The following is a 226,266-nucleotide window of genomic DNA, read 5'->3' on the forward strand; positions in this document are numbered from 1 at the left end:
CTTCTGGCAGTGAGGGAATCGCCAGAAGGCCCTCGGTGCTGGACCTCAGCGTTCAGGCAAAATGATGGCGGGTGGAGACGCTCCTTCAGGCATACTGGGCCGAGGCCATTGAGGGCTTTAAAGGTCAGCACCAACACTTTGAATTGTGCTCGGAAATGTACTGGGAGCCAATGTAGGTCTTTCAAGATGTTGTCTCACCGGCCACCCCCAGTCACCAGTCTAGCTGCTGCATTCTGGATTAATTCCCCCCCCCCCATTCTGGATTAATTGTAGTTTCCGGGTCACCTTCAAAGGTAGCCCCACATAGAGCGCATTGCAGTAGTCCAAGTGGGAGATAAGTAAAGCATGCACCACTCTGGCGAGACATTCTACAGGCAGGTTGGGTCTCAGCCTGTGTACCAGATGGAGCTGATAAACAGCTGCCCTGGACACAGAATTGACCTGCGCCTCCATGGACAGCTTTGAGTTCAGAATGACTCCCAGGCCGCGCACCTGGTCCTTCAGGGGCACAGTTATCTCAATCAGGACCAGGGAGTCCTCCACACCCGCTTGCTCCCTGTCCCCCAAGAACCGTACTTCTGTCTTGTCAGGATTCAACCTCAATCCATTACTGCATCACTGTCCAGTACAACTGCTGCCTTCAGAGGCCAATGGCTCAGGGCTCTGGCTTTTGTGTGACCAGCAGGGACAGATAACATGTTGCCCTCCAGGTGTGATTCAACTGCAGTTCCCATCCGTGGTTGGCTACAGTAGGGGGATGACTCACACTCATTGCTCCTCCCACGTCTACCTCTGGCCACACCCACTCTTGCCTCTGGCCCTGCTCACCATGGATGACAGTTGCCCACAGAGAAATGCAGCGCTCAGGCTAAACAAATAACAAAGACAAAACAAAACAAAACACAACTCATTTTATTTAACCCATCAAAATGTCACAAATAGCATGAAATTAACACCAATTGGTTCCTTTAGATGGAGAATGAATGACACCCTGTTTAGAGATCCAGAGGTCACCAAGAAGGCCCAAAAAACTTTGAAAGACTATTTCGAGATAAATTTGAATACTACGGTTGAAAAAAGAGTAATCTGGGACGCAAGCAAAGCGGTTATGAGAGGGTTTCTGATTCAACAGAACATAATAAAGAAGAGAACTCAAAATGAGAAAAAAGACAAAATTTTGGAGAAAATAAAAGAAGGAGAGAAGAAACTAAGAGTGAAACCAAAGTCGCAAGAGATTCTGAGAGAAATAAAGCTGTATCAAGTACAATATATGAAAATGATAAATCAGGAAATAGAATGGAAAATTAAGCAGATGAGACAAAAGACATTTGAATCGGCTAATAAATGTGGGAAACTGCTGGCTTGGCAGATGAAAAAAAGGCAAAAACTGAATACCATTACAAATTTGGAAGTGGAAGGAAAGAATATACAGAATCCAGTGGAGATTAGAAAGTGCTTCCAGAGATATTTCAAACAACTATATACACAAGGGCCACAGAAAGAGACCGATATAGACCAATTTTTAAGAACAAATGGATTACAAAAAATTTCTCAAGAAAATAAATTAATGCTGAATTGTAAAATAACAGATCAGGAGGTGGAAGGTGCCATCCAAAATATGCAGCTGAGCAAATCTCCAGGGTCGGACGGTTTAACCTCAAAATACTATAGATCTTTGAAAGATTGGTTAATTCAACCACTAAAGGAGGTTTGTAATGAAATTTTGAAGGAGGAAAAAGCGCCTGAGTCGTGGAAGGAAGCTTATATTACACTTATACCGAAAACTGAGGCCGAAAAAACACAACTTAAGAACTACCGCCCCATACCCCTACTTAACGTGGATTACAAAATTTTCGCAGATATTTTGGCTAAAAGACTGAAAAAGGTACTAGTTGAGGAGATACATAAAGACCAAGCTGGCTTTCTCCCGGGTAGACACTTGTCTGACAACACGAGAAATATAATTAACATTTTAGAGAAGTTGCAAGTGAATATTAATACTAAAGCAGTTTTGATATTTGTTGACGCGGAGAAAGCCTTCGACAATATTTCTTGGAGTTTCATGAAGAAAAATCTACAGGGGATGGGGGTTGGTCAAGGTTTTGAAAATAGTATAGGTGCAATTTACTCAGAACAAAAGGCTAAATTGATAGTTAACAATGTGGTGACAGAAGAATTTAAGATGGAGAAAGGGACACGACAAGGCTGCCCAATTTCCCCATTGCTTTTTATATCGGTCCTGGAGGTTCTGCTAAACATGACTAGAAGAGACCATTTGATCAAAGGTATTCAGGTCGGAGCTAAACAGTACAAACTTAAAGCGTTTGCAGATGACCTAGTACTGACATTACAGGAGCCAGAATCTAGTACTAAAAGAGTATTAGAATTGATTCAGGAATTTGGTCAAGTTGCAGGATTCAAGTTGAACAAGTTAAAGACTAAGGTTCTTGAGAAAAATCTAACACCGATCGAGAAAGAGAGAAAACAATTTTCCCCCCCTTCCAGTAGCACCTTAAAGACCAACTAAGTTAGTTCTTGGTATGAGCTTTCGTGTGCATGCACACTTCTTCAGATACACTTGAAACAGAAGTTGCCAGATCCCTCTATATAGTGAGAAGGTGGGGAGGGGTATTACTCAGAAGGGTGGTGGGAATGGGTGATTGGCAGATAGCTGTGATGAGCCTGTTGACGACTCTTAATGACTGCAATAGGTCTTACAGGAAAAAGCAAGGGGTGAGAAGGTGAAAAATGGCTTTGTCATGTATAATGAGATAAGAATCCAATGTCTTTGTTCAGACCAGGTAGCATACATTATACATGACAAAGCCATTTTTCACCTTCTCACCCCTTGCTTTTTCCTGTAAGACCTATTGCAAAATGAAAATGAAGGAAAATGAAGGTACATTCTTTCACCTTTGGTGGATGTGCCCAAAGATTAAGGCTTTCTGGGAAATGATATATAATGAAATGAAAAAGGTATTTAAATATACCTTTCTGAAGAAACCAGAGGCCTTTCTCCTGGGCATGGTCGGCCAATGGGTGCCAAAGAAGGACAGAACTTTTTTTTATGTATGCTACAACAGCAGCAAGAATGCTCATCGCGAAGTATTGGAAGGCACAAGATCTACCCACCTTGGAAGAATGGCAGATGAAAGTGATAGACTATATGGAATTGGCGGAAATGACTGGCAGAATCCGCGACCAGGGAGAAGAGTTGGTGGAAGAAAATTGGAAGAAATTTAAAGACTATCTGCAGAAACACTGTAAAATTAATGAATGTTAAAATGATGCAGGATTGAAATGAGATGGTTTTAGTAACAAAATTAAAAGAATATGCAAAAAAGGGTTGATAATTAGATGAAAATATGTTTAACATGTCAAGATTTATAATTAGGATAAAAACAAAGAGGGAAAGGATTTGCTGAATTAACTATGTGAACTGGAATACAAAAAAGGGAGGTGTGAGGAGGTCAGGAAACAAGTAATTGAAATATAAGACATGAAAAATTGATTTGTTTTGTTACGGCTAAAATCTGGGTGCGGGGCTACTCTGCCACCCAGCTCATCGGACTAAGTCCGTGGGTCCCTGCGGAAGAAAATGAGCTCAGCCGGACAGGAGCAAACTGCAGAAGATCCAAGTTTATTGCGCAACAGGTTCAAGGCAAGATTGAACAGCGAGAAAGGGGTGACATGAACTTTTGAAACTCCCCCCATGTCCCAGAATACAGTGCAAAATACATCCCAGTTACATCATGAATACATTAAGGAGAGGTTGGGTTACACCGGATTAACATATGGAGGAGGGAGGGGGGAATATGCAGAGCTGGAGATATGTGCAGATAAGCGCTTCCTGAGTGCCGGTGATGGGAAGACAATGGTGCATGTATGCATAGTCTGCCACCTGGCATTGCCCGGAGGAAAGGCTTGGCAGAGCACCTTACTTGAGGGATTATGGAGGACAGGGGAGGTGTCATAGAGTCCTAGAGAAATTGAGCAAATTGGCACGTTGATTTTCTATGGATTTTCTAGATTTTAGTCCCTTTTGACATTGACAATTGGGAATAAATGGATATATTGTAGTGAAGAAGAAGGTGAAGAAGACATGCCCCCCCCCTTTCCGTAACAGTTTTTAATTGTTTTTTTATTTTTTACATATTTTGTATTTTTTCTGTATTTTTGTATTTTTTTGTCTTCTTTATTTTTCTTTTCTTATATTGTAATTTTCTTTGTTTGTAAAATCTCAATAAATATCTATAAAAAAAACACAAAATGTCACAAATAGCTTTCGCCGTTCTCAGAAACTCTGGATCAAGGCTGGGTGGTAAACAGGTTGGGAGATGGAAATAAGAGTTGCCTCTTATTGATGAACCTGCCTTTTGAGGGTACAGCGCCTGTAAATTATGCAAAGGGGGGGGGAACCCGAGTTAAAATAAAAGCAGAAATTTACCAGGGTCAGCTCCCCCTATTCCGCCCCATCTCATCTGTTGAACCCCCACCTTTCCTGATAAAAGGCGGCTGTTTGGCTCCCTCTTGAGGCCTGCGCGCTGCACTGCAGGTTCCCCGGCGGGGCGGGGCTTTCCCTAGGACCTGCCCCGCCCCGCCCGCTCGCCCGCCTACAAAGCCCGGCGTGCCTCACGACAGCGGGTCCCCGTATCCCGGAAGTGGCGTTGGTGGCGGCGGGACGAGTGGAACTGCAGAGAAATGGAGCGGCCGGGCGGAAGCGTTCCCGGAAACGTGCCGCTGCGCCCCTCGGACGGCGGCCGGCGGCAGCCAGAAGAGATCAGGGGCGCCGGCTCCGCCATGGCCAAGCAGTACGACGCGGTGGAGTGTCCCTACTGCGACGAGGTCTCCAAGTACGAGAAGCTGGCCAAGATCGGGCAAGGCACCTTCGGGTGAGGCTCTGCCGGGCGCCCGTCGCCCCCCTGCGGGGAGCCCCCCGCGCCCCCACCTCCCCATGGACCCCCCACCCCCAGCAGGGTCCCCCACGTCTGAAAAAGCTCCCCGATCCCTGCGCTACGGGCCCCACAGGCTCCCCCACTGCTCCAGCCCCATGGGCTCCTAGCACAGGCTCCCAACAGACGTCCTTCATGCAGGCTTCCCTGGGGGGCCGCCCCCTTTCCTCTCCCCTCGGCTCTCCCATTGCCTGGCGTTCATTCTGGCCTCCTGTATGGTTGGCTTCCTCTGTTCTTCCTGTTCTAGCCCCACCCCTCCTGATGAGTTGCCTCCCCAAGATGCCCTCCAGCCAAGCTCCCACCGCGGCGGCGCGAGGTGCCCCTTCCTTTCCCCCTTAAGCTCCTTGCTGCCTTCCCCAAAAGTCGTCTTCTTCGCTCGTGTCTCTTAAATAACTCCCCTGCTTCACACACTGAATTGCTTCCACTACATCAGCTCCCTTCGCTGATTGCACACAGCCTTGATTAATTACTGTTATGATATTATTTGTCCCTTGGAAAAGACCAAGGCATCATAGGTGGTTCAGATCCACCCCCGTTTTATCACCTTAATAACCCCAGGAAGTAAATTAGCTGGAGAGAAAGTCTTGCCTCTGGAAGCATTTTGCTACGCCTCCACTCTGATTAAGATCATAAAAAGAGGCAGAATGTGGCCTGAGGGGACCCAGGTTCAAATTGCATGAGAGAGGGACAACAACCATCTAATCCAGAGGTTTTCAACCTTTTTGAGTCCACAGCTCCCTTGACCAACTGCATTCTTTCTGTGGCACCCCTGTGGGGCTCAGGAGCCCAGTTATGTCCCCCCTTGCCTGCAGAGCTAGCAGCCCCTGAACCCTTTTTGAACACCCTCCCTTGTGGAGTGTTCCCTCAGCCTCCTCTCCTCTCCCCTCTCCTTGGGTGTCCTCTAGACAGCTGCTGCTGCTGCCCCTGGTCTCTGAGCTGCCCACCCTGCCCCAAAGAAAGGTGCCTCCTCACACTGCCCCATAGGGGTCTGGGAAGAGGATGCCCCCAGCCTTAGTGGCCCAGCGGAGACTGGCCAAAGGTGAATGTGAGGCCAGCACCTTACCCTGGGAGGTAGCACTGGGCACTCAGCTCCCAGGCAGGCCTTGCATAAAGCAAGCACAAGAAAGCCCAGCCCAGCACCTACCTGCCTGCCTGGCCTCCCACTTGTCTGTCCATTTCCCAAAGCAAGGGCTGGTGGACTGGCAGGCTGGGCTCCTTCACCCACTTACTTGCTTGCTTGCTTGCTTACTCCAAGGCCACCTCAGCTCCTGGCAACCAGCACCATTCCCCTGAGGCACCATTCCCCTGGGGAGCTTGTAGCCAGGGCTGCTACAACAGCTGCACAAGCCTTTGGGATGCAGTTGCACAAGCCTTTGGGAGGCAGAGATGTGAGAGGGCATAAAAGAAAGGAAGGAAGGAAAAAGGGATAGAGGACAGTGTTGCCCATGGCACCCTGACCATCATTAAAAGCACCCCAGGGTGCCATGGCACACTGGTTGAAAACCCCTGATCTAATCCATCTTTGAATCCATCTAAATTAGGTGCCACAGCATTTTCCTAGTGACAAGGAGTTCCAAAGCTGAGCTTTCCTCAGGCCAAATACATACATTTGTTCTGGGTGTGTTGCAGTTCACTCTCCCCATTTCAGGCAGAATTTGCTGAGCTTTTAAGTGCAGAAGGCCTTTTCTTTCATTATTCTCTCTTCTCAGTTACCTATCTCTTGTAATTTTGTCTACCAGACTCCTTTCACGCTCTGCATGCACCTTATTCCCACCCATACTCAGACTGCCAGTTTTTTAAATCTCCTTTCTCTTATACTTTTCCATTTCACTTGCTCCTAAAGCAGCTTGCCTCTGATATCCCCTTCCTTTCTGTTCCCCATTTGTTTATTAAATTAGATATTATTATTAAACTTTCATCTTGCTTTCTAAATTCTTTCAACACTAAATTCTTTACTTTGCATACAAGAAGTTGCTGATTTTCAGGCCTTTTTCCAAACCAAAAAGCTTCACCACAGCTAGTGGGTGGGACTGGTAAGTGAGGAGATAGGGGAGTGGCTGTACCACTGAGCCCCCCTAAAAGTTCAGCTGTGTGTCCTGGCCTGGCGTCTGAGAAACCCTGTGGAAAACTAGTTATATTTTAGACTAGAAGTGCCAGTCGAGGCAATGTTGGGACAGTACCTGCTTGATGGTGGTCTCCTGTACTTTTCTCCAGCTGCTCTCAAATAATATGTGCCAGCTTGCTTGGATTATTCATGTTGTTTTGTGTCCTTCTGCAAAACCTTCCATGTGCCTGACACAGGATACCATCTTAACACATCTGCCAGATTCAAGTCTTTCCTTCCTTCCTTTTCTTATCAGCAGGATACTGTAGGATTCAACTTCCCTCCCACATGCACTTTTCTTACATCTGGCGCACATACTTTACAAAAAACAGAACAAAACTCGAGCACTTTTTGAATAGTGCCTGTTTGTTCCAAGGGTACCTCATCAAGTGGCAGCTCCACTCTGTGTACATGTGCCAAAAAAGCCATTCATCGTGTGTATACCTTGGGTGGACAAGACCCAAGACTCTGCCACTTGTGTGGGCTTTTTTATTCTTAGGAGGGTAGCTGCACTTTCCCTGTTCGATTAGATGAGGACTGCACAGGAAGATAAAGAAGGTGCTGCTGGATTAGGCCTGAAGCTGAGCACGTGAAGATAGCACTGTTGTTCGTCTCCCAGCAACTGGTGTTCTGAGAGATGTTGCTCTGGAACCCAGGAGTTCCAGTCAGCATTTATCCAGCAAGAGTTAGTCAGGCGTCTCTGGGGAGTTTGCAGGTGGAAACACCTCTAGGTCCTTGGTGAATCTTAACACTTTCCATTTTCTCTACAGGGAGGTGTTCAAAGCAAAACATCGTCAAACAGGCAAAAAAGTTGCATTGAAGAAGGTGTTGATGGAGAATGAAAAAGAGGGGGTAAGTTTGTGCTGTGTCGGGGGATGAGGGGGGCAGTGTGTGTGTGTGTGTGTATGGGTGACTATGAGCATGGGAGGTAAAGTAGCTTTGAGGTGCATCTTTGGAACAGAATGTGGGTGCAAAATTGGGTGCAGCAACCTGGATCAGGGGGAGGTGGGTCCATCTGTTGTAGTGTTGTGTTTCAAAGAGTGGTCAGGCAGATGCTGCCAGGAAGCCCTAATGCAACAAGTCAGTAGTCTTCCTTTATTATCCTTGCGTTTACCATTCAGCAGTATGTTGCCTCTACAAAGACCTTTGGCGACATACAAGAAAGGTGACTGCCTGCCTGGCCTCTGAAAAGGAAAGCTTTGTTGTGGCTCTCAGGACTGATCCCACTTGAGAAACGCACTCTGTATGAATTTGTGGCATCAATTTTTTTAAGGCCATCTAAGCCAATTGCTGTCTCACCATCTTGCCGCAGTGGATTTATTCTGCTGTACAGTGGTACCTCTGGATGCGAACGGGATCCATTCTGGAGCCCCGTTCGCATCCTGAGTAGAACATAACACGCGTGTGCGTGGGTTGCATTTTGCCACTTCCGCGCATGCACGTGACGACATTTTGAGCGTATCGGTGAGCGGTGAAACCCGGAAGTAACGTGTTCCATTACTTCCGGGTCGCCGCGGAGCATAACTTGAAAACGCTCAACCTGAAGCATATTCAACCTGATGTATGACTGTATCATAATTCCTTCCGTTTCTGGTGTTCATGCTGAGAGGAGTTGATGCTTGTGTTGCCCAAATGGCATGTGGAAGAGAGGGCTGAGTCTTGGCAGGAACCCTAAGGCTTGCAGAAGTAGAAACAAATTTTTTGACCAAAACCCCGAAGAGGAGGCTCCTCAACGGCTGCCAATTAGTTACTGGATAAAATTCAGAGTACTGGCATTGGGGTACAAAGTCCTATACAGCTTTGGACCAGGGTACCTAGAGGATCGCCTTATTCCTTGCATACCCAACTTAACATTGCAGATGCCATTCTGCAAGGAGGTCCATTCCACACAGTGTCAGAATGGGGTCTTTAGGTTGGTGGCACCTACCCGTTGAGACTTCCTCTTGTTTCATATCAGACAGGAACCTCCTCCGTAATCTTTTTGGAGCCTGCTAAAGACATTCATCTTTCAACAGGCCTTTTAAAATCTTTGTCCCAGTTGGCATCTGTCTTGAATACGAATTGATTTTATTTACATGGTGTTTTTTAAAACTTTTTAATATCATTAATTGTTTTAATATATGCAGTTGTTTTTCTATGTATGTGATTGTTTTAGTACATTGTTGTACTATAAACTCCCTTGGAAGTCCTCAAGGGAGGAGATTCATAGATAAAAGTAAATAAAACGAGAAGAAACTTTGTCAACCATTGGGTTTTTTTCTGAAAAGAAACAAGCCAGGTTTTCTAGTTTGCATGTCATGGTAAGTCAAAGCTTGTGGTCTGTTGCTCCTGGAAGGGCAGAGCAACATGTTACAAACTATAGGAATGTGAACCAGTGCACCTCTGGTATATAATAAGCTATGGTTTAGCATAGATCTCTAGCATTTATTAAAGTTTTCTAACTGACTGTCCGGGTTATTTTTTAGTTCCCCATCACAGCCCTACGGGAGATCAAAATCCTCCAACTACTCAAGCATGAAAATGTTGTGAATCTCATTGAGATCTGCAGGACCAAAGGTAAGAATTGTGGCTGCAAAAAAGGCAGTTTTTATGATTTGCAAGTTCTTATGAAAGCTGGAGATAATAATCGCAATCCAAGGCATTGAGAAATCACTATCCCACAACTCATAAGATACGATTGATTGATTGATTGATTAGATTTAGGCATATGCCATCCTTCCACACTAAAAAAAAAAAGTGTTCCAAGACTGCTTATATATATATGAATGTAAAAACAGCAGCACTATAAAGATATGAATCAGGAGCAGGTCCTGGTGGTTTCTGCATGTGCTGTAGAGGGAAGTGAGGTGCAGATAGGGCTCATCAACCTGGCAATCCAGGAGAAGGAAAACTCTGATCTTAAGCCTGTGCTGCGTTGCAGGATATATTTGGGAGAAGAAAAGGCTCAGGAGCAAAGCCTACACAAATTCAGAGTGGAATCCCTAAGGTGGTTGGATGGGGCCTATAGGCCTCTTTCTGGCAGCTCCTGCAGCCAAGCTGGTGCCAAACGCATTGCTCTGCTTTCCTTTGGATCACATCAGAGGGGGCGGGGGTGATGGTGATGGTGGTATCTTGTCATCTGGGCAGCCCAGGACCTCCAAACACACTGCCCAGCATCTGGGCAGCAAAAAGATAAATTAAAAGCATTTGCGGATGACTTAGTATTCACTTTAGAACAACTGAGCAAGAGCATACCAAAAGAGCGAATATGGTACCAAGGAAGGAAGAGTGGAAGTTTAAAATGTTTGAATATGCTGAATTGGCAGGCATAACGAACAGGGTAAGAGAAAAAGACGATAAAGAATATAAGGAGGACTGGAAAATGTTTTTTGAATATTTTAAGAACCAGTATAAACTGGTAAATAACCTAGCAGGTCTTGAGTAAATCCAGCAGAATTGAAGCTAATAGAATTTAACAGAAGAAGAAATTCGAAGATTAAAAATACGTGATTTAATAGAAAAATAAAGAAACCAGGAAAAGGGTGGAAGGGAAGTCACCAAGTATTTAGTTGTATATCAGATTGATATAAAAGTTGCTCAACGAGGGGGTGGAGGGTAGGGGATGTGGGATGTGTGTTTCTCCCCCCGCAAATAAATAATAACAAACAAACTGCCCAGGCTTGCACCCTGGGGAGGTCACTTTGGTGTTGCTAATGCAGCGGTTTGGCTTCACCCCTGGAGACACACTCCATTGTCTCTCAAGATGGATGCCAACACCAACGTCAGTATGGTGCCTTCCAGAGGTTGCCGTGCTCATTGTCCAAGGTAGCTCTGTGTGTAAATAAATCTGTATAAATTGCATGTGTTTTGGTCTTGAGTACTGGCATGCCCTAAGGGACATGGGTGGCACTGTGGGTTAAACCACAGAGCCTAGGACTTGCTGATCAGAAGGTCAGCGGTTCGAATCCCCACGATGGGGTGAGCTCCCGTTGCTCAGTCCCAGCTCCTGCCAACCTAGCAGTTCGAAAGCACAAAGTGCAAGTAGATAAATAGGTACCGCTCTGGCGGGAAGGTAAACGGCGTTTCCGTGCGCTGCTCTGGTTCGCCAGAAGCGGCTTAGTCATGCTGGCCACATGACCCGGAAGCTGTACGCCGGCTCCCTCGGCCAATAAAGCGAGATGAGCGCCGCAACCCCAGAGTCGGCCACGACTGGACCTAATGGTCAGGGGTCCCTTTACCTTTTTTACTGGCATGCCCATCCCTCCCGATTGTTGGTGAGACTGGCAAGAGCTGATGTGCATTGTATTCCCAACAGCTTCTGGGGGCACCACATTGGCTACACCTGCCACCTGTGGGAGGTGGTTCTGTGAGAGAGGGCTGTGCAGAGTGGCAGCATGTGAGGGACAGAAGCACTTCTCATTTGGGGAGGTGGGGAGGACAGACATTTTGCTTTGCATTTTTGGGTGGATCTGTGAGTACTAAATCTTTTCCTTCTCTGCCAGATGGTTTTTGATGCTGTATCCTTGCTCCTTAACGAGCCTTGAGCCTTTGAAGGCAAGACTGTGATTGCAGCTGCTTCCTTTTAATTCCTACAGCCTCCCCGTACAACCGCTGCAAGGGCAGCATCTACCTGGTATTTGACTTCTGCGAGCATGACCTGGCTGGACTCCTCAGCAATGCCCACGTCAAGTTTACACTTTCGGAGATCAAGAAAGTCATGCAAATGCTCCTGAACGGCTTGTACTACATCCACCGTAATAAGGTGAGGGGGGGTTCTTCTCTGGTTGAGACTTTCCCCTACTCCTAAGCTTCTTGACCTGAAGGAAGTTGGGAACTGTAGCTTTGGAATTTTCTGCCTGCTGGCCCTGTGACTTCTTAAGATGCACCTTTTTATAAATCTTTTTTCTACATCTACCCAATTGTTTTCCTTCTCCAGATCTTGCATCGGGACATGAAAGCAGCCAACGTGCTTATCACCCGCGATGGTGTTCTGAAGCTGGCCGACTTTGGCCTGGCTCGGGCCTTCAGCCTAGCAAAGAACAGCCAGCCCAATCGCTACACTAACAGGGTGGTGACTTTGTGGTATCGTCCTCCGGAGCTGCTTCTGGGTAGGCAATAATTTGGGACGGGGGGAGAATTGCCTGTTTGTGCTTTCCCCTTCAACCTCTTAAAGGAGCTTTTTTTTTTTTTTGTCCAAAAACCGCATTCCCTTGTGGGCCGCCTTCCAGGGGCTGCATTCTAGTGATGGGCAGGGACAGAGGTGGTTGCAGGTAGAGCAACAGATATGATTTTCAGTAGGATACATTCCAGTCACACAGCCATTGGAGGCATTTATATATATATGTATGCATTCCCCATACATACTGGCAAGCAAGAGGCAATATCACATTGTAGTTGGGCAAAAGCACTTCAGGGGAGTCCATCACAGCAAGGCCTGTATGGGAATTGACCTGAAGAGAGGGAGCCTGCCCTGGGCAGAGTTCAAAGGGATGGAAAGAGAAAGGGCTGGAGGGTTTGATACCCCTGAGATCTTACGCATATAATAAAAAGGTACGGCTGTGGTCATGCAGCAGTTTGTTTGGCTGCCAGCGGGTAGCATTGCAGACTACAGCATGACTACGGACCTGCTGGGAGGGAGGAGGGAGCCAGGTTTAATAATAATAATAATAATAATAATAATAATAATAATAATAATAATAATTTTATTTATACCCCGCCCTCCCCGGCCAGAGCCAGGCTCAGGGCAGCTAACACCAGTAAAATCATAATGGGGGGGGGGGGAATACAGGTTAAAGTGCAATTTCAAATGCAGCCTCATTTTAAAAGTAGCCCATAGATCAAAACCATAAGGGGGAGGAAAAACATAAGGCTCAGACTGAGTCCAAACCAAAGGCCAGGAGGATGGGGTTTACAAGTTCCTTTTTGCGTATTCATAGGACACTACGTTTTTAAAAAGATAATCAACTTTACTCCTGCATTTAGCATTGTGTGCGTAAGGCCTGAAAAAAAATATAAAGATGAAACACGCCTGTTTGCCGCCTTTCTCCTCAGCATGGAGGTCTTCACAACCACATGAAGCAGTGTAGTGCAGACAAGCACTTACTGTTTCTGGCAGAAGGGATCTAAATTGTGCTCGTTACTACTAGCCTCTTAATTGACTAGTGAAAGATTTGCCTTCTGCATAGGAAGCTGCCTTCTACTGAGAGACCAATGGCCCCACCTAGCCCAGAACTGGCAACCCTGACTGGCAGGCATCTCTCTAGGGCTTCAGGCAGGGCTCTGCTACTTGGAGATGCTGCCGGGGATAGAGCCTGGGACCTTCTACATGCAAAGCAGGTGTCCTACCGCTGAGCTATAGCCTTTGTGCAAAGCAAGTCTGGGAAAGAGGGTGCATCACTCCATTCCTTCTCTGCTGGCCTTTTGCATTTCCATGCTTCTTCCCCCTCCTCTTGATCTTCTGCATGGAATTCCTCATCACAAAGGATGATTAGACAATCTGTAAAAAGAGAAGACTGTTATCTTGATTCTTTTAAAATTTGCATTGTAAATTGCTGAGATATAGTAAAGAGATAGCCTACTTGTGCTTTTTGTTTACCTGAGGAATCTATGCCCCGCCTACTAACCAAAGTTCTTGGCACAGTTTAACAACCGTATTTAAAATGCAGTACAATAGACAGTTTTCTAGGGCTTTAAAGATCCACACAATGGGTTGTTAATCCTACTTAGAGTAGACCCACTGGCTAACTTGGGCACCTTAGTTGGATGCAACCCAGGATTTCCAGTTAAGACTGGAAGCAAATTGCTAATGTGTTTTTGAAGCCATGTTGTCCAGCCCTGGTTTCTTTGAGATTAATTAATGAGTTTCCTTGTGTTTAGGGGAACGAGATTATGGACCACCCATTGATCTCTGGGGCGCAGGATGCATAATGGCAGAGATGTGGACCCGAAGCCCCATCATGCAGGGAAACACAGAACAGCACCAGCTCACTCTCATCAGCCAGCTTTGCGGATGCATCACCCCGGAGGTAGGTTCCCTAATCTTTCAGGTTAGAAAATGAGCCCACCCCCCCAACCTGTGATGAAATCCTGCCCATCCATGATGGGATATTGCTTCCCACATGCTTGAGCAAGAGCTGGATTTAGTAGGTATGGCATTTGAATCTCTGGATCATATTTAAACTGCTGGCATGATCTTTGCTGTTTTTAGAAACATGGGAAGCGGCCTTATTTAGGGTCAGAGAATTGGTTCATCTACTTCACTGCACTGAGTCTCTCCAGCTGGTTATGCCCCTGTTGAGAAATGCTGGGGGGGTGGGGGGGAGTGAGCATGGTGCCTTTTCCATGCACAGCACAGCAGAGGCCCTCACACACTTCCCACGCTTTGATTATTTTAATTCTGAGATTAATACACTCCGTTTTTTAAAAAAGCTTTTCCTAGCCTAGGATAATTCATAGCATTTAAGGCTGCCTTCCTGGTCTCGCTTTCCTGCAAGAAGCTCCACCGAGGAAAGTGGAACTTACCTCTGAGAAAACCATGTTCACATTCTGCTACGGGATAAAACACTATGCTGTACAGCACAGCAAAACAACATCCAAGCTAATTATGCTTTGTGTACAGTTTTTAAAATTAAATCCGAAGGAGGGCAAAATATAGAGGCCTAGGGAAGCGATACAGCATATCATGTGAACTTCTCTGGAGTGATCATGGTTAAGGTTTCATGACTGAGGGCCTCTTCTTGTGCTTTGCCATCTGCCTCCCCTTTGCTGCTGGGGCATTTGGAAGAGGGTCTGCAAAGAAGGTTTTAACTTCACAGGCAAGCTAATTATGGGGACGGGTCATCCTTGGGGACCAGGCATGTGACGTTGGCATCACTCCCTTGAATTGTGCTCAGAAGCTTGCCTTGTGACCAGTGTAGCTGTTCAAGCTAGGAGTGGGCAATGAGGTACCCTCCAGATGTGATGGACTTCCAGCTGTTATCAACCACAGCTGGTGATAAGGAACGGTGGTGATTATAGTCCTGGAGGGGGGCAGCATCCTCAACACCCTGGGTTTTGGCACTAGCAAGGTGTGATTCCCATTTCCCTTTAGCAGTCCAGCAGCTTCTCTTGAAGACTGCAGTTTCTGAACAGTCTTCAAGGGAAGCCCCATGAATTGCTAGGACAGTAATCTTAAGTGATCACTTTCGGTGTTTCTGTCAGTTTCTTTACAACTAATAGGTTACACCCAATGTAGCACTAAGCTGAAGTCACTTTGTGGTACAAACTCACAGCTTGTGTTGGGGCCACATTGGGGGGGATTGTGTATAAAGCTGAAATCATGTATAGTCTGAACAACTGCTGTGTAACTATCCCTACTTTTTTGAAGACGATGCACTTAGCAGGCCTTGTACCCCATGCAAGGTGGCTGTTTCTGCATCAGAAAAACCTGGCACAGAGAAAGCTCTCTGTCTGGCATCCAATTTGGTGGCCGTTGCTGCATCATGTGGGAAGAAACCATAGTTTGGTTGTTCGAAGCAGTGCTTCCTTTTGCCTGACCTGATGGGGCTTTCTGACACTTGGAAACTGAAATAGGTTATCAGTCTCCTTCCTCTGGATTTAATGCTTGTCCGGTTACTCCTTAGGTGTGGCCAAACATGGATAAGTACGAACTGTATGAGAAGCTGGACCTGCCGAAAGGGCAGAAGCGCAAGGTGAAGGAGCGGCTCAAGGCGTACGTCAAAGACCCATATGCACTGGATCTCATAGACAAGCTGCTGGTCCTGGATCCTGCCCAAAGGATAGATAGCGATGACGCCCTGAATCACGACTTCTTCTGGTCCGACCCTATGCCCTCTGATCTCAAGAACATGCTCTCCACCCATAACCAATCCATGTTTGAGTACCTGGCTCCTCCCAGGAGGAGGGGTGGACATATGCCACAGCAGCCTGCCAATCAGGGCAGGAATCCAGTGGCGACCAATCAGACAGAGTTCGACAGAGTGTTCTGATGGCTGTGGACCAAGAACAAGAATGGAGTACTGGTTTCCAATGGAATAACGAAAATGATTTGTTTCAGCTGTTTTTTTTTTTTTTTTTACTGTTGCAAAGCAAAGCAAAATGAACAAAACAAAAACTGGTAGGAAGAGAACAAGACAGCTGCAGGTCTGTGTTTTAAGAGCTACAGGACTAGATTAAACACTGGAAAGGTGTGTAGAGTTCTGCCTAGCTGGGCTATCACAGACTGAATTGCAGCTTTTCTGTGCTTGTTGATTTCTAAAGTACTGAAACAATCTCGATGAACTTTTTTTTTTTTTTTAATTCATTGGTTCTATGAATTTGCACTGCTAGGAAAGTGTGTATCTGGTGTGCAGGAGGATGGAGCAGACTGGGTAGGGTCTTGTGTCCAAGAATGGCTGCTGACTTTGAATCATAACGTGGGGCCTGTCCACTTCTGCCACACATGTGTTGTGGCAGTGGGTTGGTTAGGGTGGCCAGGAAGGGAGCTGCAGATCTCCCAGGCTTTGGTAACAGAGGTAGCCTTCCCATGGTGGCAGAGAAGAACGTGGACCCATCCTTGAGCCACTGTAGGATGGCCATCTAACCATTGTTGCTTAAATAGGGGTCCCCAGCTGTTGGACTACAAGTCCCATCATACCTAGCCACTGGTCCTGCTGTGGATGATGGGAGTCGTAGTCTAACAGGTGGTGAACCAAGTTTGAGAAACACTGAATTCTGATCTTTTTGCTGCACCACTATGTAGCTCTGCCATGAATTTTGTAGGCTTCAAGCTTTTTTATTATTATTATTTAAAAATCCCAACAGCAGGCAGTAAATGCTCACTTACTTGGACCTAACAAGGCAAGAGGTCTGATGACTTTCCACCCGGCGTATGGGTGGGATACTTATCTGTATTATACTTATATCATGTTCTGGTCTTTTTCTAAATAGCTCAACTGTAATAAAAGGTATTTGCATATATATCTGGTACTGTGTAAGAGCTGCTTTATTTTTTAGATTGCAGAGTTAGCCAGCGGTGTAGTAGTTAAAAGTCTCAGATTAAGTGTAGAGAGAGTAGAGTACAAATTCTCCCTTTTGGACCTGTCTGTCTGTCTGTCTCTTTCATATGTCTGCACACACACACACACACACACACACACACACATTATCCCTTGGCTTACTTCACTTGCAGGGTGGATGGATGTGAAGATAAAATGGAACAACTATGTATGTCATCTTGAACTCCTCTGAGGGAATGTGGGATAAAAGAAATCAGTAATAAATAAATACCATCTGATCAGGAGATTTGGAACAAAGAGGGCTGATTGTCTTATCTTCTCCTCTTGGACGTTACAACTGCGATCGTTCTGTCCAGCGGAACACCCAAGGAGAGGGCATATTGGGGCAGGGAGGGGGCCTGTTGGGAAGGGAGACACAGCTTCGCCTCTGTATCACATCCAACCACCTGCCAGCCCTCAGATGATGGCTTTCAGACAGTCAGATCCTACACACAGCTCTAAGGGAATTAACAACTAGAATACTTTAAAAGGAGGACTTAACCCACATTAACAGTATGGTTATATTGCTAGACTTTATTTGGTATTTATTTTATTTCTACCTTTGGTTTTTGGGTGGAGATGATACTGCCAGGTTACACTGCTGCACTAAAATATACTGGGAATCTGGTTTTATTCTGTGTGGCAACAAACGCTTCCTCACTAGTGAACCCAGCCAGATGGGAGGGGTATAAATAATAAAGTTGTTGTTGTTAATCTATATAAAAATGAACCACCATCGGCAGACAAATGCTTCTCATTTGCTTATTTTCTTTGTGGCTTGTACTTCTCCCTGAAACGTCAAATCATAAATTGGATGAGAACATGAAACTAGTTACCAGGGTATTTTCTTACACAGCTCTGACAGAATAGTGCCTCAACATTTTACTCAAATCCCTGCTGCTGTCATCTCCAGAGATGGGAAAAAATGTGGCCACTAGATGGTCTAAATGGACTTTGGGTAGTAGGGTTAAAATGTGCAGAAACCATCCAAAGCCAATGGGAAATTTAAGGATTTCAAATAGGTTTGCTTTGCAAGGTTGAGCCAGGGTGGAGAGAAATGTGGGACAGTGCTCACCTTGTGCAGGGAAGGAAGACTGTCTTGGTATGTCAGAGGGTATCAGAACACAGCAGTAGAGAAGTGCAATGTAGTGTAGTGGTTAGAGCAGGCTTCCTCAACCTCGGCCCTCCAGATGTTTTTGGCCTACAACTCCTAGGATCCCTAGCTAGCAGGACCAGTGGTCAGGGATGATGGGAACTGTAGTCTCAAAACATCTGGAGGGCTGAGTTTGAGGAAGCCTGGGTTAGAGTGTTGGACAGGGACCAGGGTTCAAATCCCTGTTGACCAATCACTCACTCTCAGCCTGCTCCCCCTCAAAGGAACAAAAGCCTCGGAGAAAGGCAGCCTGGCCAATCACTCACTCTCAGCCTAAGCTTTCTCATAGGGTTGTTGTGAGGATAAAATGGGGAGCAGGAAAACTATGCTGCTTGAAAGAAAAGTGGTACACAAATGTAATTAATCAGTGTTTTTTTCTGGGGGGATGCAGGGGTATACATACCCCTAAATATTTTGTGAATCTAACGGCACAGTGAATTGTCAGTTCCGTTGCTATACTCCCAATGGCAGCTTCATTTCCTGTCACGGTGTTTCCTGAGTCTCAGATGGAAGCGAGCATTTAATGTGTAAAGTAGGAGTTAGAATCCAGCACGGTGATTGGTTAGTTTCGTTGTTACCACATCCGATGGCAACTTCATTTCCTTTCTGGGTGATTTTTCTTGAGTCAAAGTTAGAGTACCCCTAAACATTTTTAAAGAAAAAAAAAGCACTGTAATTAATAAAATAAATAGATCAGGAACATGCCTGTTTACTGATGAGTAGGGACTCAGTCATGCTCACCTCTTGGCCATTCAATGTGAGGGATTCAGATATGCCTTAAAAATGTCAATAGCCCTATATGATCTTAGATTAAATGCTTGCTTGAAGCTTTCTATTTTTATTAGGTATTCTGTGGTTTTATATCTTGATTTTATTTTGTGAACCACCCTGAGACCCCTGGGTATAGGGTGGTATATAAATTCAATAAATAAATAAATATAACAACAACAAAAATTTTTGAAATATATCTCAACCATTGAGTTCCAAAGGTTTTATGTCTGGGTCATATTGGTTAACAGTTTCCTGTAAGATGAAAAAGGGAAGTTGAACTAGATACTGAAACAGCTTGCGGTTTTTAACTACAGCGTTTTGAAGTCAGAAATAAAGGGTCCTCTCTCTCTCTCTCTCTCTCTCTCTCTCTCTCTCTCTCTCTCACACACACACACACACACACACACACTCAATCTTAGTGGGTAATGTGAATTTCGCTGTAGATTCCTGCAGTTGTGATAGGAATTTTATGGTCTTAGATATATGATAATGTTCATAAGCGTACCAACCAAGCACGTACATAGATCAGCACAGGAAGACCAACCTGGAACCATTTTGATTCCTAAACTGAGCAAATGTTTTCTCTGCAAGGTCAAAGTGGGAAATCTCCCCATTGTCTCTTTCCTCACAAATCCTGTCTTAAGGGCACATTTAAGATATGAATAGGGTGTGAGCCTGTGACCTGGCCCAGGAACTAAGTATTTATCATTACAAAAGAATGGCCGGGCTCCCCAGGCAATCCAATCAAGTAACCTGCCAGACAAGAGATAAACAACAATATTCTCTGTTTGGCCTCTGTTATTTTCTCCTACCAATAGGGAACCTATTGTAAGGACTCTATATGGATACCCCATAAGGGAAAAGGGCAATTTTTGTTTACAACACAGTGTTTGTGCTAGGGGGAAAACTTGGTTCCTGTGACCATGACTATCCAATCTGAGCATCACATTCATTCATCATTTATAAACTGCTTCATTTTTTAAAATCTATTTAAGTGGTGTACAGCTAAAAACAACAACATCTATGGTTCTATGACTATGACAAAAAACAAAATCAAAACCAGTAAGGTAGCAATACACACACACACACATATATGAGAGAGATAAACTAAAAAATGAAAGCATATGAAAGTGATTAAAATAAAAGTTGAAGGGAGTCAAACCTGTAAAACAGGGTCCAAGCCTGAACAAAAAGGTTAAGTTTTCTCAAGAAATCTGAAGGGCATGATGGTTGCTGCTTCACATACAGCAGAAGGTGATCGCTTTCCGTAGCTCAGGGGAAACAGCAGAAAAATGCCTGTTTCCCCGGTCAATGCTCTATGATATTTTGCAGCACCACAAGTAAAATTTCCCAGGAGGATCAAAGTGAACTTACAGGTCTATACAGAGAGAGATGGTCTTTCTGGTAACCTGGACCCCAGTTGTTCAGGGTTATGTGCATAAACAACAGGACCTTGAAACATGTTCCTGTGTGCAGTTCCCTCAGCACTGGTGTAATATGTACCTGTCCAGGTGATCCACTCAACAACCTGGCTGCAGTTTTTGGCTTTTGTGACCTTGTTAACAGAGAAGTCTGAGGGCTCCCTTGGACAAAAAACAAGGACACCAGCCAGGAATACCAGAGCAAAACAGCAGCCAGTAGGCTTGGTCTTTATTGAAGACTGTCGCGACAGGACTCCCACCTGCCACAAGGTGGAACAAGATGGAAGCCCCGAACAAAAGAGCCCCCAAACTTTTATCAGCTGCTAATCCCCATGTTAAAGGTAAAGGTAAAGGTACCCCTGCCCGTACGGGCCAGTCTTGACAGACTCTAGGGTTGTGCGCTCATCTCACTCTATAGGCCGGGAGCCAGCGCTGTCCGCAGACACTTCCGGGTCACGTGGCCAGCGTGACAAGCTGCATCTGGCGAGCCAGCACAGCACACGGAAACGCCGTTTACCTTCCCACTAGTAAGCGGTCCCTATTTATCTACTTGTACCCGGGGGTGCTTTCGAACTGCTAGGTTGGCAGGCGCTGGGACCGAGCAACGGGAGCGCACCCCGCCGTGGGGATTCGAACTGCCGACCATGCGATCGGCAAGTCCTAGGGGCTGAGGTTTTACCCACAGCGCCACCCGCGTCCCCATGTTACACACCCCCAAACTACATCACTAATATATCATGGTTACCGGTACATCATGAAAGGGGAGGTCTGGTGGCAGTAATCTGAGCATCCTGGACCCTGCCCCATGGTTCCCCTTGCCCTCCACCAAACACCCATCAAGTGTAGCAAAAGAGATATTTACATTTCCCTGTTTCCCAGCCAAGTTAATCACACCCTTTTGTCTTCATCTGGGTTTGTTATTTCTGGAATGGCTACTTGTCTGGCACTCAGGTATCAGGATGCCAGGAATTTCAGTGGTGCCTCGCAAGACGAAATTAATTCGTTCCGCTAATTTTTTCGTCTAGCGAATTTTTCGTCTTGCGAAGCACGAAATCCCATAGGAATGCATTGAAAATCAATTAATGCGTTCCTATGGTCAAAAAAAGTCCAAACAAAGCCAAATTTAGTACAACAAGAGTTTATTAAGTGCTCTTTAAAGTCACACATACTGTAAAGAGCATTTCAAAATTCAAACCCATAATTTTTTTTAAAAAAACAGCAGAGTGGCCCAATGGTCAAAGAAAATCATAAAAATGCAGAAAAAACCCACAAGCTTCCAGATTCTTGTAAACCCCTCCCCAACTGTTCCCCCAACCACCCAGCACATAATAATAATAATAATAATAATAATAATAATAATAATAAATTTTATTTATATCTCGCCCTCCCCAGCCGAAGCCGGGCTCAGGGCGGCTAACAACAATAAAACAATACAAAAGTACAACACAAACAACACTCTAAAATCATTCATTATAAAATTAATTAAATTCAAGCCACTGGCCACCATTGGGCCAGAGCTCCGCGAAGATTGCCGAGGGAGGGAGTCAGGCTGTGCCCTGGCCAAAGGCCTGGCGGAACAGCTCTGTCTTGCAGGCCCTGCGGAAAGATGTCAAGTCCCGCAGGGCCCTAGTCTCTTGTGACAGAGTGTTCCACCAGGTCGGAGCCACAGCCGAAAAAGCCCTGGCTCTAGTTGAGGCCAGCCTAACTTCTCTGTGGCCTGGGACCTTCAAGATGTTTTTATTTGAAGACCGTAAGTTTCTCTGTGGGGCATACCAGGAGAGGCGGTCCCGTAGGTACGAAATTCAAATCCAGAATTTTTTTAAAAAAACAGCACAGTGGCCCAATGGTCACAGAAAATCATAAAAATGCAGGGGGGAAAACACAAGCTTCCAGATTCTTGCAAACCCCTCCCCAACTGTTCCCCCAGCCACCCAGCACACAGAAATTCAAATCCAGAATTTTTTTAAAAAAACAGCAGAGTGCCCCAATGGTCACAGAAAATCATAAAAATGCAGGGGGAAAAACACAAGCTTCCAGATTCTTGCAAACCCCTCCCCAACTGTTCCCCCAACCACCCAGCACACAGAAATTCAAATCCAGAAATTTTGTTAAAAAACAGCAGAGTGCCCCAATGGTCACAAAAAATAATAAAAATGCAGGGGGAAAAACAAGCTTCCAGATTCTTGCAAACCCCTCCCCAACACCAAGTCCTTGAATTCCAAACACCCCAACCCAAAATCCAAACCCCCCCAAAAAGTTTTAAAAGCTTAACTTACCAAATGGCTGCAAAAGAAGTTTTGGAAAAGCTTCAAAAATCACCAAACCCTTTAAAAACCTCAAAAAAGGCTACTATGTACACTGCGTTCTATGAGTTGCTCCTCGAAGTCAAGTCGCAACTGTATTAACGGTGTTAAGAAAAAGGAAACAAACTTGCAAGACGTTTTTGTCTTGCGAAGCAAGCCCATAGGGAAATTCGTCTTGCGAAGCAGCTCAAAAAACGGAAAACCCTTTCGTCTAGCGAGTTTTCCATCTTGCGAGGCATTCGTCTTGCGGGGCACCAGTGTATCACTCAGGCAGAGGGGCTGCTGAGTAGCTGAGCTCACATGTCTATATGAATTTCTGAAGTTTTCCCTGTGAGCCAGTACATAGATACATTTATCAGTGAATTCTTACATTTGGTATCGTGCAGCAAAGTCCCTTTGAATAGACAGGAAGAAACCGTGATGAAGTGTTTTGTGGGGACAAATCACAAAAGTCACAAAAGTGATTGTGCTGATTTTGGTAGTGAGCTGCATGTGCATGATATCTGCTGGAGGGGCACCCTCCCCCAACCTACACATAAATTCCTGCAACAACCTGGACAGTCACAACAGTCCTGTAAGGTAGGTCAATGTTATTACTTAGTAGATGGGGGTGGGGCAGCTGAGAGAAGAGTGGCTTGCCTAGTGTGATAGGAATTTTGAGGTCTTAGATATATGGTAATGTTCATAAGCGTACCAACCAAGCACGTACATAGATCAGCACAGGAAGACCAACCTGGAACAATTTTGATTCCTAAACTGAGCAAATGTTTTCTCTGCAAGGTCAAAGTGGGAAACCTCCCCATTGTCTCTTTCCTCACAAATCCTGTCTTAAGGACACATTTAAGATATGAATAGGGTGTGAGCCTATGACCTGGCCCAGGAACTAAGTATTTATCATTACAAAAGACTGGCCAGGCTCCCCAGGCAATCCAATCAAGTAAGCAGAGTATCCAATCAAGTAACCTGCCAGACAGGAGATAAACAACAATAGGAGAAAAACAACATTCAAATTTCTGTTTTAAGACTGCCTTTTCTGTGATGTAGGTATGATATATCTGAGGGGTGGTCTTAGGTTACACGCCTTCTGTGATGTATGTATGATGTTTCTGGGGGTGGTCCTGATCTACAGGGTGGCAATTTCAAAAGTCTTTATAAGGCCTTGCAAGCCATTTTTCTGGGTTCCTCCTCTCTCCTGCGGGTGAGGGGAGCACCCTGTTGCAACGGATCAATAAAGGTCAAGCTTACATTGCCCGGAGGAAAGGCTTGGCAGAGTGATTTGACAGGATTAGGGTTTTGACACCTTGCTTGAGGGATTATGGAGGACAGGGAAGGTGTCATGGAGTCCTAGAGAAATTGAGCAAATTGGCACGTTGATTTTCTATGAATTTTGTAGATTCTAGTCCCTTTTGACATTGACAATTGGAAATAAATGGATATATTGTAGCGAAGAAGAAGGTGAAGAAGACATGCCCCCCCCTTCCGTATCATATGTAAGGACTCTATATGGGCTCTTGGATACCCCATAAGGGAAAAGGGCAATTTTTGTTTACAGCACTAGGTCTTCTCACAAGACTGTGGCTGAGGTGAGATGATCTGAATGGTGATTCTATGGCTTCTCCCAAAAGAGTCCTGGGAACTGCCGCTCACTAAGGGTGCTGGAAGTTGGAACTCTGGGAGGGGTATACAGCAGCTCTCAGAGTTCTTTAAATGCATGGTGCGGATGTGACTGACTGTCTTTAAAAAGCACAACTGAGTAGCATTGTAATAGGACATGGCTCAAGCATATCTGAGTCATAGGCTAACCAAACAAACAAACTCAGGGTGAGACTCTGTACCGAATGCAGCCTCCAGTGACCTCTGTTTAGTTGTAGTTTAACTAGTTTTGGGAACTGTTAGGCTGCCCGGCACGCGTTCTGCCACAGGGCAGAAGGAATGATCAGACCTTCCTTCTGGAGAGTCATAATGGAAAGAAGAAAGTTCAAAGAAACATACAAGGTAAATTTGCCTTCATCCTACCTAGGTGGAGGTCTGAACAATGTGAAATCTATTTTTAAGAAGCTTCACCAATGTGAAATCTGCCCCTAGAGATTGTGGTCATAATAAATAGTTACTGGTGGGCTTTCTGACAAATGGCTCTTGCTCAGAAAGGTCTTCCTAATGCTTAGTCAGAATCTCCTTTCTTGCAATTTGAATCAGTTGGTTTGGGTCCTGCACTCTTGAGCAGCAAGAACAAGCTTGCCGTCTTCCATGTGACAGCTCTTCAGATATCTGGAGATGTTAGATATACAGTACTGTATCAGTGTAAACTGCAGAACCGGCTACCTCAGAATGTGGAGTGGACAGTTCTCCACCGGAGAGTGAGATTTTTGGGGGGTACAGTATTATTATTATTATTTCATTTTATAATGTATATAAAACAGAGAGAACAATTATAACAACAGGCAAAAATTAAAAGATGAAAAACAACCAAACAGGCATGTAGAGTGAGTTATTGCACATGAGTTTAAAAAACAAAGCCCAAGAGAAGACTATCAACTTCTATCAGGTCATGAAGTCAAGTTTCAGATTTGCCAGGCTTTTGTGATGAATGTTGTATTGAAAGTGGTGGTTCTGGTGTATATGTCATAAAAAAATGCCAAATCATCTAAAATGTGTCTGGAACTTCTAGTCCTTGTAAACATTTCAAATTATGTCTGATTTTCTCCATTATAGCTATTTTCCAGAGTGAACAGTACTAAACATCCGGTGTAAGATTTTGGGCTGTTTTCCACTGAGTTGCAACCACTCATCATGCTGCCAAGGTCATATATAAGACCAATTCTTTTGACAATATATCATCAAAAATATCTGGCAACATTAATTTTGGGCAGCGAACAATGCTTTAATTTCTGTCAAAATTAAATCCCAAAAATCTCACACCAACCGACATTCCTGTAAATGATAACATGCACCAATATTATCACCCTCGTAGAATTAGGTGATATAAAACATTTCTGACATTTGCAAAGGGGTATAATACCATCTGTGTAATAATTTCAATGAGTTTTCCCTAAGGATTTTAAGGGTTGCGATTCCCAAATTTTATTTCAGTCCCTGGGAATAATTTGTGTGCCAATATCCAGCTCCCATATCTTTTTAAGGAGTTCCATAATTATACTGAGAAATGTGATGTACAATTTCAAAACCAATCTCTTCTTCCCCAACCCCCATCATGCTTAAATAAATTTTCAAATTGTGTTACGGGTCTCAGTGGACCTTGTGTTTCTATATGTTCTTTTAGAACGAAACCGTGAATTTGATTGAAACAAATCCAGTTTGTGTTAAATGCTTAGCTGTCAACGTTTCCCTTTTTTTAAGGGAAATTCCCTTATTCCGAATAGGATTCCTCGCAAGAAAAGGGAACAGTTGACAGTCCCTTTCACGGAGAAACAGCCCTGCGCCCGTGCGCGCACCTCTCTGAAACTTCTTACCTCTACCTGTGGTTTGATCTAAAGTGAGGGACGAGGGAGGGGGCGGGGCAAGAAAGGGAATCGCCCTTCCCAAAGATGGCCGCGTTGGTTCTACTGGTTGCTTCTGCGCAAAACGGCCTGGGGCCCCTCTACTACCACCCGCAAAGATGGCCGCTCCGGCTTCAGGCCCGCTTCCGCGCCTGCGCGCAGCCGGGACTGTTTCGCGGCGTGGTGCGGCCGCGGCTTACGATCGGCTTGGGGAAGTTGTGCTTGGGGGGGAGGCGCCTGCGATGGGCTCGCGCCGGGTCCGCGCTCTGCACCTGGCCTTCCTCCAGCAGCGGGTGCAGGCTCCCCGTCTGGGCGCCCGGAGGTGGCTCAGCGCCCGCCCGGCCCACGCGCCCAGGATGGAGTACCAGGTGAGGCAGCGCCGGGACGCCGGAGACCCCCTCGCAAGCCCGGCGGGGGTTGCGTCAGCCGGAGGGCAGGCAGGGATCCTCTTCCCACTCTCGCACCTGCTGCAACTATTGGTCGGTGGGCTGGTTCCGTGAAGGGGGAGTGTAAGCGACCCCCCAAAGGAACGGAAGCCTCGGAGAAAGGCAGTAAAACACACACATGCAATTCCCCCCGACCCCGCTTTTGAAACGTGCGGAAGTTGAAGATATTAAACAAGCAAACAAAAAGAGCAGTTTTAAAATTCGCACCAGCATTTCTAAGCGTTCGGGCAGCCACGAGTAAGCAGGAATGCTTTTTGCACGCGCCAAAAAGATTGCGGCGTGGACGCCTGCTTGATCTGCTTCCCTGTTTTGCATTGTTTTATATTTCGTTTCATTTCATTGGTGTGCGCGTAGTTAGTGATTTCTAACGTTGGCACCGAATTTTAATTCGATTTTTTCCCGTTTCATTAGCTTTCTAGACTGCAGTCCTGTTTTGTTTTGTTTTATTGGTGTGTTCATGTGGGGGGGGGCGGGATTCTAGTGCTGGATATTAATTCGATTTCTTTACGTTAAGTTTTATAGGCTGTCGCCCTACCTTTTATTTTTCAAGTTAAGCCCTGGCGACTTGCAGACGCAAGGAATGAATTGCATTCCAAGCCGAATGTATTGCACATTGCGGGGGGGACGGGGACCCGACTTTATACTGTACTTTCTTGTGTAGTAGATTCCGAGCCAGAAAGGGAAGGAACAAAACTATAGTGGCGAATCTACTACTATTACTACTACTACTACTATTATTTTGAAATAGGTAGTTGTATTAGTTTTTCCACAGATAAACAGTAACCGCAAACAAAAGAAAGCAAAATTGGAGTACACGTTTGTCAGTTAGAGGCAAATCACTTTTAAAACAAGGGAGGGAGATATTGCCAGGTGATCGGAAGACCTGGCTCTCTTGAGGCATGTGCTTCCACATGTTTTTGGACTCCAAATCCCATCATCCTTTGCTGCTGGCTTTTCTGGCAAGGCATGAAGGGAGTCCAGCAGCGCCTGGAGGGTTGCACGTTCCCTGCTCTTAAGACCTCAGCAACAGATGTCTGTGGTCCGTTTTTTTTAGGTGGCAATTCTAGGGGCTGAACTTGGGGAGGGGGCTTTTGTATGCAAAGTGGTGTGCTCTTTTGTTGATCTGGCTGTCCCCACAACACAGCCTTCACTGACTGGTGCCCTCCAGATGTTTTGAACTGTTTCCATCAGCCCCTAGCAAGCACATTTTGGACTCAGGTGGCAGTAGTAGTGCTCTAAGGAAGCATTCCCTGTTCTCAGTGGTCGATTTTGTTGTGATTTTATGCTTCCCACACCACAATTGGCCCCACAGGGGCTTTTTTGTAGCCACTTAACTTGTTTCAGGTTAACATTCAATGCCTTTTTGTGTGTGTGTCCGTCCATCCATTTTAAACCCTGTATCCCAAAAGGCAGCCAGTCTGGTGTCCTCAATATGTTGTTAAACCACATCTTCCATCATTCCTGACCTTTTCCCAAGCTGACTGGGGCAGATGGGAGCCGGAGTCCATCAATATCTTGAGAGCCACTGATTAGCCACCCGTGTGTCAGTTGAATTTTTCAGGCATTGTCCATAGGGCTGGTCAATATTTGGCTTTCAACATCGCAATAAATCACTACCTAAACATTGCGATATTCCAATGTATCACAATGTCTGAAACAAGGATGGAAAGCAAACATGGTAATGTCTTGACAACTGCTACTACTGCTACTAAAGCAGATACATTTTTACTAACCTTTAATCATAGTGAATACAAATAATCTGGGAAAATATTCCGGGGGGGGGGATTTAAGTTTGATGCATAAATGAAAATAAACTCAATGATTTCATGCTTCAGCTAAACCATTAAATATTTCTGGAGAATATATTAATGTTCTATTCACTTTTAAGGGCATTAAATTTAATAAACTAATGTTAATTACACACATACAATTAAAAAATTATTTTCAACTAATTTAAGAGTTATTTAAGTACAGTGGTACCTCAGGTTACATACACTTCAGGTTACAGACTCCGCTAAGCCAGAAATAGTACCTCGGGTTAAGAACTTTGCTTCAGGATGAGAACAGAAATCGCATGGCGGCAGCGGGAGGCCCCATTAGCTAAAGTGGTGCTTCAGGTTAAGAACAGTTTCAGGTTAAAAACGGACCTCCAGAACGAATTAAGTACTTAACCTGAGGTACCACTGTAATTTACACAGACCACAGCCCCACACCCCACATCTCACATACCCCCTCCCCACCCCACCCCCACTTTTTCTTCCAAAACCACCACCTCACGAGCGGCTGCCTAAGCTTGGGTGGGTAGTTCTGGTGGGAGCGACTCTGCATCTTAGGCAAACATTCGCCATGCAACCTGGTTTGTGAAGCAGGAGCTGGCAGCAGATCTGTGGTTTTTTATTTGTTTTTAAGCCTAACTGGCTTCTCCACTCCCTTCACAAAGTTGTTGGAGGCAGGGTGGGAAGGTGGAATGAGGGTGAAAGGGATTTCCTAGTCGATTTCATCAGAGCAGCTCAATGCGGACGATTCTTTACTGACGCTTGCCAAGGGGAGAGGCGGGTTAATAGGGAGAGGAAGCCAGCTCTGGCAAGGGGGCCACAGACGGGTGCATGCATTCTCACACACAGAGAGAGGAGGGAAGGGAAGAGGCTTAAACAACAACCTACCAGCCTGGTGCCCCTAGCCTTGCTCTAAAACAAAAAATCACAGTGTCTGCTCTGAGGATACCATAGTTCCCAGTCATTCTGCCTTCATTGGTGAGCACCTGCTCTTGTGGTTTGCTGCCCCCTGCAGGAGAGAGCTAAGCCAGCAAAGCTATACAATTTGTGGGCAAAGTGACAATCAGCTTCACTGTTCCCCCCACATGATTAGCAAAATATCTCCAGGTCAAATGTTATGAAACAGCTATCATGATGTGGCCTTTTTTTTTTAATTGGGTTTTATAAACAAGAATAATGTTATGCAAACAAGTATACCAAGTTTTCTCATGCCATTTGTATACGGTCATGCCTCATGTTACGTTTGCTTCATGATACGTTTTTTCAGGTTGCGTTCCGCGGCGACCCGGAAGTACCGGAAAGTGTTACTTCCGGGTTTCGCCACTCGTGCATGCACAGACGCGCAAAATGATGTCATGCGCAGAAGCAGCAAATCGTAACCTGCACGTGCACAGACGCACACTGCAGGTTGCATTCTATTCATGTTGCGAACAGGCCTCTGGAATGGATCCCGTTCGCAACCAAAGGTACCACTGTATCACAAAAATAGCATGATAAATGTGGAAAATTATCTACAACATATGTTTCATTATTAGTGGTCCGTGTGCAGGTTCTTGGTTCATGAATTGGCTTAAACCAGTGGTGGCCAACCTTGGCCCTCCAGCTGTTTTGGGACTACAATTCCCATCATCCCTGACCACTGGTCCTGTTAGCTAGAGACGATGGGAGTTGTAGTCCCAAAACAGCTGGAGGGGCAAGTTTGGCCATCACTGGTTTAAACAATAAAGAAAGAAAGAAAGAAAGAAAGAAAGAAAGAAAGAAAGAGGGGAGGGGGGAATGGTGAGTGGGGTGGGGTCGGGTGGTTATGCTTCTATTCTTCTACTTAGTGGCGGGGTCAGCGTTACTTATATGGGCTCTCTTACTATTCACTTGTTGTATTTCCTTGGTGGTGAGAGAGGGTGGACTTTAAATAATATATAGAAAAATTGTCCAGGCCTAATTGTCTTATCTCCCCGCATATAGAAACTACACACATCAGTAAGAGAGCATCGAGTAAAAATCTATACAGTGGTACCTCGGGTTACATATGCTTCAGGTTACATATGCTTCAGGTTACAGACTCTTCTAATCCAGAAATAGTGCTTCAGGTTAACAACTTTGCTTCAGGATGAGAACAGAATTCGTGCTCCGGCGGCGTGGCGGCAGCAGGAGGCCCCATTAGCTAAAGTGGTGCTTCAGGTTAAGAACAGTTTCAGGTTAAGAACGGACCTCCGGAACGAATTAAGTACTTAACCCGAGGTACCACTGTACTGATTTTTATTTTAATTTACTACATTTATATCCTACCTTTCCTGTCTGCTTCCGAGGAACTATTTTCTGCTTCTTTTTAACATTGAGTATTTTTCCAAATGTGCAGCCTTAAACAGTATAGTCAGCGCATCGTCTCATGGTCCTGCATGTGAGTTGGGTGAGGTGGAGGAGAAGCGAGAAAGTGATGAATGTGGCCAGAACTAGAAGCAAAAGTGCTTTTAGCACATTGCCTGCTCCTGGCCTATTGCCACCCGAGGAATCTTTATCAACTTGCCTTTACAAGCATGTCACTCCCTGCTGGGATATTCATGGTAACTACTCAATAGAAGTTATATTGGCCCTACTCAATAGATATGTCGAACTAGGATACAGTGGTACCTCGGGTTAAGTATTTAATTCGTTCCGGAGATCCGTTCTTAACCTGAAACTGTTCTTAACCTGAAGCACCACTTTAGCTAATGGGGCCTCCTGCTGCCTCCGTGCCACCGCTGCACGATTTCTGTTCTCATCCTGAAGCGGAGTCTGTAACCTGAAGCACTATTTCTGGGTTAGCAGAGTCTGTAACCTGAAGTGTATGTGACCTGAAGCGTATGTAACCCGAGGTACCAATATATAGGGACGCGGGTGGCGCTATGGTCTAAACCACTGAGCCTCTTGGGCTTGCTGATCAGAAGGTTGGCGGTTCAGATCCCTGCGACGGGGTGAGCTCCTGTTGCTCTGTCCCAGCTCCTGCCAACCTAGCAGTTTGAAAGCACACTAAAAAGTGCAAGTAGGTACTGCTCCAACGGGAAGGTAAACAGTGTTTCCGTGCGCTCCTCTGGTTTTGGTGTTCCGTTGCGCCAGAAGCGGCTTAGTCATGCTGGCCACATGACCTGGAAAAACTGTCTGCAGACAAACGCCGGCTCCCTTGACCTGTAAAGCGAGATGAGTGTCGTTCGCGACTGGACTTAACCATCAGGGGTCCGTTACCTATACCTTTTTAACTAGGGTATATCAATTTCAGTGTGTCTGCTGTCAAGAAAACTTAGTTGAGTGAAATCTAATGTTTTTAATTGTTTTTAGAAGTCTTAAAAAAGTCTTTAAAATTATTAATGATCTGGTTGCCACCTGGGGCTCCTTCAGAAGGAGCAGGATATAAATTGAATAAATAATAATAAATACATAATGTGCGCCTGGGGCCTGAGATCTTTGTGCCCATTTTACATAGCTGGCTGCGGTGCCTGATAAATTTCAAGTTTTTGTTTTTGTTTTGTAAAGGGCATGGGCGGTGGAGGACTCTAAAAGGGCCATTATCAGTCTAATACGATCTTGTGTACAATAAACATCGTCATATAAGCTAAGTAAGAAAGAATAAGGTAGACAGGTTGTTTAGTTTGATGGTTCATTTTTTGTTGCATCCTCACCTCTGCATCAGTGCAAATGTAAATCAGTGTGTGTTATTCCGTGGGGCCTCTTAAACTTGACGCAGCAGCACCCTGGCCCTCAGCATGCCCTCATCTGGCCAAAGGACTGCCTGCCTGAGGTGAAACTCAAAACCCAACGTCCGCTGTACTAAATCTAGCTGTTTCTTTATTAGGCCACGCCAGCTGATCATAACCTATAATTTGGAGGTGGGAGGAAAGATAAGAAGGAAAACAGGAGAACACTACACTAGTGACATGTTGTGAAGGAGCAGTTGGCTGCTGCTTGGTTGTGTAGGGCATGCGGGGGGAGTAACAGCTTCCCCCAGAATTCAGGAAGTTTCCTTATCCTGAGTCGGACCACTGACAGTCTAGCCTAGTGACTGGCAATGGCTCTCTGGAGTTTCAGGCAGGGACCCGCCGGGGCCTTCCGCCTGGAAGCAGATGCTCCACCACTGAGCTATGGCCCTTCACTTAAAGAGAAAATAAAATTCCAGCCCTCTTGCTTCTGTATGGGTTGAAGCTGCCATATTCTGAGCCAGGGCATTTGTTCCAACTAGCTCAGCATAGTCTACACCAGCCTTTCTCAAGCTGTGGGTCCCCAGATGTTGTTGAACTACAACTCCCATCACTCCTAGCTAGCAAGGCCAGAGCTCAGGGATGATGGGAGTTGTAGTCCAACAACATCTGGGGACCCACAGCTTGAGAAACGCTGGTCTACACCATGGGTAGGGAAACTAGGGTCCAGGGGCAGGATCCGGCCCAATCGCCTTCTAAATCCGGCCCGCGGACAGTCCGGTAACCAGCGTGTTTTTACATGACTAGAATGTGTCCTTTTATTTAAAATGCATCTCTGGGTTATTTGTGGGGCATAGGAATTTGTTAATTTCCTCCCCAAAAATATTGTCTGCCCCCCCCACAAGGTCTGACGGACAGTGGACTGGCCCCCTGCTGAAAACGTTTGCTGACCAGCAGCTCTCCAGAGCTTAAGGCAAGGGATTTCCACAGCCCTACCTTGAGAGTCCAGTAATTGGACATGGGTCCTTCTGCCTGCAATGCCTTTCTACTGAGACACACTCCGACCACTTTCAAGTGTAGCGCGGGAATAGCCTGATCTCCACCTCGCCTCATGAGCTCAGCGTGCGTATAGTAATCCCACAGCCCTATGCCAGCAAGTACAGTATCTCACATACAAGGCAAATGAGGAAGTCGCTTATTATAGCAGTGGACAGCCTCGTTACCCACCAGCTTGTAGCAGAGATATGCAGCCTATTTTTGAACATGCTTCTATCCCTGTCCACTTAAATTGCTTTTCTGCAGAAAGTAGGTAAGGAACTTGCTTCCCTCCAAGGTAAAAGGTAAAGGTAAAGGACGGTTAAGTCCAGTCAAAGGCGACTATGGGGTTGTGGTGCTCATCTCGCTTTCAGGACAAGGGAGCCGGCGTTTGTCCACAGACAGCTTTCCGGGTCATGTGGCCAGCATGACTAAACCACTTCTGGCGCAATGGGACACCGAAACCAGAGCAGGGGCACGGTTACCCCATTCAGGACCAGGGAGTCCTCCACACCAGCCCGCCCTCTGTCTCCCCAAAACAGTACTTCTGTCTTGTCAGGATTCAACCTCAATCTGTTAGCTGCCATCAATCTGCCAACTGCCTCCAGACACTCACACCGGACCTTAACCACCTTCACTGGTTCTGATTTAAAGGAGAGGTAGAGCTGGGTATCATCCACATACTGATGAACACCCAGCCCAAATCCCCTGATGATCTCTCCCAGCGGCTTCATGTAGATGTTAAAAAGCATGGGGAAGAAGACAAAACCTGAGGCACCCCACACAAGTGAGAGCCCACGGGACTGAACACTTATTCCCCAACACCATGTTCTGGACACAGCCCAGGAGGAAGGAGCAGAATCACTGCAAAACACTGCTCCCAGCCCCTGTAGATGGTCCAGAAGGATGTTATGGTCGATGGTATCAAAAGCCACTGAGAGATCCAGCGGAACGAGGAAACAGCTTTCACCCTTGTTCCTAGCCCGCCGGAGATCATCGACCAGCGTGACCAGTCTTATCTGGATCAAGCTTCAGTTTGTTGGCTCTCTTCCAGTCCATTACCATTTAACTTTTAAGATGGCAAATTTAGGATGATCTTGGCATTCATGTGGGAGGAGGCAGTTCTCTGGGGAAACTGACCTCCCAGCTGTTGTCAGACTACAACTCCCAGCATCTTAGGAATGCTGGCAGGGGCTGATGGGAGTTGGAGTTGGGGCTGATTTTCTACCCCTGGTGTACATCATTTTGACAGAAAAGGAAGCTGTACTATGAACATTTTAAGTCATTTTCAGGCTTATTAAAAGGACAGAATGAATAGCTAGCTGAGCTTTCCTTCTGGTCCACCTGGGGCCAATTATTCAACACCACCTTCTTCATGGAGTTTGTTCACCATAATTTCTCAGTCCCACTACAAATCTCAGTATCAAGCAAGATAAGAACAGACCTCCAGAACGAATTAAGTACTTAACCCGAGGTGCCACTGTATTACAATAAAAAGCATATAAAAATCTGCAAATCGTGCCCCGTAAAACAGAAGAAAAACTTGGGTAGCAAAACAGCTTGGATCTGTTTACTCATGAGATTTCCTTACCCCACCGGTGCCCACTCGCTTTGTACAGTGGAATTGGTGCTGCTACAGGTGCCACACCACACCCGTCTTTCAATCGCTTAGTGTGGCAATGACAACACTATGGAACTCCTGGCCTATTGAATTCAAGCAGGAGCCTTCACTGTACTCTTTTTTGTGCTTGCCAAGCCTATCTGAATGCTTACAAAGTAGAAGTAATTTTAATCTGTTTTAGTATTTTAACTTCTGTATACTTTTTAAGGTTTGGTTGTGGTTTTTTCTTGATTTTACTTTTTTTTGTAAATGGCTTTGAGGGTTTGTTTGTTTTTTTACAAACAAGTGGTGTACAGTGGTACCTCTGGTTACATACTTACCGTATTTTTCGCTCTATAAGACGCACCAGACCACAAGACGCACCTAGTTTTTGGAGGAGGAAAACAAGAAAAAAAATATTCTGAATCTCAGAAGCCAGAACAGCAAGAGGGATTGTTGCGCAGTGAAAGCAGCAATCCGTCTTGCTGTTCTGGCTTCTGGGATAGCTGCGCAGCCTGCATTCGCTCCATAAGACGCACACACATTTCCCCTTACTTTTTAGGAGGGAAAAAGTGAGTCTTATAAAGCAAAAAATACGGTAATTCGTTCCGGAGGTCCGTTCTTAACCTGAAACTGTTCTTAACCTGAAGACCACTTTAGCTAATGGGGCCTCCCGCTGCCCCCGCGCCGCCGCCACGCGATTTCTGTTCTCATCCTGAAGCAAAGTTCTTAACCTGAAGCACTATTTCTGGGTTAGCGGAGTCTGTAACCTGAAGCGTATGTAACCTGAAACGTATGTAACCCGAGGTACCACTGTATAAATCTTATGAAATATATACGTAATAAGTTAAACACATCCTGCAAAAATCTTCATAACTCTTCCAAAGTACCTTGGAGGGAAGATAAAAGTTTTGTCTTTGGTCAGGATCTCCTCTCTAATGCTTCTCTTGATTTCCTCTTCCTCCCCGCAGTCATAAGATTACTTATCTGCCTTTTAAAATGTGCCCTCATTTTGAGCACACCAGCAGCTTTGCTAATAGCCACTGGGTTCGTATCTTTTTGCTGAGTCCCCAGCTCCTTGCTCTTCGACTGCTCTGTGGCCTGAGTTCATTGATGGCCGTGTTGACAATGTGCCAGCTTTCCTCAGTGCCCTTACAGTTTGCTTGGTGGAGGCAGGAAGAGCCTGTGCTTTTTCTGTTTCTGGGTTTTTAAAAAAATGTTCTTTCAGTTAACTGGTACTTTACGCCCCTAGACATGTGATTGAGCTGTTGAGGGAGAGGCACATGTGTCATAAGCTACAGGAAGGTCATTATCTTGTTTGTTGGGGGGGGGGAGTAAACACTAACCACGTGCATGTAACTACTGGTGCGTTCAGAGGAGCAAGGAAGGCAGATTCCTCTCTCAAGAGGGATAGGGTGCGGATTCTCCAGCGGACCTGCCGCCTGTGGCAGAATTCAGACATGAAAAGGCAGAGGACCAGCTGGAAAGCAGGCGTTAAGAAAAGAGGTTCCTGTGCTCCTGTCCCCTGCCTTCTTGCAGCCACTGGAGTGCGCAGTGAGAATCTGGAACCATGGACAGGGGCATCACAATTCGAGGTTTATTTTTGGAATGGGGCAGAGAGGAGATTGTTAGCATTGACCTGGAGTGGTTGATTTCTTGTTTTCCATAACAGAAGGCTGAAAAACAGGTCTTGCGTTCAGGCACCAGCCTGGTTGCAATAGCCAACAAGGAATTGTGTGCAGGCGAGTGAGTGGGTTGGTGGAGGAAATATGGGGTGCTCTGATTCCCTTCTACGCCCAGCATAGAAAGCTGGTGGGCTATAGCTTTGTGGGTAGAGCATGTGCTTTGCTTGTAGTAGGTTCAGTCCTTGGGATCATTAGGTAGGGCTGGGAACACCCTAGAGAGCATCTGCCAGGCAGTGTAGACAACTCTGAGGTAAATGAACCCTGTGGTCTCTGTACAAGTCAGTTCCCTCTGTTCATGTGGAAGAAGGAGTAGTGCTTTTCCTTCCTCCTCAGCCAGCCAGTCAACTGTCTTTGCAGGCTAGTAACTGCTGTGTGGTTATTTACAAGGCTGACCAAAAGGGGGGAAACAATTAACCACTGCCTCATATGCCTTCTAGGATGCCATTCGGACTCTGAATACGCTCCAGACGAATGCCAGCTACCTGGAACAAGTGAAACGGGAGCGAGGAGACCCCCAGGCGCAGCTGGAAGCCATGAAAGGTTTTTTGGAACGAAGTGGATTGAAGGTGAGGAGGTTGGGAAGCTTGTGGGAGGCCCCTGGCCGTGATGCGATGCAGTCTTGATTTTTCTGGGGTTAGTGATGGGATGGGGGAGAGGGAGGGCTGTCTATTAGCAGCCATTGCTGCCTGCACTGATGAGGTGGGGCGGCGGGCGAGTACCAAAACAGCTAAACTGAAAGGTTCATTCACTTTTTCTCCGGCAGGTCGAAGACCTGGATCAACTGAACATCATTCACGTCACTGGGACGAAGGGCAAGGTGAAAGGGGTTGCAGGGGGGAAGCAATACCTGGAATAGCTCCAAAGGCCTTGACACATGGAAATGTGGGGCAGTTTGCTGTGGGGAATTGAGAGTGCTCAGTTCCAGAGTGTTTGAATGATGTATGGCTTGGCGATGTATCAGTATTGTCCAAAACCAGTCTGAAGTCCACCTCGTGGTAATGGTTTCGTAGTATTTGATGTGGTAATATATCATGACACAATGCGTGCATGTGCTATGCAAAAATCACGATGTGGGGAAAACCGTGAGTTTGGTCATTGCTCCTCTCCTGATTCCTGCTGCCCCTCAACTCTCCTCTGCCTCCTGCAGCGAATCACAAGAGCAGGTGCTGAAGAAAGCAGCCTACCTGGGAACTTTCCTCATGAGCTTCTTGTTTTAAGCGCAGGCGCCAGGCTGGTAGGCGGTTGAGGGAGACGCAGTCCGAGCCAGCTCCAGGCTTCTTGCTGGGAGTCCCTTTTCCCTTCCTTCCTCTTTCTTTGGGCTATCTCTGCTTGCCCACAAGACCCTGACACCCGAGCCATACCGGGGTCCTCACAAGAGCAGGAAGCCCTTTCGGTCTCGCCTCCCCAGACCCCCCCCCAAGTTGTTGCCCAGCCCTACTGCTAGTCCCGTGGAAAAATAAACTGGGTTATTTACTTCTGAGTTAAAGAAAATAAAAATAAACCTTGCCCTCTTTTTAAGTTTCTTTAACAACAACAACGTTGTTGTTATTATTATTATAATATTTGTACCCCACTCATCTGAATGAGTTGCCCCAGCCCCTCTGGGTGGCTTCCAAGAAATATAAAAGCATAATCAAACATTAAAAAGCTTCCCTATACAGGACTGCCTTCAAATGTCTTGACATATGACAGGAGGGCGTTCCTAGGGAGGTCGCCATTACCGAGAAGGCCCTCTGCCTAGTTCCCTGTAACCTCACTTCTCACAGAGAAGGTTCTCAGAGCTATATCCAGTGTCCAGGCTAAGCAACAGGGATGGAAATGGTCCTTCAAGTATACTGGGTTGAGGCCATTTAGGGCTTTACAGGTCAACACCAACACTTGTTGTGCTGAGATACGTACTGGGAGCCAGTGCAGATCCTCTGGAACCCGTGTTATATGGTCCCAGCGACCGCTCCCAGTCACCAGTGTAGCTGCCACATTCTGGATTAGTTATAGTTTCCAAGTCATCTTCAAAGTTAGCTCCACATAGAGCATGTTGTAGTAGTCCAAGTGGGAGATAACCAGAACATGTACCACTCTGGCAAGACAGTGCACAGGAAGATAGGGTTGCAGCTGGTGTACCAAATGGAACTTGTAGACAACTGCCCTGGATACAAAATTGACCTGCATCTTCATGGACAGTTGTGCATCTAAAAAGACCCTCAGATTGTGTACCTGGTCCTTCAGAGGCACAGTTACCCCATTCAAGACCAGGGCATTTCCCACACTGGCCCTCCTCCGTCCCCCAATACTTCTGTCTTGTCGGGATTCCACCTCATTATATTGACTGCCATCCATCGCCCAATTGTCTCCAGATACCCACACAGGATGTTCACTGCCTTCACTGGTTCTGATTTATATGAGAAGTAATAATAATAATTTTTATTTATACCCCGCCCTCCCCAGCCAAGGCCGGGCTCAGGGCGGCTAACAAGCAATAATAAAAACAAGTTGAATGAATACAACTTAAAAGCAAGATTAAAATACAACAATTAAAATATTGAAACATTAAAATATTAAAATGCAGCCTCATCACAGGAGGAGAAAGGAAAAAGAAAAAAGAAAGAGGGGGAGGGAATCAAGTTGATTCCAAGCCAAAGGCCAGGCGGAACAACTCTGTCTTACAGGCCCTGCGGAAAGAAATCAGATCCTGCAGGGCCCTGGTCTCATGAGGCAGAGCGTTCCACCAGGCCGGAGCCAGTGTTGAAAAGGCCCTGGCTCTGGTTGAAGCTAATCTAACTTCCTTAGGGCCCTGGACCACTAGGGTGTTGCTATTTATGGACCTTGAGGCTCTCCATGGGGCATACCGGGAGAGGTGGTCCCGTAGGTACGAGGGTCCTAGGCCATGAAGGGCTTTAAAGGTCAAAACCAGCACCTTAAATCTGACCCTGTACTCCACCGGGAGCCAGTGCAGCTGGAAAAGCACTAGGTGAATATGCTCCCATGGCAGAGACCCCGTGAGGAGCCTCGCTGCTGCATTCTGCACCCGCTGGAGTTTCTGGGACAGCTTCAAGGGCAGCCCCACGTAGAGCGAATTACAGTAGTCAAGCCTGGAGGTGACCGTTGCATGGATCACTGTGGCCGAGTCGGGGCGGGAAAGGTAAGGGACCAACTGCTTGATGCGGCAAAGGTGGAAAAATGTCATCTTGGCTGTTGCTGTAACCTGCGCCTCCATGGAAAGGGAGGCATCAAGGATTACACCCAAACTCTTAACGGAAGGCAATGGCACTAATTGGGCCCCTGCAAGAGAAGGGAGTTGGTCCCTCATCCCCATGCCATCCCGACCCAGCCATAGGACCTCTGTCTTCGAAGGATTTAGTTTCAATCGGCTGCCATGAAACCATCCAGCCACAGCTTCCAAGCATCTGGTCAGTGTGTCCGGGGCCGAGTCAGTGTGGCCATCCATCAGCAGATAGAGCTGAGTGTCATCAGCATATTGGTGACAGCCCAGCCCCAACCCCCAGATTATCTCTGTCCACGGCTTCATATAAATACTAAGAAGCATGCAGGAGAGGACAGAGCCCTGTGGCACCCCACAAGTGAATGCCCAGGAGTCCAAACATTGACCCCCAACACCACTTTATGGACACAACCCAAGAGGAAGGAGTGGAACTACTGCATAACAGTGCCCTCAGCTCCCAACCTGCCTAGATGGTCCAGAAGGATGCCATGGTCATTGGTATCAAAGCCGCTGAGAGATCCAGCGGAACGAGGAAACAGCTTTCACCCTTGTCCGTAGCCCGCCGGAGATCATCGACCAGCAGGACCAAGACGGTTTCCATTCTGTGATGGGGCCTGAATCCCGAATGGAAGGGATCCAAATGGTCCACATCCTCCAGACATACCTGGAGTTGTTCAGGGACCACACAATCATCTTGCCCAGGAATGAAAGATGGGATTGGGCAATAATTGGCTACAAATCACCTGAAAGAGTCTCCTAGTACTGTTTTCTGCAGATGCAGTAGAGGTGGTGAAGAAGGTCCTCTTCACCATCACTATCTCCACTTGGTAGGCTAGATATTGAGCTCTAACCTATGTTTGGTCCGATTTGGAATGTGTTTTTCTTCACTGGCCCTCTAGCCATCTCAATGATTGTTTCATTGCCTTCAGCTCCGGGGGAAGCCACAGGGCCTTCCAGGCTCCATGCAATCAGAGGACACTTCAGGGCCAGACAGTTTGCATTCCAGTGTGCCACCAGGGAATCAACTAAAAGGCAATCAGCATGGGATAATACATCCCCTACCACTCTCTGGGAGCCATTTGGGTCCATTAAGTAGCAGGGATGGACCATTTGAATTGGTCTCACCTCTCTGTGTAGGGAAAGGGTCGCGGAGAAGTCCAGTTGCACCAGGAAGTTCTCTGACCATGGCACTTCTTTTGTTCCACTGGAACAGATCACCCATGTCCACAGAGGTAAAAACACCTGATCTAAGGCATGTCCATGGCTATGAGTCAGGCCAAACTTATTCAGGGACATCCCCATGGAGGCCATGCTTTACACGAAGTCCCGAGAGTCCCCTTGTAAGGTTATGTTGGCATGGATGTTAAAATCCCCCAGGACAACCAAACTAGGCGCCTCCAGGAGAACGTGTGTCATGACCCGAAGCAGCTCTGGCAGGGAATCCTTGGTGCAGCAAGGAGGTCGGTCCACCATAGGAATGCTGTACTGCTCCTATTGCCTAAGTTCTAGAACATGCACTCAGAAAACTGGGTCTCTCTCCCTAATAGGACACCTGATGATAACTAATAACTTCCTAAAAATCACTGCCACCCCCCTTCCCACTCACATGCCCTGGGTTGCTGTGCATAAGAGAAACCTGGTAGACAAGCAGGAGCAAGAACATTTGCTATGTCTAACCAAGTTTCTGTTATACATGCCAGGTCAACTCCTCCATCCATGATCAAATTATGGATGGCAGTGGTCTTATGAATCTTTGACCTGGCATTGCACAGCAGCACCTTAAGGTCATGTGGGACATCCTTGTTGATACCTGTATCCTTCTAGTCAGGACCAGACCTGGAGGCAATGACTAAACCTGCCTCCTTGGTAATGACATGGAGCAACTCCTCTTCCTGCCCCAGATCACTGAGACTGGGTATCCCAATGCATCCCCCTGCCCCGTGGAACCTGCCCCAGACATGTTGGCTAGGACCCACTCCTGGGACAGCCCTGTCCCTCTCCCCTTAAATAACTTTTATAATTTAACTAACATAAATAACTAAGCTAAAAATACAAATGCAAACTAACATATGAGCATTTCACAATTACCCCCACCCCAAGAAATACACCCCCCATTAAAACTCTACATTAAAACAATTGAAACAATTAAAAACAGTTTAAAATATTTCACAGCCAATGGCTCCTTCCTCCCTTCTCCCCTTCTGTGTTTGTGCCTCCCTCGTGTCTATTAGGGAACATTTTCTCATCTTGCCTTTGATATCTATGCTACGAATTACTCCTACAGCTTTAATTTTTTTGAAAATGTGCTAATTTAAAAATTACCTGTACTATAAAATAACAGCCATAGCAATATGTTAAAGGGAAGTTAAATTTTGTAAGTTTTAAACCCCTAAGTAGTAGCAGTTGCCAGGGGATTACCCAGTTTGCCTCTACAGAGTTCCATCCTTATTTCAGACATCGTTCTGTATCGGTATATCGCAATGTTTAGCTGTTGATATATCACGATCCTGAAACCAGACATCGCCCAGCCCTCATGCAGCCCTTTTCATTTCTGGCCTCTGTGTACGTCAGATGCTCATTTCAGTCTGTCGATCTCCACGCTGTTTCAAGTAGCAGAACCTTCTCTGTTATCTAGGAGAGTGCATACAAGCCCTGCTTTTCCTGTAGATACTTAATGCTGTTTCCAGTCCACCATTCTCTTCTCATTTTTACATAGCGCTATGCTGTTTCAGCCACCCAAAAATCCTAACTGCACCTCTAGTGGTAGAGCCCCAGAATTGTACAAAAAGGTACAATGGAACTACTGCGCTTTATTGTGGTTCTTCTAAAGATGGTTTCTGAGAAACGAAGTTGTCCTTCAGCTGTGGGATTTTAGGGGCTTCTGTTTTGTTACCTCAGGAGAGCCATCCCTTATCTCACTTTAACCGACACCTGTCTCTCATGTGGAAGGGGTTTGTGAAGACGGAACAATCCTTACTCCCTGGACAGAAGCAGCGGGAGGGGAGGGGTGTGCATGCATTTCACTCTGCTATTTTGCTGCAAGTGTATTGTGTCTCCTAAGGACGGACGGAGGGCTCTGGGACCCTCCAGCTTCCTTCCCAAAGCCAGGCGGTTTGCTTAGCCGCAGTGCGGGATTTGGAGTACTGGATGTTTCTCTGCACATGGTGCTGACGTAAGGTGGTGTGAAATTGAGACGCTCCAGTTGGGGGCGCCAAATACTGGCCTCCACAGGCGCCATTTTATGAAGATTACAAAGGCCCTTCCATTTTGTTTGGCCTTGGGAGGACCGCGCAAGGGCTCTGGGATGCTGTCAGAGCCCTGACACCACCTTCCCAAAGCCGGAAGTGGTGTTGAGGTGCTGCAAAATTGAGAAGATCCACTTGGGGGCGCCAAATATTGGCCTCCACAGGCGCCATTTTATGGAAGATTACAAAGGCCCTTCCATTTTGTTTGGCCTTGGGAGGACAGCGCAAGGGCTCTGGGATGCTGTCAGAGCCCTGGCACCACCTTCCCAAAGCCAGGGCGCCAAATATTGGCCTCCACAGGACGCCATTTTGTGGAAGATTACAAAGGCCCTACCATTTTGTTTGGCCTTGGGAGGACAGCGCAAGGGCTCTGGGATGCTGTCAGAGCCCTGGCACCACCTTCCCAAAGCCGGGGCGCCAAATATTGGCCTCCACAGGATGCCATTTTATGGAAGATTGCAAAGGCCCTACCATTTTGTTTGGCCTTGGGAGGATGGCACAAGGGCTCTGGGATGCTGTCAGAGCCCTGGCACCACCTTCCCAAAGCCGGGGTGCCAAATATTGGCCTCCATAGGACGCCATTTTATGGAGTATTATAAAGGCCCTTCCATTTTGTTTGGCCTTGGGAGGACGACTCTAGGGCTCTGGGATGCTACCAGAGCCCTGGCACTGCCTCCCTCAAGCCAGAAGTGGTGCTGAGATGCCGCAAAATTGAGAAGATGCACAACTGTGAGGATCCACTTGGAGGCGCCAAATATTGGCCTCACAGGGTTAATTTTATGGAAAATTACAAAATCCCTTTTGTCTGGTTTTGGGAAGGCGTCACAAGGCCTCTTCACAGAGCCAGGCGGATTCGGCACTTTGGAACTTTTCCTCTACAGGGGCTGTACAGGAAAGCTTTTATGAAAGATTATTTTGTCTGTGTCTCCCTCGTGTCTATGCCCCCCCTTGGTATGTTTCCCATTTTGTTCCCCTTACGCTTGAACTCTCCTCAGTTCTCCCCTAGCCCTTTTGCTTTCTCACACATTTGTTCCTGAACCCTATGCTGCTTTATGTGCTTCCCCCACTTCCCTTCTCTTCCCTCCCAACCACCCCCACTAGTGATTACACAGGGTTGGGGGGAGTGTTTTTTGTTTTTATTTTTCTTGTGTTTATGTTGTTGGTTTCCCCTGAATAGCTTCCCTTCATATTACAAAGCAAGCCTTTATTAAAAAGCAGGTTACCTCCTTGTTACAGAGTTCCATTCTTATTTCAGACATCGTGATATGTTGGTATATAACGATGTTTAGCTGGTTATATATCGCAATGTTGAAAACCAAACATCGCCCAGCCTTAGTCTGAAGAGCTGACTCAGTCTGGTTTTTCTGTGTGATTGGATGCAGACCTGGATTTATTCATTAGTGTGTATATACAAGGGGTAGCTAATGTGACACCACCGGATACTGCTAAAATACAACTCACCTCAGTCCCAACCAGCATGTCTAACCATCAACATCTGGAGGACACCATGTTGACTATCTCTCATATACATGGACACAAAACATGCTCTATTAATCGAGACACTGTTTTTTAAGAAATGCCGTTCTTAAGCAAAACGTTCTAAACATTTTTAGTGCTTCTTGTTTTTCCAGTTGTGTTTATGGTTTATGGTTAGGGTGCCAAAAGGGCAGGATATAATATTGTTGCTATGTATTGTATTTCTTGCCAGCCCTTCACCAGAATCACATTATTATTATTATTATTATTATTATTATTATTATTATTATTATTATTATTATTATTTCCTGGGCTACCCATTGTTTGGTCCTGGGCAAAATCTTTATCTCTCTCAGTTCTCCAACTGTAAAATGGGAATAATATCCTTTTTCTTGTGAAGGAAGAACAAAAGGAAGAGATCATGAATGGAAAAACACCAGATATGTCCTAGAAAGGTTGGGTGGTTAGAAAACATCTAGATGGTGCTTGATTTGCAGGCTTTAACCTGGCCAGATGGTTCACAGTATTCTCACTCCCCCACCCTCCCACCCACAGTGTAAGTTAATGAGCAATTCTAAATGAACCCCCATTTGAATGAGCAGCTATGTACATGTATTACTTGGGCTCCTGTGTCAAATCACCTGAGTTGTCTTGGGCAGCAATTTTGTCCAGATCCCCCCTTGCCAGACAGATGTGTCCCTGTGCTGATTTCTTTTTTAACCAGTAGCGTGTGGGTAGAACTTGAGCCTGCCTTCCTGCTAGAAGAAGGGACACCCTCCCTTCTTGCCTTTGTCCACTTGGTAATTTCTTTCCCACTTCCCCCCCACCTCAGGGTTCAGCTTGTGCCTTCACAGAACGCATTCTTCGCAACTATGGCTTAAAGACTGGTTTCTACAGGTAGGTGCTGCTGAGTTGAGGGCTGGGCTGGCTAGGCCTCTCTTGGTTCACATTCCCACCATACATTAAAAGCACTATGATACCAGTTTTAAACAGCCATTGCTTCCACCCCGCAAAAAAGAAATGCAGGGGACTGTAATTCGTCAAGGGTGATGAGAGTCGTTAGGAGGTCTCTATTCCCCCTCAAAGCTGCAATTCCAAGGATTCCCTGGGAAGAGGGGTTGATCATTAAACCACTCTGGGAATCATAGTTTTGTTAATTTTGTCAATTCTGTGACACAGGTCAATTCTGTGTCCAGGGCAGCTGTTTATCATCTCCATCTGGTACGCAGGCTGAGACCCTACCTGCCCACTGTCTGTCTCGCCAGAGTGGTGCATGCTCTGGTTATCTTTCGCTTGGACTACTGCAATGCGCTCTATGTGGGGCTACCTTTGAAGGTGACCCGGAAACTACAATTAGTCCAGAATGGGGCAGCTAGACTGGTGACTGGGAGCGGCTGCCAAGACCATATAACACCGGTCTTGAAAGACCTACACTGGCTCCCAGTATGTTTCTGAGGACAATTCAAAGTGTTGGTGCTGACCTTTAAAGCCCTAAACGGCCTCGGTCCAGTATACCTGAAGGAGCGTCTCCACCTCCATCGTTCTGCCCGGACACTGAGGTCCATCTCCAAGGGCCTTCTGGCGGTTCCCTCCCTGCGAGAAGCAAAGCTACAGGGAACCAGGCAGAGGGCCTTCTCGGTAGTGGCACCCGCCCTGTGGAACGCCCTCCCACCAGATGTCAAAGAGAAAAAAACTACCAAACTTTTAGAAGACATCTAAAGGCAGCCCTGTTTAGGGAAGCTTTTAATGTTTAATAGGTTACTGTATTTTAGTGTTTTGTTGGAAGCCGCCCAGAGTGGCTGGGGGGACCCAGCCAGATGAGCGGGGTATAAATAATAAATTATTATTATTATTATTATAGTCATAGTTTTTTTAAGGGAGCAGGTGGGACAACATGTGTAGTGGCCGTGCTGAGACTGGGATGGGATAGGACAGCGGCAAGCGGAGTGGAGGGGAGCTTTGGGGGTGGCAGCAGCTACAGATGTGCATGCTTTCACACCCGTTACCAACTTGTTGCTGCTTTGCACCCTGGCATGCGACAGCACTGCTGCAGCCACAAGGGTGCCCAACCTCGTGCCTCAGCTGCCCTTCACCAATGTTTGTAGGAGAGACAATGCAGCAGGGCATGCAGTGATATCTGGGCTCTACTTGGTGGGTTCACACAGAGTGTAGGGCTTAATCCTCTCTGTCTGTTTATCTCCAAAGTTCTCCACATCTGGTTCAAGTACGCGAGAGGATCCGGATTAATGGGCAGCCCATCAGCAAGGAGCTGTTCAGCAAGTACTTCTGGCAGGTGTATAATCGGTTGGAGGAGAGCAAGGTGAGTGCAGAAGAACCTGTTCGCCGCCAGTGTTGCAGTGTGCGGGGCTCCTGTTCACTGTCCCTGATGGCCAGCAATGGCCTTTTCCAAGAATCTCCCATTCCATTACCAGACTGCCAAGTCAGTTCTCTGGCTGGTGATCATGCATGGTCTTTGTGGGCCTGTTTTGGGGTGGTTCCAAGAGAGTGTTGGGGGTTTCCTGTGGTACTGCTGCAAACCTTGGGGGTTCCCCAGGTCTGCTGATCCGCTTTGTCTTGTGCATGGATGGTGGTGTTTAGGCTACATCATCAACGGCACTCACAGCATGAACGTTAGAAATAGAAGGAATGATAAGGCAAAATGATGGTTTTCCATTAGTAGATTTCTGCCTAGAGTTGTGATTTTGTGGGTTCAGAGCTGTCACTTTTGCCATTTTGTATATATTTTAAAAATTATCTTGGTTTATTTGTTTAAAACATTTCTCAGCCATTCCTTTTTAAAAAAAATCAAATAAAAGTATTCAAAAGTTAGCAAAATGTTGCTATAACGTATTTCTGGAACTGTGTTGCATAAAGTTTGATGGAGAAAATAGTTCACATAATTCTGATGTGTTATTGTTTTTGCTGTAAAAGCATTTAAATAAAATAGAAACTTTTGTTGTACGCTTTGATAGATTTGTGGTTGGTGGTTTTATATTGACATAGCTGTATGAAAATAAAAGACTAATGTCTGGGGGGGGGAATTAATTCTAGCTTTGCTGTTGGACTAAGCACAACATTTTGAAAGTCTCCTGCACTATGGAGCCCAGAGTGCACATCTCAAGGAAACCCAGTTTGGCTGATTAATGGTGAACAAAGAGAAGCTTTGTTTTGGGGTATAGATTGCTCATTGGTGAATTGCAGTCCTCCTAACCCTCATCTTGCTTTCTCCGAAGGTTTCTGAACATCCAGCCATGCCTGCCTACTTCCGTTTCCTCACCATCATGGCTTTCCATGTCTTCTTGCAGGAAAAGGTACTCCTTGCAGACTCATTCATTAACGTTGACTAAAGTGAGGCTAGGCTTAGACTTTAGGTCTAAGCCACATTGACACCATACATTTAAAGTACTATGGCTCTGCTTTGAACAGCCGTGGCTTCCCCCAAGGAATTATGGGAGCTGTAGTCCGTTCAAGGTGAGAATTGTTAGGAGGCCTCTATTGCTCTCACAGAGCTGCAGTTGCCTGAGTCGTTTAAAAAATCAGTCCTTCTTCACAGGGAACTCTAGGAACTGTAGCTCCCATAATTCTTTGGTAGAAGCCATGTTTAAAGTAGCATCATAGTGCTTTAAATGCATGGTGTTTGGATACATTCCAGTTATGGCATCTCGGCCTTTAAGGTGCTGGGCCGGACATGGAGGAAGTGGTCGTGCTTTTGGTAGGCATGCAGAAGACCCCAGGTTAGTCTTCAGGTTGGGCTGAGAGAGAACTCTGCCAGAAATCATGGAGAAGATTGCTGCCACTCAGTGTAGACAATACTGAAATAGGTGGGACCAATAGTCTGACTTGGTATAAGGCAGCTCCCTATGTTCCTAAGGAGCTTGGTGGCATTGCTCGCATGTCCCTTTAAAGAAAAGGAGATGATCAGACAGATTAGTGCAGGCTTCCTCAACCTTGGCCCCTCCAGATGTTTTTGGCCTACAACTCCCATGATCCCTAGCTAGTAGGACCAGTGGTCAGGGATGATGGGAGTTGTAGGCCAAAAACATCTGGAGGGCCAAGGTTGAGGAAGCCTGGATTAGTGGAAGATAGAAGCCTGTCAATGGCTCCTAGTCGTGGTAAATGGGATTTACAGCAAAATATTGCCATTCTTCCCTGTTTTTATGTTTTGTCACCACAAAAGAGGGCACAGGTGCATACATATTAGCACATGCAAATATATGAGTCAGTTCAATTTTAGAGATAATGGTTGTAATTTAAATGGAAAACTCACCTTAGTGTGGAAGACTGTGAATGTGTGATTGGTTGCTTACTCTGCTGTCCAGGTGCTAACTATAGATGAACAACTTCAAGGCCCCATCCTGTTCCACCTTTGTTATCAGATTTGACTGGACAACCTTCCAACAGATGACACTTTCAAACAGAGGACTGTCCTCTGTAGAGAAGGACATGTGGCCACCCTCCTTATAGTGTTGTTCAGGTCTATCCAGTTTTCAGAGTGAGAGAGGGCTAAAGGATGCCCCAACCCTTGAGATTCCATGCTGCACTTTATGGTGCAGGGGTAACCAATATGTCACCCTCCAGAAGTTGCTGGAGACCGACTCTCACTAGTCCCGGAAGGTGTCTTTAAGGCCAACCTTCCCCCAGCTTGGAGGATTTCCATAACTCTTGAACCCCCATCAGCTCCAGCCAGCATGACCCAGTGGTTAGAGACAATGGAAGCTGTAGCCCAACTTCCCCTGGAGTGTGCCTGCTCTGTGTACGTGCTTTGCTGATACGCACCTTTCTTCTTCCCAGGTAGACCTAGCAGTCATGGAAGTTGGCATTGGTGGTGCATATGACTGCACCAATATTATCAGGTAGGGCATGTGTGCGCGGTTTGAAATGGCTGTCATCTTCTTGTTGGGAAATGCTTTGAATGCCATCTCATTAAAAAAAGAACATTAAGCAGTTTCTTGCTTCCCTAATGAGTGGGCACAGTTCACCAAACAATTTCCCACTGGTGTGCGCGCTCCATTTCTTAATTTATATTATTGCTATTATTTATTTCCTTTCCCACCTTTTCTCCACGGGGCTAATGATGAATGCACATGGCCCTCCCTCTCCACATTATATCCTTATGAGGTAGGCTAAGCAGAGAGGACCATTCCTGGCTCAGGTCCACCCAACTGAGGTTCATGACTGAGTGGAGATACGGCCCCAGGTCTCTCAGTTTTTTCCCCACTGCATCACACTGGCTTTCAGCATATCCGCTAGTAGTTGTCGTTATATATAATTGCTGACAGTCTTAAGGGACGTGGTACAAAAGGCAAAACAAATGTGAAGGAAGAGAAAGACAGGCAAGTTCAGGCACCAGAGTGTGACAAGATTACGTAACTTAAGATGGAGAATGACTGCTGATACTAGCAGTTTTGGGAAGGGAGGAACGAAATTGGACAGTTGGTCCCATGCTAGCTGGTACACCTTTCCTCTGGTGCAACTGGGAGAAAGGCAGGCAGTTCTAGAGCCAGGTCACCTGCCCCATATAGCACAATAGTACCAACTTGCAGGAATTGCAGGCTAGCTTGCAGCAGCCCTATTCTCATCCTATGGGCCTGTCATCACGCAAGCAACCTCAGCAAGGCATGGTGAGTAAAGGGGAGGTGGAGCACTGACCTCTGCATTTGCTCAAAAGAGGTGTGTGTGTGCGCGCACTTGGACCCCACTGCCATTCACTGAGACTTGTGGTCTGGATACAGTAGAGTCCCCAAGCCCAAGGAGAGGGGATGCCTTTCTCACACCTTCTCTTCCTTGTAGGAAACCGGTTGTGTGTGGGGTTTCCTCTCTGGGTATCGACCACACCAGCATCTTGGGTGACACCATTGAGAAGATTGCCTGGCAGAAGGGAGGCATCTTCAAGGTAAGGCCTTAATGTCCTTAGGTGAGACGTCTTTATTACGCCAGGTGAAACATGGGCAGGAAATGGATGGGGGGCTGTCTGCTGCTGTGGGGTTGCTTTTATTTAGTGGGCCAATTTTTGCGTACAAGATTATTGGTTAGCTATTCCTTGTTTCAATGTTGGAGTGTTCTATCAGAATGAAAATTGAGTGGATGGAGGGATGTAGTGATTGTAAGGAGAGTGGTTGTATATGTGGGATTGCGTGTTTATATTCATTTTGTGTAGTGTGAAAGGTTTTTTGTAATTTGGATTCATGCATATTTTGTAATTCAATTTTTTAAAAAATTATAAATTGTACTTATGCTGCATTGTTTGCACATATGTCCATTTCCCTTTTTCTTATCCTTTGAATCCTATGGAAATATTGTGTTTTTAATATTCGGTTGGGAGCCACCCAGAGTAGCTGGGGAAACTCAGCCAGATGGGCGGGGTATAAATAGTAGTAGTAGTAGTAGTAATAATAATAATAATAATAATAATAATAATAATAATAATAATAATTGTGATGTATCTATCTATGTCTATCACCATGTCATCTCTCTCTCTCTCTCTTCCCATCTATCTATCTATCTATCCACACATAAACTGATGTTTCACATTTGAACTGTGCAATTGTTTCAGGCCACATTTACACCATTCACACCTCTTGAGTCTGAACCTTTGAATGCTTCCCCGGCCACTCACCTCCATTGGACCTGCTTTGCCCGCGGAGTGTTTTCCCCTGGCTGGAATATATCCCTAAACTCTCATAATTCCTTTTGCTTCAGTAGATAGATGGAGAGTAGAGAGGGCTCTGCAAGTGTGTGCATAAGCTAGCCTGTTGTGCATCCCTGGCATGTGGCCCTCGGGAGGGTTGTCCAGAAGGAAAGGTGGCCCTTGAGCTGAAAAATGTTTCCTATGCCTGATGTAACAAAACCTGGCTTCCCACACACCCCAGCAGCCCACACAGAATGTATGTTGGCACCTCCTGCTCAGCTTTGGCGCACTGTGCAACTTGGTGGAATATGGTCAGGCTGCATTTGGGAGCAGAAACTGTGTGTGTGTCCCTTTTTCTAGTGCTCTGAGGCTGCTGATTTATTCTTTCTCGGCTTGCTTTTCAGCCTGGAGTGCCGGCCTTCACTGTTCCTCAGCCAGAGCGGCCCTTAGATGTCCTGAGAGAGAGAGCTGAGAAGAGTTCGGTAAGAAGTCCCACAAAACACACCCTTATGTCCTTAGCCTCCTTCTCAGAACAAGTCTCTCTCCTGGGGTGTGAAAGGTGGGGAGGGGGCGGATATGGAAACCTAGTTCCATGAAGAAATGCCCAAGGGAGTGGACACCTTTAGCTTGGAGAAGAGAAAACAGAGGTAAACATGGAGGTGAGCCCTCTTCCTACACAGCTGCCTTCACCAGCCCTGGTGTCCTCCAGATGTTTTGGACCACATCCTGCACCAGCCCCAGCCAGCTTTAGCGCAAAACATCTGAAGGGCATCAGGTTAGTGAAGGCAGCTGTACATGAAGGTCTGCCGTGTTTGGAATAGGGAAAGATCTTGACCCCTGGTACCCGGGGAGGATAGGTAGATTTCAGGTGAGCATCTAGAAGCTTAATGACAACACCACCAGTTCAGCAATGGGACAGTGCATGTTTGCAGCAGGGGCAAGGCGATGTTAGGGTTAAAAACCACTGGTTCATGTAGGGTGTTATCCACGTGGGCAGTCCAGTTTCCTACGTGACTGGTTGGGACGGCTGGCGTGGAGTGGATAACCGGAGGGTAGAAGCCTTTGTCTGCAGCCCTGTTTAGGGAAGCTTTTAATGTTGAATAGACTATTGTATTTTAATATTCTGTTGGAAGCCGCCCAGAGTGGCTGGGGAAACCCAGCCAGATGGGTGGGGTGTAAATAATAAATCATTATTATTATGCAGTGCCAGCTGTACCTGTGCCCTGACCTGGATGCCTTCGAAGAGGATGGGAAACCTCTTCCACTGGGATTGGCAGGTGACCACCAGCGCTCCAACGCTGCCTTGGCCCTCCAGCTCTCTCACATGTGGCTTGGACAGCAGGGGTATCTGGGTGAGTGGAAGGAGTCATTTTTCACTTTTCGGGGCGGGGTGGGGCTGTGCCCCTCAGAACAACTTCCAATACATAACTGGAACGCTCAGGTATAAGATGGAGTAGCCGTGAGAATATGTCATCCTACAATGTTGGAAAAGTATACAACTCCACTGTCGTGTCTGAATTGACTCTGTACATAGCAGCAAAGCAAGGGTGGGGATCCACAGGCCTGGGAGCAGAATGTGGCCCTCCAGGCCTTCTGTCTGGCCCTCAGCACTCTTTCTGGGACACATCCCATCCCCAGCTACATGTCTTGCAAGCCCTACCTTGCAGCCTCTTTGAAAGATTACTCTTGCCATGCTGGAATGTGTTCTTGGACTCTGATAATGTCTCTCGCTTGCCTGCATGGAAGATAGAGAATTGTTGTTGTTGTTGTTGTTGTTGTTGTTATTATTATTATTATTATTAATACCCCGCCCATCTGGCTGGGTTTCCCCAGCCACTCTGGGCAGCTTCCAACAAAATATTAAAATACAATAACCCAATAAACATTAAAAGCTTCCCTAAAGAGGGCTGCCTTCAGATGTCTTCTAAAGGTCTGATAGTTGTTTTTCTCTTTGACATCTGGTGGGAGGGCGCTCCACAGGGCGGGTGCCACCACCGAGAAGGCCCTCTGCCTGGTTCCCTGTAACTTCACTTCTCGCAGTGAGGGAACTGCCAGAAGGCCCTCAGCGCTGGACCTCAGTGTCCGGGCAGAACGATGGAGGTGGAGACTCTCCTTCAGGTATACTGGACTGAGGCCTGTGCTAAGTCTTTGTAGAAACCATCATGTTGTGTTGTTCTTGCTTGTAAAAGCAGTTGGTGGCTCTTGTTGCATTAGTCAATGGGCCAGAGAGTCCTTTACTTTGACTTGCTCCTACAGTGGTGAGGGTAGCTGATGGGTCTCAAGCCCTCAGTGAGTTAGGGACTTTTCTATCACCTGCATGCGAAGACAGGCTCTAGCAGATTGAGTGGATGGGTAGGTCAAGGCGGTTTCTGTACATGCTGTAGAGAGAAGTGAGAAGGGGCTCATCAGCCTGGGAAGGTAGCCCATATAGGAAGAGGAAATCTCTGACCCTAAACTTCCACAGCCTTGCGGGACATCTTCAGGAGAAGAAAAGGCTAAGGAGTAAACCCTACACAAATTCAGAGTAGAGTCCATAAGATGGTTGGATGGCACCTTGTACACCTCCTTTGGGCCACACTCTACAGCCAAGTGGGGGCCATATGCTTCCCTTTCCTTTGGACCATATCAGCGAGGCCAAGGGGGGTTATTGTTGTCTGGGCACCCCAGGACTTCCATACACACTGCCCAGGCTTGCTCCTACCATCCCTGGGGCAATTGGAGCTGAGTGTTTTTTTCAGACAGGGAGAGGGCAAGTGAGCTCCTTGCAGCTTCTCCTTTTGGAATGGTGGCCATTGGTTGGCCTTATTCTTCCTGAGATTGCAAGTGGAGAAAGCGTTCTTGTATTCTGGCTCCGCTCATAGACTTCGCATTGAAGCATCTGGTTGGCCACTGGGAGAACTGGGTGCTGGAGTAGATGGGTCTGTGGCCTGATCCAGCAACCAGGCTCCTCAGCTGTCCTTAGACACCAGAGTGTATGCTTCTCTTCTGGCCACTGGAGGCTGGGCAAGCAGGGCCACGCCCCACAATCTTAGTCTGCTCTCGGCCAGCACCTATCTGCTTGCCTTCCTACTTTCATTGAGGCCAGGGGTTGGTGCTGACGGCAAGCCTCCTCCCCTTTAGTCTCAGTGTTGCACCTTGTAGAACAGAGCAGGAAGAGAATGGGGACAAACTAAGACTAGTTGGCTGTGGCGCCACCTGCTGTTTGTCTCCCTGCCTTCCACCCTAGCAGCTCTAACAGACACCACCCATCACTGCTTCTGTTCTTCAGTGTCTGGGCATGCGGAAGATCACAGGCTCGATCCCTGTCATCTCCAGGTAAGGCTGGGAAATAATTCTCTGCTTGAAACCACTGTCAGTAAATGCTGACTACATACAGGGCAGGATGGGCAAGCGGTCTCACCCGAATAAGGCAGCTCCTTACACATAGCTTACATAACTCAGTTACATAAGTCAGTTATGTGTAAGTTTGACTTATTATCTTGACATTGTTGTGTTTTAATTTTGAAATAAGAATAATTTTTAAAAATGCAATTCACTTACAGCACAAAAAAATAGGCTGTATGAAATAATACTTTAGGATTCCGTCTTTTAAAAGCCATGTGGAGGGGGCTGGGTCAGGGTCTTAAGCCCAGTTTGGTCCAGCAAGTAGAGACATCTGGCAATACATTAGCCTGCCTCCCCAGAGCATGTGGTCTCACATTGGTTGGTTATTGGGACTGGCACCATCCACATGTGAGGATAGCTGGATGTGTAGGAAACTAACTTTCCTTGGGGCTATAGTTGGGAAGAGAGCGAACTGATACCAGTCCGCTTTGCAAGGTTGTTATAAAGGTAATGCCCTTAATTTTAAAGATTAAGGTCCTACCTTTTCTGTTTTAATCACAAACGCTTTAAAGTGGCTAAGTTTGATATGATGATGATAATAATAGTAATAATAGTAATAATAGTAATCATAACAATAATAATTTATTTATACCCCACCCATCTGGCTGGGTTTCCCCAGTCACTCTGGGTGGCTCCCAACAGAATATTAAAAGCATAATAAAATGTCAGACATTAAAAACTAGAGCATGCCCCACTCTAGTGAGACAGTCCGCGGGCAGGTAGGGTCTCAGCCTGCATACCAGATGGAGCTGGTAGACAGCTGCCCTGGACACAGAATTGACCTGCGCCTCCATGGACAGCTGTGAGTCCAAGATGACTCCCAGGCTGCGCACCTGGTCCTTCAGGGGCACAGATACCCCATTCAGGACCAGGGAGTCCTCCACACCAGCCCGCCCTCTGTCCCCCAAAACAGTACTTCTGTCTTGTCAGGATTCAACCTCAATCAGCTGCCATCCATCTGCCTCCGGACACTCACACAGGGCCTTCACCGCCTTCCCTGGTTCTGATTTAAAAGAGAGGTAGAGTGCAAAAGTCTGGAGTTTTTGTAGAGTTTTGTGCCTCTCAAAGACCTCCTCCTCCTCCTTGCTGATTTTTAAAAATATCTTTTTAACAGTGGCTTAAATGGGGCTCAGGATATAAACTCTCCTTTATTAATTTAGTGGTAGCCTCATCTGCTGCCTTTGATTGCTGTTTTTGTTTTTCTCATTAGCGTGTTTGTGCTGAAGGCTTTGGGATATAAATAAACGAATTTTAAAAAATTAGGATTGCAGCAAACACTTAAGTGTTCACTAACAGAGAAGGGGGTGGCTTCTTCTGTGTCCGGACAGATATTGGCGAGCTGAAGGCCCCCTGGTTGAGCTCAGAGTTGCCGGCAAAGAGATCTCCACCATTGGCCCCTGTCTTCAAGCCAGGAGAAGCCATGCTGCAAGGTGAGTTTCTCCTTCTCTCTTAGCTCCTCCAATGCTCTAAAAAAAGGGGGTCACCGGCCTTTCTCTTGGCTGTTTTCCCGCACACTGCTGTTGCCTTTGACTTTTGGCAAGCAGTAGTTTGACCCAGTGTGAACATTTTGCTTTCGCATAAAGGAAACAACAGCGTAGACACATTTAGCCTCCTTGGCTTTCCTGTCAATTACCTCAAAGGAGGCAGCTCCCACGCAAATGGATGCGGAAGGCAAGGCGTGATACGAAAAGAATGAATTCAAAAATATTTAATTGCTCAAGGCAAGGTCTCAGCAAGAATTATGGCTTACCTTCCCTCAGAACTTGAGGAAACCAACAAGCATGCCTTTGAGGTGGCGATTCCTATCTTGGTGTGTTCTGCTGCTGTTCCATCAGTTCCCCCATTAGACAAAGGAGAAGGAGTGCAGAGTACGTGCTTTTCCCAGTCTCCAGCATCCGCAGTTAGCGCCACGGTGGCGAACTTGCAGCCCCTCCGGATGTTGTTGGATTCCCAACTCTCACCCGACCCAACCAGCATGGCCAATGCTCAGGGATGATGGCTGTTGTAGTTCAACAACATCTGGAAGACCACAGGTTATCCACACACAGACACAGATGTTTGAAAGGATTTTGTATTTTGTGTGTGACTGGCTGGTTGACTTTTAAAGCTCATTTTCTGGTCCTAATGTTATGAAGGAAAACCTGTAAGAAACAACCTCTACACTGCTTGATCCAGATTTTGCGCTCAAGGAATGGTGGCGGTAATATGCTAAAACAGGTCTGGCTTCAGGCATGAGGGTGTACAGGACAAAATTCCCTCTAGTGAACCCTTTGCTACTTTAGTGGGTTTTGTCCAGCTGACCAAGGAGGCAGTGCCCAAACGACTGGGTCCAGGAACCACTCTTTTAACTTTCCACAACATTCCTCATGGAGCCTGGCTCCAAAGCTTTGTGGGAAATTAAGGCAATAGCTACTGGACCCATACACTGCCCCTTCCAAAGAAGATTGTCACTGGGCAGGGATCCGCATCAGCATCGGGCTCACTTTCAGCACCTGCGGCCCTGTCAGCTGCCGCAGAGCGCTGTGTGCTGATGCCAGACCCGTGCTGAAATCAAAATCTGTGGCAGGGATTAAATCCACCATTCCACTTGCTGTGTTCTGGGAACATCAAAAGCCAGTGAAACATTGTGCCTGCTTCCAGAAGTTGCCCTGGTTGGGGCCTTGCTGTGTCTCCCAAGAAAAGGGCAGTTCCACCACTATGGACCAGCTTCTAAGAATACTTTCTGCATGCGTTGGGTTGTCCTACTCAGAGAAGACCCATTGAAACAGGTGAGCATGACTAACTTGGTAACGTTACAGTGTTACCTCGGGTCACAAACCCTTCAGGTTACATACCCTTCAGGTTACAGACTCCGCTAAGCCAGAAATAGTACCTCGGGTTAAGAACTTTGCTTCAGGATGAGAACAGAAATTGTGCTCTGGCGGTGCGGTGGCAGCAGGAAGCCCTGTTAGCTAAAGTGGTGCTTCAGGTTAAGAACAGTTTAAGGTTAAGAACGGACCTCCGGAACAAATTAAGTACTTAACCTGAGGTACCACTGTAATTTCAGTGGGTCTACTCTGAGAAGAACTTAGCTGGGTTACAGCCCAGTAGACTTGACTTCTCTCTCCATGCCAAGAAGGTGGGCTTGGAAGGGGGTCATTTGAAGCACAGATCTGCTTTTGAAGACTCACTAGCTCAGGCATAGGCAAACTCCATCCCTCCCAATGTTTGGGACTACTATTCCCATCATCCCTGACCACTGGCCCTGTTAGCAGGGTATGATGGGAATTGTAGTCCCAAACATCTGCAGGGCCGGAGTTTGCCCATGCCTGCACTAGCTACTAACTGCGCCTTCTCTTGATTTGTCAAAAGGCTGGATTGTCCTGAAATTAGTAGGGTGCAAGAAGAAAGACTTGTTAATAGAAAAGGCCCTGTTAGCTGCGTAGTCTGCAGAAGTTCACCTTATGATGCTATGGAAAAGAGCCTACATTGTGGTGGGCCTTAGCCCAGGGAACTGGTAGCTGGGTTGTTATCTCCACCAGCCCTCGTGGACCAAGTCTGGCAAGTGAGCAGAGCCCAAATCATCTGACCGCACAGTGACATCAGATGATTTCTCCCTCTGCCTCCGAAGGTCTTGCTGTTCCATTTTCAAAGCACTGTTCTTTAAGTAATCTTGTTTTATTTATAATATTGAAATATGTGGGGTATTTTTGTATTTTGTATGTTGCTTTGTTGTTATGAAATAGTTTTTTTGTAGTGTTTGTTTCTTTGTTGTAGGCCGCTGAGCATGATTTTTGTGTGTGGAAAAGTGGTATAATAAAAGGAAATAAAAGGAATGAACAAATGACTGTCTTGCGGAGCACTTTGATTGGGACTTTGTGGACACTGCAGATCATCTGCTTGGGGGTTCCTGCAAAACTCCTTTCATTTGAACCAGGTTTTTTACGTGCCCCTTGACACAAATATGCTGTTGGGTGTAGAGGAACTGGGCATGGCTCAGCTGACATGGACCAAACTGCTATTACCCTTGACTTTTGGCAAGCAGTTGTTTGACCCAGTGTGAACATTTTGCTTTCACATAAAGGAAACAACAGCGTAGACAAGTTTAGCCTCCTTGGCTTTCCTGTCAATTACCTCAAAGGAGGCAGCTCCCACGCAAATGGATGCGGAAGGCAAGGCGTGATATGAAAAGAATGAATTCAAAAATATTTAATTGCTCAAGGCAAGGTCTCAGCAAGAATTATGGCTTACCTTCCCTCAGAACTTGAGGAAACCAACAAGCATGCCTTTGAGGTGGCGATTCCTATCTTGGTGTGTTCTGCTGCTGTTCCATCAGTTCCCCCATTAGACAAAGGAGAAGGAGTGCAGAGTACGTGCTTTTCCCAGTCTCCAGCATCCGCAGTTAGCGCCACGGTGGCGAACTTGCAGCCCCTCCGGATGTTGTTGGATTCCCAACTCTCACCCGACCCAACCAGCATGGCCAATGCTCAGGGATGATGGCTGTTGTAGTTCAACAACATCTGGAGGACCACAGGTTATCCACACACAGACACAGATGTTTGAAAGGATTTTGTATTTTGTGTGTGACTGGCTGGTTGACTTTTAAAGCTCATTTTCTGGTCCTAATGTTATGAAGGAAAACCTGTAAGAAACAACCTCTACACTGCTTGATCCAGACTTTTGCGCTCAAGGAATGGTGGCAGTAACATGCTAAAACAGGTCTGGCTTCAGGCATGAGGGTGTACAGGACAAAATTCCCTCTAGTGAACCCTTTGCTACTTTAGTGGGTTTTGTCCAGCTGACCAAGGAGGCAGTGCCCAAACGACTGGGTCCAGGAACCACTCTTTTAACTTTCCACAACATTCCTCATGGAGCCTGGCTCCAAAGCTTTGTGGGAAATTAAGGCAACAGCTACTGGACCCATACACTGCCCCCTCGAAAGAAGATTGTCACTGGGCAGGGATCCGCATCAGCATCGGGCTGACTTTCAGCACCTGGGGCCCTGTCAGCTGCCGCAGAGCGCTGTGTGCTGATGCCAGACCCGTGCTGAAATCAAAATCTGTGGCAGGGATTAAATCCACCATTCCACTTGCTGTGTTCTGGGAACATCAAAAGCCAGTGAAACATTGTGCCTGCTTCCAGAAGTTCTCCTGGTTGGGGCCTTGCTGTGTCTCCCAAGAAAAGTGCAGTTCCACCACTATGGACCAGCTTCTCAGAATACTTTCTGCATGCGTTGGGCTGTCCTCCTCAGAGTGGACCCATTGAAACAGATGAGCATGGCTAACTTGTAACGTTAATTTCAGTGGGTCTACTCTGAGAAGAACGTAGCTGGGTTACAGCCCAGTTGACTTTTCTTCTCTCTCCATGCCAAGAAGGTGGGTTTGGAAGGGGGTCATTTGAAGCACAGATCTGCTTTTGAAGACTTGCTAGCTCAGGCATAGGCAAACTCGGTCCCTCCAGATGTTTGGGACTACTATTCCCATCATCCCTTGTTAACAGGACCAGTGGTCAGGGATGATGGGAATTGTAGTCCCAAACATCTGCAGGGCCGGAGTTTGCCCATGCCTGCACTAGCTGCTAACTGCACCTTCTCTTGGCTTGTCAAAAGGCTGGATTGTCCTGAAATTAGTAGGGTGCAAGAAGAATGACTTGCTAATAGAAAAGGCCCTGTTAGCTGCGTAGTCTGCAGAAGTTCACCTTATGATGCTATGGAAAAGAGCCTACATTGTGGTGGGCCTTAGCCCAGGGAACTGGTAGCTGGGTTGTTATCTCCACCAGCCCTCATGGACCAAGTCTGGCAAGTGAGCAGAGCCCAAATCATCTGACCGCACGGTGACATCAGATGATTTCTCCCTCTGCCTCCGAAGGTCTTGCTGTTCCATTTTCAAAGCACTGTTCTTTAAGTAATCTTGTTTTATTTATAGTATTGAAATATGTGGGGTTTTTTGTATTTTGTATGTTGCTTTGTTGTTATGAAATTGGTTTTTGTAGTGTTTGTTTCTTTGTTGTAGGCCGCTGAGCATGATTTTTGTGTGTGGAAAAGTGGTATAATAAAAGGAAATAAAAGGAATGAACAAATGACTGTCTTGCGGAGCACTTTGATTGGGACTTTGTGGACACTGCAGATCATCTGCTTGGGGGTTCCTGCAAAACTCCTTTCAGCTGAACCAGGTTTTTTACGTGCCCCTTGACACAAATATGCTGTTGGGTGTAGAGGAACTGAGCGTGGCTCAGCTGACATGGACCAAACTGCTAGTGCCCTTGACTTTGGCAAGCGGTAGTTTGACCCAGTGTGAACATTTTGCTTTCCTATAAAGTAAACAACAGTGTAGACACGTTTAGCCTCCTTGGCTTTCCTGTCAATGACCTCAAAGGAGGCAGCTCCCACGCAAATGGATGCGGAAGGCAAAGCGTGATACGAAAATAATGAATTCAAAAATATTTAATTGCTCAAAGCAAGGTCCCAGCAAGAATTATGGCTTACCTTCCCTCAGAACTTGAGGAAACCAACAAGCATGCCTTTGAGGTGGCGATTCCTATCTTGGTGTGTTCTGCTGCTGTTCCGTCAGTTCCCACATTAGACAAAGGAGAAGGAGTGCAGAGTACGTGCTTTTCCCAGTCTCCAGCATCTGCAGTTAGCAGGCTAACTTGCAGCCCCTCCGGATGTTGTTGGATTCCCAACTCTCTCTTTTTTTAAAAAGATATTTATTAAAATTTTCAATTTTTATACAAACAAGAAACAAACAAAAAAATTTAAAAACACATGTAGTTCACAATACTTAATTTTCAATGACATATTTCCCTGACCTCCTCATACCTCCCCTTCTTGTAGTCCAATTCAAATTATTTGTTCAGCAAATCCTTATCTCAAAGCATTACAGCTTATAAAAACACCTTATTTTCTATCCAACATCTTAAATTATTATAACCTTAAATTTTTACTTATAAAAACCCATCTTTTCGTATTCCTTTATACCATTACAGCTAGAAACCACTTAATTTCAATCCAACATCATTCAACATTCCTTAATTTTACAATATTTCTGTAAATAGTCCTTAAATTTTTTCCAATCTTCTTCTGCCGACTCTTCTCCCTGGTCACGGATTCTGCCAGTCATTTCTGCCAATCCCATACAGTCAATCAACTTCATCTGCCATTCTTCCAGAGTGGGTAAATCTTGCGTCTTCCAATAATTTGCAATGAGTATTCTTGCTGCTGTTGTAGCATACATAAAAAACGTTCTGTCCTTCTTTAACACCAATTGGCCGACCATGCCCAAGAGAAAGGCCTCTGGTTTCTTCAAGAAGGTATATTTAAATACCTTTTTCAATTCATTATATATCATTTCCCAGAAAGCCTTAATCCTAGGGCACGTCCACCAAAGGTGAAAGAATGTACCTTCATTTTCCTTACATTTCCAACATTTATTATCGGGCAAACGATAGATTTTTGCAAGCTTGACTGGGGTCATGTACCACCTGTATATCATTTTCATAATATTCTCTCTTAAGGCATTACATGCCGTAAACTTCATACCTGTGGTCCATAACTGTTCCCAGTCAGCAAACATAATATTATGTCCAACGTCTTGTGCCCATTTAATCATTACAGATTTAACCGTCTCATCCTGAGTATTCCATTTCAACAGCAAATTATACATTTTTGACAAAGTCTTAGTTTTGGGTTCTAACAGTTCTGTTTCCAATTTGGATTTTTCCACCTGGAAACCAACTTTCTTATCCAAATTATAAGCCTCCATTATCTGATAATAGTGAAGCCAGTCTCGCACTTTATCTTTTAATTTCTCAAAACTCTGCAATTTCAGTCTGTCCCCTTCTTGCTCCAAAATTTCCCAATATTTTGGCCATTTGGCCTCCATATTGAGTTTTTTCTGAGCCTTAGCCTCCATTGGTGACAACCACCTTGGGGTTTTATTTTCCAATAAATCCTTATATCTAATCCAAACATTAAACAATGCTTTCCTGACAATATGGTTTTTAAATGCTTTGTGTGCTTTAACCTTGTCGTACCACAGATATGCATGCCACCCAAAAACGTTGTTAAAACCTTCTAAATCCAAAATGTCTGTATTCTCAAGAAGCAGCCAGTCTTTCAACCAGCAGAATGCTGCTGATTCATAATAGAGTTTGAAGTCTGGCAGGGCAAATCCACCCCTTTCCTTTACATCAGTTAATATCTTAAATTTTATTCTAGGCTTCTTCCCCTGCCAGACAAATTTAGAAATGTCTTTCTGCCACTTCTTGAAACAGTCCATTTTGTCCAAAATTTGCAATGTTTGAAACAAAAACAACATTCTAGGCAATACATTCATCTTTATAGCTGCAATTCGACCCAACAAGGAAAGCTTCAAACTTGACCAAATTTCTAAATCTTTTTTCACTTCAGCCCAACATTTTTCATAATTATCTTTAAACAAATTCCCATTTTTAGCTGTCATATTAATCCCCAGGTATTTCACTTTCTTAACCACAGTCAGTCCTGTTTCATTCTGAAACTTCTCTCTTTCAATCGGTGTTAAGTTTTTCTCAAGAACCTTAGTTTTTAACTTGTTCAATTTGAACCCTGCAACCTGACCAAATTCTTGAATTAATTCTAAAACTCTTTTAGTACTAGATTCTGGCTCCTGTAGTGTCAAAACTAGATCATCTGCAAATGCTCTCAATTTATACTGTTTAGCTCCGACTTGTATACCTTTAACCATCCGGTCCCTTCTAATCATATTCAGCAAAACCTCCAGGACCGATATAAAAAGCAAAGGGGAAATTGGGCATCCCTGTCGTGTCCCTTTTTCTATCTTAAATTGTTCTGTAACCACATTATTTACAATTAATTTGGCCTTTTGTTCAGAATATATTGCCCCTATACCATTCTCAAAGCCATGGCCTACCCCCATACCCTGTAGGTTCTTTTTCATAAAACTCCAAGAAATATTGTCAAAGGCTTTCTCCGCATCCACAAATATCAGAACTGCTTTAGTGTTTATATTCACTTCTAGCTTTTCCAAAATGTCAATTATATTCCTCAGGTTATCAGATAGATGTCTTCCCGGAAGAAAGCCCGCTTGGTCCTTATAAATCTCTTCAATCAATACTTTTTTCAGTCTCTTAGCCAAAATATCAGCAAAAATTTTGTAATCCACATTTAGTAAGGATATGGGACGGTAGTTCCTAAGTTGAGTCTTTTCAGTCTCTGTTTTTGGTTGGATTCCCAACTCTCACCCGGCCCAACCAGCATGGCCAATGCTCAGGGATGATGGCTGTTGTAGTTCAACATCATCTGAAGGACCACAGGTCATCCACACACAGACACAGATGTTTTAAAGGATTTTGTATTTTGACTGGCTGGTTGACTTTTGAAGCTCATTTTCTGGTCCTAATGTTATGAAGGAAAACGTGTAAGAAACAACCTCTACACTGCTTGATCTATTGACCAAGTCTTTAAATTTCAGTACTTGGGAGTCCTTCTCCAACACAACATGGGCTGGAAGGTCCATCTTGCATATGTATTAAACAGAGCTAAAGCCCTTTCCTTTGCGCTACTGCGTTTTTTCTTTTCAGATGGGGCTTTCCATATTCCATCAGTGTTAAAAGTTTTCAAGGCAAAGGTGATTGCAACAATGGCATATGCAATTCCAATATGGGGGTCCTTTGTTAATCTAACCCATTTGGAGGTAATCCAAAACCAGCTTCTAAGAAGGTTGCTAAAATTACCCAGGTGTGTAAGCAATACTGCTATACGACTGGAACTAAATGTTACATCTCTAGAAACCACATTATGGAAATGCATCCTCTGTTACTGGTTGGCATTATGGCATAAACTTCCAAATCTCCACTTGATACAGTGTCTCTGGAGAGATGACTTCCCTAGCCCCTGGGCAAAAATAATACATGGGAAACTTGTGTCCCTAGGACTATCTCCATCTGAACTATTAAAATTGGATTTAATTTCTGCCAAGAGAATTATAACTCACAAATTAGAGGAGATGGATTTACAATTTAATATTGCGACAGGTGGTGGCACCTGTTCGCCAATAAACCTTGGCTTAACACCACCAACGAAACTTCCATCTTATTTAACTACCTTATCTGTGGTGACGCACAGGTATGCCCTTATAAAGGCTAGATTCAATGTTTTCCCATCAAACGTGTTGGGTAACAGACTCTCCAACGGACAGATCTCACTCCTCTGTGACTGTAAAAGTGGATCTATAGAATCGTGATATCATATAATCTTCTGTTGTCCATTACATTCGGCTTCACGGTCCAAGTTTCTGGCCCCATATTTATCGAGAATTGTTGACGGACCTCAGGAAACCCAAATAATATACTTATTAAACGACGAAGATAAAAGTAGATCCCTTGCAGTCGCTAGATACCTGATTAATGTTTTATTTCAAAAGAGGAGAAATGGATCACTGTATGACTCTGACAGCTTAGGTAAACTTAAGAACCATCAATAAGTGCCAGAACTAAGACGCATACCTCCCAAAATCTGATGGATTTGAATTGCGGTTTACATAGAGGGAGCTTATTGTGTATAGTGTTTACTTAACTGAAGTAAAATTGGTTTTATATGGGTGTTTTAACTTGGAACTGTTTAAATTGTATTGTTTATGGATAAATTTTGATGTATTGTTTTCGATATGGGCCAATGGCCGCAATAAATCTATAGATAGAGATAGATACACTGCTTGATCCAGACTTTTGCACTCAAGGAATGGTGGCTGTAATATGCTAAAATAGGTCTAGCTGTGAACCTTTGTTACTTTAGTGGTTTTTGTCCAGCAGACCGAGGAGGCATAGTATTGAAATGTATTTTTTTGCATTTTGTATGTTGCTTTGTTGTTACGAAATTGTTTTTTGTAGTGTTTGTTTCTTTGTTGTAGGCCGCTGAGCATGATTTTTGTGTGTGGAAAAGTGGTATAGAGATAAAATGAATGAACGAATGACTGTCTTGCGGAGCACTTTGAATGGGACTTTGCAGGCACTGCCGGTCATCTGCTTAGCGGTTCCTGCAAAACTCCTTTCAGCTGGACCAGTGGTTTTTTTGCCCCACACTTAATGTCAAATATGCTGTTGGGTGTAGGGGAACTGGCGTGGCTCAGCTGACATGGACCAGTCCAGGCTGAGGTGGCAAAGACTCCTCACCTTTGCTATGAAACAACTTCCTCTCAGGAGCTCATGCGCCACAAACTTTTTGGTGCTTCCAGCCTCTGTTGGAAACATCTATTCACTAGTACATTCCCAGACTATTAATGCCCTGATTTTTAGCACCCTGATTTCTGTGATTGTTAATAATTTACTAATGTTTTATGGGTGTGTGATTTATACATTTTTTTATTACTTAGTGTTTTGTTATTGCACTGGTAGCAAATGGCTTTGGGTCCTCTCTAGAGTGAAAGGCTGGGTTTTTTACCGTATTTTTTGCTCTATAAGACTCACTTTTTGCCTCCTAAAAAAGTAAGGGGAAATGTGTGTGCGTCTTATGGAGCGAATGCAGGCTGCGCGGCTATCCCAAAAGCCAGAACAGCAAGAGGGATTGTTGCTTTCACTGCGCAGCGATCCCTCTTGCTGTTCTGGCTTCAGAATATTTTTTCCCTTGTTTTCCTCCTCCAAAAACTAGGTGCATCTTGTGGTCTGGTGCATCTTATAGAGCAAAAAATACGGTAATTTATTTTTCTGTCTCATCATGTACTCTTTTCCTCGGGGGGAAATGGGGAAGATGTGAACGTAGCATCAGATAAAAATAAAGGCCTGTGTAGGTCTTGTTGTACAGGGCATTGTTCCTGCTTAGCCTCTACCTCTGTCTGTTTTGCTCTCCAGGGTTGCAGGAAGCCGTGTGGCTTGGTCGAAACCAGGTGCTGCACCACGGTCCCGTGACGTGGTACATCGATGGGGCCCACACCACCAGCAGTATACAGGCCTGCGTCCGCTGGTTTCGCAAAGCTGCCCTGAATGAGGAGAAGCCTGCAGAGTAAGCGAGGGTTTGGCTGGGGTCTCTTTCCATTCTGAGCCTCTACTGCTTAGAATAGCCTTATCCTGAATAAATATGTCTGATCCTCTTTTAAACAAGTTGGTGGCCGTCCTTATAACTTGTGAGATCTTCTGGCCTTCTGAGTGTCTGTCTTCCACTGAGCTGGGGTGGTGGTGAATAGATAATGAGACCTGACTCTTTCCTTGCATTTGCAGCGGTTCTGAAGTCCGGGTGCTCCTCTTCAACGTGACAGGCGATCGTGATACTGCCGCTCTGCTTAAGCTGCTGCTGGTGAGTTTTCTTGTTTGCTTCCCTCCCCCTTAAAAAATAGGAGGGGGGGAAGTGCCTCACTCTGCTTTAACAGGGCTTTCAGGACAACCATCAAACCATTACAAAAATAATATTAGTAATATTAAATGATTTGGAATAGAATTTAGAAACAAAGGTCAGCAGCCATTAAAGCAGCAGGTGAAAATGAAATTCATCAGCTTATGTGCAGAATAAATGTAAGAGCTCTGCTGACACTGTGAATGGTCTGGGAAATAATACAGTGCAGTATATGCTTCCCTGGTGGCAAAAGGACATAAAGTGTGCCCTCAGCCATGACTCCTTGAGGAAAACATTCCACAAATGGGGTTTCCTCAACCCGACCTACCCCTTTAGTGACTCTGCTTTCTGGCCAATCAGTTAGATTTGAAAATGCCAATGCAGCCTTTGCCAAGCTGGTGCCCTTGAGATGTTTTGGGACTGATAGGAGTTGTAAATCAAGACTGGTGAAGGCTGCACCAGAGACAGGGCCTTATAAGAGGTGTCCCCCTCATGTGTGGAACTTCCTCCTGAGGGTCATAGGGCTGGCCTCCATCATAACTGGCTTCCAAGTGTTTCAGCTGAAATGCTTCTATCATTATTTAAAGGTTAAGGACCCCTGACAGCTAAGTCCAGTCGCAGACGACTCTGGGGTTGCACCTCATCTTGCTCTATAGGCCGAGGGAGCCAGCATTTGTCCGCAGACAGTTTTTCCAGGTCATGTGGCCAGCATGACTAATCTACTTCTGGTGAAACCAGAGCAGCACACAGAAACGCCAGTTGCCTTCCCACCGGAGCGGTACCTATTGATCTACTTCCACTTTGACGTGCTTTCGAACTGCATTTACAACCTTTCCTTCAGCTGGTGCAGGATTCAGCAGCCAGGTTGCTCACTTGGACAAGACGGTCTGAGCACATAGATCCTGGGCAAACTGCACTGGCTGTTGATTAGTTTCCAGGCCCAGTTCAAAAGTGCTGGTTTTTATCTATAAAATTGTATGTGGATCAGGACTCTGATGCCTCAAAGACCACCTCTCCTCATATGTGCCTCCTGTAGGCACATATGGAGGTCTTCTTGGAAGTTGGCAACATGAAAATGAGCCTTTTCAGTGGTGGCTCCCCATTTATGGAATGTTCTCCTATGGAGGCCTGCCTGGTGCCATTAGTATATATATTTAAGTCCCAGGCAAAAACATGCATCTTTCATCAGGCCTTTGGCGTTTACCTGTCTATGGCTTTTTTGCATGAGTGGGATCTTTTAAGGATTTTTTAAGATGCTGGTTTTAATGTATTTGGGTTTGGGTTTTTGCTTAAAATATGGTAAGTCACTTTGAGTTGCTGTGGCAAAAAAAGAGAGAAAGATAATAAATAATAATAAATAAGTAGGAAAACCTTATTCCTGACATGCTGTGTTTCCATATGTAAAGGTTTGTTCGGGGTGGGGAACCTGTAGCCCTCCAGATGTTGTTGGAATGCAGCTTCACCATCTCTGACCATTGGCCATGCTAGCAGGAGCTGGTGGGGGTTTGCATTCAGCAACATCTGGAGGGCCACAGTTTCCCTACCCCTGCTTTGTATATACTGGGGTTCACTGAGACATAAGACATGCTGCGGTACAGTCCAAGCCAGACTCAACTTTTGCTTTCTTCCCTGCAGGTGTGAATGAGTGCAGTGGCTGCTTTTATAATCTTTATTCCTCTTACATTTTCAGCCTTGCCAGTTTGACTATGCCGTTTTCTGCCCCAATTTCACTGAAGTGTCCACCGTGGGAAATGCAGGTCGGTCACAGGGCAGGGTTGGTAAATCGCTAATGAAATATGGCCACATGGAGTTGGGCTAGATCAGTTGTGGGGACCTTTGGTCCCTGAATTGCAGGGGGTTGGACTAGATGACCCTTGGCTCCCTTCCAACTCTGTGATTCTAGATGTTGAGGTGCAGCTCCTATCACCCCTGGCCAGGAGCTGATGGGAGTTGTACTCCAGCGACATCTGAATTCTGGCTATAATTATAATCTCTCTCCCACTCCTGTTTAAAGAAATGCCCCTCATTGGTTTTCATTAGCTTAAGCGTGCAGGGTTTTAATGCTGTATTGATTTGGGAATCATACAATATGACTTTTGTTTTAATTTACTTATTTTTTAGTTGTTGCTTTGTTAACAGTGTTTTATAGATTGTAATTGTTTTGCCAATGGCTTGTTTATTATGGTACATGATTTACGCTATATTTGTGATGTTCTATTACATTCTAGCATGTTGTTATTATTTATTGTTTGTAAGGCACTTTGGGATTATAGAAATATAATCAGTTTGTCTGGGAAATCTAGGATGGGAAAAGTGACCTGTCTGAGAGAGAAATGGGTTACCTTGTTTCCTGCAGGGGTGTTGCTAAGCAGTGGGTCCTATCCTTACTGATCCGCAGGGCAGTCGTGGACCTTCGGCCTGTAGGCCAAATACTGCCCCTCAGCCCTCTGCATTTCGGCAGCCAGGCCACACCCACCTGCCTTAGACAGGCAGTGACATCCAGGTGTGGGGCAGGTAAAAGATGGGGCTGCGCTGAAAGGTTTCAGGTGCCACAGAGCAACTTGTGGAATGCTGTACCTTTGCCCGTGCAGAGTGTGCTGTAGTGGCTAGAAATGCCAAAGGCTTTGAGACCAGGGTTCGAAACCCTACTCAGCCACGAAGCACTTTAGGCCAGTTGCTATCTTTGAGCCTAACTTGCTGGCTGCTGAGAAGATAAAATTTAGGTGGGGGACCATCTGTGCTGCCCTAAACACACACACACACACACACACACACGCCTTTAGAGCTGGCCATTTGTCTGTCTAGCCCATACTCTGTTTGGCAGCAGCTCCCCAGGGTTTTGGACAGAGACACCAGCTACTTGAACCTTCCATGCCAGGGTTGGCTGAACTTGAGACCTTGTGGCATGCAGTGCACATGCTGTGCCACTGAGCTATGGCCCTTGCCCATAAATAAGAGCTCACTTCAGTTTCTGTTGGGGGACGGGATCTCCAGGGCCAATGAAGCCCACCATGCCTCCTTGTTTGGCCTTTCCAAGGCTATTTCACCCAAGCCATGCCCACCTGTCAAAGACCCTCACATCATATGGCGTCCAGTTCAGGAACAGGTGGAGGTGTAGCTTCCTACCGGAAGCAGGCGCAGCTGACCACTGGTGCTTGAAGAGCCCTGTGCAGGTGAAAGGTCACCAGGTCCTATTGCTAAGTCAGGTGATTGACAGGCAAATGGTTTCGCCCACCAGTCAGTGCTGGCCCAGGTAGGGAAGGTGAGGTGAGGATTTATTTATTTATTGCACCCTACCTTTTTCTCCAAGCACCCCCAGGTGGCCTGCATGGTTACCCCCTTTCAATCTGAACAACAGCCCTGTGAGGTAGGTGAGGCTGAGAGGCAGTGACTGCCCCACAAGGTCGCAAACAGTGAGCTTCACGGCCTAGTATGGATTTGAACCCAAGTCTCTCCCAGGTCCTAGTCCAGTACTCTAACCACTATACAGTGGTACCTTGGGTTAAGAACTTAATTCGTTCTGGAGGTCCGTTCTTAACCTGAAACTGTTCTTAACCTGAAGCACCACTTTAGCTAAAGGGGCCTCCCACTGCCGCCGCACTGTTCTCATCCTGAAGCAAAGTTCTTAACCCGAGGTACTATTTCTGGGTTAGCGGAGGCTGTAACCTGAAGCGTTTGTAACCTGAAGCGTCTAACCCAAGGTACTACTGTACTACTTTGGCCAACCATCCAAGGGAGGCTCCCCCGAAGCCGCGTTAGTGTGGGGCTGGGCGGGTGGGTGGCCCTGGCATCCCTGTGACTCCACCTCCTCTTCTTTCTATTTTTTTCAAAATGGTTGTTGTGTTTGGCCTTACAGATCAGCAGAACTTCAATGTCACCCTGGAGAATGTCCTGACCCGTTGCCTGCAAAACCAGAGCCACTGGAACCGCCTGATGGAGGCGAAAGAGGGCACAGACCCCTGGCTGTCTGCCTCGCCAGAAGTGGAAGGGGTGGCTGGGTGGATGAAGCAGGCCCCCCTGCACGGCCCCCAGCTCTTCTTCCCACCCTCAGCACGCCCACTCAACGCCAACTCCTTGGTCTTCCCTTGCATTTCCAAGGCCTTGCAGTGGATCACCCAAGGGAGGGACCCTCACTTCCAGCCTCCAGCATCCCGGGGGCTACACCCTCACCCCGCAGCCAGCAGCGGGGCTGTCTTGCTCAAGGAAGCAGCCACCATCCAGGTCCTGGTGACGGGGAGCTTGCACCTGGTGGGCGGTGTCTTAAAGCTGCTCAACCCATCTCTTTCGGAGTAGAGGGTGCTGTTGGACACCCCTCTCTTGAGGCCTGGGTTTGCTGCCTACTTGAAATGTCATTGGGAACCTGGATCATGCCTTCACACTGATTTCACTGCAGCATGCAGATGATGGGATGCCTCCTGAGTCCATGGAACCTCTAATTCCTCCTTAAAAATTTTTTCCTGAGGGACATGGCTTGACACCTGAACAGTATGGAATCCTCCTGGTCAGACATGCTATGTAAAGAAGATGCCACCTCCAGCAACATTCTAGATGCCAGAATTCTCTCCCACCCCAGCACTGAAGTTCTACAGGTGGGGGAAATGGCCACCAGCCCTCCACCCAGAGAAAGAGATTCCCCTGCCTTCTCCCCAATTTGGAAATCTTCCTCTCTTCCCTTACCCCCTGCTTGCTTCTTTGTGTGTGGCTGCTGCAGGCAAAGCCCCCATCCACCACAAAGCAGAGCTCACCCACCTGCCCCCAGCCACCATCCTGGGCCAAGCACAGTGTGAGTTCTCACTGGTTTGCTGGCTCTTGGTTGCCATCTCTACTGGTCTGACCAAGTCAAATGCATGGCTGGTAGCCTTTGACTGATGACTCTTGCAATGTGCCTTTAGAAAAGATTCTTACTGCTAGTCTCTTTCCTTCACCACCTCATCATCTCTCCTTCTGGAGTGCTGGGTATCAAGTCAGCATTTTGGTACGGTTTTGAAACACTGTGTTGGTTTTTTCGGTTTTAAACGATTCCTCTTGAGCGAGGAACTCCTGACCTTGCCGTTGGCTTCTGAGAAAGCCATTCAGTGTCCCCTGGAGAGCAGGCTGTGAGGCCCAAGTGGTTGACTTGTGCAGAGTTAGGTGCATCTGCACATCACACCCCCAAATCCTGGTCCATACGGGAGGCTACCCTGACCCATGCAGTTGATGTTGGCAGTTAAGGGGCTGGGGATCATGAGATGGCCAGAGATGGCTTCCCAGAGGGCGTGCTGGAGATACAAGTGCCTGTCTCTTTGGGTTGGAGTTGGAGGAGAGCAACCACTGTGCTCCTGTCTGTGTGCTGCCCAGTCACAAAGTGCAGAGCAATGACTGCCTGATGACTTGACGGAGCAACCTTTTTCTTCTTCATCTTTTTAAAATAACGCTTCTTGGAGAGCAGGGCTAAGTGTTTGAAATGAGAGGTTTTATGCTGTCAACGCTGCAAGCCATTTACTGTTGCTTGGTTTCAGAGGCACAGCTGCAGTCTTTGTACTTTCTCTGATTGCACTGGAAAGGGAGCAGGGTGCGGGCCTTTTGGCTCTCCTGGTGCTGGTTGGATTCACAGCCTTCATCCGCTCCACCCTGCATGCCCAGTGGGTCAGGGATGCTGGCATTTGCAGTCTAGCAACATATGGAGGACCACCGTCCACCTGCCATCAAATTGCACACAGAGAACAAAAAAGGAAGGGCCCAGAATTTTTTTCTGGGGGGTGGGGCACTGGAATCCATTGTGTGCAAAGCAGTTTCAGGGAGGGGGTCACTGCTTCATGCAGACTTTGACTTCAACAATAATAATATTTGATTTATATTTGAAAATCTTTGGGTTGTACCACCCTTGAATATTCAGTGACCTGCTTGCTGCCAAGTATCTCTTTGTCAGAGAGAAGCTTGCCGCCTTCTCCCTGATGTCATAGCTTCCCTTGCATGGGAATGCTTTCGATGGAGGCCTTTCAGTCAAACCCCTCCTGCATTCCCGAGTCTTATGATCTGGCTGCAGGTCCCGTCCCTTGCTGGATGGATGGCTATGCACATCTGTTTGGAATCTGCTTGATTTTGACATCTGCCTGCAGGGTGAGAATAAATATGCCACTGGGGAACTCTTGGGGTGGTGGCAGAAGCAGAAGGGGGGGAACACAAAGCAGACTTCTCAGTGTGGCAGTGGGGGCTCTTCCAAAATGGTTACTCTCTGCTTGTGATACGAACCAAACGAGTTATATTCAACATTAGTCCTACTTAAAATAGAGGGGGACGCGGGTGGCGCTGTGGGCTAAAGCCTCAGCGCCTAGGGCTTGCCGATCGAAAGGTCGGCGGTTCGAATCCCCGCGGCGGGGTGCGCTCCCGCCGCTCGGTCCCAGTGCCTGCCAACCTAGCAGTTCGAAAGCACCCGCGGGTGCAAGTAGATAAATAGGGACCGCTTACTAGTGGGAAGGTAAACGGTGTTTCCGTGTGCTGCGCTGGCTCACCAGATGCAGCTTGTCACGCTGGCCACGTGACCCGGAAGTGTCTGCGGACAGCGCTGGCTCCCGGCCTCTAGAGTGAGATGAGTGCACAACCCCAGAGTCTGTCAAGACTGGCCCGTACGGGCAGGGGTACCTTTACCTTTACCTTAAAATAGACTTGTTGAAATGAATGGGCATAACTATCTGAGAAATTAGTAAACCCCACCCCCTGGGAACTAGCAGTAATCCTCCAGATTTTTGCTAGCGGATCCTTATGGAGAACATCCCCACCTTTTGATGTTAACATTCATGCCTTGTCTCTGTGTCCCCACCCCTGCTCTCGTGGAGCCAAATAGAGTTGCAGGAGCTGGGTATGAGATTTATTTATCCCGCTTTTGTCCATGGTACTGCACTTCAGAGTTCTTAGAGCATTTCCCCCTGGTGGTTCTTGTTGTCCAGGATCCCCTCAGCCAATACAACGGGTCCAGTGCCATGAGCAGCAGGTTTGGGCATCTGTCCTGAGCAGCGTGATCTGCTCACTGCCCACATCCTTTGTTACTTTACGACCAAGCAAGTCTCTTCCCTCCTTTTAGCTGTGTGCGTTCTAGAAAGACTCAAACTAGTTCTAACCGAAATTCAATCTTGTTCTGAATTCTTGCTGAAGGTGGTGGTCCAGTAATCTCTCGACCTTCATAGAGCACATTACAGATAGTGATCACCTGCTTTTTTAGTAATTGTACTGCTACAAACACAGAGAGCTTTCCACCCCTCTTCCCCAACCCCACCTAAAGGGGAGGGAAACTTAAATGGATAGTTCTGAAGAAACACTTTTATTTTAAAACTGGATTTTTTTTTCCTGATTTCATTTTAAATCTTGTAACTTGTTCAAGATTCTTGACTTGTTTATAAAAACAAAAATACCTGACTTTGTGTGTGTGTATTGGAATAACAAAAAATGTTGTTTCTGCCAGACATATGTCGAGTCAGGAACAGGTGCTTTGAATAAAGAACTGACATACTAGAACTCTGCAGCTTGTTTCTGTTTCTCTGCCCTTGGGAGTACCTTGAGATCTGTCAGGACAACGGAACTAAAGAGAGTTTCTCCACTCATCAGGTTACCAAAACCCAAGTCCAGAGCGTGCCCTGTACCATGAGCAGGGCCAGAAATTACTTGGGGAAAGAACCATGATTGTCATGGCAGACATGAAGTCCTGAGCCACTCCTGACAGGGGAGCCTCATATTGAAGCCCACCCCCCAGTATAACAAGCCAGAGGGGCTCCAGCACTAATTCCCAGGCCACCCTGCCTAGCTCAGGAAAGGAAACTGCTGAGCAGTGGGGTGGGTGCTACACTCAACAGGATCCCTATTCTGTCCTGGCCACCCGTCTTCAGATAAACTCTTGAACCCAGCAGGCTGTGGCAGAGGACACCTGGTCAGGGGGATGCAATCACGATAGACGATTGCAACTCCACCACTTTCCCCCCTCCAGATCTTGGCTTCTGCTGTACAAAGAACCCTGGTGGGCAAGGCTAAGAGAGACATTGATGCCCCTGCTCTGCTTCATGCAGCCAGGTCTCTGTAACACAAGCCAGGTCAGCATGTTCCTCCAGGACCAAGTCCTGGGTAGCTGTTGTTCTGCCATTCGCTGGCTTGGCCATGAACAGCAGCATTTTCAACCCAGGGAGACTCTTGCCAAGACTATCCAGGCTATTTGGATATGGGGACAGGCAGCCAGCACCCAGCTATGGTGCCACCTTAGATGATCATTCTCTCCCCCATCCCCATATGTATGCCTTCTACAACTCTGGTGGCTCTGAAGGTTGTGTACATGTTAGGTAGGTTAAGGTGAGCATGTTTGATTGGCCCCAAGCCATTCACCTGGATGTCCCAAGTTCAAGTCCAAACAACCTTCCTAGGTCTGGCCAAAGCCTGAATCCTGAACTGAATTGCACTGATTCCAGGGGAGGGGGTGGGATCCTGCCTTCACCTAAGTCCAGTGGAGAGAGCTTCATGTTGACCTATGCAGAGCAATCCAGGGCTGCTAGGAGACAAGGTGCCAGGCAAGAAGAACAATGGGCTGTTTGTATGTAAGAGGGCTTTTGAACAGCCCTACACTGAACTTTGGCTGTATGTGACTGTTTCCTAAAGGGAGACATACACAGTCAAACTGAGCAGGATTGAACCCTCCTGTCACCAGCTGGTGAGCAGAAGATTCAATCTCTGGCTATAGGAGTCAGCTTCACTATTACGTTCTCCCTAGGATGCCCTGAGAAAGCAGCACTTAGCCAGCCTGAACCTACCTGCTCTCTGCTGTGCAGTTGGGGAAGGAGATGCAAGGAGACAGCGTTGCAAAGAGGTTTTGTGTTTAGAGTTTCACCCACTTTGCATGAGAAAAAAATAACACATGAACTTATAACCAACCCACAAGATATGCAGCCATTATTAACTGTGCTGCTTCAGTTTATTAAAACTAGGCTGTGTTTCCTTCCACCACTTCCTGGACTGGAACAGCCAGTGGTTTTAAATGCACTTCGACTTGCAAAGCTTAGAATGGTCACTAGGTGTTGCTGTGATTCTTCTAGTGTGTATGAAAGCATGAGCATACGCTTCAAACACCTGAAGGGCTGTCTGTGCAAAGACATGTTCTCAATGACCACATCTCGATAATAACATCACCCCATTGGCTTCCAGAAAGGGGGCCTGTTTTACATCTGGAATTCCTGGTTGCAGGTGATTCTCTGCCTGAGACCCTGGAGATTGACTGCCAGTCAGAGGTAAAGATGTCTGAGAATAATTGAATCATAGAATTGGAGTGTTGGAAGGGATCTTGAGGGTCATCTAGTCCAACCCCCTGTAATGCAGGAATCTTTTTGCCCACTGTGGGCTTGAGCCCATAACCATGAGATCAAGACTCTCAGGCTCTACAGACTGAGCCATAGAAGTAGACGTTCCCAATGTTTACTTGTCCCATATCCAGGATGGAAATCAAGCTTTTTTCTTTCTTTTAAAATATTTTTTATTAGTTTTTACAAGAACAAATTTAAAATAATGAGGAAAACACTTTTAACATATCCATATATGAGATTCTATGAATCTCGTGACTTCCCCCCCGTTCCCTTAAAATAATTTCCTAAGACTACATATCATTATGTTCTCCACAGTTTTCATCTCTCTAAATTATCCATATATTTCGTTTCTTTACAAGTTATTTTTAAAGTCCAGCTACAATGGTTTTGTTTACAATGGTCTCCTAAGTTACAAATTTTCCGCATTCTCTTTTAAAGTCATTATCTTCTTGATTCCTGAGACATAAACGGAGACACGTCCCCCCCATTTGCATTATATTTCCTTTGCATTGAGACTAGTGGTGTGGAATAGTGGAATGAATTGTGTAAAATTCTGCCTCAGTGGACAGTTTTTGTTAGAAGTGTGGCAGAATGGAAACGGCGCTGCATTAATGGACATGGGCCAGAATGGAAGTCAGGGCCTTGTTGCATCCCTAGTCAGATAAATGTTATTTATATTACTTATGCATTTCCCACTTTTTCTCCAAGGAGTTCAGGGTATCACACAAGGTTCTCCTCCCCATTTGATCCTCCCGGCAGCCCTGTGAGGTACATTATTATGATTAAGTGGAGAGTGTGTGTGTGAATGGCGGGGATCAAGGCCATCCAGTGAGCAATGAGATAGGAAACCTGGCCCAGGGGTGAAACTAGGCTTATTTCACCCAGGTGAAATACCCAGTTTGGCACACACACAGAAGCTGGGAGTCTCAATGGCACCCCTCTGGAGGCTTCACCCGCAGCTATGGCTTTGCCTGGCCAGAGAATCCAGCTGTTTGATTACAATTTCCAGAACAGAATCCAGGCTCCTGGATCACCCTGGCTTAAGGGACACCCACTATGGAAGGCAGACAGAAATGTTCCTATTCTTTTTTGACCTTTTAATTAAATTAATAACATTTATTTGCTGAATATCCTCACTAGGAACCCAACTTCCGATCTGGTTGGCTAGACATTTTCAATCAACACATCCCCTCCACAGACACCTCTGCAGTGATGCTGGCATTAAAGTATCCTGTTCCTCTTCAATAAAAGAGAAAAAGGGAGGCCAGATCGCGTCAAAGGTATATTTTTGGAGATGCTCTTGATTACTCATCTATGGTATGTGAGGCGTTTTGATAGAGCAGCGCTCCAGATATTAATAACCAAAACCTCTATTGGTATATTGGAGGTTTCCTTCTGTCGTTAGGCAACAACTAGTTGCTGTGAACAGAAAGGAAATTAATTATTTAGCTTTAAGAGTAGAATTGGGGGTCAAGTCTAGTGATGATAAGACAAGTGCCAAATTAGGAGAGATAGACTGTTTTGTGATTCTGGAGGTCAGATAAAAAGCTTTTTTGCAAAATGCGTGGACCACAGTACACTCCACCAAACATGAAAATAGGAACCTCATTCTCCAGAGTCTTTCCAACATAATGGCGAGCTTAAAGAATTTATCTTTGCAAGGCATGTGGTGGTCCTGTGTCACCAAAAGATAATTTTAAGGGAAATTTCCTAGAGGCGAGCTGTCTCACATGGAATGAGAAAACGCAGGCAACCCATTTTTAAAAGTATAATTGGTGGCATTGGTGGACTTGGAACACAGTATTGGCTCCATCACCACTGCTGCCTCTGTTAGATCAGCCCTTATTTAAACACACAAATTTAACCAATTTGTAGATCTTGAAACAAATGTTTTCTATAGAATTAGAGGTCTGTTTGTAAAAGGTAAAGCAATTTTAATAGAGGACCTGGGACTCAGCTACATTAGTCAAAATACAGCATTATGAATCCGTTATGACACTGTGACACCAGATGGCGTTGTAGGGCTGAAATCGCAACTCAATTATATTTTCAATTGTAACTGTACAACTGTTTTTTTGCAGAGCATTTTCAGAGAGTCTTTTATAGCGGTGTAAATCTAGCCATGGTGCCAAAGCTGAAAGGCATAAAATAGTCCTGGTTTCAACTGGTTCCAACTATGCACTTTTGCAAAGTATCTGGAATGAAGGGGTGAGGGCTTGAGACCATTGACACCTTTTGACTTGCTATGTAATAGACCTAGCCATGACACAAAAGCGGCAGTCTCAATAATATATCGTATTTTTCACTCTATAACACGCACCTGACCATAACACGCACATAGTTTTTAGAGGAGGAAAACAAGAAAAAAAATATTCTAAACGAAACAATGGATGTATGATTTTTGTGGTTCATGCTGTGGTCACAGACGTGATCTGACAGTGAGTTTGGAGTAGCCCAATGCAAAAATCCTGAGGATCCATGTGGATCCGTGCTTTGTAACCACGTTTTAAGTGGGGAGGGAAGGAAAAGCACTCAAGGGACAAGGAGCATGCGTGGGGTGGGTGGAGAAGGATGCTGCTAATAATGAAGAAGAGGGGTATAAGGGGAGAAGGCTCCTCTCCTGTCCCGCTTTGCTCCTTTAAAGCAAGCAGGCTCTGCTTTTCTCCCTCCTCCCCGCTCATCCCCGGCTTAGCGAGCTGAAAAACTTTGCTGCTATTTAGCTAGCTGAGTGGGGAGGAGAGAGGGACAGAGAGCCTGCTTGCTCGTGTAAGCGGCTCCTCTCCTCTCCCGCTTTGCTCCTTTAAAGAAGCAGGCTCTCTGTCCCTCTCTCCTCCCCACTCAGCGGCTCTTCTCCCGCTTTGCTGTTTCAAAGCAAGCCACGGAGGAGGGAAGGAAGGGGAACCATGGATCCTCTGCTCACGACTGCAGCAGATCCCCCCCGCGACCCGTAGGCATTCCCTCCATAACACACACAGACATTTCCCCTTACTTTCTAGGAGGAAAAAAGTGAGTGTTATGGTGCAAAAAATACGGTATGCTATGATATTAGACAGCTTTTTAGGAAACACAAAATATATTTGAATGAGATGGGAAACTGACATAGGAACTGAAAGCGAAGCGAAGTGAAAAAGCATGGAAATCTATACGGCGTAATCCATCTTTATAAATGTTTCTATTTGAGGCTTAGGCAAATTAATGGCACAGGTGCTCCGCAGATAAAGATGATCTGTGACAACTCAAATTCAACATGTAATATATATTTATACAATCACTGAGCTTACAGGTTTGTTCTACACAGAAATATTTACAGACCAAAACACAGATAGACCCCTTCATTGGTGGAATAACTGGCCCTGATGCTGCCTGGGTTGCTGAGGAAGGGGCTTCCTTTGACCACCTTGCAGAAGGTCTCACAATGTCTCTTGGGCTTGCCTTCTGTGCTCTAAGCAGCTCTCCTGGGTGTATGTGACCCAGGAGGCATGCTAACAACAGAGCACATGCCTGCAGGGCAAATCTGACAGTTCTGTTTTCTCTCTGTGCTCCCCCTCCCCTAACCCCATTCTGAAGCTCAGTTATCCACATTTCAACATGTCTGCATTTTTTTTATATAAAAAAGGCCACGAAAACCCCATCAGCATTTTAGTGTGAATTTCTCCAAATATACACATTTTTGCAAAACATTTCCCCCTAACTGAATATACTTCTGTAGGTTATTTTCCCTAGTACTGTATATGCTTTCTAGTGCACTTTCTACCCTAATGTATGCCTCTTTCTACAAATTATTGGGCTTGAGGACTGCATTTGGGGAGATGTGAATTTGGGGAGGGGGATATCGAGGTCAGGTTCCACTGGCTGATAAATTCCCACAGCTGAGTGGCAGAGCAACTGCTTCGCATGCAGAAAGACCCCGGCATCTCCAGGTAGGACTGGGGGAGATCCCTGCCTGAACCCCTGGAGAGCTGCTGCCTGTCATTTTAGACTGAGCTAGATTGTCCCTGGTCTGACCTGGTATACAGCAGCTTCCAATGTTCCTAGGACTGCAGCCTTGCAGCAACTGTTCATCCATAACTCTGTAGTTCAATTTGTGCAAAGCTCCTCCTACCCACAGCCTTCTTCCTGTGCTGGTGAAGCTAAACCTGTTTGATGTCCTCCCCACTCTGCACAACCCAATGAAGGTTCTGCCTGTCAGTCTAAATGTACTGGGCTGCTTTTCTTCCAATTTCTGACCTGTATTGGGTCAAGCACTCAGCTCAGCAAAATGTTACAGAAGTCTTTTCACAAATTGCCCCACATCTCAATATCATAAATCATATCCATAAGTGATTAGACACAGAATTATTTCCTTGTATACATGATTACAAAACACATTCTATGTATAATTATTTATATTTATATCTATATCTATATTTTGGAATAGAAAGGGTCCGGACTCCTCGCCCTTTGTTTTGGTAAAAGGCAGTGCTACCTCCCTCTCCCTTCTGGTCCAAACTTCTCTCCACCTACTTCCTCATCAGAAGATGGTGGGACAAATTTACTGGCTCTACTTGTCCCTCAGAAGGTTCTTATACTGAGTCTTGTGGATGTGTAAGACTCCCAGTTTTGCACTTGTATGCAATTTGAGATTATGGGCAGAGGTGGTAGCTTAAGCAACAATGGTAGCCCTCCCTGAAGCCTGTTCAGAAACTGGTTCCTGTCTTGCCTTTCCTTTTATTTTTGGAAGCTATTAAGAAGTGTCTCCACTGGACCCCAAGTTGACGATGGGCCAACAGCTTCCTTGCCCAAATTTCTCAGCCCCTTAAACACAGGTATGGAACAAACAACCAGCTTCTAAAACCAAAGGCATGCTACATTCTGTTTATTGGTCAACTTGCTCACACTGTATGGTTCTGGGTAGACACTGGTTCTCCTGGGATAGGCTTGCAACCTTGCAGCCAGAGGCTGGCTACTCTCGTGCCGCAGGAGGTACAGGCCAGATGTCTTTACTTGTGTGATTGCTCTGCTTCTCTTGGAGATCTTGATGGCTGTCCAAGGAGTTGGTTTAAAGTGCTGGCTGAAAATAGTCACCCCTGAGTATTAGGAGCTTTGGGATAGGGAGGGGGGAAACCATGAAACCTCTTTGCTTGTTTTCAGCTCTTTCCATAAAGGCTTTTCCTGTGCCTGACCCAGAGGAGTTCAACTTGTCCGCTGTTCTGACACTGCCCACAAGGAGGTGTCGAGAGTCAGTTGTGCCCAGTCCTTCGTTTGGGGGCCCGCTATGCCATGCTGCTGGTGGAACAGGGGGTGCTCTGAGTGCTGCCGATGCTGTGGTTGGTGCTGCTGCTCTCTGAGGCTGGGGGGTTTGCTGAGACCGGTTGCATCTTGGCCATCGGACCTGGAATTCAATCACCAAGTTGCGAAACATGTTAAGAGGGATGGGGTGTGAAAGGGATGCTCTACAGCTGGCCTGACTAGGGGTTGACAAGGGAACAGAAAACACATGGTGGCACTTCCTTATTTGGACCAGCCATCACCCTCGCAATGCAGAGATTAATCCCCCTTGTTGTCTAAGGCCTCCTTTTCCCAAGAAGGCGGGGAGATCTTGGCCCAGCTAATTGAAAAGGAAGACAAACATTTCATGATTTCTCTTGGCTCTTTTACAGAGATTAAGAAATCATTCTGGGTTCCAACAAGATGTTACTGTACTTGGAGGAATGGTGGGAAAGGAGCGAAGGAATGTGAGAGAGCAAAGATAATAAAGGCCAGCTGTTATTTGACATGGCTCATTGGTAGAGCATGTTTTGATTACAGAAGGCCCCAGGTACATAGCTGTCAACGTTTCCCTTTTTTAAAGGGAAATTCCCTTATTCCGAATAGGATTCCTTGCAAGAAAAGGGAAAAGTTGACAGCTATGCCCAGGTATAATCCCTGGTATTTCCAAGGAGGGCTGGAAATGCCCCGGGTCAGAAACCTAGGACAGCTGCTGTGTAGCGAATCCTGAGCTAGATCAAACCAATGGTTTAACTGTGCAACAGGCAGCTATATTTTTAATTAAACCAGACCTTTATTCTCAACAATGAGAACTGTAACCTTAATTTATTAAGGGAAGAGCTGTAGCTGAGTGGCAGAGAACCTGTTTTACAGGCAGAAAATCCCAGACTCAATCTCCTGGCATCTCCAGGTAAGGAGATAAAACCCTGGACAGCTGCTGCCTGTCAGTGCAGACAACACTGATCTAGATGGATCTATGGCCTGACTGAGCATATGGCTCTCACCCCCTAATTTCAAATCATGCATTACATACAAATTGTCTTTCTATGCATTTGGCCGCTTGCTTTTCACTTTAGGCAGCCTCCCACCTCAATCAAACCTCAAATACGGACCAGAAAGACTGGAGTGGCTTAGAGGTACCTGTACTTACGAGTGTGAGAGTAGATGTACCACAGCGTTGCGGTGAGCATGACTCCGATTAAAAAGGCTCCGAAAGTTATTCCCAGCACAGTTCCGATCCCCAGGCCTTGATTTACACAGGATTAAAGCAACAATTAGGGCTTTGCCATTGCATGCATGCAGCAGCCTTATTTATTCATTTACTTCATGAAATTTATATCACCACCTGGTCGCAAAAAACCTCAAAGCAGTTCAGAAAAAGATAGAATCAGGAAATCAGGAAAAGTTTACAATACATTAAAACATAAAAAGAAGTTAGAATACTAAAACAGATTAAAACTCATGCCAGCATTTCTAAGTATCTGGGTAGTCATGTCTAAAGAAAAATGTTTTTAGCAGGTGCCAAAAAGAGGACAATGAAAGCTCCTGCTTGATCTCAAGTGGCAGGGAGTTCCGTAGTATATGTGCTACCACGCTACACAACTGAGTTCTTACAAATGCTGAAAGGATATTGTGTGGCACTTGTAGTGGTGCCAATTCCACTGATCGAAACAGTCAAGTGGGCCAGAGTGGGCTTAAGGGTAGCCTTGCTCTTCCTCACCACAGTGTGTTAATTAAAAATGTTCTCCCTCCCAGCCACTTTTATCTGCTGAGCTTGAAACAACAGAACATTAAGTATTGACCAGAATATTATTTTTTAAGGGGAAAAAATGTTTTAGTAATTCAACTATCCCACACAGTTGTGTTTTGCATTTCTTAATCTAGACTAATTCCACCCTGCCCATCCACTGATTCATTGTAGATTTTTATTGCCATTTCACCCATAATCATGTATTGTTCAATTTTGCTCACATTTGAGAACTTTGGCCCTAGGACATAACCAAATGCTAGGTGGCAAAACATTTTAAAAAGTTACAGGTGAGACTATTTCTAGGCTGTTGCCATCTTGTGAGTGGGACTGAATCACAAACCAACAAATCCAGATTGTGCAATTAGTCCTGGACTTTTTGCCCAAGGAAAGCAATAGAAAAATGTGAGAAAACAATGGCTTGATAACTTCCCTGCAAACAGATGAGAATGTATGCTCAGCAAATGGTCGATGTCCTTTAACCTCCTGCAAACTTCATGTAATCAAATCAGGATGTACGTTCATTAAATATGTTGGAAGCAACCTGAATTGCAGATTTGCATAAAGTATGGCATAGCAGTGGAACAAATCTGCAGGGAAGGACAATTAGAAAGTTCTAGCAAGTTAAGAACCTAAGAAGAGTTTGGCTGCTGGATCAGGTCAAAGGCCCACCTAATCCAGCATTGTGTTTCCACAGTGGCCAACCAAATGCCTCTTGTGTTTCGCAGCACTTGGTATTCAAAGGAACACTGCCTCCGACTTTGGAAACGGAACATTTGCAACCATGGCAAATAGCCACTGAGTTTGCCAAGGCAAAATGTGAAATTCTCTCTTCTGAACAACTAGCCAAGAGGCAGTAGCCTTGCCCTCTTTTGCATATGGCCACCCTATGCTATGGTTTCCCCAGTAGTGATGTATGGAAGTGAGAGCTGGACCATAAAGAAGGCTGATCGCCGAAGAATGGATGCTTTTGAATTCTGGTGCTCTTGAGAGTCCCATGGACTGCAAGAAGATCCAACCTATCCATTCTTAGGGAAATCAGCCCTGAGCGCTCACTGAGGCTCCAATACTTTGGCCACCTCACGAGAAGAGAAGACTCCCTGGAGAAGACACTGATGCTGGGAAAGATGGAGGGCACAAGGAGAAGGGGACGACAGAGGACGAGATGGTTGGATAGTGTTCTCGAAGCAACCAGCATGAGTTTGACCAAACTGCAGGAGGTCATGGAAGACAGGAGTGCCTGGCATGCTCTGGTCCATGGGGTCACGTAGAGTTGGTCACAACTTATCGACTAAACAACAATACCCTGTTTACTTTGCCATGAAATGGCCATCTCTGTAAATAACACTTCAGTAAAAGCAATATATTTCTATTTGCTGTGTGTGTGTGTGTGTGTGTGTGTGTGTGTGTGTGTGTGTGTAACTAGATGACTTGCTTCTTATAAATGGTTTTCAAAGGAGATGTATTTTGCCTTAAAAAATCTCATCTAAAGAGCTAGTCATCATTTGTTTTCAGGCTGCTTTGCCAGACCCCTTGGAAAGAGGTCTGGTAGGTGTTCAAGGTCCTGAAGAAATTATGACCTGGTTAAGCCAACGTTAAGCCATGGTTTATTTAGTGTGGTTTGATTTGAATCCATTCGAGTAGAGCAGACCAACCAAAGTTTGTTTCTTTGGAAACAAACCATGATGTGAAGCCATGTTATTATATGCATGGTATTATATCACTGCATAAATAGAATGACTGTTCTCTTCCTCTTCCCTACCCAATCTCCATCTACTTTAGTTGGATTTATCAGTGGCTTACGAACCATGGCTAGGGTTGCCATATGTCTGGAATACCCGGAATACTGCAGTCAGAAGCAGTGTCTGGGTGGAAATCGGCAAAATGTGTGGGAAAATCTGGACATCTGGAAACCTATGCTGACAGTGGTTTGTTGTTTTTTTTTGGCGATTTCCCTTAGAAATAGTTCGAAAAAGGTGAATTTCTTTGGTGATTTTGCCAAAAAAGTTCAACAACGTTGTGCTCCGATTTTCACTTTTTGAAATATGGCAATGCTAACCATGGCTTGCTGTTATGTCCAAACCAAAACCCTTGCTTAATCATGGTTGGACTACTTCATCCCAGATACTTTCCAAGCTACAGATGCATGAAGCAAGAGTAGCTGGAAAACAAAGCAAGCTCATTTGTGAAACTATTGGTGCCTAGTCAAACAAACCATAGCTTAGAATTCATGTGTGAATGCTGCCTCCTCCACTGCCAGGCCAAGGCTCCTCTCCTGCCTCAAAAGCCAATCTGACACTCAAGGCTTCTAGATAAAGTTGTAAAAAAGCACATACACAAACAAAGCAAAAGACTCAGGGTCTAATGAAAGCATGGCAGACGTGTGTGATGTGCCGGGTGAGTCCCCACTGGGGCTGGGTTCGTGTCAAAAGCTTTTCCTTGCTTTGTTATTTTCCCGTCCTGAGGGAGACGTGCAAAACAGAGGCAGGAAGGAGAAGATTTAAGGTAGCAGGATGACCAGAATCCATCCATTTTTGGATGAGGCCAGTAATTCAATCAATTCTGCCTGACAAAGGACAGTAAGCAAGGAGGGTCACACTTCACCCTGTCATGCAATCACTGGCAGAAATTACTTCCACAAGGCTGCAGTGGTGTCAGGGGCAGCAAGGCAGGAAAAGCAGGATGAGAGAGAGGCTGTCCTGAGAGAGTTTTGTGACAGAAACACTTGAGCATCTACATTCAAACTGAAAACGCACAAGTTTTAACTGTCCAGCTACTTTGGAGAGCATAAATACATTGCCAGGGCTAGGGGGACCCGGCAGCTTCAGACATGTTCCCTGGATGTTTAGCATATTTTCTTTCTTTGTTTTTTGGAAATCTGCAGCCTTTTCCCTTAGGGAGATATATGTAAAAACATACAGACAATATTCTGCTTGGTAACTTGGTAGAAATTAAACCTGTTTCCTGCCTTCTGCTGTTCTGGTCAAGGAATGCAAAAATTCTAGTTGATAGGGTTGCATCTACCTGGTTCCTTGAGATGACCTGTTTATCGATCATTCATCCTGATTTGCTTGAATAAAACTTATGGGGAAGGTAGTCTCTACATGGTTTTTACTGAGCATTCATTTTGATTTGCTTGCATTGCATATATACATCTTCCTGTTAATCATTCATTCACCCTACGCTTATTAATTCATTTTCCCTTCACTTTTCTAACTGGAGAATATATGTGTTGTTGTTGTTTTTTAAAGTGCATTTGTTCTGCCAGGGTGACAGAGCACTTTAAACCACTTTAATTGGACAAACCTAAATTTCTATATGCAGTTGAAACCCCCTCCCCCCAAAAAACACTTGCAGTCTGAAAGTGACCATCAAAATGAACCTAAGATACGCCACTTTCACACCATGCATTTAAATAATTACGTCTTCCCTCAAAGAATTCTGGAAGCTGTTGTTTGTTAAAGATCTGCTCCCAGAGCTACAATTCCCGGAGAATTGTAACTCTGTGGTGGGAATAGGAGTCTCCTAACAAATATCATCATCCTTAACGAACTACACATTCCAGAATTATTTGGGTGAAGCTATGGGGCACGGGTGTCGCTGTGGTCTAAACCACAGAGCATAGGGCTTGCTGATCAGAAGGTCAGCGGTTCGAATCCCCGCGGCGGGATGAGCTCCTGTTGCTCAGTCCCAGCTCCTGCCAACCTAGCAGTTCGAAAGCACGTCAAGTGCAAGTAGATAAATAGGTACCGCTCCGGCGGGAAGGTAAACGGTGTTTCCGTGTGCTGCTCTGGTTCGCCAGAAGCGGCTTAGTCATGCTGGCCACATGACCCGGAAGCTGTACTCCAGCTCCCTTGGCCAATAAAGCGTGATGAGCGCTGCAACCCCAGAGTCGGCCACGACTGGACCTAATGGTCAGGGGTCTCTCTACCTTTACCTATGACTTTTTAAAATGTTATGATGGTGTTATAAATGTGTGGTGTGAATGCTGCCTTAGACATGTCCATATAATGGATTATAGCCAAGCTTACTCCACTCTGATTCACTGAAGGCATTAGACCAAAGTTAGTCATGCCCTTTAATTTTTCAATGAATCTTCTCTTAGTATGCCTAATGTTGGATGCAAAGCCTTACTCCCCTGCCCTTAAGATGCAGTTTGCTATTGAAATATTACATGATACATACTAGTCTGTTTTAATCTAGATTTCCATCTCAACCTCAAGGTAGACTCAGGCTTCCCTACTACAACATGGCATATAAATTAAGTTCCTAGGGCAGTACCAATTAGTCTGTGCTGCAAACACACTTGAAATGTTATGTGTGGATCATGTGCACCTCAGCATAGATATTGTAGAGCTAGTTTTGGGCCAGAAAGGGCAGCCCAAATGATCAAAGTGATGGAGACAACTCTCCTATGTGGTGAGGTTGTAACATTATTATTTTTGGGGGTGGGTGGTGGGTGGTTAGTTTAGAAAAAAGGTGTGTAAGGTGGGATGTGATAGAGGTATATAAAAATATGCATGGTGTACATAAGAAGCCTCCCACGAACCCACCCCATTCTATAACACCAGAACTGGGTAACATCCAATGAAGCCAAATTGCAGAAGATTCACAGCAGACAAAAGGAATTGAATTTGTTCCCACAAGAGGTGGTGACACCCACCCACGTGGACAGCTTTAAAGGAGACTAGACAAGCCCAGGGTGCAACTGAATGCCCCAAATGGCAAGCAGCGAGAGTGCTGTTGTGATCAGGTTCCATAGGCAGGCTTCCCAGAAGCACCTGGTGAGTCACTGGCTTGATCCAGTTCAGCTCTTGCTGTGTTAGTTGCTACTCTTGCTTGTGAAATCTTTCTTCTTCCCTCCTTGTCTCATGTGGGGGAAATGTCTGGACAATGAGAAGGGAGGCAGCTCCCACTAATTTGGATCAGACAGCAGTGGGCTGGCTTCACTCTGTGCAAAGAGACTCCTTATCTCTTGCATACCCTTATAGCTACATCCAGTTCCTTCACCCTTCTCTGCCTAACATGTGTCTTCTTTATCTGAAATTGCACAGACTTCTGGATCAAAAACTGTGTATTTTACATGTTGTGAGCAGGCAAGAGCCATCAAACTGTATCTTGAGGACAGGAAAGGGGGAGATAACATTCTTTGTCTTGTGCTGTCACTGGGATGCATCAAATAACTGATTCCCCGGTGCCATCAGCTGTGTGCATTCCTCTCCCTTATCATGTCCGTTTACGTTGGTTCCAACTCATATCCCAACTTCGCTTCCTCTTTCTGCGCCCCCTCTCCCCCTCCCCCCGCTGCCAGAATTTCACTTATACAAAGGTCATGGCACACACCTTCCGGAGCGTGCAGCCTAGTCGCCATCTGTGGCTCCTACCCAGCTGCTACCATGGAGACATAAGCACCACACGGCTGTAGCAGTGGCAGCAAGCCATAATTGTGCGAGGGGGGGCAGAGTGACAGGAAATGCCTCCTAAAGTGCGGGGGGGGGCATAGGGAGTGAAGGGAAATGCTACGAATGAGGGAAGATAGGCAGCCAGCTTCTCAGAGGGAAATGGCAGGGACTTTGGCCAACTCTGCGCTCAAACTGACATGGCAAGCTAGGAATCTCTAGGAAAAAATCCAGGCTATGTGAGTTGCATTCAGCCAAGTCCTGCCCAGAGCAGACCCATGGAAATTAAGGAGCCCAAGTTATTCATTTCAACGGGTCTGCTCTGAGCAGGAGCTTTCTTTCTGCTCACAGGATGTTTCGCAGCATAGTTTTGTTGAGAAACAAACTCCGCATGGTTCCCTTTGGTTTCTGAAAAAAATCAAGCATGCAGCGCCTCAAAGCATTTATAGAGTAATTTCTATATAGGAAAAATGTGTTCGTTGCTGGGAGGAGGCAGGAAATGGGCCTAGGGACTGTGCCTCTGAGAATGTGCAGAGTTAGGTTTCCCACCAACTTAAAGGTTGGCATTCTGGGATATGTATTCCCAGTGTTGTTTTTTTCTAAAAAATAAAATTGTTTAGGGGTACTCTCATTCCATCTGAGACTCAGGAAAAACCGTGACAGGAAATGAGGCTGCCATCGGGGGTAACAATGGAACTGACGGTTCACCACGCTAGAGAAGAAACTATTAAAATTTTAGTTTCTTCTCCTGTTAGATTCACAAAATGTTTAGGGGTATGTGTACCCATGCATCCCCCCCGAAAAAGAAGCACTGTGTATTCCATTCCATGCAGTTGCCACCAATGAATCAAGTACTGAGTAATGGTGTGATGATCACATGCAAGATCCCTTAACAGCAGGGATGGGGGATCTGTGCCCCACTCCCACTGTTGTTGACTACACCTTCTGTCAGCACCAGCTAGCACAGTCAAAGGTCAAGGACAATGGGAGTTGTAGTCCAACAACATCTGATGGGCTACAGGTTCCACATCCTTGTTGATGGACCCAAATGTTCTGTTAGACCAGGGGTAGCCAATGGGGTACCCTCCAGATGGTACTCCAGCTCCCATCAGCACCAGTCAGCATGGCTGATGGTCAGGGATGATGAGAACTGCAGTCCAAAATTTCTGAAGGTCACCACGTTGACTATCCTTATGTTAGATGGTTAACAGGTACTTTATAATGAGCTGTGAATCCTGCGTGTGAAGCATGGAGAAAACACAAGGCACCATAAACAACGTAAACGTTGTACTCATAACATGTACAACTGGAGCCTGATGGTCCTGATCTCAGTCGATATAGCCTAGTTCCTTTTATATTAAATATAAGGGTCAATTAACTCACCGCGAGATAAAGAGGCAGGATTCTTGAGCATCACCTTTATGGAAGCATTATAGAAGCCATGCTAGAAGAGAAAAAGAATGGAAGTGAGGGAGAGCTTTAAAACGAGGCGAATATTTAGCTCATTTAACACACAGCTGTTCTGCTTTCCTTAGAGAACATTTCACGAGTAGGCCAAAGGGTTATCTCTAATTGCCTCTGTTAAGCTAGCCAGTTCAATATACTCTAACAGTTTGTCTTGCCTTTCCCTTTTTGTTGGCACAATTTCTTTTTCCCAGTTTTTAGCAATTAGGATCCTTGCCGCTCCTGTGGCATAGAGGAATATTTTCTGATCTTTGTGGATATTTAAGTTATAATTAGAAAAATCTTAATAATTATTCATAAAGGAAACAGCTTATAAGAAGTAAATGAGGAGGCCAGATACAGGATAAAGGAAGTCTTTTATTTGGTTGTTTGTATTGTTGTATGTTATGCTTATTGTATGTTATGTTTGCATTTAATGAGGGCGGATTTCTGTATTGGGGGAGTGGGGGGGGTTATGTTATGTTGCAAATAAAATTTAATAAATGAATAAATAAATAATAAAAATATTCACCTGGTTCTCCCGATCTGCTTGGCAAAAGAGTGTGGCCGACAAAGTTGAACGTTGTTGTTCTTCAGCCTTGTAGATGAAACTAAAGCGATTAGTTTTTGTGTTGGGGGAACTCAAGATCTCCACAGAATAACTTTTTGGCATGCCACTGCGGATCAGCATCTGTGGGGCTGCTTGGTCAGGGATTTGCAGGTAACAGTCCTGGAGTCGAAGTGGAGAGTTCCCATCAGCTGTCTGGAACGACACCTATTGAGAAGGGAGGCGGAGAAAAGGCAGAATGTGTTCAAACCTGGCCCTTGAATTGAGAATCTGGAACTGGGATTTACATGACTCAGCTGCTTTATTCTTCGTTCCCATACTTTCATTGCAGGAGTTGGGCCATATAGCTCAGGACTATGTAATTCCCCCTCCCCCACAAGGGTTTTTGATGACCCTATAAAGCAGCTCAGCTTTTGACTGCAAGTTTTTTTTACAGCTTTTTGAAACTTTATAAAGTGGACATTACTGGAATTCTGAGGCCAAGGGGGGAGAGAATCTGCAGGAGCTGTAATTTAATGTCACAGTTATCTCAATCACATAGTCATCGTGGCCACCTTCAATAATACTTGGAGAGATCAATCCTATCCATGTCTACTCAGAAGAAAGCCCAAAAGTGTTCAGGGTTGCCTTTAAATATTAAATTTATTCCCTATCCCAATGTACAGGATCAGCAATACCTGGACGTAGGTGACTTTGTTAACTTCTACCACGGTGGTGGATGGTGAGCTGAAGTCAGGTGTCTGATAAAGATGGAGAAAGAGCTTCTCTGGGAGATCACATTGAAATGGCACCTATGAGAGAAGATAAAGGGGCAACAGACAGGTCCCATATTAACACATCATTTTTTCTAATATCAAACTTGGATATGGAAGCAAAATGAGGCCACCCTAAAACAAGGTTGTGCTTTCAACATACTTCAGGGGCTTTCTAAGTATGCAGAATATCATACGTTGTAAATTTAAATTATTCTCTCTTGTGAATGTTTGCATGCAATTTTATTGTTTAAGTGCATTGGGTTATGCATTTTGACATTTTACTGACAATGGGAGGGTTTTTATTGGCAATTGCAAGCAACAGACTTTGATAATATGGTGCCCTAAGCAAGGACAAAATTTGCCCCCCATGGCTTATTTTCATGCCCTCCTCCCTCCCGCCTTCTGTTCTGCACATGCTCTCAAGTGCATTACGTTATAGTGCTGGCAATTCAACCGCCCATCTAACCGGGGCCTGACTTTGAGTAAGTACCACTGTATAAATAAATATAAATATATAGGGCCCACACTGTTCTAAAAAAGGTTTTGACTTAATCTAACCAATTAATTGACTAAAAGTTGCAGCCTTACTGAAATAGAAAACAATAACAGCACAATACAAAAGATGATGGTTTTCAGCAGGAATGTATTTCTTACCGTAATTTTATCTGGATGCGAAGCCAGGGTCAGGACCAGCTAATGGGACAATGAAAAAGAAATTTTAAGTAAACTCTTAGTCCGTGGATGCAGATGTTGTTGGGTAGCTTTGCTTTAGAGCTCATGGCAAGGAGGGAGGGGTGCTGCAGACTGACTGCAGAGACCTTGCTTGAGTTCATTACTCAGCAATGAAGCTCAGTTGGTGACACAGGAACACAGGATGCTGTAACGCAGTGGTAGAACATCTGCTTTGTATAACTTGGACAGCTGTTGGCCCATATAGCTCAGTATTATCTACACTGAATAGCAGCAGCTGTCCAAGTTATAGCCCTTCAACATGGGCCATGAAACTGGGGAAGGTTGGGAGCTCTTTGTAGGGGATGGGCATGCAAAGTTCATAGGTACCGTATTTTTTGCTCTATAAGGCGCACCAGACCATAAGACGCACCTAGTTTTTGGAGGAGGGAAACAAGAAAAAAAATATTCTGAATCTCAGAAGCCAGAACAACAAGAGGGATCACTGCGCAGCGAAAGCAGCGATCCCTCTTGCTGTTCTGGCTTTTGGGATAGCTGCATAGCCTGCATTCACTCCATAAGACGCACACACATTTCCCCTTACTTCTTAGGAGGGAAAAAGTGAGTCTTATAAAGCAAAAAATACGGTACTTATCCCTACTCCTTGCTAGTGCCATTTGCTGAAATAGGGGAGGAAGAGAAAAATGGAGTGCCTTACAGCAGGCAGCGTTGTCAGACTCCAACTCATCAGCTCCAGCTGGCATGGCTGTAATCCAACATCAACACACTGACTACCCCTTGGTTAGAGTGCTGGTCTAGGGAGCCCCCGGTTCAATTTCCCCCTTTATATATATTATTAGTCTCCATATAATCAAGAGTCTTTACACCAGCCTTTCCTAACCTTGGGTCCCAAGATGTTGTTGGATAACAACTTCCATCAGCCCCAGCCAGTATTGGCCAATGTTCAGGGCTGATGGGAATTGTATTCCAACAACAACTGGAGACCCAACGCTGAGAAAGGCTACTTTAGACAAAAGCATGATTAAGTTAAATAAATACAATTTTAAAATGCAGCAGTGGTGCTAATCCACATGCTCACACAAGCATGTGTCTGAAAACCAACCATACACCTTGCTGGGGGAATCCCTCACCTGCGTGACCTTGGGCTGGTCATTGTCTTTCAGCTTAATCTACCTCAAAGGGTAGTTGCTGGATAAAAGTGTATGTGTGCTGGGCAGTGTCCCATGAAATATTTGGAGGAAGGGCAGGATCAAAAAATGTGGCAAGCAAACTGAACAGGAAGATGGTACCCAAAGACCATTAGAGAATCCTGCAAGCTTCTGTGCTGACCTGATTTTTGGCATGAATGCCCCCTTCTAAGTTGGTAGAGCAATCTTCTATGATGCTTTTTAGGACAAAATGAGTCATGTTGTCAGTTGCTCTGCAGGCAGGGTCCTCCAAAGTCATCTCAGTGATGTCAAGTTGTGACCTCTGTGTGGTTAAAAAACAACCAGCAAATGTTATTTTGGCTAAGTGCACCTACGTACCTCCCTCATACACAAATTTGTCAGTTTCGTTTTCTCCTTGTTTCTCATTTTTCCAAGTCTTAAATTGAATTCTATCTATTTTTCTTATGCTTTTATTAGACATAAATACAAACTAAACAAACATGAAAGTACAGCAGTGACCCCGGGGAGGCAATACTAAATCTCATATGATATATTCAATTTTAATAAGATCGCAAAAACAAAACCATAAATGATGCATGAGAGGTGGGGAAAATAAAAAGTAAAAACAAAGTAACATTTGAAGTCAGAGCACAGATTTCCATAGATACTGCTGAAAATGAATTTGTTTGGACTAACGCATACTTTTTTGTGTATAATTTAGAAATAGCCAAAATAAATGTGATACCCAGTTTATAGATGTCTAAGGCTTTCAGAATGCATCATCACTCAATGCAGTCAAAATCCTTATAAGTATCTAGGAAGAATATTACAAGTGGGCACCCTGCTTTCATAGCTGCAAAATAATATTAAAATGTCAGTATACAGGGTTGGAAATACGCCTTTTAGGAATAAATCCCATTTGATTGCAATGAATAATACTTGAAATCACCCCTCTCAACCAGGAGGCCAGGATATATGAAAAAAAAATATTCTGGTTAATTTAGGGTAATGGTCCATAGGATCTTACTTCTTTTAAAAATTAAAATTAAATTAAGTTCTCCTTATTTAAGCAGCAATCTGCAGTAAATCTACATGAAAACTCAGACTCAAATTTTTCCTAATAAAATTTCCACACAGTTTTTATTAATATAGCTGTTTTTGCAAGCATTATGTAAGAAACAACCTAATTCTTATACTAACATGTGAACCGAAACACAGCTATCCTTCAAAATTCACACTTCTCCAAATTTTATGATGTAGTTCTCCAACCAACCAGGGTGTACAAATATGTATATATTAGAGGAAAGTGCCCATAAAAATGCATATATCTGTGAAAATAATCTACAAAAATGCATTATATTAAGGGAAATTGCTTATAAGTTTTGGAAGGGCACAACATGAGCAGAAAATCTCCTCACCTCCAAGAGTGACTTGGACCATGCTACCTCAATGGCATTCTCTGTGCACTTCCATGGAGGGTGAAGTTGTGTCAGTCCTTGAACCACCTTGAATGTTCCTGAAATCTTGCTGTGTGATGCTGTCGTCACCTCAGTTTTCTTTCCTTCTAAATTAACAACAACAATCTTTATTACGGTCTGGAGACCCAACAAATCGTTACAAAGCAATACACAATTCAGACAGCCTACCTCCAGGTTAAACAAGCATTTTGTTCAGACTTAAATATAGGGATCATTGGTTCTTGCAACCACCGATAAAAACTTTGCCACTGCTAACGTTCTAGCATTTGTCCGGTCTTCCAATAGGAACCAGACATAGTGAGCCTCTGATTTTCCCGGGAAAGGTACCAACAAGGGTAGTATCAGTTCAGCCCTGGCTTGCTCATATTTTGCACAGTGCAACAAAATATGTTTTATGGAATCGATGTCTTGAGCACATGAGCAAAGTCTGTCCTGGTAGGGAACACCTCTCAACCTGCCATCCAACACTGCAGAAGGAAAGACGTTTAGTCTGGCTTTGGTGAAAAGTCTTCGATACTTTGGTACTTTCAGGTTTTTAATGTAAGATGTTAACTTAAAGACATGCCCATTCTAAATTAAGTGACAGTTATTTATTATATTTGGTCATCACTTTTTACAAAACACCTCAAAGCAAGTTATAAAATATTTAAACTTGCAAAACACGGCATCAATAATTTAAAACCCAGAATGCCACAGAGTGCTATGGATATTGAAAATGCTCATCCATTAGCCACAATCTAAAGGGTCCCCACACCTGAACTAGGTGGATATATATATATCCATCCATCACACCTTTCCTCCAAAAAATGTGGATTGGATTCCTCTGTTTCTGGGCCCTAATTCAAAGTGTTGGTTTTGACGTACAAAGCCCTAAACAGCTTAGAACCGCAATACATCTCTAACCACCTCTCTCCATATGAACCAACCCAGACTCTGCAGTAGTTATCTGAGGCCCTTCTTTGTGTGTCTCCTCCACAAGAGGTCCAGAGGGTGGCAACATGAGAATGGACCTTTTCTGCAGTGGCTCCCTGTTTTTGGGATGCTCTCCCCAGGGGGACTCGCCTGACACCTTCTCTACATATCTTTAGGAACCAGGCAAAAACATTCCTCTTCTCTCAGGCCACTGGCTAATTAAACAAACTGGGGGGGGGGGAGGTATTGGTTTGTTTGATTTTTGTTCTTATTATGATACATATTTTGTGTTTTCATTTTGTATTTTTATCCTGTAAACCACCATCTTTGGATGAAGGCCAGCATATAATTGTAATCAATCAATCAATCAATCAATCAATCATAATCTATAGTTCTATGTGAGGGGTGGCTTTTTTAAATGTGACCAAGGGAAAATGTTGAGCGTGTCTAACTCAGGGACAGCCACCCTGTTGCCCTCCACGTGTGCTTGGACTGCAACTCCCACCATCCCAGACCATTGGCCATAGTGACTTGGGCTGATGGGAGTTGTAGTCCAGCAATATCTGGAACACACCACATTGACACCCCTGGTCTAACTCCTGCGATTCTAATCACATGAGGTAGTGAATGCCTGGATAGGGCTTTTGTTTCACAGGATGCTGATTGTTTTGCTACTTTGAGCTTTAAGGAAAGGAGGGGCGGAGGCCATAGTTCAGTGAGAGCATGCAAAGGTCCCAGGTTCAATATTCAAACAGGGCTGGGGGAAAACCCTGTCCCAAACCTAGAACTGCCACTGACAGTGAGTGTAAACATTGACAGAGGTGGACCACTCTGTGTAAAGCAGCTTCCTATGTTCCTAAGGGACGCGGGTGGCGCTGTGGTCTAAACCACTGAGCCTTGGGCTTGCCAATCAGAAGGTTGGCGGTTCGAATCCCCATGATGGGGTGAGCTCCCGTTGCTCGGTCCCAGCTCCTGCCAACCTAGCAGTTCGAAAGCACGAAGTGCAAGTAGATAAATAGGTACCGCTCTGGTGGGAAGGTAAATGGCGTTTCCATGCACTGCTCTGGTTTCACCAGAAGCAGCATAGTCATGCTGGCCACATGACCCGGAAGAACTGTCTGCGGACAAATGCCGGCTCCCTCGGCCAATAAAGTGAGATGAGCGCTGTAACCCCAGAATCATCTGAGACTGGACCTAATGGTCAGCGGTACTTTTACCTTTACCTTTATTTTCCTAAGGCGTGAGGATTTTTGAGGGAAGGCTTGTGAATCATAGAATCATAGAGTTGTAGAGTTGGAAGGGGACCATGAGGGTCATCTAGTCCAACCCCCTGCAATGCAGGAATCTTTTGTCCATTGTGGGGCTTGAACCCACAACCCTGAGATTAAGAGTCTCATGCTCTCTATTAATGCTAGAGATGAATAGTATCCTGTAGTAGGACCTGGAACCCTCAGAAAATGATCCTGCAAGGTTTTTACTGCACTGGCTCTGTTCCAGCCAAGTGCCACCAACATACTTAGGTCTGATGTAGCCAACTTGAAACTGGGCAAACTCACCACTACAATCCCTGACCAGCTCAAGGGTGATGCTTTTGGCAGCTGGAATTTCTGTGTAAGAAGCGATGAAGGCAAAGTCCTTGTCCCGGGCTTCTTTGATCAGGCCTTCTTTGCTGTCTGGGAGGACAGTACCGTTAATTGGCTCCTTGGTTATTTTCTTAATGGAGTATTTTCCTGACACCTACAGGAGAAAAAGAAATGAAAGTTTAGCAATGAATGATTTTAGCGTGTTGTTTGTGCTGTACTTTTGTACTGTTTTATTGTTGTTAGCCGCCCTGAGCCCGGCTTCGGCTGGGGAGGGTGGGATATAAATAAAATTTATTATTATTATTATTATTCAGCATATGTTTCCATTAATGGTAGTACACACAGTTGCCCAACAGAAGTATTATCTCCAACTGTGTTCAATTCAGAGTAAACTTACTGAAAGGAACAGAGCTAAGTTAGCCATGCCCCTTTTCTTCTTCTGGTTATTTATTCTTTAGCAAAATTTTGAAAACTTAACATAATCAAAATCAAATGTGTAGTCACATACAGAACTGCAGGGTGTGATCGCACTTCATGACATATTGTAAATCTCATTTTAAAAAAAGTCTTCAAGGTAAGTTTAACAGATGGGGATATTGCAATACCAAGTTCTGACAAAATAGACATTTTGCAGTCAGATAGCCCAAATCCTTGTGTATGCTTCGTGTACTTTCCCGTTGCTGCTTGGCTTGTGGTTCTTACAATGAAGTTGTACCAGTTCACAGTGAAAGTGTGTTTCTTTCAACTTAATATGCAAGCTTTTGAGTGAGTCTTTAATTTGAGAGCAACTTGGGGAATCCCTTTGGCTGTTCCACTAACATGCCATCAGAATCCTCACTACCACTAATGTAGGCCCTCTTAAGATTAAAGAAGAGTACGTCTTCATTTTCCTCTGTGAATGTATTCTGTGATGATAGCTGGGGAATTGTAACGGTTTTACCTATTATGTTGTTCCTCTCCTGAAAAACAGTGTCTAAGAATTTTGTTTCTTTAGCACATGACTACCAATGTGGCTGGTGCTGTGGTCCAAACCACAGAGCCTAGGGCTTGCCGATCAGAAGGTCGGCAGTTCGAATCCCTGCAACAGGGTGAGCTCCCGTTGCTTGGTCCCTGCTTCTGCCAACCCAGCAGTTCGAAAGCACGTCATGTGCAAGTAGATAAATAGGTACCGCTCCAGCGGGAAGGTAAACGGTGTTTCCGTGCGCTGCTCTGGTTTGCCAGAAGTGGCTTAGTCATGCTGGCCACATGACCCGGAAGCTGTACGCTAGCTTCCTCAGCCAATAAAGTGAGATGAGCGCTGCAACCCCAGAGTCGGCCACGACTGGACCTAATGGTCAGGGGTCCCTTTACTTTTTTACCAATGCCCATTATTTTTAATGGATCTACTCTGAGTAGGACTAGCATGGGCTACAACCACAGCAAGGCCTGTCTGTCCATGAGGCGACCGCCTCAGGCAGCAGGGTCCACCAGGGCAGCTTCTCTCAGTGTTGACCTTCCTTTCTTCCTTCCTTCCACCCACCCTTGTTCCTGATATTGGTATTCCTTGACCCCATTCTTACCTGGCGGGGAACGGAGATGCCAATTCAGGGTTTGCCTCAGGGGCTGAAAAGTGCTGGGCCAGCCCTAATCAGAGTTTGGTGTGACTGGCAGATGTTTCACCCTTGCACCACTCTGTCTGCCTCTGAATACAAGTTCCTGCAGGGAGCTTCAATAGCAGAGGCCTTCATGCCCTACTTGTGGACTCCCCATAGCCCTCTCATTGGCCACTGTGAGAAGCAGAATGGTCTTCTTATATGTAAGGCAGAGGTGGAAAATCTCAGGCCCAGAAGCTGAATGCCACCTTTCATGCCCTTTTTGTCTGGCCTTCTGGATCAACACATCTAGCTTTGTTTTTTGAATAATAGTAATCATGAAGTTCTAAGCCCATAATTTCAGCAGCCAGAGGGCATTTCTCTCCCACTCTTACCATGAATTTCACATATTCAGGCATCTGATCAATGTTCCAAAACATCCTCTCATGGCTTTTAAGCACTAGTAGCGTGGTCAGCTCCTTAGCTGGTTTTCCATTTCTGCATGTCACTTTGATGTTCAGATCCACAGCCTGTGTGCTGGAGAACAAACCCAAGGATAAATGATTGTTGAGCAAGGTATTTCTTTTTAATAGCCCATGCAACACCTAGCAGATCCCACTTTGGTAGACCAGACTGGAATAGCATGTTAATCGCCAACATGACACCCGCCTTGCTATTCAACCTGTGTTTGTCACCTGCATCGTGTAAGGCATTAACATTAATTTCTCATCTTTGATTAACTTATTTTCCTGACTTCCTCACGCCTCCATTTTTTGTATCCCTTTTAAAATTTAATTCAGCAAATTCATCAATCCTGTTTAGCTTATTGTAATGGGAATTGGGGGTTGCTCGTGCGTAAGTTGCCGCCACTCTCGGCAAGGTTGCCTGGATAAACCTTCCCCTGGCTGGACAGTCCTGATTCCGCGTCTGTCTCAGTCACTGGCAGAATCCGTCAGTGGGCGTTTCCTGAACTTCTTCCAACATAAAAGTTCCTTGACGGATAGTCTCTGCCTAGCCTCCCTGCGCGGAAGTCTTCTGCGCAGGGTGGGTGTGGGCAGCGGAGGACCCGTGCTCTCCCCGCTGGTCTCTGGCGAAGAGTCCTGGAGCCATCTCTCCGAAGCCCGCCTCTGCCCGCCTTTCTCCCTGGTGTAACGCTGATTTCCTTCCCCGGCCGATGAGTCCCCTCTCTCCCTGCTGGGCCCTTCTCCGGCATCGCTTGGGAGCCCTTCCTCCACTCCTGGCTGCGATGGCAGTTCCCTGACACTTATCTATTATCTATTATCAATCCAATCTTAACCTTGTTGCTAGAACCCCTTCAATTCAATTCGATGCCATCAACATTCAAAAATTTTGCAATGTTTCTGTAAATAAGTTTTAAATTTCCTCCAATCTTCTTCCACCAACTCTTCTCCCTGGTCTCGGATTCTGCCAGTCATTTTCGCCATTTCCATATAGTCTATTAGTTGCATCTGCCATTCTTCCAGAGTGGGTAGGTCTTGTGTCTTCCAATGCTTTGCGATGAGGATTCTCGCTGCTGCTGTAGCATACATGAAGAAAGTTCTATCCTTCTTTGGCACCGTTTGGCCAACTATGCCCAGGAGAAAAGCCTCTGGTTTCTTCAAAAAAGTGTATTTAAATACTTTTTTCATTTCATTATAGATCATCTCCCAGAAAGTCTTAATCCTTGGGCACGTCCACCAAAGGTGAAAGAATGTACCTTCAGTTTCTTTACATTTCCAACATTTATTATCGGGCAAGTGATATATTTTTGCAAGCTTGACTGGGGTATGTACCACCTGTACATCATTTTCATAATATTCTCTCTTAAGGCATTACATGCCGTAAATTTAATCCCGGTGGTCCACAACTTCTCCCAGTCAGCAAACATAATGTTATATCCTATATCTTGTGCCCATTTTATCATTGCAGATTTAACCGTTTCTTCCTCCGTATTCCAGTTCAACAGCAGATTGTACATTCTTGATAATATCTTAGCATTGGGTTCTAACAGTTCTGTTTCTAACTTTGATTTTTCCACCTGGAAACCAATTTTTTTATCCAGGTTATAAACCTCTCTTATTTGAAAGTAGTGTAACCAGTCTCGCACCTTCTCTTTAAGCTTCTCATAACTCTGCAATTTCAATTTGTCGCCTTCTTGTTCTAAAATTTCCCAGTATTTTGGCCATTTGGCCTCCATATTAAGTTTTTTTCAAAGCTTTCGCTTCCATAGGTGATAGCCACCTTGGGGTTTTACTCTCCAAAAAGTCTTTGTATTTTGTCCAGACATTAAACAATGCTTTCCTGACAATATGGTTTTTAAATCCCTTATGTGCTTTTACCTTGCCATACCACAAATATGCATGCCACCCGAATACATTGTCATAGCCTTCAAGATCTAAAACATATGTATTTTCAAGAAGCAGCCATTCCTTCAGCCAGCAAAAAGCTGCTGATTCATAATAGAGTTTAAAATCTGGCAGGGCAACCCCCCCCCCTGTCTTTAACATCAGTGAGTATCTTAAATTTTATTCTGGGCTTTTTGCCCTGCCAGACAAATCTAGATATATCTCTTTGCCACTTCTTGAAACAATCCATCTTATCAATAATTTGCAGTGATTGAAATAAAAATAACATTCTCGGCAATACATTCATCTTAATAACAGCAATTCGGCCTAGCAGGGAAAGCTTCAAGTTTGACCAAGTTTCTAAATCTTTTTTCACTTCTGACCAACATTTCTCATCGTTATCTTTAAATAAATTCACATTCTTAGAAGTCATATTCACCCCTAGGTATTTTACCTTCTTTACTAATATTAAGTCTGTCTCTTTCTGAAACCTCTCCCTTTCTATCGGCGTCAAATTTTTCTCCAGAACCTTGGTTTTTAACTTATTCAGTTTAAAACCTGCCAGAGGCAGGCTGGCTTTGGTCTTGTGTAGTCTGCTCTGTTGTTATTTTCAACAAGACTTCTCATGGTCCACTGGTGTGTTTTAAATTTACATAGGCAAAGCAATACTCATGATCTCTAATGGTTCAACAGACATAGCTAATCTGTGTTCAGTGATCCTGAATACGCACCTTTTGGTTAAGACAGGACCGTGATACGGCTTAGTCAAGGCCTCTTTACAAAAATTTCCACAACTGGTAGACACCAGAAATTGTCCATTAGTCTCCCAGTTGACCATAGATTAGAATATGAATAGACTTTTCTTCTTCCCTACTTTTACTAATGCTACCTCGCTATTAAGCTGATCTATCAAAATTGATTAAGGCCCGCCTATAAGGCTGATTGCTCTTTCTTTCTTTTTCATTAAGGTTATCATCATTACAATATCTATTGAGGCAGATCTTTCTATGTATCACTATGAATTCTGATCTAAAAGCCTAAGTTTCCTTCCCTTTATAATTGTTAAGGTTAATTTATTTACTTCCTAATGTTGCAAAATTAGGGAACCTCAGGCTTGGGCTGGCCAACCTTTTGATCATTATCAAGACTTATGTACTTCTATTAAGGTGGGTGTGTCCTTATTTTTTCTACTGAGTTGAATATAATATTCCCCATATCTATTGGCTTATCTGTTCCCTCCAATTTTTCAAGTCTGTGCCTCCTTGCCAATATATATTAACACCAGTCTTCCCTCTTTACAGTTTCTTTCTTTTTGGGGAGAGCCAGGAAGCACCAAATGTTTATTGTGGTAAGTCTCTTAAATGGCTATACATTGGGGACCTGTACTATCAACTCAAGCCTTCTTCCTTACCCATTTTTGCAGCCTGATCATTGCCAAAAATGTCATAAGCCACACAAGAATATTGCAGGACAAAACTGGTGGAAATGTGAACATTATTATTTGCATAATTTACTCGCAAGTCAGAAGTTAGATCCATGCAACCAAATTACCCAGAGTCTGGAGGACTCTGCTGGAGCCACATGATGTGGGCCTCTCTTCCAGGGTGAACAGTGGAATCCAGACAGCTCTTGGTATTGTCAGAGTCAAACTCAGCCTCTAGGTACGGCTCAGCATCAAAATAGCTCTCAGGTACACATTCCTCGGAGGAGCTGGGCTCTGAAGGAGACAAAAGAACAACTGTGGGAAACTTGCTCAGGCAGAAAGAGCAGGAGATGGCTGATGCTCAATAAGAGAAAAACACATGCAATGATATGACTCTTTATGTATCATCAAAAAAGAGGAAATCATCAACTAAGAAAAAGAGGATACGGGTCTGCATAAAATTTGGATGTGCTGATTTGAATGCACTGATGGAATTTTAGAAAAATGACTATAAGAAGAAGCACAATACATCTCACCCTGGTGGGAAAGACCGATCAGGTGACTAGTGTGCCTACTCACTTTTCTGTTCAGGTGTTCACTCTGGCTAGGCAACTTCAGGACCACTCCTGCTTTCCCTTGGTCAGTGCTTCAAAGAGAAGAGCCCTTCAAATACAGGGCTGTCTTCTGATAGATTGTGATTTGCAAAGTGGACGTAAAGCCACCCATATATGGCCCATTTTTCATTCATTCATTGTTTATAGTCAAATCCAAATTCATGCAGATCTAATCAATTAATACATCAATTGAACTCAATTTAATTCATTAGTAAAAGGTAAAGGTAAAGGGACCCCAGTCGTGGACAACTCTGGGGTGTGGCGCTCATCTCGCTCTATAGGCCGAGGGAGCCGGTGTTTGTCCGCAAACAGTTTTTCCGGGTCATGTGGCCAGCATGACTAAGCCACTTCTGACGAAACCAGAGCAGTGCACAGAAATGCCGTTTATCTTCCCACCAGAGTGGTACCTATTTATCTAATTGCACTTTGACATGCTTTCGAACTGCTAGGTTGGCAGGAGCTGGGACAGAGAAATGGGAGCTCACCCCCTTGCGGGGATTCGAACTGCCGACCTTCTGATCGGCAAGTCCTAGGCTCTGTGGTTTAACCCACAGTGCTACCCTTCATTAGTAACTGCATGCAAATGATTTGGATCAGGTGGGGTAAGGTCCCCTTAGCAAGTCATTGTGGCTCTACAGCATTCCTCACCAACCTGGTGTCTTCCAGATGTTTTGAACTATAACTCTCATCGGCCTCAGCCAGCAATTGATGGGAGTTGTAGTCCAACAACATGCGGAGGACCACAGGTTGGGGAAGGGTGCTCTATAGGGAGGACTCCTGCTACACTTTGACTTAAGAAACACCATCTTAACAGAACTGACCTCTGTTGACTTGAAAGTTAATCTTCTGAGGCTCTTCCAATTCTACAAAGGTGCTGACACCCCCATAATAAGTTTTGGCCCAATTTAGGATCTCCGCATTGGAGGAAGGCAAATCGGTTTTGTTGATTTGTTTGTTGAACCCCATGAGCGTGAGTTTATGCACATCCTGGAAAAGAAATGTACAGCAGAATAAAATCAGGCAGAGTGTTCCCCGTGCTATTTTTATAGAAAAAGAATGCTGGAGCTCATCCTGAACACCTCCCTCATTTTCTTATAATAGCAATGGAGACCTGAGAAGTGCTACAACTGAGTTCCACTGAGTTCTGGCTGAAAAAGGGGCCCTAGTGTTTCCTCTTGGCAATGAGAGTTGCACTCTATAAATCCTCCATGTATTTTGTGTCTGGATTCAAGCACAACATTGAGAGATAGTCCTTGGACAGCATTGGGTCTTGTAACTTTGGCCTCACTTTTCTATTATTAAAAGGGGAGTTCTACATGGTCAGGAAACAGGGAGCTGGATCAGGTGATATATTGTCCAGTCGCTCAGAGCAGTGGACAAAGCAGTCATTTCTGGTTTCTTCTCAGTTTCTCCTTTTTTCCAGCCTTCATTTTTGCAAGCTATACCCCCTAATATAATGCACTTTAAATGTTATTTTCATGATTAAATGTATTTTTGTGCACACTTCCCATTAATAAATTCATGTTTGTACTCATTTTTTGGTTGGAAAATTGCATCACAAAATTTGCAAAGGGTGAGTTTTGACGGGTAGGTACATGTTGGTTTGCACACTGTTTTGTGAACTATCAATTTGTTAGTTTGCATTAAAATGCAAACCAAACAAAATTCCTCCCCCATCCCTAACTGTTCCACTTACACAGGGAGGAACAGGAGTGACAACTTATGGGTGCCTTCCTCCCAACCTCACCTGCAGCACCTACTTCGACATCATTGGATCTCCATGTGAGGACATCAAGCTCAAATAAGGGTAGCAAATTTAATAATTTAACCGCACACATTTTGCAAGTGATTGTGCACTCTGAACCCACGTGCATTGCACATGCGCCCTGTTTAAATATTCTTCACTTCCGGAAACACCAACTGTCTCTGTGTGGAGGTGTAATATTTAAATACAGCAGGGTTGGGCAACCGTTTTCAACCTGAGTGCTACATTCCCTTTTGGACAACCTCCTCAGACATGGGAGTGGTGGGGGGCACATAAGAGCACGAGAAGAGCCTGCTGGATCAGGCCAGTAGCCCATGTAGTCCAGCATTCTGTTCTTACTGTGGTCAACCAGATGCCTGTGGGAAACCCAAAAGCAGGGTCTAAACACAAGGGCACTGTGGTTTGCAGCAAATGGGATACAAAAGCATTGCTACCGCCAACTGTGGAGGCAGAGGATAGCCATTGTGGCTAGTAGCCACTGATAGCCTTTACGTGCATGAACTTGACTAATCCTCTTTTGAAGCCATCTGGTTTGGTGGCCATCAATGCTTCTGGTGGGAGGGAGTTCCATAGTCCTTTCTTTTATCTGTCCTGAATCTTCCAACATGCCTTCCTAGCTCAGGGACATCCCTGCTTTTTTCTCAGTGAAAGACTGGAGGCTGTAATGTCATTACAGTGGGTGTTTGGTCACTGCTCCATGATGATGCCTGTAACATTTATTTTATTTATTTTTATTTATTAAATTTCTATACAGCCCTTCATCTGGGGATCACAGGGCAGTTTAAAATATGAAAACACAAAAATACATAAAATAATAACCCCAAAGTCCCACAGGCCTGTGAGAAGAGGAAATCTTTTGCCTAGCACCTAAAGGTATGCAATGGATGCACCAGGGGAAGTTCCCTGGGAAGAGCATCCTGCAATGGGGGGCCACCACAGAAAAGGCCTGTTCTCGTATTGCCACCCTCTGAATGCCTTGTGGGGGAGGCACACGAAGAAAGGCCTCAGGTGATAATCACTGGGTCTGGGTTGGCTCAGATCGGGAGAGGTGGTCTTTGAGGAATTGCAGTTCTAAGCTGTTTATGGGCATCCAAAAAGGAAACAGGAAACGATTTTTGGCACACCAATAACTGTACAATTACTTCTGTCAGCTACAATTTTCAGAATTTATTTTTACACTTTCTATCCCCATGTAGGTTACGGAAAAGGAATGACACAAAGGCTCTCTGTGACCCCCCAGTCACCTTCTCAGCACAGAGAGGAAAGAACAAGTCAGAGAGGTCAGGCAGAAGCTGACAGCTAATCTCCCCCCACGATCAAAGGAATTTTATAACCTATTGTTGTCTGCCTTGAAAGCTGAAAAGAGTCAGGCGTCAAACAATCAATCCTGTGAGGTTGGCCAGGCTCAAAAGGAATTCTTTGAAGGGATAGCTGCACAACCAACATTAGAAAGAGCAACATATTTGGGAATTTCCATTTTATTTTACTTTTAAATCCCGTTTGTTAAGAATGATGAAAACATGGGATGGGGTTTGCATGGCTGACTGTGCCCTCCCTTGGCTGATATTAGTACAAATCAGACTCAGAGGTGTAGCACGGGGTGGGGGGGTGGGAGAGAGGCTGGGGGGCTGTCACCCTGAGCAGATTTTTTTGTGGGGTGCATTCCTCACAATGCCCAGCCAGCCCCCAGGACTGCCAGGGTGTCATCAGATGTTGCGTCCTTCTCACACCAGGACGCACTAAAACGCTGGTGCATTTTCACAGGGTTCCCCCCCCCCAGTTGCCAGTTAATGCCAATTACTGCAGAATGTGGGATGGGGGTTACTGGATTTAAGACAGGAAAGCTGAGAAACTGATCGAAACAATATTAAAAAATTCCTTCCAGTCGCACCTTAGAGACCAACTAAATTTGTTATTGGTATCTGAAGAAGTGTGCATGCACACGAAAGCTCATACCAATAACTAACTTAGTTGGTCTCAAAGGTGCTACTGGAAGGAATTTTTTAATTTTGTTTTGACTACGGCAGACCAACACGGCTACCTACCTGTAACCAGATTGTCTACCCTTACTTACTAAGACTCCAAAAAGTGGGTTTTCCTTCTTTTCTTAAAAAGAAAAACCAACGCAACTCTTCTCAATCTTTCAGACTTTTAAAAAACCAGTATTTTGGAAGAGGTGGCTCAACAGGAAGCTAGTTTGGCATGTCCTTGGGATTTTCCAGGGGATGGTGGCTCATCCCCCCCCCCCCAATTTGTCACGGACTAAAGATTCCCTTTTGCCAGCCAACAATAGAGGGGATGGAGAGAGAAAGGGTGACTAAGAGCTGCCGTGCACACCTCCATTTCCCTCCTGACCCCATACAGGGCACGGAATGGAACGTCCAAGAAGGCAGTCGGAGGGGGGGGAGGGGGGCGGCCTGCCCTCCAGCTTGAACTAATGGTGCCGCACTGCATCTGATTGTGCCTCTCGCGCCACTGCCCTCCCCCATCCCGCCTCCATTGTCAGCCCTTTTTTATTATTAGACACAAATAGGAAAAGGGTTTTATTTTGCTAACAAAGCTCTCAGTCTCGGCTGAGCTGGCTGGAGCCAAGCACCATCCCTGACCCTATGCCAAACAGCCAGAGGAAATGGGAGATTTTCCCCAGGTTATCTGCGTCACAGAGCCTCCCGGCAGAGAGTCCATGGGCAGAGGAAGCGGACCTGCGGGGGCCTTGCAAAGTCATGGGTTGCGACATGACAAAGGGGCACAAAATTTGGCATGGAGTGGAGAGGGAAAGGGAGAGGTTTCCCTCCCTCTCTCCTAAATACAGTACTGGAATCCTTCAAGGTCTTCCAATAATGCGAAAGTGTAGGATATCCAGGACATGTGCAAGGTAGTCCTTTTTCACACAGTGGCGGCAGACAGATAAGCTCTTGACATTTATTCGCTCCCCCAAGGTGTCTTTATGGCCACCAACTTGGACGGCTCTAAAAATAGGATTAGACAAATCCATGGAGGATAAGGTAATCAAGGGTAACATTCACTCAGCCATGCCAGCATCTGGTACACAGTGTCTGATGCAGGAGCTAAGATGTAGCTGTTGTGCTTATGTCCTCCTTGGGACTTCCCACAGGGACCTGGCTAGCCGCTATAGGAACGGAATACTCCACTAGATGGGCCTCTGGTCTGATCCAGCAGGGCTCTTCTTATGCTTCTGTGTGCTGAGACTGATCCTTGGTCTGTTCCAGTAATCTAACTGCCTGGTACAGCATGAGGTCCATGCGCTAGTCAACCTGCCTCTAGCTGTTTGGTAACTAAGTCACTAAAAAGGTGCCTGTGGTAACGGTGTTAACGGCACATCCAGGATAGCACTATGTAAGCCTGCATGGGTTTTTTGAGATGGCTGCATGCACTATTCTGCATCCCAATGGCAGGAGCAGGCTGGCACATGCTGTGCAATGGGGAACACTTTTTGCAGCCAGTGTTGAGCAGCCATCCTGATTCAGTGCCACTGACATTGCAGTCCCTTCCTGCTTGTATGTTTGCTTCCACAACCCTCTCCCAGAATACCTGAGCAGCCTGTGCAATTGTAAACCAATAATGACTCTTGCTTGCCTCCTATATGAGTGTGTATGTGTTTATATTTTATGGTACCTTGATAGGAGGTTCCTTCACCCACTCCTTTGGGTGAGCTAGGTTGGGGCTGTTGTGAATGGTGGGTATAAATTCGATCAAGCAATCTGTCAGTCAATAGTCCATTGACCCTATGGACTGATATACCCAGGAGCAAGCATCGTGCTCTAGCTCATCAATGGGGAACCAGTGGTCTGACAGATATTCTTGGATTCCCAACTCCCATCATCCCCGGCCAGCATAGCCAATAAGCAGGGATAGTGGGAGTTGTGGTCAAAGTGCTTTCCTTTATTGCTCCTCTGGTTAAGAACAAATGGAGAGCCCTGCTGGATCAGAACAAAAGCCTGTCTGGTTCAGCATCTTCTCCTCTCAGTTGGCTAACCTGATGCCGCAGTGAGAATCCCACAAGCAAGACCTGAGCCATGATGACTATGCTTCCAGTTGCAGGCAGAAATGCTTCTGAATATCAATTGTTGGAGACCACAGGCATCTGGCTAGTTGCTGAGAGAACAGGAAGCTGGACTAGATCGGGCATTGACCTGATCCAGCACGTTAGCCTTACGTTCTTATGTTCATCATGACTAGTAGCCATTGGTGGCCTTCACCTCAGTGGATTCTTCTCACCAAGTTGGTGGCCATTGTCACATTGTGTAAGAGCAAATTCCACAGCCTGACTACGTGCCCCATGAAGACATGCCTCCTTTCATATGTCTCGAATTTCCCAATATCTAGCTTCACTGGATGACACCATTCAGTTCCCGTGTCCTGCTTCCCATTCCCCTTGAACTCTACTTTTGACAAGGATAATTTCTAAACTTGGAACTGGAATATGAAGTTTGCCACAGCTTTTGACTCCCCCAGTCCATTTGCTTCTCCTTCCTATTCCAGACTTTTCCAACCTGGTGGCTTCCAGATATTTTGGACTACAACCAAAGGGATTGTAGTCTAAAACATCTGGAGGTGACCGAGTTGGAAAGGGCTGCCCTGGATGCTCATTTGTCTGTTGAGGAAACACTGCCCCCAACAAAAAGAGTAGTGTTGACATGACCACACATTATATTGCGATTCTGTTTGTACTGTGTTTTCCCCAGTACACATATGTGCTCCTGCACATTGGCAAAGCTTCACTTGACAGAACCATGTGCACAATCCCATTTTTTTTCCAGCCTTTGCCAGCCTGGTACCCTCGAGATGTTTTGGTCTATGGCTCCCACCACTCCCAGCTACCTGGAGAGTAAAGCAGGGCCAGGAGGGTCTATGTCTATGTCTATGTCTATGTCTCCTTGGTGAGAGCAAAACTTGTGTAATATGCATTTTTGAAAAAGTACTTGTTACACCCACACTTAAAGGTTTCTGATGTACACTTAAAGCACCTGAAATGTAACTGTCCCCCCTGCAGCTGTGGAGAAGAAGACAGAAGGTCACAGACTCCTCTGGAGCCTCTCACAGCACATGAAGCCATGTACCCAGTTATTCCAGGTGGGTCAAGCTGCTGACTGCCAAGTCCCAGTCAAGAAGGAGGGAAAGATTGAAAGGGCAAAGCAATGGAAGAGCATCACCTCTCACTCTTTCCCTTCCAGCCTATCACCACACTTCTTGTACATTAAGCCCCAAAACACTTCAGGTCTCTCTGCCTGACCTCCAGGTCTCTCCCCAGGCCACCCCACTCACAGGCCTTGCTTCACCCCCTCCTTTTATGCTTGAAAATGGCTCCCCACCCTGATGTACATTATACAAGGTCTGCGGGATGTGGCTCAGCCCAGGTACTCACCGTGACGAAGGCAAGGCGGTGATCCCCTGTATTTACATTCAGAATGGAGTGCTTGTTGGAGTTCACCACAAAAACCACCTTCCGGCCTCCTTTTGCTGCTGACACATTGACGCTGAACTGGATCAAGGGCATCTGGCAGAGAAATGGAAAGGGGGATCATCAGTCAAGTGTTTCAGGACAGGTGAAGAGATTCCTGCCCAAGCGGTAGTCTTTAGCGTTGCAGGCCCTGCCCTGTGGAACCAGCAAAGGCTCGGCAGGATCCCTCCCTTCTGCCAGAGGTTTCTTGAAAACTTATTTTATTAGACAAGCTTGTACAACATGATTTTCTTCTTTTTATCCATCAATATTTTCTGATGTTTCAATGATGTTTTCAAGGATCATTGATTGATTTTATCCTTTTATATGTTGTGCTCTGCCTCCCTGTATTGTTATGAAAGTGTGGGTTATAAATTTGTAAAATAAAATGTTAAGATGTGGGGTAGGTTTGGAGTGGCGAGAACCTCCAAGAGATATTGGACTGGGAGAAAGAGGCAGAGTGTGATGGCAGAGAGAGCCAATGTGGTGTAATGGCTAGAATGTTGGACTAGGACCGGACTTCCGGGTTAGCGCCATCGCCTAATGGCGGATTCCCTCTGAGCTCCGGAGGGAATCGGCTCAGCAGGGGTTGGGTCCTGCCGCGGCGGCGACGCGGGGACCCTCATAAACCACAGGCGTTGAAGCCTGTGGACCTGGTGACTCGGCGGGCACCATTTGCGCCCCCCCGACCCGCAAAGGAGCCTTTTTAAAGGCTCCGGAACGGGGGACGGAGAGCGGCGCGGTGCTGTGAGTCGACTGCTTCCCCTGCTGAGTGAAGCCGCATGCCATGGACGGAGAGCGCTGACTTCTTTCTCTGAACATTTGGACTAAAAGTAACAACCCGTGAGTAATACGGAAATTGGACTTAAAAGGGAAATTTTCTTTGGGAATTAGGCACGACCGGGTGAGGTGTAAAGAGGAAGTCCGCCCACCCACCTTGTAAACATCGTAAAGCAAGGATTTTATTACTAAGGTTGTGAGAATACCTTTCTTCTTTGTGGATTAAAGCAATTAACTCTACGTTGTGGCAATTTAAGTGATTGTGCTGGAGGATAAGAGCTAACATTGAGAACGGAATTCACCCCCCCCCCAAGACCCGGGAGCGATCGGTGGGAGAGCCTGCGGAAGAGAAATAAAGACTTTGACAGATGTCAAACTAGCTGTCAAAGTTGGGAAAAGAGGAGAACTTTGTTTCTGCTGTCTTTGCTGGTTATATTCGCTACAATTTGGTAACAAATTGTTAAAAATAAAGAGAAAAGACTAACTTGACTTTTGGGTTGGAACTGGAAGATAATAAGAAACTAGAATCCCTCTAGAGGGGGTTTAGGACATTACAAAAATGGCTGTAAGTGTAAAAATACTGGCTGAATTGGAGAGGTCTTTTTTTCTCTTGGGAAAGTTACAGGAACAGAGTGATGTTTTGACTATAAACGTGACAATACTGAAGGGAACAGTAAATAAAGTTGCTGAGCCTGGGAGGGACTTGACTCAAGTTTTTGCAGATGAACAGGAAAGTCTTGCAGTTGATCTTAAAATTTCTGCAGCCGAACAAGAAAAGAAATTTGAGAAATCTGAGAATGTGATGAAAGAGGAACATGAAGATTTGAAGGAAAAAGAAGGAGGAGCTATAATGCCACAGATGGTTGAGGAGAGCCAGAGGCCGGTTAAGATGGATATAAAGGAAAATAAGATCAGGATGATGGAAATTTGGTTTGAATTGAAGAATGGAAAATGGAGAGGTCTCCCTATGTGGAGATCTGAAGACATATGGAATACAAACCTGGCTAAAGTGGAAACTGGAGCTTTTGGGACATTTGGACTTAAGAGAAGTAAGAAACAAGATTTTGGCTCCATTTTTAAATATGGAGGCCTAGCTGGAAGAAACATGGACCTTATTGGGACAGAGCTCCTTCGAGATTTGGAGTTTAATATAAAGGACTATCAAAAAAAACCGGCAGAGAGGAATTGAGAGAGAATTGAGAGCCTCGGACGTGAGGTCGCCAGGCTGACTGCAGATGGACTGATGGACTTTGTGTTGGGGTTCGTAACCGGGAAAAGGGGGTGGGGGGGCCTTGGGAATCCAAAGGGTGTATAACTATATTCTGTTTTAATTAATTTGGTTCTGCCATTAACATAAAAATGGGGATTTCGGGGAAGGGAATTGGGGCCGACCTTAGAAAAAGACTTTTAAGAATAAGTATTGACGTATAAAGATTGAGGTTTTTAAGTTAAAATTGGTTAATTAAATTGATGGGGTGAACTTAGAAAAAGATTTTTAAGAATAAGTATTGATGTATAAAGATTGAGGTTTATAAGTTAAAATTGGTTAACTAAAATGAATTAAAGAAAATAAGGTAAAGTTTGGGGACAAGAACTTGCTGAGCTAAAAATTGGAACTGGAATACAAGAAGGGGAGGTGTGGGGAAGTCAAGGAAATTGGTCATTGACAGTAAGAAATGTGAACTTTATGTGTTTTTAATTGTTGTTTTTTATGTTTTTTTCTTTACTTTCTGAAAATTTCAATAAATATCTTTTTTTAAAAAAAAAAAAAAAAGAATGTTGGACTAGGACCTTTGGGAGACCAGGATTCAACTCTCCACTTGGCTAGGAAGCTCACTGGGTAACTGTGGGTCACTCAGTTTCTCATCTTAGCCTATCTCACAGTAAGGATGAACATACAAAAGGAGGAATGCAAATGAAATCAATAAATAGCTTTGAGAGGCATTGCTTCTTTATTTCTGGTCATTACTGTCCTAACTCCAGAAGAGACCCCCCTCTCTCTCCCAGCACATAGGGTTGCCAGGTCAGGAGCATCCTAGACTCTGCAATTTCAGGGCCCAGACCTGAGACATGGGGGCAGCCCCAGTTGATATGGTGGGGTGGGGCCCTAGAGGTGGAGGTTAATTGGGAGAGGGGAGTGAAGGAGGGCAGACACTCCAATCCTACAAGATTGCCTATGCTATAATATGTAGCCAGATCCTGCCAGTCGTCTTCGTCTCTTCCTCCTCCTCTTCACCATCACTCTCACACACCTGGAGATTCAGCCTTCCCCAAACCTGGACAGGTCCAGGCAAACCTGGAGACTTCAGGTCAGACCTGGAGGCCAGTGACCTCAGTGGCACATGTAGCCTTGAACTGATCTGCCTGGCCCACTGCTACCAAAGCAGTTCTCTCTGAAATTTGTAGGAGGCATGCGGTTGGCAGGAGCACAGCAAAAATCAAAACAAAAAACACAACCAGAGAGAGACCCAAGTGCTCTCTCTCTCTCAACACATTCAGCTCCATAGCAGTGGCATGAGCTAATGAATAAACACGGCTCTGTGGGGGCGGCCACAGGACCCCTTGAGTCTCCGCCGTCCTGCCTTGGCAGAGGCCCGCATCTATTTTTAGCCCCCTGCCCTTTTTCAGAAGCCATTGTTTTCTCTCCCCCCCAGAATGGCGGCAGGCTTTCTCCTGCCTGCTCGAGCACTGGGATCTGCTTATAGAAACCGGCTTCCAGTAATTCTTTTCGGGCTGGAGCCTGACCGCCCGCCCCGGCCTACCCTCCCCTGACGCTCGGTCGGGGCCGGGAGCCAGTTGTCTGGATGCCACAGTTGTGACATCAGGGGCCGGCTGCTACGCAACCACCCTCCCACCAACCCCTTTGTAAACACAGGAGGGGGATTTTTGCTCCCATCCTATTTACTGGCAGGATAGGGTGAATATCATTTCCTCCGCATCTAGGCCTCAGCCACTTCCGGGCCTGTCCGTCCATGTCGCCAGAGGCCGGTGGCCTGTTTAATAGCTGAGGGAAGAGAATGCAGGGAAATATGATATTGCGTTTATTTATTGTTGCATTTATGTCCCACATTTTTCTCTTAGGAGCGCAAAATGAGCGGCACATGTGGTTCTTCTCCCCCTCCTCATTTAATGCCCACAATCAACCCTGTAGGGCTGGTTTAGGCTGAGAAAGATGAACTTTGTGACAGTGGGGGATTTGAACCTTGGTCTCTAGTCTGACACTCTTAACCACTACACCACACTGGATGAAAATGGGTGCATATGGTTTGCCTCAAGCCCCCTTCAGAAGTGACCTTCCATGCCTTCCTCCAGAATAGTAACACAAGCGGGGCCAGACATACCTCATGGGGAAAGGGTTCCACAAACAGGGAGCAGCCACCAAGAAGGCCCTGTCACAGGTCAGTGCCAACATGGGTGCTGCCTCTTCAGCACTGTAAATGAATGCAGTGGAAATTTCCAGGAAATCCAAAGCAGCCCATGCAGTTCTCCCTCGTGCATGGACGGCACAGAGAAATTTTAAAATGGGAGACTTTTCTGTCTCTTAAATGGCTGCAAGTTAAAAGAAAAGTGCTGCCATCCATGAAACAGCAAGCAAACCAGCACATGTGATGCTGCTGAACTTTGTATGCACCTCATGCAACGTAGAGAAAGCATTTGCAGGAAAAGCACAGAGGACCTCAAGGTCTCACCAACCTGTTTCACTGCAGTTAATATAGGGGGTAAGCATCACACCCAGGCTTCAAACACAAAGCTTGAAGAGGAAACCAACAATCCTGTGTGCCCTTGCCTGTATCGAAGCAGATTTGTGTTTGTTTCTGTGTAATATGCAGTGAGGGAGCTCAGAGGCCCAGCTCTTCACTTTCCACAAGTGGTACAGAAATAAATCTCTGATGCCGACTACAATATTGTAGCCGTCTTGTACAAAGTTCAGTTGCCACCCTAGCTCTATAATAGCCCCTCAACCTCTTGCTTAGAGGCTTGGGGGTGTTAATGAATCACACTTAGCACCCCACATGAGACAGTGTGCTGTAGTGGTTAGGGTGCTTGACTAAGGCCCAGGAGCCAGGATTCAAATCCCCTCTTGGCCACAAAGCTCGCTGAGTGTCCTTCGGTCGGTCACTCATGCTCAGGCTATCCTACCTATGCTCAGGCTATCCTAAAATGGGAGGGGACAGAATTATGTCTGCCACCTTGTGCTCCTTAGAGGAAAAGTAGAATATAAATGAATGAATGAATGAATATTAAACAAACAAAAAGTCCTCATAAAAATGTGAGCACTTTAGTGTGCCTTTCTCCTGATATGCATGTTGTTATATACAACTCTTCCTGACATACCATTTTTTGCAAGAAATTTCCTCTATTAACATCTATTTCCTTAGCAGTAATTGATGTCCAATCCTCTTTTAAAGTCATCCAAATTGGAGGCCACCTCTATTTCTTGTGGGAGTGAATCCCCAAATTTCACTATGCACAGTGAGAATTTTTCTTCTTTGTTTTCTGTGCTGAATCTTCCAACATTCAGCTTCATTCAAGTTCTAGTATTCTGAGCGGGGGGGGGGGGATATTTCTCTATTCACTTTCTCCACATCATGCACAATATTTTGAGGGAGGAGGGAAAGACCCCTCCTGAGAGGATTTTAACTACCATCAGGACTCAAGACTCATTCACACCATGCATTTAAGGTGCTATGACAGCACTTTAAACAGCCATGGTTCCCAACTCCCAAGAATTCTGAGAGCTGTAATTAAAGAGATTTGAGATGTTTTTGGAGGACACCCCCCCCATCCTCATCACACGGTGACATTTCCAGAGTATATTAACAACTGATGCCTCTTCACAAGGAGCTTTGGGAACGGCAGTCCTGTGAGAGGAATAAGGGTGTCCTACTAACAACTCCCAGAGTTCTTTGGGGGGAGCCAGCACAGTTTAAAGCAGGGATCAGCAAAGTTTTTGTGACTTGGGTCAGTTCACGGTCCCGTGGTGGGCTGGAGTGCATGTGTGCATGCATGCGCAAATGCTATTTCCAGCGCGGAGGAGGCGTGCGCAGCTTACCATTGGCTGCAGGAGAGCTGACTGAGCAGGCAGCAGAGGTCCCTGAGTGGGCGGCGGGGGTCCGTGGGCCGGTTAAACAATCCGCATGGGCCTCTTGTGGTTGCTGACCTCTGGTTTAAAGTGACATCCCAGTGCTTTAAATGTATGGTGTGAGGCAGGAGCTGATCTCTCCTCCTGGCCTGAGCAATTGTCACCAGCTCTGCTCCTAAATTTGTTGTCTTTTTTTGGGGGGGGTAAGAGAGATGCTATTTATCAAGGACAAGACAGGCAGCACCACCACTGACATAGGCTGCAACTCTAAGAACTGTAACCTAAATAACTTGTGCTCAAGCTTGCAATTCACTCTCTTTTTCCTTATTTGCCATGTTTTTGTTGTTGGTTTTTTTTTTTTTTGCAGTTTCATTAGAACCAGATTTTTTGTCAGCTGCTGCAGGATGGGTTATAAACACTGTAAACAAGTAAGTCAGTAAATGTTCAGGGAGGCACTTGTCCATCCCTGTGCCCCTCCCCCGTGCCCAGTGTGTTCTGCCACCACACAGGTTGCTTTTCAGTTGAAGGTTTTGAAGTCAAAGGGAATCCTGCCTGTTTCTGGATCTGTTCATTCCAGATTTAAAAGGGGAACTGCCAGGGTTGGCCTGGGAAATCCGTGACCGCATCTGTTGTGTTTTCCGAAGCAGCTGTGGCCTGTTGGTATGAAGGGCTCACACACACTCGCAATACTTCCCTTTCCTCCTCAGAAGCTGCCTGTCTGGCAATTGCTAAAGGCCTGAGCAGCTGCAAAGAGAAATTTACAAGATTCCGGCTCTCTGAAAAATCTGTAAATTTCATTTTAACCACCAGCGCAGACCATTAACTGGAGATGGAGTAGGAGATCAGAAGGAAACCAGGAGGCAGAGGGTGATCTTGGGCAAGTCACTTTTTTCAACCTAACCTACCTAAACCGGGTCATTGTGAGGATCAACAGGCAAGTGGAATAACCACACATGCCACCTTGGAAGTAGGGTGTGATATACATTTAAACAGGGAATAAATATATCCAGTGTAAAGTTTAAGAACCTTGAAATTGCCCATCCACAACGAGCTCTTTTTTTTTTTAGCAAACAGAGCATGTCAACCCAGACTTCCCTACCAGAGGGAGATGAATTTATTTCTATAACTGATATAAATGCTTTCTAAATGTGCATCCATGCATATGTACAACATAGACACATTATATGCAAAACTGCATACTCTTTTGTCCTCTTTTTTTTTTTGGAAGGGACTGGTGCTTAAGTGGCTGTTGTGGAGGAGCCTGTGTATAATGGTGACTAATTAGAGCCATAACTTGATTCCAGAAAACAGTGCAATCCTATACATGTCTACATGAAGTAAATCCCACTGAGCTTATTCCCACAAAAACTGGGATAGGATTTCAGCCAAGTTGTGTGAATTTTTAGTCAACTAATTACACCAGCAATAAATCTGGAGGTTGGATAGACAGATAGACAGAATACAATTGCTTTTATACATTAAAATGTTTAAATTGTTTTGTATACAAAAGTGTTGTTAATTGTTTTTAACATTTATGCTTTTGTTCTTAAATTGCTTCAAGATATTTTGTAGGAAGAATGTAAATAGAATGAAACAAAGAAAATTAAATAATTCTGATGCTGTGACCGGTTCCAAGCATGGCTTGCCATAGAAAAGTAGCACGCAAACAAACAATTTCGATTGTGGTAATCCGTAACTCACAGGGTTGTGGTGACAGTAACACTGAAGATGGGAAAGAGGACACCTCCCTCGCCTGACCTCACTTCTATTATCAGTTTTCAAGAGGTTGAGAGATCTGGATGCAGATTATCATAATGAAATTAACAGTGGCTGGGGAAACCCAGCCAGATGGACAGAGTATAAATAAAATTATCATCATAATTATAATTATTAATTCATTTGAAGCTTACTGAGGCAGCTTACATAAAAATTGCCACCATAGTTCATGCACCGGTTACTTCAAGACTGGATTTCTGCACTGTGCTCCCTCACACTCGATCTGGAAGCTGCAGTTAGTGCAGAATGTTGCAGCACAGTTGCTGACGAGAGTGAGGCCTTGTCATCATATAACAGCTGTGCTCAAAGGTCTGCACTGATTGCCAATTTGCTACCAGGTCAAGTTCAAAGTGCTACTATTAGTACATAAAGCCCTTAACAACTTGGAACCAGCTCATCTGAGAGATCGCCTTACCCCACATGTGCCCACTTGACCACTTTAATAAGCAGAATTGGCACTACTACAGGTGCCACATAATTCCACATCTCTGGAAGCAGGAACTCTCCCAAGAAAGAAGGGGGCATTTGTCTGCTGTATGAGCTGCTCACCGGTGAGATGCTGTACTTCAGGTTAAGAATGTGGACTTCCATGTTGGTGTCTCTGGGCCCACGGCCCACGCAACCGCTCGTAACCCTGCTAGTTGTGTAGAGCATTTTGACCCGTTGGTCATTCCTGACTGGTTGAAGGGTGCAGCCTGGGTCATCCACTGGGCCTAGGAAGGGATATAAAAAGAACCAGGGTCAATGTAATAAAGGGATCAGAAAGAAAACTGAATCAGCTAGCATTTTAATGAGAAATGACCTATTTCATTTTACTTGAACCATTACATGAATGTAAACTGCTCCCTCTCAAAATTCACTTCTGAAAATTTTGCCGTTCTCCAACACTGTACAACATATGTATATTAGGGGAAAGAGGATATAATAATGCATATATGTGTGAAGATGACATAAAGAAATTGCCTTATAAAAAGGGAAATAGCTTGCTAAGATGTGTTTATCAAGAGAAATTAACACAAGAATGCTGACATATTTATGAGGATTTATTTTATTGGTGTAGAAATGCAGAGAATCTAAACCAGAGAAAATAAGAAACTGAAACCTTATTAGTGTAATCTCAGGATAATCCAGTCCATGTTTGTTGTGTTCCAGTTTGCCATAGTCTAGAGTAATTCCAGTCCATGTTTTACAGCCAGCTGGAGAACACAAGAGACTAGACCTGGGGGAAGTTTGAAGAATTTCTAATGGGCTTTGTATGTGTGTTACACTTTGCTCTCAATGAAGTGGTTTAGTCACCATCCTTCAAATGAAGACTACATCTTACAGTCAGTCGCTTGTATTTCCATCAGTGGAAGGAATGTTGATAATCATGCTCACCCTAGGCATTTAAGGTCCAAATATAGCACAGGGAAGCAATAAAGGGAACATTTCTTCCGAGCATGTGCAAAGTAAGGAGTTGTAACAACTAAGTGCATTTTCATCCATACAAAATGAGTTTGTCATGTGAAAGTCAAAAATTCCCCTTCCACAACCAGAATGCTCTTCTGGGGGAAGGATTGTGTCCCAGTGATAGCGCATCTACCTTGCATGCAGAAGGCTCCAGGTTCAGCCCTAAGCATCTATCTCCAGGTAGGGTTTGGAGAGACCCCAGCCTGCAACCATGGAGAGCTGCTGCCAGTTAGTTTTCTCCAAATGGCCAATAGTGAGTGACAATGGGTGGTAGAGTCTGACAACATTTGCAGAGAAGCACATTAGCTACCCCTGTTGTAAATACTGAGCTCACCTGAAGACCAATGCTTTATAATGCTCTTAAACAATTGTTAGGGACGCAGGTGGCGCTGTGGGTGAAACCACAGAGCCTAGGACTTGCTGATCAGCAGGTTGGCAGTTCGAATCCCCACGACAGGGTGAGCTCCCGTTGCTTGGTCCCTGCTCCTGCCAACCTAGCAGTTCGAAAGCACATCAAAGTGCAAGTAGATAAATAGGTACCACTCCGGTGGGAAGGTAAACAGCGTTTCTGTGCGCTGCTCTGGTTCGCCAGAAGCGGCTTAGTCATGCTGGCCACATGACCCGGAAGCTGTATGCCGTCTCCCTTGGCCAAAAAAGCGAGATGAGCGCCGCAACCCCAGAGTCGGCCACGACTGGACCTAATGGTCAGGGGTCCCTTTACCTAAAAAATTGTTGGTGGATTTGCTGCTTGATGAAGGAGTATTTATTTATTTCCCAAATGCTCTCCTTATATATTGGGTAATAAAGTAAATATTACAAAGTCACCATAAGTTCATGCTGTTCAGTCAGCTAAACATTGCAGCATGCCCCTAGGACTTTTCATTCCTGGGGGAAGCAAGGAATGTGGGAAAATTAGCAACATCTGCCTTTCTATCTGTTATTTCTATCCAAATAATAGCAGAGAGAAATTCACCTCAGGATCTCTCTGCTCGTCTAATAGAACACTGATTTGTAGTGGGCTGTATCTTTCTGCTTAAGTTTCTTTTTTTAAAATAAAAAATAGAAACTTCCCCTCAATTGTCACATGAGCTGAATGAAACCTAGCATGGGAGACTTCCTGTCCCAACTCACCCCTGCTTGAAATCACATGATGCCCCAGACAAACCATTGAAACAAGTGAGGAAGTTAACTTTCTCAAGGGAGGGCCCCATTCCACTAATTCTCAGACTGGGAAGGACTGGGGGAGGACTGTGGTGGGCTGAGAGGAGGAAATTGGAATGCTCCTATTTGAGTTAATTGAGTTATTCCTCAGAAAACAGTTCTCTGGGAGTTTATCAAGATAATGGCAACAGAAGGTCATGGCTTCTGTTCAGTAGCCAAATGTGCTGCTGGAAAAAGAACCTTTATGTTTCAGTTCTTAACTAGCAACTTAAATAGCTGGATGACATAGCTCAGTCAGTAGGGCGTCAGACTCTTAATCTCAGGGTCCTGGGTTCCAGTCTCACATTGGACAAAAGATTCCTGAATTGTAGGGGGTTGGACTAGATGGCTCTTATGGCCCCTTCCGTCTCTACCATTCTATGATTCTATGCAGGGTTGCCATATTTCAATTGACTTGGACAAAGCACCGCCTTTGGAAAAAATTCCCCAGACGTCAATTCCACTTTTGAAATCCTGGTTATGGCAAGGTAAAGGTACAGGGACCCCTGACCATTAGGTCCCGTCGTGGCCGACTCTGTGGTTGCGGTGCTCATCTCGCTTTATTGGCCGAGGGAGCCGGCGTACATCTTCCAGGTCATGTGGCCAGCATGACTAAGCCGCTTCTGGCGAACCAGAGCAGTGCACGGAAACGCCGTTTACCTTCCCACCGGAGTGGTACCTATTGATCTACTTGCACTTTGACGTGCTTTCGAACGGCTAGGTTGGCAGGAGCTGGGACCTAGCAACAGGAGCTCACCCTGTCACGGGGATTTGAACCGCCAACCTTCTGATCGGCAAGTCCTAGGTTCTGTGGTTTAACCCACAGCGCCACCCGCGTCCCTTAACCCTAATATAGATGGCTTTAAAAGAGGATATAGACAAATTCATGGAGGAGAGGGCTATTGATGGCTACTAGCCACATGTGCTTTCCACCCACTGTCAGAGGTTTCCCATAGGCATCTGGTTGGCTATTGAGAGAACAGGATGCTGGACTAGATGGGCCATTGGCCCAATTCAACAGGCTCTTCTGATTTTCCAGTAGAGAACAGTGTGGTGTAGTGGTTAGCATGTCACACTAGGAACTGGGAGACCAGGGTTTCAATCCTCACTCAGCCATGAAGCTCACCAGGTGACCTAGGGCCAGTCACTAAACTGTCAGCCTAAGCTACATCACAGGGTCACTGTGAGGATGAAATGAAGAAGGGACGAGCCATGTGTTCTACCTTGAGCTCCTTAGAGGTAAGGTGTGATGTTGGCATTCCTCTGTCTCAAGGAACAATGGAGTGCACCACCAGGGGTGAAGTCAAACCACTGCGTTAGCAGCACCAAAGTGACCTCTCTGGGGCCCAAGCCTCGGTAGTGTGTAGGGAGGTCCTGGGCATGCATAAATAATAAAGCTCCCAGTGTGGTCCTCTGAAATTTGCGTCAAGATGCCACCTCCCTCTCTTCTTTCAAATCCTTTCCTCAAACCCACTTTCTGCAGAAGAGCCTGGCTGTTTGATCAGACCAAAGGCATCTCTAGTTCAGCATCCTCTTCTCAAAGTGATCAATGAGATGCCTCTGGAAAGCCTGCCAGCAGGGCACCAGCACAATGGCACTCTCACATTTGTGATGCCCATCTGCTGGGACTCAGAGGCACACCACCTTTGATATTGGTGACTAGCAGCCATTGATAGCCTTAATATCCACAAATGTGTCTTAATTCCCAAGTTGATTTGTCACAACCCTTCAGAACTCATCTCCTGCTAACAGGGGAGGGAAACAGTGGTCCTCCAGATGTCTGCTGGACTCCCATAATCATTGGTCATGCTAGTAAGGGCTGATGGGAGTTGGAGTCCAGCAAAGTCTGGACAGCCACAGGTTCCCCATCCCTGGTCTATGCTGACAGGTTGTGGCTCTCCACGCTTTCAGACCAGAGCCTCTGCTATCTCTACCTGAAGATGCGAGGGACTGAACCTTCTGCATGCAAAGCAGATTCTCTACCACTGGGCTACAGCCTTTCCCCTGAATAAATACAATGCTTTAATAAATTTATGCTGGCATGGGTTGATGAGCGCCAACAACATCTGAAGGGCCACAGGTTACCCACCCCACCCATACTAATCTTAATTACAAGTAACTGATCACATTGGAAGGGCATGAAGACTCTCTCGATTATAGCTTGGCAATTAGCAGAATGGCATGTTAATCCAAGAATGCATGTGGGCTAGAGGAGAAGCATGAAGAGAGAGGTTTTCAAGAGAGGTTTGGTTGTGCAAATTATCTCTCTGTTTTTTATTATTCTAACCTCCATCCCACTCCCTTGCATTCAGTTCTGGGTTGTCCCACCCTTGAAACGGGGGTCTGCCACCTTATTATTATTCCCCAGTGCAATGTTTCACCACAAGGAAAATAAAACAGTTTTCCAAAGGCCGCTATCACACAGGTCACAAGTGCTTCCAGTTAGACTACTCCAGGGGCTGAGAACCTTTTCCTCAACCTGAGGGCCGCATTCCAGTCTGGGAAACCTTCTGAGGGCCATGTGCCAGGGTTGGGTGGGGCAAGAGGCAAAAGCAGGTGGAGGAACGGATGCTTATTTTATCTTCGTCACAAAAGTTCCTGCACACACTCACACACCCCTCTCTGTCCTCCATCCAGGCAAGCAAGCAAGCAAGCAAGCAAGCGGCATTACCAGATTTCAAGGGCAAAATTGCAAGATGGCAAAAATGCTCAGCCGTGAATGTATGCAGTTTTGTGCTTTTACCGTATATTCTAAACTGCCCTGGTATAGAAATGTAATTAATAGGTCAGTCATACCTCGGGTTGAAGTAGCTTTGGGATAAGTATTTTCGGGTTGCATTCTGTGGCGACCCAGAAGTAACGGAGCACGTTACTTCTGGGTTTTGCCACTCGTGCATGCGCAGATGGTCAAAATGACGTCACGCGCATGCGCAGAAGTGGCAAATTATGACCCGTGCACGCGCAGACGCGGGTTGCGTTCGCTTCTGGATGCAAACGGGGCTCAGGAACGGATCCCGTTCACATTCAGAGGTACCACTGTATCAGTAATTAATAATAATAATAATAATAATAATAATAATAATAATAATAACAATAATAATAACAATAATAATAGCCCCAATTCTGGACAATTGTGGCCTTCCCTAATATGGGGACGGATCTGCCTCTGGAAAACATGTGGGAATCATAGCTGGCGCAATGGAGGTTCATCTAGCCATGCCATAGGAGCCAACTCCCTAGGGGCCGAGGTCACTTCGGGCCCCCCAATAAAATATTTGAGGTGTTTCCCCCAACGTTGATGGGCCTTGCCATTCAAATGGTGTGTGCAAGCTGTATCTTGTGATCGATTATGCATATTTTATTCAAGTTGACACCTGTGAGCCCAGCTCAGAGCTCAGTGCAGACCTTGCAGCGCATGATTCTACAGCACCCTCCCTGGCAGCTGGCTGCCCAGCCTCTGCAAAGACATTTCACCGATAAAGCCTATTTAACAAGGCATAAATGAACCATTGGGACACGGGTAGCCCTGTGGGTTAAACCACAGAGCCTAGGACTTCCCGATCAGAAGGTCGGCGGTTCGAATCCCCGCGACGGGGTGAGCTCCCATTGCTCGGTCCCTGCTCCTGCCAACCTAGCCGTTCAAAAGCACGTCAAAGTGCAAGTAGATCAATAGGTACCGCTCTGGCGGGAAGGTAAACAGCATTTCCGTGCGCTGCTCTGGTTCGCCAGAAGCGGCTTAGTCATGCTGGCCATGTGACCCAGAAGCTGCACGCCGGCTCCCTCGGCCAATAAAGCGAGATGAGCGCCGCAACCCCAGAGTCGGTCACGACTGGACCTAATGGTCAGGGGTCCCTTTACCTTTAAATGACCAATGCAGTAAACAGATCTTTTCCATGCTGCACGGTTTAGATGAAGGCGCACCACTCACAATTCAATGTGTTCAATGTGTCAAATCCCAGTTTCCTGACCCCTCTTGATGGAGATGCATAATGTATACAAAATGCGGTGGGTGGGGTGCGGGGCAAATGGCAACAAATGACACCTGGCTCCTGAGAAGACAAATGCACACAGCGGGATGAAGGAGAAGCCAAGCCGGCACGGGACAGATTCCTGTGAGTCCCTTACTCTAAGGTCACGGCCCAGGCTGCTTCCATGACGCTGTGTCCTCTACCCCACCTATTGTCCCATATTTCCTCAGTGTACCAACCTAGGCCAACCCCACTGCCGGCAGCATCCAGAGGAAGACAAACAGTCGCTTATCTGGGCTCTACAGGCTGCGTCACCCTTCCCTTTTCTGCGTCCTGCACCGCACTGCCTGTCTAGGAAAATGCTGCCGGGACAAGGCCGCGAAGCCTCAAGGCTGAGCAGTGCGCCACGCAGACAAAAGCTTTATCTGTTTATGTTAATTCAGGGCCCGAGATCTCTGCTGGACCCACACACACAAAAGCAAAGAGATTAGATCGGCTCGGCGGCGGCAAACAGGAGAGCGGCACCAACCACTCACGTCTGAAGATTAACCAAAGCGGTCTGCCTCTGGCGTAAAAAAAGTTCCCACACAGGAGATGTGGCCTATTCATGCCAGTTTGGGAGGTACTAATGACTTGCATGGCTCAGCAAAACAGGCAATCCGCGTGGGCCTTCGTCAGAGAAGGCTTTCTGGCAGTGGGTTCATAGAATCATAGAATTGTAGCGTTGGAAGGGACCCCAAGGGTCATCCAGTCCAACCCCCTACAATGCAGGAATCTCAGCTTAAGCATCCATGACAGGCAGCCATCCAACCTCTGCTTAAAAACCTCCAAGGAAGGAGAGCCCACAACCCCCCAAAGGAGACCATTCCACTGTGGAACGGCTCTTATTGTCAGAAAGTTTTTTCTGATGTTTAGTCGGAATCTCCTTTCTTATAATTTGAAGCCATTGGATCAAGTCCTATCCTCTAGAGCAGGTCGTCAACCTAGTCCCTATGGCCCACTAGTCGGCGTTTCAGGATTCTAGGTGGGTGGTAGGGGGTTCTACAGCACAAGCTGAATCCTCCTTCCATCAAGCACTAGTTGGGAAGAAGTAAGGAAATTTTACCATCAAGAAAGATGCATTAGTGGGCAGTAGGTATAAAAAGGTTGACTACCCCTGCTCTAAAGCAAGATAAAAACAAGCTTGCTCCATCTTCCTTGTGACCACGTGATATTTGAAGATGAAGGATCTCCTCTCAGTCTCCTCTTTTACAGGTTAAACATGCCCAGCTCCTTCACACGCTCCTCATATGGCTTGGTTTCCAGGCCCTTGATCATCTTGGTTGCCCTCCTCTGCACACGTTCCAGCTTGACAACATCCTTCTTAAATTGTGGTGCCCAGAATTGGACACAGTACTCCTGGAGTGGTCTGACCAAGGCAGAATAGAGTAGTACAGTGGTACCTCGGGTTACATATGCTTCAGGTTACATATGTTTCAGGTTACATACGCTTCAGGTTAGACTCTGCTAAATAGTACCTCAGGTTAAGAGCTTTGCTTCAGGATGAGAACAGAAATCGTGCTCCGGCAGTGCAGCGGCAGCGGGAGGCACCATTAGCTAAAGTGGTGCCAGTGGCGTAGCATGGGTTGTCAGCACCCGGGGCAAGGCAAGTAATTTGCGCCCCCTAACCCGTGGATTTGCGCCCCCTAACCCGTGGATTTGCGCCCCCAACCCTAACCCCCAGGTGTTGCGCCCGGTGTAGCCGCCCCCCCCCTGCACCCCCCACGCTACGCCACTGAGTGGTGCTTCAGGTTAAGGTTAAGCACGGACCTCGGGGACGAATTAAGTACTTAACCTGAGGTACCACTGTAGTACTATTACTTCCCTTGATCTGGACACTATACTTCTATTGACGCACAGCGTCAGCTTTTTTTTGCTGCTGCATCACACTGTTGACTCATGTTAAGCTTGTAGTCCACCAAGACCCCCAGATCCTTTTCACAGGTACTGTGAAAGTAAGCCAGGTGCCCCCCCATCTTATTTTGTGCATCTGGTTCTTCCTGCCTAAGTGCAGAACCTTACATTAATCCCCACTGAAATTCATTTTGTTGGTTCGGGCCCGGTTCTACAATCTGTTAAGGACATTTTGAATTCTGATTCTGTCTTTGGCAGCATTGGCTACCCCTCATCTGCATATTTGATGAGCGTCCCCTCAATACCTGCTGCTTAACCCTCTGCTTTTATCCTGAGTGTGGTTTCTCTCTCCCCCCCCCCCCCCGTTTTAAAATTTATTTCCCAGGAGATCCACAAAAATACTTTATGGAACCGTGCATTCCCATGTACACACCACAACATACAACATTATGCATCTATAAAACACATTTTTGTGAGCCCGAAGTTAGTATAAATTTTTGGAACTAGTCTTGGGTTTTCTGAGTGCAGTTTCTGAAGCATTGTTATTAAATGGTTAAATAAACACCTCCCAATTACATGCAGTTAAAAGCTCTGTCAAGTGCAAACTCATTTGCTGTTGACCAAGTTTGGTTTACTGTCCTAATGGTAAGGTAAAGGTAAAGGGACCCCTGACTGTTAGGTCCATTTGCGGACGACTCTGGGGTTGCGGCACTCATCTCATTTTATTGGCCAAGGGAGCCGGCGTACAGCTTCCGGGTCATGTGGCCAGCATGACTAAGCCGCTTTTGGAGAACCAGAGCAGCGCACAGAAACGCCGTTTACCTTCCTGCCGGAGCGGTACATATTTATCTACTTGCACTTTGATGTGCTTTCAAACTGCTAGGTTGGCAGGAGCAGGGACTGAGCAACAGGAGCTCACCCCGTCGCAGGGATTCGAACCGCCGACCTTCTGATCGGCAAGTCCTAGGCTCTGTGGTTTAACCCACAGTGCCACCCGCATCCCTAATGGTAAGGTAGTTCAGATCTAAGGTCTCACAAGAGGACTTTGCAACACAAGATCTGAGCATAAGCAACTTCATCATTGTGCTCAGCAAAAGCTAAAGGAGCCGTTGCCCAAATATGAATGTTTCTGTCCACGGTTTTGAGCTGATGGGAGTTGTACTCCAAAACTTCTGGAAGACACCAGGTTGGGGAAGGCTACATTAAAGAGTTTGATGTGAAGCAGGACCTGAGTGCAAGAGCACTCTCTATGTGATTCCCAGCATCTGGCAGTCAGAAGGAGGCAGAGAGGGAAATGTGAGTGTGTGTGCAGGAACCAGTCTACTTCACAAAGGTAAAGTTCGTGTTAGTTGCTTCACGCACATTTATTTGTTTAAATTGTTTGCACTATGTGTTAAATGTAAGCCCCTGCCAATCACAGACATGTGGCCCCTAGAAAGCAGCCCAGGAAGGAATGCACCCCCCTGGCTGAAAATTCCTTCACCCCTGCTCTAGCAGTTGATGCAAACAACATCTCGTCGGGAAGTTTCATTCCCAGTGTCCTTTTTAATGGTTTGGGATTCAGTTCCCACCCGCCCCTTGCCATTTTCTGTGGTTGCTTAACCCAATTCTGTGGTTGTGTGTGTGTTGGGGTCTTTTTTATTATTCATAGGGAATAGAAATGGATGGGAACAAGCTGTGCATCTCACTTTTCACAGTCCAGATCCCCTCCCAGTTTATCTTTGCTCTTGCACTACTTGGCTGATTTTTTCACCGCCTCAACTTTCTAAACACTTCAAGAAGGAATCCCTGTGGTTTCCCCTTTGCTCCACTTCCTCCATTCTTCCCCCTCCTCCTTCAGAAAAGTGAAGAAAAATCTGCAACTTTGCAATTTCTCTTCTCTCTCTCTTTTGCACGCCGGGTGCTTTCCCAGCCCCAAAACTTTAAACTATTTCCTGTGAGCAGAACCTCTTCTTCCCTTCCTCAACAGGCAGCATGTGTGCTGGTGAAACCACAGCTTGGTTTCCAAAGAGTGAAAGGTCAGATAGTTGAGGGCAGGAGCAGGGCGTTTAAATCACTTTCTGGGGAGGATCACTATTCACTGGACAAGGCCTCATATGTGGGTTGGGCAAGAGTCCCAATTTTAATCTCTCCAGTTCAGCCACCCACGTGGGGGTGACCACTGGCTTATCTTAATGGGCTGTTTTAGGATTACTTGATTTGCATTCACTCCAGTTGTCCCCGTGTACCAGAGTGGGAAACCTTTCTTAGCCTGAGGGCCACACACCTTCCTGGGGGGCCACATACAAATACAGTGGTACCTCTGGTTACGTACTTAATTCGTTCTGGAGGTCTGTTCTTAACCTGAAACTGTTCTTAACCTGAAGCACCACTTTAGCTAATGGGGCCTCCCACTGCCACCACTCCACTTCTGGATGATTTCTGTTCTCATCCTGAAGCAAAGTTCTTAACCTGAGGTAACATTTCTGGGTTAGCGGAGTCTGTAACCTGAAGCGTATGTAACCTGAAGTGTATGTAACCCGAGGTACAACTGTAGTGAGTGAGGCCTTGTTCAGTGAATAGTCATCCTCCCCAGAAAGTAATTTAAACGCCCTGCTCCAGCCCTCAACTATCTGACCTTTCACTCTTTGGAAACCAAGCTGTGGTTTCACCAGCACACATGCTGCTTATTGTTTTGGGAAGTGTGAATTTGCTAGACTTGGCTTTAAAAGTGAACTGGATTGACCTCCCAGAGGCGTAGCTTAATGGGGGCCAGGGGAGCTGTCACCCAGGTACAGTTTTTTTTGGGGGGGTGCAGGGTGTCATGAGCTGTTGTGTCCTTCGCAGCTGCCCTCCAGGTGGAGGATGCCTGAGATGGACACAACAGCTCACGGCGCCCTGGGAGTGCCGCTCAAAGTGACTCTGGGCTCACAGGGCACCGTGACAATGCCCCTCAAAGCCAGCTGGCCAGTGACTATGCCCCTCAAAGATTACTCCAGCAGCATGCCCCACCCCCACGGTGTGCCCCGTGTGCCCTGGCACACACACACTCGCCCTGGGCACTGGCGGGGAACACTCTGTCACTGCCTTCTCCCCCATCCCTACTTGAGATTGAGTAGGGGTGCCCAAACTTTTTTCAAAGAGGGCCAGATTTGATGTAGTGAACATGTGTGAGGGCCGACCATAGTTGCTGAGCTTTTTTTAGGATTTTACACCAGGACATATACTGTCACAGGGGCCGAATTCAATTGGCTGGTGGCCTGGGTTAGTCCCCCGAAACGGACTTTGGGCATGCCTGGAGTACGGGAAAATTGACAGCTCCTGCTGCCCCCTGGAAAGCAGAGAGTGAGGGCTGGCTGGGGGCAGACTGAAGTTGGCAAGGCAGCAACTCATGTGCCCATAGGGTTCAGCCTCCATGGGATAGTTTTTAACTGGAGCTGATGGGAACATGCAAAGTAGTTTTATATTAAGCCTGACTATTTGTCTTCCTTGCTCAGTATTACAAAAGAATTTCAGAAATAGACTGGAAAGAGAAGTTGCTGAATTGTAACTTATTACCAAACTTAAAACCATGGAGAGACCTGGTCTGAATAGAGACATTGGATTCTTATCTCATTATACATGATAAAGCTGTTTTTAGCCATCTCAACCCTTGCTTTTTCCTATAAGACCAATTGCAGTCGTTAACAGTCATCAACAGGTTTACCACACCTATCAGCCAATTGAAGACAGGAGTGCCTGGCGTGCTCTGGTCCATGGGGTCACTAAGAGTCGGACACGACTAAACGACTAAACAACAACAACAATCAGCCAATCACCCGTTCCCACCACCCTTCTGAGTAATACCCCTCCCCACCCTCTCACTATATACAGTGGTACCTCAGGCTAAGAACTTAATTCGTTCTGGAGGTCTGTTCTTAACCTGAAACTGCTCTTAACCTGAGGTACTACTTTAGCTAATGGGGCCTCCTGCTGCTGCCACGCGATTTCTGTTCTCATCCTCAAGCAAAGTTCTTAACCTGAGGTACTATTTCTGGGTTAGTGGAGTCTGTAACCTGAAGCGTCTGTAACTCGAGGTACCACTGTATAAGGGTCTGGTGACATCTGTTTCAGTGTATCTGAAGAAGTGTGCATGCACACGAAAGCTCATACCAATAACTAACTTTGTTGGTCTCTAAGGTGCTACTGGAAGGAATTTTTTAATTTTGTTTCGACTATGGCAGACCAACACGGCTACCTACCTGTAATTTGCTCAGTCTTGTTGACTGTAACTGGAAGCAGTCTCTGGCAATCTTCTAAATGAGAGATGCACTGGATTGCAGAGAGATGGCTCTGGCAATCTTTTAAATGAGAGATGCACTGGATTGAGCCTGTGGCGGTCTGCATACCCAGAAAATGGTCTTCCATAATGACACTTCCCTATACATTTGAGCCCAATGCCCCTCTTCCCTAGATTTCCTTGAGTAGCCAACCCTTGCTCTTTTCCAACAAGGGCTCTGATGCTTTTAAGTACTGTGTGATAAGCCAAAATTCAGCAAGTTGAGGTTTCTGCAGCATGCAGCAACAAGGGCAGCTGACATGCAACCACAGGTGCCAGATTGAAGGGGCCCGGTGTGCACATGTGATGTCACACACATGTCAAAACATTGCACAGGCTGGTGCACCCTTCTGCTGGGCTTTGCCAGTCCCTGCAACATCAGGAGATGCTGTGCAGGCTGGTGCAATCTCACTCTGGTGCAGCCTTCTGCTAGCTGCAAGAAGGCCCAACAGGGCCTGGCAGGACATGGAATATTGAGGGGGGCCAGCCCTCTCCTTGAAAATTGGGGGGGGCTCGGCCACCTCCTTCCCAGAGGGTGCCCCTGCATGCAACATTTCTGCTTGTTGCAGAGGAGCCCCAGCAGCAGGGGATAAATGAACTGAACTGAAGACCTTAAGATGCACTAGATGCATAATTCTAATAATCTATGGACTCTGACTTTCATCATCTCTTACCATTTAATGGGATCTGACACCTGAAGCGCCACATGTTCCCCATTCTTCTGGCAGAAACTATTGATTAATTCCTATGTCCATGTGGATACAATAATAGTATGCAGCTCATAAGTATACAGTAGTTCTAATAGATCAAGCCAGTGGCCCATCTAATTCAACATCCTGTTCTCACAGTGGCCAGCAAGGTGCCCCACCGTAAGCAGGGTCTGAGAGCAACCGCAACTTTCCCCACAGCAAATAGTAATCATCATAGCTATTAGCCATAGACAGCTGTACGCTCTAGGAAGTGGTCTAATTCTCATTTTAAAGTTTTAGGGTGCTTTCCAGGTGTGGCTATTTTTGTGCAGGTATCAATCAAATTTCTGCAAATTCAGTTTGTGAAATTATAGTTGTTTTGGGGGCCTTGCACAACAAGTTTGCTGCCCCCGAAAAGGTTAGACCAAAGTGATGGGGAAATGCACTTGAAAATATGTGGGTCGGGATGCATGGATGTCAGGTTTGATTCTGTCCGTGTTTCATCTTTAAATTCAGTTGGCCACATTTCTCCAGCACTTTGCGATTTTTATAAAGGCCTCATGAAAATTGGTCAGCATTTTAGTGCAGATTTCTCCTAATGAACATGTTTGTGTGCAGTTTTGACTGATGTACAATTTTTTGCAATTTCCTCTAATACAATACATTTTGGTATGCTTTTAAAAAAACAAAAACCTTTTTATGCACACTTCCCCCTAATTTATACATTTTTGTAAACATTGTTTGGTTGGAGCGCTGTATTGTAAAATTAAGATAATTGAGAATTTCCATTCTCACCTTCTTTTGGAAACTGCAAATTGGGTGAATTCACTTTTAAATGAACTGAATCAAATTTATCCCCACTCCTTAGTGTGGGGTAACACACTGCTACCTAATCTCCCCACAAACAAAACTGGATGAGTGTTCAATAAACAGGATGCTTAGGAGCAGCACCTATGTGGTTGTCAGAATCCACAACAGCTGTATTGAAATTTCTTGAGTTGGTATATTATGTATTAGCTTATTGACCTTTCTCTTTGCCAAATGATGCAGATAGCTCAGTCAGTAGAACAGGAGACATTTAATCACAGGTCATGGGTTCAAGCCCCAAATGCGGCAAAAGGATTCCTGCATTACCGGGGTTGGACTAGATTACCAATGAAGAAGAGTCCACTCAGTGAACTTCATGACTGAGTGGGGATTTGAACTCTGGTCTCCCAGGCTCTAGTTCAACACTCCTGCCACTGTATCATATGGGAGATAGTGGGCTTTGAACCCTGGACCTCATGCATGAAAAGCAGGGGCTTATGCACCGAGCCGTGAGCCACAGAGTTTCCCATTTTGGTCTTAGAGGTCCAAGCATCCAGCAATGCAATTCTTTGCAAGGACTGAAATAAGCGTCCACTCTCCGTGTGATTGACTTCCAAGTCATCACCTTTTAGGAGAGGGTTGCAAGTAACTGAGAAGGGTGGGAAACATCCCGAAACATCTTTTTTATGGGGTCTGAGAATTTATAGAGGCAGCTGTCCCCTTCTCCATAGCCCTGTTTCTTAACTACCAATATCTTACCTGGCTCAGTTCAGAATTTTGGCATATAAAGCTCTAAACACCTTGGAACCAAGTCACCCTGTATATCCCTGCCTGGCAACTGTTTTCCTCTGATGGACCACTTCTGAGAGCATCACATGGCGCACCAGAGACGCACACTTAGCATGCACACTTGGCATACACTAGAGCCTGGGTTTTTAGTGTTGCAGCTCCAGCCCTCTAAATTACGTTACCAACTGAAATTTGGCAAGCACCATGTGTCTTAGTACTTAGGCCACTACTGAAAACATTTTTATTTTAAAAGGATCTCTGTAAAATATGATCCAGTTTTTAAATGGAATATAAATTGTACAATTGCAGAGACAGTCTTTTATTTGACAGTTTTATTGCTTTTATTTGACTGGGCTTGTAACCTTTCGGTTTTTACTTATTGTATCCTGTTTTGATGACCTTTGGCTGTGAAGCAGATTATGAATTTGTAAACAATAAACAGAATAAACCATGCACCATGTACTGTCATGGAGACTTCTGAATGGGGCCAATTTCTACTGGCTCTCTGTATATCCACTAGGACTGAGAGGGATAAATTCAAATTTGTTTGCATTTTCATGTGAAACTACCTAATATGCACTTCTCCATCCAACATGCAAACCGAAACACAGTTATCTTTAGAAATTCACACTTCTCTGAATTCTGTGATGCAAGCAAACACCATGTGCCAAAAAGAATATATTAAGGAAAGTGTGCATGCATGAAAAGTGTAGAAAAAACATACAAAACATGCCTTTTAACAGGAGAAACTGCTAGCATTAAAGAATGTCAAAACGGTATACAAGAGAGAGTTTTTTAGGAGAAATTCACGTTAGAATTCTGGTGACCTTTTTAATTAAAACACAAAAGCAAAACCAGAAATTACCACAGAAATATGGAGGACTAGATTTAAGATGGGAAGAATGCAAAACTAACAGACACCAAAACGGACAGATTTGTCAGTTTCTGACCGGCACCCTCTTGCCCTTTGAGAGAAAAGGCTGGAAGTTCTGGGCACGCGCCCCCTTCTCCTAAGCTCCTCCTGGGAAGATTCCCTTCTTCTTTATTTTTCTAACTTTAAGCCAGACTTGGACCAAGCAGTCCTTCAGGTAGAGGGATGCCCTCTGTGGAATAGGTCATATGGCCATTCTACCCCCCCCCCCCACATCGCTTTACAGTTATCCGGCTGATAACTAAGGGAAAGGGATGTAGTTCAATGGCACACAGAAGTGGAGTTGCTCATGTCCCCGGCCTGAAACAAAACACTGAGCTAAGTCAACCTATGTTTCAACTCGGTATGAAGAAGCTTCTTACGTTCCCTCTGGAGTTGTCCCCCCAAATCTCTCCCTAAATAATTATTTTCCCAGTTTTACGCAAACCAGCAAAGTTAAGGCAGCAACCCAAGAACCAGTTGGTTTATGAAGTTGCGGCAGCAGCTCTTCCCACCTGTCTCCCCCTCAGCACCGCCAAAGAGAGCCACTTACTCGCTCCTGCTGTCACAACGCTCCAGGTCAGAAGGAGGACCGCCAGACACCGTCCCGTCTCCATAGCGCCTGGACTCCTTGCTGCTTCTCCTCTTCGCTCACTCCTCTTAGCCCGTGTCTAGGAGCAGGGGTAATGGAGGGGAGCTCTCCGCAGGGCTGTGGTACTTGGTGACGGGACACGGGAGAAGCAGGCGGCTCAGCTCTGCCCTTCTCCAATCCAGCCTTGGTCCTGGTTTCCAGGGGGTCGGCAGAGGCAGCAGGGAAACGGGTTGGACTCGAGATGCCTTTGTCACAGAGACTCTCGCTTCGCCTCCTCGGAGCTCCCACTGCTTGAATGTTTGGAACTGGCTCGGCTCAGCCTTGATGACCAAGCGAGGCAGGAAATCGACTCCCTTTGGAGGGAGGCTTGCCAAGAACTCGTCTCTGCCAAAACAGCAAATAGGAAATGCTGCTGGCTCTCTCTCCCACCCACTCCCCCGCCTCCCTCTCTTTCTCTCTTTGAAGTTCTTCAAACGATGCGGGGGGTGGGGGGTGGGGGAAACACAGCAGCTGATCGCTCACTGACAGAGGGAGACCCTCGGATGTGGTCTCTCTCTCTCCCCCCTTCCCGCAGAGAAGCAGCGCAGAGTCTTCACCTTTTGGACTGCCTGGGGATCAAGACTTGACCTGGTTGTGGGGTGGCCACATTCACACCAGACATTCACAGCTCTTGGTCATTGCTTGCCCTAAGGAGCAGTGGGAGCTGCAGTTTGTTAAGGGTGCTGAGAATTGTGAGGAGATACCCCTCGTTGTTGTTGTTTAGTCGTTTAGTTGTGTCCGACTCTTCATGACCCCCTGGACCAGAGCACGCCAGGCACTCCTGTCTTCCACTGTCTGGTCAAACTCATGCTGGTAGCTTCGAGCACACTGTCCCACCATCTCGTCCTCTGTCGTCCCCTTCTCCTTGTGCCCTCCATCTTTCCCAACATCAGGGTCTTTTCCAGGGAGTCTTCTCTTCTCATGAGGTGGCCAAAGTCTTGGAGCCTCAACTTCAGGATCTGTCCTTCCAGTGAACACTCAGGGCTGATTTCCTTCAGAATGGATAGGTTTGATCTTCTTGCAGTCCATCGTACAAATCCCAGAGTTCTCTGGAAAGAGAAATTGAGTGCTTAAACCACTCCCAGAAGCCCTTGGGGGAAGCTGTGACTGTTAACATGGTATCACAGCACTTTAAATGTGTGGTGTGAATATGGCCTAAGCCTTGTTTGCAAGGTATCTGGAGCAACGAATTAAACTAGGGCGAGAAGTCAGAAACAAGGAGACAGAAGCAGGTTTCTCTGACCAGTAAGGTCTGACCCATTTGTGCAAACAGGGCACTGCCCTACCAACCTCATCCTACCCTCAGTCTGCCCCCACCTGCATGACCTCCTACTTAAAACCATTCCATGGGGTGGAATTGCCGGTCGGCTCCCTCCTCCTTAGACTCAGGGTTGCCTCTTGTACAATTCAGCAGGGAGAAGGGTTAAGCAGACATCTCAAGTGTCCCGAATTATCTGGGACATCCCAAATTGGCAGAAGATGCCCCTGCTTCTTCTCCCAATTTTGCTTCCCCCCGCCCCCCGCTGGTTGCACCAGAGTGAGGGAGCAAGATACAGGCATTTTTTCATTCTGCTGTGGCACAAGTTCACAAAGAGGACCTAAAAATGGAAGGGAAACTTACCCTGACCTCGTCTTCCAGAAGTTCATCTGCGGTGCCGAAGAGGAGGAGGCAGAAGCAGATCCAGTCTGTGCCACATCAGGGGATGCAGCGCAGGCCAGTGCAACCTTCCCCAGGCCCCTTGGGCCTGAGCTGTGTCAGGAGTTTCAGTGCAGGCTGGGCTGGGCTTCTGGCAAGCCACACTGGGCCACGCTGCTTCTCCCAATAGGGCGCAGGCCCAGCGCAACCTGCTGGAAGGTCAGCGCAACCTGTGCCACTTCTCCCAAGGTCTTGGTGAAGGAGGACTACTGGAGAAAGGTAGGTGGGGTGGGGGAGGGTTGGTGACACGGAGGGGGCAGGGGGTGGTCTCAGCTGGGGTGCCCCAAATTACCCTCCCAAAATGTTGGGGGCTATGGATTAGGGAGAAAGTCATTTAAAGCTGAACCTATCAAATCCACACATTCTGAAACAAAACTGAACTGCAAGGCAGCTATCATTCAAAATCTGCACTTCCTCAAATTTTGCAATCCAGTTCTCCAGTCAGGCGATGTGTACAAGATTGCATACACTAGGGGGGAAGTGCACATAAAAATGCACAGGTTCTTGAAGGAAAGCGCTTTGCAAAAATTGCATGCAGAAATTCAGACTAAAATGATAACAACTTTTCATGAGGGTCTTTTCTTTTTAAAGAAACATATAGAAAATTGCTAGAGAAATGTGGAGAACCGAATTCGAGGTTGATAAATATGAGAAAAGGAGGGAACTGATACTGGCAAGTCCATTCATCCCTAACAGGGAGGAGGATAGGGACAAAATTGGAATTAATTGGCTCCTCCTGTCATTGACTCTGGCTCTGCCTATCACTGGAGCTGGATCCACTGGCCTCCCCAACTTCCCCATGGACTCCTCTGTTTCTTCCTCTCTTTCTTAGGAAAAGGGACTGCGAGTTGGACACCAAGGTGGACATCAAGTATTCGGAAAACTTGTGGGAATGAAGATGGTTCTTTTTCACTGGAGATCAGCTAGAAAGTCAGACTTGACCACTGGCAGCAGGGCTGATGGGTAAAGGTAAAGGTAAAGGGACCCCTAACCATTAGGTTCAGTCATATCCGATTCTGGGGTTGCAGCGCTCATCTCGCTTTATTGGCCAAGGGAGCCGGAATACAGCTTCCGGGTCATGTGGCCAGCATGACTAAGCCGATTCTGGTGAACCAGAGCAGCACATGGAAACGCCGCTTACCTTCCCGCCGGAGCGGTACCTATTGATCTACTTGCACTTTGATGTGCTTTTGAACTGCTAGGTTGGCAGGAGCTGGGACCGAGCAACAGGAGCTCACTCCATCGCAGGGATTCAAACTGCCGATGGGCTGATGGGAGTAGGGATCAAATAACACATGGAGGGACAATGCTTCTCCATCCCTGTTGTAGGGTGAACAGATGCAAAGCAGAACAGCCTTCCCTCCCCCCCTCCCCCATTCTTATAGGAGAGTGAATTTTCAGGACGTGCAGTTTTGCAAATTCCATTTTCTATGCAACTATTAAAGTTATTAACCAACTGGGTGTACAACAACCAGAGCCTCTTTTGTATTGAGGCCTCTCTGTTATGTTGTTTTGTTTGAATTCCTGAACCCCTCTAGTTTATTATTTGTGTCTAAGTGCTTGATGCTTCTTGACTCCTTTCCTGTCTCTGGGGCTCCACAAATATTTCAGGAGCATCTGACAGGCCTGTAAACCTGTGTATTATTCACAATGGCCTTTCGCCTTTGATCCTGGGCCAGCCATTGATCTCAAGGGCCCCCGGCTTCTGCTGATGGCCAGGGGTGCTGATAGGTACTTGGAAAACTCAGGGCAGAACCCAGGATACTTATTTACTTCTGGGCAAATTAAGCTGGGTGCGATGGTTGGGGTGTCACCACCACTGAGCTTTCTAGCACACGCAGCCACCTTGGACACAGTTCATGCATGTGAGGTAGGGGTTTCTTCTTCTGATGCAGAATGTTATCCTCATCAAAATGCCATCCCATTCTGTTCCACCCCCACCTGGGATGGGGAAGAAATTTGATTTGGTTCACAATTAAAGGTGAGGCTACCTTATTCGCCTTTCTGAAACAATACATTAACCAGGACACAGCCCCCACCCCCTTGAGATTCGCACTGGTCTGAATTTCGCAGCGCATTTCTCCTGCCAAGTAACATGTAAAAAATTGCATGGTCATGTAGGTCCCACTTCACAAGTGTTCGCTGTGCAAAAAATGCACTCATCCAAACATGAGAAATTAGTATTAAAACTGTATCTCACCCTATTCAAGCTTCAAGACGCCCCTGACATAGAGCTTGTGCTGGAAAGAGATGTCCATTAAATTTTCAATCTCTCACTATTTTTTCATTCTTCCAGGCCCAGTGATTTTTTTCTAAAGACCGCATCATTCCCATATATACCGTATTTTTCTCTCTATAACACGCACCTGACCATAACACGCACGTAGTTTTTAGAGGAGGAAAACAAGGAAAAAAATATTTTAAACGAAACAGTGGATGTATGATTTTTATGGTTCATGCTGCAACCACAGACATGTGATCTGATGGTGAGTTTGGGGTGGCCAATGCAAAAATCCTGAGGATCCATGCGGATCCGTGCTTTGTAACCACGTTTTAAGTGGGGAGGGAAGGAAAAGCACTCAAGGGACAAGGAGCACGCGTGGGGTGTGTGGAGAAAGAATGCTGCTAATAATGCAGGAGAGGGCTTTAAGGGGAGAAGGAACACACGTGGGGTGTGTGGAGAAGGATGCTGCTAATAATGCAGGAGAGGGGTATAAGGGAAGAAGGCTCCTCTCCTCTCCCGCTTTGCTCCTTTAAAACAAGCAGGCTCTGCTTCTCTCCCTCCTCCCCGGCTCGGCTCGCTGAAAAGCTTTGCTGCTATTTAGTGAGCTAAGTGGGGAGGAGAGAGGGACAGAGAGCACAGTTGCTTTAAAGCAGGCAACCAGACAGGAGCCGCTTACACCTCTCCCGCTTTGCTGTTTCAAAGCAAGCCACGGAGGAGGGAAGGAAGGGGAACCATGGATCCTCTGCTCACGACTGCAGCAGATCCCCCCGCCATCCGTAGGCATTCGCTCCATAACACGCACAGACATTTCCCCTTACTTTCTAGGATAAAAGAAGTGAGTGTTATGGAGAGAAAAATACGGTGTATGTATGTGTGTGTGTGTGTGTATATATATATATATATGATATTTATTTAATTATTTGCAATTGTAGTTCAGTATGCATTTTTGTGCACATTCCCCTTTCCTGAGTCTCTAAAATACCTAGCAATGTCCCTGCCCATCCATGGAAACTAGGAGCCCGTGGGGTCAAAACCTGGCCCAGGATTATAGAATCATAGAATTGTAGAGAGTGACGGGACCACGAGTGTCATCTAGTCCAGGGGCAGGTAATCTAAGGCCCATGGGCCACAAGCAGCCCATGGGGGTCATTTAACTGGCCCACGAGCCACCCCCGAACTGAGCCGCCCGCTCAGTGAGTCCCCACACGCTGCACTAAACCAGCATGGCGCGGGGACTCACTTCTACGGTGTCAGAAATCATGTCTGCGCATGCTCAGATGCCGGAAATCACCTCTGTGCAGATGCCAGAAATCACGTCTGTGCAGACACAGACGGCGGAAGTCGTGTCTGCGCAGACGCCAGAAATTGTGGGTGCGAGTGCAATCTGGCCCATGGAAGGATCTCTGCTGGAACTGGCCCAGGCAAAGTAAACCTTGCCAACCCCTGATTTAGTCCCAACCACCTGCAAAGTAGGAATCTTCTGCACGGAGATTTGGAAGCAAATCCCTCCCCGCCCCCCTGCCCCCTGACACTACAGTATCTGGCCACAGTGATGCATGCCTTCGTTACATCTGGGTTACACTACTGCAATGCTCTCCATGTAGGGCTGCCTTTGAAAACTGTTTGGAAACTGCAGCTGGTACATAACGTTGCAGCCAGACTGCTGGCTGGGGCAGCTTACAAGGAGGATGTGATTCACCTGCTAAAACAACTTCACTGGCTACCAGTCCATTTCCAGGCACAATTCAAAGTGCTGGGCTTGGACCCAGACTACAGTGGTACCTCGGGTTAAGAACTTAATTCGTTCTGGAGGTCCATTCTTAACCTGAAACTGTTCTTAACCTGAAGCACCACTTTAGGTAATGGGGCGTCCTGCTGCGCCGCCACTGCACAATTTCTGTTCTCATCCTGGGGCAAAGTTCTGAACCCAAGGTACTATTTCTGGGTTAGCAGAATCTGTAACCTGAAGCATCTGTAACCTGAAGCGTCTGTAACCCAAGGTACCACTGTATATGAAAAATCCTATCTCCCTATATTAACCTGCCCAGGTGTTAGGCTCTTCAGATAAGCACCTTCTCTCAGGCCCATCCCATCAGCATAAGAGGTATGGTAGTGGTTGGTGGCCAATGGCCAGGGATTATGGGAGTTGGAGTCCAGCAACATCTGGAGTGCCATAGGTTCCTAACACCCTCTCTTATGGCATAAGCTCATCAGATGCATGGTTCGAAACCAAACCACATTTATTGGAAACAGCAAACAGCATTCAGAGGTCTCTGTTGCTTCTGACACAACCATTGTGGCTAGAAAAGCAGGGGAGGGAAAATATTTTGGAGGCGAGTAAAAACAGCCACTTAAAATGCACTTGCCAGAACCAGCTCTTCACTTCTTTCCCCATCTCCCGTTGAGCTTGCTAACATCGTGCTAAGAATTTCCTGGATACCCTGTTTTTGTTTTTCTTGGAGAGGTAAAAAACAGCCTCTCTAGGTGCTTGGAAGTTCCTGGACTCCCTTGATGGCAATCATGTTTTCAGGCACTGGCTCCTCTGAGCACCTTCTCTTTCCTCCTTGGCTCAGCCAGCTGGCAAGAGAGGGGGAAGGATATGCTGAAGAGGTCACTGAAGGGTGCAATCTGGCTGGAGGTGTTGGTGAGAGGAGCAAACCATTCCGTTTAAGCCAGTGGTTACCAATCTTTTTTTGGCCATGCCCCACCTAAGCATCTCTAAAATCCTGGTGCGTACTCCCCCCCCCCGAGCACTACTCTCCCTGAATGCACCCAGTGAATTTTCTCTTTAGATAATCTCTCCATTGTCACCAGCTGACCGTCATGTACCTTCTGATTTTAATTTTAAAAATGTGCATGTCACAATATATATTTATATACTGTATACGAGGCCCCTAGAACTATAAGAAATGCAAATTCGCTGTTAATAACTCATTCTCGAATTGCCCCCCCCCTAAAAATAAAATTGCCCCTTGTGGAAACCACGGGTTTAAGCCCTGGTGTCAGTCATGAAATTTCATTACCCTACTTCCTCCTGAACCTCAGGGCATGGCCTGCAATCACCATCTCACTTTCCCCCCTCTCCTCAGGTCAGAACACTGGGGGGAAACTGCTATATTTATTAATCTGTTCACTGCTTAGCAGTTTTACTAAGTGACACAATTTTTCTTTTGTTAAACGTATTGGCTGGGAGCCCCAGAAGACCTGCTCCCCCCCCCCCGCTCGCTGGCCTGGGAGGGTGGGACCCTGACTGACTCCAGCTGCAAAAGCTGAGGCTGATGAGCAGACTCTAAGACTGGGGTATTTTTTAGGGGGGTTATTGCTGCTGTTGATATTATTATTGTATCTTTGTTTTAAGATCTAATGATTTATGTGGAAACCGATCAATTTGGTTGTTTTTTTAATGTGCTTTTTATTATTTGTTACTACTTTTCTTATGTTGCAGTTCTTTCATATTTTTTAATTAAAAGTTGATTGGCATAAACACATACAGAATGCAATAAAAATGATGGGTATGGTAAATAAAAATAAATGTGAAAGTAGAAAAATAAAACACAAGGCACAGAGGAGGGATCAAAAACCAAGAAACTACTGAAGACACAGCGCCACATTCAGTTGTCGCATATGAGAAGAAAAAGGGGGGTCGATTCAGTTCTCTTTTTTCATATTGTAAGCCACCTTGAGCATAGTTTTAACCATGGAAAGATAGCATGCAAATAAAATGATGATGATGATGAAATAAATTAAATGCCCCAAGAATTTATAACCTTCCCTTCCAAAGCAAATGCCAATTGCATGGAGTTGGACTGGATCCTTTTCAGCTCTCCAATTCTATTTTTTTTTTAATAATATTTTATTAAGTTTAACAATAGAAAAGTAGAACAATAAAAACACAGAGAAAGTATAAAACACAACAATACAAACTTTCACAATACATAAAATACAAACATTTAACAAGGGGGGGAAAAAGAACAATCAACACACAAAACATAAAATAAGAAAAACACAAATCACTCTTTTCTAATTATTCATCTTCAATTAACTTATTTTCCTGACTTCCTCACACCTCCCTTTTTTATATCCCTTTTTAACAATTAGTTCAGTGAATTCGTATCCTACTACTTTGTCCTTATATATTTTACCTTCCAAATTTATAATTTATAATTTTTATCTCTTATTACTAGAACCCCTTCATTTTATTTCAATGTCATCAGCATTCATACATTTTACAATACTTCTGTAAATAAATTTTAAATTTCCTCCAATCTTCTTCCACCAACTCTTCTCCCTGGTCTCGGATTCTGCCAGTCATCTCAGCCATTTCCATATAGTCAATCAGCTCTCCAATTCTATTACAGTGGTACCTCGGGTTACAGACGCTTCAGGTTACAGATGCTTCAGGTTACAGACTCCGCTAACCCAGAAATAGTACCTTGGGTTAAGAACTTTGCTTCAGGATGAGAACAGAAATCGCGGCGCAGCGTCAGCAGGAGACCCCATTAGCTAAAGTGGTACCTCAGGTTAAGAACCATTTCAGGTTAAGAATGGACCTCCAGAACGAATTAAGTTCTTAACCCAAGGTACCACTGTATTCCAGGCTTATACTCAGAAGAGGCTGGGGTAGAGTCACTACTCCAGCTTCCTGGCAGGTGGGTCGCTCTTGCTTCCCAGAAAGGAGAAGGGCAAGGAGGTCAGCATGGTGCAAACACATCAGTGGAGCCAATCCAGTGTACATACTGGTGCATTTGTTCCAGGTGCCCTCCTCGCCACCATACTACATGTTCTCTCCCTTCCAGGAATCAGCAGTGATCCACCTGCTGGGAAGCTGGCATCGCACGTCTACAGTGTGGTGAGGCCTCTTTTGCTCCCAACCATTTTATCATTTTTACTATGAAAAAATAAATATAACCCAAAGCACTCTATTACGAGCTGGTTTTTAAAAGCCTTATTCATAAACACATCAGCAAAACTGACCCACCAACTGCAGGTTGTCAGTGGGGAAGCAGACTTTGTGGATGTCTGGTGGGGTTTTTTGAAGTGTGCCTATTTATCTGTTTCTCTCTCTCCATCAGGGTGGAGCGGGGTTGCTGATCTAGGGGAGAGGCTACAGAAGTCACCAGAGGGACTGGCAATTGCTACTATCACTCCCCAAAATCAAAATGTGCCCACTGGCCTAATAAGAGTGACGGTGATCCCTGTGCGAGGAAACCCCACCAAAAACCACCTTCTTCCAAGCTTGCCCCTTTGGATCTTCTCTGATGGCTGCTGCCCCAAGGAGATGTGTTTCCTGCGCCTGTTGAAATGTGGGGTGAGGAATGTGTGTGTGTAGGGAGAGGGCTGTCATATCCTTCCCCCTCCCAACATTCCAGGCACGCGCCATCTCCCACTGAGGCTTCACCGGCTGGAGGGGGGAGGCTCTCTTTCCTTGCTACAGACGCACAGCCGGTTCCTGTTTATCACCTCAGGCTCCTCGACCTCATTTGATGACTTCGACATCTGAGCATGTTTTTACAGTCAGCTTCCTTCCCCGTCCGGCGTCTCTCTAACTCCAACTACAATACAGTGTGCAATCTTCATTATACAACCACCGACCTCCATGGTAACTCCAGTTTCTCCTCAAAGCCCAACAGCTCCCAACCACACATTGCCATCCTTTTCTTCAGCAGCCTGCATTTGATGAGGAGGTCTGTTCTCCTCCCACTCGGGACCTGCTTTGAGCAACCTTCCTGGGAGGTTCAGAAAAGTATCCTCTGGCGGTTCCAGTTGGCTAATGGCCACAATTTGGCTGGCCCAGCCCAGCAAATTTGGTGCCTGAGGCAAAGGGCAAGATGGCTGCCCATTCCATATTCCACTTACAGAATCTGACAAGACTCATAGCTGAATCTCATCTCAACTCTCGCAATGGGACAACATCCTGCACCATCCTGAGGCACCAGAGTAGCAGAGCATGCTAGCTTAGGGGGATTCAGGGGGAATGGCTGAGGGAGTGCTGCCACCACACCCATCTGCCGCCTAAGGCAACTGCTTCACTCAGTGCAAGTTTTAGAAGATTCATTGACTGTTTCAGGGCATAACCCTATACCTGAAATGAGAAGGTGAGAAGAAGAGTTTGGATTTGATATCCCACTTTATCACTACCCTAAGGAGTCTCAAAGCGGCTAACATTCTCCTCTCCCTTCCTCCCCCACAACAAACACTCTGTGAGGTGAGGCTGAGAGACTTCAGAGAAGTGTGACTAGCCCAAGGTCACCCAGCAGTTGCATGTGGAGGAGCGGGGAAGCGAACCCGGTTCACCAGATTATGAGTCCCCCGCTCTTAACTACTATACCACACTGGTGAGGAGGCATAAGAAGAGCCCTGCTGGATCAGGCAAAGGGTGCATCTAGCCCAGCATCCCGTTCTCACTGTAGCCAAACTGATGCTGGAATGGGAAGCCTGAAAGTTGGACCCAAGCGCAATCGTACTCTCACCCCCTTTGATTCCCAGCAAGTGGGATTCAGAGACATATTGCAGTGGAGATAGGAGATAGTCACCATGGCTAGTAACCACTCATAGCCTTATCCTCCATGAATTTGTCTAATCCTCCTTTAAAGCCATCCAAGTTGGTGGCCATCACCATAAATTCCATACTTTTATGCACTGTGTGAAGAAGTGCTTCATTTTGTGTCCTGAATCTCCCAAGATTACAGCTTCACTGGAGGTCCTGGAGGCCCAGTATTAGGAGTGGAGGAGGAAAATGTTTTTCTGCCCATTTTCTTCAACACCATGTACCGCTTTAGATGCTTCTATGATGTCTCCTCAGATACCCATTAAGGGACGCCCACAAGCAGGGCCTGTGCCAAACAGGACACTCTCCACCTATGATTCCCAACAGCAGGTGTTCAGAGGCAGACTGCATCTGACGGTGGGGGGAGAACAGAGTCTTTGTGGCCAGTAGTTCCAACCAAGAGAGGAAATGCCAGAAAGGTTGGTGATGACATAATGCGCACACACGTTACATGGTTGCCATGTTTTTTACTCTTTAATAATGATATGATAAATACATTCGGACATTAGGCCTGCGGACAGAGGGCCTTTAAGACTCTGGGTGGGATGTAGGGGGGCTTCCCCCCTCTCCCCACTTATATAAATATTAGAAATCATTGTACAAAAGAACTGGATACCGTTATAACGCATCAGGGTGCATGCAAAATGCTATCTGTGAGTTTGGAGTGCTCCAGTAATCAGAGAGAAAGAAAATGAGGCACAGTGTTCACATTACAAAATCCCACCCGAGTTCAGGTACACCATCCCGGGCTTCGGTTGTGTACCACCCCTCCCCACTCCCAAATCTCTCTCTCCCTAAAGCATAGGGAGTGGGGATGGGAGGCCTTCAACCCTCCAGATGGAATCAAACTCTCGATCAGCCCAGGGTAGGGATATCTGAAGTTGTAGTTCAGTAATATAAAGACAGCCAGATGCTCCACCTGTGACGTAGAGCCATGTTCTTCAACCTTAGGTCCCCAAATGTTGTTGAACTACAACTCCCATAATCCCTGACCATGGGTGAAAGCTGGCTGGGGCAGATGGGAGCTGCAATCCAGCATTGTTGGGGCCCCAAGGCTGAAGAACTCTTGATTCAAAGTCTCCCTACAGCTCACACAGGAAACCTGTGGCTCTCTAGATACTGCTAGACTACAAGTCCCATCATCCTTGCTGCCTGGGGCTGATGAGAGCTGGGCTCCAGCAAGTCCCCCATTCCTACTCCACAGAGACAGAGAAATAAGGGAGGCTGGCAGAGATGAGCTCCTACTCAAATATTTTCACCAGCAGACCAAAGAAAAAGGCACATAGAAGCTGTCAATCTGTAGTTTATGGCTGCTAAGGGAATGAAGTGGTAAGGAATGAAATGGGGCAAGGGGTCATCTGGACTCCAGCCACCTCCTTTCATAGCCCACTCTAGAATGAAAGTTTACATGCCTGTTTGTCTCCTTCTTTCAAAGGAAGAAATCTCACTGCAAATTAGTTTTCTGTTGGGATGGGTAACACAAGATCCCCTTAATTTTTCTGTGATTATGTTTTCAGAAGCCCAGCAGTCTTCAACTGGAGATATACCACTTCAGAGTCTAGGTGGGGGCTTGCTTGACCTCCAACCCCCATTGTACACAGAAGAAAGTTTTCCCTCGTGATGTGCTGCTTTTCTAGGTATACAGTTTGGAGAGTGGTAGCAGGTTACCAAGCTAACCAACTTAATTTCCCAGAAGTGTCTATCCGTATACATGTGTGTATGGGGAAATTTGTGCCAATTTCCATCATGGGCCTGTGCAAAAGTCCTTTAAGTATCTGACCACACACCCTTCCTCTATGCCACCATGCCATGCTATAGCACAAGCAGTGCTATTTTTATAGAAAAAGAGGTGCCGGAACTCAACATGTTCTCTTAGAATGGCAATGGTGCCCACTGAGAGGTGCTGGAACTGAGTTCTGGTAAGTTCTGGCTGGGGAAAAAAAGTCCTGATATCAAGTAACCACAGAAAAATCACAGGGGTTTCTTGCCCTGGGGTGAAGCAGCTTTCCTTGCAGAAGCAGAAATATGGCATTCAGAGGATGCATCTGCAAACTAAATAGGGATGGGAAAATCTGCCACTTTTGCTTCTCTTGGGTTCTCATTCCCTGCCTCTACCACATTGCAAATTCATTTTCACATCATATCAGTTTGCAAGTTTTAAAATTAAAGCCCCCATCAAAAATTCATCAGCATTTTAGTGCAAATTTATCCCAATACACACATTTTGTATGCAGTTTCCCCTAATTACGTATTTTTACAAAGTGATTTATTGGGTTACATTTCAAAGGATGAAGAGAGATTCCCAGTTATCAGCAGCACCTCTCCTGTCATTGATGAGTAACATCAGCCAATCGTTTCAGAGCATTATAAAGTGTTGGTCTTCACTAAAGATGGTTATCTCAAACAATAGGTAGAAAGCATGTTATAACCATCCACTGCCACATGTTGCAAGTCAAGCACTTTAAGTTCTTATGTTCAACCTTCCATGTGACAAGTTATTTTGACTAATATTTGTGTTTATATTTGCAACAGACAGGTGCTGTTATCCTGCATTATAGGGTGAAACTCTAGCTGCATTTTCAAAGCAGGCTCTGGGTTTTTAAAAGATCATGACCCAGCCTTAGCTTTTCTCTGACATTCCACTAAATTACTAGGATCAGAGAATGTCCCCTTTGCAGCCTCATTTTACATGCCACTCATCCAGAGAAAATAAGATCTCCTTCTCTGGATACTCTGCAGTGGGATAAACATGCAGTTTCCTGCCCTTAATCAACCTCTGAACATAACATGAGAGCTTTTCCTGTTAAAGAAGAAGAAGGGGGGAAGGGGGTAAAAGATAAAAAAAAAAACATCTCAGCTCATGAAAGTGAACTTTACTTTGGAGAGAAGGTTAGGGAGCCAAACATAATGTCCTTGAAATTTCCTCCAACGAGGCTCCGTCCACGAAAACAGGATAACACCACTTCCGCTGTCACAACCCCAGAGATGAAATCGGAGATGAAGCAGGCGAGAGGAGGGGGACTAGAGAGGCTCACGTGGGGAGGCAAAGAGGGGGCTCCTCTGCATGGATCTGAGGCAAGATTGAGTGGGAAGGGGGAGAGGCATCAGGAACGGGAGATTCACTGGTGGTGGGGAAGTGGGGAAAGAGTGAGAGAGGAGGGAGCTGTGGGGAAGGGGGAGGGTGGGGGTGGAGACCAACAGGTGCTCTTGCCTGCGCTTTTACTTCAGGGTATCCAGGTGAGTGCAGACCTGTTGGAACACTTCGTCCACTGAGCCTTCGGCATTAAGCTGAGGAGAGAAGGGAGATGCATTTAGCAATTTGGGGCAGCCAAAGCCTTGCTGCTAGTACAAAACACTATCATCACACTTTGAGCAAAACCTTAACATCCCCCCCCCCACCGCACAGCTGACAGCATCACCAGCAATTCTAAGCCATTCTACTATGCACCCACCTTAATTTTGTGATGGTAAAAATTGTTTTAAACTGTTCTCAGTATTGCTTTTTAATGTTGCAACCTGCCTTGGGACCTTAGGGTGGAGGGCAGGTATATAATAAAGCAGAGCCCACCAACCCACTTTGATTTTATTTATTTTTTGCATCCTAGTCATGGCAAGAACCCCATAAAAATAAAACCACTTGATGCATTTGTATAGACTACAAGGAGAAAACACCTGTGCCCCCTCCAGATGTTGCTGGACGCTGACTCCCAGCAACCCCCACTGCCATGGCCAATGTGCAGAGATGATAGGAACTGGAGTCCAACAATATCTGGAGGTGCTCCATCCCTGGCCCAGAGAATTGTAGGAAGGGGTGTTTTGCCAGTGCACAGGACAGCATGTGTGCATCACTAAGTCTCCAATACAGATTCATGTGCAACGTCTGTGTGTGTGCCCAAAAAGCAAAGGAAGCCAGTAACCAGGTGGGTCCATAAGAAAAGATCCAAAACCCACCGTCCGACAATACCTCTATCAGGGCCATCATTAAAAAGTCCCAAAACAGCAAGCAAGTGTTCATGTCCTCCAGAACAATTCATAAGGCTAGATTTTACACAGTGAAAGGCGGGGAGGTGACAGACAAAGAAAACTATTAAAAAATTAAATAAGGGAAATTGTCAGGGTGTCACAAGCAGGGCTTGTCCTCCCCTCCCCATCAAGGAGACAGGTGGTCAGTTTCACTTGTCTAAGCAGCCTCTCTACGTCCTCAGAGGTAACAGGTTGAAGTTGATCCCATACAACCTAACTAGATAGAGCTCTGGCACTTTCCCACCCTGACCCTGCTACCATGATGCAGTCTACCTCTTTCCAAATCTGAGCGATTTTATCTGCAAAAAACTTCGCAAAATCATTGCAAGAGATCTTGGGGTCCTCACCAGGCCCCAATGGTGGAGGTGGTTCTGTTAGATTGCAAACCACCTGAAAAAATCTGCTGCTGCTGTTTCCTGCAGATGCCACAGAGGCAGCAAAGAAGGTCCTCTTTGTGTCACTATCACCACTTGGTAGGCTCAACGTTGAGCTTTAACCAGTGTCTATTCCAATTGAGAATGAGTTTTCTGCCACAGGCGCTCTAGCTGTCTCAGCAATTGTTTCATTGTCCTCAGCTTCAGGGGAAACCACGGGGCTGTTCGGGCTCCATGCAATCGCTGGTTAACTCCGCATTCCAGCAGACCACCAGGGAATCAGCTAAAAAGCCATCAACATGGGATAATACATCCCATATTGCTCTCTGGAAGCCATTTGGATCCATTAAGTAGTGGGGGAGGACCATTTGAATCGGTCCCACCTCCCTGCAGAAGGGGTTACAGAGAAGGCTAGTTGTACCAGGTAGTGCTCCTGGTGTATCCAGGAGAACATTTGTCACGGCACAAAGCAACTCAGGAAGGGAATCCTTGGTGCAGCCAGTGGTGGAGCTTCATGCTCCAGCACCGGAGGGGGGGGCGGAGAGCAGGCAGGGGAGGGGCTGACATGTATCCCGGGGGCGTGGCGTGCCGCCTGCAGGGGCGTGGCACATGTCCTGGGGGTGTAGTGCGCCGCCTTCGGGGGCGTGGCACCCAGCGCAGGCGGGGAGGCAGCCATGATGGCACCTCATCAGGATTGCGCTGCCGGGGGTGGTGCGCTCCCCCCGCACTCCTCTTCCTCTGCCAGTGGGTGCAGCAGGGAGGTAGGTCCACCAATAGGAATGCTGTACTGCACCTATTGGCAAATTTCTAGACATGCACTCAGAAAACTGGGTCTCCCTAATAGGACACCTGATGATAACTAATGACTTCCTAAAAATCTCTGCAACCCCACCCCACCCCCGCTCACATGCCCTGGGCTGCTGTGCATAAGAAAAATCTGGTAGTCAAGAAGGAGCAAGAGCACCTGCCAGGTCAACTTCTCCATCCATGATCAAATTATGGATGGCAGTGGTCTTATGAATCTTTGACCTGGCATTGCACAGCAGCACCTTAAGCTCATGCGGGACACCCTTGTTGATACCTGTATCCTTCTGGTCAGGACCAGACCTGGAGGCAGGGATACTCTTCAGATAATGACTAAACTTGGGCAGTGGGGCTGCGCTTCCTCTGAACAGTATGGTACTAGTTGAAGAAGTCCAGATTTTGTCCTTGCTTTTTAAAATTTAAAGTTTCTAGTCCTTAATCACGCAAAAGTAAGCTTCAACACTTGCAATGGTTTATGGGTGTCTCAGAAGCCAGAGGACACTCTGCCTCTTAGCAGAATTTCCAGTGGCCAAAGGTTGACTGCCATGCTCTTTGCTTTTGTCCATGAAAACCAGAAGCAGAATTAAATAAATGGATCCATGTTACCTTGATTTGCATGATTTATACAGGTTGCAGCTTTGGGGTTAGGGAGGTGCATATGTGCAGAATTTCCATTATTATTATTATTATTATTATTATTACTTTTTAGTAGAGAGCAAGCATAAGCCCTGGCTTCATGCTGCCCATGTGTCCTGGGTACGTAGTAAAAAAAAGATATGCCACTCAAGAGATCTGGATGCTGGATCAGCCCACAGGCCCCTCTGGTCTATCATCCTGTTCTGACAGTGGCCAACAAAATCCCAAGAAGTCAGGGCCAGAGTGCAACAGTGCTCTTCCCTCCTCCGACTCCCATCAACTCGTGTTCAGAGGCATACTGCCTCTGTAGCTGTGGAAAGCCTTATTCCCCATGAATTTGTCTAAACCTCTTGTAAAGCCATCTTTCCAAAACTCTTTTTAAAGCTAAGTTTCTCACTACTTCTCTCTCTCTCTCTCTCTCTCTCTCTCTCTCTCTCACACACACACACACACACACACACAGACTTTTTAAAGTAGCATCGGAGGACTCTAATTTTGACCAGAGTAGCAGCTTGAAAGGATATCTAGCCCCTTTAGGAATTTTTTTTTTTTTTGGAGATTTTACCAGGACTTGTATACGGCTGGAAAAGAAGACTGAGAAAAAAATTGAGGAATATCTAAGGCAGAATAAACTACCAAAGATTCCAAAAGAAAAGAAGGATCAGTTGAACACACCAATTGCAATGATGGAGGTTCAATCAGCAAAAGGACATTCCAAATTAGGCAAATCGCCCAGATGAACTTACAGCGAAATATTATAAAAAACTAAAAGTTCAGCTTGCATTACCATTGAAGGATGTTGATGATATATCATAATAAGATAATATATATAATATAATGAATAAAGGAAAACTACCAAATTCATAGAAAGATGCCTACATTTCATTAATTCCAAAACAAGACACTGAACAATGATTATAAACTTTTTGCCAATCTAATCTATTAGCAAATAGATTAAAAGATGTACTAAAAGACATTATTCATAATGATCAAGCGGGTTTTCTTCCTGGTCAACAAATGAAAGATAATATGAAGAATATAATAGACATAAGAGAATATTTGGATACCAGGAATGATGTTTATTGATGCAGAAAAGGCCTTTGACAACATTTTATGGAATTTTATGGGGGGAAACTTAGAGATGATGGATGTAGGGCAATCCTTCCTACATCTAGGAGCTATATACTCTGAACAGAAAGCCATGCTGATTGTTAATAATGTTATAACTGAAAAATGTGAAATTACAAAGGGAACGAGCCAGGGATGTTCTCTGTCACCTTTATTATTTATTACTGTTTTAGAAGTTCTGGTGAGAGCTATTAGATCAGATGAAGGTGTAAAAGGAATCAGGGTGGGGCAGAAAGAATATAAATTGAAAGCTTTTATAGACGATTTAGTAAGAACAGTAAAGGTAAAGGTATAGGTACCCCTGCCCGTACGGGCCAGTCTTGACAGACTCTAGGGTTGTGCGCCCATCTCACTCAAGAGGCCGGGGGCCAGCGCTGTCCGGAGACACTTCCAGGTCACGTGGCCAGCGTGACAAAGCTGCATCTGGCGAGCCAGCGCAGCACACGGAAACGCCGTTTACCTTCCCGCCAGTAAGCGGTCCCTATTTATCTACTTGCACTTTGACATGCTTTTGTACTGCTAGGTTGGCAGGCGCTGGGACCGAGCAACGGGAGCGCACCCCGCCGCGGGGATTCGAACCGCCGACCTTTTGATCGGCAAGCCCTAGGCACTGAGGCTTTTACCCACAGCACCACCCGCGTCCCAGTAAGAACAGTAGAATATCCTTTATCCAGTGTACCAAAAGCACTGGAAATAATTCAGGAATTTGGACACGTAGCTGGTTTCAGACTTAATAAAGTAAAAACGAAAATGTTGATCAAAAAATATGACTGTACAATTGAAAGAAAGGCTTCAAGAGATCGCAGAAATAAATCCCAAAGACCAAATATTTAGGGGTATGGTTAAGTGCCAAAATTATATATTTAAGGACAATTACATACCTGTGTGGAAAGAAATAAAGAGGGATTTGGAGGTGTGGGGAAGGATGAAATTATCATTTTGGGGAAGGATTTCTGCTGTGAAAATAAATGTGCTACCGAAAATGTTGTTTTTATTTCAATCAATCCCTGTGGTGAGCAGGCTGGGACACTTCAGGGAATGGCAAAAAGTAGTATCTAGATTTATCTGGAAAGGGAAGAAGCCAAGAATAAAATGTAAGTTTTATATATATATAACTTAAATATAAGAGGTGGCTTCTCCCTGCCAGATCTTATATTATGAGGTTTTCTGTCTTTGCTTGCTACAGGATTGGATATTGTTGAAAAATATGAATTTACTAGATCTGGAAAGTTATGACAACAGATTTGGGTGGCATGCATATTTATGGTATGAGAAAGTAAAAGTACGCAAAGGATTCCTGAACCACATAATAAGAAAGGTATGGAATAGATATAAAAATTTACTGGAACGGAAAACACCTTGGTGGCTCTCACCCTTGTGATTTCAGTTAAAAAGGTTAAATATGAAAAGAAATTGGGCCACCTCTAGGGATTTGTTAATAGAGGCAGAAGACCAGTTAAAACTGGGAAAAAATTGAAGACGTAAAAGAATTTATGACGTATTAGTTACAATACCACCAGGTAAATGGTATTTTTAAGACAGATAAAAGAAATGGGTTTGATACAATAAGATCAAAGGTTTGAAATAGACCTGTTGCACAATAACGTGAAAGTATTATCAAAAATGTACAAATTATTGTTGGAATAGCATACAAAGGATGAGGAAGTTAAAGCTGTAATGATACATTGGGCTAGGGATTTTGGGTATAATATTGAAAAGAAATCTTGGGAGAAGCAATGGAGAGAAGAAATCAACTTCCCTGCATGCTGTTCGTTGAAAGAAAATTATATGAAAATGATTTATCGTTGGTACCTTACACCAAGTAAAATTGCAAAGATATATAAAGTGAGTTTAAAATTATGTTGGATATGTAAGGAGAAGGAAGGTACTTTTTACCATGTGTGGTGGGCTTGTAATAAGGTAAAGACGTTCTGGGAGATGATTTACAATGAATTAAAGTAAATGTTTAAAAAGACATTTGTTAAAAAATGAGAGGCCTTTTTGTCAGGTATAGTAGGTGAAGAGATACCTAGAGAAAATAAATGACTATTTATGTATACAACAACACCAGCGAGAGTATTGCTAGCCCACAATTGGAAAAAAGAAGAGGTACCATCGAAAGAAGAATGGCAGACGAAACTGATGAACTATGCGGAGATGGTGAAATTGACAGGAAAGATCCGAAACCAGGAAGATCAAGTATTTGAAAAATACTGGAATAAATTTTTACACCATCTAAAGGACCACTGTAAACATTTAAAGTCACTGGCAGGAATGTTAAGATGCTCATAATGTGAAATTTACTATATGGTCTTTCTTAAAGGAACAATTAGTAGTTGGATAATTTAAAAGGATGAAGATAATTTTGTATTATAAGAACCCATGGAGGGAGGGAGGGAAGTCTGATGGTTCAAAGGAACCTTTTATTTATTTTTATTTTTGGATATGTGAAATGGTTAATGTAAAGATATATAGAAATGTGAAAACTAATAAAAAATTAATTAAAAAAAAGAAAAAGAAAGGATATTTAAGCCCTCGCCTTGCATTGCTTTCCTCAAGCCTTCTAAATATTCAAAGTAGTAATATAAAGGTAAAGGTACCCCTGCCCGTTCGGGCCAGTCTTGACAGACTCTAGGGTTGTGCGCTCATCTCACTCTAGAGGCCGGGAGCCAGCGCTGTCCACAGACACTTCCGGGTCACGTGGCCAGCGTGACAAAGCTGCTCTGGTGAGCCAGCACCAGCGCAGCACACGGAAACGCCGTTTACCTTCCCGCTATAAAGCGGTACCTATTTATCTACTTGCACGTTTACAAAAAAACCCAGAAGCCTTCCTATTAGGTATAGTAGGTAGAGAAATATATAAGTAGGATAAAACACTGTTCTTATATGCAACAACTGCAGTGAGTATGTTATTAGCCCAAAGATTGAAAGAGGAAGATTTACCAATGAAAGAAGAGTGGCAGATGAAATTACTGGACTATGCCAAATTGGCGAAAGTGACGGGAAAATTTTGGAACCATAAGGATCAGACTTTTTTGAAAGACTGGAATAAATTTATGTTATATTTGAAAGACAATGGTAAAGAACTAACATTGCTAGTAGGGTTACTGGAAGTTTTGCAAGGTTAAAATGATTATGATTTAAGAAATATAGGAAAATGCAGTATATAGAGAACAGGTTTGAAAGCCATCGGTCAGGGAGGAGGGAAGTCACGGGCTTATGAAGCAAAATGTTTTATTTATCTATCTTTGTTTATATGGTGTCATGCATGAAAATATTTCTAAAACCAATGAAAAATATTTTTTAAAAAATATTCAAGGTGTTCTTATGTCACATTCAACAGTCATGGCTTCCTCCAAGGAATTCTGGGAAGTGTAGTTTGTTAACAGTGCAGGGGATTTCCAGCTCTGTGGCTAACAACCCTCAGCCTCCAAAACAAACGACACTCCCCTTGATTTTTGGGCATAAGCCATGTTTTGAACCTGGCTTCTCGCTAAACTTGCCTGTTTGCATTTTACTTCATTCTTGTTGCTTTCTGTATAAAGCAACTAACAAATGTAATAAATAACACTAGCAAGAAGTCTGACATCTCCTTGAGCTGCTCTTCTCAGGGAGGATTCCAGCACAAGGCACCAAACGCAACCACAGCTCTCTGTGCCAAAGTGCTATGAATCTTGGGAGTTACCTTCCTCCCCGCCCAAGCACAGCTTCCTCTTTTCTATGTCCACTTCTGCCCCTAAATCCTCACACTGTCTCCATCAGCCTGGCGCCCCCTCTTCCGTCCTGTGGGGCCTGTGGATTACTCACTGCCTTGCTATGCCAAGCATCTGGAGGCCTGGTAGACACTTCCTTTGGAGTTACGAATGAAGCCAGGACATCTTCAAGAGACACAGTGAGGCATCCCATGTTGTGACTGAACTCCCCCTCGCCCTCACTTTAAAATGAACCAGAACCTGACCGCCCCCTGCTGAAAGGAAGGGCTCCTCCAGAAAACCCGTTTATCCAGCATCCATCCTGATTGGCTTGCACAAAGCTTGCTCTATAGTTAGACAGAAAAAACCCTTTCCATTGTTCATTCAGGATTATTTGTGCTCATGATGGCATCTGGCTTTCAATGCTGTTTGTACCTGCAGACATTTTGGGGTGCACATGCTGCTTTGTTTCCATACTGTAAACATCCTGCAACTTCCTGCTGAAATCCTGTAACTTTTCATAGCACAAATGGTCCAGTTCATTATTATTTTTTGTCCCACTTTTGTCGTGCTGTAGGGCAAGGGAGCCAGGTTCAAATCATGCAGCCACCTTGGGGAAAGCGTTGCAGGACCACTGACAAAGCAAAATGATGTGAGGACTGCCTAATATAAACCCGCTTGAATTCCCCCTCACAAAATACTGACAGTCTAGAGCAGGGATAGGCAAACTCCAGCCCTCCAGATGTTTGGGACTACAATTCCCATCATCCCTGACCACTGGTCCTGTTAGCTAGGGATGGTGGGAATTGTAGTCCCAAACATCTGGAGGGCGAGAGTTTGCCTATGCCTGCTCTAGAGGTTTACTAAGCCTAAGTAAGTGCAAACTGGGGCCCAGTTCAGGGGTTCCATATACCCATACCACCTCCATTCCCTCTAAAAGCTGCAACCTGCAAAAATGATGCAAATCAAGCCAGCCTGCATCCATTTTATTTAATTCTAGCTTCTGTCTTTCATGGGAAAGGGGAGTATTGTGGAACATGGAAGCTCCCACCCTCCCTACCCCCGGCTACTGGAAATCCTGTTCCAGGGAAAGCAAATTGGTGGCCAAGTTGCCCAAAGAGAGACAGAGAGAAATAGAGAGAAGCTCTGCTGTTTCTGAGCTAAAAAAAAAAAAGAGAGAGAGAGAGAAAAAGACGCCATTGCAGCTCATGGTGCCTCCTCAAGCTGGAACTGTTGAACAAACAAATCATCCCACCCCCAGAAAAATTATTTGGACAAACCAAGTTCATCACCCACAAGTAGAGTGGCCAACTTGGAGAAGTGGTGGCCATTTTGCAGCACTTGCTCTCCTGCATCCTATGTCCTTGGGAGCGGAGGGAGACAGATGGGACGTACCTTACGGACAATGCCCCTTTTCTCGTAGAAGGCAATGACAGGTTCAGTGGCCTTGTAGTACGTCTCCAGCCGCTTCTTGATTGTCTCCTCGTTGTCGTCGACTCGTCCGCTCGTCTCCCCGCGCTTCAGCAGGCGCTTCACCATTGTTTCCTTGCCAGCGTCCACGTAGAGCAGCAATGTTGGGGGTGCGATCTGAGCAGGGAGGCAATATGGAGGGGTCAGGGAGTTTGGGGATGGGGGAGAGGAAGAGAAAGAGAAGAAGGAAATGCTAACTGCGCCGGCCTAAATTCTCCAGTCCCAGCAGCACAGCAGCTAAGCAACATCTGGAAGGCCACAGGCTCCACAAGGCCTGGTCTAACTCAAAGTTCAGTACATGGTTCTCTACCCTCATTTAATCCTCACAACAACTTTGTAAGGTAGGTTGGGATGAGAGGCAATGACTGGCCCAAGTTCACCCCATGAGTTTCATGGCTGAGTGGGAATTTGAACCCTGGTCTTTCAGGTCACAGTCCACAACACTGGAAATGGCTGGAGATTCAATCTGGGAGCTCCACCTGGGGAGAGTGGGCTTGGACACCAAGCTACTAATCACCTTGTCCAGGTTTTTTCAATCTGTGCTCAAGTCTTATCTGCCCAGGCTTCTAGGAATGTAGAATAAACCAGCAGTTATTTGCCAAGCTTAGGCCAGGCTAGGGGAACAATGCTGCCATCTTGTGCTGTCTCAGGGAATCCCAGGCAGGAAACGCTCAAAAGAATACTGCTTCCAAACCATCACCACTGATGCACAAGCGGGAAGCTCACTTTCCCCGAATACACACACCACTGTACACACTCTTGGGCTGGAAAACTGCATTGCAACGCCTGGAAAAGTTCAAAAATTGAAGGATAGCTGCATTTCAGTTTGCATGTCATTTCAGAAAGTGCAAACCACGTAGGTTCAAATCAAAATCCGTAGCAAATATCTCCCCACACCATTCCTCTTCATAATCCTGAATGTTTAGGGTTCCAACCAGAATAAAGGTTCTCTCTTTCCATCCACCCCACTCTGGTTGGGTCAATCATCCTCCGGTTCAGCCCTTCCCAAACTCATCCCACCCACTCCACTCTTACCTTCTTCTCGAACTCCTCGCCCTGCTTCACTTCCCGGGGGTAGCCGTCAATCAGGTAACCCTTGGAGGTGTCTGCCTTGGCCACCATGGCGTCCCTCAGCATGTCCAGGACGGTGTCCTGTGAGCAGAGAAGGGAAATGCCATGAAGTTAACACCACAGGAGCACTCTGCAAACTCTGGGGGCCTTTGATCAGGAGACCTAGAGGTGCCCCAGCAGTGGCTGGAACCTGGCAAAGCAGGAGGGCAACAGTAGGTGACGCCAGAGTCAATGGCCTCTGAGGTCCCTTCCAACTTTATGATTCTGTGATTCATTTCAGATCCATACAGACTTCCTTTTAGAAGACATCTGAAAACATCCCTGTATCAGGAAGTGTTTAAAGTTTGATGCTATATCATGTTTTTATATGCGTTGGAAGCTGCCCAGAGTGGCTGGGTAGGGCATGAATGTTTGGATAATTTGTATGGATGAATAAGAATCAATTATGTTACTGTATAACCTGATACCTGCTCTGGAGGTGGTGGTGGTGGAGGCGAATGTTATGTTATGGGGAATGTTATGTTATGGGTTTGTTATTACATATGTGTATATAACACAATAAAAACTATTTAATTAGAAAAGAAAGGTGGAAGACTGGTAGAGGGAAGATCTTAACTAGGTAGAAAAAAAGGGAGAGCCAAGTCATGAAGAGGAGGCTGACCAAGATGATCAAGGGTCTGGAAACCAAGCCTTATGAGGAACGGTTGAGGAAATTGGGTATGTTTAGCCTGGTAAAGAGGAGACTGAGAAGAGATAGGATAGCCATCTTCAAATATCTAACGCGCTGTGACATGGAAGATGAAGGAAGCTTGCTTTCTCCTGCTCTGGAGGGTAGGACCCAAACCAAGGGCTTCAAGTTTCAAGAAAGGAGATTGTGGACTCTCCTTCTTTGGAGGTTTTTAAGCAGAGGGATGCTTTAGTGGAGATCACTGCAGAGGGTTGGAAGAGAACGTTGGTGTCCCTTCCAACTCTACAATTCTAAGAAGAGCATTGAAGGCAGAACAAACCCCATTTATTCCCACCATAAACTCACCAGTGGGACTAACTCTCCCTTCTCCATGATGGCCGACAGTTTCTTCCCCCTGTCTGAGCCAGAGCTGACCTCTGCTCTCAGGAGGTCGCCAGTGGATAGGTGGGTGTAACCATACTTCTGAACAATCCTCTCGCACTGTGTCCCCTTTCCTGAGCCAGGCCCACCTGCAACACAACACAAGACATTTCTGCCACACAGTCTAGGAAGAGAAATGGCTGAGGGAGGGAGTGGTAGATCATGAAACCTTCTCAGGCAGTGGCGCCTGGTACCCACTGGGACGGATGAGGTGGAGGGAATGGCAGGTGCAGCCAGAGACAACAAGAGGCAGAACCAACGAATTATATACCCCCCCATCCTCCTCCCTGCTTCTCTTTTTCCAATCTTTTGCCACATGGCCACACCAGTTTGCAAAAAAAAAAAAAAAAGAACCTCATGAAAATTCATCAGCATTATGTGAATTTCTCCTCATAAACATATTTTTGTATGCAAATTTTCAAAACAAACGCAATTTTGCAAAGCAGTGCCCCCTAGCATAATGCAAATATATATGTCACTTTTACTAATATACACAATTTAATGGACGCTTCCCCCCCCACACCCAGAGTGTATGTGCATTTTTGTAACACATTACTTGGCAGGAGAACTGCATTGCAAAACTTGAATAAGAATGAGTTTTAAAGCTCTGCTGTGTTTTGTTTCGTGCTACTGTTTCTGAAAGTGTGGGTTAGGCAGGTTCACCTTTAAATGCAAACTCCCCTACCCCTACTCCAACTGTGACTGCCTACTGGGGAGAGGTAGGCTGAGGATCCCTGGAAAGATTGAAGCCTGAACAGCTGGGGGGGGCACCAGGAATCCTATGCTTGTTATTGCTTTTACTCTTCCTTGGGATTTTAACATGCCCCAGATCAGGGGTCAACAGACTTTTACAGCAGGGGGCTGGTCCACTGTTCCTCAGACCTCGTGGGGGGCCAGACTATATTTGGGGTAGAGAATGAACAAATTCCTATGCCCCACAAATAACCCAGAGATGCATTTTAAATAAAAGCACACATTCTACTCATGTAAAAACACCAGGCAGGCCCCACAAATAACCCAGAGATGCATTTTAAATAAAAGGACACTTTCTACTCATGTAAAAACACGCTGGACCGTCTGCAGGCGGGATTTAGAAGGCGATTGGGCCGGATATGGCCCCCGGGCCTTAATTTGCCTATCCATGCCCCAGATCCTTCCTTAACATACCCCAGCCAACCCTTCAGTGGTAAGTTCCTCACTTTTATTAATGGTCCTGCTCCTGTTTGTTTGGAAATCTATGAGCTGGATGAGAGAGATCTATTTCTGCATCAGGCTGACCAGCAACTTCTCCTATACTTACCAACTACAAAGATGATCTTGTGGTTTTTCAATTTTTCTGGGAGGGGGAAAAGAAGGAACAAGACAACGTTAAGCTCTGGGAGGGAAGCACTTGTGGACATTTACCAGATGCCCGCCCAGGGAGAGATATTCAGCAGAAAGCAAGTGCTGATTCACACACACACACACACACACACACACACACACACACACACGTGCTATTGCTGCTGCTCTCCACCCCAGCCCCTTGCCAAATGGAAGGCATTCAGCCTTTGCTTTTGGGCAAAGTGAACACAAGCCAGCTTTCAAAGGATTTCAGACAAGCCCTAAGGCCATCAGATGCAAAGATTGCTGCCTTCCCTCCCAGGATTACCTTTTCCAGCTTTAACTATGGGATCTTCCACACAGGAGCACTGGGCACCCATCTTCCCTGCAAAACTGGTAGCTCCTTTTTGCTGCTTTGATTCCCGTCCTGTCCTTCCTCCTTGTTCCCGCCCCCCAGAAAGCCTCTCTTTTCCTGCTTAGTACATTTTTTGTCCATGAGCCTCTGGGCACCCTGCCCTCCACAGCTGGGGCTGGGCTGGGCTTAGGCTGGGCTTTTTAGGGAGGCCTGGTGGCTCAGAGTCCAACACAGGTTGCCATGGAGACCGTTGCTAAGGGCCAGTAGATGCCAGAGCTCAATTGTTTCATGCAGCATCTGCAGGGGACCAATAATCCAATACGGGTGGAGGACTCCAGATGTGCTCCTTTTTGCAAACAGAGCCTGGATCCAGCCCAGGAGGACACAGAGTCATAGAATCATAGAGTCATAGGATCATAGAGTTTGAAGGGACCTCATGCACTGCTCCATGTTACTGTAAGATGATCTGTTGCTTTGAGCGCCTCTCCTCAGCACAATTCAAATTTGACTCTTGAGAGAAGCTGGAGGAATCTTGAACTCGTTTGAAAAATTTATCAGATGTATTCCAGTTACAGGAAGAGGAAGCAACTTGAAGTGAGGCAAAATAAAATCCAGAAAGATGGGGAGAGTGGATTCTTTATAGTCTAAACCCCCAGCAGCACTAGCTGTGGGAAGCTTGTTTCGGGTAGTAGAAAACAGAACTTTTACAACAGAAACCAACACAAGAAGGACCTACTGCATTCACAGCTCACTAAAGTACCAGTTACAGTGCACAAGTCTTAAAATCTGAATATAATTTAAATCTAAATGGAGGAGGCCGTCTTACTATGAATCTTTTTCAACTCCAATCTGCACTCAGAATCCAAGAGAGGCTCTTGCCAAAATTAGTAATAATGTAAGATGGTGTGAGACTGAGCAAAGAGAATTGGAGAAACTCCCCCTCAAGGGCAGGTTTCGATGGTTAGGGGCTTGCGTGCTTGTTTGTTTTGTTGCATTTATATCCCTCCTTTCCTCCAAGGAGCTCCAGGTGGCATACAAAGTTCTAATTTCACCTCACAACAACCCGGCAAGGTAGGATAGGTTGAGAGTACCGTGACTGGCCCAAGGCGACCCAGTGAGCGGGGATTTGAACCCAGGTCTCCCAGGTCCTAGTCATACCTGCTATACCACACTAGTAAGAGTGAGGCATGATAGAGCTATACAGAATTGCTCGTGGTGCAGAGAGCTTCTTCTCCCTCTCTCATAATGCCAGAACCCTGTGAAGTCAACTCAGTGAAGCTGAAAGGTGGGTGATACAGGCCTCCCTCCATCATTACAGAATTATAGAATCGTAGGGGTGGAAGGGAACACCAAGGGTCATCTAGTCCAACCCTCTGCAATGAAGGAATCGCACCTAGACGCAGCATGCTTCTGAAAACCAGCTTGTTGGGGAACCAGAGCAAGAATAGGGCTTCCCAGATGCATCAGGTTGTCCACCGTGGAAAACAAGACGCTATTCTGATGTTCTAATTTTTATGCTGTCTTTCCTCCAAAGAACTCAGGGCAGCGTACACGGTTTTTCCTCTGTCCTCCTAGTGTATCATCACAACAGCCCTCTGAGGTAGGTCCAGACTTAGAGAGAATGACTAGCCTCTGTGAGTTTTTTTGGCTCAGTGGGGATTTGAACTTGCGTCTCTGTAGCCCTAAAGCCCAGAATAAAAAAAAAACCAAAAAGCAAAGTTAATAATTAATAACATATCACATAACTTTGAGATAACTAAAGGTACTAGGCAGGGATGCCCTTTGTCTCCCTTGCTATTTATTACAGTCCTAGAGGTCTTGAATAAGAAGCTAAGAGAATCATCAGAAGTCAGAGGCATTAAGGTGGGACGAAAAGAATTTAAGTTAAGAGCCTTCGCAGATGATCTAGTCTTAACGTTGGAAGAACCAAGACAAAGTGTGAAAGAGGCAATAAAAAGAATGGAAGAGTTTGGGAAGGTATCAGGGTTTAAACTTAACAAAAACAAGACGAAAATGCTAGCAAAAAATTTGAAGAAAGAAGAGATGGAAGAATTACAAATAGACTCAGGAATCGCGATAGCTAAAAAAAAATAATATTTAGGAATTTGGATGACAACAAAAAATATAAACCTGTACAAGGACAACTATGAGGTGGCATGGAAAGAAATTAAGAAAGATAGGGATATATGGAGTAGACTAAAATTGTCATTATTAGGCAGAATCTCTGTGATAAAAATGAATATATTACCTAGACTGTTATTTTTATTTCAAGCAATACCAGTGGTAAAAGGGATAAGACAATTTAAGGATTGGCAAAAAAACTTAGCAAAGTTTGTCTGGCAGGGGAAAAGGCCAAGGATAAAAATGAAGATACTAGTAGATAAGAAAGAGAGAGGAGGTTTTGGTTTACCAGACCTGACTTTATATTATGAAGCTTCGTGCTTGGTATGGTTAAAAGACTGGCTGACCTTAGAAAACACTGACCTATTAGATTTAGAGGGCCATGATAATAGATATGGTTGGCATTCGTACCTATGGTATAATAAAGTAAAGGTACATAAAGGTTTTCTAAACCATGTGATTAGGAAATCTTTATATGAAGTATGGGATCAGAATAAAAACCTCCTGGAAAGAAAGACACCATGGTGGATATCACCAATTGAGGTGCTGACAACAAAAAAAGTAAACATGGAAGGGGAAAGAGTAACATATGAGGATATTACTAGGAAAACAGCCCAAGGGATAAAGCTCAAACCATACGACCAAATTGAAAAGATGTTAACAGGGGGCTGCAATACCATCAGATCAGTGATTTATTAAAGGAAGACAAAAAGAGAAATGGGTTCGAAGATAAAAAATCGAAATTCCAAATCGAGTTAATAGACTGTAAAGATAAAATTTTATCAAGAATGTATAGCTTATTGCTAGAATGGTATACAAAAGATGAAGAAGTAAAGGAATCAATGATAAAATGGGCAATTGATATTGGGCATAACATTGGATGCGTGGAAAAGATTATGGAAGGAGGGTTTGAGATTCACAGGATGCATGGCTTTAAAGGAAAACTTGCTAAAAATGATGTATAGATGGCATTTGACGCCAGTAAAATTAGCTAAAATGTATAGGAAAAAAGAAAGAAAGTGTTGGAAATGTAAAAAAGGCAGATGGGGACTATTTCCATATGTGGTGGACCTGCGATAAGGTAAAAAAATTTTGGGAAGCAATTTATAATGAACTCAAAAAAATATTTAGATATACTTTCCCCAAAAGACCGGAAGCGTGTCTATTAGGCTTAATAGGAACAGAAATTAAAATAGAAGATCAAAATTTGTTCATGTATGCTACAGCTGCCGCGAGGACCCTTCTGGCCCAAAGATGGAAAGTACAAGATATACCAACTATACAGGAGTGGCAGGCGAAGTTGACAGAATATGCAGAACTTGCCAAACTGTCAGGGAGGATCCGGGACCAGGGAGATCAAAGATACCAAAATAACTGGAGTAAATTTATTGAATATTTAAAGAAGAATTGTAAAGAGGTCAAGACACTAGCAGGATTGACATAATACCTCCAATGTATAATAGTACTAATTTGAGAATGATGTGTGTGATGGAAAGATGATAAATATACCAGTTGTGGGGAGGGAGGGGGGTCGTGACTCGGCAGAGTCAAAGGGAATGTATGGTACTATTACAATTTGTTGGAAAAGAATATGTAAGGAAAACAATAAAAATTCACTTGGGGAAAAAAACAGAATATCCACGATGTCACGCTGGATGTAGCCAATGCTATTTTTCCTAGAAAAAGAGGTGCCAGAACTCACCTCCCTTGTTCTCTTAGAATGGCAATGGTGCTCACTGAGAGGTGCCGGAACTGAGTTCCCCTGAGCTGCTGCTGGAAAAAAAGCCCCTTTAAAAGGGTAACCTTGCCCGCAGACAGACCCAACTCCTTACTTAAAATGCATTGGTGCAGAGGATATTTTTGGCTCACATACACCCTTTTTAGGGCTGGAGCAGGAGGAGTGAGAACTCCTGAGCCCAGTCCTTTCGTAAGCCTCAGGTCTCAGATGTGAAGAAAGAATGAAAAAGAGTGCTTCGGGGCATGTAAAGTAAGAATTTTCTCCCATAACTGAAGGACAATTGTCATGATTGCACTTACCCAGCCATGGGCATAATCAAATAAATAAATAAAAAATACTTAACTAAAACTAGAAATTGTAGAAAGATTTTGATTAATTTTTCTGAGCACTTGGGGTCAAATGAAAGTAATTTAAAACAATTGATGTTGAGACATTTCATTCCAAATCTGCTAGACTGAGCCAGACAGAAGATGATGACAGGGGGGGTGTCCTGCCCCGACCCCAATAAATCCTGGTTATGCCCATGTACCCAGCCGTTAATTTCCACATTACAGTGGTACCTCGCAAGATGAAATTAATTCGTTCCGCGAGTTTTTTCTTCTTGCGAGTTTTTTGTCTTGCGAAGCACGGTTTCCCATAGGAATGCATTGAAAATCAATTAATGCATTCCTATGGAAACCGCTTGCGGGGCTGGCGGTGCGGAGAAGGGCTTTTCTCCCCACCGCAAGCCTTCAGGACAGGTCCGGGAACAGAGGGGAAGGTGCGCTGCGCTTCTCCTCTGTTCCCGGAGCTTGCGGGGCTTGCGGTGAGGAGAAGGGCTTTTCTCCCCACCGCCAGCCTTCGGAGCAGCCTTCCAAAGGCTGGCGGGGGGGAGAAGGTCTCTCCGCCCCACCGCCAGCCTTCGGAGGAGGTCCGAGGACAGTGGGGAAGACGCGCTGCACTTCCCCGCTGTCCCCGGAGATTTCCCTATGGGCTTTCGTCTTGCGAAGGAAGCCCATAGGGAAATTCGTCTGGCGAAGCACCTCGAAAAATGGAAAACTCTTTCTTCTTGCGAGTTTTCCGTCTTGTGAGGCATTCGTCTTGCGAGGTACCACTGTACCAAAATGTGGAGTCATCAAGGTTCAGGAATCTGTTCTTTTTATCATCATCTGTTCATATTTTCTGTGCTTTTTTTAATAATAAAAAAATGCATGTGGAATTGTGAGAAAGGTATTATTTCTAGTCTGCAGCTCTTGCTGGCATCAACAGTGTCCAACCTGCTGCCTGACCTGGATGTACAAATCTGCCTCTATGCACAGAATTACTGTAGTCTGGATTTGTGTTTTAGAAGCACAACGCGGCAAGGTCTCAGACTGTTGGCATTTGGGGCACCAGGCCACAAATCCACAGGAGGATGGGATTTTGCATGTCCCTTGCTGGGCTTGCGTCAAATTTCAAACTACTGAAAGTTCAATCTGAATTTAATTTAATTTACCGTATTTTTTGCACCATAACACTCACTTTTTTCCTCCTAAAAAGTAAGGGGAAATGTCTGTGCATGTTATGGAGGGAATGCCTACGGGTGGCATGCCTACGGATTTTCCTCCTCTAAAAACTACGTGCGTGTTATGGTCGGGTGCGTGTTATAGAACGAAAAATACGGTAATTTAATTTATTCCTTTATATGGCATCCTTCCTCCTGAAGGAACCTATGGCAGCAATAACAACATAATGAAGAATTTTCTAGAAACACTTAAGAAACAACCACATTCCTTCAAGCCAATGATTTCAGAGTACAGGAATTGTTTTATATTCCTCCTGAAGTCAGTAATGGTTTTTGTGAGGGTGCAGGCAGTTTCACCCCCATCTCTTGCATTTTAGGGCAGTGGTGGAGAAGCTCAGGCTCAGGGCGAATTGTGGCCCTCCAGGCTTACTTATCTGGCCCTCAGAACTTCCCAGGCCACGTCCTTCACTGGCCCTACTTTTGCCTGCCTGGGATGTGTCCCAAATCTCTGATTGCGCCCATTCCTTGCCTGGGCAGAAGTTAGAGAAGGAGGTGGGGTGAGGGAGTCTAGAAACTAGACTCTGGCCCCGTCCACTGTTTGCACGTGGCCCTTGGAAGGTTGCACTGGAGGTCCGAGGACACTGACAGCGAAGCAGCAGAGCTAAAAATAAAGAGGGTTGGTTTTGGAGCAGTCCACAGCTCAGGGCATCATCAGCAAGCAGCAGGGCGAGGTCTCCTTTAATTACAGCTTTCTAGAATTACAACTGCCTACTTGGGGACATGTGCGGCTTGGGGAAATCTTTTGATGTGCCTGAACCAGAGATGTTTATGTTCTGGTTTCCGTACTGCAGACCGACCTAAAATGCAGAAGGGGTGTTCCAAGGAAAGCCACGTTTGCAGCTAAGAAAGGACAAAGTTGTCTGATTATCATGGTCTGTTGTAGATTATGGGCATGCTGATCCCCATGGGCCAGTCATTCCCAGTGCAGGATAGTGCCCCTTGGGACTGGTGGAGCGGAAGGCAGGGAAACCAACAGTAGGTGGTGCCAGAGCCAATGGCAGGCAGACCCCACTAGTTCTAATTTTGCTCCCATCCTCCTCCCTGTTGATATATACAAAGGAAACACTGAGGGGGGAGAGGTCAGTGAGCACCACCCCCTGGACTGGTTACAAAAGGAAGATGAGCAGCTGAGGACCAGTTGAGTTCAATACGGCAGGGGCCTTCTTGTCCCAACGGACCACCCCCCGCTGACCTTACTCCTCCTCTAGCACAAGAGGGAGAAATAAACAAGGCAATTTACCAGCCATGCTTTGCTTGCCCCTAATGAGCTACGAGCCAGTGGCAAACCATAGTTTTAAGGCTTGCTAGCAGCACTGGCTTGTCAGGTAGGAGCAAACCTTGACGCTGCGTTTGGACATTGTGGGAAGCCAAACTTAACTGTGGCTTCCTGGGTTGCTTCTCTGACATGCAGCAGAGGAGAAGCACACTAGGTGTGGTTGGGCAGCCGAGACCAGCACACCAGCAACCAGCAGCCCTTGCTCATCATGACATGTGGACATGGCTGGCAGTGGCTGCAGCTCAGAACAGAGCAGCTGCTTTTCCTATGGAGGGTCCTCAGTACAATCTCTGTTTAAGAGGATCTCAGGTGCAAAGGCCAGGAGAGAGCCTCTGCCCAAGAACTTATTTCTATAGAGAAACTTTCAGACCTGTGAGCCTCCTCCTGAAGTGGCAAAGCCCAGACACAGACTGACCACCTCAGGAAAACCAGTCAGACCCACACTTTCTGGGCACAGGACAAGTGGAAGTGTGGGTGAGACACTGCTTTCCTCTTGTCCCGTGTGGTTTAGCCTTTGCCCTTCTGCTTTCCCCCAGGATACCTGCTCCTTATTGCTAAATAAAAGCAAATGTCAATCTGGAGAAAACCCAATAGACATTTGCACCAATTCTGTAGTAAAGATTTGAGTTTTTCTAGGGGAAAGCGGTGGGGAAAGCAGAACTGTGGATGAGCCCTAAGTTTGTGCAGTGAACTCACTTTTGTCAGCAAACCAGGTTCCCATTCATTCATTCATTCATTAAAAAACAGGCGGGCTAATACAGCCAATGGTATTTGAAGACACGACAAAAGCATGCAAAAACAATGCTACTCTCAGCCCACATGGTGCAGATCAGATGGCTGAGCTTGCAGAGACTAAGGCAGCAGTGGAGCAATCTGGCAGGCACAGACACCCCCTGGTTGTAGGAAAGAAGGCAGGCAAGCAGGTGGAGGCTGGCCGAGGGCAAGATGAGATGAGTAGGGTGGTGCCCCTTTCGCCTTGATGCACCAGCCTCCACTGACACTCACATAATGCAGCTAGAGTAATGCTGCAAGGCATGTACCTACTGGCAAGATGGAATACAGTGTATTTGGACTGTCAAAATGTGTCCTATCACTATTCAAATGACATGTAAGGCCAATCAGAAGGCATGAGAGTCGACTCCAGGTTTGAGGGGATCCCACAGCAAAGGGGACCCTTCTGTGGGGGGGGGGCACCAGAGCTGGCTGGCGTGTGGGAGGCAGAGTGTGGTAGCAGTGCAGCCCAAATGTGTCCACCACCAAATCCAATCCACCATTGGATTCCTGACAGTGCCTCTGATGTAACATCGCAATGGGATGTTGTGCAAAATTTACATCGCAGCTCTTGGTCACCTGGTGCTGTTTGCGGGTACCATGAAAGATGGGGTGGGGTGGGCATAACAGGTGTTGATGGGCTCCATTGGAGACCTGAAGCTGAGTCAGGCCAAAGGGGTCTCATGTAGTCCTACATCCTGTTCTCACGGGGGCCATCCAGATCCCCCTTCTGGGAAGCACTCAAGCAGCAACTCAAGTGCAATAGCATCCTCTCCACTTGTGATTCCCAGCAATTTGTGTTCAGAAGCTTACTGCCTCCAACAGTGGAGGGAAAACACAGGGACCATGGATAGATGTCATTACTAGCCTTATCCTCCATGAATTGCTCTAACCCCATCCAAGTTTTGCAGCCATTGCTACATCATCGTTCATGCGCTGCTTCCTTCTGTTTGTCCGGAAGAGCCCAACATTCAACTTCACTGGTTGGCCCTGAGTCCTAGCATTGTAAGAAAGCGAGAGAGAAACTCCCTCTCCCTCTCCACACTATGCGGAATCTTATGCACCTCTATCACGCCCCTCTTGCTCGCCTCAATCAAGCTGCAGTCCTCGTTCCTCAGTTGTTCCTCTTACTCTCCTCTCAACCCCTTTCTAAAACCAAGTTGGTGGACATAACGTCTTATAGCTGGACAGAGAGGGAGGTTGGATAAGAAGACCTGAAGGATAATAATAGAGCCCACTGGATCAGGCCAGTGGCCCACCTAGTGCAGCACCCTACTATCAGAGTGGCCAACAATGGGAAGCCCCCCAAAAAGGACCTGAACACAAGAGCACTCTCCTCCGCAGTTGCAATTGCCAGCAACTGGTATTCAGAGACCTAAACTCAGAGACCTACCCCTCAAATCCAGTTTGTGTGGGCTGGTCTGTGAATTGGGCCGAAAGAGCAATAAGGCAGAACAAGTCAGGCAAAGAGTAAGAGAATTCACTTACCAGCTGCCATCCTGAAAAATTCTGGGACAAAGAGTTCTTCTGCCTGGAATTAAAAATTTAAAATTAAAAAAGACAAAAACAAAGGGCTCAGTTAGGCTGAAGGCTGCAGAGCTTGGCAAAGGCCACCCCAAAAGCACTTGGTTGAGATCCTCTTTTGCAACTGAGGGGAGCAAAATTTCAGTCAGCTCCCAGCTTGGCCTAGTCTGCAAAACATCAAGATGCTGCTGCTTTGCTTCTTAACCTTTTCCCTTACTGAGCAACCTCCTTCACTCTTTCTCTGTTCTCCTGCGAGATAAATGGAGGGGAGGGAGGGAGAGAAGAAAGTACCACATCAACAGCACAGGTGGCTGGGCAGGGGGAACCTTTTTCATCCCAAGGGCCACACTTCTTTCTAGGCAACCTTCCAGGGGCCACGTGCCAGTGGTTGGCAAGGCCAGAGGCAAAACGAGCAGAGCAACTGATATCAATTTTACTTTTGGACGTAGGTTGGTTTCTGCACCCATCCATGCCTCCCTCCCTATCGTCCATCCAGAGGCACGACTGGAGTACAAAGACACCCTCCAGCCAGGCATGGCTGTTCCCAACGCTAAGCAGGGCCAGTGAGAGGTGTGGCTGGCAGAGACAGGGGATGCGATCCGGAAGAGCTACGAGGACCAGAAGTGAAGGACCACATTCATCCTTTGGGCCTGAGGTTCCTCACCCCTGTGGTGGGAGAAGAAGCTGTCCTATTACAGATTGCCTACACAAACACACTCATGGGACTTGGTGCGTCAACCCAAATAACCATTTGCTGGCTCTGCATCAGATGAGAGGCCAGAGCTGGAGAAGACAGTTGATGCCCCAGAGGTTCTTCTTGGGTCTCCAGCTGTTGTTGGACTACAACCACCACCATCCTTACTTAGCAGGACCAGTGGTCAGGGATGATGGGAGTTGTAGTCCAACAACCGCTGGAGACCCAAGTTTGAGAAACACTGCTCTGACACATGCCGTCTTCCACCCCACCAAAGATCCAGGACTAGAGATCCTAGCCTGGGACATGTGCAGACTTCCTGCCGCAGAGGAGCAAACCCAAAGCGGCATGTCTCCAACAACGGTGGCCAGCTTTGAAAGGCAAACAGGCAAGACACCCACCGGTCTGGTTGCAGCTTCTGAGAGAACACAACAGCCCTACACAAACATATCTAGGAGAAGCAGGGAAGGGGAAACGGTTGCACCACAATGGGGATTGCAGATGCCTTAGGATGGAGTTCCCGTGGCAACAATTACCTGGCGGCGGTGCTGCCACCGTCAGTCGCTAGGAGACGGAGAGCAAAGCAGAGCCAGCCAAACAGAGAAGATAAAGGCAGACATTCAGTTCCACAGGTGGAAAGCAGAAAGAGACAGAAAGCAAGGCAACATAAGAGAGGAGCAGGGAACATTTTGTTCCGCAGATGGTGAGAGCTGGAGCACAGCAACATCTGGAGGGTCACGGGTTAGCTGCCCCTGGAGTAGAACATGCTGGGCTGGGTGGACAAATAGTTTGACCTGCTGTGAAGCAGTTTCCCAGGTAACTGGTATCAAGTTCAAACCCTTAGCATCTTTATTTAATAGGCTCTGAGGTTGAGGGAGTGGGAAAGACCATGCCTAAGAAAGGTGTAGGGAACTTGTGGCTCTCCAGCCGTGGTTGGGCTCGAACTCCCATCTGCCCTGGGCAACGTGGCAGGGATGATGGGGGCTATAGTCAGACACCAGAAGGAGCACAGGGTCCTCACTCCTGGTAATACCATGGAGAGTGGCTGCCAATCAGAGTCCTAACCTCTAAAACAGCATGTGCATAAACAGGGATGTGGGACTTGTGGCTGGACCACAGCACCCACCATCTCTGACCATTGGCCATGTTGGATAGGGTTGATTAACTTTGTAGTCCAAAAAAATCTCTGAAGAGCATGGGGGTTTGAGTGTGTTTGTGTGTGTGTGTGTTGGACTTAAGACCTGGACAGACTCAGTTCCAAATCCCCATGAAGTCCACTGGAAGACTCAATTGCCACCCCCCCCCCCAGCCTAGGCTAGCCTACAAGGCTACTGTAATGACAAAATAAAAATAAAAATGTGTGTGGTGGTGGCTGCTCTGAGCTCTTTGGAGAAAAAGCTGGGATACGTTACTGTGGTGTCTCTTAACCTGAAGCCTTGCTGTGGTTGCCTTGGAGAGCAGCTGCAATTGCTTCATATTTAATGGCGGGAGGACAGCTTGGATTACACCACAAGCTCAAGTCCCCAGGACCATGAATGCCTCCCCTCCAACAGATGAAAATAGAGACACATACCACAAAGCCCTGCCAAAAACCTCCCCTGCTCCCACACCAGCAGTGTTGCATCCTTTTTTGGCGCATGGCAGAAGCAGGATGCTCAGGGTCAACAGAATCCCCTCCAGTAGACCAACCCTCGCCTGCTTCTGGGCATGGGTGCATGGGGGCCAGAGGGCGCATGGAGCCCATGTACCAGCTCAGCCCTGGCCACCCATGCAGGGAGGAGTATGCCCAGTCAATGTGGCCCTGGGCAGGCAAATCCCCACCCCAACACTGGCCAGGTGGCCATTCAGCAAGGGGGCGAGGGACGAGAAGGCCAGGCCAGCCAGGCTAGGCTCTGGGGCTCACAGGACGGGACAGGGATCCTTGTGTGGGGGTACCTGGCTCATACCCCCTAAAAACATGCACCCAGAGCTATGCCCCCTTCCCCCCCCCCATGCTACGTCCCTGCTCTGTTCTTTTTTAATTAAGAAACTTTCTGGTGCAAAAGTATAAACAGAAAACAGCTCAGCAGCAAAACAGCATTGCATTTCCCCCTCTTTTGTTACAAAGGGCAGATCCACACCGTAAGGGTGCTGGGAACTATAACTCTGTGAGGGGAAAACTACCGTCCCCATGATTCTTTGGGGCAGTCATGGGCTTTAAATGTGCTCTGCATGTGGTTAAAATATGTGGTTTGCATCTGCCCTTTTGAAGACAGCAAGAGAATACCCTTTCCCAATTCTTTTCTGCTGACATCAACAACTGCAAATTATAATGCTGGCTCCACAAGTCCGAACCTAGACATTAACCCCAACAATTTCTATTTGTGGTCTTTGCCCACTGTCACTATTTTGAGGAGGGGGGAGCTCATTGTATTCTATTCGCTCTCCCCCGCATGGAATAATAAATAAAGATACAGCCTAATACATTTCTGGTTTGGTTAGCCCCTTTGATCACACATTTTTGATAGGGAAGCTTTTCTGCTGCATTCCAAAGCTTACTGCACCAACAATCTATGGAAAATGGCACACAGCACTTGCAATTTGGTGCAGTAACAAGTCTAGCTGCAACCAGCAAGCTCTTTTGACCCCACGTGTGTGTTGTCTTCCCAAAACATGAAGGAGTGTCTCCACCCCCATCGTTCTGCCTGGACACTGAGGTCCAGCACTGAGGGCCTTCTTGCGGTTCCCTCATTGCGAGAAGTGAGGCTACAGAGAACCAGACAGAGGGCCTTCTCAGTAGTGGCGCCCGCCCTGTGGAACGCCCTTCCAGCAGATGTCAAAGAGAGAAACAACAACAACTTTTAGCAGACATCTGAAGGCAGCCCTGTTTAGGGAAGCTTTTAATGTTTAATAGACTATTGTATTTTAATATTCTGTTGGAAGCCGCCCAGAGTGGCTGGGGAAACTCAGCCAGATTGGCGGGGTATAAATAATAAACTATTATTATTATTATTATTATTATTATTATTATTATTATTATTAAAAGCAAGTATTTGTTTTGCACTTCTCACCATCATTTGCCTATTTGCAAGGGTTACTTCATTTGGCCCATGAGGCCATTTCCCCCAAGCCACTCTCACCTGCCCTATAACTGGCATCATACATGACATCAGGGGTAGTAGGTAGGGCAGGTAAATATGCAGCTTGAAAGTAATTACCTGGGGACTTAGGCCTCACCCAACTTCCTTTTGTGCTGTGTTTCTATGCACACGTCTCTGCTGTAAAGCACTGCGTCAGAGTGCTCCCCCCCCCCATGGCGCTTTCCCCATGGAAACCCATTCTTTACCGTTGAACTGGAACAAGCAGCAATCCACAGAAAATCCAAATTGTCATTTGTTCTGATTCACTGTTAAAGAGCAGGTTTTCATGGAGGAAATGCAAGGGAAAAGAAGAAGAAGAGCTCATGGACACAGTGCTTTACAGTGTGGACTGTGCCCAGAAAGGGGGGAAGCTAAGTGTAGACAAGCCTTTAACAGCATTTCTGATTGCTCCTTAGCATGCTGTATTTGTCACTTTTTAAAATTTGGTGCTGGGATTGGTTCCATTCAGGAGCTCCTGAATGGAGTTTCCAAGTGGAGTTCATCCCTGCCTAAAATGCAGTTCACAGCTGGTAGCAATGAGCCGATCGCCACTGACGGCACACTCCTTTTCTGCATCCACCCCACACAATTCACTGTTTTACTGTCTATATTCAGAGCACAAGAAAAGCCTTCTGAATCAAGTCCAGGGCCTGCTGGTCAAACACCCTGTTCGCAAAGTGGCCAACCAGATGCTACAAGGTGAACCCCAATAGCAGGACCTGAACACAATAGCATACCCATCAACTGTCCCGGAAAAACCGGGACTTCCCATTTTTTCCCAGGTGAGCAAGGCAGCCATTTTGGGTGCCCTGCTTTCGCATGATTTCTGGCCAAGATCTCACCCCCCAAAAAAGTAGGAATTTGGGGGTCTCGTTCACTGCCCCAAAATGTGTGTTTTTGGGTGCCATGACTTTTTTCACATCTGTGATTTTGTGCGGGTCTCATGCATCACGCAGGATTTCAGACCTGGAAGATGATGTCCCAGATTTGGGCAGCATCACATTGGAGGTTATGCAACAGCGCTCTCCAACAGTGGAGGCAGAACACAGCCATTATGGCTGGTAGCAATTGATACCCCTATGAGAATTCCTCTGTTGATTCCCCTATGAGAATTCCTCTGTTGTTGTTTAGTCATTTAGTCGTGTCCAACTCTTTGTGACACCATGGACCAGAGTACGCCAGGCCCTCCTGTCTTCCACTGCCTCCCACAGCTTGGTCAAACTCATGCTGGTATCTTCGAGAACACTGTCCAACCATCTCGTCCTCTGTCGTCCCCTTCTCCTTGTGCCTTCCATCTTTCCCAGCATCAGGGTCTTTTCCAGGGAGTCTTAGAATAATCTGCTTCTAATACTATTCTAGTTGGTGGTCATAGTGCATCTTGTGGGAGTGAATTTCATAGTTAAACTAGGCACCCTATGAAGAATTTCTCTTCTTTTTCTCTGTCCTGAATCTTCCACCAACATTATAGCTTCATTATTTGTTCCCAGGTTCTAGTATTATGAGGGAGGGAGAAAAATGTACCCCTATCTACTTTCTCCAAACCACACATAATTTTATGCACATCTGTCGCATGCTCCCATTGTTGGGGGCAAGGGACAAAGCCCTGAGGAACAGCAAAAGCTAGCAACTCATGCCAAGCTTCTCCCCACCCTTTTAATAAGGCATCCTAGTGATTAACAAGATTAAAGTTTGGCAACTCTAGCAATAGATAGGAGCCAAAAGGGTAAGTATGTTTCCGAGCACAATTCAAAGCGTTGGTGCTGACCTTTAAAGCACTAAACGGCCTCAGTCCAGTTTACCTGAAGGAACGTCTCCACCCCCATCATTCAGCCTGGACACTGAGATCCAGCATCGAGGGCCTTCTGGTGGTTCCCTAACTGCAAGAAGCCAAGTTACAGGGAACCAGGCAGAGGGCCTTCTCGGTAGTGGCACCGGCCCTGTGGAACGCCTTCCCATCAGATGTCAAAGAGAAGAACAACTACCAGACTTTTAGAAGACATCTGAAGGCAGCCCTGTTTAGGGAAGCTTTTAATGTTTAATAGGTTATTGTATTTTAATATTCTGTTGGAAGCCACCCAGAGTGGCTGGGGAAACCCAGCCAGATGGGCAGGGTATAGATAATAAATTATTATTATTATTATTATTATTATTATTATTATTATTATTAGGGGCCATCATTCACAGTCCCTTCTCCCTCTCTGTCTTCCTGTATTCCAGGGATACACTTTATGATTTGGAGAACAAATACCTCATGCAGCAAGAAAAAATTCAAACTCCTGTCTCTAAAAAGCACGGTGTCTGACAATGCCTTCCTGCTAAGGCTCTGCTCTCTTATTAGGTTGTCTCTGTTTTGTTTGCATTCAGGGTAAGACACGGGATTTGAAAACTGGAACTAAATAGCAGCTTCAGGCACTGATTACCACTGGGGAAATGGTACGATGGGGGCGATGATTCAGATGTCTCTCCTCCCAGGGGTTAAAATACGTACTCTCTTTCATACAAACACAAACAGTGTTTATGAAGCATAAGCCAGAGTGCTCCAGGAGCCCTGTTGCACCCAGCCTCCCAAAAAACCCCTTCTGTCTAGGAAGTCTGACTTCAGTCCCTAGCTCTGCAAGTCACTAATATTTCTGGCCTCAGTCCTCTATCTGTAAAATGGGAATGCCCTGAGGGGGAACACTATACAATAGATAGTTTTGCTGGCAAACACGTGGCCACAGCTCATTCCTGCACCAAAGTAACAGCCTTGCTTTTGGGCAGAGTCCCAAAGGAGCAGGCACTGAAAATAGACCTGTGGTTCTTTGCAAAGATCACTGCGACCCACCTCACTGGTCTGACTGAAGAGGGACGGAGTGGGGTCCAGTTACACTCCGCAACAGACACACCTAATAAGGCCAGATGACCTTGAGGTTTTGCTGGCTTCGGAGTTCTAAGTATGGGGTACCCATAATAAATCTCAGAGGGGTCACATCCTTGCAATGGAGAAGACACACTGGTATTGTACAGCAAAGTGGAGGTTTTTCTAAAGTTAAAAATGACCTGTGCATATGGATGGATGGATGGATCTATCTATATCTGGCCCATGTCAATTCTGCATGTGCTCATTCACAATGTGTTCAGTCTCATTTCCACATTAAAAAAAAATGAATGGAAAAGCATATCTAAATATGTTAGTTAATTAAGTAACCTGCTCTTCATTGATACAAATAGCAGGGCAGGAAAAAGAACACCACAAATTATAAACAACACACCATATGCGAGGTGTGTGTGTGTATCAATCACACACAGAGTGAGACACAGGCAGTGTCAAATAAACGAAGAAACTATAAGCAACAAAGTGACAGGCAATAATCAGACAATAAACAACACAAAACATATATATAAATACCGTACATGGAGCAGCACCCCTGTTCACTTCACTCACCATTTTCTCTCCACATTCTCTCTGGGGAATTTCTCTCCCTAGAGCACCCCTTCCCACCCCATGGGGTTGATATTGAATGATATACTGGTTCTGGACATGGAAGCTTCATAAAGCCATCGTGATTAAATGGCCACAGATAAATTGAGCATCTTCCATGAATTTGCCTCATTCGCCTTCAAAGCCATGTTTAACCGCATTTAAACACACACCTGCAGAGTCATTTGGAACATCCTTCTTCTCTATTATCCGGGGTTGCCAATGTAGTGCCCTCCATAAGTTGTTGGGACTACAACTCCCATCTTTCCACATTGGCTACCCCTGCTGTGCACACTACTAGCAAACTTATTGTCCAAGTGTCAGCCCACCTGCTTGTTCATCTACCCAATAGTGGGGTACAGTGGCATCAGGTGATCAGAACCGCAAGCACAGAGCCTTCCCATCGGCTGGTTCTTTTTAACTGGGAAGGAACCTGAGGCCCTTTGCCTAAACAGCTCTGTAACTGAGTTATGGGCCAACCGCATCTTGCTAAACCTTACAAGGTAGCTCTGAATCATTATTCCCATAATTGCTTGGAGACCATCTCCATGGTGAGGAACGGGAACTCTGCCTATCCTCAGAAGTGTGCTTGACTTTGTTATAAGCACCCACCGCTAACCCAATGGTAGGTTCAGAATATTATATAATATAACATATGCTTGGTAATATCCACAAATTGGCTCGCAGGGGGTTGGATTTGTCAGATGCAATTGCCTTGCACAAGCTGATGTTCTTCAGATATGTTGGCCTACAACACCTTTACATAGAATTATAGTTGGAACCAGTGGCGTAGCGTGGGTTGTCAGCACCCGGGGCAAGGCAAGTAATTTGCACCCCCTAACCCGTGGATTTGCGCCCCCTAACCCTAACCCCCAGATGTTGCGCCCGGTGCGGCCGGCCCCCCTGCACCCCCCACGCTACGCCACTGGTTGGAACAGACCATGAGGTTCCCTGCATTGCGTGAATCTTTTGCCCAAAGTGGGTCTTTGAACCCACAACCTTGGGAATAAGAGTCTCATGCTCTACCAACTGAGCTATCCCCAGCATCATACAACCATGCTGGCTGGAGTTGACAGACTCCAAAATGTATGTCACCTCAAAATTTCCATAAAAACTGAGACCTCTAAATGGCCCTTCCTAACACCCCCCCCCAAAAAACATAGGGGGCTTGCAAGTGCCTTAGAGTACTTTGCAGTGCCTTGATTCACATGCCTTTCAAATCCCTACAACGGCTACCTTCAGGTGAGCTGGAAAGCTGTTATTTGGTACACATGCTCCAAGACACCTTGATGACTAGAGGAGTCTAACAACTGACACCTAATGTTCAAAGCTTACATCAGGGGTGAGGAGCCTCAATCCTGGGGGGTGGGGAGGAAAGCAAATTTAGCCTTCCAGGCCTCTGTATTTGGCCTTTAGGACTCCAGCCAAGCCATGCCCCCAGCCCAGCGGCTACATTCCTCACAGGTCCTGCTCTGCACCTTCCCTGAGTGTTTTTGATTAGTTGCAATATGTCCTTGAACGCTGACAGTGCCTCTTGCCTGCCGGGGTGGTGATGCCCATCTTTGAATGTGCGTACAAACACCTGACTTTGGAGTGGGTAGAGCACAGCCTACAGTACAAAGTTTAAGAGTCATATTGGTTGCTCCACCCACTTTGGCTTTGGTGATGATGCCCTTAGGCTTCAAAAGAGCCAGATCATCTTAGACTGGCTCAGAGGTGCCAATATTGAACAAAATATTGGGGGGGGGGTAAGCCCTGCCCTGTATAATCTATCACATGATGTGTTGTACGCATGCCATTTGAATGGCAATACCCATCGACTTTGGAGGGCCCCGCCCCCCTCAAATATTTTAGGGGGCGGGGACAAAGCCCTCTCGGCCCCTGGGAGTTGACTCCTATGGACTGGCTAGAGTGGGCCAGCCCACCACTGAACAAAATGCTGTGCCAAGGAAGTTCTTCCTTGATTCATGAACTTAAATCAGCCTTGGGTGGATTTTGTGCAGCAGTCAGGAATTTTACACACACACACCCCCCTTCTCAGAAATGGGTTTCACCATTAGCTCCTCACTTTTCCCCAAAAGGTTTCGGTTTGGTTGCAACAGCCTGTCATGCCAAGCCTTTGGCACCTTAATTTGAAATGGCTGGATCCAAAGTTGGTTCTCTTTGGAGGAGACCCACTGAAATTGATGGACATGACTACTTAGTGGAATTTAGTTGTATGAAAGGCATATATATGTGTGTGTTTGTACACACACACTATTTTTAAAACAACAACCACTCTACAGGTGGCAATAATAATAATATAATAATAATAATTTATTATTTATACCCTGCCCATCTGGCTGGGTTTCCCCAGCCACTCTGGGCGGCTTCCAACACAATATTAAAATACCATAGTCTATTAAACATTAAAAGCTTCCCTTTTTCCACACACCCAGGAGGAAAGCATATTTCTAACATGATGCTACGACACATGAGCGCACCATCAGAAAACAATTCAGGACTTTTCTTCTTTCAAGCTATTATTTGTTTATCTTAGATGCAGCTTTAACCATAGCCAGCTGCCATATCCAAGGTCAAACTCTTTGTTCACCTAATCCTGGAAGCAGCGTTGACTATGGACTCTGACTTGCAGCAGGTCTCCAAGGTCTGGGGTGGGCAGGGTTTTCCACCTGTTGCTCCTGGGTCCTTCCAGCTGCAGATGATGGGAACTGCAAAGCAGGTGCTCTACTACTCAGCTACATTATGGACACAGAGAGCAGCCCTACACCAGCTCAGGCTGTTTGTCTGCCCACCCCAGCACCCTCTATCCTGGGGACTGACAAGATAACACCAGCTCCCACCATGGTCGATGGTCCGGGATGATGAGTGATGTAGCCCAGAAGCATCTGGTTGCCACTAGTGTGCACTGGGGCCGGTAGGGCAGAAGACAAGGCCAACAGTAAGTGGTACCACATCCAATAGCTGGAGGAGCAAACTAATTTTGGTTTTGCTCCCATTCTCCCTGCTGTGTTCTACAAGGAGCAACTCTGAGAAGGAAGAAGCTGGCAGGCAGGGCTACCCCCTCAGCTGAATAACGATGAGGATGTAAGTAAGGAAGCAGGTGGCTGACAACAGACTGAGGTTGATGGAGCAGTACCTTGTTCAGCCTAATGGACCAGCCTCTGCCATCTTGGTATCCTCCAAGAGGCAGCTGTTTTGCAAGGACCTGGACCAGGGAGCCTTCTCCTGTCCTTTCACCCGGAGACGACAGGAGCTTCTGCGTGCAAAGCAACTGCTCTCCTGTTGGCTTATTGCAACCAGTCAAGCTTTCCTGTACAAACGCACACCTCAAGTGCATTTGCACATCCTGAACAGCAAAACTCCACATACCTGTTCTAGGTATGTAAACAGAAATTTCATGTTCTCCTGCAGGTTCCCAGCTTGCAAAGCACCCCACTTTCTTTCCTCCCACTCTTGCTGGCTCTTTTCAGTCTAGCATTTCAATAAGCTGCAAACATAAGCAGCTTTCCCCCGCCGCCCCCCCGCCAGCCCGAAGTTTCTTAGCAACTAGCAAAGCGATTCAACATTTCCAGCCAGACTCCGGTAAACAAAAACGTGCCTTTCACAGGGATCTCCCTGTGGCTGGAGGTGTGAGGCTGGCCATGTGGGGGGAGCGCATACACACACTGAGATTTCTCTTAATGGCATGACTGTGTGGGGGGTGGGGTGGATAACCCAGCGACGCAAGATGGAAGGAACACTGACCTTGAGCGAATTAACCGGGGAGATTCCTGATTATCCCAGACGCACAACCCAAGCAAGACATGGGTGTGTGTATTACACACACCAGCGCCACCACAACAGCAACACGCACGACTGACAAACCAGCCAGAGGGATCAAATTCTGAAAAGCGCACAGCACTGCATTGTTCCATTGTTACTTGTCTGCAAGCACACTGAGCTGCAAAAGGGACTTAGCGGCCAAGCCAGGGCTGCACCTTTCTACTGAATCCCTTACTACGACGGCGACAGAGACCATGAGCAACATAATGAAAATATCTATCCTGCTTCCTCGTTCTGCCAGGTGGCACCCAATGAATGAAAACAATAAAAACAAGAATTGCAGCGTGCTAATCCTGGCTGCATTAAGCGGTTGCGTGTGTGTGGCGGTGTGTCCTTCCCCCCAGAAGCCCTGCCCCAACAAAAGATCCATACGTACCTCTCAGCGCTGGGGTGCAGGGGGACAAGAAAGGGGGGTCGAGGAAGACGAGGGCTCTTTCTCGCCAGCAGCCTGCCCCTGCATGGGATATCCAGCTATTTTTACCACTCTATATACACGGCTGCCAGGCGCGTGGCATGCTGGGAGCGGGGGGGACGACACTCTCGCTGCCTGACACGGTTGGCGACGGAGGACACCCGATGCCCGGAGACCTGAGCTGCATAGAAATGCTATGGGGATCATGGGGGGGGGCATAGCTGTCAACCTTCCCCTTTTTTGCGGGAAATTCCCTTATTCCAGCGCCACTTCCCGTTGCTATCCCGGATTGTTAGATATCCCGTAGACTGTCCCCAGGACAGGTGAGGCTGCTGATCCCTTATTTTCGAGGCTGCTGATCCCTTATTTTCAAATCTGGAAGTTGACAGCTATGGGGGGGGGCACACAAAAAGAGTGGCAAGGAAACCGCAAGAAGGTGCAGGATAGCGAAAGGGATAAGCAGATAAGGAAGCGAAGCTCTCCCTGAGTTTTCTATGTCATCACAATGACAAGAAAGGTGTGGGGGGGGGGGAGCCTTTATCAAATTAATGTGTTATTATATCTATCTGGGCTTTGGGGTGTTGTCTTTTTTAAAAAAGAATGCTGTCTGAGATCCTGTTCACTAGAGATCCTGGATCTTTATTTACACTTCGATTTGTTTGGTTTTATTGACAATCTTTATAACTATTTTATGTTATGGGTAAGGGAGCCTTTTTTGCTACCTGTCCGGACCTCCGTGGGCTGACTTTGACAGGTGAGTGGAACATCCCACCTGTCAGTTGCCTGATGCCATTATGATGTCAGGTAACTGACAGGTGGCTTTCCAACTGCCAAGTCATTTGCGTAAAACTTCATATAACTGGGTAAAAGTGTGTAGAAATGGGTTTATCTTAGCTTGGGGGGGGAAAGCATATGAGGAATAGGCGCATGAAAAATGTATGGTCTGCAAAACTGTGATCAGAAATCTTTATCATAGGAGAAATTAGCATCAAAATGCTAATGAGGAAAGGTCTTTTTCAGACAAACAAACAAACAAACAAACAAACAAACAACAACAGAAACTTATGCAGAGAACTGGAATTAAGTTTGGGAAAAATGAGAAACCAGAGTTAACAGATTCTCCCATCCAACCCAGAAACCAAAATGGACAGATTTGCCCTTCCAAACTACATTATGCAGATGCAGGGGATGGGGCTAAGAGGAGTGAGGGATAATGGAAAGTAAAGGAATGTCAATAAAAGAGTGAAGGGCACGTGGCCTGGCTACTTCTGGGAAGACACTGCTGGTGGTGGAGGAAAAAGAGCCATATCTCTGTAGCAGGACACCTGCTTTGTATACAGAAGGGCCCAAGTTCAATCCCCAGCATCTCGTGTTTGGAGTGGGGGCTGGAAATCTCACACACCAGAGCTAGCAAAGAGAGCCACTGTTGATCAGCACACAATGTCCTGGGCTAGACATATCATGGGTCAGAGGTAGAGCCCCTGCTTTGCATGCAATATTTGTTGTTTTTCCCAGTTGTGAGCCCAGAGTAGCGAAGGGACGGAGGAAGATGCATCTGTCTCTGGGACCCTGGGAAGATGCCAGTCTGGGTAAAGGCTGTCTGAACAAATGAACTCCTCAAAGGCAGCTTCCTATAGTACTAGTGCAGGGATGGCAAACCTATGGCCTTCCAGATATTGTTGGACTCCATCTCCTACTGGTCCCAGCCAGCATGACCAATGGTCAGGGACGATGGGAGCTGCAGTCCAGGGAGCCACAAGTCTCTCAAAGCTGCCCCACACAGTTTGTAAATTGGGGCCCTCCAAATGAGGTTGAAATTGATTTCCATCAGCCCCCTACACCTTTAACAGGGGTCAGATGATGAAAGATGGAAAGGGCTGTAGCTCAGTGGTAGGAGTTTATTCTTCACATGGCGAAGGTCAGGGGTTCAAATACTGACATTTCCAGGTGAGGCTGGGGGTAAACCTCAGAAAGCTGCTGCTATCAAAGCAGGTAGTATGAGGCTAAATGGACCAATGGGTGCAATGTAGGCAGCCATATGTGTTCATAGGAGCTGGGTCTTATGGAAGAGGAGAGCATAGTAAATCAGGTCCCCACACAAAAAGGATCAGGGAAATGTTTCAAGAAGCAATGGGGCAAAGGCACCAATCACCAGGCAACACTTCACCAAGGTCCTCAATCCTTGGCACCTCCAGGTGGGACTGGGAACGCCCCCCATCTGAAACCCTGGAAAACTGTGAACTAGATGGGCTAATGGGTTAACCCCTGCTCAAAATGGATGGATGGCTAACTTTGGCAAATTAAATGGGTCTACTCTGAGTAGGACTAACACTGGATACAGCCCCCCTCCCTGCTCCACAGGGGCATTTGAAGGACCATCTTGCCCTGAGGGGAGAAGCAGCAGTAACAGCTTTTTCTAAACAAGCATGTTGCCTTTCCCATTCTTTTGAAACTCATCCCCCACCTCCCCAAAATAAGAGTAATCTTATGTAAACCACTTTGTCGAGGTCCACCTGAAAAGTGGTATATAAATCCTGCAAGCAAGCAAACCAAGCAAAATAAAATAAAAGCAGCCTCTGGTTGCATCCAGTACTTTACTTTCTGCTTAATGGACAGGGGTTAACTGTCAGCCAGTAGTTGACCAATGCCAGTTTTTGACCTCCTGGGCATCTGACTCTGCTGTTTTCCCGTTGTCAAGTCCCGCTTCCCACCCCTTCCCGTTCCTGTTTTTGACCCAGAAAAGAGGAAGTGGGGCTCCAGTCCAGCCTCAGCTCTGGAAGCAAGTTGGAAGGCTTTCTGCCAAGAGCCCAGGCCTATGACATGCCACTACTGCAACCTTACCTGCCCCCAGTTCTGTTCTTCCTTCGGAGAGTCTTGGCTGGGGCTAAACAGATTGTCCAGCGACGCCAGCAGTGGAGACTCTGAATCAAGAGACAGAAAACAGGAAACAAAAGATGCCTGGAAGGTTCCATGTGGCGGTGGGTGGCAGGGGGAGCAACACAACACACCAGGGTGCTGACAGAATCCTCCCAGGTGGTAAAAAGCAAGCCTCGGTCTCAGCTGCCATCGTTTTGGGATACTGGAAAGCAAGAAGCTACATGGGTCTTTGTACAGCTAGTCCTTGAAATTTGTCCACCATTGTCCCCAGGCAACCTGAAGCTTCACATGAGAAGAGCCCTGTTGGATCAGGCCAACGGTTCTGTTGGTTCATCATCCTGATTCCAAATGGCCAACCCAATTCCTCTGGGGAAAACTGCAAGCAGGGCACAGAAGCACAGCAGCGTAACCCCGCTGCCATTCCCAGCAACGGGCATCCAGAGCGGACACTGTGTTTAGGACCAGGAAAATATCTAAACTCTGCAGCTGGAGTAAAATTAGGCAAACATTTATAGTAGACTCCCTACTCACTGCAAATCAACTCATTCTCAGCCTACAAGTGCATGGGCAGTAGCCAAGGGGGTGGGTGGTTGCCCCCCCAATCAATACAAATCAGTACAAATCTGAGGTTCTGCCCCCCCAAAAAAATTACTGGCTACGCCCATGTACAAGGGAGGTACCTGGGAGGTAAAAGGTAAAGGGACCCCTGACCATTAGGTCTAGTCGTGGACGACTCGGGTTGCGGCGCTCATCTCGCTTTATTGGCTGAGGGAGCCGGTATACAGCTTCCGGGTCATGTGGCCAGCATGACTAAGCCGCTTCTGGCGAACCAGAGCAGTGCACGGAAACGCCGTTTACCTTCCTGCCAGAGTGGTACCTATTTATCTTCTTGCACTTTGACGTGATTTCGAACTGCTAGGTTGGCAGGAGCTGGGACCAAGCAACGGGAGCTCACCCTGTTGCAGGGATTCAAACTGCCAACCTTCTGATCGGCAAGTCCTAGGTTCTGTGGTTTAACCCACAGCGCCACCCGCATCCCAGGACCTGGGAGACCAGGGTTCAAATCCCTCACGTGGTCATGAAGCTCATTGGATGAACTTGGGCCAGTCACTGCCTCTCAGCCTAATCTACCTCACCAGGTTATTGTGGGGATGAGATTATAAGTTAGGGTCAATCTCCTCTCATCTCCCACCCTCCTGCAGGTTCTCTGATGATGTTGTCTCCCCTACCCACACCAGAACGCAGGGACAAACTAGAGGTGATGAGAGGCATCTCTCTGTTAATTTCATGGACATGACTGCCCTGCCTAGGTGCATGGAGGGGAGGCTACAGCTGAAGGCCACAGCTCTGCCTCTGCCCTTTCATGGCCTAGGACCCTCGTACCTACAGGATGGCCTCTCCCGGTATGCCCCATGGAGAGCCTCAAGGTCCATAAATAGCAACACCCTAGTGGTCCCGGGCCCTAAGGAAGTTAGATTAGCTAGGGCCTTTTCAACACTGGCTCCGGCCTGGTGGAACGCTCTGTCTCATGAGACCAGGGCCCTGCAGGATCTGATCTCTTTCCGCAGGGCCTGTAAGACAGAGTTGTTCCGCCTGGCCTTTGGCTTGGAGTCAATTTGATTCCCTCCCCCTCTTTCTTTTTCCTTTTTCCTTTCTCCTCCTGAGATGAGGCTGCATTTTAATATTTTAATTTTTCAATATTTTAATGTTGTATTTTAATCTTGTTTTTAAGTTGTTTTCATTCAACTTGTTTTTATTATTAATTGTTAGCCGCCCTGAGCCCGGCCTTGGCTGGGGAGGGCGGGGTATAAATAAATATTATTATTATCACTATTATCATCATCATCATCATCATCATCATTACAGGCAGAGGCACCAATGCTCCCAAACACCAACTGCTGGAAACAGCAAGAGGGGAGACTTGCTCTTGTGGCCGGATCCTGTTTGCAGGCTTCCCATTGAGGCCTCTGCTTGGTCACTGTGAGAAGAGGATGTTGGGCTAGACGGGTTACTGGCCTCATCCAGCGGGCTCTTAAGGTGTATCTCTTTCTCCTATCACTTTTCTCTATTGCCCCTGGCACTTTTCACCTACCTTCCCTGTTTTATTCCTTTGCACTCAGTTTCGTTCTGATCCAGGAGGGGAGGTTTTTTCACCCTTTACTCTTCCGATATAAAAAATTAGGCCCGTCTCTTCTTGCCTCCCCATCACTCCCTATGCCTTCATCAATGAACGGAGCAAACACATGAGCAGCAAAGGTGCATTTTGGCTAATGGTCCCTTTCACTTCAGTTTTGTTATTTCCTCTCCTGGCAATTGAGTTTGTGCACCTACTCTCCCATTGAAAATTCAGCTTTCCAAATTGTAGCCGCAGGTTTACAATTCTTGCCTTCCTTGCCAGCAGAACATTTTGTAGAATTGTGGGCTCCTGCTGCCAGGACTGAGGCATAGACAGGTGACGTCCAGGGCCAGATCCAAGCTGAGCAACCACCAGAGTCACCAAGTCCCAAACTGGGAGTCTTTTCAATCCTCCCAGTCCTGGGCAACTAATGACCAGCCAGGGTGAGTGTGATGACTCCAGACCCTGAGTTATACTTCACTGTCTGGGATGAGGCTCCAAGCCACCATAATAATTGCTCACCAGACACGACAGGTACGCAGAGAGCCAAGGATTGCCGGTTCTAGTCCTGGCTCCTCTTGAAAGCACCTCTCCCACCTGGGAGTATCCGGGGGGGGGGGCAAGCCCTGGATAGAAGGAAGCTCTGCCCCCTAAGGCAACCATGCAATCACAGGCTTGACTTGAGCTTTTTTTTTGGCAGAGTGCTGTTCTCCTTACCTTTCAGACCCCCACCCTGATGCAAACAGGTCCCCTCCTGCTCTCACCTGGAAACTCCATCCTTTCCAGGTGCAGCCGCTGCTGAACACAGGAGCCAATGTCTGCAAAAATCTCCTCCTCCTCTCTGTCCGCAGCAAACTGGAAAGAGAAAGCAGGGAGAGGGAGGTGCTGTTAAATATTTCTCAGGCTGGTTACAAAGGAGGAGTGCAGGGCCTGCTGTGTTCATTTTGAGAGGCCCCCATCATGATGAAGTGAGGTGTGCCTTAAGGGATCAGGCCAAAGATACCATATTTTTCCATGTATAAGACTAGTTTTTCCCCCTTAAAAATAATGTCAAAAATTAGGGGGTGTCTTATGCACAGAGAGGGACGCGGGTGGCGCTGTGGGTTAAACCTCAGTGCCTAGGACTTGCTGATCGCATGGTCGGCGGTTCAAATCCCCGCGGCGGGGTGCGCTCCCGTTGCTCGGTCCCAGCGCCTGCCAACCTAGCAGTTCGAAAGCACCCCCAGATGCAAGTAGATAAATAGGGACCGCTTACTGGCGGGAAGGTAAACGGCGTTTCCGTGTGTGGCTCTGGCTCGCCAGATGCAGCTTTGTCACGCTGGCCATGTGACCCGGAAGTGTCTGCAGACAGCGCTGGCTCCCGGCCTCTTGAGTGAGATGAGCGCACAACTCCAGAGTCTGTCAAGACTGGCCCGTACGGGCAGGGCTACCTTTACCTTTATGCACAGATACATCCCCCCTTTTCTTAAATCTGAGTCCCCAAAAATAGGGGGCGTCTTATACATGGGGGTGACTTGCAGACGGAAAAATACGGTATGTCTAGGCTTCTGACAGGGCATAGATGTGTGATGCCACCCTTGATCGCAGCGGCTGGCCTCCAATGGAGCTGGACTACATCTCCCATCATCCCTGTCTATTGGCCATGGTGGCAGGGGTGGATGGGAGTCCAATAACATCTAGAGGGCTGCAGATGTGCCTATCCATGATCTAAGAAGATACCTTCCCTACTGTCTCGAGGAAATGCCTCTTCCAAGCAGAGAAATTCATCCATTTCTTGCACACAGTAGGAATTGCTGCTTCTTAGATCTGTAGCCTGTTTCTGCTTCTCTCCTCACTCTACCCCCCCATCCTACTCTCTCCCTCTTTCTCTGTGGGTGTTCACAGGTTACACAAGAGAGTTTAATAGTCTATATCCCTATGTAAACAATAGCTAAACTGTACAAATCATAACATGTGAAAAAGCCTCCTCTCAGTTTCTCATTTTTCCAACCTTTTCAGTTCTCCCTGTTTCCACATCAGTTTGCAATGGTTTTGAAAAACCCCATGAAAATTTATCAGCTTTTTAGTGCAGCTTTTTCATCATCAGCCTTTGCCTTGCCTTGGTAATGAACTGGATGAGAGTCAACAGACTGACACACAATTCAGATAAGACTTGAGGCACTGTTGGTGTGTGGTTCCCTAGACAGGATGACTGGGAGATCGCCTGCTCTTGATGGGGTTACACTCTCTCTGAAGGAATGGATACTCCTAGATCCTTTGCTGTCAGGTGGCCTCAGGGTGCAGAGTGCCTCCCATCAGCTTTGGCTGGTGGCCCAGCTACGCCCCCATCTGCACAGGGATAGCCTAACTCTTGTTGCGTATGCTCTGGTAACCTCTAGGCTAGATGACTGCAATGTGTTGTATGTAGGGCTGCATATGAAGATGGTTCAGAAACTTCAGCAGCCAAGTTGTCCACCAGGACAAGATGTTTTGGGCGTATAATGCCAATCCTGGCCCAACTGCACTCACTGCCACTTAGTTTCCAGGCCCAATTCAAAGTGCTGGTTTTGACCTATAAAGCATTAAATGGCTCAGGATCACAATTACTTCAAGGACCGCCTCTCTCCAAAGGAACCTACCCAGACCCTGAGATCATCTTCTGAGGCCCTTCTTTGTGTGCCTCCTCCATGAGAGGTCCAGAGGGTGGCAACATAAGAAGGTGCCTTTTCTGCAGTCTGTGGAATGCTGTGCTCAGCAAAGTTTGGCTTGCACCTTCTTTACATATCTTTATGTGCCAGGCAAGAATGTTTCTCTATAACCAAGCATTCGGCCAATTCCATGGCCTCCAAAATGTGTTTTGGGGAGAATGAATGTTTTGGGCTTGTTTTTGTTTTATTATGTATTTTGTGTTCTTGTTTTGTATTTTTATGTTGTGAATCACCTGTGACCTTTGGATGAAGGATGGTATACAAATGTAATGAATATTTTTTTTGGTATGCTATTTTCTCTAATAAAACATTTCTGCAAAGAAATCTTCCCTTGTGTAGTGGATTTTGTACATTATTTCCATCAATATATGCATTTTATGCATGCTTTATACTAGTATATGTATTTTTGTACGCATTACTTGGCTGGAGGAAGTGCATTGGAAAATTCAGAAAAGTGCAAATTTTGAAGGATGTCTGTGCTGCAGTTTGTGTACTGCTTCAGAAAGTGTGAGTTAGTTCAGCTCGCCTTCAAATGCCAACTGAAATTAATTTCTGCTCTGTCTCCAGTCCTGATGAAAGCAAATTCTCTTTCCCAACGCCTTAGAGCATCCCAACCAATTCAGTTCAGGAAGGTCCTTACCCGGACAATGGTTCCCTTTTCCTGGTAATACTTCACTATCAGGGGCACATTCTGCTTGAATGTCTCCAGCCTGCGCCCAATGGCATGGGGGTTGTCGTCCAGGCGGCCTTGCTCCTGGGCACGCTTCTCTAGCCTCTGCCGGAGCTTCTGGCTGGGGCAGGCCAGGAAGACGACAAGATCTGGGGAGCCGATCTGACAGAGGAGGGAGACAAGTGTCAGGCTTTAAACATGGCGGCCATCCTCTCACCCTCTTCGCTGCCCAGGGTATGTCTGGAGCACTACAAATTGACACTGGTTTCATCCTTTTTCTCAATGTTTCCCTTCTCTTCATTTTCTCCTCTATGTTCCTCCACTTTGGTCCATCTAGCTCAGTATCCTCTGCAATGACGGCAATGGCTTTCCCAGAGTTTCTTTCACTCTGCCTGGGTTGTCTCCTACCTGCTCCTCAAACGTTAACACCTGGCCAATGTCTCGGGGGAAGCCATCCACCACAAAGCCTTTCGCATCTGGCTGCTTTATAAATTGTTGCTTCAGCTCCTCAATTGTTGTTTCCTGAAAGGCAAAGAGAGGCATCACTGGGAAGGCTGAGGCTCTCAGCTCCTTGCTAGTGGGTAAGCAAGATGAACAGGGAAATAACAAAAAGTGAGCACCTTTTTAAAACGGTGAAGTTGCCAAGTTTCTGTAAGCCCTGGCTGGGAAACAGATGAATCTCGGTGACTCCCAGTGTTCCAGTCAATTACACACTGAGCAACACAGACTAAAGTTTTTAATCTGAGCCAGAAAAGAATGCAAATCTGCCTTCTCACCTCCAAAGCCCTTCCTTCTCCCTCATCCACTCATTTCCTTTCCTGCTGCTGCTCCAGCAATTGCAATGGGAGGGAGATAAATTGTACCCCCAAAAAATCCTCTTTCTCACAAGAGGTGGTAAAGGGAAAAGACACCATCTTCCCTTCCACCCTTCCAAGCAAGTTTAATTATTATCTTTAGAGACAGTCAAGCCTACTGGTGCCGGCTTGTGACTGCAGGTGCCTGGGGCCACGCATTACCACTGGGGACGTGCTCCACATCATCACATCCCCAGTGTGCCAACTTCACTCATGCACGTAGCGGGGTATGGCGAAGTAGCGCACACATGCCGGGGGCGTGATGATGTACTGTGCCCAAGCCCCGCAGCATGCACACGTGGCCATGCCACACTTTGTGGAAGCCATGGCACCCAGGGCCCTGGGACTTCGTGCCTATGGCCAAACCTATGCCAAAAATGGACTTAGTCATGTCAAAATGACATTTTGGTCCACCATCTTGATTCAGAATGGTGGCTGGCATCTAAACATCGAGGAAGATCGCTGCCCCCCAGCCCAGGAACCCCCGTGCCAAGTTGGTGATTGATATCTCAAGAACAGATGGACAACTAGATGGACAAAGCACTTTCCAAAACTTATAGAAGATTCATCCTACAGTAATTTGCTTATAGAAAGCTTACACTTATGTCTGGTCTTGACTTCAGTGTTAGTTCTGATTTGTGATTTGTGGGGCAATTATACAGTGATGAGCATTCATCCTGAATTCATCCTGATCTGCTTGCGGTGAGTTTGTATGTCTTCTTGTTAGTTAGCTGCTTATCCTATACATTTCAGTGACTTGAATCGATCTCTGAAAGTCTTGAAACCACATCGGTTGCTAAAATTCTGAAAGCCAGTCATTCTTACCGGTGGGGCCAGCTCCCCATTGGCGATGATCTTGGCGATCAGCTCCCACTTCCTGTCGCTGTTGGCATGATGAATCATCTGCTTGCGCAGGATCTCACCAACGGAGATGCAGGTGAATCCAAAATGGGAGGCAATCCTATTGCTCTGAGTCCCCTTCCCACTCCCAGGGCCCCCTGCAATCCAAAAAGACAGCTGAGCAATGCATGTAGAGCAAGGAGTAGAGAACCTTTTCAGGTGCTGTAACCATAAACAATAACAAGCAAAACACATCACAAAGTACACAACCAAATGGAACCATATCCACATGAGATCTAAAAATAAATATACAGAAAGTAAAATCAGTAACAGCAGCAAAAAACAAAACAAAAACATATCCCCCTAAGCAATAACCCAGACCATGAGCCTGTTCAGCAACCGCAGCTTTTGCAGCTGGAGTCAGTCAGGGCCAAAATGACACACCCCCCCCAGGCCAGGTGGAAAAAGGCCTACAAGGCAGGTCTTGCAGGGCAGCCAAGAAATTGATCAAGTGCACCAAAATAACCACAAATGGGTCTAAGCTTTAGAATAGACTTCCCCAACTCTGGGTCCTTATTTGTTGTTGGACTATAACTTCCAACACTCCTAATCTCTAGCAATGCTGGCTGAGGAGGATGAGGTACGTGGTGCAACAACATTTGGAGATCCAACATTGGAGAAGGCTGCTCTAGAGAAATAATAATAATAATAATAATAATAATAATAATAATAATATTTATTATTTATACCCCACCCATCTGACTGGGTTTCCCAAGCCACTCTGGGCGGCTCCCAATCAAATCTTAAAAACACAATACAGCATTAAACATTAAAAACTTCCCTAAACAGGGCTGCCTTCAGATGTCTTTTTAAAGTAGGATAGTTGCTTATTTCCTTGACATCTGATGGGAGGGCGTTCCACAGGGCAGACGCCATTACTGAGAAGGCCCTCTGCCTGGTTCCCTGTAACCTCATGTCTCGCAGTGAGGGAACCGCCTGAAGGCCCTCGGAGATGGAGCTGTTTGGGATGAAAGATGGGGGTGGAGACACTCCTTCAGGTATACAGGACCGAGGCCATTTAGGGCTTTAAAGGTCAGCACCAACACTTTGAATTGTGCTCGGAAACTTACTGGGAGTCAATGCAGGTCTCTCAGACCGGTGTTATATGGTCCCGGCGGCCACTCCCAGTCACCAGTCTAGCTACCGCATTCTGGATTATTTGCAGTTTCCGGGTCACCTTCAAAGGTAGCCCCACGTAGAGCGCATGGCAGTAGTCCAAGTGGGAGATAACCAGAGCATGCACCACTCTGGCAAGACAGTCCACAGGCAGGTAGGGTCTCAGGCTGTGTACCAAATGGAGCTGGTAGACAGCTGCCCTGGACACAGAATTGACCTGCACCTCCATGGACAGCTGTGAGTCCAAAATGACTCTCAGGCTGCACACCTGGTCCTTCAGAGGCACAGTTACATTCAGGACCAGGGAGTCATAGAATCATAGAATCATAGAATCATAGAATCATAGAGTTGGAAGAGACCACAAGGGCCATCGAGTCCAACCCCCTGCCAAGCAGGAAACACCATCAGAGCACTCCTGACATATGGTTGTCAAGCCTCTGCTTAAAGACCTCCAAAGAAGGAGACTCCACCACACTCCTTGGCAGCAAATTCCACTGTCGAACAGCTCTTACTGTCAGGAAGTTCTTCCTAATGTTTAGGTGGAATCTTCTTTCTTGTAGTTTGGATCCATTGCTCCGTGTCCGCTTCTCTGGAGCAGCAGAAAACAACCTTTCTCCCTCCTCTATGTGACATCCTTTTATATATTTGAACATGGCTATCATATCACCCCTTAACCTCCTCTTCTCCAGGCTAAACATGCCCAGCTCCCTTAGCCGTTCCTCATAAGGCATCGTTTCCAGGCCTTTGACCATTTTGGTTGCCCTCCTCTGGACACGTTCCAGTTTGTCAATGTCCTTCTTGAACTGTGGTGCCCAGAACTGGACACAGTACTCCAGGTGAGGTCTGACCAGAGCAGAATACAGTGGCACTATTACTTCCCTTGATCTTACTTCCCTTGAGTCCTCCACACCAGCCCACCCCCTGCCCCCAAGAACAGTACTTCTGTCTTGTCAGGATTCAACCTCAATCTGTTAGCCGCCATCCATCCTCCAACCGCCTCCAAACACTCACACAGGACCTTCACTGCCCTCACTGGTTCTGATTTAAAAGAGAGGTAGAGCTGGGTATCATCTGCATATTAATGATTGTTCCCACCATACACACACACACACACACACACACACACACATATACACACTCCTCTCCTTCTACCCTGTGGCGGTACAGTCCATTAGGGACACGGGTGGCACTGTGGTCTAAACCACTGAGCCTCTTGGGCTTGCCGATCAGAAGGTCGTCGGTTCAAATCTGCTTGACAGTGGTGAACTCCCATTGCTCTGTCTGAGTTTCTGCCAATGTAGCAGATCAAAAGCACACCAGTGCAAGTAGATAAAAGAATTTACCCAAGTCTCCAAGCAAGCATTTGCCCCTCTTCCCACCGAAGAACCGTTCTTCCTCATCCCAGTTAACTTCTCACCTATTACAAATATGATCTTAGGACGAGGTTGACCAGGGACAAATACATCATATTCTTGGATCAGGCCTGTGAATTCTGTCATATCCGAGTCACTCTCAATGGAGAACTGGCTTTCAATGGGTGGTAGGTGCTGGTACTGGTTGTATGGTGCCAAGCCTAGTCCTGCAAGGATAAAAATAAATCAGAATGTCATTGCAAATTACAGAGGTTGCCAACATGGAATCCATGGGTTCGATGGTGTCCTTGAGGTGCCTCACCCAGGTGCCCATGCAGCCTCTGAATTCTACCCCCAGCCACTGTTGAAGTTGGATGAAGTTGCAAGAGATGCTCTTTTCCACTTCCTCCAGCTTTATACGAAAAGGGCCACAACTCAGTGGTAGAACACACGGTTTGCATACAAAGTCCCAGGTTCAGTCCCCACTGGCATTTCCAGGTACGGTTGAGAAAGATCTCCTATGAGGTCCTGGAGAGCCACTGCCCATCAGTGCAGATTAAATGGACCATTGGTCCAACTCTGCATAAGGCAGCTTGCTGTGTTCCTGTTTAAGGCTCAGATAAATCCTACTGGATCAGACTTTTTGCTGGATGCTTTAGAGAAGCAAAGAGAGATTGAGAGAGAGAAAGCACACCTGCACCTTCTTCCTTCCCCTTCAGTAGGAGGATCCAGGGAAAGGGGAAAGAAACACCAATTCAGGGTGGCACCCACAGCACTCATCAAAAATTCAAATGTGCCCACAAAGGTTGGTGACTTCTGACCTAAGCTCTTAAACATGCCGTTCAATAGGGGGCATCCAAACCTGTGCAGAAGAAGGTTTTCTTGCCTTGCCCACTGCTGCCATTGCTGTGCATGGCCCGTCGTTCCTGAGTGATGAATGTATCCCATTGCACCATCTTGGGTCCACCCAGCTCCCGGACTTTCTGCAAGCAGTGCTCCAGATAACTAACTGGGTCTTCTGGTCGGTAGTACATGAGGCCCGTTAACATGCTCTGTGGAGAAGCAGAAGTGGGGGAGGAAAGCACAGGTTAAAATTATCTGTATTTCAGAAGGGGTGGGGGAGTACATGGCCAAGTCTCAATGCTCTTCCCAGATCTATGTTTTGACCTCACCAGCTCCAAGTCATAGCAGAAAGTTATGGCCCAGGGGCGAGTAGCACTAGCTGGCCAGTCACTCACACATCACATTCACCTGGCTCAAGCAGGTGAAGCAAATGAGAAAGTCACAATTACTTTTTTTTAAAAAGGTATTTATTAAAGTTTTCAATATTAATACAAAAAGAGAATCAAAAAGAAAAAAGAAATAGCAAAAATACAAGAATAAAAGATAATTAAAAACACATAATTTGCAATGCTTATTTTCATTAACATATTTCCCCGACCTCCTCATAACTCCCTTTTTTGTATTCCAATTCCAAATATTAGTTCAGCAAATCCTTATCAATAAATTTTAACCTATTTCTAAACCCTTTTCCCCCCAAGTTCTCTTAAATCATACAGCTGGAAACCACTTAATTTCTATCCGACATCATTCTAACATTCATTAATTTTGCAATATTTCTGTAAATAGTCTTTAAATTTCCTCCAGTCTTCTTCCGCCGACTCTTCTCCCTGGTCACGGATTCTGCCAGTCATTTCTGCCAATCCCATATAGTCAATCATCTTCATCTGCCATTCTTCCAGAGTGGGTAGTTCCTGTGTCTTCCAGTACTTTGCTATAAGTATCCTTGCTGCTGTTGTAGCATACATAGAGAAAGTTCTATCCTTCTTTAGCACCAATTGGCCCACCATGCCCACTGTAAAACTGCTAATATTGGGTTGGGAATCATTTGCAAATGTGACACCAACAGATTTCGGCTCAATAGAAACTGGAAACTCCGGCGGAGGGAGGGGGGCAAAAACAGGAGAATAGATTATTTTCAGGTCTGTTATCTCTAGGAGCAACTAGTTTTCTACAGAAAACTGTCAGCTTGTTTGGATATTCATGAGCACCAGGGACAGAGACTTCTTTGAGCCCAGATGTGGCCCACCCTCTGTGTGGCTCTCAGAACTCTCCTCAGACCACCCTTCTCATTGGCGCTCTCCTCAAGCGCTTTTGTCCGGCTGGAAATTGTCCTTGAATTGTGGTAATGCCTCTAGGCTTTTCTGGGTGGAGAGAGGTGTGTGCAGAAACCTCTGAGCTGGGGTAGCCCAGTTGGCAGAGCCTGAGACGCACAATCTCAGGAGTTTGGGTTTGAGCCCCATGTTGGACAAAAGATTCCTGCATTGCAGGGGGTTGGTCTAGATGACCCTCATAGTCTCTTCCAGCTCTACAGTTCTATGATTCTGACTTTAGCGTAGCTGGAATGGAGGCTCTGCCATAAGGGTCACCTCCATTGCTCCTCCCACTTGTGCCTCTGGCCCCACCATGAGCTCAGAATGGTGCACATCAGGGCCTCCAACCTGGTGCCCTCCAGATGCTGCAGGCTTCCAGCTCCCACCATTCCTGACCTCTGGCCATAGTAGCTGGGGCTGATGGGAGCTGGAGTCCAACCACACTCAGAGAGCACCATGCTGATGTTCCCTTCCACGCAACCTTCCAAAGGCGACATGCCAGTAGAGGGCAAAAGTGGGCAGGACAATGTTTTCCAATTCTCTTTAATTAGATGTATTCTGCATTGCACTGCAACAACAGATAAAGCCCTAAACAGCCTCGGTCCAGTATACCTGAAGGAGCGTCTCCACCCCCATCATTCTACCCGGACACTGAGGTCCAGCGCCGAGGGCCTTCTGGCAGTTCCCTCACTGCGAGAAGCCAAGTTACAGGGAACCAGGCAGAGGGCCTTCTCGGTAGTGGCACCCACCCTGGGGAACACCCTCCAACCAGATGTCAAAGAGAAGAACAACTACCAGACTTTTAGATGACATCTGAAGGCAGCCCTGTTTAGGGAAGCTTTTAATGTTTGATGCATTACTGTATTTTAATATTTTGTTGAAAGTCGCCCAGAGTGGCTGGGGAAGCCCAGCCAGATGGGAGGGGTATAAATAATATAAATAATATATTATTATTATTATTATTATTATTATTATTATTATTATTATTACTATTATTACTATTATTACTATTATTACTATTATTACTATTATTTGTGGAGGTTGTGATTCTTTGAAATGAACTGAAGTGAGTTGCAACTGGTCATTCAAAAAAAAATCTTTAAAAATCAAAATCAAGGCTGTAGATTTATGATTCCAAAACATGTGTGCAGGTAGGAATAGTGGACAATTGCATATACATTTGTAAACAAACTGACCCAATGTGCATGTTCCAAATGAACAGGGCAATCCAACACACCCGTAGTGTTCCCCCTCCCAGCTGTGCCAGCTAAGCAGGCCTCCCACCAGCTGCTACTGATGGGGTGAGGCCACAGTGAGTGCAGGGTTCCCCATCTGCATACCAAACAGGCAGGATTCTCCCCAGCAGTGGCCAGTGGAAGCCCCCAAGGGGATCCATTGGATCCTGAGTTGGCCCCACCATTGCTGTGTGACGGCGCTGGGCCTGATCAAGACCCGATCCCTGTGTTTCCCCACTTCTGCCACAGCCACCATGTGCCTGCGGATGTGGCAGCAGCCCGGCCGCTCCATAAAGTCATACAAATCTGTGGATGGAGTTTGGGTTGCAGCCTAATTCACAGATTGAAGATTGGAGTATACTTATCCTTTGGATTTCCCACTTCTGCAGATTTTGCAATGCTGATTTCAGTGCCAAAAAAAGGGGGGGAGAGGTACCAATATACCTTTCTTTCTTTTTTAAGGATAAATTACATTTATAAATGCATGTACTGGAATATAAATAAATAAATAAATAATAAATAAATAAATAAATAAATAAATAAATAAATAAATGGCACAGTCTAGGTCCACACATACTGTGTTTTTTCTCTGCTGGGGCTGTCTTGCTAACCCTATGTCAGCGCTGGAGGTGCTGGATGGTTCTCTTGCACAGGGTGTGAAGCTGAGGGGGCACAAAATGAAGCTGATACTCCTATTAATAATAATAATAATACCACCTCTATTTATATGGGTATCTACCAAGGATGTCCATTAAAAAAGTAACAGTACCAAAATAAATTATTGTGGGGAGAAAGGAAATATTTTTTTTGGGGGGGTGCCAAATTTTGTCCTTGCTCAGGGCGCTGTATTACCAAAGCCTCTACTGTATCTGATGTTTATCATCTTGAACCAACTTGAAATTAAAACTACGTCTTATGATAAAATATTTTTAGTTATTATTATTTTATTGCATTTATGTCCCATGTTTTCTCCTAGGAGCTCAAGGTGGCATACATGGTGCTCCCCCTCATCATTTAAACCCTACAACAACCCTGTGAGGTAGGTTAGGTTGAAAGGCAGTGACTTGCCCATGATTCTACCCAGTGAGCTTCATGGCCAAGTGGGTGTTCAAACCCTGGTCTCTCCCAGGTCCTAGTGTGACACTCTTAACCACTGTCCCACATTAAATGTATTTAACATGCATTTAAATACATTCTGCAACCCATAATTAATGACGGAAGTTGCATTTAAGTACATGTTCCAAGCCGTATTGAAATATGAATGTATGTAGCTTATTTAAATGACACAGACTAATGACTGGCAGAATCCGAGACCAGGGAGAAGAGTTGGTGGAAGAAGATTGGAGGAAATTTAAAACTTATTTACAGAAGTATTGTAAAATGTATGAATGCTGATGACATTGAATTAAAATGAAGGGGTTCTAGTAATAAGAGATAGAAATTTGAAATTTGGGAGGTAAAATATATAAGGACAAAGTAGTAGGATACGAATTTGCTGAACTAATTGTTAAAAAGGGATATAAAAAAGGGAGGCGTGAGGAAGTCAGGAAAATAAGTTAATTGAAGATGAATAATTGGAAAAGAGTGATTTGTGTTTTTCTTATTCTACTTTTTGAGTGTTGATTGTCTTTTTTTGTTTTCTTGTTAAATGTTTGTATTTTATGTATCGTGAAAGTTTGTATTGTTGTGTTTTATATTTTCTTTGTGTTTTTATTGTTCTACTTTTCTATTGTTAAACTTAATAAAATATTATTTTAAAAAAATAGAATACATAATAATAAATTACAGCATTATGTTTAAAAAAAATAAATGACACAGACTAATTAATGTGGAAACAAAAACGGAGCCAAAAACTTATGGTTCCTTTTGCTGTTTTACCCCTGCAGGGGTGGATGGGAATGTAGTCCTCTACAGAAAAAAGGTTCCTCACCCTTGCCTCAGAATAAAATGGTCCCGTCCCTCACTCTGTATGCTCTGGTAAGAGGTGTGTCTGGGAAAGAGGAATCCAGGGCTTAGCCATGGAGACAGTTACTGTGTTGGGATGCTACAATGGTGTAAACACACCTTAAATTACTACAGAGCAGTGGAAAGGGGGACACATCATCATATCATCCATTATAACAGGGGCATTGGAGGAGGGAACCTGAGATCCAGGGGCCAAAGTCTTTTTGCTTGGCCCTGGAGATATCCCCCATGCTACAGACTCTCCCCAGCCATACTCATGACTGCTCCCTCTTAGGTGTTGTTGAATGCTTGCCTGGATGTCTGGCAGAGCAGGGTGCTGTGAACAGGGGTGTAGCTAGCTGCTCCGTAACCCAGGGAGGTGAGGGCGGGGCGATCTGCCTATGGGGGTGGGGTGGCGACCCGCCCACAGAGTCCACCTGGCGGATGCAAGCCCCACGCTGCCATTTTGGGCAGCACGGGGGCCCAAGTCACCGTGTCACTCGCAGGAGAGACGCGTGGCTCGGGCACACTGCAGGTCAGGCCCCGCAGTAAGTGCCCCCCCGTGGTGTGCCATTTTGTCACCCCCTTAGGCATGACACCCGGGGCGGACCACACACCCAGCACACCCCTTCCTACGCCCCTGGTTGTGAGATTGTGTGAAAAGAAGCCTACCAGACTAACATAATATTTACATTCCTTGCTCTGCCAACTCTTGTCTCTGGCCCTTCCACCACTGGCCTGTGCCCTCTACCCATCAGAAGAAGACAACAAGGCCCTCAGATTGAGAAAAAGTTCCCCATTGTTGTTGTTGCTGTTGTTGTCGTCATCCGTCTGTCGTGAGAGACAATGGAGTGTGCCTCCAAGTGAAGTCAAGCCACTGTGTTGGCAGCACTAAAGTGGCCTCCCTGGGCAGTGTGTGTGGACTTAGGCAAGACCCAGATGGCAAGACCTTCCTCTTGGCTTCACTGAGGTGGTCCAAAGGAAAGCAGAGCAATATGCTGGCACCAATCCTGCATTGTAAAATCTGTTGCCCCAGGATGTGAATTGGCTTGCGGCTTCACAAGGGGATTTGATACATTTGCAGAATGGGATTTGTCAGTGGCTGCTAGCCACAATAAGCAAGGCTGCAGTCCTATACCTGAGAGTAAGCCCCTTTGAAGTCAAAAGGACTTGAGACAAAGGTTTTCCCCTGCCCTACCTGGAGATGCCAGGGGTTAAACTTTGGACCTCCTGCATGCAAAGCTAATGTCTTTCCCTATTAAATGCTATGGGAATTTTTTTTATGGGGCACGAGCACTTGTGCAAGTCAACACATATGGTGGTACCTCGGGTTAAGTACTTAATTCGTTCTGGAGGTCCGTTCTTAACCTGAAACTGTTCTTAACCTGAAGCACCAATTTAGCTAATGGGGCCTCCCGCTGCTGCCGCACCGCCGGAGCACAATTTCTGTTCTCATCCTGAAGCAAAGTTCTTATTTCTGGGTTAGTGGAGTCTGTATCCTGAAGTGTATGTACAGGTACCACTGTATAAGAAAAGCATTCTGTAAGTTCCTCAGCTGTGCTTACACCCCTGGGAATTGTGTTTTGGATTGGAGCCTCACATTTCCTCTTTAATTACTGGCTCTGCGGGGACCTGATTGACTGTGACAAGGAGCCAAATGCAAAACCAGCCATATGGAGAAAGTTCCTCACAACAAAGATACTTCCCTCTGGACGTTGATTTGTGTCTTGTTTATTAAAAACAGCTCCCTGGCTCTCACAATGATGGCAGCTTAACAGCTTGATCACATAGGCTCCCTTTCAAGAGGGCAATAATTGAGTCAATTCATTTAGCAATCAATACAGGTTAATGCCAGCTAGGTTGCTAAGCTGTCCAGGCATCAAGCAGGCACATTTCTTCTCCATGCAAAGGTGGTCAAGAAACAAACACCTGAGGGCATGGGGGTGGGGCATTATCCCTCACTCTCCTCTGCCAAAGGGAATTTTCCATGCTGCTCAATGATTTCTCAGAAGTGACTCACGCTAGGTTCTCTTGACCCAGAAGCCGCCGTGTTGTAACCTCAAATGCATGGTGGAGCGTTAGCACTTGGCACATGCTAAGATACTTGCTTGTTCTTCATATTAATACATGGGACACATCACTCCTGGGTCTTTTTATTTATTACATTTATATCCCCCACCCCTCCCAGGACCTCAGGGTGGTTTACGTGGTTACCAACCTCCCCATTTTATTGTCACAACAACCTCCCTGTGGGGCATAGCTGCCAACGTTTCCCTTTCTCTAAGGGAAATTCCCTTATTCCGAATAGGATTCCTCGCAAGAAAAGGGGAAAGTTGACAGCTATGCTGTGGGTAGGATAGGCTGAGAGGCTGCGACTGGCAAAAGCTCACTCTGGAAGTTTCATGGCTGGCCAAGAAAAGATTTGAACTCTACTTTCCCAGATCTTAGCCCATTACAAAACAGGGATGACGGCTAACATGAGGCATGAGTTGCTCTGGACATGCTTATGGGGCACAATCTTCCCACCCAATTTTTAACTCGCCAGCGGGGACTTAATTTGGGGGCTATCATTTGTCAGGGAGCGGAAACAAGCCTTCCTGAACACTGCCTTCAGTTGAGCCCCCGACAGGTCTACCTTTTGTGGCCAGATTCCAGGGGACCCAGCCCTGGCGTTCAAATCAGCGGAGAACCGGGCGAGCTGCCCGCCCGCCTCCCTCCTGTCCCGACCACGAGGCAAAGGGGCGTTTTGTGCATGCTCAGAGGAGGAGGTGGTGGACGCGCTCTTCTTCAGCTGCGACCGCGCACATGGCAAACAGGTGGCAAGGCTACCCCGGGAACGCCACCCCGAAAGGAGACCAGCAGAGAAGGAGCGCACAGGTGATCCAAGTGGCTGGCTCACCTCAAAAAGCTGCGGGATCTCCCGGCGGGAGACGTAGTCGCGGGCGTCGGCTGTTTCGCTCATGGCGATGGCAGTCTCTCTGAGCTGGGCAGGCGCCGGCGACAAGCAACAGCCACCCTGTTCGTGGGTCCGTCCGTCCGTCCAGCCAGCCGCTGCCTCTTTTCCCTCCCTCCCGCCTTCTTCCTCCTCCAACCGGGTCTACTTGCTGCGGCGATGAGCGGCCACTCCTCCGCCCGGGGACTGGAGGCAGGAGGCTGCGCAGCGCGCGCGCCGTCGAGCAGATGGCGCTGGAACAGCGCCTGGTCCTTGGTGGAATCCCCCGAGGGTGGGAGGGCAGACAGAGTGGGACGCGCCAGGGCGGGGGGCAAACTATTGCAGCGTCTAGGGAAGCCAAAGGCTAGGTGGGTGTGCTGATGATGATGCTGCTAAGAGAAGGCAAGGATGCGTTTGGTTTCATCTGGATAGGCTGTGAGGTGGCCTGCTCTCGATGGCGTTACACTCTGTCTGAAGGAGCAGGTATGTCGCTTAGCGGTGGTACTCATGGACGTAGCCATAGCAAACTGAGGTTCTGCCCTCCCCCCAACAACAAAAGGCCTGCCCCCTCCAAAAAAAATCCTGGCTATGCCCATGGTACTCCAGGATCTCAGGTGGCCTCCCCAACGTGGCCTGCTTTCCATCAGCTTCTGCTGGTGGCCCAGGTGCACCCTTACCTTGACAGGGACAGTCTACTTTCATCTATGCTCTGGTAACTCCTAAATTAGATTACTGCAATGCTTTATGTAAGACTGCCTCTGAAGATGGTTCGGAAACTTCAGCTGGTGCAGAACTCAGTGGCCGCTCACCAGGGCAGAATGGCTTGAGCATATAACCCTGATGCTGGCCCAATTGTACTGACTGCTAATTGGTTCCCAGGCCCAACTCAAAGTGCTGGTATTGACCTATAAAGCCTTAAATGGCTCAGGACCACAATACCTCCAGGACTGCCTCTTTCCATATGAACCAACCTGCAGCAGCGGAGTGTATGCTCTGCTGCTGGGAACGAGGAGCCAGGTCGCACTCCCTCTCAAAAATGTGCCAGGGCAGAGCCCCTCAGCCCCCCCACTACACCCCTGCCTACCTGGACCCTAAGATCATTCTCTGAAGCAGGGCCGTCTTTAGCAGATGCGGTGCCAGGGTGCAAATATATGCCCAGCACCCCCAAATTACCACAGGTAGTGTTGGGGTGGCCGTAGCTGTTCACTGCCAGCCATGGGGGGGGGCACAACTCTCCCCCATGCTGCTGTGGGAGAGCGATCCCCGCAGAGGCTTGGGAGTGAAAATGTGCCCGTCCCAAGCCTCCACGGGAGGAGAGCACAGCTTCCCTCCCAAGCCTCCTCGGAAGGAGAGTGATCCCCGCAGAGGCTTGGGAGGGAAGCTGCACGCCCACCAGCCTTATGGTTGGTGGGGCGCAGCTGGTGGGTGTGCAGGGAAAAGGAAGGCCACCAGCAAAGCCACGCTGCTGCTCCACTTGCTGAGGCGCCCCTAGGAGGCTGGCACCCTGGGAGGCGACACACCACTAAGCCCTATGGGAAAGACGGCTGTGCTCTGAAGCCCTTCTTCGTGTGGCTCCTCAATGAGAGAATGGGCATTTTCTTCAATGGCTCCCTGTTTGTAAAATGCTTGCTCGCCTGCCGCCAATTTACAGGATTAAAACTCTTCTAGTCAGCCAGCTGTTAAGCAACTGCCAGAGAGTCTCTTGCCACCTTTAAGCTTAGATTTGGAAGATATTTTCCTAACCTCTCTTTGTTCTTTGAACAAGAAATATAATGCACAGGGCCTGAAATTGTTGGAATTTGTGAAGGAATATATCCTTCATGGGAGTCCTGTAGGCATTGCTAAGGGTCCGTATTCTTATTTGAACAAATACAGTGGAATTTGTCCCTTGGCATGGGGACATTCCCAGGGGAAATGAAGGAGGCAGTGGTGCGCCCGCTCTTAAAGAAAACAACATTAGATCCTTTAGATCTATCCAATTACCGCCCGGTTTTGAATCTTCCGTTCCTGGGTAAGGTGATTGAGAGGGCGGTTGCTGAACAGCTTGGTGGGTTTCTGGATGAAACATCGGCTCTGGATCCATTCCAGTCCGGCTTCCGCACTGGTCATGGGACCGAGACGGCTCTGGTTGCCCTAACAGATGATCTTCGTAGACAGCTGGATCGAGGCGGGTCGGGGCTGCTGATTCTTCTAGATCTGTCAGCAGCTTTTGACATGGTCGATCACGAACTTCTGGACCACCGCCTTGCCGATGTGGGGATCCAGGGCACAGTCCTTCAATGGCTGCGCTCGTTTCTCTCTGGTCGGGGACAGAGGGTGGTGCTTGGGGGGGAATTGTCATCGCGCCACTCCTTGGTGTGTGGAGTACCTCAGGGTGCGATACTCTCCCCGATGCTTTTCAACATCTTTATGCGCCCCCTCGCCCAGCTTGTCCGGAGTTTTGGGCTGGGTTGCCATCAGTATGCCGATGACACCCAACTCTATCTGTTGATGGATGGCCATCCTGACTCGGCCCCAGACACACTGACCAGATGTTTGGAAGCTGTGGCTGGATGGTTACGTGGGAGCCCGTTGAAGCTAAATCCTTCGAAGACAGAGGTCCTGTGGCTGGGACGGGATGATATGGGATTGGGGGGGCAACTCCCATCTCTTGCGGGGCGCAATTAGTGCCAGCACCGTCCGTTAAGAGTTTGGGTGTAATCTTCAACACCTCCCTTTCCATGGAGGCGCAGATTGCAGCTATAACAAAGGCGGCATTTTTCCATCTCCGCCAAGCTAAGCAGTTGGCTCCTTACCTCTCTCGCCCTGACCTAGCCACTGTGATCCACGCGACGGTCACCTCCAGACTGGATTATTGTAACTCGCTCTACGTGGGGCTGCCCTTGAGACTGACCCAGAAACTCCAGCGGGTGCAGAATGCTGCAGCGAGACTCCTTACAGGGTCTTCGCTGCGAGATCACATTCACCTGGTGCTATACCAGCTGCACTGGCTCCCGGTGGAGTACAGGATCAGGTTTAAGGTGCTGGTTTTTACCTTTAAAGCCCTATACGGCCTAGGACCCTCGCACCTACGGGACCGTCTCTCCTGGTATGCCCCACAGAGAAACTTACGGTCTTCAAATAAAAACATCTTTTTTTATATAAAATATTTATTAGAGTTTTACAAAAAACAGAAAATTACAGAATAAAAAGAAAACAAAAGAAAACAAAAGAAAAAAATACATAAAATACATAAAAAGAGGATACAAAATACAGAAAAAGTAAATAAGAAAAATTAAAAACAAATCCATTTTTTTCATATCTTGAATTTCATTTGCTTATTTCCCTGACCTCCTCACACCTCCCTTTCTTGTATTCCCGTTCACATAGTCAGTTCAGCAAATCCTTACCCTCTTTCATTTACCTTAACTCTATATCTCAACATATTATAACTATATATTTTCATCCGTTATCAATCCATTTTTACATATTCTTTAACCTTGTTGCTAATGCCACTTAATTTCAATCCAGCATCATTTTAACATTAATTAATTTTACAATGTTTCTGCAGATAGTCTTTAAATTTCTTCCAATCTTCTTCCACCGACTCTTCTCCCTGGTCTCGGATTCTGCCAGTCATTTCCGCCAGTTCCATATAGTCCATCACCTTCATCTGCTACTCTTCCAGGGTGGGTAAGTCTTGTGTCTTCCAATACTTTGCAATAAGTATTCTTGCTGCTGTTGTAGCATACATAAAGAAAGTTCTATCCTTCTTTGACACCAATTGGCCGACTATGCCCAGGGGAAAGGCCTCTGGTTTCTTCAGGAAGGTATATTTAAATACCTTTTTCATTTCATTATAGATCATCTCCCAGAAAGCCTTAATCTTTGGGCACGTGCACCAAAGGTGAAAGAATGTACCTTCATTTTCTTTACATTTCCAACATTTATTATCGGGCAAATGATAGATCTTTGCAAGCTTGACTGGTGTCATGTACCACCTGTATATCATTTTCATAATATTCTCTCTTGGGCATTACATGCCGTAAATTTCATACCTGTGGTCCACAACTGTTCCCAGTCAGCAAACATAATGTTATGTCCAACATCTTGTGCCCATTTAATCATAGCAGATTTAACCGTTTCATCCTGGGTGTTCCATTTTAACAGCAAGTTATACATTCTTGAAAGTATCTTTGTTTTGGGATCTAACAGTTCTGTTTCCAATTTTGATTTTTCCACCTGGAAGCCAAGTTTTTTGTCCAAATTGTAAGCCTCCCTTATTTGATAATAGTGAAGCCAGTCTCGCACTTTATCTTTTAATTTCTCAAAACTCTGCAATTTCAATTTGTCTCCTTCTTGTTCCAAAATTTCCCAATATTTCGGCCATTTGGCCTCCATATTGAGCTTTTTCTGAGACTTTGCTTCCATCGGTGACAACCACCTTGGGGTTTTATTTTCAAGTAAGTCTTTATATCTTATCCAGACATTAAACAATGCTTTCCTGACAATATGGTTTTTAAATGCCTTGTGTGCTTTGACCTTGTCATACCACAAATATGCATGCCACCCAAAAACATTATTAAAACCTTCCAAATCCAAAATGTCTGTGTTCTCAAGAAGCAGCCATTCTTTCAACCAGCAGAATGCTGCTGATTCATAATAAAGTTTAAAGTCTGGCAGGGCAAATCTACCTCTTTCCTTTGCATCAGTTAGTATTTTAAATTTTATTCTGGGCTTCTTGCCCTGCCAGACAAATCTAGAAATGTCTCTCTGCCACTTCTTGAAACAATCCATTTTATCCAAAAATTGCAATGATTGAAACAAAAATAGCATTCTTGGCAATACATTCATCTTTATAACAGCAATTCGACCCAACAAGGAAAGCTTCAAATTTGACCATTATTCTAGGTCTTTTTTCACTTCTGACCAACATTTCTCATAATTGTCTTTAAATAGGTTTAAGTTCTTAGCAGTCATATTAACCCCCAGGTATTTTACTTTCTTAACCAATGTTAAACCTGTCTCCTTCTGAGACCTCTCTTTCTCAAACGGTGTTAAGTTTTTCTCAAGAACTTTAGTTTTTAACTTGTTCAACTTAAATCCTGCCACATGACCATATTCTTGAATCAATTCTAATACTCTTTTAGTACTAGATTCTGGCTCCTGTAACGTCAGTACTAAGTCCTCTGCAAAAGCTTTCAGTTTGTACTGTATACCTTTAATCAGACGGTCCCTTCTAATCATATTTAGCAAAACCTCCAGGACCGAAATAAAAAGCAATGGGGAAATTGGGCAGCCTTGTCGTGCAAATAAAAACATCTTGAAGGTCCCAGGCTACAGAGAAGTTAGGCTGGCCTCAACTAGAGCCAGGGCTTTTTCGGCTGTGGCTCCGACCTGGTGGAACACTCTGTCACAAGAGACTAGGGCCCTGCGGGACTTGACATCTTTCCGCAGGGCCTGCAAGACAGAGCTGTTCCGCCAGGCCTTTGGCCAGGGCACAGCCTGACTCCCTCCCTCGGCAATCTTCGTGGAGCTCTGGCCCAATGGTGGCCAGTGGCTTGAATTTAATTAATTTTATAATGAATGATTTTAGAGTGTTGTTTGTGCTGTACTTTTGTACTGTTTTATTGTTGTTAGCCGCCCTGAGCCCGGCTTCGGCTAGGGAGGGCGGGATATAAATAAAATTTATTATTATTATTATTATTATTATTATTATTATTATTATTATTATTTGCTATTAACTGCATTATAATCTCTCATTCATTATTCACTTTTGTGAACACTTTTTTAAATAACAGATTTATTGGAATTTAGAAAAAGCTATACATAAATTATTGGTAATTATATTTTTTTGTCAAAGGTAAAAAGTTAACCTAGGTATAAGCACAAACTGCAACAACAAAAAAGTAATAAAAGGAAAATAGAGAAATGAGGAGAAAGAGAGAAAGAAGAGATGATTGGAAAAAGAAGAAAGGGAAATCAATAACTTCTGATTCCTCATCTATCCACTATTTGTAAACATTATTCAATTCACCACTCCACTATTACACCTAGCAAAACCATTTTCTATAACCCAACATTATCTTCAGTCTTCAAACCTGTAAAGGGAATTGGGGTTGCTTGTGCGTAAAGGGTGCTGCACCTCTAGGCAACATTGCCTGGCTAAACCTTTCCCTGGCTGGACAGCCCTTTCTCCATGGCTGTGTCAGTCGCTGGCAGAATCCGTCAGTGGGCGTTTTCTGAACTTCTTCCAACATAGAAGCTCTTTGACCCCAAGTCTCCTCCTAGCCTCCCTGCGCGGAAGTCTCCTGCGCAGAGTGGGCGTGCCCAACGGAGGTCCTGGGCTCTCCTCGCTGGTCTCTGTGGAAGAGTCTTGGAGCCCTCTCTCCGCAGTCCCCCCTTGCTTCCTGGTGTCACTCCTATTTCCTTCCTCAAAGGAAGTTCTCTCTCTCTCCCTGCTGGTCCCTTCTCCAGCATCGTTGGGGAGCCTTACCTCCACTCTAGGCTCCGATGGCAGTTCCCTGACATCCACCTCCCCTCCAGGACCCCCCTCACCTCCGTTCCGTTCCTTTGGCCTAAATTCCTCCCTTTCCCCTGACGGTGATGCGGGGAATCCCCGGAAGGAGCTCTCTCCCTCCTCCGAATATTCAAACATTGCTATCCACCTGCTGCTATCTCTTCGCACAGGGTACTCTTCCCAGTCCGATTCCTCTCCCCCGGATACCTCTCCTCCCTCCTCTTCGGAGGCCGGAAACCCCATAAAATCTTCTTCCTCATCTGTGGTGCCAAATTGCTCCTCCCAGAACCTTGCTGTGGGTTTGGGCTTCCTTGGGAACCTGCCGTGAAACTCCCCCCGGAGATACTCATCCCTGATGTTTTCCGCAGGAACCCACGTGTTTTCCGATTCTGGTTCCCCCTCCCAAGCCACCAAATACTCCACTTGTCCCCCTCACCATCTTGAATCGAGTATTTCCATGGCTTGACTACTGAGTTCCCTCTCCTCTACGTTTGGGTGAGTGGGGACCTCTCTCTCTCGCCCCGGCAATTCCAGTCCCTCCCTGTACGGACAGAGTAGGGATCTATGGAACACCGGGTATAGTTTCATGCTGGTTGGCAACTTGAGTCTAAAGGCCACGGGATTAACCTGCTGTGTCACCTCGAAAGGTCCCAGCCGCCTTGGCCGCAACTTCTTGCAACCCCCCTTGAACGGTAACCCTTGGGTTGACAACCACACCCGGTCCCCTACCCGTATGGTTTCTCCTTCCCTATGGTGTTTGTTGGCCTGTCTCTTATACACTTCCTTGGCCCGTTCCAAGTTCATCTTAAGTTGTTGGTGTAAGGCCTCCATTTCTTCCACAAAGTGCTCCGCTGCCGGTACACTCCACCTCTCCTCCCCTCCCCCTGGGAAGGCCCTGGGGTGACACCCATGATTGGCCATGAACGGGCTCATTCCCGTGGACACATGTTCCGCGTTATTGTATGCAAATTCGGCCATCGCTAGTTTCTCCACCCAATCGTTCTGCCTCTCGCTGACATAGCAGTGTAGGTATTGTTGGAGTATACTGTTCGCTCTTTCCGCTTGCCCGTTGGTCTCCGGGTGTCTGGCCGTCGAGAAGCTCACCTCGACTTGCAGCAAGCTCATGAGCTTCCTCCAGAACCTGGAAGTAAATTGCTTCCCTCGGTCAGACAAAACCCTCAAGGGGGCGCCATGCAGCCTGAAGATGTGCTCCACAAACAGCCTGGCAGTTTCCTCTGCTGTCACCGCATGTGAGCAAGCGATAAAGTGGCACATTTTTGTTAACAGGTCGACAACCACCACGACGGCTGTTTTACCCCTTGACTTGGGCAAATCGGTCATAAAATCTATGGATACCACCTCCCATGGTCTTCCCGGTGTGGGTAAGGGTTCTAGTAACCCCGCGGGCGCTGCCCTCTCCCCCTTTGCTCGCTGGCAGCAGTCGCACCCTCGTACGTACTCCCGTACATTTTCCCTCACCCTTGGCCACCAGAACTGCCTGGTGACCAGCAACATGGTTTTGTGTTGACCGAAATGCCCCGCCGTCGGGTTATCATGGAGCTGTTTGAGTACCTTCTCCTCAAGTCATCCCCTGGTACGTACAGTGCTCCCCTGTAATACAGTACCCCTTCTTTCTCCTCAAAACCCCCATGGTTTTCCCCCTTGCCCCTGAGTTCCCTGATCTTGGTTTGGGCGAACTCGTCGTCCTTCGTCAGCCCGGCTAGTTCTCGTCTCTCTACTAATACTCTCCCACACACCCATCGGTTCTCGGGGATCACATGTCGGGCTTCTGGTGGTCCTTCTCCTTCCATATACTCCGGCTTCCGGGAGAGGGCGTCTGCTCTGACGTTTTTCTCTCCCGGCACGTACCGAATCTCAAAGAAAAACTTGGAGAACTCCTGAGCCCATCGCACCTGTCGCTGGTTGAGTACTCGTGCAGTCCTCCAGTATTCCAGGTTCTTATGGTCCGTGCACACCTGGATCTTGTGCTGCGCCCCTATTAACAAATGTCTCCAGCGTCGAAAGGCTTCATAAATTGCAAGCAGTTCCCGGTCATACACCGTGTAGTTTTGCTCCGACTTGCTCAGCTTCCTCGAGAAGAACGCGCACGGCCTCCAGCTGGACTGGTCTCCCGGCTGGAGTAGCACCGCCCCTACGGCTCGGTCTGACGCGTCTGTCTCCAGCCTCATTGGCTTCTGCAGATCCACGTGCAAGAGCTGCTCTTCCGAAGCGAAGGCCTTCTTCAGCCTTTCAAAGGCCTGCTGTGCATCTTCCGTCCAGACGAATTTCTTTTTGCTACTGATACAATCGGTGATGGGTGCGGTTAAGTGGGCAAAGTTCTTGATGAACTTCCGGTAGAAGTTCCCAAACCCCAGGAACCTCTGCACGTCCTTCCGGGTCTTGGGGGTCTTCCATTCCAGCACCGCCTGCACCTTGCCTGGGTCCATAGCTAGACCCTTGTCCGACAACCTGTATCCCAGGAACTCGACCTCTCGGGCGTGGAACTGGCACTTCTCCAGTTTGACCCACAACTGATGTTCCTGTAGCCTCTTTAGCACTTCCCGGACGTCTCTGACATGCTGCTCCTCGTTGTCCGAATAGATTAACACGTCATCTAAAAAGGCCACGCAATTCTTGTACAGCAGGGATCCCAACACATGGTGCATGAAAGATTGAAAACAGGCGGAGCCTGATTGTAATCCAAAAGGCATAACGAGGTATTCAAAGGCCCCCAGAGGGGTGAACATGGTGGTTTTCCATTCATCCCCCTCCCTCATCCTAATCAAATTGTACGCACCCCGAAGGTCCAGCTTAGTAAAAATTTTCCCCTTCCTCACCCTGGTTAAAATATCGTCAATCCTGGGCATTGGGAAGGTCACTGGTTCCGATACAAGGTTCAAGGCCCTAAAATCCACGACCAATCTGGGCTGTTTGGTGTTTTTTTTGTCCACAAAGAACACCGGACTGCCTCCCACCGCCCTTGATTCTCTTATGAAACCTCTTTTCAGGTTCTTGTCAATAAACTCCCACAACTCCTGCATCTCCCTGTCCGACATGGCATAGTTTACCCACTGGTAGCTGAGCCCCTGGGAGTAGGTTGATTTGACAGTCGAAGGGTCTATGGGGGGGTAGTTTATCCGCTTCCTTCTCGCTGAAGACATCCTGCAGGTCAGCGTTTTGTGGCGGTACCTTCCCCTTTTCCCCCACCGCCATCCCTGCCACCCTGGCTACAGCCATCCTCGGGGTTTCCCCCCCGTGACAGTGTTCCACGCAGTGAGCTGACCCAAAAGAAACTGTCCGCTGGTGCCATGCCACTACTGGATCATGTAGTGCCAACCAGTTCATTCCCAGTATGATGGGTGGTCCTGCCAGTGTGGCTACGTGAAAGGCAATGGTCTCTGTGTGTCTGGAAACCCTCATTCTCATGGGGGGAGTCTGGTGCGTCACTTCCCCTCCCAGGAGTTCTCTGCCATCAATGGTCGTTACTTGTAAGGGACAGTCTAGAGGCAGGAGGTACAGCTGGTGCTCCAGGGCGAAATCCTTGCTGAAAAAATTACAGGAACTACCTGAATCCAGCAGTGCCTTAACCTTGATTGGGTGCCCATTGGGGAGTTCTAGCACCACCTCTAGGGCTATGGCTGCTTGGGGGGGGTCTGGCTTGGGCACTTTTACTGGTTGCTGGCCTGGCTGCTGTGCTCGCTGATCGGCAGCCAAGCGTTGGCTTTTCCCTGCTCCTCCTCTCCCCCCTCCTCACAGCCAGCAGCCCCCACCATTCCTTGCCATGCTTTCCTTTGAGGGCAGACCCTGGCAAAATGTCCTGGCTGTTGGCAAAGGAAACACTTCTTGACTGTTTTCCCCTCCTTTCCCTCCTTCTTTCGAACTTCGCTGGAGTTTGAAACCCCGCGCGCGTGCGCTCCCCCAATCTCCATTGGTTCCACTGGCTGGGAAGGTTGGTCCGGTATTTCAGGAATGTGGTTGTCATGCCAACGCTCTCCTCTCCCCTCCCGCTTCTCTAAAGAGCGCTTCTTGGCGCGCTCCAATCGCAAGTACAGCCTTAGTCAGCTGATCCATCGATTGAGGGTGGGGCGCGCGGGAGAGTTCGTCCTTCACTGAGGGGGATAAGCCTTCCTCAAACAACATTTGCACTGGTTCCGAGCCCAGTTCCCACCCAAGTCTATGGATAAGCATAGCAAAACGCGACCAGTACTCTCTAACTGACTGGCCCCCTTGCTTGCACGCCATCAGTTCCCTGCGAACCACACTCTGCTCCACTCCACTTGAGAACATGGCGTCCATGGCGCCAAAAAATTTCCTAAGGTCCTTTAGGGCAACATTCTGCATTGCCATTAATGGCCGGATCCATTCCCTGGCAGCGTCTTGAAGATGCCCGATAACATAAGCGACCCTCTCCCCATCCTCCACAAAGTCATCATACTGCAGTTCCAGCGCGTACTGTACCTCAGTCCTGAATGCATTATAATCCCTGGGGTTTCCCCCAAACTTGTGCACCAGTCCCGGTACCTTCCTTGCGATGGGGGTGGGCTTCCCCTGGGCATCCTGAGTCCTCCTTTCATCTAGCCGCGCCGCTAACAGAGCCACCTGCTGTTCCAAATCTCGGTTTCTCTCCTCCAGATTTGGCACTGCCGCTGCTCCCTCTCCGGCGCCTGCTCCTCCAGTTTGACTCATGATGCTGCCTGTCTTGTCTTTGTGCACAAGCAACGTCAAGGACTGACGGATTGCTGTAAAGGGAATTGGGGTTGCTTGTGCGTAAAGGGTGCTGCAGCTCTAGGCAACGTTGCCTGGCTAAACCTTTCCCTGGCTGGACAGCCCTTTCTCCATGGCTGTGTCAGTCGCTGGCAGAATCCGTCAGTGGGCGTTTTCTGAACTTCTTCCAACATAGAAGCTCTTTGACCCCAAGTCTCCTCCTAGCCTCCCTGCGCGGAAGTCTCCTGCGCAGAGTGGGCGTGCCCAACGGAGGTCCTGGGCTCTCCTCGCTGGTCTCTGTGGAAGAGTCTTGGAGCCCTCTCTCCGCAGTCCCCCCTTACTTCCTGGTGTCACTCCTATTTCCTTCCTCAAAGGAAGTTCTCTCTCTCTCCCTGCTGGTCCCTTCTCCAGCATCGTTGGGGAGCCTTACCTCCACTCTAGGCTCCGATGGCAGTTCCCTGACAAAACCCAACTACCATTTTCTTTTTCATGCAAGAAAATAAGAAAATATAAAATAAGAAAAATAAGAAAATATAATAAGTTTCCAACCTTTAGTAAACAGCAACTGTGTCTTTGATTAAACATGTCAATTTTGCCATCTCAGCTATATCCAACAATTATTAACAACAATTCTTCCATTGTTGGTAAAGATGAATCTTTCCATCTTTGTGTGTATAAAAGTCTCACTGCCATAGTCATGTATTGGAATAAAATTCCATGGTCACTTTTGTGAACACTTTTGAAGGGTTACAATGACCAGAAAGTGACCACATTCCAATATCAATGACCCTGTGTGCTCTAATAAAATGCATACATACAACCGAATCTGTGACGTGAGTAGAGGGTGTAAAAAGACCGAAATGGTCTCACAGTGAATCCATCAAATGTAGGTTGGAATAGAAGAGTCTGCTCAAAAACAATTAAGCTGAAAATACAAAAACCGAGTGGCAGGAATTGGAACTAGCAGTAATGGAGCAGAGAGAAAACAAATTCTGGGAACTGGTGTCCTGGGATTTCAATGAAATGAGATCATCACATCTAGTTCTGCAGCACTAGATAAATTAACAGGAAGGATTCGAAACCTGCAGGATCAGAGATTCTTAGAACACTGGAGTAAATATATGAATTATCTGAAAGACAAACAAAAAATAGGAAAAAAGAGAAAAAAGAAAAAAGATACATACAACGTATTACCACTTAATTAATTAAAATTAAGTACCATCCATCTTCATAAACATGGTATTTGACTTCCTCGAATTTCTTCCATCCGAATTTCTTAGTAATTATATGTAGCAGTTTCCAATATCAGAGTTTCAAAAGACCATATCACAGTCCTCATCATATTACATAGCTTTCCTTATCGTACATTTTATTATTTATAAATTTAATTCCATTTTAATCCTAGGCCTAATTGTTTCTTTCAGGTGGTTACATATCTTTAATATTACAATATTTATTCAAATAATCTTTATATTTCTTCCAGTCTTCTTGATGTTCCTCTTCTTTCTGATCGCAGATTCTCCCGGTGAGATAAGCCAGCTCCATAAACTCCATCATTTTCATCTGCCATTCTTCTACTGTTGGTAGTTCTTGTGTTTTCCATTTTTTGGCTAATAAAATCCATGTAGCAGTTGTGGCATACAAAAATACTTTTACATCTTTTTTGGGCAGTTCAGAACCTATTATTCCAAGGAGAAAGGCTTCTGGTTTCTTCATAAATGTATATTTCATCTTTTTTTTTTAATTCATTATAAATTTTTCCCCAGATGTCTTTTACCTTGGAGCAAGTCCACCACATATGATAGAAAGTACCTTCCTTTTCTTTACATTTCCAGCATAAATTATCACAATTGTGGTAGATCTTCGCCAGTTTAACAGGGGTTAAGTACCACCTATACATCATTTTCATAATATTTTCCTTTAACATTGTACATGCAGTAAACTTAACCCCTTTCTTCCAAAGTCACTCCCAGTCCTCCATCATTATATTATGTCCCACATCTTGTGCCCAATCAATCATAACCGATTTTACTTGCTCATCTTTTGTATGCTACTCCAATAACAAACTATACATTTTAGACAGATTTTTAACATTAGTATCTAACAACTCCATTTCCAGTTTGGTTTTTTCAATTGCAAAACCTTTTTTCTTATCAATCTTAAATAATTCATTAATTTGGTAATATTGAAGCCAATTTATCTTTGATTTGTTCAAATGATTTTAACATAAATCCCTCCCCGTCTTCAACCAATAAATCTGGGTATCTCAACCACTTATTTTCCATATTAAGCTTTTTTTGTGCCTGCGCTTCAGTTGGTGAAATCCATTTGGGTGTTTTTCTTATCAAAAGATCCTGATATCTAGACCAAACATTAAAAAGTGCTTTCCTAATTAAACCTGAAACTGTTCTTAACCTGAAGCACCACTTTAGCTAATGGGGCCTCCTGCTGCCGCCGCGCCGACGGAGCACGATTTCTGTTCTCATCCTGAAGCAAAGTCCTTACCTGAAGCGCTATTTCTGGGTTAGCGGAGTCTGTAACCTGAAGCGTATGTAACCTGAAACGTATGTAACCCGAGGTACCACTGTATTAGTTAAGGACAATTAAATGTAATAGGAAATTAAGAAATTCACAATAAGTGATAAAGAACAGAAAATCATTAGAGGTGTTGACAGAAGTAAAAAATATGTATAATATGTGAAGATATGTTGTATGACAGTTGGAACTGATATGTTAAAAAATCAATAAAAATGTATATAAAAAAAGAAAAGAAATGAGATCATCACAGGAAACCTCAGTTCCTGTCTCTGATTTGGTTAAATATTTATCCAATATATTTGGTGCTCAATTTGGGCAACTGCTTGTATCAACAGTATATTGATCAACTTACCTGAACGGCAACCAGTCTCCTGTAATGAGTTCATGGCACTTATTTACTATAAAATAAGGCTTCCTCTGGGGACGCGGGTGGCGCTGTTGGTTAAACCACAGAGCCTAGGACTTGCCGATCAGAAGGTTGGAGGTTCAAATCCCCGCAACGGGGTGAGCTCCTGTTGCTCGGTCCCTGCTCCTGCCAACCTAGCAGTTCGAAAGCACATCAAAGTGCAAGTAGATAAATAGGTACCACTCCGGCAGGAAGGTAAATGGCGTTTCCGTGCGTTGCTCTGGTTCACCAGAAGTGGCTTAGTCATGCTGGCCACATGACCCGGAAGTTGTACGCCAGCTCCCTCGGCCAATAAAGCGTGATGAGCGCCGCAACCCCAGAGTCGGCCACGACTGGACCTAATGGTCAGGGGTCCCTTCACCTTTACCTTTAAGGCTTCCTCTGTAAGGAATACATATAATGGCGGATGTCTACCATGGCTGGTTTATTTATAACACTGGCAAAAACTATTGGTTGCTTGGCTTGTTAGACATCTCTTCAAAACTATATGCGTGGTATCTTCTTCAAAAGTTATCCGACTGGTGGCAAAATAATGTTATTCATGAAAACAAGCGAGGTTCAGAAAAGGACACAGTAACATTGATCAAATTCTGAACTATAGTATAGGGAAATAGTCTAAAAACATTAAGAGTAATCTTTATGTAGCCTTTTTTATCTTTCTGTGTTTGCCTCTATTAATCAAAACAGACTGTTTTGACTGGCAATTGTAGTCATTTGCCAATGTTGACTGCAGATTTCTGCTACTGATCTAATAACTATACAGCAATACTGAAATGAGGGTCAGAGTATGTTTAAATGTTGGTATGGCTGAGGCCTTTCAGAGGTTGCATTCTAACTCCCACTCTTTTTAACTTTTATATATTAATGACTTGGTGCCATATTTAGGCAATGCAAGCTCCCCCTCTCCAGTAATTGGGAACAGAGAGATCTCAATCTTGATGCATGCGGATGATACGTTGCTCTTCTCTTTCGCGATTGGACCTCAAAAATCTCTTGGAGGTGTTCAGCACATACTGTAAACAGGAAAGCCTATCTATAAATTACTCTAGGACCAAGATTATGACTTTTGGCAGGCACAGTCCTAAGTATAAATGGTGCTTAGATCAGCAAGCTGTAGAACAAACTCATTCATTTAGATATCTGTGTGTGCTCTTTAGTGAATCCCTCTCTTGAAAAGGTTGTATGGAAGCAGTGAAAGTCAAAACACAGCAAACAGGAGCATTGATGAAGTTCTATTGCAATAAGGGAGGGCAGCTGATGGAAGCTGTCCAAAAGTGTTACTGCAGGTGGCCAACAATTAAGGCAAGAACTGATTGCACTCATAGTATATTAAAATAATTCCTGTTATACCAATTGAGTGTTTTCCTGTGCTGTGCTATAGGGAATTGGGTGAGAACCAGTGCTGAAAAGCAGCTTGTCAAGCTGTTTTAGATTATAATTATTTTCCAGAACTGAACTCTGCATTAACCTTGAATACATGTCAACTAAGGGATTGGATCTTGATAGAATCCAGAACGGACCTGCAACTTATTAGAAATACTGAATTTCCCCCTTAGTATCCACTCCCAAGGGATGCGGGTGGCGCTGTGGGTTAAACCAGAGCCTAGGACTTGCCAATCAGAAGGTCAGTGGTTCGATTCCCTGTAATGACGGGGTGAGCTCCCGTTGCTCGGTCCCTGCTCCTGCCCACCTAGCAGTTCAAAAGCACATCAAAGTGCAAGTAGATAAATAGGTACCGCTCCGGCGGGAAGGTAAACGGCGTTTCCGTGTGCTGCTCTGGTTCGCCAGAAGTGGCTTAGTCATGCTGGCCACATGACCCGGAAGCTGTATGCCGGCTCCCTTGCCCAGTAAAGCGAGATGAGCGCTGCAGCCCCAGAGTCATCCGCGACTGGACCTAATGGTCAGGGCTCCCTTTACCTTTGCCTTTATCCACTCCCGAGAGCAGAGCATTTTTCGGCTAGTTATCTGATCAAACTCACCAACTTCCTTAAGAAATGCCTTTACTGACCTGCATTTCAAAGGGATGGCCACCACGGACTTGGACAGCTACTGCAACAAGGTCCTGCAAGGTGGTGTTTGTGGTCAACCTCAGGTGGAAGACATTAGTCGTTATCTGTTAGCCTGCTCCTCAAATAGAGATCCAAGAGATCACTTTCTGAAAACATTATTCACAAAAGCAAGCAGGTGAAACCCAGCATAAATTGTTTGGCTTCTTTTGAGTGACATTAGCTTTCTAATACAGAGTGCAGCACTGGCTGCAGAAAACAAAACAAAAAAAAATCAAGGAAAGAGTTAGATAAAACCACTATGAATTATTGTGGTGCTTCACAGGTTTAGTTTTAAATCACAACATCATGGATGTTGGCTTATATGATGGGTGTATATGTGATCTGTGTTGTTTATTAGTACTGTTGCTGCAGGTTTGTCATGGCCTTTGGCTAGAACAATAAACTTATATTGAATTGAATTGGTTAGAAAAATTAAGAGATGGGCCCCCAAATGCATGTCTGAGTGAGTCCCCCGTATAAGAATGCTGGAGACTGCTGGAATTGACTGTCTCATTTCAGAGATGAAGAAATCAGCTCAAGAATCAGCCACTGGGTGTACCTTCCAATTAAGTGTGCATGGGTTGCAGCCCCAGTGTGATCCTTCATATAGTATGCTTTTTCACAAGCCAGCCCCATGGTGCTCAGTGGGGCTTAGTCTCAGTGGGGCTTGTGAATGCATTTAAGATTGCAGCCTAAGATGGATTAATTTTAGTCTTAAAACTGGTAACAGAGAAAAGGGAAAAAGACAAAGATGTAGCAGTATTTATTTCCATACAAATCATTACAAAACTTCCACCCTTGCTGGTTTGATGTGCAGTTCTTTACTTGGCAGTCAGCACATGCGAGTCAAGATGCTTTTACAAACATTTAACCGGACCTGGCACAATAAATTTTGACCAAACTTAGCCAAAGGAAGAATGACTGAAAGAGTGCTAGCCAGTGTCAGATATCTCAGCCCACAGAGGTCCAACGTGGAACTTCAAATCTAAACAAATGCCATCTTCAATGTGCAATGCATTTTAAAGGTCTATGTCCTTTATCACGTCCTGCCTATGGGCTCCCCATAGGCACCTGATAGATCACTGTGCAAAACAGATGCTTGACCCATCTTGGACTCATCCAGCAGGGCTCTTCTTCAGTCTTTTTATAGGAAGTCTTGTGGAGCCAATTGGCCATAAACTAATAGTGCTGTTCAAGCTTGAGGAAGAAAGACTTGGCCAAATGATTGTCCTGATTGTCCATGCTGATCGTGCTTCTTATCTGCAAATGTAGTCAAAGCAGCAGGACTCTAAAATTATCCCAGTGTATGATTGTCAAGTGAGAAGCCATTAGACACAACAGTCACTTATTTGGTCCTAGGGGAAGCTGCAAGTGTTTGCATTTTGCAGTTATTTCTTTGCTGCAGGCTTTTGCATTGTATGCAACTCGTCATCAAGCCAAGCGATATCTCCTAATGCAAAGCTTTGTGGGAATAGAACGCTTGAATACTACTTTATCAACCCAAACAGGTGACCAATAGAAAAAGAGAGAGACGCACATCTGACTACCTGGGCAATCTAAATGAACCCCAAGACAAAAAGTAGCTACTCTTTAGGGGAACTTGGGCCCCTAATTCTATGATGGTTCTGTAAGGCTAGGAAACAGTTGTGTACACAACACAGAAGAGGCAGCAGCTTTTTGATAAACCATGGTGATTTATATGTGCCTTAGATTTTAGAAATACGTGAATACATGGGACAATGGGATTAGCTACCAATCTTCTTGTTCTGTAACACTAAGCAATGGGGAACCACCAGGCAATGGGCCTAACATGGCGCACCAGGCCTTCCCATTAAGCCCACAAAGCCGTTTTGGTGAAGCCATGCTCACCTGCCCTACAGCAGGCAGGGCCAGCCCACCTATGAGGCAAAGTGAGATAACCACCTCAGGCGGCAGGATCCACAGGGGCAGATCTGGCCTCCCAGGAATGCATTGCCCGCTGCCACTGTGATGGCTCAGCACATTCCTTGGCACTGCGCCTCTTTGGCAGCCTCCTTCTCCCTCAAATGCCACCTGCACAACAGCCTCTTGGCAAATAGGTGCTGCTGGCCTCCCCACCCTGAGGAAGGAAATGGTAGGAGTTGCCCTCTGGCGTCTCCTCCCACCAAGTGATTCGAAGTGCCCTCACCCCCCACCCCCAGTAATGGCTTTTGATTCCCACTTCAGCTTTCAGGAAAGGTATTTGATTCCTCCCCCCCCCCTTGTTCCAGATGTAGATCTTCACTCACCCCTTCTTCCCTGGTGGGCAGGATACCCATTTTGTGGTTTGCCTCAGGTGCCAAAATGTCTTGGGCCGGCTCTGACAGCAGGTGTTATACATGAAATCAAGTGGGGAATATGTAAATACGTGGCTGTGCCAAAAGGGAAGGGGTTCAACAACGGGACAGGCAAATCTGCCAATTCTGGTTTCTCACATTTAACCCATTTTTTTTATATTCTCATTCATCAGTTCAGCTCTGCACATTTCCACATCAGATTGCAATTCTCACCCCCTAAATCCTCACAAAAAAATCACTTGCATTTTAGCATGACTTCCTTGCAATATACAAGTTTTTGTACGCAGCTTCCCCTAACACAAACATTGTTGGTAAGCAATTTCCCCTAACAGAATGCATTTTTGTATGTTATACTCCTAATATGCACTGGTGGAGGGGAGCGCACCGCCCCTGGCACCACGATTCCGGTGGGGTGCCATTGTGGCTGCTCCCCCCCCCCGCGCTTGGTGCCACGCCCCTGTAGGTGGCACGCCACACCCCCAGGACGCGTGCCACACCCTGCAGGCAGTGTGCCACACCCCCCAGGACGTGCGCCAGCCATGTCCCCGTCTGCTCTCCGCTGCTGTTGCTGGAGAATGAAGCTCCGCTACTGCTAATATGTGCATTTCATTATAGAGTTTTCCCCAATATGCACATTTTACAAACATGATTTGCTTTGAGAACTGCATTTCAAAATTCAGGGAAGCGTGACTCAAAGGATGGGTGGCCTAGGAATGGAAGATCATTATTTCGATCTTATCTATCCTTCCAGAATTTGAGATCCAAGGACCTGTGCATCAATGTGACATACAAACACACAAATCAGTGTCGTTTAATTACCCTGTGCAACCTCTCTTGATAGCTACTGCCACTTCCCAGCATTTGTAAATTGGCTTCGAAATGGGCAAAAGACAAAAACAAAGACCAGCAATAGCTTGCCTTCCTTCCCAGTACCCTTCAGCTATCAAGTAGCTTATAGTACTGGTACAATCTACAGCTGGGTAAAGATAGGTTCTAAATCACATGAGAGCATTATTGCTTAAGGCAGGTTACAGGGTATGATAGTACCCTAAGCACAAACTGGTGAACAAGCCTATCTAGGATTTGCATTCAGCAGTACAGTTGTACCTCGGAAGTCGAATGCCTTGCAACTCCAACGTTTTGGCTCCTGAACGCCGCAAACCTGGAAGTGAGTGTTTCGGTTTGCAAACATTCTTTGGGTTCTGTGGGTTCCATTTGGCTGCAGGAGCTTCCTGCAGCCAATCGGAAGTTGCGCCTTGGTTCGCTAATGTTAAAAATCTCTCCAAAATGTATAATTTGTTGTTAGAATGGCATACAAAGGACGAATAAGTTAAATCTGTGATGATTGATTGGGCAAGAGATGTTGGACACAATATAATGTTGGAAGATTGGGAAAGGCTGTGGAAGAAAGGGGTTAAGTTTACGTCATGTACTGTATTAAAAGAAAATATTATGAAAATGATGTATGAATGGTACTTAATCCCGGTGAAATTAGAAAAGAGGTATCATACAAATGATAATTTATGTTGGAAATGTAAAGAAAAAGAAGGTACTTTCTATCATATGTGGTGGACATGTCCTAAAGTGAAAGACTTCTGGGAAAAGATATATAATGAGTTGAAAAAAATGTTGAAAAATACATTTATTAAAAAACCAGAAGCCTTTCTACTTGGAATAATAGGACTGGAATTGCCCAAAAAAGATGTTAGACTGTTTTTGTATGCCACTACAGCAGCAAGACTTTTATTAGCCAAAAATTGGAAATCGCAAGAGATACCAACAATAGAAGAATGGCAGATGAAGATGATGGACTTTTTGGAGCTGGCTGACCTGACTGGAAGAATCCGCGACCAGAAAGAAGAGGCGACACAAGAGGATTGGAAGAACTTTAAAGAATATTTGGTTATATTGTAATATAAGATAAAGAGAAATTTATCGGAAGTAATAATTAGGCTTAGGGGTAGAATATGAATATGTTATTAATAAATATTAAGGATTAGAATATCAATAAAGGAGTAGAAGTTAGTAAATGAAAGAAGTTAATATTATTAGAAATATGAATTTGGAGAACTGCTAAATAGGTGATATAATGAAATTCAATTAGAGGGGATTCAAGGAAGTCAGTTATCAATGTAATGAAATTAAGATTTGGAAGTTAAAATTCATTTTTATGTGTTTTTCTTTTTGTTTTTTGTGTATTGTAACGTTTTTCTTCCCCCCCCCTTTTTTATAAGTGTGAAAATCAATTAAAAATAAACTGGGGGGGGGGAGAGGAAGTTGCGCCTTGATTTCTGAACATTTTGGAAGTTGAACGGACTTCCGGAATGGATTCTGTTTGACTTCCGAGGTACGAATGCATCTTCCTTTGCTCTCTCTGATCTGCTGTGTCATGTGGAAGAGCAGTATGTTGGAGGACAAGGGTTTCATCCCAAGCATCTCTATTTAGGTCTGATAGGGACTCCTGTCTGAAACCCTGGAGAGCCATTGCCACTGTGTGTGGACAATACTGAGCTGGACAGAGCAACAGCTGTTTTCCTATGGGTAAGATGACTTTGCTACCCTTCCTCAATTTGTAAAAATATGAGATTGCCACATTGCCCTCGCTGAGTGGACACGCTGTACGGACACCATGCATGTACAAATAAAAAGATATTGCTGTGTGATAAGGAGGTCATCAAGGTTATTGTTCGCTTTCTGATCAAAAGGTGCCAGCAGGGAGAAGCTGCCCCAGTCCAAACTCTGAAGAAACAAGCTCTCTGCATGCCAAATACAAAAGAGACCAGCTGAGTGGGAAAAGTTGATGCCACAGGACCTGCTTCTACACATAGGTGACTCAGAAGCACCAAATTGTTGCTGTCCAGCTTTAAACTAGAATTGGAATCACAACTGTGCTCTTGACTTCAGAAACCTAAACCACATCTTGTAGTCAATTGGGCAGTTCCCTCCCCCCCCAGTTCCAATTGTTGTGGGGATTTAAATTGGGAGCATTATGGGGAAGTGAAACGATTACCGTAAATACCTTCAGTCCTCACTGCATCTTAGATTATAACCTTTCTTACCCCAGAGAAATGGGATGAAAGAAATTGTTATAAAGGCATTGATATTTGGAAAGGGAAAGGTTAACATGATAGAGTTGATTCCTTGAGAGGGAATCAGAAGGGAATGGCTTGTGCAAATTGTATCCAGGCCATAACCAGCCAGGAATGCTACTGAGTACAGTGGTACCTCGGGTTAAGTACTTAATTCGTTCCGGAGGTCCGTTCTTAACCTGAAACACCACTTTAACTAATGGGGCCTCCTGCTGCAGCCGTGCCGCCGGAGCACGATTTCTGTTCTCATCCTGAAGCAAAGTTCTTAACCTGAACCACTATTTCTGGGTTAGCGGAGTCTGTAACCTGAAGCATATGTAACCTGAAGCGTATGTAACCCGAGGTACCACTGTAGTTGTGCAATGAATTATCTATACCTGGTGCAATTGCACAGCTGTTCCAGTGTGTTTTTTCAGGAGGTACTCAGGTGTAAGCAGCAACAGCACCACTTTTTGTTGTTGTTAAAATGTGTGGCATTCATTGTAACAACTTCATGGTGAGTACTGGCAACTATTTTTCTAGCTCATGGGGATAGCCAGGATTTTTTGTTGGGGGGGCAAGCTTTCATTGGGGGGGAGAACCTCAATTTGTATTGATTTTAATGATTGGGGGGGAGCTGCCCCCCTTCGCCCCCTTGGCTACGTCCATGACTGAACTGATCCACTGTGTTTTAAAAAGTCAGATTTGGGCGAAACATGCTTTGATGGCACTGTGCAGATGCCCCATAAAAAGTGAGCAAACGAAGGGTAGCTATTCCACAATAAATGTCCTGTTGTGGAAGTAGCCCATATGTCCCCGTTGATTTCTGACACTTCTGATTTCCTGGTCCCTGGTCCTATTTTAGCTTTTGGATAAATGCTGTGGTGTGTGGAGGGGTAAAGATAAAGGTAAAGGGACCCCTGACCATTAGGTCCAGTCGTGGCCAACTCTGGGGTTGCGACGCTCATCTCGCTTTACTGCCTGAGGGAGCCAGCGTACAGCTTCTGGGTCATGTGGCCAGCATGACTAAGCCGCTACTGGCGAACCAGAGCAGCGCACGGAAATGCCGTTTACCTTCCCGCTGGAGCGGTACCTATTTATCTACTTGCACTTTGCTGTGCTTTTGAACTGCTAGGTTGGCAGGAGCAGGGACCGAGCAACGGGAGTTCACCCCATTGCGGGGATCTGAACCGCCGACCTTCTGATCAGCAAGTCCTAGGCTCTGTGGTTTAACCCACAGCGCCACCCGCGTCCTATATGTGGAGGGGTACTATTTAAAAACTACAGTTGTGGACAATGGCTGGGCTACCACATGAGAGCTGTACCACCAGATGAAAAAATGAGTGTGGGGAGGAGTGTACGGTTTCTGGGACGGGGTAGTTGCAGAGTAAGGAAGTGAATGGGAAGGGATGAGATCAGTGGAGGCTGGTCCATCAGGGTGAAAGGGGCACTGCCCCATCAACCTCATGCCTGTCCTCAGCCAGACCCCATCTCCTTTCCTTCTTATCTACAGCTACCCAGAGGGTGGCTGCTCCACTCAGCTTCTTTCTCTCTAGGCTCTGTGTTGCCCTTGCAGAACTAGAATGAGATGGCTCTGCCTGTCATTAGCTCTGGTTCCCCTTTCTGTTGGGCTACCTGCCTTTTGCCCACCTGGGCGCCAGGTACCACTGGACTGAGCTGAGGCTACCTTTGCTCCCTCCATTTTACTTTCCTCCCTCTCAAAGGGCTGGGCTCAGGGTTGCCAACTTGAATAAAACAGGGGGGCAGGTAAGCTCTGCCCTGCATAATTGATCACAAGATGTAGTGCACACAGACCATTTGAATGGCAATGCCAGCATCATCAAATGTTTTACGGGGGGGGGGGGGGACTTCCGGGTTAGCGCCACCGACTAATGGCGGATTCCCTCTGAGCTCCGGAGGGAATCGGCTCCGCAGGATTGGGTCTTGCCGCTGCAGCGACGCGGGGACCCTCAAAAATCACAGGCAGTGAAGCCTGTGAACCTGGTGACTCGGCGGGCATCATTTGCGCCCCCGCGACCTGCGAAGGAGCCTTTTTAAAGGCTTCGGAACGGGGGACGGGGTGAGCGGCGCGGTGCTGAGAGTCGACTGCTTCTCCTGCGGAGTGAAGCCGCATTGCCATGGTTGGAGAGCGCTGACTTCTTCTTGTGAACAATTGGATTCTAAAAGTGACAACCCGTGAGTACTACGGAAATTGGAACTGTAAAGAATTTTTTAAAAAAATTAGGCACGATCGGGGAAGGTGTAAAAAGGAAGTCTGCCTCCCCGTCTTGTAAACAAGTTAAAGCAAGGACCTGCTAACTAAGGTCGAGAGAACCTCTTTTTTCCTTCTTTGGTAAAAGTCTTTAATTTCACGGTTTGGCAGTATAATAAATCTTGCTGGAGGATAAAGAGCTAATTTTGGGAGCTGAAGTGCCACCCTCCCGGACCCGGGAGTGTTCCGCGAGAGAGCCTGTTGATGAGGTACTAAAGAGTTTGACAGCTGTCA

The 226,266-nt window shown here is 46.0% G+C and overlaps 4 protein-coding genes across 11 annotated transcripts; 2 read left to right on the forward strand and 2 right to left on the reverse strand.

Annotated features, from left to right (window-relative positions):
• Positions 1–4,641: 4,641 nt before the first annotated feature.
• On the forward strand, positions 4,642–16,990 carry CDK9 (cyclin dependent kinase 9). Its single transcript, XM_053373994.1, has 7 exons — positions 4,642–4,892; positions 7,827–7,908; positions 9,522–9,612; positions 11,631–11,797; positions 11,972–12,143; positions 13,912–14,060; positions 15,657–16,990. The coding sequence occupies exons 1-7, from the start codon at positions 4,702–4,704 to the stop codon at positions 16,020–16,022; spliced, it is 1,218 nt and encodes a 405-aa protein (XP_053229969.1). The 5' UTR covers positions 4,642–4,701; the 3' UTR covers positions 16,023–16,990.
• A 7,674-nt stretch (positions 16,991–24,664) lies between these two features.
• On the forward strand, positions 24,665–72,550 carry FPGS (folylpolyglutamate synthase). 3 transcript variants are annotated; one of them, XM_053374013.1, is made up of 15 exons: positions 24,665–24,712; positions 36,861–36,989; positions 37,187–37,240; positions 45,197–45,261; positions 46,570–46,684; positions 47,598–47,675; positions 49,156–49,217; positions 50,155–50,257; positions 51,397–51,474; positions 52,197–52,344; positions 55,705–55,806; positions 66,200–66,350; positions 66,566–66,641; positions 68,368–68,434; positions 70,534–72,550. In XM_053374013.1, the coding sequence occupies exons 1-15, from the start codon at positions 24,680–24,682 to the stop codon at positions 70,968–70,970; spliced, it is 1,698 nt and encodes a 565-aa protein (XP_053229988.1). In that variant the 5' UTR covers positions 24,665–24,679; the 3' UTR covers positions 70,971–72,550. The 3 variants fall into 3 exon arrangements, with proteins under 3 accessions (XP_053229988.1, XP_053229987.1, XP_053229989.1); XM_053374012.1 differs by lacking the exon at positions 24,665–24,712 and adding an exon at positions 26,319–26,582; XM_053374014.1 differs by lacking the exons at positions 24,665–24,712; positions 68,368–68,434 and adding an exon at positions 26,319–26,582 and having other exon boundaries at positions 70,534–70,670.
• A 6,682-nt stretch (positions 72,551–79,232) lies between these two features.
• ENG (endoglin) lies at positions 79,233–134,807 on the reverse strand. Of its 2 annotated transcripts, none has more exons than XM_053374011.1 (15): positions 134,335–134,807; positions 118,329–118,492; positions 110,066–110,197; positions 103,736–103,901; positions 102,429–102,594; positions 98,928–99,069; positions 96,935–97,115; positions 94,407–94,549; positions 93,170–93,310; positions 91,805–91,843; positions 91,073–91,186; positions 90,360–90,602; positions 89,768–89,828; positions 82,389–82,484; positions 79,233–81,362 (listed from the first exon to the last, which is right to left on the reverse strand). In XM_053374011.1, the coding sequence occupies exons 1-15, from the start codon at positions 134,396–134,398 to the stop codon at positions 81,244–81,246; spliced, it is 1,971 nt and encodes a 656-aa protein (XP_053229986.1). In that variant the 5' UTR covers positions 134,399–134,807; the 3' UTR covers positions 79,233–81,243. The 2 variants fall into 2 exon arrangements, with proteins under 2 accessions (XP_053229986.1, XP_053229984.1); XM_053374009.1 differs by having other exon boundaries at positions 94,407–94,552.
• Positions 134,808–147,737: 12,930 nt separating this feature from the next.
• On the reverse strand, positions 147,738–202,290 carry AK1 (adenylate kinase 1). 5 transcript variants are annotated; one of them, XM_053374016.1, is made up of 14 exons: positions 202,150–202,290; positions 194,805–194,970; positions 193,984–194,145; positions 191,376–191,548; positions 190,105–190,218; positions 189,667–189,858; positions 187,104–187,194; positions 184,188–184,267; positions 169,801–169,843; positions 160,486–160,521; positions 159,111–159,274; positions 158,042–158,158; positions 156,932–157,123; positions 147,738–148,167 (listed from the first exon to the last, which is right to left on the reverse strand). In XM_053374016.1, exons 1-14 carry the CDS (start codon positions 202,210–202,212, stop codon positions 148,099–148,101), a joined length of 1,662 nt encoding a protein of 553 aa, XP_053229991.1. In that variant the 5' UTR covers positions 202,213–202,290; the 3' UTR covers positions 147,738–148,098. The 5 variants fall into 5 exon arrangements, with proteins under 5 accessions (XP_053229991.1, XP_053229990.1, XP_053229993.1 ...); XM_053374015.1 differs by having other exon boundaries at positions 194,781–194,970; XM_053374018.1 differs by lacking the exons at positions 184,188–184,267; positions 187,104–187,194; positions 189,667–189,858; ... (3 more) ...; positions 194,805–194,970; positions 202,150–202,290 and adding an exon at positions 181,311–181,438.
• Positions 202,291–226,266: the final 23,976 nt, after the last annotated feature.

Source organism: Podarcis raffonei, chromosome Z, assembly GCF_027172205.1.
Source record: "Podarcis raffonei isolate rPodRaf1 chromosome Z, rPodRaf1.pri, whole genome shotgun sequence".
In the NCBI taxonomy this organism is placed as follows: domain Eukaryota; kingdom Metazoa; phylum Chordata; class Lepidosauria; order Squamata; family Lacertidae; genus Podarcis; species Podarcis raffonei.

Excerpts from the sequence above, each read along its gene's own strand:
- CDK9 (XM_053373994.1), top strand. The coding sequence starts at position 4,702 with ATGGAGCGGCCGGGCGGAAGCGTTCCCGGAAACGTGCCGCTGCGCCCC. Across the intron at positions 9,613-11,630 it reads TGAGATCTGCAGGACCAAAG|CCTCCCCGTACAACCGCTGC; the intron begins GTAAGAATTGTG and ends TAATTCCTACAG. Across the intron at positions 14,061-15,656 it reads GCGGATGCATCACCCCGGAG|GTGTGGCCAAACATGGATAA; the intron begins GTAGGTTCCCTA and ends GTTACTCCTTAG.
- FPGS (XM_053374012.1), top strand. The coding sequence starts at position 26,334 with ATGGCCGCTCCGGCTTCAGGCCCGCTTCCGCGCCTGCGCGCAGCCGGG. Across the intron at positions 51,475-52,196 it reads AGAGAGCTGAGAAGAGTTCG|TGCCAGCTGTACCTGTGCCC; the intron begins GTAAGAAGTCCC and ends ATTATTATGCAG. Across the intron at positions 68,435-70,533 it reads GTCCACCGTGGGAAATGCAG|ATCAGCAGAACTTCAATGTC; the intron begins GTCGGTCACAGG and ends TTGGCCTTACAG.
- ENG (XM_053374009.1), bottom strand. The coding sequence starts at position 134,398 with ATGGAGACGGGACGGTGTCTGGCGGTCCTCCTTCTGACCTGGAGCGTT. Across the intron at positions 94,553-96,934 it reads GCTGGTCAGGGATTGTAGTG|AAGGAAAGAAAACTGAGGTG; the intron begins GTGAGTTTGCCC and ends TTGTTAATTTAG. Across the intron at positions 82,485-89,767 it reads TCCTGCCTCTTTATCTCGCG|GCCTGGGGATCGGAACTGTG; the intron begins GTGAGTTAATTG and ends GTGTAAATCAAG.
- AK1 (XM_053374015.1), bottom strand. The coding sequence starts at position 202,212 with ATGAGCGAAACAGCCGACGCCCGCGACTACGTCTCCCGCCGGGAGATC. Across the intron at positions 158,159-159,110 it reads AGGGAGAGTTAGTCCCACTG|GACACCGTCCTGGACATGCT; the intron begins GTGAGTTTATGG and ends CTCTGCTCACAG. Across the intron at positions 157,124-158,041 it reads GCGAGGAGTTCGAGAAGAAG|ATCGCACCCCCAACATTGCT; the intron begins GTAAGAGTGGAG and ends CTCCCTGCTCAG.